We start from the raw sequence: 243,282 nt of genomic DNA on the forward strand, positions 1-243,282 counted from the left end.
TGCACTGTTTTGTTTCCAACTGGATGCCCCTTTTCAGGGGCCTGCTTTTGATAAAGTGCCAAAAAAAACCGGTGCCTGGTCAGCAATGTGAGGTGTGCACAAGGCAGTTGCTTCTCAGCTGAGATCTCTGTCAGTATCCTGATCCATCTGTCCCTCAGAATGCTGCAGGATGCTCTAAGTAGGGCACATTTGCAGCAAAGTGCTGTGCAAGAGCAGACTGCAGTGGCCTCTAAGTAGCTGCTTGCTTCCTCAAATCCTTGGCTGACAGTGAAATAGGTCCAGACCCATGTCCAAGAGTAATATTTCTTTGGACCTCATTCCTAATTAAGAGCTTGGAAGAATCCCTTTCTGCAGTGGGTGACAACACTTTCAATGTTAAAACTGTCAATGGTGAGGTCTGATTCTCCATCTCCCTACCATAAAAAATAAGATGACCTTTTAATGACTTCTTTCAACAGTAATTGGAAGGGGTTGGACTAGATAACCTTCAGAGGTCCCTTCCAACCCAGACCATTCTAGGATCCTGTAATAGAGAACCTATAGAGATGTATTTTGGGATCATAAACCCCATTGGATCAAGCATCTGGGTAATTAGCGCCCTAGGATCTCATTGTTTCTAGTAGCAACTTGCAACACCAAAGGTGGGATCTTGGAGGAGCAGCTGCCAACTTTGACAAGGAATAGCTTAACTGTAGTGAAACTGCAGTGCAGATGGGACCTGGAGAGAAACTGGCTGCCAAAATGGATGCCTGCAGAGAAATGGTGGGAAGAGCTACCGAAGAAGATGGAGTTGGTCCAAGGAGTGCTGGGGTAGGATGAAGCAAAGATTAGAACTCCAATTACTCATTCCTGAGGAAATTCATGGAGTGCCACAGCAACCTGCTGCATCTCCAGGAGCTCATCCCTGGAGGAGTAGAGCAGAAAGGAGCCTGGGAAAGAAAGAGGTGCTGGAAGTGGAGCCTGGAGCAACAATATGCCTTTGAGTCACAGCCTGGGCTAGGAGGACTGGAGGTAATCCAGAAAGTTTGCAAAAATGATAGCATCCAGCTAAAAAGGGAAAGTGGGAGCTAGAATGGAGGAGATGGCCTTGATGTGCCAAGGAACTGAGGAGAGAGGCCAGATTCTGTGGGTACATGGAGCAGCAGGAGCAAATTTAACACAGGCTTCTGTGGATGAGAAGCTTCTTCCCTCTTGCAGCATCGGTGTGGTGTCTTTTTGGAACTGGCAACTGCTTTGGGATTGTATCAGCACCTGCTGGGCTTTGGCCTCTAGTGTACAACGAAGCCTTTTTTGCTCTGCACCTCCTGATTTCTGACTGTTGGTAGATGTCTTCGTGTAGTGTCCCACCTGGAGCCGCAGGGGCTGTTGCTGTTTTAAAGCCAGCTAGCTAATGTGTTTCTCTTCACGCTGCCTTGGTGTAGCCCTCCTGTAGTGCTGGGTTTGGTTAATGTATGAGCACAGCTCAGCCAGTTTGAAAAATAAAACTGAAACCTTAAATGAAACCTGATTGTGAGTTACTGGGTTCTCCTTCCCTTGCTGTTCAATGACAGGCTTGGGCTGCTGAGAGGAGGGGATCTGATCGTATTTGAGCAAACTGACTACGCTGAACGTTGTGGCAGCAAGTGTGGTTTTCACCTCTCAAGTGTAGCTGCTGGATGTTAGGAAGAAATTCTTCCCAGGAAGAGAGATTGGCCATTGGAATGGGCTGCCCAGGGAGGTGGTGGAGGTGACTGGAAGTGTTTAAAAAGAGCCTGGATGAGGCACTTAGTGCCATGGTTTAGTTGATGAGATGGTGTTGGGTGATAGGTTGGACTTGATGATCTTGAAGGTCTTTTCCAACCTGGTTAATTCTGTATTCTGTACTGCTCTGACAAGCCTCAGTCTGGAAGCAGGATCTAGGCCAGGGCTTGAGGGGGAAGCTGTTGGCAAGGGACATTGTTGCATCCCAGATGTTTGTTTTCTCCCTGTGTAGAGCTTGGTGTCTGAGGCTCCTGGTATGGAAAAGGAGATCAGGAGAGGGTTTGGAAGAGGTGCCTGCATGGCTTTTGCTTGTGGGATCAGTAGGATGAGGCTGATGGCAAGAGCAGCAGTGTATCATCCTACCTTCTTGTTTGCTCAAGTGTCTCATTGCAGGGGAGAGCAGGAACATCACGATTTGGGAAGGATGTGTGTGCCACCATAACCCTCCTCCTGCTGCTCTTCGCCTCCTGCTGCTCTTCGCCTCCTGCTTGTAAAACATCTGACCTGGATGGTTTTTTTCACTCTGAAATCCAAGGAACTCAACCCAGTGCTGAGAGGCCTTTCTAAGCTCAGGTAAGTGGCAGTGGGAAGCTCTCTCAAGCTCTCATGAGACAGCTGGGTGTTGAGCCAGATTTTAGAGCTGCAGGAAACCCCTGGGAGGTGATCTTGGAGGGTGTCCTGTGGCTACAGGTGCAGTTATTGCTATTTCTGTGGTACCTCCCCCAGATCTTTAAGGTTTTACTTCCTCCAAAATGCAGTGCTTTGTCCTCTTAGCTCCTGCAGGGTAGGGTTTACACAGAGAGAGGTGATGCCTTGTGTTAGACCAACTGATCTGCAGAGGGGTAAAAGGGGAGGAAAGGTGGGGAGAAGCTTTGAGGAACACACAGCTTCAGGTCTAAGCCAGATACAGTGAACTGGAAGCTGAATCCTGGTGGGAACAGTTATTCTGTGTGTGACTGCAGGATGTTTGGGAGTGAAATGGGGGAGTAGTGGTAGGAGAATCTATGTTCTGGTAGGTACAACAGAGATGTTCCTCAGGGAAAACTGCAGCACCCCACACATATGATGCTTTGCTGGGTCCCTCATCCTTTGCGGCACCCAGAAGACTTCCAAGTTTCGATTCCCAAGCTCATCTTTTGGGAGGATCTGCAGCTTGATCCCGCTGAGCAGTGAGCTTGTGGGACGCTCTGGCAGGTCCTTCCTCATTGGTGGGGCTGTAATGCCCTCTCCTGGCAGCTGCACTTGGAGATTCGTTTCCTTTCCTGTCGCTGAGTTTTCATGAGCGGTGTTTAAAAGAAGCTTTTCATGTTTCTTTTGGAGACTGCATGCTGAAGGAAGCTGGCATGCAGGGGTAAGGAGGTGACATGGGATCTGGTGTCCCAGGATGTCTGTTCCCCTGAGAACTTCCCAACTCCAGCTTTGCTCCTATCTCATTTTGAAGTTGTTATTTACACTTGGGTGTTGCAGCAGCCACCCAAGGCAAACATGTCACTCCTAGGCCAACTTGGGAGCCGTTGGGGACAGCCCCCTGCTCCTGTCACCCCACAGGTCCCTGGTGCTGGGTTCTCTGGTACATCAAGGGCTCAGGTCCAGCCAACATGGATTTAGGAAGGGCAGGTCCTGCCTCTCCAACCTGATCTCCTTCTATGATCAGGTGACCCATCTGGTGGATGTGGGGAGGCCTGTGGATGTGGTCTACCTGGACTTCAGCAAGGCCTTTGACACTGTCCCCCACAGTAAACTGTTGGCTAAGCTGTCAGCTCGTGGCTTGGACAGCAGCACTCTGTGCTGGGTTAGGAACTGGCGGGAGGGCCGAGCCCAGAGAGTGGTGGTGAATGGTGCCACATCCAGCTGGCAGCCAGGCACCAGTGGTGTGCCCCAGGGATCAGTGCTGGGCCTCATGCTCTTTAACATCTTCATTGATGATCTGGATGAGGGGATTGAGTCAGTCATCAGCAAATTTGCAGATGACACCAAGTTGGGAGCAGATGTTGGTCAGTTAGAGGGTAGAAAGGCTCTGCAGAGGGACCTTGACCGACTGGACAGATGGGCAGAGTCCAACGGGATGGCATTCAACAAGTCCAAGTGCCAGGTGCTGCACTTTGGCCATGGCAACCCCATGCAGAACTACAGGCTGGGGTCAGAGTGGCTGGAGAGCTGCCAAGCAGAGAGGGACCTGGGGGTGCTGATTGACACCTGCCTAAACATGAGCCAGCAGTGTGCCCAGGTGGCCAAGAAGGCCAATGGCATCCTGGCCTGCATTAGGAATAGTGTGGCCAGCAGGAGCAGGGAGGTCATTGTGCCCCTGTACTCTGCATTGGTTAGGCCACATCTTGAGTCCTGTGTCCAGTTCTGGGCCCCTCAGTTTAAGAAGGACATTGAGACACTTGAACGTGTCCAGAGAAGGGCAACAAGGCTGGGGAGAGGCCTTGAGCACAGACCTGTGAGGAGAGGCTGAGGGAGCTGGGGTTGTTTAGCCTGGAGAAGAGAAGGATCAGAGGTGACCTCATTGCCCTCTACAACTACCTGAAAGGTGGTTGTAGACAGGAAGGGGTTGGTCTCTTCCCCCAGGCAACCAGCACCAGAACAAGGGGACACAGTCTGAAGCTGTGCCAGGGGAGGTTTAGACTCGAAGTGAGGAGAAAGTTCTTCACTGAGCGAGTCGTTCATCATTGGAATGTGCTGCCCAGGGAGGTGGTGGAGTCACCGTCCCTGGAGGTGTTCAAGGGGAGATTGGACGTGGCACTTGGTGCCATGGTCTAGTCGTGAGGTCAGTTGGGACAGGTTGGGCTTGATGATCCTTGGGGTCTCTTCCAACCTTAGTTATACTGTGATACTGTGATCACCAGGGTGGGGGTTTGCAGGCATCCCCATGTAGGGTTGGACTTAATGATCTTAAAGATCTTTTCCAACAGAAAGGATTCTATGAATTGTGCTTCCCCTGGGGCTCTCTGGTGGGCCAGGTCTGTGCTGATGTAATCCTGGTAAGGGAGAAGGGACTTGTCCCTGCTGCGAGGCACTGCTTAGCGGAGGCTTGTCCCCTCCGAAAGAATTGGGGTTCATCCTTCACTCCACACATTGTCCCCCAAACCTACTAACCTGCATGAATTTAGGGGCTAGCAGCTCTTCTGGCAGTCAAGGTCAGGACCTGCTGGTCACATTCATGGCTGTAACTGTGTCCAGGACAAAAGTGTGCCTGGATCATCCTTGCAAAGTAGTGGGCAGGTAACAACCCACTGCTTTCTCACTGCTGGAGAGCTGAAATGCTCAAAAGCTTCTCCTGGGGGCTGGACTGGCACAGGAGGGCGGTGAGCGGGGGGTCAAACCATTCCCCCACTCCAACCTCTTTTCATTCCCCAAGCTCATGGCTGCATGAATGATGATCCCCTAGGTGGGAAACATCCACTACTTCCTCCTGTTCCCCACATTTGCTGAACACACCAGACTCTAACTCCTCCTCTCAGCCAAGGTCTCTGTGTTTTGCAGGCACTCCAGAGCACCCCAGGCTTTGGGAGTGGCCCAACCCAGGTACACCATAAGTTGTCCCATCTCCTTTGCCATGAAGAAGCCAGCAGGCAGCTCCCAGTCCAGGGAGGACCAGCATGAGATCAGTGTCCCCACACCAGGCACATCCAGCTTGGCTTTCCCCCTGCACCAAGGAGAGTGGGCTGGGTGCTCCCAGGTAGGTGCAAGAGCTTTAAGCAATGCTGCCGCCTGAACTGGTGTGCTGGGGAAGGAACATCTCACTGATGGTGGCTCCCTCTGGCCAGCTTGGCTCTGCTTGCCTGGGCCACTCATCTGTGTGGAAAGGTGAGCAGCACACAGTGAGCCCTCCAGGCTCATCCTGGTGAGGATAACTGTCACACAAGATGCTCCACAGTGACAAAGCTGCAGCACAAACATCATGACTGGGGTTGGGAGGCATGGAGCACAGCACAGGCCTAAGAGCCCAGCTGGTGGGAAGCACCTGAAATGGAACATCACATCTGAGCCCCCACAAAGCTCCTTTGGACTCAGGAGCATCACACACTGCTCACTTCCTCAAAGGGTGACTCAAGTGCTTTGTAACCCCAGGGGGGTGGTGGTGGGGAATCTTCATGTGATATCCCAACACCCAAGTTGGGGAACCATCAGGTGAGAGGGTAATGTGGTCCTCCAGATTCACCCACCAAACAGGAGAAGGTGGCAGGAGGAGGCAGCACAGAGCAGCTGCTCAGGTGTTCACAAAACAAAGTCCTGATGTGCTTCACTCCTGACTTCCATCACAGTCCCTCTACACCTCCTCCTTTGGAGACTTTCAAAAACCCCCTGGAGAGGGCTGGAGCTCCTCTCCTATGAGGACAGAGTTGGGGCTGTTGAGTCTGGAGAAGAGAAGGCTCTGAGGAGACCTTATTGTGGCCTTCCAGTATCTGAAGGAGGGTACAGGAAAGCTGGGGAGGGACTTTTTAGGATGTCAGGTAGTGATAGGACTAGGGGGAATGGTTTGGATTAGTCATTAGAAAGAAGTTCTTCCCCATGAGGGTGGAGAGACACTGGAACAGGTTGCCCAGGGAGGTGGTGGAAGCCTCATCCCTGGATGTTTTTAAGGCCAGGCTGGATGTGGTTCTGAGCAACCTGATGTAGTGTGAGGTGTCCCTGGCCATGGCAAGTGGGGTTGGAACTAAATGATGCTTGAGGTCCCTTCCAACCCTGGTAATTCTGTGAAGTTCCTGTGCGATCTAGGCAAACCTGCTTTGGCAGGGGGATGTTGGAGTAGATGATCTGCAAAGGTCCCTTCGAGCCTCTGCTGTTCTGTGATTTGCAACATTACATTTAATGAGACCTTTAAGTTTCCCTTCCAACCCCAAACAGAAAGCATGGCTTGAGTGCAGCAGCATTTGGCCAAGGAATAGTTTGCCAGACCCTCTTCTTCACCAGTCCTTGCATCCCCTCTCCCCCTCTGAGACTCCCTTGGTCCTTTGGGTCAGCACAAGCTTCATCCTCATGCTGAGGACACTGAGGTGCTGGAATGGGTCCAGAGAAGGGCAATGAAGCCGGTGAAGGGTCTGGAGAACAGGGACAGTGAGGAGCATCTGAGGGAACTGGGATTATTTAGTCTGAAGAAGAGAAGGCTGAGGGGAGACCTTTTTGCTCTTTACAGCTACCCGAAAGGAAGTTGTAGGGAGATTGGCGCTGGTCTTGTCTCCCAAGTAACAAGCAACAGGACAAGAGGATGTGGCTTCAGGTTGCACCAAGGGAGGGTTATGTTGGATATTGGGAAAAATTTCTTTATGGAAAGAGAGGTCAGGCATTGGAACAGGCTGCCCAGGGCAGTGGTGGACTCACCATCCCTGGAGGTGTTCAGAAAGTATGTGGACATAGCACTTGGGGACGTGGCTGAGTGGGCACTCTGGGTGATGGTTGGACTTGGTGATCTGAGAGATCTTTTTAATGGTTCTGTTATCCTCCTGGGTGCATTTCAACCCACTGATTCCTGCCAGGAAAGAACAAACTCACCCCATTTCATAAAGTACAACCATAAATATGGAAGAAGAAGGGCAAGGACCATCTCTCCTCCTCTTTTCACAGCGCTCTGTCAGCTGGTCCGTGGTGTCAGCAGCAGCCAGCCCCGTTGTGGGAGCATGGGTGACCCAGTTGCTGCAGCAAAGGCTGCAGGAAGCAGAGAGATTGTGACTGCTGGCTGCTTTGAAGTGTGATGTGAGGCTCTCCATCCACAGCACAGGGCTGGTGTTTGGGCTGAGGAGCTGGCTCCCCACAGTTGGGCAGCACAGTGACTCCATCTGGTCCCTCCTCACTGCCTGTCTGAGAGATGTGGCTTAGAGAGGCACATGGTGGGGGTGGGAAGGGACCTCTGGGGATCATCTAGTCCAGGTTCAGGCCCTGGCTTCCATGGAGGCTTGTGAGCATCACACAAAACCTGCTGCTCCTCGTTTGCTCAGTGTCTTTTCTTCACACTGAGTTTTCCTACACCAACACTTTGAGGGGCTGATGCTCTCCCTGATTATTGGTATTTCAGAGCCAAAAGAGTTCAGGAAACAGAGAGGGAGACCTCCAGTACAGTCTCTTGCCCTGCGGCTTAGTGTGAAGGTGGCTGTCAGCATCTTTATGCTTGGTCATGCCACACATTCCAAGTCTCCTGGCATCTCTGCTCTGTTATGATGGGACCTGGAGCCACTCAAGGTCTGTTTCACTCAAGGTCTGTCCTTGAGGAAGGCCACAAAGATGATCAGAGGGCTGGAGCACCTCTCCTGCAGGCTGAGGGAGTTCATAGAATCAATAAGGTTGGAAAAGACCTCAAAGATCATCAAGTCCAACCTGTCACCCAACACCTCATGACTACTAAACCATGGCACCAAGTGCCACGTCCAGTCCCCTCTTGAACACCTCCAGAGACAGTGACTCCACCACCTCCCTGGGCAGCCCATTCCAATGGTGAACAGCTCTCTCAGTGAAGAACTTTTTCCTCACCTCGAGTCTAAACCTCCCCTGGCACAGCTTGAGACTGTGTCCCCTTGTTCTGGTGCTGGTTGCCTGGGAGAAGAGACCAACCCCTTCCTGTCTACAACCACCTTTCAGGTAGTTGTAGAGGGCAATGAGGTCACCCCTGAGCCTCCTCTTCTCCAGGCTAAACAACCCCAGCTCCCTCAGCCTCTCCTCACCGTGCTGTGCTCAAGGCCTCTCCCCAGCCTTGTTGCCCTTCTCTGGACACGTTCAAGTGTCTCAATGTCCTTCCTAAACTGAGGGGCCCAGAACTGGACACAGGACTCAAGGTGTGGCCTAACCAATGCAGAGTACAGGGGCACAATGACTTCCCTGCTCCTGCTGGCCACACTATTCCTAATACAGGCCAGGATGCCATTGGCCCTCTTGGCCACCTGGGCACACTGCTGGCTCATGTTTAGGCAGCTGTCAATCACCACCCCCAGGTCCCTTTCTGCCTGGCTGCTCTCCAGCCATTTCAACCCCAGCCTGTAGTTCTGCATGGGGTTGTTGTGACCAAAATGCAGCACCTGCCACTTGGCCTTGTTGAATGCCATCCTGTTGGACTCTGCCCATCTGTCCGGCCTGTCAAGATCCATCTGGAGAGCCTTTCTACCCTCTAACAGATCAACATCTGTTCCCAACTTGGTGTCATCTGCAAATTTACTGATGACTGACTCAATCCCCTGAGTTGGTTCTGTTCAGCCTGGAGAGCAGAAGGCTCTGGAGAGGCCTTCTAGCACCTGAAAGGGTCTACAAGAAAACTGAGGAGGGACTATTTATAAGGGCCTGTGGTGATAGGACAAGGGGCAATGGATTTAGATTAGACATTAAGAAGTTCTTTACTATTAGGGACATTGGAATGGGTTCCTCAGAGGAGTTGTGGACTCCTTGTCCCTGGAAGTGTTTAAGACCAGGCTGGATGAGGCTTTGAGCAACCTGGTCGAAGCGAGAGGTGTCCCTGCCCATGGCAGGGAGGGGGTTAGAACTAGATGATCTTTAAGGTCCCTTCCAACTCAAGCCATTCTATGCTTCTTTCCCCAGCCCAGTCTCTGTGCTTCCACTAGCTGACACTTCTGCTTTCTGGTGGGACACCACTTGCTGCAAAAGGTAGACACATCTCACCCATGGCTGTGGCATCTCTGCCAGCCTGCTGCTGTCCCCCAGGAAAGCAAGGGCAGAAGGCTGGATCATTTCAGGTCACCTCCTCCTTCCCTCTGCCTGTCTTATCATTCTTGGAAATGCCAACACCATAAATGGTGCAATTTCTGCAATTAATCTCACAGGGATGTCGTTAACCTGCATGAGTCACTTGAGCTCAGGGATCTGCAGCAGCTCCTTGTGCAAACATATCTGGTGGGTTGAAAAATTCCCCCTCCAACATCAAATTGCCAGCCCAGCCCAGCTGGAAGCAAATGAAGCTGTATGTACAAGCAAAACTACAAACTAAGATGAAATGCAATGAATGTGTACAAAATACACAATACTGGCATAGATTTACAGGTATTTACAATTGATAAACAGCACAAGAACCCCCCTGGACAAAACCAGGGGGCTAATAATAGTCTGCCCCCTTCCCTCTACCCCCCTGTACACAAGGGACAAGAGATAGAGCAGAAAGCTGTTTGTTAGATACTTAGCCACAGCAAAGCAGGGCAGCCAAGGTCAGCAGAGCCAGGAGAGCACCAGCCAGAGCAGAGGAAGCAAAAAGAGAGAAAGTTAGTTTCCAAATCTAACTTTCATGTCTGTACTCTCTCCAAGGGGATTGCTTAGAACTTACCACGATTTTCCTTGTCACATCCAAGGGGGAGTTATTTACATTCTACTGCTTTCTGTTCAAGATCTGTGGAAAATTTTTCCAGGCACAGCCCAAAACTGCCACAGCAGATGGTGAGAGGGGGACAACAAGCACATCCCAGGGAAGAGCAGAAACACACCAGCCCCTTCAGCTTAGGAAGGATGTTGAAACACTTGAACGTGTCCAGAGAAGGGCAATGAAGTTGGTGAGGGGCTTGGAACTCAAGCCCTATGAGGAGAGGCTGAGGGAGCTGGGGTTGCTTAGCCTGGAGAAGAGGAGACTCAGGGGTGACCTTATTGCTCTCTACAACTACCTGAAGGGAGGCTGTAGACAGGCGGAAGTTGGTCTCTTCTCCTAGGCAACCAGCACCAGAACAAGAGGACACAGTCTCAAGTTGTGCCAGGGGAGTTTTAGGCTGGAGGTTAGGAAGAAAATCTACACAGAGAGAGTGATTGCCCATTGGAATGGGCTGCCTGGGGAGGTGGTGGAGTCACCATCACTGGAGGTGTTCAGGGAGGAGACTTAATAGGGTGCTTGGTGCCATGGTTTAGTTGATTAGGTGGTGTTGGATGATGGGTTGGACACAATGATCTTGAAGGTCTCTTCCTACCTGGTCTGATCTATTCTATTTTTTGCTTTGCTATGCTATGCTATGCTATGCTCTGCAATGCTATTCTATTCTATTCTATTCTATTCTATTCCATTCCATTCCATTCCATTCCATTCCATTCCATTCCATTCCATTCCATTCCATTCCATTCCACTCCACTCCACTCCACTCCACTCCACTCCACTCCACTCCGTTCCATTCTATTCTGTACATGGCAGGGCACTGCAAGGGGGCAAATGTCCCATGCTGGGTGAGGCTTAGGTAGGAGGATGTGAAAATCTAGAGCCCTCAATATAGGAAGGACATAGACCTGATGGAGCAGGTTCAGAGGATGAACACAAAAATGATCAGGGGTTTGGAACACCTCTGCTATGGGGACAGGCTGAGGGAGCTTGGGGGTGATCAGCCTGGAGAAGAGGAGGCTCTGGGGACACCTAATAGCAGCCTTCCAGTACCTGAATGGGTCTACAAAAAGGATGGAGAGAGACTGTTTACAAAGGTTTGTAGTTATAGGACAAGTGGCAATGGCTTCAAACTAGAGAAGAGCAGATTGAGATTGGGTGTTAGGAACAAGTTCTGCACCATGAGAGTGGTGGGACACTGGAACAGGTTACCCAGGCAGGTGGTTGAGGCCCCATCCCTGGAGATACCCACAATGAGGCTTGAGAGGGCTCTGGGCAACCTGATCTAGTTGAGGATGTCCCTGCTGACTGCAGGAGGGGTTGGACTAGATGACCCTTGGAGGTCCCTTCTGACCTAAAACATTCTGTGATTCTATTGGCAGCACAATACTCCATGTCATGGCTGGCAGCTGGGCAAGGATGTTTGTGCCTTTTCCACTGGTTTTATCTTCTGACACAGAGACAAAACTCCCTGGAGTTCAAGGTAGATGCCCTCAGGGTAAGTTTCTACAGCACCAGCCTATTGCAGGAATCTTATTTATGGGCTCTTAACCTCCAAGGTTGGGCTCGCTGGTGGCAGTGCTCCAGCAGATCCTGGCTTGCCTTCATTGCCAGCTGTCAGGAGGGCTAGGACACTGGATGGGACACCTGATGAGATCAGCTGGTGAACTCTGAGCTGAAGATATTGAAGTCAAAGCAGCTTCTGCCCAGCTGGTGAGACCTATTTTGTGTGCTGAAGACAAGGTTCAGCCCTGTCCCCTTATCTCCCAGGTACCCCTTGGAGTCCATCCATGCCATAAGGATGCAGCAGCTGGAAGAAAGGCAGCCCAGACAAGGATGGTGGTGAAGCCCCTTCAGAAGGTGTTTTGGAGAGTGCTGACTTTGCTGCCTGCTTCAAAGGCAGATCAAGCTGGGCCACTCCCATGCCATGCTTCCCCTGGTTCTTCAGGCCCTTAGCATTGCCCCTGTGGGCACAGCTGGGCTCAACGAGGCTACAGACACAAGGAGAAAACCCCAGTGGGTCTGCTCAGGAGATTGAACCTGCAAAGCACCTGGAAAAGCTGCTGCTCCTGCTGCCTGCATCTCACAAGTGCCACCAGCCTCCTCAATCTCACCTTTCCCTGCCCTGTTTATAGGATTTCCATGAATCAGACCAGAAACCAAGTCATGTTTCTAGAGGCTCACACACAGTCCCAGGCCTCTTTGCTCCAGCCCAACTGAGCATCAGCTGGAAGGTGATCAGCAACAAAAAGCAGCTGCTTCTATTTTCATACCTTGCAGTTCCTCCTTCATTTAATATTCCAAAGGGAGATGATTGCTATATTAGGACCTAGTGCTGAGTAAGGACTAAGTTATTCTGCTTTTAAAGTTGAACTCTTAGGTGCCTTCTGCTTATCATTCTGTTTCAGAGTGAAGCAGGCTGTCATCTCTGCAGCTCATCTTCTGATCAAAAGTTTTCTTGGCATGCCAGCTGCCCCAAAGCTACTGTCTCACTATTTCTGCCCTCTTCTCCTCCTCCTCTCTGTTTGCAAGGGCAGTTTGCTGATTTGGGGGTTGGTTTTTTTTGAGGGACCCTCTGATCCATCTTTTTATCCAACATGAGAGACCACAAGGATGAGGAAAAAAAAAGCCCTGCAGCAGTGGTGTTTCAAAGAGCCCTCGGGGGCTGGAGGGAATGTTTCTTTAGCCTCTTCTGCAGCCAAGAGCTTGTTAGGAGCAGGAAGAGCCGTGTGAGGTTGTGCAGATTTCTAGCCTGAGGACCTTCACGGTGGGATTTTGCCTCTCCGCAAGGCCAGAGCGTGTTGGAAGTTACAAAATGCATCCATTGTGCTGACCTGCCCCCTTCTCCCCCTCCAAAGGAAGTTATGTCTCTAATAGGATTTAGACACTAAAGCCCCAAAATCGCTGCAAAAGAGGGAAAATAAGTCAAAATAAGCAGGTTCTGCATCCAGGGCTGCTCTGGTGCGATGGATTCCTGCCCAGAGCTTACAGCTGTGGGAAACATTTTCACAGAGGATCTTCAGGAGTTTTTAATTCTGAGGGGCAGCAGCAGCGCATCTTGCCCAGATCTGTGGGATATTTCCTCAGACCCCATCCTTTTGGACCACTGAATTCCGCCAGGGCAGGGTTTGAATACCAGTCTCTCCCGCTGTGGGTGGGTGAGGGTGGGATGAATCCAACCCGAGCTCACCCTTCAGTCCCTGGTGCCTCTCAGAGCCCGGCGGTGAGCAGCTGTCTGCATCCCATGAGGAGATTGTAATTTTTCCAGCTTTGGGAAGGGAATTTATTTAAGCTCTGCGTGGCCCCTCCCACGGTGGGAGGGACGGCTCCGGCAGCCTCTCTACCACAGGGTGTCACACAGCGGTGCCACCATTCAGGTCCCCGAGTGTCACAAGCGAAGGACACAGCCAGCCAAGTGCGGCAGAAAGCGTAAAGAACCTCCCCATGTGTGTCCCGGGCAGGTAAGTTGCATCTTCTCTCCTAACTCTTAAAGATGCTCTCTCCTGGTGGAATCCACCTCTGCCTGCTCTTTCCTGCCTGCCCTAAAAGTTAGCACCGGGGAGGCTGGGCAGGACTTCTTTTATTTCTCCTGCTTTTTGGTGCTGTTTTTTTGTCGTGTGTCCCCCCCCCTTTTTTTTTTTCCCTTTGGACTTTTCAATGTGCTGGTTGGGATGCGCCAGCTGGTGACTGCCCCAGCTCCTGCCTCGACCGCAGCGAGAAACAAAGCCCGACGAGGCAGGGAATGGGGAGAACTGGGAACAAAAGGGGGTGATTTATGAGCAGAGAGGGGCTTTTGATGGCTGCTTGGGGAGTGAAAAAAAACCACGGTCTGTGCTGGATGAGTTGGCTGTGAGCTGTTTGCGAGGCGAACTGGGAGCTGGGGTGAGATGCGGGACGGGAGCGGAGGGGTGGTTGCTGGGGTCGCTGGAGCCGGGAGGGCGGTGGGAGGGAAGCGGCGGCCGAGCTTTTGCAGTGCTGGGGATAAAGGGCTGTTTCCATAGTAAAAGGGAGAAAGGAGCCTCTCTCTTTCTTCCCCTGGGCTCCCCGAGCGTGTGAACGGGGAGCTCGAGTCGGGAACAAATAACCCGTGAAAGGGTAACATCTGGGAACAGCTGTAAATAATCAGGACCTGGTTGGTTGCAAGGGCTGGAAGCAACTCTCTGGTCCAACACTTGGCCCCACTGCTGAATGTCACCCTGGGAGTTGTGATGGGCAACTATTTGGGGAGCAGCTTGGTTTGCAGCTCAAAGCAGGATTTGGCCCTTCAGTCCGATGTTGTTGTCTGAATACTTCCAAATTGTTTAAGGAACTGCACTTCTATTAAGGATTTTATTCTTTTTCCCAACCAGGGTGGTGAAACACTGGCCCAGGTTGCCCAGAGAGGTGGTAGATGGAAACATTCCAGGTTGCCCAGGGATCTGAGCAACCTGATCTAGTTGAAGATGTCCCTGCTCGCTGCAGGGGGGTTGGACTAGACAGCTTTTAAAGGTCCCTTCCAACCCAAACCATTCTGTGATTCTCTGATTCTGTGATTCTCCTCTGTGACTATTTGTGGGCTAATTATCAATAAAATGGGGGAATGAGCACTTCCAGGAAAGGGTGAATTTTTGTTCAGGGTTGGGCACTCAGCTGACATGAAACTGGGAACAAGCACAAGGTCAGCTTTGGGTTGGATAGTACAAACCGAGGTCCAGCCCATGGTCTACATCATAGAATCATAGAACTGTTAGTGTTGGAAGGGACCTCAAGGATCGTCCAGTTCCAAAGCCCCTGCCATGGGCAGGGACACTTCACACATCCTCTTCACTTCTCTTCTTTCTTTGGGTCTCATAGTATAGCATCTCTCAGGACTTATCCTCCAGGTGGAAGGGCAAGAGAGAAAGGAAACAATTCCCTACAGCTGCTCAAAGCTTTTAAGCTGCATTTAACAACAACAGAAAGCATCATGGACGGTAGGGCTGGCTGGTCTTTAATTAGAAAAGTATTCTGGATGTGAAGGGAGCCAAAGCTGCTGCTTCCTTTCCAACTTTGCTATTGAAATGTTTCAAAGGTGTGCAAGAAGAGGCTGAGGGGAGACTTTCTTGCTCTCTACAACTACCTGAAGGGAGGTTGTAGCCAGGTGGGGGTTGGTCTCTTCTCCTGTGTAACCAGCACCAGAACAAGAGGACACAGTCTCAAGCTGTGCCAGGGGAGGTTTAGGCTGGATGTTAAGAAGAAATTCTTCCCAGAAAGAGAGATTGGCCATGGGAATGTGCTGCCTGGTGAGGTGGTGGAGTCACCATCCCTGGAGGCATTTAAGAAGAGCCTGGATGAGGCACTTAGTGCCATGGTTTAGTTGATTAGATAGTGTTGGGTGATAAGTTGGACTTGTTGATCTCTGAGGTCTTTTACAACCTGGTTCATTCTGTGATTCCATGAAGACTTCCAGGGCAATTGGAAACCTTTGCAGAGGAATGCAAAGCTGGGTTTCATGACCAGCCCTGATGATATTGAACTGAGGGAGGTGACTCGATGGTGCCTTTTAAGCCTCATGTGTCATTTCTGGTGATGAAAACTTTGGTGGTGGGGGATCATTGTGAGACTACCTGCAGCTTCCAGAGTGCCTCAGAGCAAGCTGTCACCATCCAGCAAGCAGTCAGGCATTGGAACTGGCTGCCCAGGGAGCTGGTGGAGTCACTGTGTGTTCAAGAAGAGTGTGGATGTGGTACATGGGTCATGGTTTAATGGCCATGGTAGTCTTAAGTTGAAGGTTGGACTGGGTGATCTTGGAGGACTTCTTCAACCAAACCAGTTCTGTGATTCTGTGCAAACATAGGCCAAAATTTAAGAGATGATTTTTTTTGTTTGCCTGAGTCTGTGGCCCTTTGACAATGTGCACTTAGTTCACAGAATCACAGGACTGTCAGGGCTGGAAGGGACCCCAAGGGTCAGCTAGTTCCAACCCCCCTGCCACACCATTCTTGTGCTCTGCGAGAGCTCAGAAGCCCTCCTTCAGGCAACTGTTTCTCATTGTGTCCCTCAGAAGTCATCACTCATCAGCTGAGGTGTGTGCTCCTGCCTCCTCATAGTGTGGAACAAATCCTCTCCAGTGCTGAATTCCCAGCTTAGTGGCTCTATGTGATGGACAGGATGGAAAGAGCTCTGCAATCATAGGGACCTCCAAAAGTATCACAGTATAACTAAGGTTGGAAGAGACCCCAAGGAGTCCAACCTGTCTCCACAGACCTCATAACTAGACCATGGCCACATCCAATCCCCTCTTGAACCCCTCCAGGGATGGTGACTCCACCACCTCCCTGGGCAGCACATTCCAATGACGAATGACTCGCTCAGTGAAGAACTTTCTCATCACTTCAAGTCTAAACCTCCCCTGGCACAGCTTGAGACTGTGTCCCCTTGTTCTAGTGCTGGTTGCCTGGGAGAAGAGACCAACCCCTTCCTGGCTACAATCTCTCTTCAGGTAGTTGTAGAGGGCAATGAGGTCACCCCTGATCCTTCTCCTCTAGTTGATTAGGTGGGTTGGATTAGTTGATAGGTTGGACGCGATGATCTTGAAGGTCTCTTCCAACCTGGTCTGGTCTGGTCAAGGCTAAACAATCCCAGCTCCCTCAGCTTCTCCTCATAGGGCTGTGCTCAAAGCCTCTCCCCAGCCTCGTTGCCCTTCTCTGGACATGTTCAAGTGTCTCAATGTCCTTCCTAAACTGAGAGGCCCAGAACTGGACACAGTACTCAAGGTGTGGCAAGTCATCCAGTCCAACCCCCACTGCAGTCATCAGGGACATCCTCAACTAGATCAGCCTGCCCAAAGCCCTGTCAAGCCTGACCTTGAATATCTCCAGAGATGGGGCACCAGCCACCTCCCTGCAGACTGCAATATTGTGTGTGCAGTGATAGCCTGGCTTTGTATCCTCTGCTGGACATTCTTGAGTAGTTCTTTGTCTCTCTTGAACCGAGGAGCCCAGACCTGGACACAATAAATGAGGGTCCTGGAATGTTGTGATTTGTTGGGGTTTTTTGTTTTTTTTTAAGCAGATAAGAAGTTGGGAAGGTTGTTTGGGTTTCAAATCTCACTGGAAGGAAAGAAAAAGAGCCAGTGTGGGTAGAACAGCTTGAGGACATGACCTTTGATGCACCCTGGACTCTGCATTTATGGCAGGATGAGCCCTGAGGGCAGCAAGGGCTTGGCTTCGTGTTGCAACATCTGCTCCAGCTATGGAAAGCTCACTCAGGACAGCTGAGCAGGCTGCCTGCAGGTATCACAGTATCACAGTATAACCAAGGTTGGAAGAGACCCCAAGGATCATCAAGTCCAACCTGTCCCAACAGACCCCACAACTAGACCATGGCACCAAGTGCCACGTCCAATCTCCCCTTGAACACCTCCAGGGACGGCGACTCCACCACCTCCCTGGGCAGCACATTCCAATGCCGAATGACTCGCTCAGTGAAGAACTTTTTCCTCACCTCGAGTCTAAACCTCCCCTGGCACAGCTTGAGACTGTGCTCATCTCCTCAGCATCTTGTCCTCACCCTGGTCCTCATGTGCTGGATGCTGCTCTCAAAACAATGTTCAGGGAGGACCCGTGGCTGGCAGCTTTTTGGTGGCTGAAACAATGGCAGTTTGTAAGAACCCAGTAAACAGTGGGTGAGCTTGGCTCCTGGTCCCTGTGACTCTCCCCACCAGCAGGAAGGTGGCATCTGCTGCCAATGTTTCTTGTCCAGTCCAGGTTGAACGAGAGAAGAAGGAAATGTGATGCTCTAGAGGGTTGAACAGATGGAGCAGGCCCATGTCCTGGTCTCATACTGATTCTGTTCTCCTGCCATGGTTTGCCTTCCAAGTCTTCACAGAATCACAGAATGTTAGGGGCTGGAAGGGGCCACAAGAGATCATCCAGTCCAAACCCCCTGCAATAGCAGGATCACCTGTACCAGGTCACACAGGAACACGTCCAGGCAGGTCTTAAACATCTCCAGAGAGGGAGACTCCACAACCCCCCTGGGCAGCCTCTTCCAGTCTTCTGTCATCCTCACAGTGAAATAATTCTTCCTCCTGTTTCCATGGAACTTCCTATGCCTCAGTTTCCACCCATTGCCCCTTTTCCTGTCACCAGGCATTACTGAGCAGGGGCTGGCTCCATCCTCTTGGCACTCATCCTTTACATCTTTATAAGCATGAATGAGGTCACCCCTTAGGCTCCTTTTCTCCAAGCTGAAGAGCCCCAGCTCATGGCATCCTTTGGGGATGATGTGTTAAGCATGATGAGCACCTGCTTTCTGCGTGGCCTCTCCATGCTCCTGGCCTAAGTCCTCTCTGGCGGCTGAGCAGTTGCAGCCTAGGTGAGCGCTCACGGTGCTGTAGCAAGACTGGGAAGAGGAACCACCTTCTGCAGGTGTGGTGCCAAGGGAAGGCTCCTGGGGCCACCACAGCACGTTCACTCTTTATTTTAGTACACACTTCCATGGAAAGATGACCAAGGACAAGAAGTTAACCATGATGGTGGTGCGTGATGGATAGCAGCTGTCCGGGAGAGAGGGTGGGATTGGGTGAAGGGAATGTTCATCTGTGTGAATGAGATTTTGACTGCTGCCCATGCAGCACTTTAGATGTCAACTCCAGTCTTGATTGTAAGAAGAGGGAAGGACATATCTGCAAGTTGAGCACAGCATGGGAGCAGCTCAAAGCATCAAAAGTAGTGTGGCCATTAGGTAGAGGGAGGGGATTTTGTTTCCTGCTGTGGTGAGACCCCCACCTGCAGTGCTGGGTCCAGCTCTGGAGTCCTCAGCACAGGAGAGACATGGGGCTGTTGGACTGGGGCCAGAGAAGGCTACAGCAATGATGTGAGGGCTGGAACCCCTCTGCTGTGAGGTCAGGCTGAAAGAGGTGGTGGTGTTCAGCCTGGAGAAGAAGTTGCTCCAGGGGGACCTTATTGCAACTTTTCAGTACTTCAAGGGGATCTGTAAGAAAGATGGGGACAGACTTTTTATCAGGACCTGTTGTGACTGGACATGGGGTGATGGCTTTAAGCTGAAAAAGGGAGATTTAAACAAGAGAGAAGGAAGAAATGGTTTACACTGAGGGTGGCGAGACACTGTCCTAGGTTGTTCAGACAGCTGGTGCACCATCCCTGGCACCATTCCAAGTCAGGTTGTCTGGGGCTCTGAGCAACCTGATCTGGTTTAAGATGTCCCTGCTGAGTGCAAGGTGTTGGACTAGATGACATTTAAAGGTCTCTTCCAACCCAAACCGTTGGATGATTCTATCACTGCACACTCAAACTGGAGTCTAATTGCTTTGCAGTCAGTCCCTTCCTCATTCTCCTGCTTCATTTCCTCTGTTCTCCAGTGCGACCTCGAGGAATTCCTTGTTTCTCCATCCTCCATCTGTTTTAATTCACCTGGAAGCCCCTGGAAGGCTCTCAATCAATGAGGTGTTTGTACAGCACCAAACTTCTGTGACCATTATGTGTCTGGTTCTCTCTGCTCTGTCAGCCCTGGCTGCCACCACTGATTCAGCCCGGTCCTTTCAGCATCTGCTCTTAATCACTGAACGTATTTTGGAAGGTCTCCAGGTTGGAGAAATAAAAGACACTTGAGAAAAAGGAGGAGGGAGGAAACTGGCAAGAGCATTTGCTTTTTGAAAGGCTGCTTATTTCTTAAGATGTGCTTGCTACTGATTAACCTTTGCTCCATGTTTTCTTTAATTGATTCATGCCTCAGAGCGGTCAGAAAGGTTCCGTGGGGTCGTGGTGGCTTTCTCCTAAATGCTCTCTTTTCCCTGCAAAGTTTTCAGGACTTCTGTTTTTTGTCAAGTAAAACCCAACTTGTGCAAGAAATGCAGGTGAATGACACCAATCAGAGAATCATAAAAGCATTTCTGTTGGAAAAGACCTTTAAGATCATCAAGTCCCACCCTTGTCTAACTCTGCCAAGTCTGGTCCTAAACCATGGGGCTCAGCACAACGTCTCTGCAGCTTTTGAACACCTCCAGGGATGGGGAGGTGTTCCCTGGGGAGCCTGTTGCAGAGTTTGAGGCTCTCTGCAACTCCAAAGAGTTGGATTTTCTTCTAATATCCAACTTAAGCCTTCCCTGGTGTAACTTGAGGGCCATCTCCTCTTTTCCTACCACTTGTTACTAGGGAGAAGAGACCAGCACCCACTTTACTTCAGCCTCCCTTCAGGGAGTTGTAGAGAGCAAGGTCTCCCCTTAGCCTCCTTTTCTTCTGACTAAACAACCCCAGTTCCCTCAGCTGCTTCTCATAAGACCTGTTCTCCAAGTCTTACTCTTACTCAGGATGTCCAACTCCATCTTAGTGCTTTACTGTTGTGAACTTTTCCTTCTTCCCTGCTGCTGGTTAGCAAGCTGCTACCAAGCTGAGCCTGTCCCATCTATCCTCTGCAATGGTGATTTTTTGGACCCTTCTGTCAGAATGAAGCACTGTAGGGTTGGGAACTCAATAAATCTGTTGGTGTCTTCCATCCACTCCTACCCACAGGACCATCTGGGGTCCCCACAACTGCTTCATGTAACTCTTAATGGAGAAGTCTCTGTGGATGCTCTCTGTATGGCAACAGGCATAGACCCACAGCCAAGGTGGCCTTGGCCTCTTCATGCTGCTGGCTGGGTGACTACAAACAGCCCTGTCCACCTCTGTGCCTGTGGAGCAGGGCTTGAGGTGCACCTGTCAGAAACTGCCTTTTGGGAAAAGGTGCTTGTTGGGCTGGAAGGAAGCAAAACATGGTCTGTAGGTGAGAAGGGCTTGAGCAACGGCATCAGAAGTGCCACCAGGACACGTGTCAGCAGAGCCTGAACGAGACATCAGAGGCTGGCTCCTGGCACTGAGCCCTTGCGTGTTCGTCACTGCCAGCTGTAACTGCAGAGTCCTCCTGCTTTGAGCCTATCTACGATTCAGGGCTGGCTTCCAGCACAGGAGGAGCTAAACTGAGCAGGACAAAACTGAGCAGGGCAAGGTTCATCATGTGCTTGGTGGTGCCTGGCCCTCCCTGATCCTGGGAAATACTTTCCTCATCCCTTTAGCTGACGTCAGCCTGGTCTGAGCTTTTCTACGGGTGTGTCTCCCAGGTAGTCATGGGCTTTGGTGCCCATAACAAGGCAGCTTGGGAAGCCCAGGGTGCAACTGTTCTTTGAAGGTGAGCTGGAAAGGTCTCAGGGCTCAGCTGGGCTTGCTGAGTTTCAGTGATGTGTGCCCCTTTGTTCTGGGCTGGGTTTGTGCCCTGGCACTCTGGACACATGCAGGAGAGTTCATCTACCCTTGGATGAGTCACAGAATCATAGAATAGTCAGGGTTGGAAGGGACCTCAAGGATCATCTAGTTCCAACTCCCCTGCCATGGGCAGGGACACCTCACACTAGAGCAGGCTGCTCAGAGCCACATCCAGCCTGGCCTTAAAATCCTCCAGGGATGAAGCTTCCACCACCTCCCTGTTCCAGTGTCTCACCACCCTCATGGGGAAGAATTCCTTCCTAACATCCAATCTGGATCTACCCATTTCTAGTTTTTTTTTCTCATCCCCCCTAGTCCTATCACTCCCTGACACCCTAAAAACCCCCTCCCCAGCTTTCTTGTAGGTCCCCTTCAGATACTGGAAGGCCACAATAAGGTCTCCTCAGAGCTTTCTCCTCTCCAGACTGAACAGCCCCAACTCTCTCAGTCTGTCTCCATAGGAGAGGAGCTCCAGCCCTCTGTTCATCCTTGTGGCCCTTCTCTAGACGTGTTCCAGCGACTTGTGCTACTTTGCTGGGTGTACTGGAAACTCAGGGTTACTACCCAAATACAAAGGAGATGAGTCCAACTGCTCTTCCAGGAAGACCAAGGGAGGAATGAAAACAACCACCCCAAGCTCTGCAACTAAATAATTCACTCCAGGCCGCTGGGATGTGAGTGCTGCTGGGCACTGATCCAGCAGAGCTGTCTGTACTGGGTGTCCTGGGCCCTGAGGAGGTCCATCAAAGTTCTGCTCATGAGCTGTGTGCATTGATCTTCCTGTCTTATGAAACAGACTGCCTGGCTCACGCCAGCAGATGGGTGAATACCAAAGGAGCTGTGCAGTCCTCATCTGCTGCTCTTGGTGGTGCAACCTGAAGTTAGGAAACTGAGGTTCTGGGGGACGACTCCGCCGCTTTCATCGTTTTGGTGCTAGGTCAGGAGATTTGTGCAAGGATCTTGTGTGTCACACTACCCTCTCCCTCTGAAGTGGGTTCAAAGGTTTTCTGAGATGGCTTATGCAGAGATGTGCTGGTGTTTAATTAGCTAGAAAGGATTTTCCTCTGGGAACAGCAGAACCACATTCTTAGGGTGCAAAAAAAAAAATCAATCACAGAATTCCCTAGACAGGAAAAGACCTTTAGAGCACTGAGTCCAAAAAATGGGACAGCCATGAGGCATTTGGATGCTGTACTTAGTTAAACAGAGAAACCTCTGGCTGGTGGCATGGAAAACATCCTTTCCCCCCTTTCCCTCCCCTCCTTACAGGGGTGTTTTGCTCCGAGGTCTGAACTTTAACACCCGCAACTTGGAGGAGGGCCAGCGCCGGGGGCTTCGTCGCGGTGGCCGTCTCGGGCCCCTCTCCTTTGTGAGGGTTGAATAGCAGCTCTGCAGAGCTGCTGGGCAGAGGTATGTGATCTGCCAGCCTCTTTTCTTCCCCGCCTTGGCTGACAAAATCTTCCCTTGGAGACGATGCTCGTGGCAGCGTGCTGGCCTTGGAGGGGCTGCGGGGCCAGAGGAGGTCCCCACGCTGCGTTCCGAGCTGCTTAGACACTCACAGGAGCAGAGCAGGACCCAAGCCAGGGCATGCTGACCTGCACAAAGTAGGATTTATCTTCAAAGAAATATTTCCTTCATTTCTGAGCTCCTTTTTCTTCTTTTGTTCTCTCTCTCTCTCTTTTTTTTTTTCCTCCTTTCCTCAAGGGATTTATTCCCCCTCCTCCTCCCCACCCAGGCAGGCTTTCAGCTATGGAAGCACTCTTTGCCTCCCCATGATAGCTTTTCACTGGTGGCAGAGTGACTTCTTAGAAAGTTGTGGGCCACCCAAGGGCCGAGTCCTGGGCTGTGCAGGATGAGCTGCGTGGGGCTGAGCTGGGCACAACTGCTGGTGATGTTGTAGTGCCACAAGCATGGTGAGGGCAAAGCTCTTCCCTTCTCCTGTTGACCATGCTGAAGTGTGGGGAGCATCATTTCCTCTCGGTTTGGTTGTGCCAACAGCAGCCTGGCTTGGATCAGGAAGAGTGTGGGCAGCAGGACTGGGGAAGTGACCTCCTGTGATCTGCGCTGGTGAGGCTGCACCTTGAATACTGTGTTCAGTTGTGGGGCTCTCACTACAAGAAAGACTTTGAGGTGCTGGAGAGTGTTCAGAGAAGGGCCACAAACCTGGTGAAGGCTTATGAAGAATGCCTGAGGGAAGTGGAATTGTTTAGCCTGGAGAAAAGGAGGAACAGGAGAGACATTCTCACTCTCTACAGCTCCCTGAAAGGATGTTGGATCCAGGTGGGTGTTGGGCTCTTCTCCTCAGTAACCAGTGATAGTTCAAGAGGAAATGGCCTCAAGTTTCACCAGGAGAGCTTTAGTTTGGACATTTTGAAAAAACTCTTCCCTGAGAGGGCTCTCAAGCCCTGGAACAGGCTGCCCAGGGCAGTGAGAAGTCACCATGCCTGGGAGGACTGAAAAGACACACAGATAGAGTAGAATAGAATAAACCAGGTTGGAAGAGACCTTCAAGATCATCGCATCCAACCCATCAACCAATCCAACCCACCTAAACAACTGACCCATGGCACCAAGCACTCCATCAAGTCTCCTCCTGAACATCTCCAGTGACGGTGACTCCACCACCTCCCTGGGCAGCCCATTCCAATGGACAATCACTCTCTCTGTGTAGGATTTCTTCCTAACATCCAGTCTGAACCTCCCCTGGTGCAGCCTGAGACTGTGTCCTCTTGTTCTGGTGCTGGTTGCCTGGGAGAAGAGACCAACCTCTGCCTGTCTACAACCTCCCTTCAGGTAGTTGTAGAGAGCAATAAGGTCTCCCCTAGGCAGCAGAATAGAATAGAATAGAATAGAATAGAATAGAATAGAATAGAATAGAATAGAATAGAATAGAATAGAATAGAATAGAACAGAACAAACCAGGATGTGCTGCTTAGCAGCAGTTTAGAGGTGGACTTGCCAGTGCTGAGTTAGCAGTTGGACTCTATGATCTTAAAGAGGTTTTTTCCAACCAAAATGATTCTATGCTGAGTCTCCACTTTCAGGCTTGACCTGGAGGTATGAGCTCAACAATGACACCTAGACATGAACATCTTGCTGCTTCCAGATAGCAACAACATCTAACTTGGGTACTGGAAGGTCTCTGTGTAGTCACAGCTGGGAGATCACTGTTCCTAACCACTTTTGAGGGGTAATTTATACCTGTTCCCACCTGTACTGCCCAAAGAAGGGACACCAGCTTCCCCAAGGGGGTGACTATCCTTATGCAGGGGACCTCCAAGACTAAGCTTCAAGGCTCACCTCCATCCCTGCAAAGGGAGTGGGGAGACTGAGGGAGCTGGAGCTTGGACAGGGGGGGGCTGATGGGTGACCTCATTCATGCTTATAAAGATGTAAAGGGTGAGTGCCAAGAGGATGGAGCCAGGCTCTGCTGGGTGATGTCTGGTGACAGGAAAAGGGGCAATGGGTGGAAACTGAGGCATAGGAAGTTCCATGGAAACAGGAGGAAGAATTATTTCACTGTGAGGATGACAGAAGACTGGAAGAGGCTGCCCAGTGGCGTTGTGGAGTCTCCCTCTCTGGAGGTATTCAAAACCCACCTTGCATGTGTTCCAGTGTGACCTGGTACAGGTGATCCTGCTCTGGCAGGGGGTTTGGACTGGATGATCTCTTGTGGTCCCTTCCAACCCTTAACATTCTGTGATTCTGTGAACTAAGGGCTGTAGCAAAGTTATGTGTTACAGATCAGCTATGTGAAGGAGACCAGGGAAGGCACTGCTGATGCATCTGGCATCTCCAGGGCCAAAGCCACTTGTGTGTTATGCTCATTTCTGTGGTTCTGGGAAAGTGTCTGTAGACTGTCTTCCTGGATCAGAGCTTCCTCACACCAGGAGCCATGGGAATACCCCCTGGGAAAGCAGTTCCTGAAAAGCCCATCTTCTGAACCATTTCATATAGGTCAGCATGTACTATTATTTTGTTTTAATGAGATTTGTGAGGTACCAGAGGTTTTGTGGTCCTTCCATGGCCAAACAGAGCCCAGCCCACACTTTAGCACAGAGGGAAATATGGGAAGCAGACATAAAAGCACAAAATTCTGCTCTATTTAACTCAATATTCCATGATGGTTTTGGAGGCTTCTTTGCTATCCTCAACCAGAATCTCCTCTTCCCCTTTACCACCACTGAAGCCAACAATTGCTGGGGTCAGGAGAGCACCTTGGGTTGGAGAGGAGTCACTCTTTCTTCCCCTAGAGACTGGAGCATCCCTTCCCCAGAGCAGCAAGGACTGATGAGCCTCTTGCCCACTCACCACCTGGACCCACCATGGGGCAGCTGCTGCAGTATTAGTCCATGGAGGCTCAGGGCTGGCATGGCCTCATGGCCACCAAACATACTGGGCTAGTGGCTGTGGTTAACTGCCTTTGCCTGAGTGGTGCAGTGGAAGTTTCTAGGACAGTTTGGGGCTTTCTAGAAAGAAGAAGAGGAGGTGCAACATTCCACAAGGAGGGCTCAGGCAGGCATAGGCCTTCCAGAAGAGAAGCAGAGTGGGATGGGAGAACTTGGGGCATTGTTTCCTGCTCTGTCACCTGTGAATCTTTCACAGCCTTGAGCCAACAGATACAAAGGAGTAAAGTCAACCTTCTGGCAAACTTATGGTTGATCACCATTACCACAAGCTGGAAATAGTTGTGTTGGACCTCTGTAGAAAGGAGCTGTCACTCAAAAAACATTTAAACCCCAACCCCACTGAACAGCTGTGTTGGGAACAAGGTCCTGTTCTCCCTGACATGGAAGCTTCCCTAGCCAAAATTGTCCCCATCTGTGTCAGACCCACTCTTTGGCAATGGAGGAGTGCTGGTGGCATGCAAACCTCTGCAGAACTGAAACCACTTGGACCTTTCAGGGAGGTTTCTGAGAAATAATGATGGATGGGAACAAGCCTGAGGCCAGCTAACAATGTGACATTCAATGAAAGTCTCTCTCCACGCCTTCTTTTTCTTCCTCTTCCCCCCCATCTCCCCCTCCTCCAAGCTATTATTCACCAGCTTTATTCAAAACATTCATTTTACTCCTGACATGAGAGAGAGAAAATCTGTTGTAGCTCTGTGAGTCCCTTTCACCAAGATGATGATTTCCCTTTGCCTGTTTCTACACTGTTTGTATAAAATCCCTTGTGAACCTTCTGGGGCTCAGCCAATAGTGTCCCTGGGCACACATTTGTTGCCATAGCCCACAAAGCTGTTTGAAGATGAAGAAAAGCAGCTGTAATTTCTAATGATGATTAAGTGAGTTTTCTGCAAGTGGTTGTGGACAGTGAGTCATCTCCAGGGACTGGACCTTTGGGACAAATGTGCTCCAAATGTGAGAGACTACTGAAAGAGGTACCTTGAAGGAGTAGAATCATAGTATCATAGCATGGTCTGGGCTAGAAGGAACCTCCAAAAGTCACCTAGTCCAACACCCCCTGCAGTCAACAGGGACATCCTCAATTAGATCAGGCTCCCCAGAGCCCTGCTGAGCCTCACCTTGAGTATCTCCAAGGATAAAGCCCAAACCACCTCCCTGGGCAACCTGTTCAGTGTTCCACCACCCTCATCGTAAAGAACTTGTTCCTAACATCCAATCTAAATCTGCTCTTCTCTCATCTGAAGCCATTGCTCCTCATCCTGCCACTGCAGGCCTTTATAAACAGTCTCTCTCCATCCTTCTTGTAGACCTCCTTCAGGTACTGGAAGGCTGCTATTAGGTCTCCTTGGAGCCCAAAAGCCAACCATGTCTTGGACTATACCCAAAGCAGTGTGAGCAACAAGCGAGGGGATTCTGCCCCTCTGCTCTGCTCTGCTCTGCTGAGAGTCCTTGGCAGTGCTGGGTCCAGCTCTGGAGTCCTCAGCTCAAGAGACACATGGATCTGCTGGAGCTGGGCCAGAGGAGGTCATAAAGATGATCCAAGGGCTGGAACCCCTCTGCTGTGAGGACAGGCTGAGAGAGTTGGGGTTGTTCAGCCTGTAGAAGAGAAGGCTTTGAGGAGACCTTAATTGTGGTCTTTCAGTACTTAAAGGGAGCCTATGTGAAGATGGGGACAAACTTTTTAGTAGGGCCTGTTGTGACAGGAGAAGGGCTGATGGCTTTAAAGTGAAAGAGGGAGATTTAAGGACAAGATAGAAGGAAGAAGTTTTTTTACAATGAGGGTGGTAAAACACTGGCCCAGGTTGCTCAGAGCAGTGGTAGATGTCCCACTCCTGGAAACATTCTAGGCTGGGTTGGATGAAGCTCTGAGCAACCTGTTCTAGATGAAGATGTCCCTGCTGACTGCAAGGGTGTTGGACTGGATGACATTTAAAGGTGCCTTCAGTCCCCAGATATTCTATGACTCTATTAACTAATGAAATGTGCTTTGCCTTTGTCTCAACCTCCATATATTTGGGATCCCACACAGAAGCAAGGTATAATTTTGGCTTAGGAAGAAACTGTTGAAAGTCTTTGTGATAAATTGTAATTATCACCTGCCAGAGGAAGGGAAGTCCAGATCACAGGCAGGTTATGACTAGGTGCATTTTATTTGATCCTTTTTCCTGTCTTCTGTTAAACCTCATTAATACCCTGAAAAGAAACAGGCAGCAGATGATTCATGGATCCAGAAAATGGTTTGTATTGGAAGGGACATTAAAGATCATCTAGTTCCAACCACCCACCATAGACAAGGACATCTTCTTCTAGCCCAGGTTGCTCAAGGCCCCACCCAACCTGGCCTTGAACACCTCCAGGGAGGGGCCATCCATGACATCCCTGGGCAACCTGTTCCAGTGTCTCAGCACCTTCACTGGGAAGAATTTCTTCCTAATCTCCAGCCTAAATCTGCCCTCCTCAAGCTTCAATCTGTTTCCCCTTGCCCTACAACAACAAGCCCTTGGAAAAAGTCCTACCTTGGCTTTTTTAGAGGCCCCTTTGAGGTACTGGAAGGCTGCTTTAAGGTCTCCCAAGAGCCTTCTTTTCTCCAGGCTGAACAGCCCCAACTCTCACAGCCTGTCCTCACAGTGGAGGTGCTCCAGCCCTCTGATGATTGTGGAATAAAAGAGATCCTAGGCAGAAATGCAGGCTCAAGGCATGCTTTTGGGTGAGTTTTTCCAGATGGTGGCCAGGTCTGTGTGCAGCTTGTGATAGTGGTGATCAACCAGAAGCATTCAGTATCACTAAGGTTGGAAGAGACCTCAAAGATCATCGAGTCCAACCTGTCACCACAGACCTCATGACTAGAGTAGGGAGGACACTACTGCCCACTGCAGGCTTGAACTCACAACCTTCCCATTAAGGGTCTTATGTGCTACCAACTGAGCCACAAGCTGGCTAGAAGGTTGATTTTACTCCTTTGCATCAGTTGGTATGATGCCATGGAAGATTCCCAGGTGGAAGGGCAGGAAACAATGCCCCAGAGTGGTGGAATGGCACCAGAAGTCCCCACATAAGGCAGCTGCAGGTTCCAGGGACACTCAGCTCAGCCTGAAGACACCTCCATCCCCTAGTATGAAGTTTAACTTCCCTCCAAATCCCTTGGAAATGGTGGTGTAGGCAAAGTGGGCATCACTCCTGCTTTCTGCCTTCCTACACCACCAGGATGCTCAGGGCAAGCTGGCCATGCTAAGGTGCTGAGAAACAGCAATCTCCATGCCCCTCACACTGCTCCTGGTACCCAAGTGACTATTTTTCCCCCACAACTCCCTTCTTGCAGTGTACTGGGAAGTGTTTGTGATATCTGGAAACAGCCCTGCACCCAGCTGCCCAGCTGTTGTAGAATATACTGTTGGAGAAAGCTGGGCAGATGCAGGGGAAAAGATAGAAATACTTACAAGGGTCAAGGAAGATGCTCTAGGGCAGGGCCAAAGGTGGCTGGTGTACCAGCTTGCCTCTTGAAAGATGAATGCCCCAACTCTAAAGCACCAGAAAAAGACAAGGTTTTCTTGCTCCTTGCTTGTGCACTGCTCTCTCAAGCAAGCTTCACTTTCACAGTACCCTCTTCTTTCAGGCCATGAGGTTGAATATGCTTCCTGCTACTTCCCTCCTGCTCCTTCCTCCACCATCCCCCTGGGCTATTTCTCATGCTTTTCTGCACTCCCTGTCAAGCAGTGTGAATCTAGCAGCCCTGTCCAATTGCCTGCTCTTATGGGGACTCTTACCTGCCAACAATCAAATTCTGCATTTGCAAGGGAAAGACCTGAGGTCTCTTGGGTTTATGGAGCTGAAACCCATATGGTACTGCTTTCACAGCTTACTTGCCAAGGAGTCCTAAACTTTGCTGTCCTACTGGTGCATGTTTTCCTGCTTGCTCTTTGCTGCCCTGGCTTTCCCGGGTCAACAGATTCCATCTTGCACTTTCCCTTTGCTATCTTTTTCCATTTGTATGGTGGAGGTGGGCAGGGATCATAGAATCACAGAATGTTAGGGGTTGGAAGGGACCTTGAAAGCTCATCCAGTTGTCCCCCCCTGCCATGACAGGATCCCTATACTAGATCACACAGGAATGCATCCAGGCAGGTCTTGAATATCTCCAGAGAGGGAGACTCCACAATCCCCCTGGGCAGCTTGTTGCAGTGTTTGTTGCCCTCACAATGACAGAACACTGTGATTGTGTCACTCCAGTGCCATTGGGCATCACTGAGCAGAGCCTGGATCCATCCTCTTGGCACTCACCTTTACATATTTATCAACATTGGTGAGGTCACCTCTCAGGCTCCTCTTCATCAAGCTACCAAGCCCCAGCTCCCTCAGGCTCTCCTCCTAAGGAAGATGCTCCACTCCCTTCATCATTTTTGTGGTTCTGTGCTGGACACTTTCAAGCAGTTCCCTGAGGTCCTTCTTGAACTGAGTGGCCCAGAACTGGACACAATATTCCAGATGTGGCCTCAGCAGGGCAGAGTAGAGGGGGAGGAGAACCTCTCTCAACCTACTAACCAAAGCCCTTCTAATCCACCCCACAATGGCATTGGCCTTCTTGGCCACAAGACACATTGCTGGTTTATGGTCAACCTTCCATCCACTAAGACCCCCAGCTCCTTTTCCCCTTCACTGCTCTCCAGCATCTCAGTCCCCAACCTGTTCTGGTGCATGGGGTTGTTCTTTCCCAGGTGCAAGACTCTACACTTGCCCTTGTTGAATTTCATTCAACTTCTCCCTACCCAACTCTCCAGCCTTGCAGATCTCTAAATTTTCAGATTTTTGGTGATCTCTAAATTTTCACAGAATCACAGAGTGGTAGGGCTTGGAAGACCATCCAGTCCAAGCCCTCTGATAAAGCAGGGTCACCCAGAGCACGCTGAACAGGATCAGTCGAGGTGGATTTGGAATCTCTCCAGTGAAGGAGCCTCCACAACCTCCTAGACAATGGGGGGAAAATACTTGTACCACAAGAGATTAGACATGGGGGGAAAACCTCCTAATATTAAAGCTGGTTTGGACTGGATGAGGCCATCTTGGCAGCTGGTGGGATCTCTATCAGGGGTAATTTTTGTTAGGGGAAAATATTAAACCTTAGTTTTAACACCTGACATGCTGTTGTAACCAGCCAGATGGAGTGAGCAGTGTTTCAGGGTCTCAGCTATCTCTGTTTTGCTGTCAAATCCTGTAGGTAAATGTTGATGTGTGAGCCTGGTGTCCACACCAAGAATGTGAGTAAGGAACCTCATGGCTCTCTGCCAGCAAAACTCATGGGTTTGGTCCAGTGTCCTGAATTCCTGTTGCTGAAGGGCTGGGCAGGAAGAGATGCTGTGGTCTGGTTATAGGGGGAATAATGGTTTAGGGATCCTTGTAGGAGGTAACAAATACTCCAGCCCCATGGCACAGAAGATATCACAGAATCACAGAATCAACCAGGTTGGAAAAGACCTCAGAGAACATCAAGTCCAGGGGATTGGACGTGGCACTTGGTGCCATGGTCTAGTCATGGGGTCTGTGGTGACAGGTTGGACTCAATGATCTTTGAGGTCTCTTCCAGCCTTGGTGATACTGTGATATTACCTAATACCTAACACTTCCTGACAATGGCTTCAAGTGCTACATCCAATCTTTATTTTTAACACCCTCAAGGTTGGTGACTCCACCACGTCCCTGGGCAGCACATCCCAATGGCCAATTGCTCTTCCTGTGAAGAACTTTCTCCTCACCTCGAGCCTAAACTTCCCCTGGCACAGCTTAAGACAGTGTCCTCTTGTTCTGGTGCTGGTTGCCTGGGAGAAGAGACCAACCCCCACCAGGCTACAACCTCCTTTTGGGTAGTTGTAGAGAGCAACGAGATCTCCCGTGAGCCTCCTCTTCTCCATGCTAAATAGCCCCATCCTCTTGTGAGCTTTGAAGGGTCAGATATATTCTAAGGACATGGATAGGGTAACTTGGTAGCTGCTGAGTTTATGCCAGGCACATCTGCGGACAGGTGATGAAGGCAGCAAGATCAGCTGCTGTCTGCCCCACTCACTGGTGGCATAATGCCCACATGCCCTGTCTGTGCTCTGGGTATCTCAGTGTGGAATACACTGAGTTTCACCAGCCTCTTGCATTACCCAGTAAGTGTGACCCGGACCTTCTGCTGAAACCACCCCTCAGGAGAGCCCCACGTTGGGCGCCAAAAAAAAAAGGAATGTGGTGGGTTGAGAGGAAAGGCTCTGCTTTCCCTCCCCACTGAGAAAGAAACCGCGGCTAAAACTCAGTCAGAGAAATGAGAGTATAGTTTACAAGGAAACAGATTCTATGTAACACAACAAATACAGGTATTTTACAATATATACAGGAATATACAGCAAATAAACACAGTCAGAAACCAGCCCCCCAGCAGAGGGGGCTTCCCCCTGCACCCCCTTCACTCCCCTACCTCCCTTCTCCCCCCAAAGAGGTAGAAAAGGAGACAAGGGTGATTAGCAGGACAGAAAAAAAACAGAGGCCTAGTACAGGAGTGAGTTAGTTAGTTCTTATCTTGGGCCTAGTACAGGAGTTAGTTAGTTAGTTCTTATCTCTTGGCAAGAAGCCCAGCAGCAGTCCAGCTGAAAGGGACAGCGAAGAAAGGAAGACTGAGGGAAAGTCCCAGCCGTGCCGGGCCCACCAATCTCACCTCCCACAATCCTACCAATGAAATTCATTTGGAATGCCAAAATATTTTATAAACATTTAGCCAGCGTGCCCCTTCCTTAAAGGCACAGCCTCAAACGATCACACTCAGGCTGGATGTGGCTCTGAGCAACCTGCTCTAGTGTGAGGTGTCCCTGCCCCTGGCAGGGCTGTTGGAAGTAGGTGATCCTTGAGGTCCCTTCCAACCCTGACAATTCTGTGATTCTATGCAAGCTCCTCTTATTTCTTCTCTGATGTGCAACGCTTACCCCAAAGGAAAGCAGAGTGAACATCTTCCCATAAAACCTGTGGCCTTCTTTCAGGAGGAAGATGAGATAAAGCCACTCAGATGGAGGCCAGCTCCAGCAGCCTCAAGAGGCTGAAGTTTGGGAAGCTGAAGGTGGTCCGGCGGCGCTTGCTGCAGCGGTACGAGCACCAGCCCTTCATCTCCTGCCTGGCTGGTTTCTACAGCTGCCGCTGGAAGCGCTACCAGCGCAGGAAGACCGAGCCCGGGAAGTGCTGCTGCAAGACGGTAAAGTAGCTGAAAGCCAGCATGGATCTTCACTCCTCCGTGGGCACAGATCAGTACAAGCTGATAAGGGGCTGATCTCATGGGCCAAAGACATCCTTAGGTTGACCATGAGCCAGCAATGTGCTCTTGTGGCCAAGAAGGCCATCTTGGGGTGGATCAGAAGGGTTGTGGTTAGTAGGTTGAGAGAGGTTCTCCTCCCCCTCCACTCTGCCCTGGTGAGGCCACTTCTGGAATATTGTGTCCAGTTCTGGGCCCCTCAGTTCAAGAAGGACCTCAAGGAACTGCTTGAAAGTGTCCAGCACAGAGCCACAAAAATGATAAAGGGAGTGGAACATCTTCCTTCGGAGGAGACCCTGAGGAGCTGGGGCTCTGTAGCTTGGAGAAGTAGACTAAAGGGTGGCCTTGTTCATGTTTATAAATATGTAAAGCTTGAGTGCCAAGAGGATGGAGCCAGGCTCTGCTCAGTGATGCCCAATGACAGCACAAGGGGCAGTGGGTGGAAGATGAGGCATAGGAAGTTCCATGGAAACAGGAGGAAAACTTTTTTTTCACTGTGAGGGTGACAGAAGACTGGAGGAGGCTGCCCAGGGGGCTTGTGGAGTCTCCTCTTCTGGAGATATTCAAGACCTTCCTGGATGTGTTCCTGTGTGATCTGCTCTAGTTGCTCCTGCTCTGGCAGGGAGGGTTGGACTGGATGATCTTTTGAGTTCCCTTCCAACCCCTAACATTCTGTGATTGCCCAAGAGCATTTGCATCCCTCTGATATTTCTGGGGTTATTAGATTTTGCTCTGTGTGTTTAGGATATTGCTTTTGAGGACATCCTCCTGGGCACAAAGCACAGGGAGAAGGGCAACAAAGTGTGTCCACAGAAAGGCAACAAAGCTGGTGAAGGGTCTAGAGAACAAATGTTATGAGGACTGGCTAGGGAACTGGGATTGTTTAGTGTGTAGAAGAGGAGGCTGAGGGGAGACCGTATTGCTCTCTCCAACTATCTGAAAAGAGGTTGGAGTGAGGTGGGGCTTGTTCTCTTCTCTCAAGTAACTAGTGACAGGACAACAGGAAATGGCCTGAAATTGTCCCAGGTAAGATTTAGATTGGGAATTAGGAAAATAATGCTTTATTGAAAGAGTGGTCAGGCACTGGAACAGGCTGCCCTGTGAGGTGAAGAAGTCACCATCCCTGGAAGTGGTCAAAAGATGTGTGGACATGGCACTTTGGCACATGGGTTAATGGCCATGGTGGTGTTAGGCTGATGGTTGGACTTGATGATCTTAGAGGTCTTTTCCAACCAAAACAGTTCAGTGACTCTGTAAGTCCTCTTCATATCCACTTCAGGGGGTCCAACACCAAGCCAAGTTTTTTAGGGACAGTACCATTTGCTTTGACTGTTTTGGGGTAGACAAGGCTCTGACACTTGTCCTTCCTCTCCTTCTCCAGAGGGAATGTGTGTTTTTCCCGCTGCTTGTTGGAGCTTTCTGCTTTTCTCTCGTCTTTCTGTACATGTGGGGTGAAGCAAAAAATGACTACAATAACTTTGACTGGTAAGTACCATGTTTTCCAGCTCTCCCTCTCTTCAGAAAGCTTCCCAGGGTAGATGGGGAGAGATCAGGATCCCCCTCAGCAGCTGCAGGGCTGCAGCAGGGCATCTTAGCCATGAGCTAAAGATTTGGCTCTTTAAATTCTTGTATACAGCATCCAAATTAACTGCTCAGTGACTTCAGGGGTGCTGAGGTTCTACCCTTTACTTGGCTAAAATGTTTAAGTGTTAGTGTGAATTTGGGGGAAAGGGGAGATTGTTCATCATAGAGATTAGTGATTGAAAGGGACTAAATAGTTCTTTTCTTCTCTGAGTCCTTTTTCCCCCACCTGCTCACTCTGGAGAAATGTCCTGGCAGGCATCAAAGGCATTGTACAGGTATCCCACTGTAATGATACTTCCATGTCCCCAGGCTCAAAGATCTCAAATGATCAGCAGAGGTTTGTGCAAACCCTTCCCTTCTGCACTAGGCAGGTAACAGGTATGCAAATCTGGCCCCTAAAATGAAATTAAACCTGCTCAAGTTGGGTGCATTAAGAGGAGAGTGGTCAGCAAGTGGAGAGAGGTTCTCCTTCCCCTTTACTCTATCCTAGCGAGGTGGCATCTGGAGTATTGTGTCCAGTTCTAGGCTCCCCAGTTCAAAAGACACAGGGTACTGCTGGAGAGAGTCCTACAGAGGATATGAAGGTGGTGAGGAACTGGAGCATCTCTTGGAGCAGGAAAGGCTGAGACAAGTGGGGCTGTTTAGTCTGGAGAAAAGAAGACCGAGGAAGGATCTCCTCAATGCTTGTCAATATCTAATGGACAAAGATTAAGAGGATGGGACCAGACTCTTTTCAGTGACAGGACAAGGGTCACTGGGCACAAACTGGAACCCAAGCTGTCCCATCTGAACATGAGGACAAATTACTGTGAGGTTGACAGAGCACTGGACCTGGCTGCCCAGAGAGGCTGTGGAGTCTCCTCTGGAGAGATTCCAAACCCACCTGGACATAGCAATTCTGGACAACCTGCTTTTGGTGACCCTGCATTGGCAGGGGGATTGGACTAGATGATCCCCAGATAGAGGTCCCTTCCAACCCCCAACATTCTGTTACTCTGTGTAATCTTGTGAGGGTGGAGGTGTAATGATGTGATTCACTCTCACTGAGCTCTTGGGTACAATGAAACCTTCCCTCTCTCTCTCCTTGAACTATCTCTCTGCAACTTCCTGTGTTTTCTTATTCAGATCTCCACTTAAATCTCCTTTTTGCCATATACCCTGCACAACCAGAGGCAGACAAGGTGGACTTACATCAACCTTCTGTTCCCTTAGGCTGCCTTGTGTGCAGCAATGTGCTGTTTCTTCTAGGCAGACTGGGAGCTCTCTGCAGCAAGACCATCAGTTTGGTCTTTTACCACTCAGGTTTTATTCTGGTGGTTCATGCAGTCATGGCTTGGGGGGGTGGAAGCTCTTAGCCCCTTTTCTATGCTACAGGATAGGTTATTTCTCACTTTTTGTTGTATTGCTTTGAAAATTCCAACATTTCAAGGAACAAGGCTGCTGTTCCCCTCCAGCCCCTGTGCTAAACACAAACACTAGCATAATATTTATTGCTTTTTAGGTATAACTATGGGAACCTGGGCTTCTGGTTTCTCTGGTCTCTTGTGCTCCTGATTGTGGCTGCCATCCTCTTCATGTACATCACACTGTTGTTGGTAAGTAATGCTCCTTGTATGCCAACCATGATTTAGTCCTAAAAAGTAAACACAGAGATGGCTTTAATGTGTCAGACCAAAGCTCAGCCTACCCACCCATATGATCCTTAATGGATACCTGGGGAAGACTGGAAACACAGCAATGTTTACAGTACTTTCTCCCCATGTCCACCTGCAGATGGCCATTTCAGCTTAGGGATCTCTGAGCCAGATGATCATCTTTTGATGATTTCCCTGTAAGGATTAAGCCCAGTCTCCTTGAACCCAAGGAAAGCTGAGCCAGCAGTGGCTGGATTTAGATTCAGGGGAAGCTAAAGATTTGTGCTTTAACAGCAGGAAAGTATGGGGCTCTGAGTCACCACTAATGTCATCAAAGCTGAGTTATTCCTCTAATCCTGAGTAAAAAGTTTCATTAGAAGAAGGGAAATGATATCACTGAAGCTGCCTTGACTCACTTTTTTTTTGTTGCTGGAGGGCTTCTCTTCAGGCAGGGACTACAGACATGGTCACAAGACACTGCTGAACTTCATGCCCAATGAGGCAATGTTCCTGAAATCTTCACTTTTCCAAACCTTGTGACATTTTTCTCTGGACCTCTGATCTTCTGTCTGCTCTGCTTACTGGGAAAACACCAAAAGCAAGCATTTCCAAAACCTACTGCCCACTCATCCTTTTTTCCTCTGGCCTTTCCCTCATAGGGGACCCCCAGATGAAGACAGAACTGTGTTTCCACCTTCTGCATCCAGAGCTGTCGGCTAAGAAATCACTTTAACTCCAGGGAAACTCTAGGGACAGGAGCCCACATTCAGTTTTATGCTCCAACTTTCATTTTGAAATGCCAGGTGCTGAAGGTGAGGCTATGGCTTTGGCTCACCTTTGTGGCCAAGGCAACCAACTGTTATCGTTAGTTCCTGCTGTTCTTAACCATTCCCTGCTGCATTAGCACATAACCTGTCTGCAAATTCCTCACGGCAGCAGATCTCCTTTTGCTTTATTCCTGCAGCCCCTAGCACAATATGTTTCTGGGGTCCTTTATCTCTGGTGAAGTACAAATAAATACTGACTTTTGTTCCAGTGTTAGCAATAAAACCCCAAAGTGGTAAAAAGTGACAGCTGCTTGGCCATGCCCACGGCGATCAATAGCATCGTAAAAGCTGTGGACCACTGAGCTCAAGAGTAGGACAAAACACATTTAATTACAAGGGTTTTGTGACACCCTGAGGGGTTTACAGCTCAATGTCTGTTATTCAGTGGCTTTGTGTGGGTGGTTTGGTGGTTACCATGCCACCTTGGGCAGCTCAGAGCTTTGCCAGAGATGCCTGTGTGCCATAGATACCTCTGAGATCATGCCTCTACAGGCTGTAGATCTAGAGTCAACCTCAGGATCAGAGTAAGCTATCACAGCATGTGCTAGAAACAGGATTTAAAGGGTCTTCTGGGCTTGCAGAGCTCAAAGACCCCTGAGGCTGGTGTGTGAGCTCAGTCATGTTGTCTGGATCCAAACAGTGTCCTGGCAGTACTACAGGCTGGGGTCAGAGTGGCTGGAGAGCAGCCAGGCAGAGAGGGACCTGGGGGTACTGGTTGATGGTAGGCTGAACATGAGCCTGCAGTGTGCCCAGGCAGCCAAGAGGGCCAATGGCATCCTGGCCTGCATCAGGAACAGTGTGGCCAGCAGGAGCAGGGAGGTCATTCTGCCCCTGTACACTGCACTGGTTAGGCCGCACCTTGAGTACTGTGTCCAGTTCTGGGCCCCTCAGTTTAGGAAGGATGTTGACTTGCTGGAAGGAGTCCAGAGAAGAGCAACAAAGTTGGTGAGGTGTTTGGAACATAAGCCCTATGAGGAGAGGCTGAGGGAGCTGGGGTTGCTTAGCCTGGAGAAGAGGAGACTCAGGGGTGACCTCATTGCTCTCTACAACTATCTGAAGGGAGGTTGTAGACAGGCGGATGTTGGTCTCTTCTCCCAGGCAGCCAGCACCAGAACAAGAGGACACAGTCTCAAGCTGCACCAGGGGAGGTTTAGGATGGAGGTTAGGAAGAAGTTCTACACAGAGAGAGTGATTGCCCATTGGAATGGGCTGCCTGGAGAGGTGGTGGAGTCACCATCATTGGAGGTGTTCAGGAGGAGACTTGATGGGGTGCTTGGTGCCATGGGTTAGTTGTTTAGGTGGTGTTGGATGATAGGTTGGACACGATGATCTTGAAGGTCTCTTCCAACCTGGTCTGGTCTATTCTATTCTATTCTATTCTATTCTATTCTATTCTATTCTATTCTATTCTATTCTATTCTATCCTATGGAGGAGTTTCCTGTCTTTGTGATGCTGACAAGCTGCCAGGGCAGGTGATGGGCAAAGCCAGAGAGGAAGATGGAAGATACGAAGTTAAGTTGGTGTCCTCTATGGCTCAGTTCAGCCTTAGTCCCACTCTTCATTATCTAGACACATCCTTCTCTTCTCAGGAGCTCAGCTCTGTCCAAGGCAGCTAACAGCAATTCTCTTCCTCAGGAGGGTGAGCATGGATAGATGAAAGAATAGAAATAATCTGGATGGTATCAGACAAGTCCTACAAGAGAAACACTTCAGAGGTTCCTCTGCTCTGGAGACAGCCCCTGCAGTGAGGGTGCTTTGATGAAGCTAAGTGACCCACTCAAATCTCTTGGGGATTTCTAAGGGCACTTGCCTTGCTTGATTGCATCACTGCCTCATTAGGCAAGATTACTGAAGGTATCTGTGTTGAGCAGTGAGTGCTGGAAAGCATGAGACCTCACATCATCAGAGCTATTACCTAAATAGGATTAGGTCTTGAAGGAAAGGGGATTGAGGAAAATAATCACCACACCGATTCATTCTCCCACAAGCTCCAAACAGTCAGGGTCACACAATGGTCACATGCAGGCTCTTGTGAAGACAGCCATTGCTTGGCAATGCTCATGCCGGCAGGGCTCCTTTCAGAGAATGACTCAACCAGGAATGAACTCTCCATTGCTGTTTTCAGATCTTTTCTGTCCTAGAGCCTGCCCTTTCCCTGTAGCTTTTGATGAAGTGTCCAGCAAAACACCAGCAGCTTCAGTTGAGATCTGACCTCAGAGGAAGGGTGCAGGGGAGGTTCTTCAAGGATACCTAAGGAGTGAGGTGAGGCAAACTGCCACTGAGATGATTACAGAGCTGTTAATTACACATTCATGCACATCACTTGGATCATGCAGTGGCTCTTAAAGCAGGTCAGGAATTAAACAGTATGTGTTAGAGAGCGAGAGAAGAGTGGAGAGAGAAGTGAGGTAAGACCAGAGGTAAGAGGAGGATCTACTTTAGAGAGTCCAATGAAGAGCTGCAAGGATGATGAAGGGACTGGAGTACTGCCTTGTGAGGAGGGGCTGAGAGCCCTGGGGCTGTTTAGTCTGGAGAAGAGAGGGCTGAGAGGGGATTTAATAAATGTTTATAAATATCTGAGGGCTGGGGGTCAGGAGGGAGGGGACAGGCTCTGCTCAGCTACGCCCTGTTGATAGGACAAGGGGCAATGGATATAAACTACAGCACAGGAGGTTCCACCTCAACATAGGGAGGAACTTCTCCACTGTGAGGGTCTCAGGGCACTGAAACAGGCTTTCTGGAGAGGCTGTGGAGTCTCCTTCTCTGGAGACTTTCAAGACCCATCTGGATGTGTTCCTGTGTGACCTGCACTAGATTCTATGGTCCTGCTCTGGCAGGGGGGTTGGACTCGGTGATCTTCAGAGGTCCCTTCCAACCCCTAACATCCTGTGAGCCTGTGAATTCCAGCAGTGTCCCATGCGGCTGATGTCTTCCTGGTGGTGGATGCACCCCAACAGTTGGTGGTATTGCCTTTTGTTCCTCAGTTCCCCTTCATTCCTACCTAGGGGTGGTTGGCAGGGGTGGTCCCATAGCAGGGCAGGTCACACACTGCTTGTGTGATGGTGCAGGTGCATTGGGACCCCAGTTTGGCTGGGTCACTCTTGGGGTGCCTGCACATGGTGGTGTGGTCGTGACGAGACAGCCCAATGCAGCCAGTGCTCAGGGTGACTGTGGCTTCACCTGAGCTTGTGCAGATTCAGTTGTGGAGGTGGCATCAACCGCCTTGAGTTGGCACAGGTGTAGGTACCCAAGGGGTGTCTGAACTTGTACTCAGCTCTGGTGAGGCCACACCTTGAGTATTGTGTTCAGTTTTGGGCACCTCAATACAAGAGAGATGTGGAGGTGCTGGAGCCAGTGCAGAGGAGGGCAAGGAAGCTGTGAAGGGCCTGGAAAATAAATCTGATGAAAAGCAGGGGAATGGTTTGAAGCTGGGTGAGAGTAGCTTTTGACTGGATCTTAGGAAAATGTTCTTCAGTATGAGGGTGGTGAGACTCTGGAACAGGCTGCCCAGGAAGGATGTGGATGCCTCCTCACTGGGGGTATTCAAGGCCAGGCTGGATGAGGCCTTGTGCAGTCAAGTCTAGTTGAGAGGCATCCCTACCCATGGGAAGCAGGTTGGAATAGATAAGCTCTGAGGTCCCTTTCAAGATAAGCTATTCTATGACTCTATAAGAACTGATTTGAAGGGGGAAGGTTAACAGTCTGATACTGACTGATACTATGATGGCCAAATAGGCTGCCTCCACAATGAATTACCTCATGTGGTGGTGTTGAACAGTGTTGGATGGTGTCTACCACTGCATGTGTTGCAGGAAGGACTGTGTGAGGTGTCCCTGCCCGTGGCAGGAGGGTTGGAACTAGATGATTCTTGAAGTCCCTTCCAAGCCTAACAATTCTATGACTGGAGACCTTCACCCAGGCAATGTTTCCTTGTGATGTTTTGCATCATAGAATGAATTGGTTTGGTTGAAAGAGACCTTTAAGATCATCAAATCCAACAGTTGACCAAACATGGCCAGGCCACTGCTAAACTATGTCTCTCAGCAACACGTCTACATGACTTTTAAATCCCTCTAGAGACAGTGTTTCCATCATTTCCCTGGCCAGCCTCTTTTAGCACTTGAGAACCCTTTCTGGGAAGAATTGTTTCCCTAATGTCCAACCTAAACTTCCCCTGGTGCAACATGAGGTCCTTTCCTCATGTCCTGTCATTTGTTACTTGGGACAACAGCCTAACCCCCACCTCACTACACTCTCCTTCCAAGTAGCTGTAGAGAGCCAGAAGGCCTCCTCCAGACTAAACAACCCCATTTTCCTAGGCTGCCTCTCATAAGACTTGTTCTCCAGACCCTCTACAAGCTCTATTGCCCTTCTCCAGACACACTCCAGCCCCTCAGTGTCCTTCTTGTAGGGGCCTCCAGTGAGGGGCCCAAACTGAACCCAGTCTTTGAAGTGTGGCCACACCAGTGTCAAGTCTAGGGAGGTTATCGCTTCTGTGGTCTTGCTGCCTGCAGTGTTCCCGATTGAAGTCAAGATGCTGCTGGTTTTCTCGGCCACCTGGGCACGTGCAACCTCATGTTCAGCTGCCCATTGACCAATACCCCCAGCTCTCTCTGCCAGCCTCTCTTCCCCAGGCCTGTAGCATTGCATGGGATTGTTGTGACCCAGGTGCAGAACCCAGCATTTGGCCTTGTTGCCCCTCACGTTATTGGCCTCAGCAAACCAATCCAGTCTGTCTAGGAACCTCTGTAGAGCTTCCCTACCTTCTAGCAGACCAACACACCATCACATCAGAAGAAAGAGCACCCTGATGTTCTTGTTGGAGAAGAAAGCTTTACAGCAACTGATGCCTAGTTTGGTTTTGTTTGTGAGCACTACATCCTCTTCCTTAATGATGGCACCCAACCTTAGCCTGCAAGCCTTCTTCCATGACCTTATTGTGAACCACTGAAGCAAACACTCCTGTGCCCACGGGCAAAATGCTGCACAAAAAGCACTTGCTTTGTCTGTACCAAGACCCTCTCTGTCCACGTGCATCATTGTAGCTCCTTTCAGACAATCACTTTCAATTAATTCAATTGTTCTCACTCTCCAAGACAATTTCCTCATCCCTATTACAGTTAAAAGGTTAAGCTGAGGGGTCTAACTGCAGGGCCATTCATGCTCAGTGGAGAAGAAAAAACCTTTCCTTGTCCAGGCTTTTAAACACCATCAGGTAATATTTTCTTGTCTGCAGTTAACAATATGTTAGTTTGACGGGTTTTGGAGGAGGTGACTCATGACTGTAGGCTAAGGGAAAACTCAAAATAGTACATTGACACTGAAGTCCAGTGATCTCAAACTTCCATCCCTAAAAGTCTAGGGTACCAGACAAGTTCTGAGCTGCTGCATTTGGGTTTTTTTTCTTGCCAGAAAGTGAGTGTAAGGACCTGAATTCTGCTGTTGTGAAGATCTGAGCAGGCAGATGCTCCAGGGGAGTCAAGTGTCTAAATGCCTGCCTCTGCATCCTTGTGGTGCTAGGTTCACAGAATCATAGAATCACAGAATGGTCTGGGTTGGAAGGGACCCCCAAAGATCATCTAGCCCAACCCCTTCTGCAGTAAGCAGGGATATCCTCAACTAGATCAGGTTGCCTAGAGCCCCCTCAAGCCTCACCAGGGATGGGGCCTCAATGTCCTCCCTGGCCAACTTGTTCCAGTATTCCACTACCCTCAGGGTGAAGAACCTGTTCCTAAAATCCAATCTAAATCTGCTCTTCTCTAGTTTGAAGCCATTGCCTCTCATCCTATCACTCCAGGCTTTTATAAAGAGTCTCTCTCCATCCTTCTTGCAGGCTCCCTTCAGGTACTGGAATGTCTCCCCAGAACCTCCTCTCTTCCAGGCTGAACACCTCCAGCTCCCTCAGCCTGTCCTAGTAGCAGAGCTGTTCCAACCCCCTGATCATTTTGGTGGCCCAGTTCCATCAGGTCCATGTCCTTCATATATTGAGGGTTCCAGATGAGGCCTCACCAGAACAAAGTGGCAGAATCATCTCTCTCCATCTGCTGGCCACACTGCTTTTGATGAGGAAGGACTTTTTTGGCCCAGGTGCAGAACCCTGCACTTGCTCTTGTTGAACCTCATGATGTTCAGAACCTGCCTAAGCCTCACCAGCAGTATTGAAATAAGTGCAAGACCATACATGCTGAAGTAGAATGGGGTTAAATGTCTGTTGTGTATCCTTTTGCAGCATAGCCTTGTGGTCAGTGCACTCACTCAGAAAGAGGCAGAGTAGATTGTGGAGGGAAGACATTTCCATATGTCATACTGTAGAAGAGAAGAATGCAAGTGTTAGAGGCTGTAAGATTCAAGGAGATGACAGGCCTAGGAAAAGGGAGCTTGGTCTAGCCTCAGCAGTATTAGCCAGAAACATACTGGTCACTTAAGATTAGATGTCAATAGACAATCCCAGGACATGTGTGGAAGCGTTTTGGAGGAGCCAGCCTGCTGTTGCTGGTTGTCACATTGCCTGAGGAAGACCTGCTCAAGGTTCAAGCATGTGGGACATTGCTGAAGGCAGCTGCCGTCCGTGGCAGAGCATGCTGGGCAGGTCCCGAGGCCGCTTTTGAGGAGCAGGATGAAGCTAGGTGGTTATGGCTTGAGATGCTAAGCTTCAGGGGTGCACATCACATGAGCTCACTGGTCCATGAATAACAGAATCAGAATCACAGAATGATTTGGGTTAGAGGGGACCTTAGAGATTATCTAGTTCCAACCCCATTGCCATGGACAAGGACACCTTGCTCTAGACCAGGTTGCTCAAGGTCCCATTCAACCTGGCCTTGAACACCCCCAGGGAGATGACATCCATAACCTCCCTGGGCAACCTGTGAATTCCTTCCTGTCTAAATCTATTCCAGTCTAAATCTACTCTCCTCCAGCTTCAATACATTCCCCCTCATCCCTTCAGTACAAGCCCCTGTAAAAAGTTCCTCCCCAGCTTTCTTGTAGGCCCTCTTCAGATACTTCAGGGCTGGAATGGAATGGAATGGAATGGAATGGAATGGAATGGAATGGAATGGAATGGAATAGAATAGAATAGAATAGAATAGAATAGAATAGAATAGAATAGAATTAACCAGGATGGAAGAGACCTTTGAGATCATTGAGTCCAACCTGTCATCCAACACTATCTAATCAACTAAACCATGGCACCAAGCTCCCTACCCAGTCTCTTCCTTCCCGATGCCTTCTATAGGCTGAACAACCCCAACTCTCTTGCCCTGTCTTTGTAGGAGAGGTGCCCCAGACCTCTGATGACCTTCGTGGCTCTCCTCTGGACCCACTCCAGCTGTCTAATGTCCCTTTTGCAGCAGGGCCCCCAGAACTGGATGCAATACTCCAGGTTGTGTGAAGTTGTGCTCTCCTACAGTGACCAGCAGTGCAACTGCAGGAATTCCTTCTTCACCCTCCAAGGGTGGAACCTGGTGATTGTTCTTCTCGTAAGCTGATAGTGAGATGTAGTTTCCATCCATAAGGTGAGCTCACCCTCTGATGGCATTCCTAGATGAGGTGCATCATTCATACAAAAGCTGTGCTGCAGTAGCAGGAGAGAGTCTGGCTTAGCACAGCCTGTGGCACAAGGCATTGGCTGCACCTTAGGAATGGACCAGGCCTTCGTGTCAGACTGCTTGCACAAAAGGAGCAAAGTGCCTTTTTTCCCCCCTTCTTGTTTTCTGCAACAGCTTATTTAAATGGGTCTGGCTTAAGATCTTTAGCAGTAATTCAATTCTCTCTGAAGTGCTCCCATGGTTATTCACCACATACTGGGTGTAGGATTTGATTAGAGGAGGCTAATGTGTCAAGAAGCACTTAAAAGTTGATCTGTATTCTCTGCTGAGGTTATCTCTTGCTTCAGATCAGCTTGAACTTGGAATGAGAGTGTTTGTAACTGGATGGGAAACATTTTATATTCCTTTGTAGCTGTGTTTTGGGAGAGAGGAGCCTTTTCCCCTAAATCTGTCCTGTTTTCATACAATCCCTTGGTGCTACAGTCTGGAGGGACCTGCATCATAAATATTCCTTCTCAAATTGATGTCTAGTAACAGATACTTTTCTCTAAACCCTGATATCACAGAATCTCAGAATGGTAAGTGTCAGAAGGGACATCTAGTCCAACTCCCTTGCCAAAGTCAAGTCACCCAGAGCAGGTTGCCCAGGATCCCAGTGGCCAGGTGGGCTTGGAGCCTCTCCAGAGAATGAGGCTCCACAACCTCCCTGGGCAGCCTGCTCCAGTGCTCTATCATCCTCACAGTAAAGGAGTTTTTCTTTATGTTCCTATATCTGGTGATACTTGTCCCTGAGTTGTTTCTTACAGTGGTCAGGAAATTTGCCCCAGGCACTCAGAATCCTGAGCACAGGCTTGTGTCTCCTCATGTCAGGAAGCTGCTTCTGGTGAAATTCACCACCAAGTTCATGGGTTGCTTAGGTCTGGGATGACTTGAAGAAGCTCAGCTTTGGAGTAATTTCTGTCTTTCCTCATCCTTTGCTTCTTGGTGTTCAAGGCTTTTTGGGTTGTCTTCAGCCTTGGCTGAGGTTTGCTCTGTGCCTCACAGGAACTCTCCCCCAAGGGCTCCAACTTGCTGTCTGAGGGAAGGAATATACCAGCCACCAAAACCTAAGAGTAGTTGAATCTTCAGGGCAGTTCGTCCTGTTCTGAGATGTGCCTCTCTCTTGTGTTTCCTGCCATGACCATGGGAGTGCTGTCTTCTTTGCTGTCTGCTCTGTATTTTTGTGGTGCTTTGGAGGCATGCTTTCCTCCTTGACCTCTCTCCTGTGTTTGATAGCCCTCTAATCACAACAACTGCACAAAAACCAGGCAAGGCTAGTGTTGTATTGGTTGCTACCATCAAAGTTGACCCTGGCCATCAGTCCTCTTTCAGAGTTTTGTACTCACAAAGAAAAGCCATTGAAAGTGTGTAGCCCAAAGTGACCAGTTATCTGAAAGGGTTTTGATCCTGCAGGGAAGCCTTGATACGTTCTTGGCCATTTCAGAAGCATTTCTACTGTGGCAAACCCTCACTTCTCTCCATACACCTGCTCTGCTAACAGCCTTGACACTGTGCAGGAAGATGTAGTGAAGAATGGCTTCCCAATGCAAAAAAATGTCTACAAGTACCTCCCTGAACACACTTCATCATCTTCTACCAGGATGCAAACAACCTCTTCTTGTTTTCTCAGGTCCTAGCCATGTGCTTGCTTGCAGAAGGCCAGCAGCTGTACCTGCACTGGAGTCACAAGGTGAGAAGAATCAGGGCTTTCTGGTAACTCTGATCCATGGTTTAGAGTAACTGAGTCTGTGGTGTTTCTCTGCATGAAAAAAAAAAGATATCTTAGATTATGGAAGATACTTTAGAGAGGCTCTCTTCCCTCTCTTCCCTCTCTCCCATAAGATATCTTATAATGTTATTCCCATATAGAAATGTTAGCTTATTCCCATAAGGATACATAAGTTTTCTCTAAGGAGACTTTGTATACCCACAAGATTATCTCCACCCAAGCTGATCACCTAAACTCCCTTTGCAGTCAGTGGGGGGAAATGAATCCTCTGAAGATACAATTCACCCAGCTGGTCATAGACACCTAAATTAAGATGGGATGAATCACACTTAAAGTACCTTTTCCCCCCACTGACGCTAAAAGGAGCCTGCAGTGACTCATTCAGGTGAAGATGTCTATATTTGACGTTACCTACATGTGGTAATATGAGGAGAAAAGCCAAGTTTTCATGAGGGGCATAGCATAATGTTCTGCAGCAGAGTCCTGCAGCAGTGAAACCAGTGGCTGCTGTCTCTGCAGAAGACAAGCTTTGCTCTGGCAAGGCAGCCTTGCTTTCCAGAGGTTCCCTTCCAACCCCTAACATCCAGTGATCCCCTTTCCAAGCCATCCTGGTGCCTTGTGCCTCTTTTGGTGTTTGAGAAATGCCACTTGGAGTTTTGAAGGTGCAGAAACAAACCCTTAGAGAGGATGCATTAGAATCACCTTCCTTAAGAAATTCTCAAGGTATGTAAAACATGAGCCTTCAGCCACAGAGTTTAGGGGAGGATGTAATGCGATTGCAAGGCTTGAAGTGGAAGGGAAGAGCTGAACATGCAGGCACTTGTTCCTGTGTTTCATGTAAGTAATGGAAATGCAGTCAGCTTTCCCACTGAACACTGGCTTCCAGAAGAACCAGAAAGATGGGGAACAATTTGTCAAAAATTGAGGCTGTATCCTTGGGTGGACAAGAGTAAGGACAGATTTATTATGGTGTCAATCTGTAGGATCCCTAAAGAGTGCCATAGAAATGATCCAAGAGCTGCAAACCCTCTGCTGTGAGGAGAGGCTGAGAGAGTTGGGGTTATTCAGCCTGTAGAAGAGAAGGCTTTGGGGCTGTTCAGCCTGGAGAGAGAAAGGCTCTGGGAAGAGCTCATTGAAATCTTTCAGCACTTAAAGGGGGCCTGTAAGAAAGATAGGAACAGACATTTTAGCAGGGCCTGTTGTGACAGACCAAGGGGTGATGGTTTTAAACTGAAAGAGAGGAGAGTTAGACTGGATAGAAGGAAAACATTTTTTACAATGAAAGTGGTGAAACACTGTCCCAGGTTGCCCAGACAGATGGTAGAAGTCCCACATCTGGAACCATTTCAGGTCAGGTTGGATGGAGCTATAAGCAACCTGATCTAGTTGAAGATGCTCCTTCTGACTGCAGGAGGGGTTGGACTAGGTGGCCTTTAAAAGTCTCTTCCAACCCAAAGCATTCTGTGACTCCCAAGAAAGACTAGATCACATTCCTGCTTGCCATTAGTTCTCAGCAGATAGATGATGTACCAAGAAGAACCTGCCATCACTACTGTGCTGGTACCAAACTGAGCAAGAAGCTGAAGAATAGACTGAAGCCTGTTGCAAACAGCTCATAGCATAAAGAAGCTGTGGTCTTATCTCTTTTGGGTGTAATTAATCACTTCTGAATTTAGGTTAGGGATTTAATGCAAGATGGTCGTCTAGGCTCCATCTACATGGAGAGACAGGGGCATTTTTCATCGTCAAGCAAGCAGGAATGGATCACCTCTGGAAATTCTCCAGTGATTATAGGAAGCCTGAGGGCTAATTTAGTTGGGTACCCAACTCTTAAGATCACTCTTGCCATATGGAAAAGACAGTCACAGGCTCACAGGATGTTAGGGGTTGGAAAGGACCTCTGGAGATTATTGAGTCCAACCCCCCTGCCAGAGCAGGACCATAGAATCTAGCACAGGTCACACAGGAACACATCCAGATGGGTCTTGAAAGTCTCCAGAGAAGAAGACTCCACAACCTCTCCAGAGAGCCTGTTCCAGTGCTCTGTGGTCCTCACAGTGAAGAAGTTCCTCCTCATATTGAGGTAGAACCTCCTGTGCTGTAATTTATATCCATTACCCCTTGTCCTATCACAGGGAGCAACTGAGCAGAACCTGTCCCCTCTCTCTTGACCCCCAGCCCTCAGATATTTATAAACATTTATTAATTCCCCTCTCAGTCTTCTCCAGACTAAACAGCCCCAGGTCTCTCAGTCTCCCCTCATAAGGCAGTGCTCCAGTCCCTTCATCATTGTTGTATCTCCCAGTTGGACTCTCTCCAGCAGATCCCTGTCCCTCTTGAGCTGGAGAGCCCAGAACTGGATGCAATATTCCAGGTGAGGTCACACCAGGGCAGAGTAGAGGGGGAGGAGAACCTCCCTGGATCTGCTGGGCACACTCCTCTTAATGTACCCCAGGATCCCATTGGCCCTCTTGGCCACAAGGGCACATTGCTGACCCATGCAGAACTTGCTATCCACCAGGACTTCCAGGTCCTTCTCCACAGGGCTGCTCTCTAGTAGATTGCTTCCTAACCTGTACTGGTGGAGTCAATAGCACTGCTGGTCTGATTTTAGTCCCATTGGATCTTTCTGTCTCTGTACTGGCATAGTGAAGCTCATGCATCCTAAATGTATTCAGTCTCCAAGATGTTTAAATAAGCCTGAGTCAGATGGGTGGCAAACACCTTGTGCAGAAGTGCTGAAACTGATTTTTGTCTTCTTTGCCTCCCCAGATTGGGACTTTTCTTGTGCTTGGCTTCTCTGTCACAGCCCTCTTCATTTTATCAGTACTTTGGGGAGATCAATGGAAAACTGTCCGCCTGTCATTCCAGGTAAGAGGGGATGGGAGGTCTCTTAGAAAGAACAACTTGTTTATAGAAATATTTCGTGACAAATGGTAGAAAATATGCCCTACAGTGAGTGGTTTTCCCCTGGAGTTTTCTGGCAGGACACATGTGTTTGAATAAACTATGACTAAATTCGTCCTGACAGCAAAAGGAAGCCAAGACTTGAAGTTGAGTTTCAAACTAGCTGATGTAGCAGACCTCATTTTGGGAAGCCACATCCTTTGTAAATTGTTCTTCTTGGTGAAAAATATTGTAGTTGTGCTGCTGATATGCAGGTGCCTAGGGAAGGTAAATCAAGATTCCTTTAGCTGTTAGGGCTGCTGGAGCAAGAGCTTTCTCCCTAATCAGCTCCTTCCACTCCTGTTTCCATTTCAGTCTTCTGTGACTCAGAAGAACTTCATCATCTGAAGGAAGGACATTACTGGGCTATTAGAGAGTAGTTGGGGGAACCCCGGTGTCAGGTGGGACAACATGGCAACACAGCCCATGGCAGGGGGGCTGGAACTAGATGATCCTTGTGGTCCCTTCCAACCCTGACTGATACTATGACACTGACCATGCTGGATGCAAGAGATCAGAGTGCATGGTTTGCTGGCTTCCTTAACTCTCACCTGATCTGAAAATGGAGGCAAGACCTACCCAGTGCTGTTTAGTGTCTGAGCATACATTAGGAAGGAGGATGTTTAGAATCATAGAATCATTTAGGTTGAAAAAGACCTTGGAGATCGCTGAGTGCAACCATTAATCTAGCACTGCTGAGTCTAGTGCACAGCCTTTGACTACGCAGCTGCCTTCCAGATGTTGTTTGGTTCCATCACCTCTCTCTCCACATGGATTATTGCCTGTGAATGTGGAGAGAATGATGCATATGGACTGGAATCCTCAGTCACAGTGTTTGAAGGGTGTGGTTAATTGCACATTCCCACTCTATAGAGTTTGGTGCACTGACAAAGGTAATGAGAAGCCATCAGCTTCTCCTCCCTCATACAGACTCCAGAAGAGGTAGATGAACGGAAGGAGGCACAAGAACCTTTGGGTTCTCCACAGGTGCTCTTTGTTTTGGGTGAGCATGACCTTGGAGATGCTTCACATGGCCTCCCACTGCTGTTTCCAAAGGACCTGAATCTCTTGTAGATTCTGTGTCGTGCTCATTATAGTCCTGCAAAGCTATCTCATATACCATGGACATCTCAGGTGGCACCTCTGTTTATGCAGCTGAAGCCTGCTTCTGACCAGCAGGTGTTGGTATCAGCTGTCTGGGGCAGACAGTATCAGATGCAATAACATCTCTCACTGACTGCTACTTTCTTCAACCCTTCCAGCTTAGAGAATCAGGCATGGGCTAAGCAGTAGGAAAAGATTGCATCTGGATAGCTTCTTTTCCTAGCCCATACCTTAATAACTCTCAGTTCTAGCTCAAACAGAAACCATGGGGCTCTGCTGAGCATGAGAAAATGATGGACTGGTCTCTTTGACAGGTTTGCCTAGTTTTATGGGGAGTGTGTGACTGGTTTCCAGCTCTGCTCATGCATTCATGATAAGCACAGAAGTGACATCAGTTGAATGATTTAGCTACAGTGTGGCATGGAGATGGCTGTCACCTGGATGGGATTGGATTGGGTTTGACTGCATTAAACTGGCTGCTCCCTGGAACATGCTCACAGATGAAGGTGCTTATGAATGGGGACAGCTGTGTTCCCTTCAGCTGGCTTAGGAGAAAGGAGAGTTGTGTAGTGCAGTGAGGAGCACTCCTCAGCCTGAGGGCACAGATCTTGTCTTCCAACTTGGGAAGACTGGTGGATCCAACAGAAGTCAGGAGAGAGATTGAACTGCTGGTATTTTCAGCAGGTGTCCACCCAGGTGGAATACTGTAGCTGTGCTGGTGTTTGTCTCCACACTTAATCCTTTGACTGAAATCCTTCTCTCTCTTTGTCAGATTACAGCTCCCTATCTCCACATAGGGGCAATAACCCTCATGGTCCTCCTGTCCTGGCCCGTGGCTCTTCATGCTATCAGAGCAGACAAGAAAGGTACAGTAGCTCTGCTTCCTGCTCTTCATATGAAAAAAGATGTATATCAGTGTGGGGAAAACAGCTGGGCAGGAGCTTTTTCTCCAGTTCATTTCAAGTTAGTGCATCTCAGAAGCAGCCAGGTGAGACAGTAGAAAGAGCTTTTTGCTCAGTTCCTAGTGTTTTGTCATGGGAAGTTCCTGTGCCCCTCCAAGAAGTGTGACCAAGCAGTGTAAGGACAAGGTCAGACTCCAGGAACAAGTGAAGAAGAGCCTGGCTCTGGGACAGACTGTTTTTTTCTCTGCCCTAGGCTCTCCATTTAGCCCAAATTATCTACATGACATCCATCTACAGCTGGTGATTTGTAACAACAGTTGAAATGGGCTGGTGAAAGCACTTTTCCCCCTGCTCAGGAACTACAACTGAGGAGGTTGGGGATGAGTATGCTGCGACCTTAGAAGTTACACTTCACCAATAATGGTGGACTGTAATCCACTGATGTCCACTAATGGACATCCAGCTCGAAGTATCAGCTTGATTTAAGACCTTCATCCTTCAAATCCCTTGGCACAATGTGCAGAGCAGTGGTGGCAGCCATCCAAGATAGAGATGTTGGTGCATAGCTGCTCAGTTCTCAGTGGAAATGTTCTATTCCCTGAGGTGAAACCTCCATGGGGCTCTTGGGCAATGTGTCAACAGAGAGTGGGCAAGTTTCTGAGATGCAATAATCATGCAGTTAGAGGCTGTAGGATTCTGGAGGTCATACACAGAAGATCACTGACTGCAATCTGGATCAACTAGGGAATTACTCACCTCAAAGGGAGGTAACAGGAAAAAAGGTTCCTCCTCTTCTTCACTGTGAATAAGACTTCAAAGTGTTGTTTTTTTCTTATCTGAGTATGGAAAATATTGGCATCATAGAATACCAAGTTGGAAGGGACCTCAAGGATCACCTGGCCCAACCTTTTTGGGAAAAGCATCCTTCTGCTGAGGGTTGTTTGCCCACAGATGAGGGATAGTTCACTTCACCACCTCTAAAGAAAGAAATGAAGGCCATGTCTTGCTCTAAGACTTAGTGAGATGTAATTAAAACACAACCCATCAGTCTTGACTTAGCCCACATCCTTTCTTTGACCAACCTGTTTTCCTGGGCAGCATTGTTTGGAGAGAAATTGAACATTTGTGTGCAAGAAGGGATGGAAAAAGGGATGGGATAAAGCCCAGCAGCTACTTAGTAAACCCATATGTTACCGCATGGATTAACTTGAGCCTTCCTCCTTCAAATTCTTTCAGTTGTTCAGGTGATAATTGTTGGTCCATACCTGGCTATCCTTCTCTTTCTTTTCTTGATACCTCTGGGGATGTACTCTCCTTGCATCAGAGAGATGGGGACACTTGGACCAAAGCCAGCCCTCATTGGACACCGTGGAGCACCAATGGTAGGTCTGGAGAAGCTATTTTACATCAACTCTTCATCCTGCATCTTGCTACTTTCGTCATCATCTTCACAGAATCACAGAATTATTGAGGCTGGGGTGGACCTCTGAGATTGTCAAGTCCAGCCTGTGACCCAACACCATCACATTGACCAAACCATGTCACTAAGTGCCACATCCAATCTTCCCTTAAACACCTCCAGGGACAGCGACTCCACCACCTCCCTGGGCAGTTCATTCCAGTGTCTAATCCATTCCAGTGTTGTGGGTTTGGTTTGAGTTTATTTTTCCACATGAACTCTGTGGAAGGGGAGATATTTCCATTTGGAAATACATGCCAAAGGCATCAGAGAAGCTCGGTAAGAAGGTCTGTACTGGGACCTGTGCTGTTTAATACTTGTATCAATGCTATAGACAGTGGGATCGAGGCACCAACAGCAAGTGTGCAGGTGACACCAAGCTGAGTGGTGCTGTCAACACACCAGAGATACAGGATGGCATCCAGACAGACCTGGACAAGCTGGAGAGCCCTGGTGAACCTCCTGAGGTTCAACAAGAGCAAGTGCAGGGTTCTGCCCCTGGGCTAGAACAATCCTCACTATCAGTACAGACTGGGGGAGGAGGGGATGGAAAGCAGCCCTGTGGGAAAGGACTTGGGGGTGCTGGTGGGGGAGAAGCTGGACATGAACAAAGTGTGAGCTTGCAGCACAGAAGGCCAATGACATCCTGAGCTGCATCAAAAGTAGTGTGGCCAGCAGATCCAGAGAGGTGATTCTGCCACTTTGAGCTGGTGAGACCTCACCTGGAGTACTGCATCCAGGTCTGGAGCCCTAAGTATAGGAAGGACATGGACCTGATGGAGCAGGTCAAGAGGAGGGCCACAAAGATGATCGGGGGTTTGGAGCACCTCTGTTATGAGGACAGGCTGAGGGAGCTGGGGGTGTTCAGCCTGGAGAAGAGGAGGCTTGGACAAGACCTAACAGCAACCTTTCAGCTCCTGAAGGGGGCTACAAGAAGGCTGGAGAGTAACTGCTTCCACAGGCTTGCAGCGACAGGACAAGGGGCAATGGCTTCAAATCAGAGAAGAACAGATTTAGATTGGATGTTAGGAACAGGTTCTTTATTATGAGGGTGGTGGAATAGGTTGCCCAGTGGGGTGGTTGAGGCCCCATCCCTGGAGATACTCAAGATGAGGCTCAACAGAGCTCTGGGCAACTTGATCTAGTTGAGGATGCCCCTGCTGAGTGCTGAAGGGGTTGGACTTGGATGAGCTTTGAAGGTCCCTTCTGACCTAAAGCATTCTATGGCACACTTGCTAAGGGGCAAGATGGGTTTGGTGGCTGAAGTGGAAGGAAACAACAGCAGACTTTAATAAGATAATGATGTTCCCTTTATAAAAATTAGAGGTGTTAAAAAGAGATAGAAAGAGCTTACAGAGTCCTCCAGAGGGTGCTTGATTATGATCTGCTCATGGACTTTGTTTGCTTTTTTTTTTAGCTGGCACCAGAAAACACTGAGATGTCATTTCAGAAGACCATTGAACATGGTGGAGATGGTCTTGAAACAGATGTCACCATCAGGTAAGGGGAAAACCTCCCATCTTGCAGAACATGTGCTGCTGCTTCTAAGAGCTGCCAGCAGACACTCGCAGCCCAGAAAGCCAATCAGATCCTGGGCTGCATCAAGAGAAGTGTGGCCAGCAGGTCGAGGGAGTTGATTCTCCCCCTCTGCTCCACTCTGGGCAGACTCCCACCTGGAGTACTGCATCCAGTTCTGCAGCCCCTGTTACAGGAAGGATCTGGACATGCTGGATCACGAGGATGATCAGGGGGCTGGAGCTCCTCTCCTATGGAGACAGGCTGAGAGTTGGGGTTGTTCAGGCTGGAGTAGAAAAGGCTCCAAGGAGACCTTATTGTGGCCTTCCAGTATCTGAAGGGGGCTACAAGAAAGCTGGGGAGGGACTTTTTAGGGTGTCAGGTAGTGATAGGACTTGGGGGAATGGAGCAAAACTAGAAGTGGGTAGATTCAGGTTGGATGTTAGGAAGAAGTTCTTCCCCATGAGGGTGGTGAGACACTGGAACAGGTTGCCCAGGGAGGTGGTGGAAGCCTCATCCCTGGAGGTTTTGAAGGCCAGGCTGCATGTGGCTCTGAGCAACCTGATGTAGTGTGAGGTGTCCCTTGCCATGGCAGTGGGGCTGGAACTAGTTGATCCTTGAGGTCCCTTCCAACCCTGACATTTCTATGATTCTACAAGATGTGCAGCTCCAGGCAGCTAGGCTTTTACTGATGGCTGGAACAAGGTCCCTCAAGTGACACATGATGATAGGGGCTGCAGGGCATGGTTGCTCTCAGGCAACTCAGCAAGCTGTGGCTATTGATTTAATAGTCATTATGCCTACAGCACATTTTAAACTGCTTTGCAGAATAGGAAGCCAAGCCCCTACCCTAGTGTGAGTTGGAGGCCACAGTGTGCATTGTATCAGGCCTACAAACCAACAGAAAGCTGTGTTCAGAGTTGGAACAGCATAGTCCTGATTATTAAATCTTTAATTGCCTTTGTTTTGAGTTGCCCATTGCCATGAGTTGCTAACATGCTGTGAAGGGTGAGCAGTTTCCAGTCACTGAATGAGAAAAATACTAACACTTGGATGTTCTACTGATGGAGACCTTCCTGTGAGAGAAAATTTTGCCTTTCCATCACTCTCCATTCAGACTTCAGGCCTCTGAAACACTTGAATATTTCAACCATGAGTAGCATCTGAGATATGACAGCACTTAATGGTTTCAAGCTGCACCAGGGGAGGTTCAGGCTGGATATTAGGAAATTTTTCTTCACTGAGAGGCTTCCTAAACATTGGAATTGTCTGCCCAGGGCACTGGTGGAGTCACCATCCCCAGGGGTGTTCAAGACCTGTGTGGACCTGCTGCTTTGGGACAGAGCTTAGTGTTGAACTTTCAGTTCTGGGTCAAAGTTTGGGCTGGGTGATCTTTGAGGTCTCTTCCAAGCAGATCCACTTTGCCCCTGAGGAAACTGAGGCATAGATAGGAATGGCTTCTCCAAGGTGACCCAGCAGTGTTTAAGCTGGAAATAACCTCTGCACAAATAAAGGCTGGTCAGGCATTGGAATAGCTTGCCCAGGGAGGGGGTGGTGTAACCAGCACTGAAAGTGTTCTCTGAAAAGGGGCAGATGTGGCACTTCAAGATGTAGTAGTGCTGGGGCAACGATTGCACACGATGATCTTGGAGGTCTTTTCCAACCAGAACAATTCTATGACTCTCTGCTTGCACTCACAGTGGTCCACACATTCTTTTGACCTGGCATGAGTCTGCTCATGCCTTGAATGAACCTGCATCCTAGGTGACCAGTGCTCTTGCTCTCCAACAGCTATGATGGGGTTCCTTTCCTCATGCATGACAGCACCTTGAGGAGGACAACTAACATCAAAGAGCTCTACCCCAATGACACTGCTCAAAATGCTGCTTTATTCTCCTGGGATACCCTGCAGGAGCTGAATGCTGGAACGTGGTTCCTTAAGGTAGGCACCATAAAGGCCTCTCATAAACTGGATGTAGAGGAGACATCAGCTGGCTACTACTTAATAGCATCAGTGTTAGGAGAGGAGCTACTGGTTGAGTCAAACCTCAAAGAAGTCAGTAGACATCCTTCAGATGGGGTCTTCTTGGGGCTCTTCAGGCTTAGGAGACCTACAACAATTGTCTGGTGGACATTCTTGTGGCTCTTTATCATGGCAGCAGCAGAACACATGGGCTGGGGGCAGAAGACAAGAGCTAACACGGTGGGACAGAGAAGGACAACAGAGCTAGCCGAGAACCATGCATTTTAGGTCCCAGCAGCAGTCTCATGGATTCTCTTATGTTGGACATTTTTGAGACTCAACTTGTCATGGTGCTGGGCATCTAATTTTAAATCTAGTATTAACTAGAAAGGGTCCAGATGAGCCTTAGATGGTGCTTGGACTTGATGACCTCAGAAGTCTTTTCCAACCACGGTGATTCTGTGATTTTGGTTTAGTTTCTTCTGTTTCTCAGGAAGAAAAGCTAAGCAAAGGGTTAGATAATGCTTGGACTCGATGATCTTAGAGGTCTTTTCCAACCATGGTGATTCTGTGATCCTCACTTGCTGAGGGCTGATGTCAAAACTTTTTCTCTCCTAGAGAAATGAGGTTTCTGCATGCAGCTAACCCCCCAGAGGCGACTGCCTGATCGATTTCCTTTTCTCTATCTGTTTATTCCCAGGACAAGCCATTTTCATACATGGGCTCACTCTCAAGGGCAGAGCAGAACCAGGCAATGAATCAGTCCATTTACAAGCTCAGCAATTTCTTGCACCTCGCAGACAGTCAGAACAAACTTGTGATCTTTGATCTCTACCGCCCGCCGGAGAAACATCCTTACAGGAACTCCTGGATCAACAGAACCCTGGAGGTCATCCTCAATGAGTCAGGGATTAGACCTCATCTGGTAAGGTGGCTTCATGCCTCCACATCTCTTTTTCATGGGGATTTAGGGGTCATAAGAGCTCAGGGGAGACCTTGTCCAGTTCTGGGCCCCTCAGTTCAGGAAGGATGTTGACTTGCTGGCATGAGTCCAGAGAAGGGCAACAAAGTTGGTGAGGGGTTTGGAACACAGCCCTGTGAGGAGAGGCTGAGGGAGCTGGGGTTGCTTAGCCTGGAGAGGAGGAGGCTCAGGGGTGACCTTATTGCTCTCTACAACCACCTGAAGGGAGGTTGTAGCCAGGTGGGGGTTGGTCTCTTCTCCCAGACAACCAGCACCAGAACAAGAGGACACAGTCTCAAGCTGTGCCGGGGGAGGTTTAGGCTGGATGTTAGGAAGAAATTCTTCCCAGAAAGAGAGATTGGCCATTGGAATGTGCTGCCCAGGGCGCTGGTGGAGTCACCATCCCTGGAGGTGTTTAAAAAGAGCCTGGATGAGGCACTTGGTGCCATGGTTTTGTTGATGAGATGGTGTTGGGTGATAGGTTGGACTAGATGATCTCAAAGGTTTTTTCCAACCTGATTAATTCTGGATCATTCCCTGCATAATTTTACCTGCATGAAGTCTCACCTGTTGCCTTTGTTTTAAGAGGTGTCATCTGGAGAGTATTCCCATCACTGGTTCCTCAGCAGGCACAAAGTGGTGAAAGCCAACAGCAGAACAGGAAATCATGGAGATCTTATTGATGCTGATCAGTATCTAAAGGGTTGGAGGCAAGAGGATGGGGCCAGACCCTTTTCAGTGGTACCCAAAGACAGAACAAGGAGCAACTGGCACAAACTGGAATGTAGGAGGTTCCATCTGATCATGAGGAAAGACTTCTTTCCTGTGAGGCTGCAGAGCACTGGACCATGCTGCCCAGAGAGCTTATCTAGTCTCCTTCTCTTGAGACTTTCAAGACACACCTGGATGCAATCCAGTGCAACCTGTGCTGGGTGAACCTGCTTTAAGCAGAGAGGTTGGCCTGGGTGATCTCCAGAGGTCCCTTCAAACCCCTACCATTCTGTGACTCTGCAAAATAAACCAGTTTACATTTCAGCTAATGCCTTAGCCCCCATATGGCATCTTTTCATCACTGGAATAGTTGTCAGCCTCCTCCCTGCTACCCATCCTTCTTTTATGTATAGAAATTCCTGCCTGGAATTGGGAACCTTCAGCACCTTCCTCCTTTCCCTGGCAATGGGTGAACAAGAAACTCGCATGGATCAGGTTATGTATCAGGAAGTTATGCTGAAGATCATAGAATCATGGAATGCATTGAGTTGGAAGGGACATCCCAAGGTCATCTAGTCAAACCCCCTGAAGCAAGGAGGGGCACCCCAAACTATCACAGTATCACAGTATCACTAAGGTTGGAAGAGACCTCAACGATCATCGAGTCCAACCTGTCACCACAGAGCTCATGACTAGACCATGGCACCAAGTGCCACATCCAGTCCCCTCTTGAACACCTCCAGGGACAATGACTCCACCACCTCCCTGGGCAGCACATCCCAATGATGAATGACTCGCTCAGTGAAGAACTTTCTCCTCACCTCCAGCCTAAACTTCCCCTGGTGCAGCCTGAGACTCTGTCCCCTTGTTCTGGTGCTGGTTGCTAGAGAGAAGAGACCAACTCCCTCCTGGCTACAACCACCTTTCAGGTAGTTGTAGAGAGCAATGAGGTCTCCCCTGAGCCTCCTCTTCTCCAGGCTAAACAACCCCAGCTCCCTCAGCCTCTCCTCACAGGGCTGTGCTCAAGGCCTCTCCCCAGCCTCGTTGCCCTTCTCTGGACACCTTCAAGTGTCTCGATGTCCTTCCTAAACTGAGGGGCCCAGAACTGGACACAGGACTCAAGGTGTGGCCTAACAGGTGCAGAGTACAGGGGCACAATGACCTCCCTGCTCCTGCTGGCCACACTATTGTTGATACAGGCCAGGATGCCATTGGCCTTCTTGGCCACCTGGGCACACTGCTGGCTCATGTTTAGGCAGCTGTCAATCAGCACCCCCAGGTCCCTTTCTGTCAGCTCTCCAGCCACTCCAGCCAGTTGCTGGGTTGCTCAGAGCCCCATCAAGCCTGCCCTCGAATGTCTTCAGGGATGGGACCTCCACCACCTCCCACAACAACCAGTTTCAGACTCCCACCACCCTCACAGTAAAGAACTTCTTTCACAGAACTTCTTCCAATGAACTTCCTTCTAAGATCTTGTCTCCTGTGCTGGGAGAAGGCGACAGCAGAATATTTTCTATTGCCTTTCCCATGAACCAAAGCTGCCTTTCCATTCATTTCAGACACCACATCTTTTGTTGGGCTGTGTGAAACCTACCCAGTGATTTCGAGCTGATAAGCAGGGAACAGAGAGTACTTATTTCTTGCCTTGCAAGTTTTAACCCTGCTTCCAAAGGTTCTTTGATCATTGAAAGAAACTGCCCACTTGACAGGCTGGGTTAAGCCCCTCAGGATGTTATCTTCGCTAGGTTTGTGTGAAGGGCAGCGCACATTAGTAGGTCTGCTGTGAATTCACTGGGTTCCCTTGTTGCCTGCAGGTCCTGTGGCTGGAGAATGACATGAGGTCCTTTGTTCAGTCTGTTGCTCCTGGGTTTCAGCAGACAATGGGCAGTAAGGCCCCAGTGGAAGACTTACTGATGGACAACATTGTCAAGCTCAACCTGGCCTACACTGAAATGTCCAGTGAAGATATCCGGTAGGTTGCAACTTTAACCCCAACTGCAGCCAGCTGGTGGACTGCATCTGGACCACATTTGCCTCATGTGTGTGGCAATGTCTCCCTCCAGTGACCACCTCCAGGATCTGTAGCACTTTGGGAAGAGCTTCTCTAGATACAGTGGCCAACCCCCGTAGAATTCTGAGAGTAAAGGGCTCTAATTTGCTTCTACTCTTGACCTTGTGTGCCATCAAGAGGTGTAACATGTAATTATATCCCTCCTGCAAGTCTATCCTTGCTTGACCTGGATCTGAAGATCCTCTGGTTAGAACAGCACAGCTGCCCCTGCTTACTGAAGGGGCTGTTAGACTAGATGACCTTTGGAGATTCCTTTCAACCCAGACCATTCTATGACTTTCAAGCTGCATTTTCTTCCAGTAGATCAGGCACTGTTGTGAATGATTAATTATTGGCTGTTTGGCTTTCCTTTCTATTCCTTATCTAGGTCCTAAGCAAGCCTTTCCTACAGAACATTGCTGTCCTTCCTTGTTTGACCTCAAAGGAGGTATTTGCATAACAAAAGCTGTTGCCTTTTGGTCTTTTCAAGGAAATATGCTGAGGCAAACATCACCACCAACCTCTACGTGGTCAATGAGCCATGGCTTTTCTCCCTGGCGTGGTGCTCTGGAGCACATTCTGTGACCACCGATGCTGTCCACACGCTGAAGAATCTCAGCCAGCCACTCTTCCTCATGGTAAGTGAAAATCTCTCCCCACCCAGGTGAAGGAAGAAGGGTTTGGATGTTCATGCTTACACATCCAGTGTGGAGCATTTCTCATTTTAGCCCTGGGAAGGGGTAAAAACTTCTGTGTCCTTTTGCCCTGGGCAGCTCGTAGCTCAAAACTGGGGCAAGTGGCCACTTTGAAATGTCACCAAATGCTTTAGCCACCTGAGGGATGCTCCTGCACATGCAAATCAGGCAGCTGAATGGCTACATTCAAGCAGCAAGAAGGAACTTGAGCAACTTGGTTTTTTTTACATATCTTGAGGTGTTTGGTGGTGTGAACAGCCTCTCTTATTCTCTTCCAGACTCCGCAGCAGTACAACATCATGTGGATCCTGACAGACCTGACCTCTGTGCTCCTCATCTCACTCATCTTTGCTCTGCACTGGTAACTGCCAAATTGCTAATGGCTATCCTAACCTCATCTTTTATGCCAGGTGGAGGGAAAGAAGGATGCTTTCAGGGTTAAAACTGCTCTTAAGGACATTACCTTTCCCTTCAGGAACTAGAAGAAAACCCTGAAAGTCATAGTATCATAGTATCATAGTATCAGTCAGGGTTGGAAGGGACCACAAGGATCATCTAGTTCCAACCCCCCTGCCATGGGCAGGGACACCCCACACTAGATCAGGCTGCCCAGAGCCTCACCCAAACTGGGCTTAAACACCTCCAGGGACAGAGCCTCAACCACCTCCCTGGACAACCCATTCCAGGGCTTCACCACTCTCATGGTGAAGAACTTCATCCTCACCTCCAGCCTGAATCTCCCCACCTCCAGCTTCATTCCATTCCCATAGTCCTATCACTACCTGAGATCCTGAGAAGTCCCTCCCCAGCCTTCTTGTAGGCCCCCTTCAGATCCTGGAAGGCCACAATTAGGTCACCTGGGAGCCTTCTCTTCTCCAGACTGAACAGCCCCAACTCCTTCAGTCTGCCCTCATAGGAGAGGTGCTCCAGCCCTCTGTTCATCCTCGTGGCCCTTCTCTGGACACCTTCCAGCACCTCCATATCCCTCTTGTAATAGGGGCTCCAGAACTGGATGCAGTACTCCAGGTGGGGTCTCACCAGAGCTGAGCAGAGGGAGAGAATCCCCTCCCTTGACCTGCTGGCCACACTTCTCTTGCTGCAGCCCAGGATCTGATTGGCTTTCCAGGCTACAAGTGCACACTGAGAGCTCCTGTTGAGCTTCTCGTCCACCAGCACCCCCAAGTCTCTCTCCTCAGGGCTGCTTTCCAGCCAGTCCCTGCCCAGCCTGGATTTGTGCCTGGGATTGCCTCGACCCAGATGCAGGACCCTGCCCTTGGTCTTGTTGAACCTCATGAGGCTGGCTTATGCCCACCTCTCCAAAGTCTCCAAAACCCTCTCTGCTTCTCCTGCTTGCTTGCTTGTTCCCTTTCCATTTTGGCAGCTCAGGCATCGTGTGCCCTCAGGATTCAGTGGCCACTTGGTGGATTTGCATATTCAACACAAACATATGATGGGCTGAGAAAGGAACTGATTTTTCTATTCTGACTATTTGGGGGCTGTTGCATTGGACTAAGTTAGGAGGAAAGCTCTCAGTGTTATTATCTGAGCTCTTCATGTCTCCCTCTCTCTGCATGTGCCAAAGCCCCTGAGGAAATTCATCCTCCCAGATGGAAATGTCTGAACGTGTCATAGAGCAGCAGGTTAAAGGAGGTGATTCTGCCCCTCTGGTCTAGTGAGACCCCACCAGCAGTGCTGTGTCCAGCTCTAGAGTTCTCAGCATGACAAGGACATGGGCCTGTTGGTGTGGGTCCAGAGGAGGACACAAAAATGATCAGAAAGCTGGATCAGCTCTGATATAAAGAAAGGCTGAAAGAGTTGGGGTTGTTCAGCCTGGAGAAGAGAAAGCTTCAGGAAGACCTTACAGAGGCTTCCAGTACTGAAAGGGAGCTTATAAAAAAGATGGGAGCAGACTTTTTAGCAAGGCCTGTTGTGACATAGCAAGGGATGATGGCTTTAGTCCAGTTCTGGAGCCCCTATTACAAGAGGGATCTGGACGTGCTGGAGCGTGTCCAGAGAAGGGCCACAAGGATGATAGGACTAGGGGGAATGGATCCAAGCCAGAGGAGGGAAGACTTAGATTAGATGTCAGGAAGTTCTTCCCCATGTGGGTGGTGAGACCCTGGCACAGGTTGCCCAGGGAGGTGGTGGGAGCCCCATCCCTGAATGTTTTTAAGGCCAGGCTGGATGTGGCTATGAGCAACCTGCTCTAGTGTGAGGTGTCCCTGCCCATGGCAGGGGGGTTGGAACTGGATGATCCTTGAGGTCCCTTCCAACCCTGACTATTCTGTGATTCTGTGAATGGGTTGAAGGAGCAGACCAGCCAGCTGACAGCACAACTGAGCTGCAGGGGACAGCAAGGGGAAAGATTGGGAAACTTCTGGGTGAGCAGTCTGGATTGCTTGTACTCCTGCCTTACTTTGATATGGAAAGGAGTGACAGCTCTAATTCTGCTCTGGGATGGGGGAGACATTAATTAGTGGCAGTATGGCAAGGTGCTGACCTAGCCATGTCTGCTGGGCATCCAGGCTTTTCCCTTCTCAAGGCAAAGTGGTTTCTTCCCTCCCATCTCATTCTGCCCTGCTCCTGCTTTGGTAGCTTTCCCCATGCTTTCAAGGCTGCAGGTTGCAGGGTGGTTTGCAATCACCCCTTCAATGCATCACCACCATTGTCACCCCCCACCCTCCCAGCCTGTCTTCTTCATGCATGTCTCTGTATTGTGTGTGCATTTCCCAGGGCGCTACAGATGCTCTGATCCACCCAAATACCAACCTCTTCTGGGCTGACATTGCAGCAAGGGCATTCCCAGTCCTTTGGGCCATCAGCAGTGCCCAGCAGCCTTGCTTGTTCTCATATGTCAGGTTTAGGAACACCCCAAAATCTTTGCATCTCCCTGGCTGCTTAGCAACCAGCAGCTGCAAATGCTTCCGAGCTCTTAAATATGTCATTGAAAACAGGGCTTAGTCACAAAGCTGCCTTCAAAATGCTGTTGCACACATGAGGTGCCATCAGCCATGCACTGGAGCCTATTTCTCAGTGTAAGGTCCTGACCAAATCCCCAAACTCCTAGGCAGTTCCTGCCCTGAGAGCTGCAAGGGGAACCACAGCAGGTGGTGGCCTGCGCCAGATGCTTTGTGTCTTGCAGGTGGCGAGAGCAGAGTTTCTCCTGCTGTGCCCATGACAATGGCCAGATTCTGGAAAGTGGCACCTACAACAAGTTCAGGACAGGTGAGCAGGGCAAGGAGAGCTGGGAGTCACATCCTGCCCAGGGCCATTTCTGTGAGGCTACTGCAGTCCTGATGGATGGGTGGTGGATGCTCATGCTGTGGTGAAGGCTGGCAGCAGCCTACCTTTCCTGAGCCTCAGGTAGTGGCAGGGATTTCTGCCCTGTGTTCAGCACTGGTGAGGTCACAGCCAAGCACTGGGTCCAGTTCTGGCTGCCCAGTACCACACAGACTGCAACAAATGGGATCAAACTCAGTGAGGCCACTAAGATGGAAAACAGGGCATTTGAGATCTGGGTTTGCATGGTGGGGGAGAAGGTCAGTGGTCAGCTTGTCACTGTCTGCAACCATCTGGTGGGAGGTTGTAGAGAGGATGGACCCGGATGTTTCTTGGATGTACAGTGACAAGGGCACAAGCTGTAACTGTGGGGATTTTGCCTGGATGGATATAAAGAGAAGACAAAAAAAAATCAACCTTATGGGGGTGGTCAGGTGGTGGAACAGGTGGGGAATATCCACCCTCAGAGATGTTCAAAGCCCTGCTTCAAGCAGAGGTAGGGGCAGAGACCTCCAGACCTCCTTTCCAACACACATCACTCCGTGATGCTGTGAAAAGAGAGCCCAGAGGTGCTAAGAATTCTTGGGTCTGCAAGGCAGGGTGGGATTTGCTGGGGACCCTCCCATGCACCAAGTTTCTGCACCCATGATTATCCAGACAAGGCTGCACACATTTTCAGCCAGGTTCTGCTTGCTCACTCTGTGTTCTCTTGTCCAGAGCTCAGCGACATGCCGACCATCATGGCCTGACACAGGCGAGGAAGGGACCTGCCATCTCGAGGAGGGCTGGAGAAGAGGCCCTACCCTGCTGTCCATTCCTGCAATACAAACCCCAACTGCCAAGGGAGCCATCTGGAAGCGGGGTTCAGATCCACACGGTGAAGAGGAACCATTTGCCTCCATGACCCTGCTGGAGATGAGCATCAAACTTCATCTCCTACAGTTTTTCTCTCACTCCCATGTCTGGCAGGGATCCCTGGAGCATAGGGGAGCACAGATGGAGTTGCACCCATGAAGAAGCTGTGCACCATGATGAGATGCAACAACCACATGGGGGCCACCATTTACCTCTGAGGCCACTGGTATCCCACAGGACAATCATCCTGTAATCCCTCCTGATGTGTGTGAACCTTCTGTTTCCACAGCTGGGTTTTACACATGCTGCAAACATCTGAGCATCCTTCAGTCCCCCTTGTTCTCAGCTGCCCACGTTTCTCCTGTCAGGCCAGCCTCTTCTCCACACACTCCCTCCTTTCTTGTAGGTGTTGTCCATCCCTGAGAGCATGTTGGCCCCACCATGATGATCAAGTGCTGCTGGCTGGGTCACATGGGTCTGTATCTTTTTAGAAGACAAGCAAGAGAAGCTTAAGTTTCTTTCCTCCACTCTTACTCTGCCCTGCTGAGACCACATATGGAGTATTGAGTCCAGTTCTGGGCTCCCCAGTTCAAGAGGATTATATAGACCCTAACACAGACCCTACCAGAAGAGGCTCTTCCCATGGCTGGTGAAGGACTTGTCAGTGCCTTGGCCATGGTAGCTACTGGGACTATGACCACTGGGCTGTATGTGAACTGCTCTCACCAAATGTCCTCTTTGCTTTTCCCTTGGGATTTATTCTGATTTTCATGTCTCCCAGTGGCTGCTGGGACACAGTGGGGAGTGGGTGGTCTGTGCCCTGAGGGAGATGTGAGCATCTTCCAGGTTTAAGCCATACATTTCTACTTGAACAGATAGCAAGAACACGTGGTTTTGTAAATTGTAAGTGCTGTTTTAAATACAGTTTAGCTCTTCTAGGCTGTTTTGTTCTTATTTCATCAAACTGAGGGCTGGGAAGGAAGTGGCAGTCTTCACCTGAAGCAGGCTGTAGGCATTTTCTCATACCTGAGCCTCATGCAGCTTGGTGGGTTTGCCAAACTGAGCTCTCACAAGTGAGTTGGGACTAGGAAGCATTAGGCTCCAGAGTTAGGTGTGTTGAGAAGTACTGAAGCCTTTCCAAGCTGCAGTTTTGGAGCATTTTGGAGGCTAGAAATGCAAAAAAGTGCAGCAAACTGCTGGCTAAGCTGTCAGCTCGTGGCTTGGACAGCAGCACTCTGTGCTGGGTTAGGAACTGGCTGGAGGGCTGAGCCCAAAGAGTGGTGGTGAATGGTGCCACATCCAGCTGGCAGACAATCATCAGTGGTGTCCCCCAGGGATCAGTGCTGGGCCCCATCCTCTTGAACATCTTCATTGATGATCTGGATGAGGGGATTGAGAAAGTCATCAGCAAATTTGCAGATGACACCAAGTTAGGAGCAAATGTTGGTCAGTTAGAGGACAGAAAGGCTCTGCAGAGGGACCTTGACCGACTGGACAGATGGGCAGAGTCCAATGGAATGGCATTTAACAAGTCCAAGTGCCAGGTGCTGCACTTTGGCCACAGCAACCCCATGCAGAGCTACAGGCTGGGGTCAGAGTGGCTGGAGAGCTCCAAGACAGAGAGGGACCTGGGGGTGCTGATTGACAGCTGCCTAAACATGAGCCAGCAGTGTGCCCAGGTGGCCAAGAAGGCCAATGGCATCCTGGCCTGTATCAGGAACAGTGTGGCCAGCAGGAGCAGGGAGGTCATTGTGCCCCTGTACTCTGCATTGGTTAGGCCACACCTTGAGTCCTGTGTCCAGTTCTGGGCCCCTCAGTTTAGGAAGGAGGTTGAGTTGCTGGAACGAGTCCAGAGAAGGGCAACAAAGTTGGTGAGGGGTTTGGAGCACAGCCCTGTGAGGAGAGGCTGAGGGAGCTGGGGTTGTTTAGCCTGGAGAAGAGGAGGCTCAGGGGTGACCTTATTGCTCTCTACAACTACCCAAAGGGAGGTTGTAGGCAGGTGGGGGCTGGTCTCTTCTCCCAGGCAGCCAGTACCAGAACAAGAGGACACAGTCTCAAGCTGTGCCGGGGGAGGTTTAGGCTGGATGTTAGGAAGAAATTCTTCCCAGAAAGAGAGATTGGCCATTGGAATGTGCTGCCCAGGGCGCTGGTGGAGTCACCATCCCTGGAGGTGTTTAAAAAGAGCCTGGATGAGGCACTTAGTGCCATGGTTTAGTTGATGAGATAGTGCTGGGTGGTAGGTTGGACTTGATGATCTTGAAGTTCTTTTCCAACCTGCTTAGTTCTGTATTCTGTATTCACACTAGAGAGCCCTGGAACAGGTTCCCTCAAGAGGTCATGGAGTCTCCTTCTCTGGAGACTTTCAAGACCCATCTGGATGTGTTCCTGTGTGACCTGCACTAGATTGTATGGTCCTGCTCTGGCAGGGGGCTTGGACTCGATGATCTTTGGAGGTCCCTTCCAACTCCTAACATCTTGTGATCAGGAGAAGCCTTGTCCTCGACAAGAACCTGGAAGCCTGGAGCCCACCCTTATTTGTGGAGACACCACCAGAGAAGAGCCTCCCACCATCCACTTGATGCTTTTTAATTCGATTAATTCACTTGGACACATGGTTTTCATGGTACATTGCTTGGTGTGAATACAGAGAGGCCAGCAGACAGAGACATGTCACACAGGCACACACACACAGAGTCCTGGCACCCCTCCAAAGCTCTGGGGTGCATGGGAGGCAATCAGAGCTGGATGAAGGTGGTTGCAGGGGAAAGCTGGCCCGGGACAGCACTGGAAAACATTGCTGTGGTGCATTGTCTACTGAGTGTGCTGTGGGAGGCAGGGAAGGCTGGAGACTCACACAAAGCAGGGGTAGGGATGATGGGCATGTGTCTAAGGACAGGTGGGATCCCTGGTTCAGCTGGATCGTGGCAGCTGTGGAGGGCACAGAAGTATCAGACATGGATGGTAAGAAGGCAGATTAGCTCTCAGTGTAGCTTGGTTGGTGTAACCACGCTCCAGTCACCAGAGTGCCTCAGGTAGGGGGATGGTGGAGGAAGAAGATCTCCCAGCAGCCCACTCTGGCTGGTGGATGTGCCCACGCAGCAAGTTGTTCACTTTGGTGGAGCAATTGAGGTCCAAAGTCACTGCTGCAGCCCAGGCAGGTGTCGTGGTCTTTGAGGTCCAGCAGGCAGTGCTGTCAGCTCTGCCTGTCCTTCCATGATGCTGGGGGGCTGACCCCAGCTGAGCTTAATGGCACCCTAAAATATAGACTCCTATGAAAGCGGCCAAACTCAGACAAGCGCACGGGACCAAGAGAGGGCTCCACATCTGCTGAGATCCACTCAGTGTCAGTGAAACCGGCACCAGATCTTGGTGGACAAGTTCCACCCCTCCTATGTCCCACATCAAGCTACATGCTCCTTTGAAGCTTGGACTTTTGGAAAGGCACCCCAAGCTCCATCCCCTGCATCCCCTCAAGACACAACCTGGCTTCAGCCCCCTCTCTGCCGGCAGGTCCCATCTCTGCTTCAAAGCAGGCTAGTCCGCACTGCGTGATGGTGTTGGGTGGTAGAGCAGACAACCAGCCAGCAGGTTGGTAGAGGAGTCAACCAAAAAAGGAGAAAAGCTTACTGAAATCAGGGGCCTGCCCTGGCTGTGAGTAGTTCAGGTCCAGCTGGGACTCATGAGGAGGCAGTTTATACAGCAACACACACAAAAGCACAATAAAATCATTAACTGTTCCCAACTCTGATGACCAAGTTCATGCTTGAATTGCAGCTTACCACAGGCTTGGCCTCAGTCTTCCGAGCTTGGGGGCTTCCAAACCCTCACGTCCATTATCAAAGCTTGCAGTAAAGACCTTCTCAGGGTTCTTTTGTTTGAATTTCTGGACACAATGGGGGATAATTCATCTTCCAAGCTTCACTTCCAGCTGAGCTCACGAGGTGGGAATGATGTGCCTTGCCCAGCCTCTGGCAGTCATGGCTCTGGGGGAGATCCCTGGGCGAGGAGGGGTTGGCCTGCAGGTCGCCCTCAGCCCCGAGCCAGTCTCCAGATCCCAGCAGGAAATGCAGGATTTTCATTTTATTATTATTAGGTTTTTGTTATTTCTTTTTTTTTCTTTTTTTCCTTTTAAATATTTCAAAAAATAAATAGAAGAAGAAACAAAACTTTAAAATCTGTTCTTTAAATATCATTTCCAGCATTGCACAGGCAGTGCTTTAGCACTCTTAAAGTCTGTTGCATCAGCAGCTAGCTCAGATTCCTACTTCAAACATGCTCTTCCCAGCCTCCTTGTTCTTTCTGAACACCACAGAGTCTTCTGCCATGTCAAACCCCCCCCAGCCCTGAGGTGTTCACTGCACATCCTCCCAGCATGGGGCAGGGTTCTGTTGTTTCTCTTCCAACCTCAACTGCCCACAACCTCGCCAAAGAGCTGTTAGCATCCTCAGAGCTCTCTCTTACTTAGGGAAGGAAAAACCAAACCAATGCAAGCCACACGCACACACACGCACACAAATCCTCTTCCGAGAGCCTTTGTGATGCCAGCTGGGAGGTTCAGGGAGACCTCCTGCCAGAACGTCTCTGCTCAGTCACTGTCTGAGAGCGGTGGTGTCCCCTGGAAACCTTGGAGGTGTGGGGTGGAGGCAGGGTGCAGGGTGGGGAAGGAGAACAGGAGGTCAGAGATAGTCATCTTCACTGGAAGGGGAGGTGGGAGTTGAGCCCTCAAGGTCAGAGTCCAGCGAACTCCCTGATGGTGTTCGGCTCATCTTCCACATCTGGGAGGCAAAGGTTCTCCCCCAGCTGCACGGGTACCCCACAGCCCTCAGCTGGTGAATTAGCCCCATGGCCACCTGCCAGCGGCTTCTTGCAGTTCACTTGCTACCCTTTGCGCTCCTCTGTTTGCTCATGGCTGTTAGCATCTGGCTGATGTAGGAGGTCAAAAGATCATCCATCTTGTACCCCTGTGGTGGAAAGAGAAGATGTTACCCGCCCTTACAGCACAGTTTACCGTCTCTGCTTCATGGCCCCTAAGCACACTGGCTGCCACTCGTTGACTTTCAAGTTTTCAGGACTTGGGGGTGCTGGTGGATGAGAAGCTCAACAGGAGCCACCAGTGTGCACTGGCAGCCCAGAAAGCCAATCACAGCCTGGGCTGCACTGAAAAGTGCAGACATTTCTCCCCCTCTGCTCCACTCTGGTGAGGTCCCACCTGGAGTATTGTGTCCAGTTCTGGAGCCCCTATTACAGGAAGGATCTGGATGTGCTGGAACGTGTTCAGAGAAGGGCCACAAGGATGAGCAGAGGGCTGGAGCTCCTCTCCTATGAGGACAGACTGAGGGAGTTGGGGTTGTTCAGTCTGGAGAAGAGAAGGATCTGAGGAGACCTTATTGTCACCTTCAAATATCTGAAGGGGGCTACAAGAAAGCTGGGGAGGGACTTTTTAGGGTGTCAGGGAGTGATAGGACTAGGAGGAATGGAGCAAAACTCGAAGTGGATAGATTCAGTTGGGATGTCAGGAAGAAGTTCTTCACTATGAGGGTGGTGACACTGGCACAGGTTGCCCAGGGAGGTGGTGGAGGCCTCATCCCTGGAGGTTTTTAAGGCCAGGCTAGGTGTGGCTGTGAGCAACCTGCTCTAGTGTGAGGTGACCCTGCCCATGGCATGGGGGTTGAAACTAGATGCTCCTTGAGGTCCCTTCCAATCCTAACAATTCTATGATTCTACGATTTTGACCATTCCTCTTGGGTGAAGTGATACCACCAGAAGGAACATGGTTCAGATGTAATCTGCAGTGTTGAGATGGGGGAACTCTCCATCCCAAGATGCTGTCGAGGGACACAGGCAGATTTGACTGGGAGCTGGATTTTCAAATGGCCAAAAAATACTGTATGCTGCACATTCATAACAGCTAATCCAGAAGGAATTTTTATCCATCATGCTTTGGGTTTAAGATAGTCTAGGAGGAGATTTGCTGCTGGGACTGTTACTAGGGATAAACTGGATTTTGGTAGAAGGCCTCAAGAGTACTCCTTGAGCCCACATTAGGTTTAATGTGCTTTTCAGTGCAGTGACAGGGAGCAGTGCCCCATGCTCCTGAGATGACAACTGTCCAAAAGCCTCAAGCTTGCTTGGAAATTGGATGATGAAAGAAGTGAGAGCTCTCATCAACTGAGGCTTGGGAAATCCAGAAGGGAAAAGAAAACCACATTGAGGGCCCTTCTAGTAGACCACTGTCAGCTCAGGGAACCCCTGAGACGTGATTTGCTGAAAGCATTTCATTTTGTCTATCCAAATCAGGATTTGGTCTGACTCATGCCCACAAATCTTGAATGCTCCTTACCAGGGAGGTCTCACACAGCAGCTTGCTTCCTCTCACCAGGTTGCCAATGGTTATATGGAAGTAAGTGTTGCCACTGCTCCAGTTGGAGATCTTGGTGAAGGGGTGAGTGATGAGGATATCCTGGTGGGGACACAAGATGGACACTCAACACACAAGAGCCTCAACTTTCATGAAGGACTGTGGGGAGGTGATTGTCCCCTTATACTCAGCTCTGGTGAGGCCACACCTGGAGTAGCCTGTTCAGTTTTGGGCACCTCAGTACAAGAGAGATGTGGAGGTGCTGGAGCCAGTGCAGAGGAGGGCAAGGAAGCTGGGGAAGGGCCTGGAGAATAAATCTGATGGAGAGCAACTGAAGGAGCTGGGGATGGTTAGTTTGGAAAAGAGGAGGCTGAGGGGAGACCTCATTGCTGTCTGCAGCTACCTGAAAGAACATTGTGGAGAGGCTGCTGCTGGTTTCTTCTCACAGGTCATTAGTGATAGAACAAGAGGGAATGGCCTCAAGCTGCAGCAGGGCAGGTTTAGATTGGACAGTAGGGAACATTTTTTCCCAGCAACAGTGGTCAAGCATTGGAATGGGCTGGGCAGGAAGGTGGTTGTCCCTGGATGTGTTTCAAGGTGGTTTGGATGTGGTGCTTGGGGCTACAGTTTAGGGATGAACCTTGTAGAGTAGGGTTCTGGGTTGGACTTGGTGATCCTGAGGGGTTTTTCCAACCTGAGTGATTCTGTCTTATGTCCTCATTCACTTTAAATCACAGAGGACAAAGCATGCCTACAGTGCTAAGACTATACCATGGGCATGGTAGTGAGATGCAAGGATTTGGATCCTCCAGTCCTTGTGGACCACTGCCTTACTAGAATGAGCATGTGGCTGGTAGAAGTAACTAGTAGGGGCACATTTACTACAGCTCCTGCCCTAATGTGTGTGGGTGGATTAAGGAAGCAGTGTGTGCATCCTAACCATTGATAGCCCCCTTCCATCTCCTGCTGGAAAAGGCTGGGCTGGCTCTGTGCAACAGTGAATTTCTGCCTCCAGAAGCTTTGTTGCCTAGCCAGCCTTTCTGCCTAGGCTTAATGAGAGCTCCTGGTGTTCTGAACAGCATGGGTTTGGGGATGACCTCTGGGAGGTGTTGGGGAGTGGGCCCTGGAACATCTGGTGAAGACCTCAGTTTTGCTTACCTTGGTTTTGGGATCGATGAGGCTGACTCCATGCTTGTTGATGGCAATTAGAAGGATTTCTGGGTAATTTGGCTCTGTAGTTTGCTGTTGGAAATGAGATGAACTGGTTAGAGTATGTGCCATGTGAAATCAGACCCCTCCTATTTCCTCTCTGCTTGTCTTTTTCTGCCAGCGTTTGGTGGCTCACTAACTGCGGTCCACTTCATCCTTTGCTGATGAGCTCATTAAGGTATCAACAGCAGCCAGGGCTGTCTAGATAAGTACAGATCTCCTAAAGCAGTGGCATGCCAAAGAAGAAGCCACCTTGCCATTGTCAGTGAAAAGCTGGGACAAGCTGGTAAACCCCAGCTACCTCCTCTCCCAGTTTCAATTTGGTGTCCTACTCCACCCTGGTGAGGCCCCACCTTGAGTACTGTGTCCATTTCCAGTCTCAGTTGCTGTATTGGAAAGGTTATCTCTGTGCTTAAACTGCCTTCATATGTGCAGTGTAAAACCCAGAACCCAATAATTGACCCTGTATTTTGTAAATAAGTTGGAGTGGTGTTTGAAGATACCACCAACAGGAAATATTAGTTACAGAATATACCAAAATACACACCACCCTTTGGGAAAACACATGCTCCCTTTTGCCTTGGCTGAACAGAGAATGGCTCTTGGATCCTCAGCAGCACAGCAATGGTATAGACCCACTGACTGAGACATGGTGAAGCTCTGCAGGGTCTCTGTGTGAGTGCATGAATGACTGCACTGGCCCCAGGCAAATGGAGAGCCTCGTGCTCCTTCCCTGCTTCATCAGCAACATATCTGGAGCCCCTCTGTGATATGGGGCTCCTGACTTCTGCTCAAAACTGCCAGAGAACCCCCAAGCAGGACAGGTACCTTCACTTCAAAGAATGCTGATCCAAATGTAGGCCACTTGAAGATAATCTTTAGGAAGGCAAGCTTGGCTTCTTCTCTTGTTTTGCCTGCGTGCTTGTTGTAGTATGCCACGATGGACTGCAACAGAGAGCAGGTGGAGGCTTTGGGTTAGGGTTAGGGCACCAGAGGTGTGTGCAGGAAAGAAGCACCAGTCCCACAAAGATCATAGAATCAAAGAATGGTTTGGGCTGGAAGGGACCTCCAAAAGTCATCTAGTCCAAGCCCCCTGCAGTGAGCATGGACATCCTCAAGTAGATCAGGTTGCCCAGAGCCCTGTCCAGCCTGACCTTGAGAATCTCCAGGGATGGATCCTCAACCACTTCTCTGGGCAACTTGTTCCAGTGCTCAGCCACCCTCATGGTGCAGAACTTGTTCCTAACATCCAGTCTAAATCTCCTCTTCTCTGATTTCAAACCACTCCCCCCTTGTCCTATCACTGCAGACCTTTGCAAACAGTCCTCATAGTCCCTCTCCAGCCTTCCTGCAGGCCCCCTCCAGGTACTGGAAAGTGGTGATGGTGAGTTCTAGTTTCTGTTCCAGTGAACACTTCACAGAAGTGGTGGCTGACCACTGGAACAGGGCTTGGAACTGATGCAGGCCCTTCCTTCTTTAGAGGAGCTGTGCTGGTGACCCCATTAAAAGGATTATAAATTGTAATGTTCCAATTTATGCAGCAGAGGAAACTGAGAGACCTTCTACCCAGAGAAGCTGATAGTTCACTGGTTAGGCATATGGCTGTGTTCAGCTGCCAGAAAACTAGAGATTTAGATTGGACCAAGAAGTTCTTTACTGTGAGGCTGGTGGAATACTGGAACAGGTTGCTCAGAGAAGCTGTGGATGCCTCATCCCTGGAAGTGTTTAAGACCAGGATGGATGAGGCTATGAGCAATCTGGTCTAGTGAGAGGTGTCCTTGCCTATGGCAGGGGTCTGGAACTAGGTGATCTTTGTGGTCCCTTTCAACATTAAGCCATTCTGTGATTCTATGGAACAGAAAGGACTTCAGAAACTGTTTCTTGGCAGTGAGCCACCTGTGTCTCCAGACCTGTCTGTAGCTGTGCCACAGCTCTCTCTCTGTAAGGCAGGGAGAGTGACCCTTCTGCTCAGTTGTCTGCCTTAAGCAATGGACCTTTAGATGAGGCCATCTCCCAGCCTCTTTCCATATGGTGTTTGTATCTTCCACCACAGCCACAGCCACGTGGAACACAAGGAAAACCCCACTGCAAGGCATGCAGGTATGAGCACACAGGCAGAGTTCCTCCTCGTGGAACTGATGGGGAGGCTGCAGCTCTGCTACCACTCAAGAGGGTCCATGGGTCACTCATTATGGCTGCCTCAAGGCTCAAGAGGGACCATGGATCACTCATTCTGACTGCCTGATTTCAACATTGACCATCAGACTGGGCTGCTCCCAGTCAGGCCTGGTGTGTGACTCAAGCTGCTGGTTTACCCTTTTCCAGTCATCTGGCGAGAGCTGCCGCACGAGGTCCTGAGGCACCAGCTCCTTCAGCAGCTTGGGGATGCTGGGGAAATAGGATTTGTCATCCTCAAACTTCACCCTGTAGATGAGAGCTGCCAGCTGCAGGACCTCTTCTCGTGTGCACTTGTGGTAGCCGCGCAGGTACTTTGGTAACTCCTGCACGGAGAGAAGAATGATTCAGCGATGCAGAGGATGGCCTCAGACCTTCATCCTCAGATGTTAAATGGAGTTTGTGGAGGTATCCAGCCCCTGGTTAAGAGGCTGTGCCCTGGGAACTCTCCACAGAAGTTGTGTTGAGTGTGGTGGAGAGGTAACTGCTCAGCTAAGACCACACCAGATGTTTAAAGATCCTCTTTGGTCTAAAGCAATCTTCTCTTACATGGAACAGGGACCTCCTTATGTTAGCTGTCAGATGTGGGAGCCTACAGTCTTGTTCACACTCCCACATCCCTGGAAATCTACCCCTGGTAATGATTACCTCAGGAAATCTACCCCTGGTAATGACCACCCAGGAAATCTGCCCCTGGTAATGGGCACCCCAGGAAATCTACCCCTAATTATGACCACCCCAGGAAATCTACCCCTAGTAATGGCCACCCCAGGAAATCTACCTCTGGTAATGGCCACCCCAGGAAATCTACCCCTGGTAATGGGCACCCCAGGAAATCTACCTCTGGTAATGGCCACCCCAGGAAATCTACCCCTGGTAATGGCCACCCCAGGAAATCTACCCCTGGTAATGGTCACCCCAGGAAATCTACCCCTAATAATGGCCACCCCAGGAAATCTACCCCTGGTAATGGTCACCCCAGGAAATCTACCCCTAATAATGGCCACCCCAGGAAATCTACCCCTGGTAATGGTCACCCCCAGGAAATCTACCCCTAATAATGGCCACCCCAGGAAATCTACCCCTGGTAATGGGCACCCCAGGAAATCTACCCCTAGTAATGGTCACCCCAAGAAATCTACCCCTAGTAATTGTCACCCCAGGAAATCTACCCCTGGTAATGGTCACCCCAGGAAATCTACCCCTAATTATGACCACCCCAAGAAATCTACCCCTAGTAATGGGCACCCCAGGAAATCTACCCCTAATTATGACCACCCCAAGAAATCTACCCCTAGTAATGGCCACCCCAGGAAATCTACCCCTGGTAATGGTCACCCCAGGAAATCTACCCCTAATAATGGCCACGCCAGGAAATCTACCCCTGGTAATGGTCACCCCAGGAAATCTACCCCTAATTATGACCACCCCAAGAAATCTACCCCTAGTAATGGGCACCCCAGGAAATCTACCCCTAATTATGACCACCCCAAGAAATCTACCCCTAGTAATGGCCACCCCAGGAAATCTACCCCTGGTAATGGTCACCCCAGGAAATCTACCCCTAATAATGGCCACGCCAGGAAATCTACCCCTAGTAATGGTCACCCCAAGAAATCTACCCCTAGTAATTGTCACCCCAGGAAATCTACCCCTGGTAATGGTCACCCCAGGAAATCTGCCCCTAATAATGGTCACCTGGAACTGAATGAGCTTTCTGCCTTTTATATCCATCCCCCCCCCCCCCCCCCCCCCCCCCCCCCCAAATTTTATCTATTCCCTCATTACCAAAAGTGTCTGGAAATGTGTCAGGTGACTAAAGCATTGAGGGATTTGGTCATACTGGGATGGCCACTTCATCCAGGCAATAGCATGGGGAGTATATGTGTGTGAGAGAGTGCTTTGGGACATGATATGTTTTCTTCATCCCAGAATAAACAAGAGCAGATGAACTCTAACTTTTTACCTGAACGCTGCGACCATCACAGCTCGTCTCCATGAATGGAGGTAGCTGAAAACCCTCAGGATGCTTCTGAATCCAGCCTCCCAGTTGAGGCTGCCAGCAGGACATGCTCTCTCCTGTTTCTTGCTGCCCACCCAAGAGCAGCTGGCCCAAATCCCTGCTGAGATTGTTACCCTGAAGTATAGGAAGGCTGCTCCTTGCCATGCAACTCAACAGAGATCTTTATAGTGCTTCATTTAAGGCAAGAGTAGATTCCCATCTACAGATGGACAAAGTCCTTGTAACCCATTCCTAATACCTCTCAAGACTCCTGGAGTACCTGGTAATAGTGGAAGATGGAGTCTGCCATAGAGTCCTTCCCAGGGGTTGTGTTGGTCCACAGCTTTTTCATGAAGAACACTTGATAGGTGAGAGAAGGCACTATACCTGTGCAAGGGAAGCAAGGACTGGGTATGAAGTTGTTCCAGGGGAGGTGTAGGTTGGACACTAGGAAAAAAATCATCACTGAAAGGGTTGCAAAGCCCTGGAACAGGCTGCCCTGGGCAGTGGTGGAGTTCCCATCCCTGCAGGGATTTAAAAGACATGTGGATGTGGTACTGTGGGCCATGGTGTAGTGGTACCCTGGCAGAGCTGTTTTACTGGTTGGATGTGGTGATCTTAAAGGCCTTTTTCAACCTAAACAATTCTTGGATTCTGTGTAAGAGGAATGCTGAGAGTACCAGGTGGCATTGGTGTCCCTGCAAGTCCATGTGCCCTCACAACCTGCAGGGACAGGGATACTCAACAAGGCCAAATGACCTTGCAGGTTTTATCTGACCTTGCAGAGAAAACCACCTTTCCCTTGCATAGCTTTAAGAAAATTAAGAGTGTTTGGATTCATTTTCATGACTCTACTGCAAAGAGAGTGCTCATGCCTAGTGCAGGACAGAGGAACTGTGCCCTGGAGGAAGCTCTATTCCACTCTGGAGAGACCCCACCTGGAGTACTGCATCCAGTTCTGGAGCCCCTATTACAGGAAAGATCTGGATGTGCTGCAGCATGTCCAGAGAAGGGCCACGAGGATGAGCAGAGGATCTGGAGCTCCTCTCCTATGAGGACAGACTGAGGGAGTTGGGGCTGTTCAGTTTGGAGAAGAGAAGGCTCCAAGGAGACCTTATTGTGGCCTTCCAGTATCTGAAGGGGGCCTACAAGAAAGCTGGGGAGGGACTTTTTAGGGTGTCAGGGAGTGATAGGACTAGGGGGAACAGAGCAAAACTTGAAGTGGGTAGATTCAGATTGGATGTGAGGAGGAAGTTCTTCCCCATGAGGGTGGTGAGACACTGGCACAGGTTGCCCAGGGAGGTGGTGGAAACCTCATCCCTGGAGGTTTTTAAGGCCAGGCTGGATGTGGCTCTGGGCAACCTGATGTAGTGTGAGGTGTCCCTGCCCATGGCAGGGGGGTTGGAACTAGATGATCCTTGAGGTCCCTTCCAACCCTGACAACTCTATGATTCTATGTCTTGCAGCCACTGATATATTCAGCAGATCTGCTGCCAGCTCCACTGTGGATGGGGCAGCAAGGTGAAATGAATCCCACCACTGAAACCTCTCCATAGGCAGGCCCTGGAGACATGTCCACCAGTAGGCACTCCTCACTGGGGCGAAATCTAGCCCTTGAGCAGAGGTCTTGCTGCTTCTGACCAGTCTCCCAGGTGATGTCCTCAGGGCTTGTACAGACAGCACCCCTACAGTAGCGTGGCCCAACAGACACGGCAAACTGTGTGGCCAATCTTCTTTGAAAGGGCTGGAGTGCTATAGGAGGGCTCTGTGTGACCCATAATGGAGAGGAATCCCAGTTACCATCTTTTGCAGGTCTTGCTTTCTTTATCCAGTCTGTCAGATGTCTCACAAAGTCAAAGAAGAAGTCTCCCTCGGGCACACTGATGACCTGTGGAACACAGCACATGGTTGCAAAGAGGCCACAGGCGGGGTTGGCCATTGTCCCATCTGCTGTAGTTGTTGCTCACTGCTTTGTCCTGCTTACACTGATGAGTTAGAAGCTTCTGACGTGAGGAAGCTGCTGCCAGCACCTTGCTGCAGGCTCTGGCTCTGATTTCACCCATTAATTCCTATTGCAGCTTCCTGTTACACAAAGCAATTAATTTCCCTTCATGATGTCTATCTCTACAGACTTCTTCCAGTTGCCTGAGGCAGCTCTGAGCTGCATATTTTTCTTACTTAGTCTTTTTACATTAACCCAGCTCATCATCAGGCTTGGAGAGCTTTGCCTCTCTGTTTTGAGCCCTTTGGGATGATTTCTGGAAGTCAAGGCTGTGGGGACTGCAAATCTCACCTGCAGCAGGATGGAACTGACATAGGAACCCCACACCACATCTCATCTGTGAGGGTGCAGATCGCTCTGCCTCCACTACTATCTCCCCAGTGGTAGGTAGGTCACCCTGAGTGCCCTAGGGCTGGCTCAGCCCCTGGGTGGCCCACTCACCTTGTCAGAGATTTTGACAAAGAGGCTGAAGCCCTCAGAGGATTTTAAGAGCAGCCTGTTGGAGATGTTCTGGCAGAAGTCCTTGGCTTTTGTGCTGGACTCCACCTCAAATGCCTGCAAAGAAAGGAAGAACCACATCACTGCTGCCTCAGAGTTCATTTCTGCTTTCTGCTCTCTTTGAGCAACTCCAGGCTCAGATGCACAAAGGCATTCATGTGCCCAGAGCAATTAGTGACGTTGGGGATCGTGGCTCTGGCCATGGGAATGGATGTTTCAGAAGCTTGGCCATGCTGCTGCTGTACTGTTGTGCTTCATGATGCTCCCTCTATGCCTCGTGCTGCCTTGTCCAGGGCTCTCCAGGCAATGCAAGAGATTTTACTGACCTTCCAGGCAGGTTTCAAGTTGGGGTGCAGAGAGAGTGAGATACCTCCCTGGTCTCCCCAGGGATGATGAGGAGGTCAGATGCCTGGATTAGGCCAAATGCCTGACTTCTAGAGAGCTGAGAGAGGAGAAATGACTCCAGCTTTACGTGTGGATGGGATACCTAAAGGACTGTCCCATCTGCTTGCAGGCCCTAGTCCAAGCTTTGCCTTCTGAGCTGTGCTCAGCATTTACCTCACTGCAGTTTTGCTCTGTCCTCTGAGGAATTCAAGCTCCTGCCCACCAAATGTGTGCCTATGTTAGCTTGAAGCACCAAGCCAGCAGGACCTGTGTTCCACATCCCAGGAGAGATCAGCCTGGAGCTCCATCCAGATGCATGTTGTACTGGAATGATGCTGCTCTGTCAGTCTACCTAGATGACTGCCATGACCAAAAGGGTGACAGCAAATCCCTACTATTCTCCTGCAGGCTCTCATGATGTCATGCTTGTTGCTGGTCATGCAGAGAAGAATCCCCTAAGTGATGAGAACTCCCAGTAGTTCCCTCAGCTCTCCATTAGAGATAAACAAGGGCACACACAGCTGCTGGAGAGGAATGATCCTTTTCCTTCCATGGGTGTGCACTGCTGTACACATAACCCACTTGGAAACACAGGAATTGAGTTGTGCCCAAGGGTAGAAGGAGAGAGCTGAGCCTCACAGGAAGACAAATCAGTAGCATAAGAAGGAAGTTTCTGCAAGGACATGCATATCTGCTCTGCCATCAATATAACTACCTGCCTTATAAGCAGGTAAGGTGCTTAATTAGAGGTTTCTGAGTGCAAGTATTGTGATTTCTGTGCCATCCCAGGGCAGGGGGAATAAATTAAGTTGTCTAATTGTCAGTGTTGCCAAAGCCAGCTCCTTGCCCAGTCCTCTAGGCAGACCTACCATGCTACGCTCCTGGGTATAGCTGGGTGGACAACACCTGTGGGTCTTGCATGCAAAGAACTGATGGCTAAGGCTTATGAGCCACTGAGAGAGAGGATGAAGGTGAACACAGCCAACCTTCCTCTTGCTGGAGTCATACTATAAAGCCTCCAGTGAACACCACCAAATCCCTCACATCTTGATACAGGTGAATTGCAGTACACAAAAAAAGCCCTGAACTGCTCAGGGTAGGTAAGGATGGATTTTTCCTTCCACTGCTCTGGTCCAGAGTTTTCTGGAAAGGCTGAGTCTTTCTGGATAAGAACCACTGCCATCCTCTTCTGAGATTTTAATAAGAAAGTTGAAAATCACCCTGACAGGGCAAAAAAACCCCAACCCCCAAAACCAAACCAAACCAAAAGAATTTCCTTCTTCACCATTTACCTCATCAGTATCATCAGGGAAGTAAACCTTGTGGAAAATCTGGGTGGTTTTGTGTTGAATGGCTTCCACTTCTACCAGATGGGGTGGGTACTTCCTGGATCCATTCCTGCAAAACAGAATCTTATGTTTTAATTTTCCATTTTAATACATGGTTGGCTTTTTTGGTTAGCTGGTTGGTGTTTTGAGGAACTTCAGCTACTCGTTGCTCTCTACAACTACCTGAAGGGTGGTTGTAGCCAGGAAGGGGTTGGTCTCTTCTCTCAGGCAACCAGCACCAGAACAAGGGGACACAGTCTCAAGCTGCCCCAGGGGAAGTTTAGGCTCGAGGTGAGGAGAAAGTTCTTCACTGAGAAAGTCGTTTGTCATTGGAATGTGCTGCCCAGGGAGGTGGTGGAGTCACCATCCCTGGAGGTGTTCAAGAGGGGATTGGACGTGGCACTTGGTGCCCTGGTCTAGTCATGAGGTCTGTGGTGACAGGTTGGACTCGATGATCTTTGAGGTCTCTTCCAACCTTGGTGATACTGTGATACTTTTTTAATACTGTGGGAAATACTTTTTTAATACTGCAGGAAAAATTGGAATGGGGAATTTGCCTTTGCTTAGGTTGCAGGTGATTTAAGTGGACCTGGGCCAAGTCACAGAATCAGAGAGTGGTGGGGGTTAAAAGGAAGCTCTAAAGAACATCCAGTCCAATTCCTGTGCTAGAGCAGGACCACTTAAAGTAAATCACACAGGAACATGTCCAGCTGGGTTTTGAGTGCCTCCAGAGATGGAGACTCCATAACCTCTCTGGACAGCCTGTTCAAAATGTACAGATTTTCCCCCTCTTGCTTATGTGGAACCTTCTGTGTTCCAGATTGTCCATGAAGATGACCTAATTAATTTCTGGTTTCCCATGCACAGTTTACCAGTGACATCCTGCACCACATATCCTTATCAGCTTGGTCAAACATGGAGAGAGGTTGTGAGCTTTTGTTGTCCCTACAGCCACCAAAATCACTGAATCATAGAATTATAGAATGGTCTGGGTTGGAAGGGACCTCCAAAAGCCATCTAGTCCAACCCCCTCTGCAGTAAACAGAGTCATCCTTAACCAGATCAGGTTGCCCAGAGCCCAGTCAAGCTCCACCTTGAATACCTCAAGGGAAAGGACCTCAGCTACCTCCCTGGGCAACCTGTTCCAGTGTTCCACCACCCTCGTGGTACTTATATTTTCTCATACATGTTTAGATGCTGTGCCATGGTCAAGACCAGGAGGCCTTTTGGTTCAGTACCTCAGGGCTTTCTGGAGCCTCTGGATACAGTCTGCTGCCAGGGGGTGATGTTTCCGGGACTGCAGGAATCTCTGGACGTGGGGCAGGAGGATGTTACTTGGAGGGAAAAGGCCTGTACACAACCACAGCAGCTCCCAGCCTTTCTCTTCACTGTATCTGCACAAAGAGAGACCCAGGAGGAAAAGGAATCACTCGTGATACAGACAACTCACATCTGCTTTGCCTGAGGCAGGGGGAAAGAACAACTCTTACTTGATGTGGTTGTCTGTGAGCTGCTTGAGGGTCTGGCAGTAGATTTCATCCTTCAGGGGTTCAGCTTTCAAGGCACCTTCAAATATTTGGTCTGTCAGCTCGTTAACTGAGCGGGTCCTTTTGGATGGGTAGTCACCCATGTACTTTAGCACTGGTGGGAGGTGGGAGTCAAGGATCGGCTCACCAGGATGTTTCACAGTGTCATAGTACATTAGAGGTTGGAAGGGACCTCAAGAGATCAAGTCCAACCCCCCCTGCCAAAGCAGGATCCCCTAGGGTAGTCTGCACAGGTGGGTTTTGAAAGTCTCCAGAGAAGGAGACTCCACAACCTCTCTGGGCAGCCTGCTCCAGGGCTCTGGCACCCTCACTGTAAAGAAGTTTCTCCTCCTGTTGAGGTGAAATCTTCTATGTTCAAGCTTGAACCTGTTGTTCCTTGTCTTATTAGTGTGCACTATTGAAAAGGGCTTGGTCCCCTCCACTTGACACCCACCCCTCAGATAATGATACACATTAATCAGATCCCCTCTCAGTCTTCTCTTCTCCACACTAAACAGCCCCAGGGCTCTCAGTCTCTCTTCACAGGGCAGATGCTCAAGTCCCCTAAGCATCCTCGTGGCTCTCCCTTGGACTCTCCAGCAGGTCTCTGTCTCTCTTGAACTGGGGAGCCCAAAACCTGATGCAGTATTGCAGCTGTGGTCTCAGCAAGGCAGAACAGAGGAGGAGGAGAACCTCCCTGGCCCTGCTGGCCACACTTCTCTTGCTGCGCCCCAGGATCCCATTGGCTCTCTTGGCCACAAGGGCACATTGCTGGCCCATGCAGAACTTGCTGTCCATCAGCACTCCAAGGTCTTCCTCTATGGAGCTGCTTTCCAGCTGCTGCTGTCCTGGTGCTTGCTGTTATTCCTCCCCAGATGCAGGACCCTGCCCTTGTCCTTACTGAACTTCATGAAGTTTGCCTGCACCCAGCTCTCAGCCTGTCCAGATCTCATTGGATGGCTGCACAGCCTGACAGGTGTCAGCTACCCCCCACAGCTTTGTATCATCAGCAAATCTGCTGAGGGTACATGTTTGGGGATGTGATTAAAGACATCCTACACATGACTGCAGAAATGGCTGTGGTTTGTTTCAAGGGGGACAGTGTATGGTAAAGGGTTTTAATGGCCTTAGGACATGTCCAAGAAGTTCTCTCACTTTATTATGCATCATCTTAGGTTGAAAGTGTTGGCTTTTGGTCGAGATACGTAGACTTAAGAAGCTGTGTGTGATTCTGTGTTACCTGATCACACATACAGGTACCACTGCAAAAAAAAGACCACAACAAGAGAGTTCCAACTTGTGGCAGACACGGGTGGAGCTGCAGTCTGGTTTACAAACCAAATGTTGATCTTCACAGTCATGCCATATTGCTGTTATTGTGCATAAGAACAGCTCTGAATTAACCTACACAACACAGCCTTCTTATTTTTTGGCCAGTACTTTTAAATCCTCCTTCTGTTATCACAGGATGTTAGGGGTTGGAAGGAACTTCCAAAGATTATCGAGTCCAACCCCGCCTGCCAGAGCAGGACCATAGAATCTAGCACAGGTCACACAGGAATGCATCCAGATGGGGCTTGAAAGTCTCCAGAGAAGAAGATTCCACAACCACCCTGGAGAGCCTGCTCCAGTGCTCTGTGACCCTCACAGTGAAGAAGCTCCTCCTCATGTTGAGGTGGAACCTCCTGTGCTGTAGTTTATATCCATTGCCCCTTGTCCTGTCCCAGGGTGCAAGTGAGCAGAGCCTGTCCCCTCCCTCCTGACTCCCAGCCCTCAGATATTTATAATCATTTATTAAATCCCTTCTCAGCCTTCTCTTCCCCAGACTCTGGCTAGCAAGAGGAAACCAGCAGTAGCAGCAATAGTGTGATATTAATAAGAGGCTTATAACAACAGAGTTGTTCAAACTATGAAGTCTGGATTCTAGAACAAAGCCTTACCAAAAGAAATAGAAGCAAATTCAACAGGTTGGATCTACATCTGCACTTAACTGATCTCTCCCATTCTACTAAGTAATGGATACTAATGCATCAAACTGTCCCCAAGGCCACATGGATTGGTTTCCATCTAAACTGATTAGGGCTACAACCTTCTACAGCAGATGTGTTTGTGGAGACACACAGTGCAATCATAGAATCATTAAGGTTGGAATAGACCTCTAAGATCAAGCCCAACTTTCAACCCAACACCATAATGCCCACTAAACCATGTTCCTAAGTGCCATGTCTACCTGTTTTTTGAGCTCCACCACTTCCCTGGGCAGCCTGTTCCGAGGACTGATGACTCTTTCAGTAAAGACATTTTTCCTAATATCCAACCTAAACTTACTCTGATGCAACCTGAAGGCCATTTCCTCTCATCCTTAAGTAGCCAGAGCAGAGCTGGTGAGTTAACCACTGAGCAGTGTGGACCAGCAGCACTCATTAACTTGTTCCTTGGTCCTCATTTCTTAAGAAGCAGACCATCCTGCCAACCCCACTCAGTTCTCAAGGATGTTTCAGTACAGGTTTCAGGATCAAACCCATCTACAGGCCTGCGACATGTTCCTGAAGCCCTTAAGAAGGACCTCAAAACTTTCCATGGGCTTTGCCTGGGGCCCTTTGCCTGTTGGACTTTTTGCCCAAGAGCTCCCCCAGGCAGTGAAAGGATATCAATGAAGGCCATGCAGGCTTCTTGGGACAGCTCCTCACTGCCCAGGATCTTCTTCAGCAAGGGTTGTTTGATAGGCTCACGAGTGTAACACCACAGCTTGTCCTTCCCACGGCTCTTGGTAATCATCACCCTGCTGAGGGTGTGCTTGGGAGGTGGCCTGGTGGCAAATGCAAAACAATAGGAAAGATGGATAGGTTACAGGAATAAAAGGGACAGCTTGAGGCCAGGGTTTCACTTCAGGAGGCTGCTGACAGCACCTGGCTAAGGGACTTTTACATCAAAAGGGACTTCACTGTTTAGCAAGTGTCCAGCACCAGCTCTTCCCAAGGACAGCCATTTGTACTTTCTTAGGGCTCAGAGAAATCCCACGAGGACCCTATCCAAGTACTGACACCAAAACAACTCTCCCTACCTTAAAAAGTTTCTTACAGCCTTAAGAGGAAGGGTGATGACAGTGGATTGTGAGGGCAGCAACACTGAAAGAATATTGCCTAGCAGAACAAGCCTACCAGGATGGAGACATCCCAGAGGATCTGGTCTGCCTCTTTGCATTGCCAAACCCATCTGAACAGGAGTAGGGGTCTGGGGATCAGTCTGGTCATCTGTATTCATCAGTGGTGCACATTTAAATCTTTGGGGATGAGAGAGAAATGCCCAGCTGCTGCCTCTGTGGTCTGAAGCTGCATATGGGATTGTAAGGAAGCAATGTCAGATCACTCAGCACAGCCTCCCACATAACCACTGCATTTCACACTGCTCCACCTGTGCTGAGCCAACCTGAAGAGATTCTTCCCAAAACCTTGTTTGTGGAGAAGCTACAGCTCAAGTGTCATGACCAAAATTGAAGGCTGCAGTCGTACACAGTCCCACAAGGAGATATTCAGAGTATTCTCCAGGAGACTAAATTTCCTGATTAGCTGGAGGTGGATACCTACTCCTATAATGGCTGAGGATGGTTTAAAAGTTCACCTGAAATAATCATAGGAGAACTCCTCCAAGGTGTATGGCTTTACTCTCTCTTCACTGTCTGAAATCGCCAGCTGAGAGGTTCTGATCACGTCCTGTCGCTGGTCAGGGGTCATTGTGACCAGTGCCTGTGGGAGGAAAAGGTCTCTGTCACCTGGTGTATTTGATAGATGTCTGATGCATTCAGAGACAGGAAGCAGGTACAAAATGAGAAGAATAATCATAGAATTGTTAGGGTTGGAAGAGACCTCAAGGATCATCTAGTTCCAACACCCCTGCCATGGGCAGGGACACTTTCCACTAGATCAGGTTGCTCAGAGCCACATCCAGCCTGGCCTTAAAAACTTCCAGGGATGAGGCTTCTACCACCTCCTTGGGCAACCTGTTCCAGGGTCTCACCACACTCATGGGGAAGAACTTCTTCCTGATGTCTAATCTAAATTTTTCCTCCTCTTTCTTGGACCCATTCACCAAAGTCCTATCACTCCCTGACAACCTAAAAAGTCCCTCCCCAGCTTTCTTGCAGGCCCCCTTCAGATACTGGAAGGCCACAATAAGGGCTCCTCAGAACCTTCTCTTCTCCAAACTGAACTCCAACTCTCTCAGCCTGACCTCATAGGAGAGGTGCTCCAGCCCTCACAGTGAGTGAATAAGAATAACCCTTTCATTCCAGTCAACACACAATCAGAAATGTGCTATCATCATTTCTCTCTGCAATTCTCAGTCACTGATCAGAGAATTGTAGAATCATTTGGCGTGGAGAAAACCTTTAAAACCATTGAGTCCAATCAGTATCTAACTCTAGCAAGTCTGCTGCTAAACCATGTCCCTCAACACCACATCTCTGCATCTTTTAAATGCCTCCAAGAATGGGGATCCAAGCACCTCCCTGAAGAGCCTGCTCCTGTGCTTGAGAACCTTTTTCACAGAAGAATTTTCTTCTGATCTCCAACCTAAACCTCCCCTGGTGCAACCTGAGGCCATTTCCCCTCATGCTGCCACATGTTACTAGGGAGAAGAGACCAATGCTCACATCACTGCAACATCCTTCCAGGTAGTTGTAGAGAGGTCAGTCTCCACTGTGCCTCCTTTTCTCCAGGCTGAACAACCCCAGTTCCCTCAGCCACTCCTCATCAGACCTGTTCTCTAGACCCTTCGTGATCTTCCTTGCCCTTCTCTGGACCTGCACCTCAATGTCTATCTTGTAGTGAGGCCCCCCAAACTGAACACATCGCTCAAGGTGTAGCTTCACCAGTGCTGAGGATAGGCAATCACTTTCCTGGTCCTGCTGGTCACACTACTCCTGATTCATGCCAGGATGCTGCTGAAATAACAAAGATTTTCATAGTGTGGATCATATCCAAATGAAGCTATGGATCCTACAGGTCCACACCTGAACGTGGTGGTTCCCTCCAACCCCAAATATATGCTAATCATGGCACCTGGAGGGATTTAGCACAATTCATGGATATTCTGGGTCAAAAGCTGGGATCACTTTTGCTTTGTCACCTTTTTCAGACACTTTGGTTTTCACCTTAGCATCAAGACTCTGGTCAGAGCTGGGCTCTTCAGAAAGGCTTTGGCTTCCCTGAGCTCTGTATCAAGCTGTGCTGTTCTGTAAGCCAGCTTACCACAATCTCCAGTGGAGGCATGGTGACTGTAGGCAAGACATAGACAGAATCGGTTGGGAAATCTCCTCTCTGCTTGGTCCGCTCATTGAACCCATTAGCCCACCCTGAGTTCATCACATGTTCTCCTGTGTCCTGGTCCAGAACAATGAGGTCTCCTTTGAGGAAGCTGAGGAACCCAGATTCTTCTCCCACTGTAAGAATAAAACCCAATAGCTTGATTAATTACAGAATTAATCAGGTTGGAAAAGACCTTCAAGATCATCGAGTCCAACCTATCAGCCAACACCATCTAATCAATTACACCATGGCACTAAGTGCCTCATCCAGGCTCTTTTTAAACAGCTCCAATGATGGTGACTCCACCACTGCCCTGGGCAGCACATTCCCATGGCCAATCTCTATTTCTGTGAAGAACTTCTTCCTAACATCCAGACTAAATCTCCCCTGGCATAGTTTGAAACTTAGTCCTCTTGTTCTGGTGCTGGTTGCCTGGGAGAAGAGACCAACCCCCACCTGGCCACAACCTCGCTTCAGATAGTTGTAGAGCAATGAGGTCTCCCCTGAGCCTCCTCTTCTCCAGGCTAAACAATCCCAGCTCCCTCAGCCTCTCCTCATAGGGCTGTGCTCCAAACCCCTCCCCAGCTTTGTTGCCCTTCTCTGGACACATTCCAGCGTCTCAACATCTTTCTTGAATTGAGGATCCCAGAACTGGACACAGTACTCAAGGTGTGGCCTAACCAGTGCTGAGCACAGGCTAGAACGACTTCCCAGCTTCTGCTGGCCCTGTTCCTGATGCATGCCAGGATGCCACTGGCCTTCTTGGTCACCTGGGCACACTGCTGGCTCATGTTCAGCCTATTGTCAACCAGTACTCCCAGGTCCCTTTCTGCCTGGCCACTCTCTAGCCACTCTGTCCCCAGCCTGTAGTGCTTAATGGGGTTGTTGTGGCCAAAGAGTAAAAGCTGGTACTTAGATGTGTTAAATCCATGTCATCGGACTCTGCCTATTTGTAATTCTTCTCCCCCCCAAATCCTTTGGGTGTAATTAGTCTACCACAGGGTAGATTAATTACTTTACTTACCAGGGTTTGGGTTGTCCTGGAGAGTGACCACATACTTGGATCTTTTCCTTAATCCTTCAAGGAAGGTCACCACCAGGTCCCGGATATCTTCTGCATTGTTGGAGGTGAAGGTGTATTCATCACCCTTAATGGTGGCCAAGGTGAAACTCTGCCCTTGCAGCTTTCCCCCTCTGGACAAGAAGAGGGAAAAAAAAAAGAAGAAACAATGTCATCAAGAGGCAAAGCCTGGAGAAAGACTGGTTTATGGTGACACTACCACAAAAGTTTACTCCTTCATCCCTAGAAGTGTCTAAGAGCAGACTGGATGAGGCTTTGAGCAACCTGCTCTAAGTGAGAGGTGTCCCTGCCCATGGCAGGGGGTGTGGGAACTAGATGATCTTTAAGGTCCCTTCCAACTCAAACCATTCTATGATTCTATGATTCCTTCTTAAATTAGAGAAAAATAGATTTAGATTGGGTGTCAAAAAAGAGTTCTTTATCATGTGGGTGGTTGTGCACTGGAACAGGTTGCCCAGAGAGGTGGTTGAGGCCCCATCCCTAGAGATATTCAAGGGGAGGCTTGATGGGGCTCTGGCTGACCTGGTCTAGTTGAGGATTTCTGTGCTCACTGCAGGGGGGCTGGACTAGATGATCTTTACAGGTCCCTTCCAACCCAGGTGATTCTGTGATTCTTACCTGCTGCTTGACACAGCTGTGATCTCTGGGAAAGAGAGCTCTAGGAGAACCTGCTCCTGTTCATCCACAAAGTACACCCCAGTCCAGTTGACAGCTACAATCACATCATTTTTAGGCAGGCTTGGCCCTGGGTGGAAGGCAAGACAGACAATCAGTTCTTGGAAGGGTTTAGGATGTGGGAAAGGTTTTGCTATTCAAAGGAGGATGCAATGAACCAAAAATTCAGTGATGTTTTGGGGAAAAGCAAGTTGCAGACTCATAGTCTGAGACGCTGCTCATCAGGATGCACCCCAAAAACACCACATCCAAAAAAGTCCAACTAGGCCTTCCATTAAGTCTTCTTGTCTGTGAGGTCTTTATCTCCCCTTCCTTTTGCTTTGGAGCGTCTGGGGGTGTGCTCTGCTGACTCACCTGAGAATTTGAAGGCTTCATAGAACCGAGAAAACAGCAAAGGCCACTTGAAACGTGCAAAATCCACCACCTCTTCCTTGACTTTTTTGGGGTCTGTCCTCTTCTGAGTATAAATTCCCTACAGATAAAGCAGACCACAACCACCATAAGCAAACAAAACCAATTCATTTCACCTGAAGATCTTAGAATTAATATTAATTGAGGTCTTAATATGGCTAAGGGCTGAACAATGTCCTGCAGGAATCAATCTAGACAAAGCCCTGGCCTTTGGTTCCCACTTCAGGGAACAATTTGACTTTGAGAAGGCTGGACAAGCAATTTAGGGTGGCAAGTCTGAGTGGGATTAATCTCAGCCAAGTTTGGGATTCTCTTTCAGCTTGACAGGCCTTTAGCTGGAAATTGATTCTCAACAGAAGCTGACTCTCAACAGCCCTTAAGCTTCTAGCTTTATCTATTACATTCTCAGATACCTGACACTTGGGTATGAAGCTGACAGGCTGGTGGAGGACCTGCAAGATCCAATTGAATTGAAACTCTGGGTCTTCATTGACAGAAACAGAAGGCCAGACTCAACACACAGGGAGATGTTTACATTTTAGGGGTCTTCATTTGAAGCTGGCTGCTGCTGTTAAATAAATTCCAGTTGTCATGCCTGGATGACCAACCCTTATGGCTGGTTTCAAGTTATGGCTAATGAGTTATGGAAGGTGTTGCTGGTGTCACAGAAGTTCTCATGGAAGTCAGGGTGGGTTCATACAATGCCTGTCATAATAAGGTCCTGACATTGCCTGGAGACATGAACTGACACTGTAATACAGCCAATAACACCACAATCCTGTGTAACAGGAGCTAGACCCCCCAGGGATGGTATTTTGTTTCTCACAGTGAATCTCTGCAAGTTGTCTTCTGTCATGGCTCAGAACAGGGCTAATATAAAATTTGCCTTCTCTTTGGTTTAGCTTCAGGTCAGCCTAAGAGCTGAGCTATGATTTCTGTCATGTTTTATGGGCACACAAAGCTGCTGAAGCATGCTTTGGTCCTTGTCATGTGACCTATTGTCCCATGCCTTGGTCCTTGACAGGTGATCTATTGTCCTCACCTTTTTATGTGCAGCTATAATGAGCTGAGCCCATTTTTCCACAGTTTTGGAAGCTGTGATCTCTCTGTCTGGGATGTAGGATGGAATTAGATTCAGTAGCCTTTCCAGTACCATCTCTGACCCATAATCCACATAGTATTGCTGGGAAGCCAGTTCTGCCAGATCTTCTTCCTGTGGGAGCCAAACAACACAAGTTATTGCTGTTAGGAGGACATCACCTCAGCATCCATCCTCTGTCACTGAAGCAGCTATTATTTGTACTGCTGTGGAATGGCTTGGGGATACTTTCTCTCAGCAGAATGTCCCCAGTGCTTTTTGCACATCTGAAGTTCAGTAGATTGGCCATGAAAAGATATGATTAAGTGTTGCTGTGTTTAATGAGCAGCACCATGAAACCCTGCAGTGTGTGGGAACATGCTGAGGCTCCTCCAGGGAAGGAGACATTCAAGGTGAAGCTTGATGGGGTTCTGAGCAACCTGATCTAGTTGGGGATATCACAGAATTGCCAGGGTTGGAAGGGACCTCAAGGATCATCTACTTTCAACCTCCCTGCCATGGCAGGGACACCTCACTCTAGATGAGCTTGCTCAGAGCCACATCCAGCCTGGCCTTGAAAACATCCAGGATGGGGCTCTCACCACTTCCCTGGGCAACCTGTTCCAGTGTGTCACCACCCTTATGGTGCAGAATTTTTCCTAATGTCACTGCTCACTGAAAGGGAAATTGGACTAGATGACCTCTAGATGTCACTTCTGTATTTGTCTCAGTCTTCCCTTCCAGTTCAATCTTCTCCTGATGCCTCAGTCAGCAGTGGGTGATTTTGCCATGCCAGACAAAGGTCTGTAGTGATAGGATGAGGGACACTGGTTTGAAATTAGAGAAGAGGACATTTAGGTTGGACGTTAGGAGAAGTTCTTTAGCATGAGGGTGGTGAAGGGAGGTTGTAGACAGACGGATGTTGGTCTCTTCTCCCAGGCGGCCAGTACCAGAACAAGAGGACACAGTGTCAGGCTGCGCCAGGGGAGGTTCAGGCTAGATGTTAGGAAAAAGTTCTATACAGAGAGAGTGATTGCCCATTGGAATGGGCTGCCTGGGGAGGTGGTGGAGTTGCCATCACTGGAGGTTTTCAGGAGAAGACTTGATGGGGTGCTTGGTGCCGTGGGTTAGTTGTTTAGGTGGTGTTGGATTGGTTGATAGGTTGGACGCGATGATCTTGAAGGTCTCTTCCAACCTGGTTTATTCTATGTATTCTATGTATATTCTATGAAACACTGGGACATGTTAGGGCCTCATCCCTGGAGATATTCAAGGTCAGGCTTGATAGGGCTCTGAGCAACCTGGTCTAACAGAGGATGTCCTTGTTGACTGCAGGGGGGTTGGACTAGATGACTTTTGGAGGTTCCTTCCAGCCCAAACCATTCCAGGGTTGTGTGATTCCATGCTGAGGACACAGACTGGCCCAGACCATTATCTGTTGGTCACATACCTTGTCACACCGGTACTCTCCAAACTTCACCCCTCTCACAATCTGTTGGTAAATCAGATTGGTGGCCACATTGTCTTCATTTGGGTTGTGCCAAGGCGTGAAGATCTCCTTTCTAAAGAAGAGCCTCCACGGGGCGTTGCGCTCCTGCGCGCCCTGCTCTTTGGCGTACTGCTCGCACTGGGACACGGCATCCATCACGTGGTCATTGCCGCTCCCCAGGGAGGAGACCTAATCAGGGCAAAGGAAAGGTGGCGTTCACTCAACTCCATGCTGACCTTTCTGGGTAGAGATACCTGTCTCTGAGTCACCCTTCCAGACTTTCTTGATCATCAAAAGAAATCAAAGTATCGTTCTCTGCTCGCCAGCTGTGGCAGTGTTAGGCTGTGCCTAGGCAAATCTTCCACAGGGTGAGTAGAAAGTGGTAGGATGCAAATAAATTAACATTGGATGTAAAAGGGAAAATAATGGTAAGATCTGAATAATCCCATTGGTCTGATAACTAAGATAAAGCTAGTTGTATAAACTAACTCTTTTTCTCATTTTAGCCTCTTCACTCTAGCTGATACCAGCTGGTTGCTTCTGCTGGCTTGCTGACCTTGGCTGTGTTCTTGTTGTGGCTAAGTACTAACAAGCTGCTCTGCTTTTCTCCTCTCTCTTTTTCCCTTGCCTGGGGGGGAGAGAGAGTGAAGCTGTTGGTAACTCCCTGGTTTATGACACCCCACTTTCTTAAACCCATAATAAGCATCACAGGACAGTGTGGGCAAAAAGATATTTCTGGAGGTTTCTGGTCACAGCAGTTCCATCTTTGATGAGGTTGCTCCATGCCTTTTCCTCTTAAATTCTGAACATCCCCATGGAGAGATATTTCATAGTGTCTTTACAAACCTGCTCTGGCATTTAACTACTCTTGTGGTGACAATCATGTACTGTAGTAAGACCCCTTCTTGACCTGGCCATTTGTACAGGGTTCTTCTGCAACAAGGGGAACTTCCCTCTCCTTTCACAGAGCTAGTCAGGAACAGAAGTTAAGACATACCTTGTCAAAGAGTGCAATGTACAGGGAGAAGCCAAATCTGTCCTTCAGGCTGATTTTGTCAGCCAATGAGTTGCAGAGCTCCTTAGCGGTTGTGGCAGAGTCGGTCAGCAGCGTCTTCGTGGTCCCATCCATAAACGTGACAGGCAGCATGATTGGTTTCTTGGACTTGGTTGCCTAATGGATTAAAGTTAAACTTGATAGCAGCACATCTGTTTCAATCCCATCAAGATTATTTACCTACCTACTCTTCCACCCACCTGTGGTAACTGTTGTCTAATTCCTGACCCCACTGACTGGTTGTTTTTCAATGCTATCTTCAACATGCTTTGAATGTACTTAGAACTATGGAATGGGTTGGGTTGGAAGGGACCCCCAAGGTCATCCACCTAGTCCAACCCCTCTGCAGTAAGCCAGGACATCCTCCACTTGATCATCTTCTCCCAGGCAGCCAGCACCAGAACAAGAGGACACAGTCTCAAGCTGCGCCAGGGGAGGTTTAGACTCAAGGTGAGGAGAAAGCTCTTCACCGAGCGAGTCATTCGTCATTGGGATGTGCTGCCCAGGGAGGTGGTGGAGTCACCGTCCCTGGAGGTGTTCAAGAGGAGATTGGACCTGGCACTTGGTGCCATGGTCTAGTCATGAGGTCTGTGGAGACAGGTTGGACTTGATGATCCTCGATGTCTCTTCCAACCTTAGTGATACTGTGATACTGTGACGTTGCCCAGAGCCTTGTTGAGCCTGACCTTGAATCCTCCCCTCAACTGCCTCCCTGGGCACCCCGTTGCCACCATTGTGGTGCAGAATTTGTTACTAATATCCAGCCTAAATTTAGTCTTCTGTAATTTAAATTCTCAGCAGGATAATGCAGGGTCAGCTGCTGGAAGCACCTGGAAGTGCCACGTTTTATGCTTAATAAGCTCAGTCATCAAAGTGTCTAACCCGATAAATCCAAAGGTGCCTGGGAAGGCTCCTGGGCACCAGAGCACAGCTTCCTGTGCTAGGAAACCAGCACGGAAAAGAAGCAATTATTGAGCAAACTGTGCCTGTTCCAGCTACAGCTATCTCCCAACAGGTCCCAGGGACCATTCTCAGTAGGCAGCTTGCCTGCAGCAGCCTTCATCTGGAAGAGAGTTTCCTAGCACACATGGGAGCTTGCTCTTTGCCAGCTGGCTCCAATGCCTGAGAGTACTCCTGAGGACATTTAATTTACAAGTATTGATGCAGGCAAAGGGATTGATCTTCAGCATACTCTGGAGCAAAGCCAGGGGTGCAGGGGGAATACAGTACCTTGAAAATACCTGTACATTTTTGAGAGAAACAGACATTTTGTTGTCCTGCTTTATGTCTTTACACATGTTTGGTTCCTAGGATAGTGAATAGCTCAAACCCTGAGCCCCAGCTGCCTGGGGAGGGTATGGAGTGGCTCATACCTGTAGCTCAAGCCAGCTGGGTGGCTGTGTCCTCGTCCCATTGGCAAACGTCCGCCTCAGCCTCTCTTCACAATAGGGAGCATAACCTGGAGGGCCCCCATTGATGAAGTTCCTTAGATACTGTTGGCAGCAGGAAACACAGTGGTTAGACCATCAGCTTTAGAGGCCAAGCCTTTGCAAAGGTTAAGGAACAATGTTTGACTGAAGAAAAGCCCTCTGGGACTAATGAGGGTCACAGAATCACTAGGGTTTGAAAAGACCTCTAAGATCATCAAGTCCAACTGTCAAGCCAACACCCCCATGCCCACAAAGCCAAGTCCTGAAGTTCCATGTCTGCAGTGATGTGTTCAGGATGTTCCTACATTGTAGATGTGGTACTTAAGAACATGGTTTAGCAGCAGACTTGGTAGCATTAGGTTAATGGTTGGACTCAATGATCTCAAAGGTCTTTTCCAGCCTAAACAATTCTGTGATTACATTGCTGGAATCTGAGAGAGAGTAGGACACTCTGCACCCCTGCCTTGTTCATAGAATCACAGAATACCTGGTTGGAAGGGACCCCAAGGGTTGTCTAGTCCAACCTTTCTAGGTAACAGTAGAGTTGAAATGAGATGGCCCAGCACCCTGAGTATTAAAACTGTCCAGTACACGGGAATCTACTACTTTCCCTTGGGAGATGATGCTAATAAGCATAGAATCATAGAATTGTTAGGGTTAGAAGGGACCTCAAGGATCATCTAGTTCCAACCTCCCTGCCATGGGCAGGGACTCCTCACTCTAGATCAGGTTGCTCAGAGCCGCATCCAGCCTGGCCTTAAAAACCTCCAGGGATGAGGCTTCCACCACCTCCCTGGGCAAACAGGGAGGATTCTATTAATCATAGATTCATGGAATGGTTTGGGTTGGAAGAGACCTTAAAGATCATCTAGTTCCAAGTTCCCTGACATGGGCAGAAACACCTTCCACAGGTTGCTGAGGGAGGTGGCAAATGCCCCACCTCTGTAGACATTCCAGGTCAGGTTGGAGAGGGCCTTGAGCAACCTGTTCATTGAAGAAGGGGGTGGACTAAATGACCTTTAAAGGTCCCCTCCAACCCAAATTATTCTATGATTCAATAATTCTATGTTTCTATGTCTGAATCTCCAGAGTACAATTATATAATCATAGAATGGATTGGGCTGGAAAGGACCTTAAAGATCATCTGGTTCTAACACCCCTGGTATTGGGAGGGACACCTCCCACTAGCCCAGGTTGCTCAAGGCCCTGTCCAACCTGGCCTTGAACAGCTCCAGGGAGGGAGCATCCACAACCTCCCTGGGCAACCTGTTCCAGTGTCTCCCCACCCTCTCTGTACAGAATCTCTAATCACCAGTCTAAATCTACTCTCTTCCAGCTTCAGTCCATTGCCTCTTGCTTATCACTACAAGCCCTTGCAAAAAGCCCCTCTACAGCTTTCTTTGTAGGACCCCTTCAGGTATTGGAAGGCTGCTGTAAGGTTTCCCCAGAGCTTTTTTGTCTCCAGGCCGAACAGCCCCAACCCTCTCAGCCTGTCCCAATAGGGGAGCTTATTCAACCCTCTGATCATCATTGTGACCTCCCCTGGACCTACTCCAGCAGCTCCACATCCTTCTTGTGTTGGGGGCACCAGTACCGGATGTAGTACTCCTGCTGGGGTCTCATGAAAGCAGAGCAGAGGGGCAGAGTCACCTTCCTCATCCTGCTGCTCACATTTCTTCTGATGCAGCCCAGGACATGGTTGCCTTCTGGCCTGCCAGAGATCATTGCTGGCTCATGTTGAGATTTTCATCAACCTACACCCCCAAGTCCTTCTCCTCAAGCCTGCTCTTATTTCCAAGAAGTGCTTCACTCACTTAACCCCCACTTCTGCTATTAAAGATTTAAAGCCACACAACCTCCTGTGGCACACTTTCTCAGATCTCATTTCCAGACATAATTTAATTTTCTGCCACTCTGCCAGTGATTTATCTGCTTTATTAGATTTCATGCTGGCAAGGCCTGGGGATGAAGGAGGGATTTCTATTCCTGGCTTCAGCACTTTCAGTGCTGAGGACTCAGTGCTTGATCTGGTGTCCATAGAAATTAATGGAACATCATTATCTCCAGCAGGCTTGGGAACAGATCCAGGCTCTGACATTCAAAGGTATGAAGAGGGACAAAGTGTGTAACTCATTTGGAAGGTAGGCTCTTCAAACTTTGCTAAGAAAAAAAAACCAAAAGAGAAAATCCTTAAGAACAGTCTGTGTTTCAAAACTGACAGCTGCTCAGCATCTCCTGCAGACCAGGCCTGGTGATCCACAGAGCTTCTGCAGATATATGACTTAGAATCATAATCACATGAGTAGGAAGAGATCTCCAAAGCTCATCTAGTCCAACCTCCCTGCAGGGTCATCCTCAACTAGATCTGGTTGACCAGAGCCCCATCAAGCCTCACCTTGAATACCTCCAGGGATGGGGCCTCAACCACCTCTCTGGGCAGCCTGTTTCAGTGCTCAAACATCCTCTTGTTGTAAAGAATTTTTCCATAACTACTCTTCTCTAGTTTGAAGCCATTGCCCCTCATCCTATCACTGCAAGCCTTTGTAAACAGTCCCTCTCCAGGCTTCTTGTAACCCCCTTCAGATACTGTAAGCTGGTGATTAGGTCTCCATCTCTCATCTGGCTGTTTAGAGTTGACACATGGTGGGACAAGTGGCAGCATGCAGAAAGCAACGAGGCAAAGATATATCCAGGGGCATAAACCCCTTCTCTATCTATGTGCAACTTTTGATACAAAGTTGTCTTTAAAATTAGCTGTGTAGTACTATTGCTTGCTAGTTTAGTTAAGAGTCAATGCCTGAGGTCATACTGCCCAAGTCAGTAGATGCTTTAATGAATGCATACACCTTCACATGTGAGAAACAGGGCAGAAATATTACCTATTCTAGGAAGGCAAATTCTACCTTCAGCCTTCCACAATCAACTTTCCTGTCAGAAGTGAGACCCCCACCTTGAGTAGGAGGAACTGTGTCCAGTTCTGGAGCCCTATTACAGGAAGGATCTGGACGTGCTGGAACGTATTCAGAGAAGGGCCATGAGGATGATCAGAGGGCTGGAGCTCCTCTCCTATGAGGACAGACTGAGGGAGTTTGGTCTGTTCAGTCTGGAGAAGAGAAGGCTCTGAGGAGACCTTATTGTGGTCTTCCAATATCTGAAGGGGCTACAAGAAAGCTGGGGAGGGACTTTTTAGGGTGTGAGGGAGTGATAGGACTAGGGGAATGGAGCAAAACTTGAAGTGGGTAGATTGAGATTGGATGTCGTGAAGAAGTTCTTCCCCATGAGAGTGGTGAGACACTGGCACAGGTTGCCCAGGGAGGTGGTGGAAGCCTCATCCCTGGGTGCTTTTAAGTCCAGGCTGGATGTGGCTGTGAGCAACCTGATCTAGTGTGAGGTGTTCCTGCCATGGTTGGAACTAGATGATCCTTGAGGTCCCTTCCAACCCTGACAATTTTATGATTCTGTGATTCTAAGTCACTTAATTGCTTCTTCATGCATTTGCAGTGCAAGAGCTCTCACCTGAATTGATTGTCTACATTCTATAGAGTCACAGGAAAGAGAGAGACACTTCTCAGGAGTGACTCATCTGGTCCACTCTAGACATTGAATTTGAGATCACATACACACTTCTGAGGAATTTTCACTACTGGCAAAGAAAAAAACCAGGATTGCCTCTACTGCAAAAGAATGGGGCAAGATAGTTCATTTTCTCCTATGGGCAGCACCAGAATGTAAAGTTCCAGACCAAATGGACATAGGTCTATGGATGGCTGCAAGTATACACATTTATAAGCATTTCTAGGCAGTATAGAGATAAATTATGCATAATGGAAAAGTGCCTTGTTTATTCAGTGAAAAGGTGGTACCATAGAATGGCTTGGAAAGAAAATGTATTGGCAGGTTCTATTCTGCAGATACTTTTTGCCCTGAAGAAAAAGCTCTTTCCTGTGAGGGTGATGGAGCCCTGGACCAGACTGCCCAAACAGGTTGTGGAGTCTCCTTCTCTGGAGAGATTCCAAACCCACTTGGATATTGGGATCCTGGGCAACCTGCTCTGGGTGACCTAGCTTTAGAAGGAGGATTGGACTAGATGATCTCCAGAGGTCCCTTCCAAGCCTGCCATTCTGTGTGTGTGTCTGATTCTGTGATAATCCATGAGACAAATACCATCTATGGTTTACCTTCACAAACTTCTCAGAAGGAGCAAAACATCCCACGCAGAGGGACATCAGGATCCAACCCCTGGCATGGCTGCTTTTGGATGGGTTCTGGGTCAGCTGCTTGCAGATTTGACAATAGATTTCATCCCTGCATTAGGAATGACAACAGCATTAGAGTTAACAAGGTGATGGTTTTCAACACAGAGATAGACCCCATGAAGAACAGAGAACTGCTTGAGAGAGTCCAACAAAGGGCCATGAGGATGCTGAGGGGACTGGAGCATCTCCCTTATGAAAAGAGGCTGAGAGACCTGGTGTTGTTTAGCCTGGAGAAAGGAAGGTTGATAGGGGATCTGCTCAATGCTTATCAAAATGTAAAAGGTGGAGGTCATGAGGATGGGAATGAGCTCTTTTCAGTAGTGGCCAGTGACAGGACAAGGACCAATGAATACAAACTAGAACACAGGAAACTTCACTTGAACTTAAGGAGAAACATCTTGACTTTGTGTGCAACTGAGCACTGGACCAGGCTGCCCAGAGAGGTTGTGGAGCCTCCTGCTCTGGAGACTTTCAAAACCCATCTGCATGCATCCCTATTCAACATGCTCTAGGTGGAGCTGCACTAGCAAGGAGGTTTGTGTTAGGTGATCTTCAGAGGTTGCCTCCAACCTCTACCATTCTATGGTTTTCTATGATAGATAAAACATCAGTCACAAGGGTTTAACTGCCATAATGAAGGTCACCCTGGTCATTGTAATGTCTCAGAAATACCATCCATCACCAGTCTTGTAACATCTATGGAGTCTTCCCTGTGCTTCAGCTGAGACTTCCTACTGACACTGCTTAGAGGGGATGGAAATAGAATTATAGAATGGTCTGGGTTGGAAGGGACCTCCAAAGGTCACTGGTCCAATCCCCCCTGCAGTCAGCAGGGGCATCCTCAACTAGATCTGGTTGCCCAGAGCCTTGTTGAACCTCACCTTGAATATCTCCAGGGGCCTCAACCACTTCCCTGGGCAACCTGTGCCAGTGTTCCAATACCCTCATGGTAAAGGGATCCTCAAGATTCAAGGAAGCTCAGTGCCATGTCTGGATGATGGAGTCTGTGCTGGCTTACCAAGATTTCCCAGTAATACCAAGAAAGTCTCCTAAACTACCTTTCATGGAAGACCATCAGCTGAGAATCTTCATTTGCAGGCTGTTGCTCTTGAGACGCCTACATTTGCTTTGTGGAAGTGTTGGGAACTATCAGCTGCAGCAAAGGTCAAGCTTTGACCAGCTTTTATGTCCAAACAGGTAAGTACATCAACATGTATCTCAACATGGGATTTAGGGTCCAGTTCTGACTTAAACCATAGCTCTCTATGTGCAAAACGAGGAATAACTACTCCATTGTCTGCATGGGAGGCAACAAAATTGTGTAAGAGACAGTGTAAACCCCCATGGGACAGCCTAAGGGACACTAGCAGGTCTGCATTCAGAGAAGGCTTTGTGGCAGAAAAGTAAGGCTAAAAGTTTCATGGTGAACTTGAAGGGTAAAATAAATCTTTGAGTCCCTTTCCAACAGGTCTAACATGAACAGTAAGGAACACAGAGTCTCAGAATCAGTCATGCAGGGTGGAAAAGACCCTTAAGATGAAACATAATCCAGCCCATATTACACAAGACAACCAGAGAAACAATGTGAGAGCTTTGTAAAGCTCGACACAACAACAAAATGATTTGGACAAAGCACATGTGAAGGAGGAAGGAAGGGAAAAATGGCATGTTTATGCCTTTGTCTTGATTTCTAACCTTAAAGCTGGCCTGAGGATGCCATTACCAATAATGAAATGGAGCTTCTCCAGGTTGGAGGTGGGTCGGTCCTCGAGCATGCTGTTACCCTGAAGTGTGGACTCACCGTCATGAAGCCTCTTTGTTACCTGCCAACCAGACACATTGCTCTTTTTCAGTACAGTCAGTAACTATGCCTCCCCTCCCCCCACCCCATCCCCATCCCAAATGTGTGGTGTTCCCTCAGGAGGACTCCTCCACCAGCCAGGAGGGCTCTCAGAAGTTCTTCAATCTATCACTTTATCAGTGATAGGAGGGTGTGGCTTTGTTGGCTTTAATCACACAGGGGTGAAGATGGAAATGGTCCTATTTAGTGCTTGGTCTTTGCCCAGGATTTCTACATCAGCACTCTTGTATCCCAGCTCTGAGCTGACCTTGCAGCTGGGAGAAGGCCATCAAGGCTCTGTGGAATAACCTCAGCTTATTACCAAGGGAGACCTGTTCCTTTAACTCAGTCATATCAAAAAAGTCATTCAAACACTGACAAGATGGACCCAAACCCCATGCTAAAGATGCAGCCAAAAGCACATAAGCATGGTGCTGCTGGTGAAAACAGAGATGGCTTTTGTCCACCTACCAGTCATCTGTCTCAGCAGGTCAACCCAGTCTCCATTTAGAGCCACTGGAGAAAGATGGCCATTTCTAGAGTGCATTCAGAATCACATTAAGGTAAGCTGAACTGGGCCCTGTTTCCCCCCACTGACCCTAAAGGTCAGGAAGGTGACTATTTCAGAGAACAATCTTCATGCTCTCAGCAGCTACAGCCAGGTGAGATGGTTGCATGCTCTCAAAGTGGACATGGCAATGTGTAAAACAAAACTGAATCCATGTCTTTGATTTGCTTTTATCCCTTCCCAAAAAATGTTTCATTGCTCCTCACTATTTCAAGATGGGGTTTTCAAAAGCTCTCAGCTGCTCCTGTGGGCAGTTTTGCCTCTGGCACTGGAGAGGAGCAGAAGATGGGTGAGAGCATTTGAAGGCCCCCACCTCTGCTACCTGTGCCACAGCGGGGGGCAGGAAACTAAAAGCGGGGACAACATTCAGACCATCACAGAGTGGTGAGAAGTATCAGCAGCTGGATGGAGGGCTGTGAAAGAGGGGAGGGGAGGTGCTGGATGGATGGAGAACGGGAGCCGAGGGGAGGCTGGTGCGAGGTGCAGAATGACTCAAGGAGACACGGGAAGCCAACCTTTCCCCTTAAACACTCCTTAAATCTTTCAGGCAGAGAGACAGGTAGCGCCAAACCCAGAGCAGGGCTGGTTCTATGTTGTCTAGGGAAAAGCAGAAGAGAGTCAGAGAGGGCTGCGGACAATCCGACGGCACTTGTGCTGCCAGGCGGCCAAGCGTCTCCTCTCACCTCCTCTGTCAGTTTGGATTTCTTCTTGAGCGTTAAGGAGACCAGTTTGTGCCGCACACTGTTCTTCTTGTGCCCATCAATGTGAGGACTCTGCAAAGCAAGAGGCGTGGGTGGAGTGCAATGAGACACGGCCCTGCAAGCTAGGTGCTCTCCCTGCCTCCCCTGGGCTTCTGCAGAAGATCATCCTGAGCACACAGCGAGATATTTCAGAGATTGAAGGGAACCCAGAGTGTGGACCCACATTCCTATGGCCCCAGATAACCCAGGTTTGGCTCTAAGTTTTGTAGATGCTCCCTAACCAATGAGCTTCCCTCAGATTGAAATTACCCATTGAGGATGACTGCAAGAGAGTTCTAGAATCATAGTGTCATTTGGGTTGGAAAAGATCATTGAGTCTAACCGTTCTCTAACTCTGCCAAGTCTGGTGCTAAACCATGTCTCTCAGTGCCACATCTCTGCATCTTTTAGAATAGAATAGAATAGAATAAACCAGGTTGGAAGAGACCTTCAAGATCATCGAGTCCAACCTATTATTCAACACCACCTAATCAACTAAACAGTCTCCTCCTGAACACCTCCAATGATGGTGACTCCACCATCTCCCCAGGCAGCCCATTCCAATGGGCAATCACTCTCTCTGTGTAGAACTTCTTCCTAACATCCAGTCTAAACCTCCCCGGCGCAGCTTGAGACTGTGTCCTCTTGTTCTGGTACTGGCTGCCTGGGAGAAGAGACCAGCCCCCCACCTGGCTACAACCTCCCTTCAGGTGGTTGTAGAGAGCAAGAAGGTCTCCCCTGAGTCTCCTCTTTTCCAGGCTAAGCAACCCCAGCTCCCTCAGCCTCTCCTCACAGGGCTGTGTTCCAAACCCCTCACCAACTTTGTTGCTCTTCTCTGGACTCATTCCAGCAAGTCAACCTCCTTCCTAAACTGAGGGGCCCAGAGCTGGACACAGGACTCAAGGTGTGGCCTAACCAGTGCAGTGTACAGGGGCAGAATGACCTCCCTGCTCCTGCTGGCCACACTGTTCCTGATGCAGGCCAGGATGCCATTGGCCTTCTTGGCTGCCTGGGCACACTGCAGGCTCATGTTCAGCCTACCATCGACCAGCACCCCCAGGTCCCTCTCTGCCTGGCTGCTCTCCAGCCACTCTGACCCCAGCCTGTAGCCCTGCATGGGGTTGTTGTGGCCAATGTGCAGAACCCGGCACTTGGATGTGTTCAGTCTCATGCCCTTGGACTCTGCCCATCTGTCCAGCCTGTCGAGCTCCCTCTGCAGAGCCCTTCTACCCTCTAACAGATCAGCACCTGCCCCCAGCTTGTGTCTCATCATGTTTCAGCTCAGACATCTTTCTTCACTGTTGTGCACACTGTAGAGCAGATGTAACCACAGACAAAAGTGACAACTTCAGTTTTCCTTCTCTTCTGTACTACCTGGTGTCTCAGTTGGGCAAAACATGCCCTTTTGTAAACAACAAGTATGACATGATGGATAGAAAGAATGCAAGGTTGTTCTTGGTGTGTGTTTTTACAGAGCTACAATCCAGATGAGGCTATTCCCCAGGTAATTCACTGTAATTGCTGAGTGGTGTCATTGTCTCTAAACAATAGGGTATTTGTTAATTTACATCAGCACATGATAAAGAGCCTTGTCCAGAAATGCTACAGAAAATGTCTTGAAAACACAACATTGTCACCTAGAAAATCCCAATACCAGATAATATTTTGTCCTATTGAATAACTGCCAAAGAGATGAAAGCATATCAGTGCTATGGACAGGGATTTATCCAGAGCCATGTCTGGTCTAAGAGAAGTTCATAGATTCATAGAATATCAGGTTGGAACGGAGCTCAAGGATCATCTAGCCCAACCTTTCAGGGTAAGAATATAGTTTAAATGAGAGGGCCCAGCACCCTATCAAGCTGGCCCTTGAAACTGTCTAATGTAGGAATCCTAAGATGAAGTCCTCCAGTGACATCCCAGAATGCACTAAGGATGCAATAGAGATTTTTCTGGGATTGCCACAGCTTAATCCCCTTGTAGCTCTTGACTTCCTGCTCCAAGATTAAGGACACATCTTTAATTTAGTCTCCTCTGACCTAGGGCAGATCAAAATCCCCAAAGGAGAGACTGAGGGCACAGGGACTGCATTCCCCGCTGCCTTTCTGCCCTGCAAGGAGGAGGACAGACATCAAAGCCCCACGAGAGCTATCAGGGGGAGCCTTCCTTACTGCATTGTTGGGGGAGATTCAGTTCACAGAACTACACAGAAATGTTCAGGTTGGAAAAGACCCTCAGGATCACCAAGTCCAACTGATAACCCTACTCTACAAGGCTCACCCCTAAACCATAGCCCCGGGGCACGACATCTAAACCACCATCCAGGGTTGGTGACACAACCACATCCCTGCCCAGCCCATTCCCATGCCTGACCACCCTTTCTGTGAACTTTTTGTTCCTAATGTCCAGTCTGAGTTAATCCTGTGAAGAAGTGACCAACACCTGATCAGTGAGTAATTCTCCCATTTCAGCATAAATCCAAAGAAAGTGAGAGACTCCTGCAGCCGCCCCACGACTGGATTCCTCCCAACACATTTCAATATCCAACACCCAACAACAGCAACTCTTCTACAGCCACAGCAGTTACCTCTCCTTCTCCCTGCAGAGCCTGCAGTTCTTTCTTATAGGTCTTTTTGCCAAGAGTCTCATAGATTTTTGTCATCACTGGAATCTTTTCACCACCATCACTCATGGCTGTGTGATATTTTGGCTCAGGGAGGTCTCCCATGAAACGGAGGACGGTGATCCACACAGCAAGTGCTGCCTGTTTGGAAGGAGAGATTCACTCTGTTAGCTTGCACCAGGGGAGTGGAGGGGTTGGTCAAGTCGTGCTGAATCCGTCAGGACCGTGCAGGTCTGCAGGAGAAAAAACACTTTCCCACATCACACACAGCAGCTTTGCCTGCAGCACACATCCCATCTGAGCAAGCCAGGCAGGCTGGCGACTGGGACCCCAGGTTCAGGCCTTCATGAGTTTGTGGTGCCTACAAGGAGTTTACTTCTTTGCTAGGAGATGCCCACCTTATGGACAGCCAGTGACTAGCAGCTCCTAACCTGCTGCAGAGGAAAAGGAGAACAACAGTGAAGGTAAGTGCATGATCAATGTAATGCTTGTTACCCCAGAACTGTAGAATCATAGAATGATGGAATGTTTTGGGTTGAAAAGAACCTTTAAAGGTCATCTAGTTCAAACCCCCTGTAGTGAGCATGGACATCTTTAACTACAGCTGGTTGCTGACGACCCTGTCCAACCTGCCCTGGAATGTTTCCAGGGATGGGGCATCTGCCACCTCTCTGGGCAACCTGAGCCAGTGTTTCACTATCCACAGCGTAAAAAATCTATTGCTTTCATCTGGTCTGAGTCTCCACTCGTTTAGCTTAAAAGCATTTCCTCTTGTCCTGTTGCCACAAGCCCTGCTGAAAAGTCTGTCCCCATCTTTCTTCCAGCCCCCTTTAAGTACCAAGAGGCCACAATAAGATCTCCCTAGAGCCTTCTCTTCACCAGACCGACCAACCTCAGCTCTCTCAGCCTGTCCTCACAGCAGAAGGGTCCCAGCCCTCTGACTATTTTTGTGGCCCTCTTCTGGACCTGGTCCAACATGTCTACGTCTCTCTGGTGCAGAAAGCTGGACCCAGCACTTCAGATGTTCTTACCAGGGTGGAGCAAAGGGGCAGAATTGCCTCCCTTGACCTGCTGCCTATGTTAGTCTGGATGCAGCCCAAGACACAGCTGGCTTCTGAGCTGTGAGAGCACATTGCTGGTTCATGTCCAGCTTGTCATCCGCCATTAGAATCATGTAGGTTCAGTATAGTTCTGTTTTTGTCCTGCTGGCTATAGGACAAGCATTTCTCCTGTGCTCACTCTGCACTGCTGTGTGTAACAAGGTAAGAAGCAACTTTTCCAGCTGCCAAGTAGCACCTTTCCAAGTGGTACTCACTCAACTAATTTTATTGTCCATGCACTGAGCTTGGAGCACTTCATTAATTGTCCTAACACCACCATCTGGGTACAGAAGTGGACTCCCCATCACATCCCTCTAACACTCCTTGCCTTGCCAGTGCTCAAAGCATGTTGGTGGGACAGAGTCTATTAACACAAGCAGCAGGTGAAGGCTGTGTTGTGCATCAAGCCATGGACACACCAGGGTATCCGAAAGGGAAACTGGTGGTGCCCTCTGGCTGAAGGGCTTGACAGGCTTGCTCCAACCCACCCTCCCCTGCTCGAGGTTTTTCAGCCCCTGCCTCACCAACTGGTCTCCTTCATCTTCATGGTACAAGAGAGGCTGCTTGAGAGGCCGGCGGATGTAGGTGTGTGTCGTCGTGCCCTGGAAATATGTTGCAGCAAACTTGGCAAATTTGTACTCTGAGAGATCTTCTTCCTCCTCCTCAGGGAGAGGCAGTGCTGCATCAAGGTCCTCTTCCTCCAGCTCCTTTTGGGCTCGCTCAAGATCCTGGTGGGGAAGGACATGCCAGGTGCTCAGCATGGCTTTGAATAGTGAACTACCCTTGCCTTTTGTCCATCTCATTTCACACCCCAGAAGGAACTGGCATCTGGAGGGAAATCCATGAAACAGAGCTCTGGAGCTCATGAAATTCCCAAGTCCTAAAGGACATATCTGTACCCAGGAATGTCTTCCAAGCAGTATGAGAGGCAACAAGCATGGCCCCACTCCTGACCTGGGTGGGAAAGGGGTGCCCAAGAGCTGTGATAAATCACAAAGGAAAATATCTCAAAGGCCACAGGTTCTCAGTGCCCTTATAGTGATACAACTCTTGTCCATTTGGTAGCCCCCGAGAACACCTTCAGACTCCTGTCTGTCCCCAGCCACAGGATGCCAACCCTCAAGGGCCATGCAGAATGACAGCAGCCTTCAGAAACCACCTTTTAGATTGTCCTACTCTCCTCAGATTCACTGCTGTGTTGCTAACCCAAAAATGTGTTTGCCTCCAGTACCTCAAAGCCGTTGGGTGCCTGTCCCTCCTGGCCAGGTAGGGAGGAGGTTGTCCCCAGGAATCCAAACATTTTGTCCACCATTTCTGAATCATTCACTGGCTCATTGCGAGCTCTCTCCATTTTCTCTAAGAGCTCTTTCTTCCGACGTGCTTCCTCCTTCTCCTTCACTTCTCTCTCGGCATCCTCCCGCGCCAGCTGGGCCAGGCGGACCTGCAAGAGGACAAGCACAGTGACTAAACTGCTCCTTCCAAAGGGCTAAATCCTGAAGAGCTTGGCTTTAGACAGGCAGACTGTTCCTGGGACACTGCACCAGCACCATGGCTTGGAGCAAATCCACACCAGGCCTCAGTTTGCTATCTGCAGAAGGACAAAGCAATCTCATTTCCCCCTTCCTTAGTGCCTGTTGAGCGGGTCTGGTCCATGCACAAAGATCTCGCTGACCTTATCTTTGTCTTTTGTGTGACAGCCATGCATGTACACGCACACACAGAGTGGCCCAGTTCCCCCTTCAGCCTTTATACAATAGCAAAAGCAAGTGAATAATGGCTGTAATCTCCAGCATTCCTGTGCAGCAGATCAGAAATTCTGGAGCAGCTTCAAACTTGTGAGAACACTGAGTGCTTTAGTGAATTAAACACAAACTGCTCAAGCAAGGCAGAAATCCCTCAGATATTTTTGGCATTCCACCTCAAAAGAGCAAAAGCAGTCCCTGGAAAACAGAGGTAGAGCCCCAGAAAGAGAACAGTCCCTGATTACTTGGTGCTTCTTTTCTGCTTCCTCTTTGGCTTTCTTGGCACTCATCTCCTTTCGGAATCGTTCCTCTTCTGCCAGCCGAAGTTTCTCTGCTTCCAGGCGTCGATGATACTGGGGGGAATAAACATAAGAGCCCTTCTGAGGAAGCATCTACTTAATCCTTACATTAATTGTTGCTCTTTAAAAGCCAATCCCATGAGCTGGGGATGTGGGTTGGTGCACCCTATCCCTTACCATGGTGGTCAGAGCAGTTTGGGGTGTTGGGATATCACCATCCCTGGTCTAGTTGGGGATGTCCCTACTGACTGTGGGGAGGTTGGACTAGATGACCTTTGGAGGCCTCTTCCAGCCTGGACCATTCTATGATTCTGTGATGATTTTATATTTGCACTGGAACAGGCTGCCCAGGGACTGTGGATTCTCCCTCTCTGGAGATATTCAAGACCTGCCTGGATGTGTTCCTGTGTAATCTGCTCTAGGTGATCCTGCTCTGGCAGGGGGGTTGGACTGGATGATCTTTTGAGGTCCCTTCCAGCCCCTGAAATTCTGTGATTCTATGATTCTGTGAAGAAATGTGTGGACATGGCATTTCAGGAAGTGTTTTAATGGCTGTGGTAGTATTGGGCCAATGGTTGGACTTGATGATATTAGAGGTCTTTTCATAGAATCATAGAATTGTTAGGGTTGGAAGGGACTTCAAGGATTATCCAGTTCCAACCCCCCCTGCCATGGGCAGGGACCTCTCCATACTACATCAGGTTGCTCAGAGCCACATCCAGCCTGGCCTTAAAAACTTCTAGGGATGAGGCTTCCACCACCTCCCTGGGCAACCTGTGCCAGTGTCTGTTTCCAACCAAAACAAGACTCTGTGTTTATTTCCCCTCTTCCCACCTTCATTTGCCATGGCAAACCTCTGCTCCCCGGTACTTACTTCCCCCCGGAGACGCTTGTAGAGCCTTCTGGCGATCATGCCCCGGGCGTAGGCCTGGACAGTGAGGACAGCCCAGAGGCGGTGTCGGAAAGCCCTGCGGACCAGGTAGCCTCGGCAGCGTGCCTGGAACTCGATGATCCTGCGCCGAGCCATGTGGTACTGCTTGTGCAGCTTGCGGGACCGGTAGAGGGCCTGCAGCCTCAGGAAGCCAATCCGCATCTGCAAGAGGGAGCAAGGATGGAAGCAGCTCAGCAGCCAGGGGCTCGCCCAGCCTAAGTAGATTGCCAGCCCTAATCTCCCAGTGCTGATCTCCTGCTTGCATGCCTGTAAATAAGAGCCACTGAAATCAGGCCCCACCAGGGCTGCAGCCCTCAATATGGGAAGGGCATGGACCTGAGGGAGAGGGGCCAGAGGAGGGCCATGATAATGATCAGGGGGTTGGAGCACCTCTGCTAAGAGGACAGGCTGAGGAAGCTTGAGATTTTTCAGCCTGGAGAAGTGGAGGCTCTGAGGAGACCTAATAGCAGCCTTCCAGTGTCTGAAGGGGGTCTACATGAAAGATGGAGAGAGACAGTTTACAAAGGTGTGCAGTGATAGGACAAGGGGCAATGGTTTTGAACTAGAGAAGAGCAGATTTAGTTTGGATGTTAGGAACATGTTCTGCACCACGAGGGTGGTTGGAACAGGTTGCTCGGGGAGGTGATTGAGACCCCATCCCTGGAGATATTCAAGGTGAGGCTTGACAGGGCTCTAAGGAACCTGATCTAGTTGAGGATGTCCCTGCTGACTGCAGAGGGGGTTGAACTAGATGACCTTTGAAGGACCCTTCCAACCCAGACCACTCTATGATCCCATATTTTAAGTGAGGACAAGCCTTTATGAGGCAGCATCTCCAAGAGGGTGGAAAAATGAAGCATTCTGGCTGCTGCATTGATTCAAAGCTCATCAGGGATAAAAGTAGTTTCTTCCCCACTGAAGACTAAAGAGTTTCTGCCATCAAGAAGCCTCAGGAAGCTTATTTGATCATCTCAAGATAGCTACAAGTCATGAGGGTTACGCTCATGAAGGTCCAGCATCTGCAGACCTCCTGACTGACAGGCAAGATGCTGTGTCAAGGCAAGAAATAACATCCTCTTCAGCTTGGATGTGACTCTTCCTATCTAGTTACAGTCTCCTGACTGACAGACAAGATGCTGTGTCAAGGCAAGAGATAACATCCTCTTCAGCTTGGATGTGACTCTTCCTATCAAGTTACGGTCTTGGAGGATGATTTTGAGACACTTTCTACCACAATGCACTTCCCAAATGACCAGGGTCAAAGTCAGCTGGAACAGGACCATAGACTAGGCTGGGGAGAAACCCAGATACTGTGCCCCCTGAAGATGGAGTCTGTTGCTCAGAGGAAGCTGCTCTGGAGTTTTCAACCACCTGGAAACTAGTGGAAGATGTTTAGAACTTCAAGTGTCCATTTGTGCAATGGACATCTAGCTGATGGGTTAAAGGACAGCTAGAAGGTGGTCAGGTGCTCTCTTCAATGAAGTGGCAAAGCAGCAAGAGCAAGCCACCATTCATTGCTCCAACTGATAAAAGCCAACCCTACCTCTTCTTACACTCAGTGGGGCATTTTGAGGCAGGAAACTCTAACATATGTCCCAGCTGAAAGAGTTAAGAAGTTAGAGTTGGGAGGAAGCTCCCCTGTACTTACAGCACCATAGTTCTTCCTGCAGTTGTGTCCACGCCAGTATCTCTGGATCATCAGGACTGAATTTCTCACTTTCAGGAAATTGGACCTGCAAAGGCATTTCAATCACTTCCTCTGTAGTATCATCTCCTCCTGGGCTTCATTCTTTGGAGATTTGAAACTGAGCATTCAGGTGGAGTGAACACTGCATTCTTGGCCTGAGAAAGCCTCCTCCCCCAGACCTCCTTGTTTCCATAAAAAGAGCTGTAGGGCTTTCTTCTGATAGATCTCTAAAGGCAGATTCTGCCAGGTTATGGAAATGGGGAGAGCAGGAGATGCTGAGAATGATCCCTTTGTGCCCCCTGCCCTACACCTTCCTCTCATCTCTGAATTTTTTTTCCCTGCCTGCTCTCCCCACTTTTATCTCAGCACCTGAGAATGGATTCAATGTCAGCCAAACTATTGAGAAAACTTCAGGAGCACCACCCTGCTACCCCCATCTGCTCTTCCCATCCTCTCAGCTTAGCCTGATGCTACCTGTAGGCACCTCAAAGATGATTGTACTGGAAGAGCTTGAGGGTCTTGTCAGAATTACTGTGGATGGTCAAGTTATTTAGAATGTGTCCATTCTGCAAGGCCTAAGGAGCATCCTGATTCACATCCATGGTTCAGACAACCGAACAGCACAAAGCCCCAAGAACTGTCCTGCCACCATGGGTGAAACTTGTCCTCGATTGTGGCTCCCCCTCTTCTTCCAGAACTGTGCCATGAGATCCCCATGGGCTACCTGTTCTCCCAGTTCTGTCAAACTGGGGGACAGAGTCCTGAGCTTCTTAGGCTCTGGGGACAGCAATGCTAATCCCAGTGGATGTCCCAGTGGTGCCATTAGAGTCTTGTGGGGATTTGCATAGACTCAGTGCACCCTTCAGCAGACTCAGTGGCTGGATTGCCATCAACTCCTCTGAAGACAGCACTGAACAGAAGGAGTATGTCTTGTTCTGTCCATGTTTGAGGCAGGTAACACACTTTTCCTCTTTGTTTCCTCTACTCTTTTCCTTCAATACTTGCTGAAGGTGAGGGCTCCTCTTGGCTGCAGGAAGGACAGGGCACCAGGAGAATAACTCGTTCCCCAGAAGCAGCTTGGTGAAGGAAGCATCCCACACAGCCCACCTCTCATTTGGCAGTGAGACCCACACCTACCTGTCTTTAAACCCACGGACCACCTTCTGGATGAGGATGACTTTGTCTGTGATGGCCTTGTCTCTCTCAATCTCCAGCAGCATGTCATGGTGGTCCTGTGGGAGGAAGAAACACAGCACCCATGGTTCAAGCCATTCATCTGCCTGACATGTGGCAGGATGGGTGGTGTGAGGACCTTTCCCAGAGGAGATGTCAAAATAAACTCCAGGGATATTTTATCTCCCAGGTTTCACCCTGCCAACTCACTGGGAAATTTTTGAAACAAACCCTAATGATCTACTGTCTTCATTCCCAAGTGAACCAGAGCATCCAGAAGCTGCCATAGTTCATAGTCTGAAGACAACCAAATTATGTTGCCATTCCATGCAGAGCTCCCTGCTAGTGCTGTCAGCCATGGGAGCAGATCCTGGGAGCACTGGAGAAGTTTGGGAACAAACCCCAGGCTGCCTGGGTCCTGCTGCTCCTTATAGCCAAGGCTGCAACACCTTCATACACTAAGAACAAAATAGCACCCCAAAGCACTGCATCTCCTTGCTCTGAGGCTTTCAGATGCACCACTCCTGGCTTTCTCTTGATTTCCCCCACATAATTTGTAACTCTCTTTCTTTCCTAGTTGCAGCATGCTGAGCCCTGTGCTGGGTGAAGCAGAGGCAGCTCCACATGTTTCCTGCTTTGCTTGACCTCACTCGGCCCCTGGGGGCCTCCCCATTTCTCTGTTTCCTGCCCTAACAGCTGTGAGATCTTGATAACAGCCTTTGGAAAGAGCAGCTAGTGGGAATAGCTTCTGTGGAAGAGAAAGGAGTGTTTCAAGCTGAGTTTGGGGATGAATCTAGACCTAAGCTCTCAGGATTTATCACTGAGATTTTTGCTCAAGAGAAGCCTTTGCTTCCAATCTGGTTCCTGGCCAGCTCTAACACATCTTCCCAGAGCAACACAGGAATGGGTTTTAAGGAGAGATGAGTGAGAATGGGGCTGCTCTGTGCCAGCTGGACTGATGCAGAAAGGGAGGTTGTAGTCATGTCTTGAGTTGTACAAGGCTGTGCTGAAAAGAAAGTGAGCCTCGTGTTCCCCTTTCTGCAGGGCTCTGCATGGACATCCCTCCTGTTGTGCTCTTTGGATGAAGGCAGGAGATCATAGTTTTGTGTGGAAGAGAGCTTTAAGATCACCAAGCCCAACCACCAACCCAACACCACAAAGTCACCACCAAACCATATCCCTCAGCAATACAACCTGTCTTTTGAATACCTCCACCATGTCCCTGGGCAGCCTGTTCTACGGCTTGACAACCCTTTTGGTGAGAAAATTTTTCCTAATGCTCAATCTAAACCTCCCCCAATGCAACTTGAGTCTGTTTCCTCTTGTCCTAACTCTTCTTACTCAGGAGAAGAGACTGGCCCCCACCTCACTCCAACCTCCTTTCAGGTAGTTGTAGAGAGCAAGAATGTCTCCCCTCAGCTTATTTTTCCCCCAGACTGAACAATCCAAGTTCCCTCAGCCACTTTGCCTAAGATTTGCTCTCTAGACCCTCCACCAGCTTTTTTGGCCTACAAATGATGAAGTTGAGGGGCTCAGTCCAGGAGGTAAAGGGCTGCGTGCTGTTTGTGACCATGCCTGCATCCCTATGGGGAGAACGGCCCTGTGGAGAAGGACCTGGGAGTCCTGGTGGACAACAAGTTCTGCATGGGTCAGCAATGTGCCCTTGTGGCCAAGAGGGCCAATGGGATCCTGGGGTGCATTAAGAGGAGTGTGCCCAGCAGATCAAGGGAGGTTCTCCTCCCCACGTACTCTGTCCTGGTGAGATCTCACCTGGAATATTGCACCCAATTTTGGGCTCCTCAGTTCAAGAGGGACAGGGATCTGCTGGAGACAGTCCAGCAGAGGGCTATGAGGATGATGAAGGGACTGGAGCACTGCCTGATGAGGAGAGGCTGAGGGACCTGGGGCTTTTTAATCTGGAAAAGAGAAGACTTAGAGAGGATTTGATAAATGTTTATAAAAATCTGAGGGCTGGGGGTCAGGAGGGAGGGACAGGCTCTGCTCACTTGCTCCCTGTGATAGGACAAGGAGCAATGGATGTAAGCTGCAGCACAGGAGGTTCCACCTCAACATGAGGAGATACTTCTTCACTGTGAGGGTCACAGAGCACTGGAACAGGCTGCCCAGGGAGGTTGTGGAGACTCCTTCCCTGGAGACTTTCAAGACTCATCTGGATGCATTTCTGTGTGACCTGTGCTAGATTCTATGATCCTGCTCTGGCAGGGGGGGTTGGACTCGATGATCTTCTAAGGTCCCTTCCAACCCTTAATATCCTATGATCCTATTTGCATGTATCAGTGCTGGCAGACTGTCAGGACTTCCTCCTGCCACAGCTTCCTAAACTGGCTCCAAATATCCTGCCTTGACCCCGGTTCTACTCACTGCCATGCCAACCCCGAGAGCATGCGAAAGGGTCTCGTCCTGGGATGGAAAGGGAATAGCGGGAGACTTCTTCACAGGCAAGGATCCCAGGTGTCAGGAGGGATGTGGAGAACCACTTACCTTCAGGAATATCTTTGTCTTGCCAATCTGCCAGTCATCATCCTTCCCAAGCACTGCTTCAGCAATGCGCTGGCATGTCCCTCGTAGGTCGCCCTGATAGAATCACAGAATCAAGCAGGTTGGAAGAGACCTCCAAGATCAGAACTAGAGGACACAGTCTCAGGCTGCGCCAGGGGAGGTTCAGGCTGGATGTTAGGAAAAAGTTCTCTACAGAGAGAGTGATTGCCCATTGGAATGGGCTGCCTGGGGAGGTGGTGGAGTCACCATCACTGGAGGTTTTCAGGAGAAGACTTGATGGGGTGCTTGGTGCCATGGGTTAGTTGTTTGGGTGGTGTTGGATTGGTTGATGGGTTGGACGCGATGATCTTGAAGGTCTCTTCCAACCTGGTTTATTCTATGTATTCTATGTATATGTATCATCAAGTCCAGCCAATCACCCAACCCTGACTAATCAACTAGACCGTGACACTAAGTGCCTCATCCAGGCTTTTTAGGAGATGGAGTGGGATTCACCGAGACCAACCTCACCCATAGCTCCTCTCAAGCACCTGGGGACCTTCTCTGGTCCCAATTCCAGCAGTTTTCTGCTAATGAGCTCCCAAAGGTTTACTTTTATCACATTTAAGGTGAGAGAGAGGTACAGGCTGAACATGGTACTTGTCTCTGCCAGCCCTGTAACCCCTCTTCCTTCACATGAAAAGGGCAGAGCCCCACTATAACACCTGGGGGTCAAATGGGGCAGAGGATGCACACTCTGGAGAGCCCAGCAGAGAGCCACCATTTAGCCATGGAAGAAGCAGCTCACCTGTTTGTACGCTGGCTTCACCCCAGGCATGAGCACCCGGTACCTGTCCACAAACTCCACGAAGGTGTAGCGGATGGGGTAGCCAGCGCGGCGGATCCGGATGGTCTCCATCATCCCCGAGTACCTCAGCTGGCGGACACACAGCTCCCGGTCAAACAGCTGGGGAGGGGACAGGACACAGCGGTTGGATCTGGACTAAATGACCTCCAAAGAGCCCTTCCAACTGCTGCCATTCTATGATCAGGCCTGAACTGGCCATTAGATTCACAGAATTAACCAGGTTGGAAAAGACCTTTGAGGTCATCAAGTCCAACCTATCACCCAGCACCTTGTAATCAACTAAACCAACACACTGACACTTCCAGTCCTTTTATAAATACTTTCAGGGATGATGACTCCATCACCTCCCTGGGCAGCCCATTCCAACGGCCAGTCTCTCTTTCTGTAAAGAATTTCTTCCTAACCTCCAGCCTAAACCTTCCCTGGTGCAGCTTGAGACTGTGTTCTCTTGTTCTGTCACAGGTTGCCTGGGAGAAGAGACCAACCCCCACCTGGCTACAACTTCCTTTCAGATAGCTGTAGAGAGCAATAAGGTCTCCTCTGAGCCTCCTCTTCTCCAGGCTAAACAACCCCAGCTCCCTCAGCCTCTCCTCGTAGGGCTTGTGCTTGAGACTCCTGTGGGAATTCTGAAGATGTGTGGGGCAAGCAAGTCAGGCATCCACCCAAATCCTCCACTCAGTGAGCTCAAGGCTGTAGGACTGATGGCTTTCATGGATCTTACCCTATGAGCTGCTGAGAGTGCTTAACTCACTCCATTTCTTTAATTCCCTTTGCAAGACTGGATGTGTCCTGCACATGGTACATGAGAACTGGAGAGAACAATACAATGATCACAGAATCACAGAATGGTAGGGACTGGAAGGGAGCTACAGCAGGTTTGCCTAGATCAGGTTGCACAAGGCTGTTTACAGGCAGGCTTTGAAACTCTCCAGAGAAGGAGATTCCACAACCTATCTGGGCAGCCTGTTCCAGAGCTGAATGAATATCACATTGGGAAAGTGGGCAGTGATGGTGCACCTACAGGGGTCAAACCATACTGTCAGACTTGTGATGAACACTCATGGTTGTGAACTTCTGACTGCTACATTGAGCTTCACCAGCATGAGCAGGGCAATATAATTTTGCAGGCAGAGGTCCATGTAGGCACCAATATAGGCTGGGCAGCAACTGGCTTGAGAGCAGCCCTGAAGAAAAAGGTTTGGGAGTGCTGGTGGGTGACAAGATCATCATGAGCCACCAGTGTGCACTTACAGCCCAGAAAGCCAACCAGAGACTGGGCTGCATCAAGAGAAGCAGGTCGAGGGAGGCAATTATCCCCCTCTACTCTGCTCTGGTGGGACTCCACCTGGAGTACTGCATCCAGTTCTGGAGCCACTATTACAGGAAGGATCTGGAGGTGCTGGAACATGTCCAGAGAAGGACCATGAGGATAATTAGAGGGCTGGAGCACCTCTCCTATGAGGACAGACTGAGAGAGTTTGGGGCTGCTCAGTCTGAAGAAGAGAAGGCTCTGAGGAGATCTTATTGTGGTCTCCAGTATCTGAAGGGGGCTACAAGAAACCTGGGGAGGGACTTTTTAGGGTGTCAGGGAGTGATGGGACTTGGGGGAATGGAACAAAACTAGAAGTGGGTAGATTGAGATTGGATGTTAGGAAGAAGTTCTTGCCCATGAGGGTGGTGAGACACTGGCACAGGTTGCCCAGAGAGGTGATGGAAGCCTCGTCCCTGGAGGTTTTGAAGGCCAGGCTGGATGTGGCTCTGAGCAACCTGCTCTGGTGTGAGATGTTCCTGCCTATGGTAGGGGGATTGGAATTAGTTAATCCTTGAGATCCCTTCCAAGCCTAACAGTTCTGAGATTCTGTGATATGAGCAAAGGCTCAGACACTCAAGTCTTAGGGTATCTACCACAGGTAGGTGACACCCAGAAGTAATATAAAGGAATATATGCAGCCTTGGAGATGCCAAAGCCCTTAGACAAGCCTGTTGTCATCAAACTACCCTGCATCCAGCAGTACAACTGAGGAACTCTGAATGAACAGGTCAGAACTGAGACCAGCTGAGAGTTTTAGAGAAAGGACAAATCTCAAACCACCATCTGCTGCTTCTCCTAACATACAACGGACAGTTTCCAGGCCAGACAGCAGACACAGGCAACCCAGATGTTTGCAGATGTTTGCTAATAAACCTGGCTGCTCTCATTGATCTTAGGTGCCTTGGGGTGAGTGCTGCTAGAAGGGCAGAATTGCTGATGCAAAGAGAAGTGCAGGGAAATTTCTGCCACACTTTAGTACCTTGAGGAGGATCATGGGGGCCCTTACAACCTGATGGTGTCTGCTGTGAGCATCCGAAACGTGTTCAACCCATGTGTAAAAGAAAGGCAGAAGCAGTGTGGTGCTGGCACGCCACGGAAGGTCAGGACAGTAAATCCCAGCCTGGGTCAAGGAGTGTGGGTACAGACGTGAGAATCTAAAATGTGAGTCATCTAGGCTCTCCATGAAGGGAGTGAGGAGAGATAGGTATGTGCTTGTATCACAGATGTTCCTGTATCTCACATCCATCTGCTGGGACCGTGGGATCTGCTCTAATCATCTCCCCATCCCTGGAGGAAGCTTTTTTTACTGGCTTTAAGCAGCCACTTAATAATGAAAGGGCTGGAGTGAAATGAGGCAGCTCCTGGTCCCAGAAGAAGACAACAGATGAGCAAGGAAAAGGAAGAAAATAGCGTAATCCAGATTTGATCTTGAGAGGTCTGCATCTAAAATTGGTAGGGGGGAGAAGAAAGGTGCAGAGGAAAGAGATGTGTGTTCCCCTGTCTTCTGCTGCCATGAAGCAGAAGGGTTTGTGAGCAGCTGGGGGCTTGCAATTAGTTCTCCAGAGCTTGTAGGGCTAACTCATTGCACATATGGGCAACTCTTCCCATTGCACATATGGGCATCTCTGCCCATTGCACATATGGGCATCAGGGTCTGGTGAAGCACAGACAGCTGAAAACCACTTTTTTCTTCCTTTGCATGGTTTGCCACCTAGTTCATCCCACACATTTCTCTTGGACTAACAGAGCAGTGCCCAGAAACATCAGCATAGGATGATGTACAGCCCCACAGAACTCCAGCCAGCATCCCAATGCAACCTCCCCCCGCCCCCCCAAGCACATTTCAGAAGGAAGTAAAAGCTTCAAAACAACATAAAGTAACAAACAGTCAGGACTTTCCATTGACCTTTCACTTCCCACCATCCCATTTCCTACTAGTATCAGTACACTTTCCTTTAGAGCCAGGGACAGAAAATAAACTCCCAGAAAATGGTCTCCTTACAGTCACCCTGCAAAGCTCTATGAACATTATTTAGGATCTATTTCCACCTCCCCACCCCCCCTATATTATTAAATCAAGGCCAAAAACAAATTTAGCAAGAAATCATATCAAACAGCACTACATGGGGGTTGGACTGGATGACTATTAGAGGTCCTTTCCAGCCCAAACCATTCTATGATTTTATGATGCTACAGTCTCTGATTCAGTGCTAGGTCTGGTGCTAGTTAGCAGCACAAGAGTCCAAACATTAGTAGCACCATTGCTAATTAGCAGCACCATTGAGTCTAAGCCATTGCCCCTTGTCCTGTCATTAGACATCACTGAGCAGAGCCTGGCTCTGTCCTCCCCACACTGCCCTTCACATCTTTATCAACATGAATGAAGTCACCCCTCAGGCTCCTCTTCTCCAAGCTACAGGGCCCCAGCTCCCTCAGCCTTTCCTCATCAGGAAGGTGTTCCACTCCCTTCGTCATTTTGTAATACACCTCAGGATGTCATTGGCCTTCTTGGCCACAAAAGCACATTGCTGGCTCATGGCTGCACTAGGACCCCCAGGTCCCTCTCCTCTGTGCTGCTCTCCAACAGGTCAGTCCCCTGTACTGGCCCATGGGGTTGTTCTTTCCTGGATGCAGGACTCTACACTTGCCCTGTTGTATTTCATTAAATTTATCCCCACCCAAGCTCTCCAGCCTGCCTAGGTCCTACTGAATGGCAGCACAGGCTTCAAGGGTGTCAGCCACTGCCCCCAGTTTTGTGTCATCAGCAATAATGGCTGGACTCAATGACCTGGAAGGTCTTTTCCAACTGAAATGATTCTATGGTTCCTTCAAATTTAGAACTGGTTTTATGTCCCAAGGCCCTCCATTAATGTGCTGTTAGGTACATTTTGTGCTCACCAAAAACCAGGACAAAGCCACAGCAAACTGAGAGAGCCACCAAACCTTTCACCCTTCATCATTAGGCTCACTGAAGAGCAAACATAAGTTTCAAACAAACATTGCTTGCATATAGCAGCTCTAAAATCCAGTATTTTGTCTATTGTTTCTTGCAGCTCTGGCTAGATTAACCACCACTGAGGTGCAAAGGCCTGGGCAAAAGGATCCACAGAAATAAAGGGCTGAAATTATCTTCAAATAATGCTCTTGCTCCCCCAGCAGTATCACTGTTGAGTGGTCAGCAGCTAGCAGTCATTTCTAACAGCACCAGGGTCCAGGCCTGTGAGATGCTGACACTGGGATTGGGGTGTTCAGCACCACCTTAACATCCACCTTTCACTCCAAAACTTGAAGGACCCTCCATGAGAATATCAACAGCCTTGTATTTGCTCCAGAAACTTTGTGCCCCAGAGTGTTTGTTGCTTTTTTGAGGCAACTCTCTGGGAAACAGAGCAAAATAATTCTGCTCTCTGCTATTTTGCTATTTTGTTTTGTGAAGAACACCCATGGGAAGGTGAATCACTGTAAGGAAATGTTGAACCCTGTCATAGGATTAAACCCAGAACCCTACAGATCACCCTAAGTCTCTGGTAGGGAGGTGTCTAGTCCTTATGGAAATTCAGAGGCATTTCCTATAGGAGAAAAGGCTGTGGGGTGAATTCCTCAAGGTCATCCAGTAGGAGAAAAACAGGGCCAGGAGCTCCCTTCTCCAAAAGGTTTTGGGGTGCTTGATTTTGCCACCCCTTTGGTGACTCCCTGGCTTGCAGAGCAGGCTGTGGGTGGGTGTCCTAAGCAGCCAGGCTCAGCCCCAGCTCCTCGGACACCCAGAGAAGTTTCACTTTGAGCTCCAGAGCAGAGTGACCCTGCAGACAGTACAAAAAGCAAGCAGGATTCAAAAGCAGGACTTACCATGGGCTTCTTGTACTCATTGGGCTTGATGCAGCGGACAAAGAAGGGCTGGCACACGCTGAGAGTCCTCATCAACAGCTCCAGGGACCGCTTGAACTGGCTGCTGAGTGTCGGCGAGCGCTTCCTCGTCTCCGCTCCCTGCAAAACCCCAGCAGAGCAGGCTCAGGAAATGAAAGGATAACAGTGCCTTTCCCCTCCAGCCACATCCCACATCCAGCCAGGGCTGGAGGGGGAAGCAGGGCCAGAGCTGTTTGAGTACTGTGGCAGCAGAGGGGCAAGGCAGAGCCAGGGAGCTTGCAATGGCCTGACTCTGCCAACATGCTCTGTCTGCCTCTACTCAGGGAGGGAAAGCGCCATAGTTGAATTTCTCCTACTCAGCCCTCCCTGTGTGACTGCCAATCCCATGTGCCCTATGCAGAGACACAAGGAAGATCTGCCCATAATAGCAAACTGCCCTTTCTGGGCCACCAAAAAAAACCCCCAAAACATCTCTGTCCTGCTGCCTGGGGCAATGCATCTGCTCAGGGCAGCTCCTTGGAATGGCTTGGGCTGGCTTTCCTGACCCCATGTGTTGCAGCATGGTCATTTCCAAACCCTTTCTTTTTTTACCCTTTTTTCTTTTTGTGGTTCCTCATGTCAGGCTGAGCCCCTTTCTGCTCCCTGAGGCATAGGATCAGAGACCCATGTAGGGTGAGACCCATATAGGGTGAAACCCAAGCCAGGGAGACTTCTGCTGCAGGGTGACTCTGCAACAGCTCCAAAAACTTCTAGCAAAGTCTATATTCCTCAGCCTGTGCCATAGAGAAGATCTGAGGTTTGTTTGGAAAAGCATATTGACTAGGCTAAATGAGAAGTGTATTAAGGGGGAATCAGGGTGATTTTGAGTATTTTGCTTGGTTTATCTCCGTGGGTTAAATCATTTATCCTATCTCCGGTTTGGCCAAGTGTTTCTAAGCAGAATAGAGATGTTTCCCTGACATGTTCCCTGGAGATGTTGTCCCTTCTCTCTGTCCTGGGAGACCCTCCAAACTAAACGAGGCCCCCAGCTCCTTCTTAGTGTCACTCACTATTACCCAAGCTGCTTCCACACCAGTCACAGCGCTGCTGGGTGTCTCACAGGGTCTGGTGTTCAGGGAGCCTTTGTCGGGCAGCAGGTACCGCTGGTGGTTTGGAGAAAGAATTGGGCACCAGGATGCAGCTCCCTCTGAACAAATAATAGGGCAAACTGTGACATGATGAGGGTTGGCCAAGGGTTTCCCAAGGGGAAGATTCCAGGAGGATTTTAATACATTTTTCCTCCAAAGACCACCTTCTTTACAGGTGGTCGAGGTTTGCGTGGAGTCACGAAATCCACACTGGCACTGCCCTTGCCGCTACGTTTTGCAAGGTGCTGAGTTTGACTCCCACTTTTGCTAAAATCTTTGTGTGCACTTCATTGTCCAGCTCTAGTAACCTGCCAGATGATGTCCCCATCCACCCAAATGGAGGAATTTCATAGAATCACAGACTAGTTTGGGTGGGAAGGGACTAGAAGCAACATCAAGTCCAAACCTTCTGCCATAGCCAGGGGATTTGCACAGCTCAGGTTGGATGCGATATTGAGACAAACCAAATCAACACAAGCACAGAGTCATCATGGAATTCCAACAAGAGAAAACCCAGCTCATGCACACTCCAGAAGAATCTGGCCTGCTTGTCCAGAAGAGCATGGCTATCAGTCATTTCTCCTAGCAAAATCCTCCCCTGAAGGACAAACTGTTAACAAATCCACAGCAATTACTGGATGCAGCTGCTGCCTGCAGAGCACTGTAGAGTTTGGTGCTCACATTCTGTCACAGATTTGATGAGGAATGGGCTGCTTCAGCAAGAATCCTGGCTTGGATAGCTTTGATCAATGGTTTCTTATCACTTTGCCAATTGTGTGCAAGGGGTCATCTCTGTGAAATGTGAAGGGGTAGTCACAAGGTTTAGAAGCCTCAACAGATGCAGGAACAAGGCTAAAAGGTGGAATAGAATAGAATTAACCAGGTTGGAAAAGACCTTTGAGATCATTGAGTCCAACCTATCACCCAACACCATCAAATCAACTAAACCATGGCACCAAGTGCCTCATCCAGTCTCTTCTTAAACACCTCCAGTGATGGTGACTCCACCACCTCCCTGGGCAGCCCATTCCAATGGCCAATCACTCTTTCTGTGAAGAACTTCTTCCTAAGAGCTGTGTGTTTAGCCAGAGTTGTCAGTTTGGGTTTGGCTAGAAGAGGTCATTTTTCAGTTGGTGGCAGGAAGGGTGCAAGCCTTTGTACAAGGTTCCACAAAGGAATGTATGAGTGGTGTTCTCCCAGACAACACAACCTGCTTCTCCAGGTTGCTGATGGTAAAAAGCAGTGGTGCCACATCTACCTTTACACCTGAGAGCTTTCTGCTGGGAGGGGCTGGAAGGGACTGCAGCCAGAAAGCAGCTTGGTTTCCTATCCAAATTGTCAGAGTGGTCTGGGCTTCCCCTGTCAGGACGATCCCATCCACTCACATGCTTCCTGACATGCATGGGTCACCTCTCAGTGGTGAGGAACAGCCACATGGACACACACCAGGCTCTCAGCTACACAACAAAAACTCAGGAAAGTGCTTTGCATCAGCCTCCTCCTGCAGGGACAGGGTGACACCACTGCAGTCATTGTGGTTCCTCATACCTCACCTCAACATCAGTGAGGGGAGATTCTTCCCTTAATCCAACAAAATAGCACAAAAATTATGAGTAGAGCAGCCTGCCAACAGAGGTCTCACTGCAGGAGCCTTTTTTAGCTCAAAGCAGACACAGTCCCAGAGCAAGATGAACATAATGTCTTCTGCTGGCCAGGCATGACTTAACTGCCAGACTGTTACACCTTTGAGAGACAGACTCTCTCTTCACTGGTGTCTACAGAGAACCTAGTACAGAGGAGAACATGACCTGCATGTCCTGGGCAGAACAAGCAGGATTCACAGGTGCTGTAGCCCAGATTGGGGCCCAAGTGGTCACTCAGTCTGCACTCAGCACCAAAGAAAGAAAGAAAAAAGTAGAAGAGAAAAACAGAAAGAGAAGTGCACCATTTCCAGAGAAGCACCACCTCAAAAGGAGTTCCTAAAGATCTCCAAATCAGCATGACACTCAGACACGCTTCAATGCCACCTCTCTCTGCCACCTCAAGCCAACGTGGCTTGAGATGCCCAGGGATGTGTGTGACTGAAGCAACATAAAGACAAAAGTCAAGGCAGAACATCATCAGCAGGACACAAGAGGATGTTCCCCCAGAATGAGATCCTCAATGGCACAGCTGGAGCATTGGGAACTTTTCCAGCATCTCTGAGAGGCTGCAAAATCTCTAGGTACCTATTCAGGCTATTTTCTTGGGTGTCTTGAATGCACTTAGGTATTTATCATACACCCAGGGCTGAGAAAGCAACCACCAATGCAGCCTCTCTGCACCCTCTGGGTTTAGTGGGTTGAGATAGACACAAAGTCATGTTTTTAACACAGACCCAGAGCTCCAGCTAGGCCAATCACCAATCTTTTTTTCTGTTGTTTTAACATCTGTAATCTTCAAACCAAGCAAACAGAAGCAAGGAGAAAAGCAAGGAGAAGGAGAAATGTCACTGGAGGAGAAATGTCACTGAGCCAGAAATGGTAGGAGTTACTCCTGATGTCCCTCTGTGCCTTCTCCTTCCACATTAAGGAGAAGGCTGCATGGTGCACCAGGATCTCCATGCTCAGCACTAGGTCTGCCAGGGAGATAGTGACCTGCTTTGGTGGGAGTGTAGAATTACTTAAGGTGAGCTAGGGAAGGAGAGAGAGGCATGTACCACTAGCAGTGCTTTGAGGAAAGGACCATCCTCACATCTCTTTAGGATAAGAAAATCACTACACTTGGGCCATGCCAACATAACACACTATTTTTCATCCCCTCCTCCCCCCCCCCCTTCCCCCCCCCCCCCCGCCTAAATCTGATTAAAATGATGATTTGATTACTTCATTATATGGAATGCTGCTGGGGTGGCTTCAGTTGGCCACTCAGAGTTGAGGCTTCGTGTTGGAGTAGAATGAAGAGAGCCTCTCTCTGAAATGCTGTGCAGTACAAAAGATGCCTTCAGAGCCAAAGCTGACATGGGCTGTGTAACAGTGCTAAGTATCACTATTGGGAACTAAACTCTCTCTTCCTTCCCCCTCACTCCCCCCATTTTTGTTTTTAATTTACTGATGATACAGTTGGAAAACCTGGTTTTGGCTTGGCTGTTCCACCCTTGCCTCATTGCCAAACAAACCCAACTGATTATCACTCATTAAGGACTTTACAAAACACAAGACTATGTTGCAAAAACAACCATGACAACAGAAAAATCCCCCCCCAAATAATCAGTTTTATGTCTCCCATTTAGTGTTCTGTCTCCCATTTCTTTAGAGGAGAGTGGCCTGGGCATTTCTTACAATTCCTTCCTGGACTCAATCCCAACCATATCATAACTGAGGAAGGGTTTGGTGGTTTTTTTGGTGTGTGGCATTGTTACAGCTCCAGAGCTGGACCTCTTGAAATGTTGCAATCCAAACAGTTTGCAATCATCATAGAGGAGGGAAGCAGTCCAGGTCTGGAACAAAGGGCTTTAGGTCATTTTAGATCAGATCTCCTTCATTGGAATTCCAAGTCCAAACATTTGAGATACTGCAGAGGGAAGAGGGGTTGAAATTCAGCCCCATGCAAGGATCTGAATGTTGCAGGTCAGGTCTATCTCCAACATGAGCCTCTGGCTATTGAAATGGTGGGATGGAAATGTGAGCAGAGTCACAAAGCTAATGGCACAAAACATTTAACAGGCAGGATGCTACCCTATGGCCAAATATCTAGCAAGAAAGGTTTGGAGAGATATCAGAACCAGTCAGGAGATTAAATGCAACAGAAAAGATCCAAAGAAGGTGCCAAGAGCCTGTTTGGAATAGCATGGTAATGTTTGATATTAAGCAGGTCTTTGGAGGCTTGCATTTGAGCTTTCCCCTGAACATGAAGCCACCACAAGGATGATGACATTTCTAAACAGCCCAGAAATGCAACCAGAAGTCTCTGGGCAAGAGAGGGCCAGATTAGCAGCTGCATTAAGGAACAACATCCCACTGAAGCCAGTGGTGGTGGAACCGTGGTAAACAGCCATATCCAAGAGATGATCTATCTGAAGTTCAGAAATATCAGAAAAAAACCCCACAAAAGACTCCTTAAAGCTTTGTCTCAGGCTGGTTCTGATTTTATCCAAACCAATTTCCCATGATCACAAAGCTCTTCTGAGCTGAATCCTAGAAATAAACGAGGCATGGATCTGAATCTACTCGACAAGCTGCACAAATGCTCTCCAACACATTGGTCACTCGAAATGGATCTGCTATGGATAGGACAGGAAGAGGAATAAACTGACAAGAGCAAAGCACACTCGTTGCCAAGGAGAGGTGAATACAGAAGAGAGGAACTCATGTCTTTGGTTTACCTTTGGTGTGGGTGTGGGCGACTGGCCAAATGTGCTGGATGCATAGCCACAGAGAAACTACGTGAAGCACAGGTGAAAAACAAAACCAAACCAAAACAAAACACAAAACAAAACAGAGACAGAGAAGAGCAAATAGTGAAAAGGAAGAACAACCAAACTGGAGCCCTGACATTGTTAGTCTTGGAGGTCCAGCTGTTAAAATATCTCATGAACAGTATTCATTAAGAAAACCTCTTAGATTAGATTCTTAGATTAACTCTTAGACTCCTCTCTGTCCCTGGTCTTTTTGACCAGGGGGGGTTTCTGTGTTGTAAATACCTGTATAATATTGTAAATACTGTGTATTTTGTACATATCCATTGCATTCCATTGTAGAGTGTAGTTTTTGCTTGTAAACACAGCCTTCATTTGCTTCTAACTGAGTTGGTCTGGCTGAGTTAATGTTGGGGGGAAACTTCAACCCACCACAATCCCCCTCCTGGCTTTTTCCTTTCACCTCCATGTCTGCATCTCGGAAACTGAGGCAACTGTCACTGTCCAGCTGTTGCCTCTTGGAAACAATTCTTCCACATCTCTTAACCTCACTCATTGTCCATCTAGTTTCAGCTGTTCTGCTCTTCTCTCTCACACCCCCCTGCTCTCCTGTGACCGGTGCCTTCAATAAGCGGTTGGGATGATGCCAAGGAAAAATTAAATGTCACCAAAATTCTAAAGAAATCTCTTCCTTCCTGCCTAATTTTAATCCAACAAATCTGAGGGTTTCCACACAATTGAAATTTTTGCCAAGAGGAAAGTCCACAACCTCTGGATTTTTTTTCCCCCCTCCACCATTTTCCATCCTCCACACAAACTTTCCCCCCCACACTGCTTTCCATCCTCCACTGCTCCTTCTACCTGTCACAGAATCACAGAATCACCAAGGTTGGAAGAGACCTCAAAGATCATTGAGTCCAACCTGTCACCACAGACCCCATGACTAAACCATGGCACCAAGTGCCATGTCCAATCCCCTCTTGAACACCTCCAGGGATGGTGACTCCACCACCTCCCTGGGCAGTACATTCCAATGGCTAACAACTCTCTCTGTGAAGAACTTTCTCCTCACCTCAAGTCTAAACTTCCCCGGGTGCAGCTTGAGACTGTGTCCCTTTGTTCTGTCCCTCAAGCAAGCAGCACTGTCAGACCACACTGGTTGATCCCTCAGAGAAACAGTGCACAATACCCACTGAATCCATCATTTCACCTGGCATCACTCAAAGCAATGTTCCAGCTGAGCCAAGACATACAGATAGACCTCCTCCATGATGGGCATGCACAAATCAGGCTTCCCAGCCCCATGCAATACATGTAGGTTTTGCTGTCCACCAACATGAGGTCTTTCAGGGACCAAAGAGTTACTACAATATTCATATATTCACTTGTGACTAGTCCTCAAACTCCTCTGATCTGTGGCTTTCTCAAGATATAATCATACTTTTCACTGGCTCACAGTAACCTACAAACTCACCAAGCTCTCGAGGACCAAAGGTTGGAAGCTGTTGAGAATCATGAAATGGCCTGGGTTGGAAGAGACCTCCAAAGGTCATCTAGTCCAACCACCATGCCCAGCAGGGGCATCCTCAACTAGATCAGGTTGCCCAGAGATCTGTGGAGTCTCACCTTGAATATCTCCAGTGATGTAGCCCCCACCACCTCCCTGGGCAACCTCTTCCAGTGTTCCACTACCCTCATAGTAAAGAACCTGTTCCTAACATCCAATCTAAACCTCATTTTCTCTACCCTTTCAGTTTAAAGCTGTTACCTCTCATCCAACCACTACAGCTTTAGGTGTATCAGAATAGGACCCTCATTCTATCAATCACTTTCAAGAAAGGGGCTGCAAGATATGGAATTTTGGTGGAGAGAAATAGCAAAATCATCTGAGCCCTGTGTTGGATCTTGCTTGTCTGAGCAGTTTTGTTTGTGTGCTTTGTAAGGAGTTTGTGCTCTCCCAGTTCACACTAACATTGTGCTCATTTAGGGAAGCTGGTACACAGGGTTTTCTCCTCCTCCATTTTCATGCCATCTCTTGTTCAACCCCCCCCCCCCCCCAAAACCAACAACCAGCATTAAAGTATCAAAGAGCAGGGACCACCACTCAGATTTTGAAGATATTTAACAGAATTATAAACAGGGGGGAAAAAAATGTTCTGATGTTTTAAAAGGTCTCCGTGATAGAATCATAGAATTTCTTTGGTTGGAAAAGACATCTGAGATCAGTGATTCCAACCATTATCTAACTCTACCAAGCCTGATGTTAAACCATGTCCCTCAGCAGCACATCTCTGCATCTTTTAGGTTCCCCTCCCTGGAATGTTGCTGTTGTTTACCTCTAAAGATGCTTGGTAGGCATCCCTGTGAAGAAGTCTTCACAACTGTGTAACCCTGGGAGCTCTCTCTCACATATTCCCCAGAGTCCTCCTTCTCCATTGCTCTTCTCATAGAATTGTCAGGGTTGGAAGGGACCTCAAGGATCATCTAGTTCCAACCCTCCAGCTATGGGCAGGGACCACTCACACTAGAGCAGGTTTCTCAGAGCCACATCCAACCTGACCTTACAAACACCCAGGGATGAGGCTTCCATCACCTCCTTGGGTAACCTGTGCCAGTGTCTCACCAGCCTCATGGGGAAGAACTGCTTCCTAACATCTAATTTGAATCTACCCACTTCTAGTTTTGCTCCATTCCCCCTAGTCCTATCACACCCTGACACCCTAAAAAGTCTCTCCCCAGCTTTCTTCTAGGCCCCCTTAAGTAAAGTAAACACATACCCTCCCAGAGGACCAGGATCAAGAAGGAGGAACTTTAAATATTCAGCTTTCACAGCTGGTGTCCCCTCTCTGTTGTTATAACAGTAAAACACAACTGTTGGCTGGTCCTTTCCAGTCCTACTTGGTGCTGAAAGGCCAGTCCAGATTGTCACAGAATTACAGAATAATAGAATGGTTTGGGTTGGAAGTGCCCTCCAAAGGTCATCTAGTCCAAACCCCTGCAATGAGCAGAGACATCATGGAATGCTTTGGTTTGGGAGGAACCTTTAAATGCCATCTAGTCCAACACCTTCAACTAGAGCAGGTCGCTCAGAGCCCAGAGCAACCTGACATGGAAGGTTTCCAGGGATGGGACACCTACCACTTCTCTGGGCAAATGGGCTAGTGCCTCACTAATCTCACTGGAAAGAATTTATTTCATCTACTCTGAACCTTCTTTCAGTTTAAAACTAACACCCCTTTGTCCTGTCACAACAGGCCCTGCTAGAAATTCTGTCCCCATCTTCCTTACAGGCCCCCTTTAAACACTGAAAGGCAGCAATCAAGTCTCTGGAGCCTCCTCTTCTCCAGGCTGAGCAACTCCAATTCTCTCAGCCTTTCTTCATAGGAGATGTGTTGACCCTTTTTTCTGCTCTGGTCTACAAGCATTTGGTTTTCTCACTCTATTACACACAGATGTAAGCTGCTCAGTTAGAGCTCTTTCCTCTCTTTGATTTCCACAATCACAAACCCATCCCTGTGCAATCACAGAATCATAGAATGGTCCAGGCCAGAAGGGACCTCCAGAGGTCATCCTGTTTGACCTTGCTGCAGTCAGCAGGGACATCCTCAAATAGATCAGGTTGCCCATAGCCTCTTTGAGCCTCACCTTGAATATCTCCAGGGAAGGGGCCTCAACCACCTCCTTCGGCAACCTGTTCCAGCATTCCGCCACCCTCATAGTGAAGAACTTGCTCCTGATATCCATTCTAAATCTGCCCTTCTGTAGTTTGAAGCCATTGCCCCGCGTCCTGTCACTGCAGGCCTTTGTAAACAGTCTCTCTCCATCCTTCCTGTAGGTCCCCTTCAGGTACTGGAAGGCTGCTATTAGGTCTCCCCAGAGCCTCCTCTTATTCAGGCTAAACATCTCCCAGCTCCTTCAGCCTGTCCTCATAGTAGAGATGCTTCAACCCCCTGATCATTTTCATGGCTCCCCCTCTCCCTCAGGTCCATGTCCTTCCTACACTCAGGGCTCCAGACCTGGATGCAGTACTCCAGGTGAGGTCTCTCCAGAGGAGCACAAAGTGGCAGAATCACCTCTCTAGATCTGATGGCAATGCTGCTTTGGATGCAGCCTAGGATGTGATTTGCCTTCTGTGCTGCAAGCTCACACTGCTTGCTCATGTCCAGCTTCTCATCCATAGCACCCCCAAGTCCTTTTCCTCAGGGCTGCTTTCTCTCACCTTCACCCCCAGTCTGTATTGATAGTGAGGATTGTTCCAGCCCAGGAGGAGAACCCTGCTCTTGTTGAACCTCATGAGGTTCTCCTGGGCCCAGCTCTCCAGCTTGTCCAGAGAGGAGCAATCACAGCACAAAACTAATTTTGACAAACCAAACGCAGTGAACCTGAGGCATGAGTGTGGAGGTGCCTGTGACATCATACTAATGCTTCCTGATGGTTGACTGCACACTAAGAGGTTTAAAACACCCCCCAAAATACCAGAGCAGTATGACTAGTTGTAAATCTTCTGCTCTTTCCAGGAATACCCTCCCCCACGAATAAAGGTCTTCTTCTGCCTGCATTACCATTGCCACATCTGCTTGGAAGATCTGCTTGATGAATTTGTTTTTTGAGGAATGCACCAGCTGAATGATGTCTCCATGCAGTGTGTCCCTGTTTTTCTCCAAGAAACCTAGAGGGACAATGGTGTAACACTTAGACGACACAATGCAATGCAGCGTGGCCACATCTCAAATCACAACATTCTAGTGATGCCTTGGCTGCTCTTAGGACACCAGTTCCTTCTCCAGGGAAAGGAGGGATGGGCACTGCAAAGGGGTCATAGAATTTGTTTTGGTTGGAAGAGACCTTGATGATCATCGAGTCCAACCATTCTCTAACTCTGCCAAGTCTGGTGCTAAACCATGTCCCTCAGCACCGCATCTATGTCTTTTAAACACCTCCAGGGATGAGGATCCAACCACCTCCCTGGGGAGCCTGTTCCAGTATTGGGGAACCCTTTCAGTGAAGTTTCTTCTAGTATCCAACCCAATCCTCCCCTGGTGCAACGTGAAGCCATTTCTTCTTGTCCTATCACTTGTTACTAGGGAGAAGAGACCAACTCACACCTCTCCTGTCAGGGGGGTTGTAGAGAGTGAGGTCTCCCCTGAGTCTCCTTTTCTCCAGGCTAAACAAGCCCAGTTTCCTCAGGCACTCCTCATGAAACTTGTTCTCCAGACACTTCACCACCTTCATGAGGCTGTTCACCACCTTCATGAAGCTGTGTGAATGCTGCTGTTCAATTTTGTTTTCACTCCAGGAAAGACACTGAGTATGCCCACAGGGCAACAAAGCTGGTGAAGGGTCTAGAGCACAAGTATTACAAGGGGCAGCTGAGGGAATCACGGTTGTTTAATCTGGAGAAGAGAAGGCTCAGGGGAGACCTCCTTGCTCTCTACAACTACCTGAAAGAAGGGTGTAGCAAGCCAGCAATTGGTCTCCTCCCCCCAAAACAAGCTATAGGTCAAGAGGAAATGGCCTCAAGTTGCACCAGAAGAGGTTTAGGTTAACCATTTGAACAGGCTACCCAGGGAAGTGGTGGAGTGACTGTCACTGGAGGGATTTAAAAGCCATGTAGATGCAGTGCTGAGGGCCATGGTTTAGTGGTGGGCTTGGCAGTTCTGGGTAAATGGTTGGACTCAATGGTCTTAAAGGTCTTTTTCCAGACTAAATTCTATGATTCTATGGCCAGGATGTGTCCTGAAGCAGCACCTGGGTTGCTGGACTACTGCTGGCTGTTCTTGGGAGGGTAATGGGTGTGGGTGATGAGTAGAGAGAGAAAAGGGTGTCAGGAGAAGGAAGACAGAGGTGCATCTTGAGACTGAATTAAAGATGCATGCGGTGCTGAGCACTGCAGCTCTGCCATGGGCACCCAAGAGTGAAAGAGCACCTTTGCAGCTGATGGGCATCACTGAAGGGCCAGCAGAAGCAGGGCTACACTGACATTACTGTGGGCTACCACCCCACTCTGCTTCAACACAGCAGCAGTTCACCTCCCCCAAGCATCACCCCACACTTGCAGTACCCCAGGAGCTGCCCCGTACCTTTTGTTTCGTAGTAAACGATTCCAGCAAAGTGGTTAATCCCAAACTGGGTTTCATAGTTATTCTTGGGAGGAATGTAGTTGGTGTTGAGCTTGTGCTGGGAGTTCAGCTTGTGCAACATGGTGGCATCTGTACCCTGTGCATGAAGGAAAGGATCTGACATTTAACCAGGGTTTGAGCCACTACAAAAAATTTCCAGTTGTGGTGGGTAGAAGCAACAGCACATTTCTTTTCTTTCTGTCTTGGGTGACAGTGTGTGCTTATTTTGAGAAGAGATTCATAAATTCATAGAATGGGTTAGGTTGGAAGGGACCTTAGAGATCATCAAGTTCCCACCCTCTGCCATGGACAGGGACACCTTCCATTAGCCCAGGTTGCTCAAAGCCTCATCCAGCCTGGCCTTGAACACCTTCAGGGAGGGCCCATCCACTCTTCCAGTGTCTCACCATCCTCACTCTAAAGAATCTCTTCCTAATACCCAGTCTAAATCTCCTCTCACCCTATCACTACCAGCCCTTGCAAAAAGTCCCTTCCTGGATTTCTTGTAGGCCCCCTTCAGATACTGGAAGGCTGCTCTAAAGTATCCCTGTAGCCTTCTTTTCTCCAGGCTGAAGAGTCCCAACTCTCTCAGCCTGTCCCCGTATGCTCCAGCCCTCTGGTCATCTTTGTGACCTCCTCTGGACCTGCTCCAGCAGCTCCATGTCCCTCTCATGCTGGGGGCTCCAGAACTGGATGCAGTACTCCATGAAGAGTCCCATGATGTGTTGAAGGAGATATCTCCAGGACACAAATTAAACCAGTGGATTAAATACCACTGCTATGTTGTGCTATATTCAAGATAGTGCCCCAAAGGAACTACATTAACCACAATTCTCTCTTAAACTTTGTCCAAGTCTACTCCTGAGCTTCTTGTAGGTGTAGTTGTCTGTCAGAAACAACTAACTTGTTTGAAGCATGGGTGTAGTAGCCATGGAAGAAAATTTGACAGAGCAGTAAAAGCAACCACAGCCACGCTTCAAACAGTCAAACAATAGGCAGCCCTCTGGTGAATGTGTGCCTGGGGCTGATCAGATCTCTCACAGGGTGCCAGCAATCAAGTGCAAAGGAACAATGGATACAAACTTGAACATAGAAGGTTTCACTTCAGCATGAGGAGAAACTCCTTTACATTGAAGGTGACAGAGCACTGGGGCAGGCTGCCCAGGGGGGTTGTGGTGTCTCCTTCTCTGGAGACATTCAAAACCCACCTGGATGCATTCCTGTGCAGACTACCCTGGGTGATCCTGCTTTTGGCAAAGGGGTTGGACTGGATCTCTGGAGGTCCCTTCCAGCCTCTAATGTATTGTGATACTGTGAATGTCATGGTGAAAGATTTTTTTGTAGCTCAGTGTTGTGTGTCATCTGCTTACAATTCCTCATGATCACTGCTTATAGAACTTATTCATTCCCATCATTGTGACCAAAGCTCAGTAACATTTTATACTGCATCTTTAAAATACAGAGATAGAAATCAGCAGCAGCTTTAGCTTGAATTGAAAAAGCTGCTGCACTGGATTAGATAAAAAGAACTTTCTAGACTGGTATCCTACCTCCACCCAGGCCAGAAATGCTCAGCATAAGAACATAGAAAGGCTGTGAGAACTGGGTTTGTTCAGCCTTGAGAAGAAAAGGCTTAGGGGAGACCTTATCACCATGCACCAGTACAGAAAGGGAGGCTACCACGAGGATGGAGACTCCCTTTTTACAAGGAGTCACATGCAAAAGACAAGGGGTAATGGGTACAAGTCATTCCTGGAGGGATTCCTTTTGGATTTCAGAATAAAATTTGTCACCATGAGAAGAGTTGGAGATTGGAATCATCTCCCAAGCGAAGCAGTGGAAATATCAGTGACAGCAGGGCTGAGCCCAGCCAGAAACACACCTTGGGGAACTTGCTCTCCTCGTCGATGAGGGAGATGATGTTCATGGGCTTGATGGCAATCATGTCCAAGGCATCCTGGTTATCAGTGAACTCAATGTGCTGCCAGTTGATGTTCTCCAGGTTGTACTCTTCCTGCTCTAGCTTGAAGACGTGGCGCACAAAGAACTGCTGCAGGTTTTCATTTGCAAAGTTAATGCAGAGCTGCTCGAAACTGTGGAGGAAAGGTCAAGGAGAGGCCACTTTAGATCCACCAGGCTCTATCTTTCTCCATTTCTCTCCATGCTTGGAGCAATGCTCTCAAGTCACACCAACCACTCAGTAAGGTTGTGGTTGGCTGAGAATTTCCTTGGCAGTTCAGATAATCAGGTTTTCTCTTCCCCCAAACCATGGTATAGCCATTTGTGGTGGGTTGAAATTTCCCCCGCCCATCATTGACTGTGCCAGACCAGCTCAGCTGGAAGCAAATGAAAGCTGTATTTATTGTATCATACAGTATCACAGTATCACCAAGGTTGGAAGAGACCTCAGAGATCATCAAGTCCAACCTGTCACCACAGACCTCATGACCTAACCATGGCACCAAGTGCCACGTCCAATCCCCTCTTGAACACCTCCAGGGACGGTGACTCCACCACCTCCCTGGGCAGCACATTCCAATGATGAACGACTCTCTCAGTGAAGAACTTTTTCCTCACCTCGAGCCTAAACCTCCCCTGGTGCAGCTTGAGACTGTGTCCTCTTACTAGCAAAACTACAATCTACAATGGAATGCACTGAATATGTATAAATATACAATATTTACAGATATCTACAATTAACAAACAGCACAAGAACCCCCCTGGTCAAGGACCAGGGGAAGCTACTAGCTTCTCCTTTTCTGTTCCCCCCCCTCCCCCCCTTATCTCCCTGTACAAAAGAAGGGAGAAAGGAGCAGAGGAATGTTAATACCAAAACAATGCAGCCAAGGTCAAGCAGAAGCAAGTCAGTATCTCTCCAGAACCAAGAAATGAGAAGAGAAGAAATATTGTTTTGGTACAACCAATTTTGTGGTAGATATCTCTCCAGTGGGATTGTTCAGAATTATCTTTGTTTTCCATTTTTGCACCCAGTGGTGATTTATTTACATTTTACTACTCTTCTGTTCAAGAGCTTTGAAAAATTTTAAAGCCATAGCCTAAAACTATCACACCATTCTACAGGTGCAGCCTGTATCAGTCAGTTTAGGTAATATCTTGGCTTCTGAAACATTAAAAGTGACCAACTCTGATAATCTCCCTTATAGAAAAAGGTTTGGCCTAAACAAGACCGGTTCATCTCAGGAGAGGTGAAAGAACAATAAGTACTGTGTCCAGTTCTGGGCTCCTCAATTTAAGAAGGTTGAGATACTTGAATGTGTCCAGGGAAGGGCAACAAAGCTGGTGAGAGGTCTTGAGCACAAGCCCTATGAGGAGAGGCTGAGGGAGCTGGGATTGTTTAGCCTGGAGAAGAGAAGGCTCAGAGGAGACCTTATTGCCCTCTGCAGCTACCTGAAGGGAGGTTGTAGACAGGTGGGAGTTGGTCTCTTCTCCCAGGCAACCAGCACTAGAACAAGAGGACACAGTCTCAAGCTGCACCAGGGGAGGTTTAGGCTGAGTGTTAGGAAGAAATTCTTCACAGAAAGATTTGCCATTGGAATGTGCTGCCAAAGGGGGTGGTGGAGTCACCATCACTGGGGGTATTTAAAAAGAGCCTGGATGAGGTACTTGGTGCCATGGTTTAGTTAATTAGATGGTGCTGGGTGATAGGCTGGACTTGATGATCTCTGAGGTCTTTTCCAACCTGGTTGATTCTATGACAGCAAGACCTAGAGCTTGGGGTGGCAAAGGAGGGTTAAGACCTAGTTGGGGTTTTGCATGCTCCATACCTGTTCACAGTGAAGTTCTCAAACCCAAAGATGTCAAGGAGGCCAATGGATCTCCTGATACTTTTGAGTTCCTGGGAGGGAGGTCTGTAAATCGCAGCATTGATCTTCTCCACAATCCACACAAATAGCCGCCCATAAATTCCCTGCAATAGCCCAAAGGTGGAGGTCACTGAGGCAGCTTAGCTGTTTGCCCTGCTGGTTTGTGGCACCAAAGACTGTTGGCTTTGATTTAGTTTACCTTTACACATCTTTTTGTAGGCACAGTATCTCCACAGTGTGGAGCAATTCTTAAAGAGATACAATTGATATTTTATAAGTGTACTTAAGGTAAGAAAACAGCTGTAATGAATTTACAATATAAGAGGTTGGGGGTTTTTTATGCTTGTTTGCTGCTCTACTCCTGTAAAGATTTCAGCTATAAATGCCAATTTTCTTAGTATATAATTTATTTAGTTCAGGTGTACTGCTTCAGGTGGCATTATAAGAAGGAGGTGGCACAGGCTCCCTTAAAGCATGGCCACCAACTAGACAGTCCCTGAAGCCAACGGATTGGCCAGACTCTTGCTATGGGTTAAATTTTCAGGAGCTATTCTTTAGATCAAGGAAAACAGACCTGAAAGCCTAGACAGAAGGCAACCACAAGCAAAATCCCAAGTGTGGATTGTCCTACAAAAGTGATCTGTGGGCTTGCTGTAAACCCAGACAGTCCTTTCCTTGACATCTAAGCATCTTTCTCTGCAGATCGGCAGAGTCATATTACACTGGTAGACCAACCAAGGACATCTCACCTGGGCAAGGCGCTGACTTAAATGTTGGCTGAAATCTGATGATTTAATGAAGCAGCTACTGCTGCTTCAGTTGTTCCACAATTCCAGGTTTTACATTTCTTTGTTACGAGCTACAGTAGTGCTGCCAGGAGGGGAGCCTGAGCCAAAGGCCCATCACCACTGGAGAAGTCATTGTCTGGATTTGTAGACTAGTTAAGTATCAAACCAGCTGGCCTGACCTACCAGTTCCCCAGAGAGAGAGCAGGGGTCCACAGTGGCCAAAATACACCACCATTGCTTGTCTTCAACTTTACATGGGGCTGCAAACAGCACAACAGTGATGCACTCCTGGCCACCCATTGTCATCACCCCAAAGCCTTGGATGATGTTCTCTCCAAGTGCTCTGATGGCTGGTGAGCTGCTCTATCCCTGCTGCAGCGATTTTCACCTTTATTTGCTGCTGCAGATATGCCCAGCTCCTGAAATTCAGGTGTGGGTGTTCCAGGTGTTGATAGAGCTGCTCTAATTGATAGCAGCTGAGGCTCTAACCCCGGGGCTCAAGCTGGGCTGTATTCCTGAAGCTAAGGTGAAGCAATTTCAAACTGGTGGCTCCATCTCTGAGCATAGAGAGTCTCAAGTCCAGACTGGAAATCTCCTGAAGACCAGGCCATCTAGACTTTCATCTTAACCCTTTTTGCATTCCAATGACAAAACAGTTTCAAAGCCATCTAATGGTCAGGTCACACAGGCACCAAGTGAACACTTCTGTATGGTAGATGCTCTGGTCTCAGAAGTGGGCAGATTTCTTCAGTTCATCCACAGCAACAGAATGGAATGTCCTAAGACCTACCTTTACAAAAGCATCCCTCACATCCAGTGCTTGTTCCATGCTGAGAGGGGTGGAGACTGTCTCACCCCTGGTGATGATAGTCCTGCTGGTAAGGCAATTCATCACATCTTGAGGGTCAACCTGGCAAAGACACCACCAAACACAGCTGCTGACAAGGTGTCCTTACAATGGCCTGGGCTACTGGCTCAAACATGCCTGGCCAGAGAGGACCAGTGCAGAACCCCATGGCTGGAGGTTAAGTGACTTTCTTAGCTGTACAGGGCAAATAGAATCATAGAATTGTCAGGGTTAGAAGGGACCTCAAGGGTCATCTAGTTCCAACCCCCCTGACATGGCCAGGGACACTTCACACATCAGGTTGTTCAGAGCCACATCCAGCCTGGCCTTAAAAACCTCCAGGGATGAGGCTTCCACCACCTCTCTGGGCAACCTGTGCCAGTGTCTCACTACCCTCATGGGCAAGAACTTCTTCCTAACATCCAATCTGAATCTCCCCATTTCTAGTTTTTCTCCATCCCCCCTAGTCCTATCATTACCTGACACCCTAAAGAGTCCCTCACTAATATATCCAGTGATGTCCCAGGCATTTCCAGAGATGGTGATTTATTACTCAAAGTCCTCTTGTGATCTAGTGTGAGATGATTTTATGTGGTGTAGGGAGAGAAGATGGAAAAACAAAGGTTGCATAGCTGTATCCTACCAGCATGAATATAGCTTTGCATCACTTTGACCCCTTTTTCATGTTCCTCAGGTCAAACCAGACAAACAACTACTCCCCCCAGGTACAAGAAGATAGCTCATAGACATCTGTGGCTCACACTCTGAGACCAGTTGTGCCTATGGAGATGAGATGATGTCCCTGAGAGAGCTCTGCAACATGCTGGAAAGGCTACTGAGGAATGCTCCAGGCACTGCATGGATGGTTTGGTTGAGAATCCTCTCACCTCACTTCAGATACACACCTTAGAAGTAAGAGCTCTGTCTCAAATGTTGTTTACATCCATGAAGGAATCACTCCATTTTAGAGACTGAGCTGTTTTGTATGTCCCTTTGAGTATGATGTGTCACCAAAGTGTCTGTTTGTCTCCCCTGGTGTGAAGGGGAGCTCAGATACCCAACTCAGATGGAGACAGCCACCTTCACCCTGACAGTATGGCTTACCTGGGCTTCTCCAGCCTCCTAGAGCTGGTGCTCCTAGAGCAAGGGGAGCCTGGCTCAGGTCAAACTTTGCCACAATAGTGGGAATATGGGAACAAGCCAGAAAGGGGAAGGCAGCACTGCAGAGCCACTGACCTCCAGCAAGGATGCTGCAGTGATTAGAGATGCTGACTGAACAACCTCACATGCGTCCAGGTTGTCGTAGGTCCGAGCTGGGGGAAGAAAGCCAAAGAAAAAGCTGTCAGGGAGGGATGTGGCTTTGGAGAAGGTAGATGGGGGTTAGGAAAAGGGTCTTTCTCCACTGCCTCTGTGCAGTGATGACCAGGCAAAATCTGGCCATCAGAAGGGAGAGAAAAGTTCATGTGGCTGCTAGAGATCTCTTGGTGGCTGCAATGGACCTGTCAGATGCCCTCAGTGACTGATGGGGTTGAAAGATTTCTAACATGTAAGTGCTTTAGGCTTCTGTCTTCCAAAGAGGCTCTTAAATCACAGTGTCATTCCTGACACTAAGGCAGTTTGAGACCATTACAACAACACATCCAATCACACAGGCACTTATCAAACACTCCATTAATCTCCCCCTGCAAAACCTGAGTCTGCTGGATGGCCTGTGTCCATACTCAGCCTCCCTAAATTCAGGAAAGGTGGCTGATACTGAGCATACTGGAGTCTGGCAGCTCTGCAGAGTGAGTAATGGACTTCATCCTCCCTTCTTGCCCTTACATGCTACAATAAGCACCTGAGTTCTTGACCTGGCACTATGGCAGGTGATCTGGATACAGCTCTGCATCCGTAAGCTTGGCTCCCTTTCACCATGCAGAATAAGGGATAGAAGTGTGCTGGACCACATCCTTGTGTTCTGTCCTTTTACCTTCATATTGCAGGTTCCCCATGTGCAGGATGGCAGCCAACAGCTTGGAGATCTCCCAGTTCTCCGTGTCAGTGAACATCAGGACCTTCATGGCAGAGCGGATGTTGGCGTACTCCTTGCTGTCATCTCTGCCATCACAGGTGGTGCAGTTGCCCTGAGGAGGTCACACAGTGTGTGAGGTAAAGCACAGAACATCTGGCATGGATGGGTGACCCTAAGCTATCCAGGGCTTTGCCCTAGCTCAGCAGGCATTTCTTTTAAGGGACGAATGACCACATGGTGATGTGGAACCTGTGGATCTGGCTTTGTTCTTTGCTGTGTGCTGTGATTCACAGAATCACAGACTGTTAGAGGTTGGAAGGGACCTTGAAAGGTCATCCAGTCCAACCCCCTGCCAGAGCAGGATCACCTACACCAGATCACACAGGAATGCATCCAGGCAGGTCTTGAATATCTCAAGAGGAAGACTCCCCAAACCCCCCCCGGGCAACCTCTTTCAGTGTTCTGTCACCCTCACAGTGAAACTTTTTTTTCCTCCTGTTTCCATGGAACTTCCTATACCTCAACTTCCATCCAGTGCCCCTTGTCCTGTCCTTGGGCATCACCCAGCAGAGCCTGGCTCCATCCTCTTGGCACTCACCCTTTACATATTAATAAACATTGATGAGGTCACCTCTGAGTCTCCTGTTCTCCAAGCTACAGAGCCCCAGCTTCCTCAGCCTTTCCTCCTAAGTAAGATGTTCCACTCCCTTCATCATGTTTTGTCTCTGTGCTGGACTCTTTCAAGCAGTTCCTTGAGATTCTTCTTAAACTGAGGGGCCCAGAACTGGACACAAAATTCCAGATGTGGTTTCACCGAGGCAGATTAGAGGGGGAGGAGAACCTCCCTTGACCTACTGAGCACACATTTTGTAATACACCTCAGGATGTCATTGGTCTTCTTGGCTGCAAGAGCACATTGCTGGCTCAAGGTCAACCTTCCATCCACTAGGATCCCAGCAGGGGTTGGAAAGGACTTCTGGAGATCAGCTAGTCTGACAATACCCAACTTTGTGATCTGCCCTTACCCTGCTGTCCCCAGCTACCCTATTGCAATCAGCAGAGGAGAAAAAGTTCCCTGAGGTGAGGATATACAGCAGGAGGAAACATGCTAAGGCATCCCACCAATCCAGCTGTGTCCCAGACCTGCTGATGATGGGCCAGCCTTAACTACACCTTCCTCTACCAGCTCCTCTGGACTGCAGCACTGGTGTATAGGGAGTGAAGCTGGATCAGTCAGACATGGGAAGCAGAGAGAGCTCAGCACCCAGTGGTGCTAAGAACGACTATCCAGCCATGCACCTCTCCTTGTCCATCACTGCTACAGGAGCATCAGGTCCTAACACCCTAGTTATTTCCAGACAAGTGGCCAGGGCACCACAGGATCACAGGATGTGGTTGTTTGTACTGGTGTACTCCATGGCTCTGCTCTGGACTAGTCAACCTTGGATACCAAGAAATGCCTGGCCACAGTTTTGGATATAGATCACTTCAATATCACAGGATCACAGGATGTAAGGGGTTGGAAGGGACCTCTGAAGACCATCAAGTCCAACCCCCTGCCAGAGCAGGACCATAGAATCCAGCACAGGTTGCAAAGGAATGCATCCAGATGAGTCTTGAAAGTCTCTGGAGAAGGAGACTCCACAACCCCTCTGGGCAGCCTGTTCCAGTGCTCTGTGACCCTCACAGTGAAGAAGTTCCTCCTCATGATGAGGTGGAACCTCCTGTGCTGTAGTTTATATCCATTGCCCCTTGCTCTATCACAGGGTCCTGCACACCAAAACCATGCAAGTATATCTCATGTTCCACAGGAAGAGTAGGAATAACCTGGTGTGTACACAGGGGCTAAGGGTCTACATCAAGACTGTGAGGTTTGCAGTGGTAGGACAAACGCGCCCCACAAACTTTGTGACTAAGACTCAGAAGGTCATGACCAACAAAGCAGCTCTCGGGCTGTGGAGGAAGCCAGCTCCCTCTTCTCTCTCCCTTGCTGGGAAGTTCTCACCACACCACCACACCAAACCTCTGCTTCACTGTGCTCTCACCATTGCAAGGTAGTTGTAGTCTGTGGCTTTCCCAAGACCCAGCTTCTTCTTCTGCTCCGTCGTCATCCCTCTCAGCATGCAGTAAAAGACATGGTAGTTCCTCTCATCCTGGGCCTGCAGCAGAAGGCTGAGTGTCAGCTCTGTGAGGGGAGCTGCCCCACACAAGTCATTTCCCTGGCCTTGTAGACCTTACCTGCCTGCAGACCCGGGACTTCTCCAGCAGGTACTGCTCAATCTTTGCGCCCTCGATGGCTCCCCTCTTGTTGAAGTGGATGTCGATGTACTTCCCGAAGCGGCTGGAGTTGTCGTTGCGGATGGTCTTGGCATTCCCAAAAGCTGTGGGGGGAATAATTGCAGCAGGGTAGAGAGGATCTCATGCAGGGAGCATTACAGATGTGGTCTCATGGGAAAAAAATTGAACAAAAAAGTCAACAGAATGGGGGCTGAGAGGGTAAACTCATCTCCAAAGAGTTTCTTTTAAGTGGGGAGACCTCTGCTAGGAAGACAGGCTGGGGTTGTTCAGCCTGCAGAATCACAGAAACATTCAGGTTGGAAAAGACCCTCAGGATCACCAAGTGCAACTCTGCAAGGTTCACCCCTAAACCGTATCCCCAAGCACCAGATCCAAACCACCTTGAAACACATCCAGGGCTGGGGATTCAACCACCGCCCTGCGCAGCACATTCCCATGCCTGACCACTAGTTATGTGAAAACACTTTTCCTACTGTCCAGTCTAAACCTACCCAGTGGCAGCTTGAGGCCATTTCCTCTTGTTCTATCACTCATTACCTGTGAGAAGAGACCAGCAGCAGCCTCTCCACAGTGTCCTTTCAGGTAGTTGTAGACAGCAATGAGGTCTCCCCTCAGCCTCCTCTTCTCCAAACTAACCATCCCCAGCTCCTTCAGTTGCTCTTCATCAGATTTATTTTCCAGGCCCTTCACAGCTTCCTTGCCCTCCTCTGCACTGGCTCCAGCACCTCCACATCTCTTCTGTATTAAGGTGCCCTAAACTGGACACAATACTCAAGGTGTGGCCTCACCAGAGCTGAGTACCAGGGCATGATTACTTCCCTACACTTGCTGGACACAGCATTTCTGATACAGGCCAGGATGCCATTGGCTTTCTTGGCCACCTGGGCACACTGCTGGCTCATATTCAGTTGCCTGTCCCTTTCTGCCAGACAGCTCTCCAGCTACACTGCCCCAAGCCTGTAGTGTTTCTTGGGTATGTAGGACACTGTGGGGACACCTATTAGCAGCCTTCCACTACTGAAATGGCATCTACAAGAGAGCTGGAGAGAGACTTTTTGAAAGGGCATATAGAGATAGGACAAGGGGTTATGGCTTCAAGCTCAAAAAGAATGTATTTAGATGTAAGGATTAATTCTGTGTAATGAGGATGGTGAGGCACTGTAATAAGTTGTTGAGAGATGCTTCGGATGTCCCATCCCTGGAAGTCATAGAGTCATAGAATCGTTTGGGTTCGAAGGAACCTTAGAGATCATCCAGTTCCAACCCTCCTGCCATGGGCAGGGACACCTTCCACTAGACCAGGTTGCTCAAGGTGCTATCCAAGAAACCCAGCTTTCAACACCAGCAGGGGTGGGGCGTGCATCACTTCCCTGGGCAACCTGTTCCACTGTCTTACCACCCTCACAGTAAAGAATTTCTTCCTAATATCCAGTCTAAATCTCTCCTCTTCCAGCTTAAAGCCATTGCCCTTTGCCCTATCACTACAAGCCCTTGTATAAAGTCTTTCCCCAGCTCTCTTCTAGGCCCTTTTCAGGTAGAGGAAGGTTGCTATAAGGTCTGTCCCAAGCCTTCTCTTCTCCAGGCTGAACAGCTCCATTCTCTCAGCCTGTGCCTATGGGGGAAGGTCTCCAGCCCACTGATCATCTTTGTGGACTTCCTCTGGACCCATGCCAGCAGTTCAGTGTCCCTCTTACACTGGGGGCACCAGAACTGGACATAGTACTCCAGGAATTGTTCAAGACCAGGTTGGATAACACTTTGGGAACACGGCCTAGTGGAAGGTGTCCCTGCCCATGGCAGTGGGGGTGGAACTAGATTATCTTTAAGGTCTCATGCAACCCAATGCATTCTATGATTCTATAAACCAGGAAATACTGTAGGTGATTCTCCTCAGAAATACAGCGGAGCACAGAGAAGGAGGCATGGAAACAGGGTGACCTTATCTAGGAAAAAGGGCCAGGACAGCAGGATTTTGTCAGCAGCTAGTGAAATACAAGAGGGTTGAGCAAGACTGGCAGGAGGATATTGCAGCATGAAAGGTGATGCTGTGCAGGAAGTGACAGAGCTGCTGGTGAATGATTTGTTGACTGAGGAGGAAAAGAAATGCCTTGGCAGGGAGGTTGGACTAGATGATCTCCAGAGGTCATTTCCAGCCCCTCTCATTCTGTCATTTAGGGAAATGGAGAGGGACTAACTTATCCTCCAGCAGACTTCTCCCTGCAAACAGACTGTGCAGAGGAAGGTACCCATGTCCATCCTTTGTGTGGGTGGGAATTCGTGGCATGAATTCATGCCCTGGAATTGATGCTGGCAAATGATGGAAGATGCCTTTGGCATGCAAAATATCTCTTCTGCTCAATCCTAGCAGTCATGAAGTATCACAGTATCACAGTACATTAGAGGTTGGAAGGGACCTTCAGAGATCATCCAATCCAACCCCCCTGCCAAAGCAGGATCACTTAGGGTAGTTTGCACAGGAATGCATCCAGGGGGGTTTGGAAAGTCTCCACAGAAGGAGACTCCACAACCTCTCTGGGCAGCCTGCTCCAGGGCTCTGTCACCCTCACTGTAGAGAAGTTTCTCCTCATGTTCAGGTGAAATCTTCTATGTCCAAGCTTGTACCTGTTGTTCCTTGTCTTATTAGTGTGCACTATCGAAAAGAGCTTCGTCCCCTCCACTTGACACCCACCCCTCAGATATTGCTAGACACTGATCAGATCCCCTCTCAGTCTTCTCTTATCAAGACTAAACAGCTCCAGGGCTCCCAGTCTCTCTTCACAGGGGAGATGATGCATCATGATGCTGGACACCAGTGCTCAGGCAGCCCTGTGATGCCCTGAAAGCCTTGTTGCATCTTCAAGCCACAACTGATGGAAGCTCTAATGGAAGCTCCAAGAGCATAGAGAAGGAAAGCTCAGTCAATGACTTTCTTGTCTGCTCTGTTGGCATTATGCATGGAAAGCAGCTGAGATATTTATATTTCCCTGGATTCCTAGGGGACAATTCATCAAGCAAAACATTGTTTTCCGTGAGTGGGGCTATGAAGATGATCAAGGGACTGGAACATCTGTCCTAATAATGAAAGTCCCAGAGACATGGAGATGTTTTCTCTGGAGAAAAGAAGACTAAGAAGGGATCTTCTCAGTATTTACAAATACCTGAAAGGTAGGTGTCAAGAAGAAGAGGCCAGTCTCTTATCAGTGTTGCCCTGTGATAGGACAAGGGGCAATGGACACAAAGTGGAACACAGGAAGCTCCACCTATACATGAGGAAAAGCTTCTTTACTGAGAGGGTGCTGGAGTGCTGCCCAGAGAGGTTGTGGAGTCTCCTTCTCTAGGGACTTTCAAAACCTGTCTGGATGCATTCCTGTGCAGCCTCCCCTAAGTGATCCTGCTCTGGCAGAGGGGGTTGGACTTGATGATTTCCAGAGGTCTCTTCCAACCCCTATCAGTCTATGATTCTATGAATACCAGGAGAGTAAAGATAATGTTATTGTCTAAGGAAAATGCTGTTTTTCTGTATAAGTGTGGAAGGTCCATCTGACATCATGTTGGGGCCAGAGGGTAAGCTCATTTATTTAATTTACAGACTGATCACAGCAGCAGTTTGGCAGCAAAGGTGCTGGAGTGTGTCCAGAGAAGGGCAACGAAGTTGCTGAAGGGTCTGGAGAACAAGGCTTATAAATAACAGATGAGAGAACTGGGGTCTTTTAGACTAGGGGAAAGGAGGCTGTGGGGAGACCTTCTTGCTCTCTACAACTACCTGAGAGGAGGTTGTAGTGAGGTGGGGGTCGGCCTCTCCTCCCAAGGAACATGTGATAGGAGAAGAGGAAATGGCCTCGAGTTGGACCAGAGGAGGTTTGGGTTGAGTTATAGGAAAAATTTCTTCTCTGAAAATGTTGTCAAGGCCTGGAACAGTCTGCTCAGGGGAATGGTGGAGTCTCCATCCCTGAAGGGATTTAAAAGCTGTGTAGATGTTGTGCTGACATGATTTAGTGGTGGACTTGGCAGTGCAGGGTTAATAGTTGGACTTGGTGATCTTAAAAGTCTTTTCCAACCAAAACAGTTCTATAGTTCTATGAACCTTTCAAGGCCAGGAGTCAGTTCTCATTATCTGGCTCTTTCTGAACTGCCTTTATTCCTGTTTCTGCATTCTGCTGCCATTCAGTAATCTTAGAAGGAAAAGGTGGAGTTTGCTATTGTGTATTTCTGGTACAAGATGTTTAGTCTATGAAGCTCTGAGCAAATTAATATCATGTTCTGCTCAACCAGCAAAGGATAGGAATAAGAATTTTTATGATCTCTGGAGCCCTCAACACTGGATGGACGTGGGCCTGATGGAGCAGGTCCAGAGGAGGGCCACAAAAATGATCAGGGGGTTGGAGCACCTCTCCTGTGAGGACAGGCTGGGGAAGCTGGGGTTATTCAGCCTGGAGAACAGAAGGCTCCAAGGAGACCTGATAGCAGCCTTCCATTTCCTGAAGAGGGCCTACAAGAAGGATGCAGAAGGACTGTTTACAAAGGCTTGAAATTAGAGAAGAGCAGATTTAGATTGGATGTTAGGAACAAGTTCTTTTAGTTGTGTTAAATGCTGGAGTTAACACAACAGCTAGAATCATGCATATCAAAATATTCATTTCAGAAGGGCAATGAAGCTGGGAAAGGGTCTGGAGAGCAGGAGGCTGAGGGGAGACCTCATTACTCTCCACACCTCCCTGAAAGGGGGTTGGAGCGAGGTGGGGGTTGGTCTCTTTTCCCTTGCATCAAGTGATAGGAAAAGGGGAAATGGCCTCAAGCTGCACCAGGGGAAGTTTAGGTTGGATATTTCAGTATCTGAAGGTGACATACAGGAAGGCTGGGGAAGGCCTGTTTGGAAGGGCTTGTGGTGATAGGATGAGGGGCAATAGTTTGAAACTGGAGGGGGAATGGTTTTAAGCTGGAAGAGTAGGTTTAGATTGGATATTAGGAAGAAATTCTTTCCAGTGAGGGTGGTGAGAGACTGGCACAGGTCTCTTCCAACCCAAACCAGTCTATGATACCATGAGGGGGGTGGAACACTGGAACAGGTTGCCCAGGGAGGTAATTGAGGCCCTATCCCTGGAGATATTCAAGGTAAGGCTCAAAGGAGGGTGGAGTGAGGTGGGGGTTGGCCTCTTCTCACATGCAGCAAGTAACAGAACAAGAGGTAACAAGCTCAAGTTGTGCCAAGGGAGGGTTGGGCTGGATATTAGGAAAAAATTCTTCCCAGAAAGGGTTCTTAGGCTTTGGAACAGGCTGCCCAGGGAAGTGGTGAAGTCACAATCCCTGGAGGTGTTTAAAAGACGTGTGGATGTGGTGCTGAGGGACATGGTCTAGTGGTAGTGGTTTAGCAGCAGCAGTGGGATTGTGAGCTCTAGATGAGCAGTTGGACTTGATGACTTCCAAGGTCTCTTCCACTCACAACATTTCTGTGGTTCTATGATTCTTTGTTTTCCAAATCTGATCTCTCTCTCTGTTTTTTTGTGGGGTTTGGGGTTTTTTTGTGTGGTGTTTGGGGCTTTTTTTGTGTGTGTGTGTTTTGTTTGTTTGGTTTGGTTCTTGTTTTTGTTTTCTCTGGCAAAAAAATAGCTCCATTATCTGAGGCCTTACCTTCTAAAATAGGATTTGCCTCCAGGACCTGTTGCTCAATCCAGGAGTGTTGACCACTGATGGCTGCCAGGAACTGCAGAATCAGTTTGGTGCTTTCTGTCTTCCCTGCTCCGGATTCCCCGCTGCAACGACAACAAGAACTGAGGTCGGTGGAAGCCCTGCTGCATCTGTGCTGATGGGACAGAGAGGGATCTGCAAAGGGACTACTGTCTTTGTGTCTATTCTGTTAGCACAGGTAGGATGAGGCCACTAAGGATGGGTTTCCAGCATCTCAGGAACATGGTTGTAGGACAAATGGTAGAACACAATACCAGACAGCTTCCAGCAAAGATCCAGATTTGCTTTACAGTTCATTTGGTCCCTTGGGTTTGGATTTCTTCAACAAAATCCATAATTCAATCACCACTAAGGTCATGAAGCACTTTCAGATAAAGCTTTTCCAGGTATAACCACCAGACCTATGGCTAAAGGGCTAGCTGGTGCCATGGAGCATCTTCATCACCAGTCTTGAGCTACCAAAATGTGCTAGAAGACAGACCATGAAATGCTGGTCTTTAGTGGCAGGACATTTCGTAAGTCACCATGGCTTGTCCTACCAAGGGGCAGGTAGGAGAGAAGGTCAGGAAGTGAGAGTTACTCCTCAAAGCTTTCTCTCCACTGAAAGGTAATTTCCATTATCTTGTGATAGCACAAAAGGAAGAGCTGGACAGAAATCCATTGGTGTGAGTCTACAACCTGCCTGATCTAGCGAACAGCCAATAAAAATGGTTGAAATGGACCTTCCTTGTGTTTAGTAACCAGCCCTGGACCCATGGCTGAATTACCTCACTTCTCAGGGTTGGCTGGCCACAGGCTCACTGTATCATGACTGGCCTTGACTCTTCTCTGGGCTTCATATGATGCTTTTTAGCCCTGCAAAGTAATCATTGTTGCATGGCCTTTCCAGACCCACCTAGCTTCGCTTGGGATGATCCGGAGTTATGTTTTTATGTAACAAAACTTAGGGGAGCCATGCCTTGGAGAGAGGTGGTGCTCTGAAAGCACAAAGACTCTCTGAGGGGCCAAAATAGAATTGGAGGGCTGAGGAAACCAAATCTGGTTCGTTCTTCCATTTAGGTTCTCTTCCCCTTCTACTCTGTCCTAGTGAAACCTCACCTGGAATATTGCATCCAGAACTGGGCTCCCCAGTTCAAGGGGGAGAGGGATCTACTTGGAGAGTCCAATGGAGGGCTGCAAGGATGATTGAGGGACTGGAGCACTGCTCTATGAAGAGAGGCTGAGAGCCCTGGGGCTGTTTAGTCTGGAGAGGAAAAGGCTGAGAGGGGATCCAATAAATGTTTATAAGTATCTGAGGGCTGGAGGTCAAGAGGGAGGGGACAGGCTCTGCTCACTTGCACCCTGTGAGAGGACAAGGGGCAATGGCTATAAACTACAGCACAAGATGTTCCACCTCAACATGAGGAGGAACTTCTTCACTGTGAGGGCCACAGAGCACTGGAACAGGCTCCCCAGAGAGGCTGTGGAGTCTCCCTCCCTGGAGACTTTGAAGCCCTGTCTGGATGCATTCTTGTGTGACCTGCGCTAGATTCTGTGGTCTTGCTCTTGCAGGGGGGGTAAGACTTGATGATCTCCAGAAGTTCTTTCCAACCCCTAACATCCTGTGAGTCTGTAGTATTGAAGTGATCTATACCCATAACTGTGGCCAGCAATTTCTTAATACCCAAGGTTGTCTAGTCCAGAGCAAAGCTGTGAAGGGAGACACCAGTGTGAAAACCACAGGGAAAGCTTGTCCCTGGCCCTGCCTTGTGCAGAGTGTATAGATCTTTGATGTCCTTAGGGGTACTGAGTTTAAAATTAATAGTTAAAGATGCAGATGAGATCTCTTGGGTTGTAGGGCAAGTACCAAAGGATTGATATAGCTTCTTTTTACTAGGAACAGTGACTGCAAACAAGAGACCACCTCTTCACTGAGCATATGTGGTGGGAAGATCTCATAGGACATTCAAATTTCTGATAAGCTGTTGGACTCAATGATCTCTGGAGATCCCTTCCACATGCTAATCATAGAATCAATAAGGTTGGAAAAGACCTCAAAGATCATCAAGTACAATCTGTCACCCAAGACCTCATGACTACTAAACCATGGCTCCAAGTACCACATCCAATCCTTTTTTGAACACCTCCAGGGATGGTGACTCCACCACCTCCCTGGGCAGCACATTCCAATAGCTAACAACTCTCTCAGTGAAGAACTTTCTCCTCACCTCGAGCCTAAACTTCCCCTGGTGCAGCTTGAGACTGTGTCCTCTTGTTCTGGTGCTGGTTGCCTGGGAGAAGAGACCAACCCCCTCCTGGCTACAACCCCTCTTCAGGTAGTTGTGGACAGCAATGAGGTCTCCCCTGAGCCTCCTCTTCTCCAGGCTAAACAATCCTAGCTCCCTCAGCCTCTCCTCATAGGGCTTGTGCTCTGTGATTCTGTGATGTCAGCCACATTGCAGGTTGATGTCAGGACATGACACGTGTGGCAATTCACCAACTCACCTTATGATGCAGCACTGGTCCTTGTTGTTGCGTTGCATGTTGAAGTAGCAGTTGTCAGCAATTGCAAAGATGTGTGGTGGCATCTCCCCAATCTTCTTGTTGGTGTACAGACGTATCTGCTCCGGTGAGTAGATGGGTAGGAGCTGGTAGGGGTTTACTGCTACCAGAATTGAACCAGTGTATGTCTGGAGGAGAAGCACAGGAAGGTTTATGGGGACAGTGAGATGGAGCTGAGAGGGTCTGGCAGCTGGGATGGAGGATGGAGGCCAGAAAAGTCACAGCTTTTCAAAAGCGAGATGGAAGATGGTGTTCAAGTCAAAGATGCTTGCAGGGGGGAGCAAAATGGGAACAAAAGTCTCAGCCTATCTGAATCAGGTTCATACTCAGTCCTGCTCATGCACAGCATGGATTCAAGCCTTAATTCATGGTTTTGGGTGCTGCTCAGCTACGATTCAGAGTTTTGAGTCAAGCTCATGTTTGCAAAAGCATCACCAAAGCCAGCACAATATCTGCAGTAGCAACCTATTGCATTGCACACAACAAGAGAAACTAGAGGTGAAAGGAACCTGAAGACCTTTGCCATGTCTCAAAGAAGAACCAGCTGGATCCAAACCACTCCTGACAGATGCCTGTCTAATCTAGATCCACAGCAGAACTTCTAAACCTCTCTTCTGAATACATTCTTCTCTACCCAAACCCCTCCGTGCTGCAGTGTAAACCTTGTCCTCTGTATATGGGTATGGCCCACAAAGTCCTGACATGCTTCTGGAAATAGTCTTTGATCCCTGTAGCACTTGAATGAGCAAAGCTGTCCTGGCCCTTGGACAGAAAACCCCATGGTGATGTTATGCACTTATAGAATCATAGAATTGTCAGGTTTGGAAGAGACCTCAAGGATCATCCAGTTCCAACCCTCCTGCCATGGGCAGGGACACCTCACACTACATCAGGTTTCTCAGAGCCCCATCCAGCCTGGCCTTAAAAACTTCAAGGAAAGGGCTCTTCCACAAGCTGTTTCTCTCAAACCTCCCATCAAAGGGCTCATGGTCTTTGCCATCTTGCTCAAATGCAGCTCTGGGGTTTGGCCACATCCCAAACTCAAGGCAGAGAATAAGGATCTCTTTCCCTACTTCAGCTGCCAAAAAGTTAGTGTCTAGAGCAAGTGAGGGAGGCCCATCTCAGCCTAACCAAGGGGCACAACCTAAAGATTCATTTCACTCCAAGTCTGTGGTTTAATCTCACCTGGTGGGATTAATCTTTCCTGGTGGGACCAGCTATGAAAGTGTCCCAAGCTGCTGCAGATATTCTTTCCAGGAAAAACAATTTCCATATAAAAACAAGCCTCATGAAGTTTTATCTGTGTGGCCTAAACCCAGAAATGATCCCCTGGCACAAAGCAGCAAAGTGGTACAGATGAGGGTACTTGTGAACCCAGGAGAAAATCCCTCCATGCTCTGCTGGCTGCTCATCTGTCTTTTGTGTGCATATCACAAAGTGGCTGATGAATAAACCAGGTCTGAGCTGCTCCTCATTTTTGAGGGCAGTGAAATGACTACCAGTGCTGGTGAGAGGGGTGCACAGGGAGATTTGGAAACACAAGCCTCAGGCTGAGTTTCTCCCATCGAGCCCAGAATCCCTCAAACATGATGGAAAGGGTTTGACTGCATTGAGATGACAATTTGTTTGCCACCGTCTGCGCAACGCTTCCCACCGGCTCAGGCATCCTGAAAGGCAGCCAGCAGGTGGCAACTCTGTCCTACAGTGTGGATGCTGAAAGCCCTTAGGGACTCTTCAGTTTCTGGCCTCATGGCGAGCACCAGAGAGCAACTTTCTGTTCAGTCCCGGGTGAGGTTTGACTTTACAGTGGTAACTCAGCAAGGATATGATAGTCTTCCCTATAAGAGAGGGTTACATGCCAGTAAAGGGGAAAATAAGCTCCTTAAGCCCAAGAGCAAAGTTGTCACAAATCCAAAGGGTGGAAATTGGCTGTGAAATTATGTAGACTGGATGCTGGAAGAGGATGGTATTGAAATAAGAGAGCAGAGAAGTCCCAGAGCAGCCTTCACTTGGTACAGAGCAAGTAAGCTTAGTGCTCAGAGAAGCTCAGTTTCTGAATGGGATTATGTCACCAAGGCCCCCAATGAACCCTAAGACCCCTTCCAGTCCTGGGTGAGGTACTTTAAAGACTATTTTCCTCTTCATAATGTATTACCAGGACAATTTTAGGGACATTTCTAATCCTTCTTGAGTCCCTTCCCAAAAAGACCGACTCTGCAGAGATGTCATTCCTAAATCCCTGCATCCCTGCATGCAGCCAGTGAGACTTTTAAAGGAGTTAACCATTAGTTGCAGGAATGCTTTGGGGATGTTTCCCTTGTGACCTTTCCCCTTGTGATCCACTGCAAAACACTTTGTCAGCATGAAGAGTCTTGTGCTATTGCTTGTTTGTGTAGGTCATTCCTGGTTGATAAATACTCACAATTTGCCCAGTTCTCACCACTGACAGCATGCAAAACTTGGTCCACTTTGCTGATGAGGGGCCAAAGGGCATCTTCAAGGAAATGTTATCTCTCTGCTTTCTGCTGCTGGGTGAAGGTAAAGCCCTCTTGTCTCAGGAGAATAAAGCTTTATGGACAGGTAGAGACTCTGCAGCATCCACATCTCAGAGCAAATTCCTTACTGCCTACATGACCTACATTTTAATTAGCCCCAAACAAATCCTTTCTGAGCCTGCTTCCCCTCTCTACCCAGAACACCATGGCTGACTTCATCTGGATTTTTATGGGGTTAAAGCCCTACCAAACATTACTGTGTTTTGGCAGCCTTTAGAGAGGGCAGCAGCAGGCATTGCTTCCATCTCCAGATAAAGAGATTTAACCTTCAAGTTGAGGTCACTGCTGAGAAGCACTTCTGGCTTTACCCCCATTCACAGGTTGGAGACTTCCCAGCTCTGGGAAGGTGTCACAACTTCACCATGCAGGCCAGGCTCTGCAATGAAGGGGAGGATGCTCTCAGTTCATTGGTGAAGCAGCAGCCATGGTGGTGTAAAGTAAATGAGCAAGCCATAATGGTGAACAGAAAGAGGCAGATGGTGGATGGTGTGAGGCTGTGCATGCCACCACCTGGCGTCATACTTACCCTCCCGCCGCAGTTGGTCTTATGAAGGAGGAGAAAAAGGAAAATTAGATTTTATTAGAGCAGAATGACACCCAACAAGAGAGACTGAAGCCCAGGTGGGAGACTCAACTTTTGCTCAGCAAACTCATAAATCCTTTCAAACTGCCAAGGTAAAGTCACACTGCGCTTCACCATCCTTAAGACAGAACAAATTATACACCCGAAGAAAACACCTCAGGGGACTGGGCATCCCCTGCCCACCTGGAATCCATATGGAGTCTTAGCTTTGAAAACCTGACATCAATATTTACTACATTCAACACAAATCTACACTTCCTAGTGCCACTACCCCTAAGAAACGAGATCTAAAGTTGGGTTCCCGAGCCTCCAACATCACATGGAGACAGAGGTGGTTTAGCTGTCTCTCTGGCAAGCTATCTATTCCATGTTATTTCAGAATATCATAGAACCATAGAATGGCTTAGGTTGGAAGGACCTTCTGCACTGCCATCTACTCCAACCTCTCCACCATGTGGCAGGGATGCCTCTCAACTAGGCTTGGCTGCTCAAGGCTTCATCCAACCTGGCCTTGAACAGCCCCAGGGAGAAGAAATCCACAGCCTCCCTGGGCAAGCTATTCCAGAGTCTCACCGCTTGCAAAATGAAGAACGTCTTCCTAAGACCTAGATTAAACCTCCTATTCCTCAGCTTCAAACCATTCCCCCTTGTCCTATTGCTAGACACCCTTATGAAAAGTCCCTCTCTGGCCTTCCTGTAGGATCCTTTCAGGTATTGGAAGACAGTTCTAAGATCTCCCCAGAGACTTCTCTTCTTTAGGCTGAACAACCAGAGTTCCCTCAGCCTATCCTCTTAGCAGAGGTGCCCTCCTCTGGACTCACTCCAACAGCTCTGTGTCCTTCTTATGATGGGAACACCAGAACTGCACACAATATTCAAGGTGGAGTCTCACAAGGGCAGAATCACCTCTCTTGACCTGCTGGCCACACTCCTCTTGATGCAGCCTAGGATATTATTTGCTTTCTGGGCTGCATGAGGGCACTGATGGTTACTCCTGATTTTGAGAGTACACTAATTGCCATGTTGTGCCCAGGTTCATGGGTTGGCTCTCCAAACCAATTAGTGGAGTGTAACTTCCATGATGCAAATTCCCTTGTGGGATGTGGTCATACCTTACACAGCAGCTCTGTAGGACACGTGGCTCTGAGACTACCAAGGAACTCGTAGAGACAGGTGCAAGTTAGGGGTGGCCCTACTGGAAAGCAGCTCCATGGAGTAAGACCTCAGAGTCCTACTGGACAGAAAGTTCTGCATATGTAACAGCAATGTGCCCTTGTGGCCAAGAAAGGCAATGGTAGCCTGGGGTGCAGCAAGAAAAGTGTGGCCAGCAGGTCTAGGGAGGTTCTTCTCCCTGTACTCAGCCCCTATTCTGTTCTGGTGAGATCATACCTGGAATACTGTGTCCCATTTTGGGCTCCCCAGTTCAAGAGAGACAGAGACCTGCTGGAGAGAGTCCAGCTGAGATCCACAAAGATGATTAAGCGACTTGAGCATCTCCCCTGTGAAGAGAGACTGAGAGACTGATCAGAGGGCTGGAGCTCCTCTCCTATGAGGACAGACTGAGGGATTTAGGGCTGTTCAGTCTGGAGAAGAGAAGGCTCCCAGGTGACCTAATTGTGGCCTTCCAGTATCTGAAGGGGACCTACAAGAAGGCTGGGGAGGGACTTCTCAGGATCTCAGGTAGTGATAGGATTAGGGGAATGGAATGAAGCTGGAGGTGGGGAGATTCAGGATGGATTTCAGGAAAGTGGTGAAGCCCTGGAATGGGTTGTCCACGGAGGTGGTTGAGGCGCTGTCCCTGGAGGTGTTTAAGCCCATGCTGGATGAGGCTCTGGCCAGCCTGATCTAGAGTGGGGTGTCCCTGCCCATGGCAGGGGGGTTGGAACTAGATGATCCTTGTGGTCCCTTCCAACCCTGCCTGATACTATGATAGACTTGGGGCTGTTTAGTCTGGAGAAGAGAAGACTGAGAGGGTATCTGATCAATGTCTATCAATATATGAGGGGTGGGTGTCAAGTGGAGGAGGCCAAGCTCTTTTCAGTGGTGCACAGTAGCAAGACAAGGAACAATGGATACAAACTTGAGCATAGAAGGTTCCACCTCAACATGAGGAGAAACTTCTTTACAGCAAGGGTGTTGGAGCACTAGAATAGGCTGCCAGAGAGGTTGTGGAGTCAACTTCTCTGGACACCTTCAAAACCTACCTGGATGCATTCCCGTGTGGACTACCCTGAGTGATCCTGCTTTGGCAGGGGGGTTGTACTCTATGATCTCTGGAGGTCTTTTCCAACCTCTGATGTACTGTGATACTGTGAAACCACATGGCTACTGAGTCACTGCAGCCCAGATCACCACCCATGCTCACCTCCAGGTTAGCAGCTGCCCTTTGCATTAGCTCTTATTAGTATGATGCTTCCAAACAATGCTCTGCCTACTGCTCAGTCAAGTTCATAATCTCCCTGGACAACTTTGAAGAGCTTGGTGAGGGAGCTTGGGGCAGAGCCTAACTGAAGTAGCCTGGAGAACTGCATCCAATTCTGGAGCCCCTATTACAGGAAGTACCTGGACACGCTGGAATGTGTCAGAGAAGGACCACAAGGATGATCAGAGGGCTGGAGCTCCTCTCCTATGAGGAAAGACTGAGAAAGTTGGGGCTGTTCAGTCTGGAGAAGAGAAGGCTCCGAGGAGACCTTATTGTGGCCTTCCAGTATCTGAAAGCGGCTACAAGAAAGCTGGGGAGGGACATTTAGGGTGTCAGGGAGTGATAGGACTGGGGGGAATGGAGCAAAATCAGAAGTGGGTAGATTCAGACTGGATGTTAGGAAGAAGTTCTTTCCCATGAGGGTGGTGAGACACTGGCACAGGTTGCCCAGGGAGGTGGTGGAAGCCTCATCCCTGGAGGTTTTTAAGTCCAGGCTGGATGTGGCTCTGAGCAAGCTGGTCTAGTGGAAAGTGTCCCTGCCCATGTCAGGGGGATTGACATTAGATGATGTTTAAGGTCCCTTCCAATCCAAACCATTCTATGATTCTATGTTTCTGTGACACTGCACACATCTTCTCTAAGGACCTCCATTCACTTAGTGAGAGCTGACAGGCCCTTGCCCGATGACAGAGGAACCCTGGGAAAGACATGTGGGCACCACTGGAAAAAATATCCAACGTGATCCAAACTGTTCCAGAGAGCAAGAGCTTGCTATGGGAATCCATTTGGTGCCACTGAAAGGTGTCCATGAAGAGGAGAAAAAGGGGCAGTCACGGAATCATAGAATGGTAGGGGTTGGAAGGGACCTTTGGAGACTGTCTGGTGCAAGCCCCAGTACTCAATGGATAGATACAAGTTCCCTGCATGAGCCAATGAAGTACCAATTATTGGCTGTTTGTGCTTCTCAGGTAGCTTTCAGGTTGCTTGACTTTAGCTAGCCACATGAGTACTGCATCCTATGTTGAAGATGGGCATTCTCTGAGCTGGAGGAGGTGGAACATGAACTTTCTTTCCAACAGAAACTTTCCTATGATACCCAAGCTCCAACCAGCTCTAAATCAATCATCTCATCTGAGAGGCACCTAGGTCTGCACGGCAGTCTTGGCTCTGCTGACTCTACTGCACATGGAGACACCACCTCGGGTATGAATCTGGGCTTCTAACTTCTGCTGGTTTATTGCTATCAATGGCTGTAGCTCCCTGAACAGAACTCCAGGGAGTAACCTAGGTCATCTAACATGTCAATAATCTTCTAGTCCAGTCTTTTTCTCTGAACTAACAACACTGAGGACCTCCACATTGTGCACAACAAATCAAGTGACGTGGTGAGAGAAGAATTTGAGGGTCTCTATTCTCCTCCAAGCTTTGGGGATCTAGAAATGCTTTTCTAGCAGCCATATCCCATTCTTTAGGCTTGAACTCCATCTCTAAAAGAAGAACCATAGAATGGTTGGAAAAGATTTCAAGATCACTGAATCCAACCATAACCTAACATCTCCCTGTACACAACTGTTAGACCACATCCCTAAGCACTTCATCTTTTAAGCACCTCCAGGAACAGTGATTCCACCACTTCCCTGGGCAGCCTGTTCCAAGAGAGATGAGTATCTTCAAGAGGGTGGGGGCAGGGAAATGTAATTCTGGTGTAACAGAGTGTAATGTAAGCCTGGTGTAACAGAGTGCTGTGTTCTCCATCACTACTCAGCTCTAATCTAAACTCATTCTTTCAGCAGACTAACACAGATAAGATCCTGGATGTGATATTAGCTTATGCTGTCTGAGAGGCCTGACTGTACCGCAGTTCCCTCTGCTCTCAAAACTTCATCATCTCTACAGCCTTCTAAAAATCATGTTCCCAGGTGGCTTTGAAAATGTCTTCGGAGGCACAGCAGGCACTTACCTGGATACTTGGAAATGCAAGGATTTGAGAACAGAACCAAATGTTTCATATTCACACAGGCTGAGTATTTTAGTGCAAATACTCCACTTCTGCCCCCAAAATGGGCACCAAAACCAGCACTGAGTCATGAATGCTGACTGTGATCCATTCAGAGAGGTGGCCTTGGTGGTGTTATTGCAGAAAAGAGATGCAATTCTGGCTCAATTTTTGAGTGTCTGCTTGGGTTGGCAAGTCTACACTGGGTCCACTGACCTGACTTTGCTGAGCTAAGGAAGGACATTGCTGACCCCACAGATTAGCTCTCAGGATCCCAAGGAACCCAGAGATAATGTCATAAACACAGATGGGGAAGATACTTTAGTTCTGGGAGTTGGTCACTGCTGTTCCCCTATTTCACACATGCATCTCCTCCTGCTTTCTCACCACCTCACACCCTCTAGGAGCTGTCTTCACCCACTTGGGTTCAATGAGTTAATGATGCAGAAGGAGAAGATGGAAGGGCCACATCCAGCTTGCAGTTGCCAAAGGCTTTTGCTTTGGGATTACTACAGCATGCAGATGGCCTGGGCTGAAAGTTAATGTGTGTCCCCAAAAGGTCAATGTGGCCTACACAGTGAGGTGACACAATCTTTGCTCAGTATCTAGCTCATGGTGGGGGTTTTCACTGGGGTATCCACAAATTCTGCAGTGCAGAAACCCTTCACCACTTGGGTTCAGGTGAAGTTAGATGATCAGTTCAATTAAGGTTTCCCCCATGTGGCCCCCCAGAGCTAAGAAAAGCCTGGTACAGAATACAGAACCAACCAGGTTGGAAAAGACCTTCAAGATCATCAAGTCCAACCTATCACCCAACACCATCTCATCAACTAAACCATGACACTAAGTGCCTCATCCAGGCTCCAGTGATGGTGACTCCACCACCACCTTGGGCAGCACATTCCTATGGCCAATCTCTCTTTCTGTGAAGAACTTCTTCCTAACATCCAGCCTAAACCTCCCCTGGCACAGCTTGAGACTGTGTCCTCTTGTTCTGGTACTGGTTGCCTCAGAGAAGAGACCAACCCCCACCTAGCTACAACCTCCCTTCAGGTAGTTGTAGACAGCAATAAGGTCTCCCCTGAGCCTTCTCTTCTCCAGGCCAAACACCCCCAGCTCTCTCAGCCTCTCCTCACAGGGCTATGCTCCAGACCCCTCCCCAGCTTTGTTGCCCTTCTCTGGACACGTTTCAGCAACTCAGCTCCCATAGACTTGTGGGGATCCAAGTGGCTGTGCAGATCTCTAACTGCTTCCTCCTGGATAACAGGAGGGCTATACTGCTCCCTGCCTCCATCTGCCAGCTCAGGAGGCCAGTTGTCAGGAAGGCAACCTGTCCTGCTGTTGAAAATTGAGGCAAAGAAGGAGTTAATTACCTCTGCCTTTTCCTCATCTTTTGTTACAATATTCCCTTCCATGTCCACCAAGGAGTGGAGGATGGCAGAGTGCAGAGCAAGAGGTGGAGGTGGGAGGGACACTTACGTAGATGAGGTGCTCCCGGTAGCGGATCAGCAGGTTCCTGAGGATTCCCGCCTCGTTCAGGTCCCCCAGGCGGATCATGTCCTCCACTCCGTGGATGGAGGTGGGGTGCATGGGTTTGATGTGGCTGGCATTCTGGGGGGAAATCCAGTGCTCCTGGGAGGAAGGCAAGGGTAGGGAAAGTTCAGTCAAATGAGATACCAGTGGGAAGAGACAGAAACAGCCCACCCCGGGCAGAAGGACCAGATGGAAGAACATATACAGACAGAGCTTCTGTCCTTGGGTCATGGCAGTGACTGATTTGAAATATTCATAGCAGAAAAGGAAAACATCTTTTGGTTTACTGGAGCAGCAAGAAATATGAGGCACAAGACATGTTGGCAGGAACACCATCCAGGGCAGCATGGACATGAAGCACATCAGGGGAGTTTTTAACAAGTAGCAAGTTTGTGCTTCCCTTCCCACAACTCCATTTTCACATCACTGGTTAACCCTCTGCCACAGAGTACTGCTGAGCAGAGAAAAGATGATTTGGAAAAGCACAGAGGGATGCACAGGGCTGGCAAAATTCACACTTTTATTGGCAGAGTGTTGTTTAGGCTGAGCACTTCCCAGGGGCTTTAAAAGCCACTACAAATTGGATTCCAGGGCCCTGCTGAACCAAATCTCTTTCTACCCTCCTTGAAGGCAATGAGAGCATTTATGAGTATCTCAGGCTGGGGTTAAAAAAAGAAAGATAAAGAATAGAGAACCCCTTTGGATCACCCTCTGCTTGTGATACAGGTGTTACTCTAAACCAGTCACCACTGCACAGAAGCAGAGGTGCAACATCGAAGGAGATAAGTTCTGGGGCATATCTGGTATCGGTAGGAGGTCAGGAAGGATTGGATAACAGCAGAGGAGCAGCAAGCTGGGCTTGCTAAGAGCATTATCTCAATGTACTTTGGGGTCTTCTTTTATCACTGTGCTCAAGAAGCTTCCCAACTTCTCATTCCCAGTACAGCCACTGAAGCGGGGACACGGGATCATCTTGCCTTTATTAATAGAAAACCATGGCACAGTTGATTCCCAAGGACATTCAAGAAGTCATTCATCATGATCCTATGACCCCTGGCCTAGCCAGGCCACAGAGCTGCAGAAGGGTCCTCACAACACTTTGTACCTACATTGCCTTCATCATCCACAACCTGGATCTGTCCAGAGTCACAGAGTTTAACCACCGCTCCAATGGGGACATCAAATTCCCGTCCGGTTTTGAGGTCCATCCACACATAATCCCCCTGGAACCAAAGAGAGGACAGTTACTCAGGGCTGCAGAAGGTTCAGTAATCCCTGGGATGCAAAACACTGACGTGTTGGAACCAAATAATCGGTGCAAGACAAATTGCTTCTTTGTAAACCACACCTCACCTCCTTCCCACAGATGGTCAGGAAACCACCAGCAAAGTAATAGCAGCAGAACATGCTCCACACATGATACACCCTCTGCACTACCCATCTGATGAGCTCATGAGTGGTTGTCAATCACAGGCTACACTCAACAAGCAGGCTACAGAGCAGTGATAGAGGCAGAAAATCCCACCCAGGTAGGGCTTTCTGCCTGTGCAATGTCAGGATTAGGACATGGCTTTCAGTGCTGAAAACCTTGTCTGGAAGCTTGTGGCACAAGGACCGATACAGGCTGGGCAGGGACCAGCTTGAGAGCAGCCCTGGGGAAAGGGACTTGGGGGTGCTGGTGGATGAGAAGCTTAACATGAGCCAGCAGTGTGCACTTGCAGCCCAGAAAGCCAATCACATCCTGCGCTGCGTCAAGAGCAGCATAGCCTACAGGTCGAGAGAGGTGATTCTCCTCCTCTACTCCACTCTGGTGGGGCCACACCTGGAGTACTGCATCCAGTTCTGAAGCCACTATTACAGGAAGGATGATCAGAGGGCTGGAGCTCCTCTCCTATGGAGACAGACTTGAGAGAGTTGGGGCTGTTCAGTCTGGAGAGGAGAAAGCTCTGAGGAGACCTTATTGTGGCCTTCTAGTATCTGAAGAGGGTCTGCAAGAAAGCTGGGGAGGGACTTTTTAGGGTGTCAGGAAGTGATAGGACTAGGGGGAATGGAACAAAACTAAAAGTGGGTAGATTCAGATTGGATGTTAGGAAGAAGTTCTTCACCATGAGGAGAAACCCCAGCCCTAGAAGTTTTTATAGCCAGACTGGATGTGGCTCTGAACAACCTGATGTAGTGTGAGGTGTCCCTGCCTATGGCAGGGGGTTGGAACTGGATGATCCTTGAAGTCCCTTCCAGCCCTGACATTTCTATGATTCTATGTTTTCCTTATTTCCTTATAGATAACCATTATAAAATACACAGTTTCCTACTATGGATACTGGTGGAAAGGGGTTGACTAAAGAAAGGTTAAGAACATACCAAACTAGTGGAGATATATAGATATAGATATAGATATAAATAATTCTACAGGAGGTCTTCCAGTGACAGTGATTTGTAGGTGCCCTTCTGTATTTAATACTCCTCAGCTAATTTTATCTACTGTGCACATGTCCCTGTGAGCTTGCAGCCCACAAGGCCAACTGTGTCCTGGTCTGCATGAAAAGAAACGTGACCAGCAGGACAACGAAGATGAGTCTCCCCCTCTACCCTCCTCTGGTGAGACCTCTCCTGAAGTACTGCATCCAGTACTGGAGCCCCCAAGGCAAGTAGGGCATGGGACTGTTGGAGCAGGTCCAGAGAAGGGTCATGAAGATGGGCTGGAGAACCTCCCCCTATGGGGATAGGCTGCAAAAGTTGGGGCTGTTCATCCTGGAGAAGAGAAGGCTCCTGGGAGACCTTATAGAGGCCTTCCAGTGTCTGAAGGGGGCCTACAAGAAAGCTGGGGAGGGGCTTTTTACAAGGGTTTGTAGGATAGGATAGGATAGGATAGGATAGGATAGGATAGGATAGGATAGGATAGGATAGAATAGGACAGGACAGGACAGAACAAGTTGGAAGAGACCTTCAAGATCATCACGTCCAACCTATTATGACTTTGGGCTGGAGGAGGGTAGATCTAGGAAGATTATTTTTTAGAGTGAGGGTGGTGAGACACTGCAACTGGTTGCCCAGGAAAGTTGTGGATACCTCCTCCAGAAAAGTCTTCAAGGCCAGGCTGGGGCCTTGAGCAACCTGGTCTAGTGGGACATGCCGCTGCTCATGTCAGGGGAGTTGTAACTGGATGATCTTTAAAGTCCCTTCCAACTCAAACTGCTCTATTATTTTATGTCCTGTTGTATCCTGAGGCTGTGCAAAGTTTTAGCATCCATAACCCCAAATGAGGACTTGAGCTGTGACTGGTGTGAAAAGGTGGGCTCTTTTGCATGCTTCAGATGTGCTACCTCGATCATTTGAGACCTCTTTGTTTTCGTTTGGGAAGACACAGCGAAGCAGTTGACCCCTATCCACTCCCTCCATGTTGTTGATGATCCTACAGACCTCTTGTCAGTCCTGATGTGCAGGGACTATCTACTGATCAGCTCTGTGGGTATTGAATTACTTGCTGGAAGGTGTCCAGAGAAGGGCCACGAAGATGATCAGAGGGCTGGAGCACCTCTCCTGTGAGGACAGACTGAAGGAGTTGGGGCTGTTCAGTCTGGAGAAGAGAAGGCTCCCAGGTGTCCTAATTGTGGCCTTCCAGGATCTGAAGGGGGCCTACAAGAAGGCTGGGGAGGGACTTCTCAGGATCTCAGGTAGTGATAGGACTAGGGGGAATGGAATGAAGCTGGAGGTGGGGAGATTTAGGCTGGATGTGAGGAGGAAGTTCTTTACCATGAGAGTGGTGAAGCCCTGGAATGGGTTGTCCAGGGAGGTGGTTGGGACCCCATCCCTGGAGGTGTTTAAGCCCAGGCTGGATGAGGCTGTGGCTGATCTAGTGTGGGGTGTCCCTGCCCATGGCAAGGGGGTTGGAAGTAGATGATCCTTGTGGTCCCTTCCAACCCTGACTGATACTATGATACTATGAATGCAAACAGGCTTTTAAAGAAGCAAAAGCAAACCCCCAAATAACCCCAAACAACAATCCTCAGCAGGACCCACACTACAAAACTAGTATTTCCCATTTCTACTTTCAATGAAAGGAGGTGATAAAATTTGGAGCCATCCCATTACATTCTCACCAGGCATGTTTGCATCAAGCAAGCAAATGGACTTTTGCAGGCATCTGAGTTTAATGCTGTGAACTGGTAGCCCCACCTAATGCCACATTCCTGAGGGCCAGCTCCACCTGTACCTACTAAGCACAATACAAATGTAGTATTTACCTTCTGAAGTCTTGAAAAACTGCTGGGAGAAATTCAAATTTAAAATAGGAGGGACCACTTTGCATGTGCTTTGAGATGACCTTCCTCCTGAGCATTCACTATCAACCATTTCTGTGGACAGAGTATTATAGGTATGTTTGGACCCAGTGGGTTGATGACTAACCTTAAGCTCCACTCTGGGAGGTGGGAGCTGGAGGCATCTGGCCATATGTAACATAGCGAAACATTCATCATCCACAGAATCCCAGCATGTGGAAGGGACCACTGGGGATCATCTAGTCCAATCCCACTGCTAAAGCAGGGTGACACAGAGAAGGTTGCATAGAAATGTGCCCAGATGGGATTTGAAAGCCTAAAGAGAAGGTGGTTGGGGTGCCGTCCCTGGAGGTGTTTAAGACCAGGCTGGATGAGGCTCTGGCCAGCCTGATCCACTGTGGGGTGTCCCTGCCCATGGCAGGGGGGTTGGAACCAGATGATCCTTGTGGTCCCTTCCAACCCTGACTGATACTATGATACTATGATTCTCCACAACCTCTCTTGACACCCTCAAAGGAAAGTTTTCCAGATGAAACCTCCTCTGTTCCAGTTTGTGCCATTGCCCCTTGTCCCGTCACTGAGCACCACTTGAAAGAGCCCAGTCCCATCCTCTTGTCTTCTGCCCTTTAGCTATTGATAAGAATTGATAAGATCCTCTCTCAGTCTGCTTTTATCTAGGTTAAAGAAGCCCCAGGTTTCTTAGCCTTTACCTGTCCAAAAGATGCTGGCCACTGCTCACCAGGACTTCTGAGAAGTACTAACCCATGAGTGCCTACAGGGATGTGAGGCTATACCCAGGGGCACACACATGGGCAAACACTACACACGAGGTGTCCCCAGCTATTCTGTGGCAGACTTTACCCTTGCCAGCTGCTTGCAAGGTTTCACCTAGGATGCCAACAAAGTCATCCTAGAAAGGACCTTTAGGCTCATCAAGTTCAACCATCAACCCAACATCAAGCAACGTGTCACTTTGGGTCGTGGTCTAATGGTCACGGTGGTCTTAGGCTGGCAGCTGGATTCAATGACCTTAGAGGTCTTTTCCAACCAAAGCAATTCTATGATTCTATGATCAGCATGGCCATTAAACCTTGTCCTGAAATCCTGTTTATGTGGGGCTGAGGATCCAGCCCTTTGTTTGGCTTTTCTTTCGCTCAGAAGGTTGTGCTGCAGCACAGTTATTAAGTATCTCCACCCAAGCTCATAAAAATACAATATCCAGATCTTCTTCTCATTAACTCCCTTACCCTCACATCTCATAGCTCAAAGAGGAAAATAAACACCAACTAATGAATGCAGAAAGTCATACACAGATACACTGTAAATCCACTTGCATCAATATTTATTTCTTAGCTCCTTTGATCCAAGGCTCTCAAAATGTGCCAGTGCTCAGCACTGTTACCCTCACTGCACAGCTCAGAACATTCATGCACAGGGTGGGTAACCTGATCAAGGTGTCAGCAAGACAGGTTGCTCAGTGCCTGCACAGCAGAAAGCCCTTCTGACATCTCAGCAGCTGCATAAAAACTGCTCTCTAGGAAGAAAACAAGAATTCTAGAGCTATTCCATGTTAAATATTGAATTTTTAAATAGGTGTAAAAGCAGCCTGCTTCATAGGTGCTGCTACCACACAGCTGAGAGTGACAAGATAGGCTGCTCTCCCAGAGGTAAACTGACACTGCTCTGCCACTGAGACAACTCCTGCCTAATGCAGAGAGTGCTCATCTCCTCAGAATGCTCTTTCCAAACACATGAGAGTGCTGTTCTTAATACTGGTGAACAAAAAAAAGAGCAAGTCTTAAGGGATGGGCTAAGCTGGTAAGCTCTGGAAGGTCTGGGAGTTTAAAAACTAACATCACTTCTTAAGAACGTTGACCTAGTTCCTTCCCTGAATAATTCATTTGATAGAAACCCCATGGAAGTCACACTCCCTCCACTGATGTAACCACCTCTGGATCAGCCCAAAAGCAGCAGATACATTTGGGATTTGAGGGCAAATCAGGGTGATTCATGCATTTACCAGCTTGGCCAGACTGGCTTATAAACTGCATAATCTGCTTCATGCCTGGACTAGTGCAGTTTGTTTTCCAACACACACCATGGAGTACTGGAGAAGTGAGAATCCCACCAGTCCCTGTATCACACAGACCAACTCTTCCTTTTCAACTCAAGCACTGGGTACCAGGGTCCTTCCTAATGGTGTGGGGCAGACCCTCAGGACCTCACAAGCTACGGGCAGTGACCACCAAAGAGTGGTGCAAGAGGAAGGAACAGCATGATGGCTACAGTCGCAGATCAACACAATTCATGAAGAGGATCTTTAGAAGGCGCTTCCAGGCGTAAGAGCAGGAAGGTTGCACCACAGGGGAGCTACAATGCTTGGGGTGGGGAACAAAGACTCAGAAGGGAGGTGAGAGAAGCTGGCAGAAGCAGAATGAGGAGGATCCCATCGAGCAGTGAGACCAGTTTCAAAGTGGCCTGATAGGTGCCAGGCATGCTCAGAGCCTGGGCCCCCCTGTCTTACCGCTAGCATGGTCGTGGGTTTCAGGGCCTGGTTGACGTTGCGTAGCAGAGTCCATTTGCCCTGGTCTCTCTCCTGATCTTCCATCACCTCAGCACATGGCTGCATGAAAACGACTTTCTTCCTCTTCAGCATCTCGAAGTCCTCGCCGTGCTATTCGTCCCTCTCTCTGGTTTTGGGGCTTTTTATGTGTATTCCACCATGAATGCCAGAGAGCTGTGCTCAGTTAGCTTTAGACCTCCGGCGTGACCATGCCTGCTGCTTGCAAGACACCCTCTGACCTGATTCACAGTATGGTTCTTCTATGGCAAAGATCTCCTAGGAGAAAAATTTCTACCCACCAGCTATGGTCCTCCACTGGCCAGCTAGCACACTTGCTCCATAGAACTGCAGGAGTGCTGCAGGAGGCTCAAAGCAAAGTGAACCACTTTGCTTCTCTTCACTTAAATTCTTGCAGGCTCTCCGGTAAGGGATGATAGGTGGTCAGAGACCTGAAGGACACCATTCACTCTGGAAAAACTGCAGGATTAACGGGAAACCTCTTCATTTTCATGGGGCTTCTCCCTGTTGTCTTCCTTTCAAACCGTCTGCCAGCTTGAGGACTTGGAGCACAGAACACACTCGGGTGCTTATTAATCCACCAATGCAGGCAGTCCCCATGCAACACATGGCATTTAATTAACCTAATACCTTTACATACCAAATTAACCAAAGCGCAGTGGGAACTCAAAACCTGAGGCCATCTGCATTTGCTTTAAACTGATCGCCTTGGAGTAGATCCATAGCAACTGAATTTTAAATAATTGAGTGGAAGGGTGTTGGGAGTAGCACAACCTCTGCGCCTGTAAGGCTGTGGATGAAAGTGTGCTGACCGTGAGGACCACGGGGATAGCAAGGTCCTGCTGAATCACCGAATCACCCAATGTTAGGGGTTGGAAGGGATCTTGAAAGATCACCCAGTCCAAGCCCCCTGCCAGAGCAGGATCACCTAGAGCAGATCACACAGGAATGCATCCAGGTGGGTTTTGAGTATCTCCAGAGAGGAAGACTCCACAACCCCCCTGGGCAGCCTGTTCCAGTGCCCTGTCACCCTCACAGGGAAAAAAAATTTGCTGCCTGTTTCCATGGAACTACCTGTGTCTCAACTTCCACCCATTGCTTTTTGTCCTGTCATTGGCCATCACCCAGCAGAGCCTGGCTCCATCCTCTTGGCACTTACCCTGTACATCTTTATAAACATGAATGAGGTCACACCTTAGTCTCCTCTTCTCCAAGCTAAAGACCCTCAGTTCCCTCAGTCTCTCATTGTAAGGAAGATGTTCCACTCCCTTCATCATCTTTGTGGCTCTGCACTGGACTCTTTCAAGCAGTTCCCTGAGGTCCTTCTTGAACTGAGGGGCCCAGAATTGGACACAATGTGACCAGATGTGACCTGATCAGGGCAGAGTAGAGGGGGAGGAGAATCTCTGCACCTAGCTGCTCTACAACCTCTCCTTCCATCTAAGAGGAGTATTCTGGTAAAGACCAATCAGAACTGCTGGGCCCACCAGAAGGGCACAAGAGTTATCTCTGTTGAGACTCTGCCTGGACTCTGGGACTCTTCCTGCAGAACTGTGTTCAGCTCTGGGCTCTCCAGCATAAGAAAAACATGAGCCTGCTCAAGCAGGTCCAGAGGAGGCCATGAAGATGATCAGAGGGATGGAGAACCTCTCCTATGAAGACAAGCTGAGAGAGTTGGAGTTATTCAGCCTGAAGAAGAGAAAGCTTTGGGAAAACCTTATTGTGGCCTTTCAATGCCTAAAAGGGAACTACAGGAAAGATGTGGAGGGACACTTTATCAGGGAGTGTAGTGGTAGGACAAGGAGTAATGATTTTAAACTGAAAGGAGGTAGCTTTAAGTTAGATATAAGGAAGAAATTCTTCACAACGAAGATGGTGAAGCGCTGATACAGGTCGCACAGAGAAGTTCTGTATGACTTCTCCCCAGAGGTGTTGAAGGCCAGGTTGGATGGGGCCTTGAGCAACCTGGGCTAGTAGAAGGTATCCCTGCATTGAGCTATATGATCTTCAAGATCCCTTCCAACCTGAATTATTCTATTCTTCTCTGAGTCTGAGACATTTAAGTCACCCCAGCTTTTCTTTTTTCTGTCCTGTCTTAAATACACCTGAGATTTCCCATTTTCACCTAGGAAAGGTTTTTCTGCTCATTTAGAGAATTTGAGGACACAGATTTTTCCATGGAAATTTTAAATCTGACTTGGCATCATTTGTACAGATCAGAGCAATGTCTTATGAGGATCAGCTGAGGAAACACAAGAGGACACAGTCTCAGGCTGCGCCAGGGGAGGTTTAGGTTGGATGTTAGGAAGAAGTTTTATACAGAGAGAGTGATTGCCCATTGGAACAGGCTGCCTGGGGAGGTGGTGGAGTCACCATCATTGGAGGTGTTCAGGAGGAGACTTGATGGGGTGCTTGGTGCCATGGGTTAGTTGTTTGGGTGGTGTTGGATTGGTTGATGGGTTGGACGCGATGATCTTGAAGGTCTCTTCCAACCTGGTCTATTCTATTCTATTCTATTCTATTCTATTCTATTCTATTCTATTCTATTCTATTCTATTCTACTCTACTCTACTCTACTCTACTCTACTCTACTCTACTCTACTCTACTCTACTCTACTCTATTCTACTCTATTCTACTCTATTCTAACAGAGGTTGTTTAGTCTGGCAAAGAGGAGGGTGAGGCAACGCTTCATCCCTCTCTACAACAACCTGAAAGGAGGTTGTAGTGAGGTGGGAGTCAGTCTCTGTTACCTAGTAACAAACAATAGGACAAGAAGAAACAGCCTCAAGTTGTGCCAGGGGAGGTTTAGATTGGACATTAGGAGAAATTTCTCCTCCAAAAGGATTGCCAGGCACTGGAATAGGCTGCCCAGGGAAGTGGTGGAGTCACCATCTGTGGCTCATTTAAAAGGCTTTTCTGTGTGCTGCTTAGGGACGTGGTACAGTGGTGGACTTGGCAGTGCTGGGTTAATGATTAGACTAGATGGCATCAGCAATCTCGTTCAACCTAAATGATTTTGTGACTCTAATGGCTGACTAGATAGTGGTGCAGCTGCTAAGCCTTCCATGTCATTCTCATTTAGCAGTATTTTGATGCAAAACTCTACTGATGCCTTGACTACAGGGGGTTTTGAATCCATTTGTCCATGATGAAGGGAACATATTCCTGGTGGAAAGTTTTCTAGATGAAGGAAGGTTTAGAGATCTCTTTGATGGAACACAGTCACAAGCCAACCATAGATGATGGGTACAAACAACTCATAACAAGCTGCTTCTGCTCATCAGTGAGCAGCAATGGTAAGAGGTAGGCAATCCTTGCCCAAAGGTCAGATAACTTTGCAGGCTTAACTTATATTGCAAATAGATTATATTGCTGTATTTAATGGTGGGGTTCAATGACCTTAAAATGATTCTATGACTCTGACTCTAAAAAATCCTGCAAGCACTGGGCAGCAGGCTCTGGGAAGCCTGATCTAGTTGAGGATGTCCATGCTTACTGCAGAGTGGGTTGGACTAGATGACCTTCAGAGGTCCCTTCCAACCCAGACCATTCTATGATCCGAGGATTCTATGATTCTATGATTTATTCTATGATTCTATGAAAGAGTAAGGTGTCTAATTCTTCTAGCTCTGCAGATGAAATAAGGATGAGGTCAAGTCTTATGGATAAGATTCCAGGTGAGAGATTAATGAGATATCTACCAGGAGAGAGCAAAAATGTCCATGAGGTGCAACAGCAATGCAGGGAGAAAGAGACATTGGGCAAGTGTGGCAATCTTGTGTGACATGTCACAGTAACACAGTATCACAGTATCACCAAGGTTGGAAGAGACCTCAAGGATCATCAAGTTCAACCTGTCACCACAGACCTCATGACTAGACCATGGCACCAAGTGCCACATCCAATTCCCTCTTGAACACCTCCAGGGATGGTGACTCCACCACCTCCCTGGGCAGCACATTCCAATGGTGAACGACTCTCTCAGTGAAGAACTCTCTCCTCACCTCAAGTCTAAACCTCCCCTGGCACAGATTGAGACTGTGTCCTCTTGTTCTAGTGCTGGTTGCCTGGGAAGAGACCAACCCCTTCCCAGCTACAACCATCTTTCAGGTAGTTGTAAAGAGCAATGAGGTCTCCCCTGAGCCTCCTCTTCTCCAAGCTAAACAACCCCACCTCCCTCAGCCTCTCCTCACAGGGCTGTGCTCAAGGCCTCTCCCCAGCCTCGTTGCCCTTCTCTGGACACGTTCAAGTGTCTCAATGTCCTTCTTAAACTGAGGGGCCCAGAACTGGACACAGGACTCAAGGTGAGGCCTAACCAGTGCAGAGTACAGGGACACAATGACTTCCCTTTCCTGCTGGCCACGCTGTTCCTGATGCAGGCCAGGATGCCATTGGCCTTCTTGGCCACCTGGGCACACTGCTGGCTCATGTTAGGCAGCTGCCAATCAGCACCCCCAGGTCCCTCTCTGTTTGGCAGCTCTCCAGCCACTCTGACCCCAGCCTGTAGCTCTGCATGTCCACCCCCAGCCTGACCTGACCACATGGTGCTGTAAAAAACTGCATTTCTGCTACCCTAGAAACTGCAAGACAGATGCCCTAATCAATGAGAGTGATGTACATGGCAGAAAGGAATAAATAAATGCTTATAAAGGGATCCACAGCATGGGTAATTTGGATTTGAGCTGGGTCCTACAGATGCCTTTTGCTCATCAGCACACTTTCCTCACTGCCACACCACTGTAACCAGAGCAGTGTGGAAGCAGCAGATCTGAGACAGAGCAGGCAAGGTACTTATCTCACTTTACAGTGGAGCAGACATTATGATCCTTGTCCAGCTACACCCTGCATGGTATTTCTGAAGCTATGAAGCTTCAAAGATTAAACTAAGGAGCAGAGGGTTGGAATGATTTGCCCCAGGTTATCCTTGGAGCAACGGAAAGATGGAAGCCCAGAGAGCTGAGTCCAGTCTCTGTGATCCTATTACTTGAGTGTGCTTTTATTTCCCCCCCCCCCCCGACACTGGGGCTGCTGAAGGTCTGTAATTCCACTCATTTCCAATGCATTTTTTTGGCTCCTGTGCTAGCAGGGGACTCATTAGACAGAGTCACCTGTGTCAGCCAGAGGCATTTGGCCTTTGCAGTGCTTTCTGGATGTCCCAAGCATGTTGGCTCCTGGAAAGATGAAATCCCATCCCTCTGAAGGGGTGGCCCAGCTTGGAAACCAGCCTCCTTTCTGTATGCTTCAAGTGGCAGAGCAACACTTTTAAGCCTCCCTATCAGCAAGCCTTTTCTGAGGGAACGTGCTGTGCCTTATGTGGGAAACAAATAAAGATGCTTAGGACAATAAGGGGAGGGACATGCTGGAGGAAAACAAACCTTTAGCTGGCTGGCAGCCTGTCAGTGATGCCATTCGGTTTAGATTACAGCTCTCCAGGGTAACATTAGACTATTCACTGCAGAGATAGAAGCATGAGCCCAAAGAGCCATGCTGGACCCTGAGCTGATGATTTACTGCACCTCTGCAGCAGCAGGCACAGCTGAGCCCAAGGTCCTGCTGTGACACACTTTGTGCCCATGGGGAGTAAAGGACTCCACTCTGGTGAGACCCCACCTGAAGTTCTGTGTGCAGTTCTGGAGCCCCTATTACAGGAAGGATCTGGAGTGTCTCCAGAGAAGGGCCATGAGGATGATCAGAGAGCTGGAATTCATCTTCTATGAGGACAGACTGAGGGAGTTTGGTCTGTTCAGTCTGGGGAGGAGAAGGCTCCGAGGAGACCTTACTGTTGCCTTCCAGTATCTGAATGGGGCTACAGGAAAGCTGGGGAGGGACTTTTTAGGGTGTCAGGGAGTGATAGGACTAGGGGGAATGGAACAAAAATAGAAATGGGTAGATTCAGATTGGATGGTAAGAAGAAGTTTTTCACTATGCGGGTGGTGAGACACTGGCACAGGCTGCCCAGGGAGGTGGTGGAAGCCTCATCCCTGGAGGTTTTTAGGGCCAGGCTGGATGTGGCTCTGAGCAACCTGCTCTAGTGTGAGGTGTCCCTGGCCATGTCTAGGGGGGGGTTGAAACCAGATGATCCTTGAGGTCCCTTCTAACCCTAACAATTCCATGATAGGTTCATGCTGCTGCTGAGACCTCAGCTCCCATTAAGTGCTGCCATGGTGCTGTGAACCTCACTGCTGGAGGACAAAAGTTGAAATCTCCTGCAGGAACCACCATCACAGCAGGTCAACCCTCATTTAATGAAATCTGAGTTTCTGAGCCCCAGCCTGTTTTTCACACTCTAAGAAAGTGACTCAGACTGTGCAAGGGCTGAGGAAGTGTTCTTGAGCTGGTTGTTTTGCAGCCAACACTGAAAAGCTGAGTTATTCAGTGAAACAGGTCAGGGGGGACTCAACTAAACCAGTGCAGGTGTCTGCCTCTGACCAAGACATCCAGATCTTTGCTAGATGATTGTTGTAGGTCCCTTCCAATAGAAATATTCTATTCTATTCTATTCTATTCCGTCCCATTCCATCCCATCCCATTCCAGCCTAGCCCAGCTCACTCCATTCCATTCCACCCCTTCCCATCCTACTCCACTCCACCCCTTCCCATCCTACTCCAATCCATCCCCCTCTCCTCTCCTCTCCTCTCCTCTCCTCTCCTCTCCTCTCCTCTCCTCTCCTCTCCTCTCCTCTCCTCTCCTCTCCTCTCCTCTCCTCTCCTCTCCTCTCCTCTCCTCTCCTCTCCTCTCCTCTCCTCTCCTCTCCTCTCCTCTCCTCTCCTCTCCTCTCCTCTCCTCTCCTCTCCTCTCCTCTCCTCTCCTCTCCTCTCCTCTCCTCTCCTCTCCTCTCCTCTCCTCTCCTCTCCTCTCCTCTCCTCTCCTCTCCCCTCCCCTCCTCTCCTCTCCCCTCCCCTCCTCTCCTCTCCCCTCCCCTCCCCTCCCCTCCCCTCCCCTCCCCAAGAAAAGAAGGAGGCACTTCTATGGTCACCTCTGCATAAAGCAGGTAATTCAAATAGGTCAGATGACACTGACCTAAAGGGTCAGCGTGCGTGAAGAAGACAGTTTGGTAGTAGAAATGTACAGTGCAGGTGTCCAAAGGTGGCCCCTACTGCCAGCATGGCCACTCTAAAGGCTGATAGCTAGGTGCATGCTGAAGGATATGGAAAATCAGCAGCTATCAGAGGCTGACTGTGAACTCAGGTCAGAGGTGCTCCACCAATTACTCCCTGCAGCAGGAGACTCTAAAATATCCCAGGAGATTCTAAAATATCCCAGAAGCACAGAATTGCCTAGATTGGAAAAGACCTTCAAGCTCATTGGGCCCCATCATTAACCTAACACTGACTTCTAAGAGCAGAAGGATGTTACCCTGCAGAATGGCTGTTGATGCACCATATGGGCGGGCAGGGTGTGATCTATGGTCAGATCTCTGACAACTGATGTGAAACAACCTGCTTATGCACCATTTGTTTGCTTGGAAGCAAACACAGCCCCACACCTAAGTCTCCAGCGAGCTAAATCCAACCTGACTCCTTTATTTACCTATTGTTCTGTCTGAGGCAGAAAATCGTGAGCGCACACAGACACAAATGCAAACACAGGCATTCCCCCAGCTCCACATTTCAATGTCATTTGGAGAGCAGGCTGAAATCCATGTGGATTAGTGCATCACAACATATTACACCAGTGCAGACTCCTCACAGCTACCTGAATCCTGCGGGCAGTATAATGTCTGTGCTCTACTAAAAGCACATCTCATCACCTCGAGATATCACGTGTCTGGTTCAGTCCAGCTCTCCATTACATGAGTGTACCCTGCTCAGTTTTTAATGCAGCTTCTCTTGAATCCACAGCTGTGCAACCTAAGGGAGAGTTATGACTGCTCATCTCTATTCTTTCCTCATCTTCAGCTGCGCCAAATGAAGGTGGGGAAAGGAAAGAAGCGGAGCTTGAATTTCTGCTTACCCAACAAGTGGCAGTGCAAGAAGCACACATGCTAGCAGTCAGCAAGCCTAATTATTTTCCCTGTTTCATAAATAAAGAGAGTCTCTTCCCAATTTCTCACAGCACAACAGGCACCAGCTGTCAGCCAAGGTAACATGCTATGCACAAAGGCTTCCTGAAGCAAAGGCAGAGACGCAAGAGAAATTGGTAAATAATTCAGCAATAAATGCACCACTCACTCTCCTTGTAACTTTGATACTGACAGCAGTGAAAACACAACCTACAAACGTGGCACTCATCCCCACATTTCCTCATTTACTGCTGAGAGAATCCAGGAGTAAGAATGATGGATTTAATCAGGTCTGCAGGGTGGCAGAGCAAAGAGGCTCAGCTCCCTAGTGATGTTTGACCTCATCCCTGGCTTTTGGCAAAGAGCTTGTTGTTGACTGCTTGGGACCTCTGGGCTCAGGAGTGGGTTTTAAGGATATAGACAAACAGGGAGATAGAAGATTTAATCTGTGATTCCCCCAGCATTACCATCACGGGGCAAGCGGAGAAGCCAGCAATCCTGTGACGTTACAAGCAGATTAGGCTGGCCCCGGGCGTCACCCACCCCAATGCTGTGCCACAGCACTGCGTGGAAGGTCTCACACAAAAAGCTGATGGTCACCACGTGGGATGTGATTGAAAAATCTGCTAAGAAGCAGAAGTGGAACAGGAAATGAAGAGTGAGCTTTTTAGCCCCATGGCGGGGTCCTGTCCTGAATGCAAAGGAAAGAAATCACAGTATCATAGTATCATAGTGTCAGTCAGGGTTGGAAGGGACCACAAGGATCATCTAGTTCCAACCCCCCTGCCATGGGCAGGGACACCCCACACTAGATCAGGCTGGCCAGAGCCTCATCCAGCCTGGGCTTAAACACCTCCAGGAACAGGGCCCCAACCACCTGCCTGGACAACTCATTCCAGGGCTTCACCACTCTCATGGGGAAGAACTTCCTCCTCATGTCCAGCCTGAATCTCCCCACCTCCAGCTTCATTCCATTCCCCCTAGTCCCCCCTGCAAAGGAAGATGACAGAGGAAGCATAAGATGCACAAATATGGAAAACCAGACAGAGGAAAAATAAAACCAGGAGGAATTAGAGGGTTTAGGGTGGTAGCATCTAATTTAGTGCTGTTGGACTAAGAAGTCTTCCTTTGGGTGCTGGGACTACAGAGATTGCACTGATGTCACACTGGGAGCTCATAGACTCATGGGATGGTTTAAGTTGGTAAGGACCTTAGAGATCAACTACTTTGAACTGACATGGGCAGGGACACCTTCTGCTAGATTAGGTTACTTGAAGTCACATCCAGCCTGGAATACTCCAGGGAGGGGGCATCCACAACCTCCCTGGGCAACCTATTCCAGTGCCTCACCACCTTCACTGTAAAGAACTTCTTCCTTACAACTAATCTAAATCTACCATCCTTCATTTTAACATCATGATTCCTTATCCTGTCACTATAGCCTGTGATAAAGTGTCCCTCCCCACCTTTCCTGAGGGTCTCCTTTAGGTATTACAAGCCTGCCATGAGATCTGACCAGTGCCTTATCCAGACTGAACAACCACAACTCTCAGCCTGTCCTCACAGAAGAGGGATTCCAGTCCTCAGATAATTTTTGTGGCCTCCTCTGGATCTGCTCCATCTGGTCCATGCCTCTCCTGTACTGAGGACCCCAGAGCTTGACCCAGCACTGCAGGTGGGGTTTCAACAGAGCAGAGGGGCACACCTCTGCTGCCCACACGGCTTTGCATGCAGTCCAGGGCTGCGGGTGCACATTGCTGGCTCATGTCCAGCTTTTCACCCACCAGTAGCCCCAAGTCCTTTTCAGAGCTGCTCTCCATCCAGCCTGTATTTATGCTTGGGATTGCCCTGAGCCAGGTGCAGGATCTTGCACTTGGCTTTGCTGAATGCCGTGAGAGACACTCTAAATCTGCCAACAGTCACTCGTGCCCCCAAGATATCTAAGGATGAAGCAAAGAGTTCTTTAGTGAGTAACAGGAGGCAAGATGGAAATAACTTGTCCTTAGCCACCAGAAGCAGAGATTTGGGACATTTTCCTTTAAATGCATAGTGTTCTGTTAGAAAGATGGGACTAAGGGAACTCCAACTCATTCTCTCAGCACAGTTTGGGAGGGGTGCTGGTGCCAGCTGGTGCCTGTGGCTGGACAATACAGCAAAGCTGAGTACTCCCATCCTTCTATTTGATCTCATGGTGAACCAGCTCAGGCAGTTAACCCAGCAGCAACATTTTCATGTGTTTTTGGAAGTGTTTTGATGGTTTAGCCACTGAACTGGCTCACCAGGCAGTCAGTGAAGGAGCAGGGAGAGCAGCAGGAATGTGCAGCAGAACCAGGGGAGCAGAGCTACTGCTGGTGCTGGTATCTGCTGTGGCATTACCACATGGTGCTGATGGAAATTCTGCTTCAGTCACTTGTAAGCTTTATTCCCTGGGTGAAGGCAAAGAGCTGTTTGATTTGATTCATGAGAGGAGTGTCCCAGCTGATGAGCAGGAGAGCTGCAGAACTATGCCACAGGTGGAAGTAATCAGATATCTGCACCCTACATCCTTCTGCCTCTGAGGGCCTCTGAGGCATGCAGCCTTTTCAAGATCACAATGATTTCCCCCAAGGACACACTTTGAATTCCAACATACAGTACTGATAAAGGGGAGGAAGAAAAAAGAAAAGATCATTCAGAGAAAGGTAAACTGGAAGGGAAGTTTTTCATCTTGGCTCAGAAAGGCTGTTCAAAGAAGCCTAAAACCAACCTTATCACCTCATCTGTTTAGCTGCTTGTGATTTTGGGGTGAAACAAACTAGGATTTGTCCACCATAGAAGGTTGGAAAAGATCTCTAAGGTCATCAAGTCCAATCAACCTGAGACCACCATGTCCACTAAACCATGTCCCGACGTTCTGTGTTCACATGTATCCAGGTGACTCCACCACCTCCCTGGGCAGCCTGTTCCAATGCTTGACAATCTGTGACAAAAATCTCTTTCACTTTTCATATGCAGCCTGTCAAATTCTCTTTCAGAGTTCCAGCTTCATCTTCTGTGCTCTGGGAAGATTCTTTCTCTTTACTTTCTTTACTTCAGTCTCCTGCCCTTTCATGACCTTACAGAGATCCAGTCTGCAACTCATTCCTGTGTACCAGCTGGACATGGGACTGTTGTAATCTGCACAGATATTAGAATAGAGTAGAATAGAATAGAATACAGTAGAGTAGAGTAGAGTAGAGTAGAGTAGAGTAGAGTAGAGTAGAGTAGAGTAGAGTAGAGTAGAGTAGAATAGAATAAACCAGGTTGGAAGAGAACTTTGAGATCATCACATCCAACCTGTCATCCAACACCATCTAATCAACTAAACCACGCAACTAAGCACCCTATCAAATCTCCTCCTAAACACCTCCAATGATGGTGACTCCACCACCTCCCTGGGCAGCCCATTCCAATGGGCAATCACTCTCTCTGTGTAGAACTTCTTCCTAACCTCCAGCCTAAACGTCCCTTGGCACAGCTTGAGACTGTGTCCTCTTGTTCTGGTGCTGGTTGCTTGAGAGAAGAGACCAGCCCCCACCTGGCTACAACCTCCCTTCAGGTAGTTGTAGAGAGCAATAAGGTCTCCCCTGAGCCTCCTCTTCTCCAGGTTAAGCAACCCCAGCTCCCTCAGCCTCTCCTCACAGGGCTTGTGCTCCAAACCCCTCACCAACTTTGTTGGCCTTCTCTGGACACAATCCAGCAAGTCAACCTCCTTCCTAAACTGAGGGGCCCAGAACTGGACACAGGACTCAAGGTGTGGCACAATTAGAAATTCTAGAATCACAGACTCATTCAGGTTGGGAAAACCCTCTAAGATCATCAAACCCCACTGTTAATATGGAGACAGTGCAAAGAAGTGCACTGTCCTGGGGTGTATTAATAAGGGTGTGGACAGCAGGTCGAGGAAGGGTCTCTTTCCCCTCTACTCTGCCTTGGTGAGACCACATCTGGAGCATTGTGTCCAGTTCTGGGCTACCCAATTCATGAGTGGCAAGGATGTGCTAGAGACTGTCCAAGAGAGGGCTACAAGGATGATTAAGGGAATGGAACATCTCTCTTATGAGGAAAGGCTGAGAAAACTGGAGCTGTTTAGTGTGGAGAAGACTGAAAGGAGATCTTATTGTTCATAAGTATCTGAAGGGTGTGTGTTAAGAAGGTGCCAGTCTCTTTCCAGCGGTGTCCTGTAATAGGACAAGTGGCAATAGACACAAACTGGAATGCAGGAAGTTTCACCTCAACATAAGGAGAAACTTCTTTACTCTGAGGGTGACAGAGCACAGGAAAAGGCTGCCCAGAGAGGTTTTGGAGTCTCCTTCTCTGAAGAGATTTAATACCTGCCTGGATGCATTCCTGTGTGACCTTCCCTAGGTGATCCTGCTTTGGCAGGGGGGTTGGATTCAATGATATCTAGAGGTTCCTTCCAATCCCTATGATTCTATGATTCTAAGTGTTTAATCCCAGTAAAAATGTGTTCTTTTCTCATACAGTAGTAATTCACACAAATGTAAAGATCCAGATAAACATGAGGAAAAATATTTTCACTGTGAGGGTTAGGGAGCACTGGAACAGGAGATATTCAAAACCCACCTGGATGCATTCCTGTGTGATCTGCTCTAGGTGATCCTCCTCTGGCAGGGGGGTTGGACTGAATGATCTTTTGAGGTCCCTTTCAGCCCTTAACATTCTGTGATTCTGTGAGATGCAGTTTTCCCAGCAGAAATGTGTCTGTGCTAAAGCTCTGTGCTAGCCAAAGTGACACTGATGTGTCAAGACAAGCCCCACCACTTGAAATAGCACGCCTGATCTTCAGAAACACTGAATGAAAGGGGAGTAATGCTGCTTTTCCTTCACTGCCACACCAGATCTGAGCACCTCTGCCCTTTTGACACACTGCATTTGCTTGTCTGCTGAGGGTTGTCTTGGTTACTGAATGAAGGGGATATGGAGGAAGGCTACTTTGCAGCTTAGTTAATAGCATCTTGAAGGAGTTTGTGATATGACTGCTTAAGGGAGAAGTGTACTGCATCAGGAGTGTGTTTGAAAGCCTTAAAGGAATGGACACGAGGGAAAACCATAATGGTAAAGAAAAAAATTCACGCTGGCAATGCTTGTGACACAATGCAGAACATCTTTATATTGGTCTTTGTTCCTTAGGTGCCAGCCACGAGGGTAGCAGCCTCACACCAGGAGAAAAGATACTCCCAGATGTCAAAAGAATCCTGAGAACAGGAAGCCCCTGGATCTGGGGAATAAGCTGCCCAGGGAAGTGTTGGAGTCATCATCCATGCAGGGATTTAAAAGATATTCAGACATGGTGATTAGAATAGAATAGAATAGAATAGAATAGAATAGAATAGAATAGACCAGACCAGGTTGGAAGAAACCTTCAAGGCCATCGTGTCCATCCAACACCACCTAATCAACTAAACCATGGCACCAAGCACCCCATCAAGTCTCCTCCTGAACACCTTCAATGATGGTGACTCCACCACCTCCCTGGGCAGCCCATTCCAATGGGCAATCACTCTCTCTGTGTAGAGCTTCCTCCTAACCTCCAGCCTAAACCTCCCCTGGCACAGCCTAAGAGGGATGAGGGAAGTGGTTTAGTGGTGACCTGGCAGTGCTGGGTTAACAGTTGGACTTGATGATGACAGAATCACAAAATTGTCAGGGTTGGAAGGGACCTCAAGGATCATCTAGTTCCAACACTCCTGCCATGGGCAGGGACACCTCACACTACAGCAGGTTGCTCACAGCCACATCCAGCCTGGACTTAAAACCTCCAGGGATGAGGCTTCCATCACCTCCCTGGGCAACCTTTTCCTGTGTCTCATCACCCTCATGGTGAAAAACATCTTCTTAACATCCAGTCTCAAGATACCCATTTCTAGTACTGTTCCATTCCCCCTAGTCCTATCACTCCCTGACACCCTAAAAAGTCTCTCTCCGGCTTTCTTGTAGGTCCTTTTCAGATACTGGAAGGCCACAATAAGGTCTTCTTGGAGCCTTCTCTTCTCCAGACTGAACAGCCCCAGCTCTCTCAGTCTTTCCTCATAGGAAAGGTGCTCCAGCCCTCTGTTCATCCTTGTGGCCCTTCTCTGGACACATCCCAGCACCTCCAGAACCTTCCTGTAATAGAGGCTCCAGAACTGGACAGAGTACTCCAGGTGGGGTCTCACCAGAGTGGAGTCGATCTTGAAGGTCTTTTCCAACAAAAATGATTCTACAATTCTATAACTTTTCTTTTGTCATAAGTAAGCAGACAGCAAAACAATTTCTACCAGTATTTATGAAAACACAGCAAAACCACCCATATTTCATTGCTTGTCTCATGGGTTTGAACACCTCAGTGTTGGTTTCATGCAAGACCACCCTTGAAATGGAAAGTCAGAGCAGGCTGGTTACTGCAGCCACCTGGTTGGATTTTTCAAGCCCTTCTGCCTATCTTGCTTGGAAAGCTTCCCAAATTGCTGGTGGTGCTCCCTCTGAGGGAGGAGGTAGACCATCCACAGAGCTACATTGTGGGCTCCCAGCAGCACAAGACCAGCCCCATCTGCTGTGACTCCCTGGAATTACCAAGTACATCAGGAGATTTGCTTGCATGCTAATTGTACCCCATGCAGAATGAGGAATGACAGAGCGTGTCTTTTAACCCCAAATTTCACACCACCAAACTGGGCTGCAACATCTTTGAAATTCCAGAAGGCTCTGGAAGAAGGCAGGGACTCCAGAAGACAACCAGGTTAATTAAGAGTCTAAAGAAACCAGTCAGCAACTACAGGTAGAAAGACTCTAACCTAGAGACTGTAAGCAGTGAAAGAGTGGAGGTTTTGGGTTGGCAGAAGATGATAGAGATAGGGACAACTGACACTGTTCAAATCACAGTTAATCACAGAATCACAGAATTGTTGAGGCTGGAAAAGACCTCTGGGATCATCAAGTCCAGCCTGTGACCTAACACCACAACATCAGCTAAACCATGCCACATCCAATCTTCTCTTAAAGATTCCACCACATCCTTGGGCAGTCCATTCCAGCGCCTAATCAGCCTTTCTGTGAGGAAGTGCTTCCTACTATCCAACCTAAACCTCCCCTGGCACAGCTTCATACCATGCCCTCTTGTCCTGTCACTAGCTTCAGAATACAGAATCAACCAGGCTGGAAAAGACCTTCAAGGTCATTGAGTCCAGCCTATCACCCAACACCATCTCATCAACTAAACCATGGCACCAAGTGCTTCATCCAGGCTCTTCTTAAACACTTCCAGGCATGGTGACTCCACCACCTGCCTGGGCAGCACATTCCAATGGGCAATCACTCTTTCTGTGAAGAACTTCTTCCTAACATCCAACCTAAACCTCCCTTGGCACAGCTTGAGACTGTGTTCTCTTGTCCTGTCACAAGTTGCCTGGGAGAAGAGCCTGACCACCACCTGACTACAACTTCCTTTTAGGTAGTTGTAGAGAGTGATAAGGTCCCCTCTAAGTCTCCTCTTCTCCAGGCTGAACCCCAGCTCCTTCAGCTCATCAGACATTCCCTCCAGCCCACTCACCAGTCTCACTGCTCTCCCCTAGACCTGCTCCAGCACCTCAATACCCTTCCTGAATTAAGGGGCCCAGAGCTGCACACAGTGCTCGAGGTGAGGCCTCACCAGTGCTGAGTACAGTTGCAGCTGGCAAAGCCAGAGAAGATGTTTGCCTTGTTGGATCAGGACATGTAGAGATGTGCACTGTAGCTATGTTCATACTCTGAGCTTGGGACAGCTTTACAGCTTGTTTGGCTCATAGTGAAGAGATTTCATATCCAGAAAGCCATCAGAAGACAGACCCTAACCATCAGTCCTTTGTACACAGAAACCTGCTTCAAAATCCAAATCCCACCAGAGAGTCACCAGCCATTGCAAGCAAAGCAGTAGCCACAGCTTGCAAAAGCAAGTCAGATCTATTTCTTACATGGAATGATCAAGGAATGGTGAGCAGTGGGATTAGATTTCATATGGACCTCCTGAACTCTGGCAGCTAGAAGAATAAAACCATAAAAGAAAGAAACTAAGCAGGATTTTGGCACAGGAACTAATTCTTGCATTCTTGGTGCTTCTTATTTTTCTTACAGGTACTTTATTGCATGGACAGCACATTCTACATACACTGCACAGGGGCATGTGCCCTTGCAGCCCAGAACCAACCATCTCCTGCGCTGCACCCCCAGCAGCATGGGCAGCAGGTGGAGGGAGGGGATTCTGCCCCTCTGGTCTGCACTGGTGAGACCTCACCTGCAGTGCTGGCTCTGGCTCTGGGATCCTCAGCACAGAAAAGACACAGGCTTGTTTGAGCAGATACAGAGGAGATAACAAAGATGATTAGGGGGCTGGAAATCTTTTGCTGTGAGGACAGGCTAAGACCATGTGATCATTGAGCTCTGGGCAGACTTTATAGAGAGCTTTTAATACCTAAAGGAGGCCTCCAGAAAAGATAAGGAGGGACTTTTTATCAGGGATTGTAGTGCTAGGACAAGGATTAATGGCTTTAAACTGAAAGAGGGGAAATTTAGATTAGATGTAAGGAAGAAATTCTTTACAGTGAAGGTGCTGGAGCACTGAAACAGTTTGCCCAGAGAGGCTGTGGATGCTCTGTCCCTGGAAATATCCCATGTCAGGTTGAAGCAGACATTGAGCAGCCTGAGCTAGTGGAAGGTACCCCTGCTCTTGGCAGGGTGTTGGAACAAGATGGTCTTTAAGGTCCTTTCCAACCCAAACCATTCTATGATTCTATCATATATTTCTATGTGGCCTTAGAAGGGGCTTTCTTTCACATGTTATCCACTTCACATTGAGAAGGGTTGACACCAAGCTGTGTGGTGCAGCAGACACGCTGGAGGGAAGGGATGCCATCCAGAGGGACCTTGACAGGCTGGAGAGGTGGGCACAAGCCAACCTCATGAGGTTCAACAAGACCAAGGGCAGGGTCCTGCATCTGGGTCGAGGCAATCCCAGGCACAAATCCAGGCTGGGCAGGGACTGGCTGGAAAGCAGCCCTGAGGAGAGAGACTTGGGGGTGCTGGTGGACAAGAATCACAGTATCACAGTATCACAGTATCACAGTATCACAGTAACTAAGGTTGGAAGAGACCCCAAGGATCACCAAGTCCAACCTGTTCCAACAGACCCCACAACTAGATCATAGCACCAAGCGCCACGTCCAATCTCCCCTTGAACACCTCCAGGGACGGCGACTCCACCACCTCCCTGGGCAGCCCATTCCAATGACGAATGACTCGCTCAGTGAAGAACTTTTTCCTCACCTCGAGTCTAAACCTCCCCTGACACAACTTGAGACTGTGTCCCCTTGTTCTGGTGCTGGTTGCCTGGGAGAAGAGACCAACCCCCACCTGGCTACAACCACCCTTCAGGTAGTTGTAGAGGGCAATGAGGTCGCCTCTGATCCTTCTCTTCTCCAGGCTAAACAATCCCAGCTCCCTCAGCCTCTCCTCATAGGGCTTGTGCTCAAGGCCTCTCACCAGCCTTGTTGCCCTTCTCTGGACACGTTCAAGTGTCAAGAAGCTCAACAGGAGCTCTCAGTGTGCACTTGCAGCCCGGAAAGCCAATCAGAGCCTGGGCTGCATCAAGAGAAGTGTGGCCAGCAGGTCAAGGGAGGGGATTCTCCCCCTCTGCTCAGCCCTGGTGAGACCCCACCTGGAGTACTGCCTCCAGTTCTGGAGCCCCTATTACAAGAGGGATCTGGACCTGCTGGAGTGTGTCCAGAGAAGGGCCACGAGGATGAACAGAGGGCTGGAGCACCTCTCCTATGAGGGCAGACTGAAGGAGTTGGGGCTGTTCAGTCTGGAGAAGAGAAGGCTGAGAGGTGACCTAATTGTGGCCTTCCAGTATCTGAAGGGGGCCTACAAGAAGGCTGGGGAGGGACTTCTCAGGATCTCAGGTAGTGATAGGACTAGGGGGAATGGAATGAAGCTGGAGGTGGGGAGATTCAGGCTGGAGGTGAGGAGGAAGTTCTTCCCCATGAGAGTGGTGAAGCCCTGGAATGGGTTGTCCAGGAAGGTGGTTGAGGCCCCATCCCTGGAGGTGTTTAAGCTCAGGCTGGATGAGGCTGTGGCCAGCCTGATCTAGTGTGGGGTGTCCCTGCCCATGGCAGGGAGGTTGGAACTAGATGATCCTTGTGGTCCCTTCCAACCCTGACTGATACTACTACTACTAAGGGTTCCATTAAAAATGGATTTTGTTAACTATGGCTCCCAGCTTTTGGGTTTGTTGTGGGTAAGCAAGCTGCCTGTCTTTGGCAGAGATGCTGGTCCAGCACCAGGCAGCTGGTTGGTGCTTATATGAAAAACTACATCAGGTAAAGGGAAATGACTTCATGTGAAGAATGCTCATCAATTTTAGATTTTTAGTTTTGTTTTGACTTTAGGAGGTCTGTAATTGCCACATAGCCTTAAATTTAAGCAACTGAGCCAGCAGTGTGCCCAGGTGGTCAAGAAAGCCAGTGGCATCCTGGCCTGTATCAGAAATGCTGTGTCAAGCAGGAGTAGGGAAGTGATCATGCCCTGGTACTCAGCTCTGGTGAGGCCACACCTTGAGTTTTATGTCCAGGTTTGGGCACTCAATACAACAGAGATGTGGAGGTGCTGGAGCCAGTGCAGAGGAGGGCAAGGAAGCTGTGAAGGGCCTGAAGAATAAATCTGATGAAGAGCAACTGAAGGAGCTGGGGATGGTTAGTTTGGAAAAGAGGAGGCTGAGGGGAGACCTCATTGCTGTCTGCAGCTACCTGAAAGGACATTGTGGAGAGGCTGCTGCTGGGCTCTTCTCACAGGTAATTAGTGATAGAACAAGAGGGAATGGCCTCAAGCTGCCACTGGGTAGGTTTAGACTGGACAGAAGGAAATATTTTGTCCCAGCTAGAGTGGTCAGGCATTGGAATGAGCTGGGTAGAGAGGTGGTTGAATGGCCAACCCTGGATGTTTTTGAAGGTGGTTTGGATGTGGTGCTTGGGGCTATGGTTTAGGGGTGAACTTTGTAGAGTAGGGTTCTGGGTTGCACTTGGTGATCCTGAGGGTCTTTTCTAACCTGAATGTTTCTGTGATTCTGTGAAATTTGAGCCACAGACATATTAATTGTGCCTATTTTTTTTCTTTCTTCTGTAGGGAATGGGGTGACCAAATATCAATGTGGAAATACAGTTAATGCCTCTGCTGCATTTTACTGGGTGCAGTCTCCTTAATGGGAAAAAGCTGCCTGTGTCTCTCACACCAAATCCAGTAGTTTTATGGGGTTAAGGGGCAGTAAAATGCCTTTACAAAGTGATTTGTAGATGATGAAAATGCAATGTGTGACCTTAAGAGTCGTTTACCAGCAATGGTGCTGGCAATAAAACCTCTGGCTGGGGGGTAGAGGATGCACATAAATTGCTCACACTGTGTTCACGCGGGCTGCACAAAAGGCTTCTGAGACATGGTGTGCAAATCACTGTCCCACAGAGGTGTTTTCCCCAATCTTAAAAACAAGGAGCATTTGCCTTTTTCTTCTGCAGAAGGCAAAAAAAGCCTTTGCCTTTTACTCCTGGCTTCTGCTGAAGTGTCTCTAGGCAAGGGATGGAGGCCAGCCACAGTTTTTCTAGCAAAAGCATGGAGGCCATCCACAGTTTCTCTAGGCAGAGGATGGAAGCCACCCACAGTTTCTCTAGGCAGAGGATGGAAGCCAGCCACAGTTTCTCTAGGCAGAGGATGGAGGCCAGCCACAGTTTCTCTAGGCAGAGGATGGAGGCCAGCCACAGTTTCTCTAGGCAGAGGATGGAGGCTAGCCACAGTTTCTCTAGCAAAAGGATGGAGGCCATCCACAGTTTATCTAGCAAAAGGATGGAGGCCATCCACAGTTTCTCTAGGAAAAGAATGGAGGCCATCCACAGTTTCTCCAGCAAAAGGATGGAGGCCATCCTTAGTTTTTCCAGCAAAAGGATGGAGGCCATCCACTTCTTGATAAAAGAGTTGGGAGAATTGATAAGTTTGTGGAATGGTCTCATGTAGGACATGAAAATGGATGCCCAAGGTGAAGGCTTAGCAAAGGACCACCTAGGTTAGCAAACTATCTTCACAATCTGCATGCCTAGGGCAAAATGGACAAATCTGTAGAGATACTTCTTCAAATACTATTTCAGTCCAAAAATAAGCAGACAGAATCTGAAGTCATCATGGACTAGGTTCAGCAAAAAATCTGTGAAGGTGGATGTGTGACCTGGAGAAGGAGGTGAATGGGTGACCTGGAGAAGGAGGTGAATGGGTGACCTGGAGAAGAAGCTGGACAAGTGGTTGGAAGGGTAAGGTATTAGGGACTACTAACCAAATCATAGAAACATTGAGTAGTTTGGGTTGGAAAGGACATTTAAAAGTCATCATCCAACACCCTTACAGTCAGCAGAGACATCTTCAAGTAGATCATGTTGCTCAGAGCCCCATCCAGTTTGACCCGCAGTGTTTCCAGGGATGGGGCTTCTACAGAACAAATAGAGTCCCTTTATGTGTGTTCCAAACTTCAGCACACTGTATGCAGAATTTCATTATTGAATCATAGAAAAGTTTTGGTGGGAAGGGACCTTAAATCTCATCTAGTTCCAACTCTTCTGGCATGGGCAATTTCCACTAGATTGGGTTTCTTGAAGCCCCATCCAACCTAGCCTTGAGTGCTTCCAGGGATGAAGCATCCACAACTTCTCTGAGCAACCTGTTTCACCCTCATAGTAAAGAATTTATTCCTTACATCTAATCCAAATCTGCCCTCTTTACCTTTAAGCCACTCATAGTTTCTGTTCAGGAACAGAAGTCCTCATAACTTACAGCTGGTGGAGCTTTCTCCATTCACATAGTTGCCTAATGGAGGATGAAGTCCTTGTAAACTTTCAAGATTGATCTTTCCCCAGTGCAAGAAAGCAGCTGCATACCTTCATGGTGCCACCTCCTTTGTGGGGAGAGTAGCAAAGGGGGTTTGGAAAGGAGAAGAGAGGTCTGATGAGGGTGGTGAAACACTGGCCCAGGTTGCCCAGAGAGATGCCCTATCCCTGAAAATATTCCAGGTGAGGTTGGATGGGGCTCCGAACAACTTGTCCTGTGAAGATGTCCCTGATCACTGCAAGGGGAGTTGGACTAGATGAACTTGAAAGGTCCTTTCTAACTCAAACAATTCTATGCCTGCATCACCACCTCATGTTTGCAAAACTGAGATCCACATACAAGTGGTCAACAGGGAGAAGGCAACTTCCTTGCATTGCAACAGTCTGGTGCACCTCTCCTATGAGGACAGACTGAGGGAGCTGGGGCTGTTCAGTCTGGAGAGGAGAAGGCTCTGAAGAGACCTAATTGTGGCCTCCCAGTATCTGAAGTGGGGCTACAACAAAGCTGGGGAGGGACTTTTTAGGGTGCCAGGGAGTGATCTAGGAGGATTAGGGAGAATGGAGCTAAATTAGAAAAGGGTAGATTCAGATTGGATGTTAAGAAATTCTTCCCCATGAGGGTGGTGAGACACTGGCACAGGTTGCCCAGGGAGGTGGTGGAAGCCAGGCTGGATGTGACTCTGAGCAGCCTGATGTAGTGTGAGGTGTCCCTGCTCATGGCAGAAGGGTTGGAACTGGATGATCCTTGAGGTCCCTTCCAACCCTAACAATTCTAGGATTCTATAACCCCTGCACAAGGAGCTGGTGAGCCTTGCTGACCACTAGAGTGACATCTGTAAATGCACCTAAGAGTGGCAAGATAGAACAGAACAGAACAGAATAGACCAGGTTGGAAGAGACCTTCAAGATCATCGCATCCAACCCATCAACCAATCCAACCCACCTAATCAACTAACCCATGGCACCAAGCACCCCATCAAGTCTCCTCCTGAACACCTTCAATGATGGTGACTCCACCACCTCCCTGGGCAGCCCATTCCAATGGGCAATCACTCTCTGTATAGAACTTCTTCCTAACATCCAACCCAAACCTCCCCTGGCACAGCCTGAGACTGTGTCCTCTTGTTCTGGTACTGGCTGCCTGGGAGAAGAGACCAACCTCCGCCTGTCTACAGCCTCCCTTCAGGTAGTTGTAGAGAGCAATAAGGTCACCCCTGAGTCTCCTCTTCTCCATGCTAAGCAACCCCAGCTCCCTCAGTCTCTCCTCATAGGGAAATGGGAAAGCATCAGCAAGTGAATTCCCAAATCCCAGTCCAACCTTCTTCATCTCATTTCCCCACTGCTGGCAGCCCCAGTAAGAGACAGCTAAGATGCCAGCTGGCTTCTCAGTGTATTTCAGGCTATTTCACTCATAGTAGTGAATTTTCTTTAGCCTTAAACACATTTTTTAAAAATCTCAGAACATTGTATGTTCCCTTTATGTGTATTCCAGCAAGCATCCAAATCTTCACAGTATCACCAAGGTTGGAAGAGACCTCAAAGATCATCGAGTCCAACCTGTCACCACAGACCTCATGACTAGACCATGGCACCAAGTGCCACATCCAATCCCCCTTCTGTTTTGGTTATATTTATACTTTTAAAAATATTGAAATCCTAGAATCATAGGATTTTCATGGGCAGGGACACCTCACACTAGAGCAGGTTGCTCAGAGCCACATCCAGCTGGGCCTTAAAAACCTCCAGGGATGAAGCTTCCACCACCTCCCTGGGCAACCTGTGCCAGTGTCTGATAATGTATATATACAAATACACATGGGCCTCCAAACTTCTTTCTGACAGTCTGCCTTAGCTAATGTCATTTCAACAAAACCTAAAATCATAGAATCATTGTCATCAAAACAGATAAAATCCAACCATTACAGAATCAGAGAATGTTAGGGGTTGGAAGGGACCTCAAAAGATCATCAACTCCAGACCCCCTGCCAGGGCAGGATCACCTAGGGCAGGTCACACAGAAACACATCCAGGTGGGTTTTGAATGTCTCCAGAGAAGGAAACTGCACAACCTCTCTGGGAGGCCTGTTCCAGTGTTCTCAGCCTAGCACTACCCAGTCCATGACTAAACCGTTTCTCTAAGTGTCACATCTACAGGTTTCCAACCACTTCCAGTGACAGTGATTCCACCACTTCTCTAGCAGCCTGTTCCAATGCTTAACTGCTCTTTTTGTGAGTAATTTTTTCCTAATATCCAACCTAAACCTCCCCTGGAGCAATGTGATGCTATTTCCTCTTATGCTGTCTGTTACCTGGAATGAGACTGATCTCCCACCTCATTCCAACCTATCACCCAACACCATCTCATCAACTAAACCATGGCACTAAGTGCCTTATTCAGTCTCTTTTTAAACACTTCCAGTGATGGTGATATCACTGCCTCCCTGGGCAGCACATTCCAATGGCCAATCTCTCTTTCTGTGAAGAATTTCTTGTTGCCATCCAGCTTAAACTTCCCCTGACACAGCTTGAGACTGTGTCCTCTTGTTCTGTCACTGGTTGCCTGGGAGAAGAGACCAGCCCCCACCAGGCTACAACCTCCCTTCAGGTAGTTATAGACAGCAATAAGGTCTCCCCTGAGCCTCCTCTTCTCCAGGCTAAACAACCCCAGCTCCCTCAGCCTCTCCTCATGGGGATTATGCTCCAAACCTCTCCCCAGCTTTGTTGCCCTTCTCTGGACATGTTTGAGGAACTCAGCATCTTTCTTAAGGGATCCCTACTCCTGCTGGCCACACCATTTCTGATACAGGCCAGGATGCTGTTGACCTTCTTGGCCAAAGAACATCTTTGATGTTCTCAAAGAGATTGTATCTCCAAACTCAGCTTGTAATTCCAACAGAACTATTTTATTTGTTGACCAGGCAATGACAGCTCAGCAGACATTCTCCCAGCTGAGCTTTTAGCACCCCTCAGAAAAATGGGGACAGACTTTCAGCACCCCTTTTCTCATTGTGGCAGGACAAGAGATGATGGTTTTAAATGAAGAGAGGGAGATTTAGATAGGAGGAGGGAATGTTTTACACTGAGGGTGGTGAGACACTAGCCATAGTCACCCAGAAACGAGGTAGGTACACCATTCTGAAACCATCCAAGGTCTCACCTCTGTGCCTGGGAGAATCATGGAGCAATTCCTACAAGAAGCAAATGGAGGACTGGACAGGACAGGAGGTGACCTGAGACAGCCAGCATGGCTTCACCGAGGACAAGTCCTGCCTGACCAACCTAGTAGCTTTCTAGAATCATAGAATCATAGAATGGTCTGAGTTGGAAGGGACCTCTGAAGGTCATCTAGTACAAACCCCTCTGCAGTCAGCAGGGACATCCTCAACTAGATCAGGTTGCCTATTGTCCTCTCAAGCCTCACTTTGAGTATCTCCAGGAATGGGGCCCCAAACAGCTCCTTGGGCAACATGTCCATTTCCCTGGGCAACCTGTAACTACATCAGGGAACAAGGGACAACCAAGAGATGTCATCTATCAGGACTTTTGTGAAGCCTTTTGACATCCTGAAGGACTTGTGACACAGTCCCCCACATCCTTCTCTCTAAACTGGAGAGATATGGATCTGATTGGTGGACTGTCCAGTGGGTAAGAAATTGGCTGGATGATCACAAATGTAGTGGTCAAAGACTTGATGTCCAGAGGGAAATGGATGACAAGTGGTGTCCCTCAAGGGTCTGTACTGCTCTGTACTGTACCTGTGCTGTTCAATATCTTCATCAATGACACAGGCAGTGAGACTGAGGCACCGTCAGAAAGTTTGTAGATGATACCAAGCTGAGTGGTGAGGCTGATATGACTGAAGTATGGCATGGGTACCATCCAGAGGGACCTGGAAAGGCTGGAGAAGTGGGCTGAGGAGAATTTCATTCTTATGAATGAGATTCTCAATCTCAATTGAATAACTGAGATTCTCAATCTCAATTGAATAAGACCTCAATCTTATTAATATAAGGCAAAGTGCAAGGTCCTGCACCTAGATCATGGCAATCCTCAATATCAATCCAGGCTCTGGGATGTGAAAGGATTGAGAGCAGCCCTGAAGAGAAAGACTTGGTGGTGCTGGTGGTTGAGAAGCTGGACATGAGCCAGCAATAGGCATCCTGATCTGCATAAAAAGAAGTGTGGCCAGCAGATGGAGAGAGGGCATACTGCCCCTTTGCTCTGGGGAGACCTCACCTGGAGTACTGTGTCCAGCTCTGGGGCCCCCAGTGCAAAAGAGACATGGAGCTGCTGTCCAGAGGAAGGTCACAAAGATGATCAGAGTGCTGGAGCACCTCTACTATGGAGACATACTGAAAGAATTGTTCAGCCTGGAGAAGAGAAGACTCCAGGGAGACCTTAGAGCTGCATTTCAAGATCTGAAGGAGACCTACAGCAAGGCTGGGAAGGGACTGTTTAGAAGGGCTTGGAGTGATAGGATGAGCAGCAATGGTTTGAAACTGGAGCAGGGCAGATTTAGATTGGACATCAGGAGTAAGTTCTACACAGTGAGTGGTGAAATACTGGAACAGGTTGCTCAGGGATGCAATACATTCAAGATCAGACTTGATGTGGCCCCAAGGAGCGTGATATAGTTGGAGGTGTCCCGGCTTACCGGAGGGAGGTTGGACAAGATGACCTTCGAGGGTCTCTCCAACCCAATTCAATTTGTGGTTCTTGACATCAAACAGATTCAAGTTTCAGTTTCTCCTTAGGAGAAGGATTCTGGGAGCTTGTCAACGGTATCAAAAAGCAGGAAGGAGTGCATTTCAGACAGGCTTTCCATGAGGAAGGGTATCTCCACAGCAGGGCTGAGATTGCTCACTCTACCTTTATTTGACAGCCTGCAATTTATATTCCGCAGCCACTGCACTGTGAGAACATCTCCCTAGCCTCCAGCTTCATTTTCTGCACACAGCTACCCCAGCACTTTAATTGTCCCATAAATTTGATGGAAAGGATTTGATGCAGAGAGCTGTTAAAATGCCAGACATCCCCAGCACTGCAGATAATGAATGGCTCCCAACGATTCATGTTTCAATCTATATGCAAATGTGCCCTTTGGTTGCCTTCTGCTGGACTTTTTCATTGCTGCCTTACAGCCACCCAGGGAAGCCTCAGACTCATAGATCAGACAGATATGGGGCTTAAATGGGAAAAGACTTTAATTATTCAGTGTTTATGAGAGAAAGAGAATCCAAGCAGTGGATTTACACTTTGTTTTCTGTAATAACATGATTACAGATCAGCCTTGGGAAGAACTTACAATAACAGTGTGTTTGTCCCCCCACTCTCTCCTCCTTCCCAACAAAATCTGTAGCACAGTGAATCACTTAGCAGAGCTGAGTGTGTAATATCCAATAAGACCCCAAACAGTGTATGTCAGCTCCAGGTAGAACCAGTGCTCAGGGAGCTCAGCTGGCAGATTGTCAGCTGTGAGAGAACGCAACCTGTGACAGAACGAGAGCACACAGTCTCAAGCTGCACCAGGGGAAGTTTAGACTGGATGTCAGGAAGAAATTCTTCCCAGAAAGAGAGATTGGCCATTGGAATGTGCTGCCCAGGGAGGTGGTGGAGTCACCATCACTGGAAGTGTTTAAGAAGAGACTGGATGGGGCGCTTGGTGCCATGGTTTAGTTGATGAGATGGTGTTTGGTGATAGGTTGGACTTGATGATCTTGAAGGTCTTTTCCAACCTGGTTAATTCTGTATTCTGTATTCTGAAAGGACTGGAAGACATCCCAACGTGGTCTCTGCTATTGTTACTCTACCATGGGAAAACATCTTCAGGAGCACCAAACTGACTCTCTGTAAATGCTGGTGGGTCACAAAATCTATTCCTGCTCATTTATGAACTGCATGAATCCCTTTCACCTGCAGTGCAATGTGCACTTCTGGTCACAGCAAGAAGAAATTGTTGGAGCAGGTCCAGAGGAGGGCCATGAAGATGATCAGAGGGCTGGAGCACCTCCCTTATGAGGACAGGGTGAGAGAACTGGGGCTGTTCAGCCTGGAGAAGAGACCTTATTGCGGACTTCCAGCACATGAAGGAGGACTACAAGAAAGCTGGGAGAGACTTTTTAAAAGGGTTTGTAAGTGATAGAATGAGAGGGAATGGACTGAAGATGAAAGAGGGTAGACTGGATAATAAGAAGAGATCCTTTGCAGTGAGGGTGGTGAAATACTGACACAAGTTGCCCAGGGAGGTTGTGGATGTCCCACCATGGAGGCGTTCAAGGCCAGGTTGAATGAGGCCTTGAGCAGCCTGGGCTAGTGGAAGGTGTCTGTGCCCATGGCAGGAGAGTTGGAAGTAGATGATCTTTAAGGTCCCTTCCAACCCAAACCATTCTATGATGCAGAGCCTGTTTTAAAAGGGGGGTTGGGAGGGTGGGGTGGGGATGGGGGTATCTAGGGGATTTGTAGGATTTTGATCAATTCCAAGGCTAGGAAGGAAACCGATTGCTCTTTATACAAACACCTGAGAAATGGCAAGAAGGGGAAAAGGTAATGTTAGCTAAAATTACAGCACCAGAACAGGGAGCCACAGAACAGGAAGCCACAGATACCTACAGAAAACATTCAAACAGGAAGATATCAAGGAGAATCTCATTCATTTGGGACACATTTGGTGGGGTTTAAAGCTGGAGCTGTAATGGGAATTTGGCATTCAAACAGATGCCAGAGGCGGCACAGGCTTTGCAGAATGTATCACAGTATCACAGTATCACAGTAACTAAGGTTGGAAGAGACCCCAAGGATCATCAAGTCCAACCTGTTCCAACAGACCTCACAACTAGATCATAGCACCAAGCGCCACGTCCAATCTCCCCTTGAACACCTCCAGGGACGGTGACTCCACCACCTCCCTGGGCAGCACATTCCAATGACGAATGACTCGCTCAGTGAAGAACTTTTTCCTCACCTCGAGTCTAAACCTCCCCTGGCACAGCTTGAGACTGTGTCCCCTTGTTCTGGTGCTGGTTGCCTGGGAGAAGAGACCAACCCCCACCTGGCTACAACCACCCTTCAGGTAGTTGTAGAGGGCAATGAGGTCGCCTCTGATCCTTCTCTTCTCCAGGCTAAACAATCCCAGCTCCCTCAGCCTCCCCTCATAGGGCTTGTGCTCAAGGCCTCTCCCCAGCCTTGTTGCCCTTCTCTGGACACGTTCAAGTGTCTCGATGTCCTTCCTAAACTGAGGGGCCCTCAGTGGCTGAAGAGAAACTGGAAGGTTTTGGAATTGCCCCCAAGAGCCACCTCAACAGGAGCATTGCTGAGCCAGGAAAGCAAAGTTGACTCTGACCAATCTGCAAAGCTTCAGACTAGTTGGAGACACCTTCCTTGCTTTAACCTTGCATGAAAATGATCTTTATAGCATGAGGTGTCCACAGTGCTTGATCCACCAGGACCTCAACTTCTGGCTGAGCTTTGGTTTCCTTTACCTGCTTAGCTTAGGTCTATAATTTTTTTAGCTTAGGTCTGTAATTTTTTTTCACTCACACTTCTATTTCTCTCCCTAAAAACCCAGGAGCAGGTTGGGGGGCTACTAAGACTAGGAGACAACAGCAGCAATGCTCCTTATTGACAGGACAAGAGAACAGCCTCAAGTTGCACCAGGGAGGTTTAGGTTAGACATTATGAAAAATTCCTTCCCCAGAAAGGTTGTCAAGCCCTGGAACAGGCTGCCCAGGGAATCATCATCCCTGGAAGGTTTTAAAAACCCTGTACATGTGGTGCTGAGGGACATGGTTTGATGGTGAACTGGCAGAGCTGAGTTAATGGTTGGACTTGATGGTCTTAAAGGTCTCTTCCAACCATAACGAATCTACAGTTCTCTGACCCTATTCTATGCATTTTGGACATGGTCAGCAGGCCACAGCAGCACAGATAAAATCTTTGGCCAGGTCAGGTTTAGTGGATAAGCTTTGTGGGTTGTGAACTTGGTCCTATACACATCCTGTGAGCATGCTTTGTTCCCAAGCAGATACTGTGCTCTGGTGAGACCTCACCTGGAGTACTGTGATCAGCTCTGGAGCCCTCAATACAGGAAGGACATGGACCTGATGGAGCAGGTCCAGAGGAGGGCCACAAGAATGATCAGGGGGTTGGAGCACCTCTCCTACAAGGACAGGCTGAGGGAGCTGGGAGTTTTCAGCCTGGAGAAGAGGAGGCTCCGGGAGACCTAATAGCAGCCTTCCACTACCTGAGGTGGCCTACAAAGATGGAAAGAGACTGTTTAAAAAGGCCTGGAGTGACAGGATGAGGAGCACAGACTTCAAACTAGAGAAGAGCAGATTTAGATTGGATATCGGGAAGAAGTTCCTTACTATGAGGGTGGTGGAACACTGGAAAAGGTTGCCCAGGGAGATGGTTGGAGCCCTATCCCTGGAGATATTTAAGGTGAGGCTCAAAGAGGCTCTGGGCAACCTGATCTAATTGGGAATGTCCCTGCTGACTGCAGGGAGGTCAGACTGGATGACCTTTAGAGGTCCCTTCCAGCCTGGGATTCTGTGATTCTATAAGTGGCTTTGATTTTTGTTGGTCTGGCCCAGCAGCAGGAAATTTGCAGCACTGGGAAACCCTGGATTTAACATCAGGTTATATGAGGATTACATAGAATAGAATAGAATAGAATAGAATAGAATAGAATAGAATAGAATAGAATAGAATAGATTAGGTTGGAAGAGATCATCAAGTCCAACCTATCATCCAACACTATCTAATCAACTAAACCATGGTACCAAGCACCCCATCCAGTCTCTTCCTAAACACCTCCAGTGATGGTGACTCCACCACCTCCCTGGGCAACCCATTCCAAAGGCCAATCACTCTTTCTATGAAAAACTTCTTCCTAACCTCCAGCCTAAACCTCCCCTGGTACAGCTTGAGACTGTGTCCTCTTGTTCTGGTGCTGGGTGCCTAGGAGAAAAGACCAACCCCCACCTGGCTACAACCTCCCTTCAGGTACTTGTAGACAGCAATAAGGTCTCCTCTGAGCCTCCTCTTCTCCAGGCTAAGCAACCCCAGCTCCCTCAGCCTCTCCTCACAGGGCTTGTGCTCCAAACCCCTCCCCAGCTTTGTTGCCCTTCTCTGGACAGGTTCCAGCAAGTCAACCTCCTTCCTAAACTGAGGGGCCCAGAACTGGACACAGGACTCAAGGTGTGGCCTAACCAGTGCAGTGTACAGGGGCAGAATGACCTCCCTGCTCCTGCTGGCCACACTGTTCCTGATGCAGGCCAGGATGCCATTGGCCCTCCTGGCCACCTGGGCACACTGCAGGCTCATGTTCAGCCTACTATCAGCCAGTACCCCCAGGTCCCTTTCTGCCTGGCCGCTCTCCAGCCACTCTGACCCCAGCCTGTAGCACTGCCTGGGGTTGCTGTGGCCAATGTGCAGAACCTGGCACTTGGATGTGTTCAGTCTCATGCCCTTGGGCTCTGCCCATCTGTCCAGCCTGGCAAGGTCCCTCTGCAGAGCTCTCCTACCCTCTAACAGATCAACTTCTGCCTCCAGCTTCATGTCATCTGCAAACTTATTGATGATGGACTCAATCCCCTCATCCAGATCATCAATAAAGATATTGAACAGGATGGGGCCCAGCACTGATCCCTGGGGCACACCACTGGTGCCTGGCTGCCAGCTGGATGTGGCACCATTCACCACCATTCTCTGGGCTCAGCCTCCAGCCAGTTCCTAACCCAGCACAGAGTGCTGCTGTCCAAGCCACGAGCTGACAGCTTGGCCAGGAGTTTGCTGTGGGGAACAGTGTCAAAGGCCTTGCTGAAGTCCAGGTAGAGTACATCCACAGGCCTGCCCCGCATCCACCATGTGGGTCACCTGATCATAGAAGGAGATCAGGTTGGTGAGGCAGGACCTATATGAGTGAGAAGATGGAGCTGGCAAAACCAGGCATGTAGTGAGCAGCAACCATTGGTTATTGGCCACTGGGACAGTGGTGGCCTCAGCAAAGCCCTCTCCCTGGAGCAGTGATGTGCCCCTCTCCAGGCAGCCAGGGCCACCACACCCTCCTGGTCTCCACTCCAGCTCTAAAAACATCTCTGCTTTAAATGAAAGATAGAACATGCAGGAATGGGAGCATGCAGAGCCAAATGAACTTGTCAGGCTGCCAAGGCAGGACTTTAGGAAGCCCTCCTTCTTCATCCTCCCTTTCTTTGTGCATGGAAATGGACTTGTCAGGAGTAATTTGCAGGAGACTAAAGCTGATGAGTTTGGCTCCCTGCAGGCCCCTGCTGGGGAACAATATTGGCTTTTCTTCTGAATTACTGGGTGGAAGACACAGGGAAGAAGCTCTGTGTGTTTTCTCCTCCTTGCTTGGAGCCAGCCTCTGGGGGAGATCCTACTGGGGACTGCTTTGACAGGAGAGTGGACGTGCAATACCATGGGCTCAGCTTCAAAATCCCTCCATTTACAGTTGGGTAAGGACAGGAAAACCAAGCCACAAGGACCAAAAGCTCTGTCCTGGTCTATCATAAAGGTGATGATTTGGTCTTTTGTTTGATCTTGTTGGGCAAAGTTTGCAGAGGAAAAGGTGTAGGGAGGGGAAGGCTGCAAGCATGTTGAGCACACCCAGGAATAAAAAAATCCCAGAAGACACAGCATTGGAACAGGCTGCCCAGGGAATTACAGTATCACAGTATCACACAGTATAACTAAGGTTGGAAGAGACCTCAAGGATCATCGAGTCCAACCTGTCACCACAGACCTCATGACTAGACCATGGCACCAAGTGCCATGTCCAATCTCCCCTTGAACACCTCCAGGGACGGTGACTCCACCACCTCCCTGGGCAGCACATCCCAATGATGAACGACTCGCTCAGGGAAGAACTTTCTCCTCACCTCGAGTCTAAACCTCTCCTGGCACAGCTTGAGACTGTGTCCTCCTGTTCTAGTGCTGGTTGCCTGGGAGAAGAGACCAACCCCTTCCTGTCTACAACCACCTTTCAGGTAGTTGTAGAGAGCAATGAGGTCACCCCTGAGCCTCCTCCTCTCCAGGCTAAACAACCCCAGCTCCCTCAGCCTCTCCTCACAGGGCTGTGCTCAAGGCCTCTCCCCAGCCTCGTTGCCCTTCTCTGGACACGTTCAAGTGTCTCAATGTCCTTCCTAAACTGAGGGGCTCAGAACTGGACACAGTACTCAAGGTGAGGCCTAACCAATGCAGAGTACAGGGGCACAATGACCTCCCTGCTCCTTCTGGCCACACTGTTCCTAATGCAGGCCAGGATGCCATTGGCCCTCTTGGCCACCTGGGCACACTGCTGGCTCATGTTTAGGTGGGTGTCAATCAGCACCCCCAGGTCCCTCTCTGTTTGGCAGCTCTCCAGCCACTCTGACCCCAGCCTGTAGCTCTGCATGGGGTTGTTGTGGCCAAAGTGCAGCACCTGGCCCTTGGATTTGTTAAATGCCATTCCATTGGACTCTGCCCATCTGTCCAGTTGGTGGAGTCATCATTCCTGGAGGTGTTCAAAAAACATTTAGACATGTCACTTTCAGGACATGATTTAGTGGGCATGGTGGTGATGGGTTGATAATCTTAGAGGTCTTTTTAAACCTTAATGATTCTATGATTTTATTCTATGATTCTATGAAAGCTGGAAAGACACACCCATGAGGACGTTCCTAGCTCATAGAGTCATAGAATGGGTTGGGTTGGAAGGGACCTCAAGGATCATCCAGTTCCAACCCTCCTGCCATGGGCAGAGAGCCCTCACACTACATCAGGTTGCTCAGAGCCACATCCAGTTCAACCTTAAAAACCACCAGATCCCTGGGTAACCTGTTCCAGTGTCTCACCACCCTCATGGGAAGAACTTCTTCCTAACATCAAATCTGAATCTACCTACTTCTAGTTTTGTTCCATTCCCCCTAGTCCTATCACTACCTGACACCCTAAAACGTCCCTCCCCAGCTTTCTTGTAGCCCCCCTCAGATACTGGAAGGCCACAATAAGGTCTCCTCAGAGCCTTTTCTTCTCCAGACTGAACAGCTCCGACTCTCTCAGTCTGTCTCCATAGGAGAGGAGCTCCAGCCCTCTAATCATCCCTGTGGCCCTTTTCTAGACACATTCCAGCACCTCCAGATCCTTCTTGTAATAGAGGTTCCAGAACTGGACACAGTAGTCTAGGTGAGGTCTCACCAGAGTGGAGTAGAGGGGGAGAATCACCTCCCTTGACCTGCTGGCTATGCTTCCCTTGATGCAGCCCAGCATGTGATTGGCTTTCTGGGCTGCAAGCACACACTGGTGGTTCATGCTGAGCTTCTCATCCACCAGCACCCCCAAGTCCTTTTCTCCAGGGCCGCTCTGAAGGCAGTCTCTGCCCAGCCTATGTCAGTGCTTGGGATTGCCCCGACTCAGACACAGGACCTTGCATTTGGTCTTGTTGAACCCCATGAGGCTGGTTTGGGCTCACCTCTCCAGTCTGTCAAGGTCCCTCTGGATGACATCCCTTCCCTCCACTAAACACAAAACACAATCCTTGCAGCTTGCAATTAAACACCACTGCAAACAGCAGCTCTTTGGACCATAGAATGCAAAGTGGTTCATGTGTGATGCAGACTGCACCTTCAGATGGGGTCTACTGCTATAAAGTGGACTCAGGAAGAGCCTGTATCTACTAACAATTGCTTGACCTTAATTTCATTATAGAGAGATCCTTGCTCGCCCTATCCATGTTGCAATCAGGGGTCTGCAGTTGTGGTGGTTTCAGCCTTAACTGGGACTTAAGAGCTCAGATGGGGGCCAGGCTGGGAATCCCTCCCCTGCTCCCCCCTCCTCTTTCCCAATAGAGAAGAAAAGAAAGGGAAGGAGCAAATCCACCAAGAAATAGTTTGGATTTGGCTTGGAAGCAGAGAGGTAAAGAATTTTCTTTAAACAGTATGTGTGCGTGTATATATATATATGTAACAATAACAGGTAGGATTCACAAGGGTAAGGAACAAGGACAGATGGGAAAAAAGAAATATGAAATACAAAACCAGTCCTTTGCAAAGGTGTGGGTGCAGCAGGGAGGACCACGTGGCAGAGAAGCAGGGGAGCCAGCAGCAGTCCTCATCCAGGCAAAAGGCAGGGGCCAAGAGAGCTAATGGCTGCAGTGTCCTCCTTTTCATAGCCTTGCTGGACAAGGAGGGGGAGTGGAAGAGAATAACTTAGTTTCCCAGGGGGAGAACTCCCTGCAGGGAGGGCAATGCTTTCACAAGGCCTCCCCCCGCCCTGCTTCCAGAACGGGTGCAACCCATCACAGCAGTAGGCAACAAGTTCAACACAAACCACTTTCCCTGATATTTGTCAGCATCTGCTAAGGTCAGAACCCACAGGGAGAGTTGGTCTAAAAACTATGGAGACCAGCAAGAAATGGAAGAGCAGTTTGAAAACTGCAGGTTGTGTTAGGGGGCTAAGGTTAGTCATGAGATTTAATCCCAAAATAATGGATCAAATATTGCTGATAATTTCTGGAAGTCCACTTGGAGATTCCTTATACATCTTTGACATTCAGTCCTTATGAACTAAAAGGTGTTTTCATGAAAAAAAAAAAAAGGAATAATATTTCAGCACAAGAGGGACATGGACCAGTTAGAGTAGGTCCAAAGGAGGTCCAAAGATGATCAGAAGGATGGAGCAACTCTGATGTGAGGACAGGCTGAGAGAGTTGGCGTTGTACAACCTGGAGACCAGAAGGCTCTGGGGAGACCTTATTGTGGCTTCTCAGTACTTAAGAGAGGGAGCTATAAGAAAGATGGGAAGAGACTTTTTGGTAGGGCTTGTTGTGGGAGGACAAGGGGTAATGGTTTGAAAGTAAAAGAGGGAGATACAGACCGGAGAGAAGGGAGATTTTGTTTTCCAATGAGAGTGGCAAGACACTGGTGCAGGTTGCAACATTCCAGGTCAGGTTGGATGGAGCTCTGAGCACCCTGCTCCAGTCAAAGATGTTCCTGCTTACTGCATGGCTGTTGGACTAGATGACCTTAAAAGGCCCTTCCAACTCAAACCATTTCATGATTCTATGATGAAAGCTCTGCAAAGGTGAATGCAGAGCAACACAGAAGACTGTGAACTAGTAGATGAACCACAGAGGGGTAACCTCCATCAGACAGACATTAGAGACAGCCTGCAGTGACAGCATCCTGACAGAGGTGTTATAAAGTATTTCTTAGACCCACCACTGCTTTTTTGAGTACATGAACTTACTTCATTTTTATTTCCACACCCATTTTCCTTGGCATTGCAAATTGCATCACTCAGAGCTTGTGACACCAGGCCAACCCCTCTATGTCTTTTGGAAGAAGAATTTCTCTCCCCTACCAAAGTGCAGCTTGTTTTTGTTGGACCACAGTTCCCTACAGCAAATCAAGGCATCACTTTATAGAGCATTTCAGTTACTCTTTGGGATCTTTGGCATTGCTTTCACCTCCAAAGCTACAAAGTTTGTACTGGTACAAACTGGTACCATGTGAGATCCCGCACTGGGTTTCGCAGGTCCAGTGCTTTCTACCCAACTGCAGCCAAAAGCACACGTGCCAAGGCAGACACAGAGCTGAATCAAAACTGAATCATCACCTCAATGTTTGACTGTGTTGACACATTTGAATATCAATCTGCAGCCCCAACCCAGGGCATGTGATAGTGCTATCAGTCACACAATCAATTATTAAGGTTGGAAAAGATCTCTAAGATCATCAAGTTCAACCACAATCCATCACCATCATGTCCACTAAATGTTGTCCCAAAGTGCTATGCCTACATGTTTTATGAACATCTCCAAGGATGGTGACTCCACCAGCTCCCTGGACAGTATGTTCCAATGCTTGGCCACACTTTCAATAAAGAAATTGTTCCAAATAGCCAATTTCAACTTCTTCTGGTGCCACCTGAGGCCAGTTCCCCTCAACTTATCACTAGTTACTTGTAAGAAGAGACCAACACCCACCCCACTACAACCTTCTTTTGGACAGTTGGAGAGAGCAATAAGTCCTCCCCAGGTGAGACATGGCAATGAGACAACCCGTAAGACGAGAGTGAGAGAGACATGTAATGCCTAGACACAGGGGAAACACCACAATTCAAAGCCACAAATGGTTTCAGAATAGAATAGAATAGACCAGACCAGACCAGACCAGGTTGGAACAGACCTTCAAGATCATTGCATCCAACCTATCATCCAACACCACCTTATCAACTAAACCATGGCACCAAGCACCCTAGCAAGTCTCCTCCTGAACACCTCCAATGATGGTGACTCCACCACCTCCCCAGGCAGCCCATTCCAATGGGCAATCACTCTGTGTGGAACATCCTCCTAACCTCCAGCCTAAACCTCCCCTGGCACAGCTTGAGACTGTGGCCTCTTGTTCTGGTGTTACTTGAGACCTGCCATACAACTTAATTCTTCAATTCTGTCTCTTTTTAGAGCTGCTAAAGGACGCTGGTTCTACATAACCAGAGCAGCTGTGTTCCTGGAAATTGAAAATCAATTCTTGACTGGATCATTCAAGGCAGGCACTAAGCTGTTTTATGCCTCTGCATACCCACAGCTCACATGCAGCTTCTGGGCCACCCCAGATGAGAAAATAGAAGTGGAAAATTGCACGAGGTTAATCTGGACTACACACACAGAGCAATAATTTCCTCTAAGCCAATCAAGGATTAAGGCTAATGAGTATCTCTGCATCTTGTAACAGTCCTTTTAGGGAAGTAGGATAAAAATAGCCTCATTTGACCCTGCCCCCCCAAAAAAAAACCCCAACAAACCAAAACAAACAAATAAAACCCCCCAAACCACAAACTCCTGACTTTAATTAGGCCTTTGCAGGATGGAATAAAATTAGAAATGCTGAGGAGAGGAATGCTTCACTTACCTGGCGTAGAATGACCATGGTTCCTGTATAAACACATCAGCAGCCACCAGGAATGGACCTGAACCAAAAGAAATCAGTCATTAGAGAGCTGCCATCCTGCCTTGTAGACCCCAGCTCAGCCACCATCCCAACCCTAGAGGAACAGATGCAGGCCCTGGGTGCGGCCAGGGGACGAGGAGCACTTAAACCACCTATGCTCTACTAATGGTAATTCCAGACAGTGAGAGACAATCCTTTAATACATCCAGATTAATCCCTGCACCCTGGTGAATGAGACGGGGGCTGGAGGTTGCTTATGCAAGGAATATTTTGTAAACTGAGTCCTAGAAAGTTACCCAAGGATTAACCTGGCAAACAGGCTGCTACTGCTTGACTGCCTGTGCCATCAGATCCCTTGGCATGAATTAAAGTGCAGGGAGAAGGGTCCAGAGGAGGGTCACAAGAATGATCAGGGGGTTGGAAGCACCTCTGCTATGATGAGGACCAGCTGAGGGAGCTGGGGTTGGTGAGGGGTTGGAACATGATCTGGAGCACAAGCCCTACGAGGAGCAGCTGAGGGAGCTGGGGTTGCTCAGCCTGTTAAAAGAGGAGGCTCAGGGGAGACCTTGTTGCCCTCTACAAGTACCTGAAGGGAGGTTGTAGCAGGGTAGGGGTTGGTCTCTTCTCCCAGGCAACCAGCACCAGAACAAGAGGACACAGTCTCAAGCTGCACCACGGGAGGTTTAGGCTGGATGTTAGGAAGAAATTCTTCCCAGAAAGAGAGATTGGCCATTGGAATGTGCTGCCCAGGGAGGTGGTGGAGTCACCATGCCTGGAAGTGTTTAAAAAGAGCCTGGATGAGGCACTTGGTGCCATGGTTTAGTTGATTAGATGGTGTTGGGTGATAGGCTGGGCTTCAGGATCTTGAAGGTCTTTTCCAGCCTGGTGTATTCTGTGTTCTGTCTACCCTGGAGAGGGGGAGGCTCTAGGGAGACCTAATAGCAGCCTTCCAGTACCTGAAGGTGGCTACAAGAAGGATGGAGGGAGACTGTTTACAAAGGCCTGCAGTGACAGGATGGTGGGCAATGGTTTTAAAATAGAGAAGAGCAGATTTAGATTGGATAGCAGGAAGAAGTTCTTCACTATGAGGGTGGTGGAACACTGGAACAGGTTGACAAGGGAAGTGGTTCCCTGAAGATATTCAAAGTAAAGCTCAGCGAGGCCCTGAGCAGCCTGGTGTAGTTGGGGATGTCCCTGCCGACTGCAGGGAGGTCAGACTGGATGACTTCAATAGGTCTCTTCTGGCCTGGACCACCCTATGATTCTATAAGGGGAGCCCTGTCCTCACAGCTCACAAGGCTGGACAGATTATCATCTCCCTATCAAAACTGTTTTCAGTCTGGGAGGAGTGGCTGACACCGCATCAGGCTGTGCTGCTGTTCAGCCAGATCTGGAGAGGATGGAGAGCTGAGCACAGGGGAACTTCATCAATTTCAACAAGGGCAAATGTAGAGGTCTGCACCTGGGGGGGAATAATCTCCTGCACCAGCACAGACTGGGGATTGACCTGATGGAAAGCAGCTCCACAGAGAAGGACCTGGGAGTGCTGGTGAACAATTAGTTTGCCGTGAATCAGCGATGTGCCCTTGTGGCCAAGAAGGCAAATAGTAGCCTGGGGTGTATTAAGAAAAATGTGGCCAGCAGGTCCAAGGAGGTTCTCCTCCCCCTCTACTCTGCCCTAGTGAGACCACATGTGGAGTGTGACCATTTCAAAAGATATAGTGAACTCCTGGAGAGAGTCCAATGGATAGCCATGAGGATGATGAGGGGACTGGAGCCTCTCTCTTATGAGGAAAGGCTAAGAGGCCTGGGGCTGTTTGGGCTGGAGAAGAAAAGACCGAGAAGGGATTTTATCAATGATTATCAATATCTTAAGGATGGAGCTGAGCTCTTCTCAGCAGTGGCAAGCAATAGGACAAAGGACAACAGGTACAAGCTAGAACACAGGAGATATTACTTGAACTGAGGGAGAATCATCTTTTTTTTTGGGTGTGACAGCACCGGAACACGCTGATGAGAAATGCTGGGGAGTCTCCTTCTCTGGAGACATTCAAAACCCACACAGGCATGTTCCTGTGCAACCTGCTCTGGGTGACCCTGCTTCAGCAGCTGGGGCTGGACTAGATGATCTCCAGAGGTCCCTTCCAACCCCTAGTATTATATCATTCTGTATCACAGTATCACTAAGGTTGGAAGAGACCCCAAGGATCACCAAGTCCAACCTGTCTCGACAGACCTCATGACCAGACCATGGCACCAAGTGCCACGTCCAATCCCCTCTTGAACACCTCCAAGGATGGTGACTCCACCACCTCCCTGGGCAGCACATTCCTATGACGAACGACTCGCTCAGGGAAGAACTTTCTCCTCACCTCCAGCCTAAAACTCCCCTGGCACAGCTTGAGACTGTGTCCTCTTGTTCTGGTGCTGGTTGCCTGGGAGAAGAGACCAACCCCCTCCTGTCTACAATCCCCTTTCAGGTAGCTGTAGAGGGCAATGAGGTCACCCCTGATCCTTCTCTTCTCCAGGCTAAACAACCCCAGCTCCCTCAGCCTCTCCTCACAGGGCTGTGCTCAAGGCCTCTCCCCAGCCTTGTTGCCCTTCTCTGGACACATTCAAGTGTCTCAATGTCCTTCTTAAACTGAGGGGCCCAGAACTGGACACAGGACTCAAGGTGAGGCCTAACCAATGCAGAGTACAGGGGCACAATGACCTCCCTGCTCCTGCTGGCCACACTATTCCTAATACAGGCCAGGATGCCATTGGCCTTCTTGGCCACCTGGGCACACTGCTGGCTTATGTTTAGGTGGGTGTCAATCAGCATCCCCAGGTCCCTCTCTGGCAGCTCTCCAGCCACTCTGACCCCAGCCTGTAGCTCTGCATGGGGTTGCTGTGGCCAAAGTGCAGCACCTGGCACTTGGACACTTGGCACTGTAATTCGAAGTGGGAAAGCAGATAACAAACCCTCTACCACAGCCTACAGCTAATCCCTGGACTGGACTTGGTTTTGCCCATTGTGTTATTTCCATGGAAATATCCCATGCTGCTCCTGGGTTTTATGCTATCTGTGGTGTGCTACCACTTCATGGTGCCCCCAGTTTTGAAAGGTTTTGGTATATATGAGTAAAAAACACTTTCAAGGAACTGAATTTCTGCAGCTTTTAATCTCCCAGCAGTCTTTGCTCTATGGCAATCAGTGATTGCTATATTTATCATGTGGAACTGGTTGAAGAAAAGAAGTCAGAGACTTATGGTCAATGAGACAGTCTAGTTGGAGGCTTGTCACTAGGGGAGTCCCTCAGGGGTCAGTACTGGGACCAGTGCTGTTCAATATATTCATCAATGACCTGGATGAGAGAACAGAGAGCACTGTATGACACCAAAGTGAGTGGAGTGGCTGACACAGGGGGTTGTGTTGCCATTCAGCAAGACTTAGGCTGGAGAGCTGGGCAGGGAGAAATTTAATGAAGTTCAACAAGGGCAGGTGTAGAGTCTTGCAGCTGGGAAAGAACAACACCATGGACCAAGAGGGCCAATGGCATCCTGGCCTGTATTAGGAATAGTGTGGCCAGCAGGAGCAGGGAGGTCATTGTGCCCCTGTACTCTGCATTGGTTAGGCCACACCTTGAGTACTGTGTCCAGTTCTGGGCCCCTCAGTTTAGGAAGGACATTGAGACACTTGAACGTGTCCAGAGAAGGGCAACAAGGCTGGGGAGAGGCCTTGAGCACAGCCCTGTGAGGAGAGGCTGAGGGAGCTGGGGTTGTTTAGCCTGGAGAAGAGAAGGCTCAGGGGTTACCTCATTGCCCTCTACAACTACCTGAAAGGTGGTTGTAGCCAGGAAGGGGTTGGTCTCTTCTCCCAGGCAACCAGCACTAGAACAGGAGGACACAGTCTCAAGCTGTGCCAGGGGAGGTTTAGACTCGAGGTGAGGAGAAAGTTCTTCACTGAGCGAGTCGTTCGTCATTGGAATGTGCTGCCCAGGGAGGCGGTGGAGTCACCATCCCTGGAGGTGTTCAAGGGGAGATTGGACGTGGCACTTGGTGCCATGGTCTAGTCATGAGGTCTGTTGGGACAGTTTGGACTTGATGATTCTTGGGGTCTCTTCCAGCCTTGGTTATACTGTGATACTGTAACCAGCTCCTGGAGAGCAGTGAAGGAGAAAAGGACCTGGGGGTCCTAGTGGGTGATCTCTCAAGGTCCCTTCCAGCCCTTGATATTCTGTGATTCTGTGAACATTTCCCAGCATGACAAAATTTCCCATTCTTCCAAAAAAGTCAGGCCAAAAGGGACTTCATCTGAGAGACCCAACTCCCATGAGACAGTGGGCATGAGAAGGCTTTTCTTTGCAGGACACAAGGCACTTCCCTTCACAGTGACAAAGCCATCCACACTCACCATATAGATCTAAACATTTGCTTTCACATTTTAGCTGTAACTTTAAGTGTTGTGCTTTCCCAACTAAAATGAGAACCTTTGTTGAAGGGCCAGGAGGGAATAGTAAAGTCTGTCCACTTCCCTTCAGTCATCTCCAGGTGAGATGTCCTGAAGAGATGCAGCATGGGACAGACTCAGTGTTACAAAACCCAGGAGTCTTAATATAACCCTAAATACTTTTTTCTCACATTTTAACCATAATTTTAATTTTGCTGCTTTCCCAACTAAATTTAGAACACTTTTTTTTGAGGAGACAGTGGGGAATAGTAAATTCTTCAATCATTTCCAGGTGAGATATCCTGAGGAGACACAGTATGGGACAGACTCAGAGTTAGAAAAATCAGGAGGGATAATGCCCTGTGCCAGTGTCCCACCACACTTTCCTTAGTGCATGGAAGTGATGCCCCCTCCCCACCTGCTACAACTGCACTCAACCCATTCAGTAATGCAGGACTTTGGTGCTGATCCTGCTGGATGAACTTTTTGTAACTTCTCAGCTGCAGTAGCAAACAAAGATGTTCCCATCCTGGCTAGAAAGGCAGGATTGGCATCCACAACAGAATAGAACAGAACAGAATTAATCAGGTTGGAAAAGACCTTTGAGGTCATCAAGTCCAACCTATCACCCAACACCACCTCATCAACTAAACCATGGCACCAAGTACCTCATCCAGGCTCTTTTTAAACACTTCCAGGCATGGTGACTCCACCATCTCCCTGGACAGCCCATTCCAATGGCCAATCTCTCTTTCTGGGAAGAACTTCTTCCTAACCTCCAGCCTAAACCTCCCCTGGTGCAGCTTGAGACTGTGTGCTCTTGTTCTGTCGCTGGTTGGCTGGGAGAAGAGACCAACCCCCACCTGGCTACAAACTCCCTTCAGGTAGTTGTAGACAGCAACAAGGTCTCCCCTGAGCCTCCTCTTTTAACAGGCTCAGCAACCCCAGCCTCTCCTCGTAGGGCTGTGCTCCAAACCCCTCCCCAGCTTTGTTGCCCTTCTCTGGACACGTTCCAGCAACTCAACATCTTAAACTGAGGGGCCCAGAACTGGACACAGGACTCAAGCTGTGGCCTAACCAGTGCTATTAGCTCCTGCAGGGACTGCAGTGGTTCAGCAGCATTTCCAGTGATTCCTCTTCTCCTCAACATGCTGCCTGCACTACCTCTACATTGCTAATGACCACACATTTGAACTAGCACACAGAAGTTGTAGGAGTTTGCTATCAAAGTGTCTTCACCACCTTAATGAGAACATCCAGCTGTTGAAAACATCCACACAACGGCTTTTCTGACAAGACCAAAGACATGATTGTCCCCCTCTACTCACTACTAGTGAGGCCACCCCTTGAGTTCTGTGTTCAGTTTTGGGCCCCTCACTACAAGAAAAACATTGAGGTGCTGGAGCAGGTCCAGAGAAGGGCAACAAAACTGGTGAAGGGTCTAGAGAATTCTTATGAGGAGTGACTGAGGGAACTGGGGTTGTTTAATCTGGAGCAAAGGAGACTCAGGAGACCTCTTTTTTCTCTGCTACTACTTGGAAGGAAGTGGGTGTTGGTCTCTTCTCCCTAGTAAGAGGTGAAAGGACAAGAGGAAATGGCCTCAAATTGAACCAGGGGAGATTTAGTTTGGATATTTGAAGAAATTTCTTCACTGAAAGGGTTCTCAAACACTGGGACAGGCTCCCCAGGGAGGTGGTTGAATCCCCATCCCTGGAGGGGTTTAAAAGATGTAGAGATGTGGTACTGAGGTTTAGCACCAGACTTGGTAGAGTTAGAGAATGGTTGGACTTGATGAGTTTAAAGGTCTTTTCCAATAATGATTCTGTGACCTCTTTTCCCTGGATAAGGAGTTGGCATCATTAGGATGAAGTTCATTAGGAAGTGCTCACTAGATAAATTTTAGCCACTGTTCATATTTAATGAATTAATTTTGCCTATTCTAGAAGATAGATGGCTGGTGGAAAATTGAGAGCTTGCTTTAATACCTGAAAGGCTGTGAGGCAATTTTCCAGATTCTCACTTAGAGTCTTCTCTGTAGCAGATTAAATCATTCCTCTTCTCTTTAATTTAGAGGGCTGGAAAGTAAATTCCTAACCCTTCCATGTGGTGAGTCCTGAGACAGACCTTCTAGGGATGCCAGTGAGTCTCCTGCTGCTGCTGCTGCAGCAAGTACTGTCTCATGGCTGCCCTGGCTTGTGGGCATTGTGGTCAGCCCAGGCCAAGATGATGCTGAATAGGTGTTGGGCCAGGTTTGGAAGGTATGTAAATACCCAGCACAGTCTGGTATTAAACAGGACTTTGGTAACCAGAGCCTGGTTTGTGGGTTTCTTTCATTTTCTGAAGGTCTAGCCCAAGTCACCAGCTTGCTCTTGTTCAATGCTTTGTAAGCCTCAACATGATGCTGTTGCAGGGGAGATTGCACACAATGGGCAGTCAGCACTCCATGTGCCATACTTAGCAGGGAAAACCCCAAAAGGAAAGGGCAGGGGCAGGGGCAGCAGCAAACTTCCCTCCCTGTTCTTCCCACAGGGAAAAATAGGAAGGATTGGTCTTGTCTGAGCAGCATGGAGATCAGCTGTCTGCTAATTCACAGGAGCCTGGGTGGAACAAATCAGCCATCTGGACCCTCCAACCCTCACTGGCAGGTGAGCACAGGGCACTTCAATCTCACCTTCATCTTCTGTGGGAAGCTCTACAGTTGCTTGTGCTGTGGGAGATGAGCTAAACAAGATGTACCCAGCACTTAGAATCATAGAATCATTAAGGTTGGAAAACATCTCTAAGGTCATCCAGTCCAGCTGTCAACCTAACACCACCATGGCCATTAAATCATTACCCCAAGTGCCATGGCCACACATTTCTTGAACACCTCTAGGGATGGTGATTCCACTGTCTCCCTGGGCAGCCTGTTCCAATCCCTGACCAATTCTTCTGTAAAGAATTTTTTTCTTAATATCCAGCTTAAACCTCCCCTGGTACAATTTCCCCTTGGCTTATCAGATGATACTAGGAAGAGGAAACTGAGTCCCACCTCCCTGCAACCTCTTTTCAGAGAATTGTAGAGAGCAATGAGGTCTCCCCTCAGCTTCCTCTTCTCCAAGTCCAGGTCCCTCAGATGCTCCTCATAGACTTGTGCTCTAGACCCTTCACCAGCTTTGTTGCCCTTCTCCCAGATCACTCAGATGTAACACAGGAGTACAAAGACAACCACACAGGGAGTGCATTTTGGTGAAATATTGTTCATTTTACCTCTTTCTTGCCTTTGCTTAGCTGAGCATCATGTGAACAGAGCATCTGAGGGAGGCAGTGGGATGAGGCTGAAGGGTCTTTAAACTCCATCTGGGTGCAGAGTGATGTGTGACTTGCAGCCAGGAAAGCCAATCAGATCCTGGGCTGCAGCAAGAGAAGTGTGGCCAGCAGGTCAAGGGAGGTGATTCTCCCCCTCTACTCAGCTCTGGTGAGACCCCACCTGGAGTACTGCCTCCAGTTCTGGAACCCCTATTACAAGAGAGATATGGACCTGCTGGAAGGTGTCCAGAGAAGGGCCATGAGGATGAGCAGAGGGCTGGAGCACCTCTCCTATGAGGACAGACTGAAGGAATTGGGGCTGTTCAGTCTGGAGAAGAGAAGGCTCCCAGGTGACCTAATTGTGGCCTTCCAGTATCTGAAGGGGGCCTACAAGAAGGCTGGGGAAGGACTTCTCAGGATCTCAGGTAGTGATAGGACTAGGGGGAATGGAATGAAGCTGGAGGTGGGGAGATTCAGGCTGGAGGTGAGGAGGAAGTTCTTCCCCATGAGAGTGGTGAAGCCCTGGAATGGGTTGTCCAGGGAGGTGGTTGAGGCCCCGTCCCTGGAGGTGTTTAAGACCAGGCTGGATGAGGCTGTGGCCAGCCTGATCTAGTGTGGGGTGTCCCTGCCCATGGCAGGGGGGTTGGAACTAGATGATCCTTGTGGCCCCTTCCAACCCTGACTGATACTATGATACTATGAAACTAGACATGCCATTTGCTTGCAAGGTGTGGTCAACATAAGCCAAAGAGTGTATCACAGGATCACAGGATGTTAGGGGTTGGAAGGGACCTCCAGAGGTCATTGAGTCCTACCTCCCTGCCAGAGCAGGACCATAGAACCTAGTGTAGGTCACGCAAGAACACATCCAGATGGGTCTGGAAAGCCTCCAGAGAAGAAGATCCCACAGCCTCTTTGGGGAGCCTGTTCCCATGCTCTGTAACCCTCTCAGTAAAGAAGTTCTTCCTCATGTTGAGATGGAACTTCCTGAGCTGTAGTTTAAATCCATTGCCCCTTATCAGAGCAAGGTCTCCACCATGGGTGGTCAATGGAAGTCAAGGAGTGCTTCCACACAAGGTCTCCGCCATGGTGACCTCTGCCATGGCTTTCTTGGTTTTGAAGAGATCTCATATCCAAGAGGAACCTGAGGAAGCTGAACTCTGGAGGGAGAAAGTCTGAAGAACCTGGACAAAACCATTATCCTGCAATTGCAAAGAAGGGGGCTGCTGCTCTAATCTGTTTAACAGGAATTTCTGTGCTCCCTGTTGGCACTTCAGGCCCCCAGTCCAACCACATGACTGGCCATACTGCTTGGGGATCACTCTGCAGTGCTAATCCTCCAGAGCACAGGCTCATTAAGCATTGGTTAGAGGAAATGCAGGTATTTCACCCTCAGTGTAGCTCCTGAACTTCCATGCCCCGCATGGTTTTCCTGTCTGCAAATGCAGCAAAGAGAATGAATAATGAATTGACCAGGTGGGCACATTCACATTCAATGACACTCTGTGCCCCTCAGCAGCCAGCTTAGTGTAGAGTCTGTCTTTTGAGGAACAGCCTGAGCACTTAATAGTGTGAAAAGACAGGAGAAGTTTATTTATCTTATGTTTACCTCATTTGACTGGCAGAAACAATCTATCACCTTTGCTGAACAATGAGATTTAACACACTGATGCCTGCTGCATGCTGCTGCTTTCACCTCCTGCCCTCCAGCAAGGGATCAGAGAAGGATTAAAGATTTTACAATGTTTTGTGTTTTTTTTTAACTGTTCATCTGAGAAATGGTGAATAAAAAGGTCAGACCTACACTCTTGGAGACTGGAGCTTTTGTCCTCACCAAAAGCAGGATTCGGATCAGGAAGACAAACAGCATCTTGAAGGATGTTAATATGACAGACTGCTTAATCACAGAATCACCAAGGTTGGAAGAGACCTCAAAGATCATCAAGTCCAATTTGTCACCACAGACCCCATGACCTAACCATGGCACCAAGTGCCACATCCAATCCCCTCTTGAACACCTCCAGGGATGGTGACTCCACCACCTCCCTGGGCAGCACATTCCAATGGCGAATGACTCTCTCAGTGAAGAACTTTCTCCTTACCTCGAGCCTAAACTTCCCCTGGTGCAGCTTGAGACTGTGTCCTCTTGTTCTAGTGCTAGTTGCCTGAAAAAAGAGACCAACTCCCTCCTGGCTACAACCACCCTTCAGGTAGTTATAGAGAGCAATGAGGTCTCCCCTGAGCCTCCTCCTCTCCAGGCTAAACAATCCCAGGTCACTCAGCCTCTCCTTGTAGGCTTGTGCTCAAGACCTCTCACCAACCTTGTTGCCCTTCTCTGGACTTTGAGGTTCTAACTATTGTACATCCAGGAGAGTGAGCAGAGAGGAAGAAGGCAATGTCACTACATACCACTTCTTCTACTCTTTGTCCTTCTGGAAGTTGGCATGCTTGGGAAACTATGGCAGGTTGTGTTTCTGCAGTCTTCCTAGACCCTTGAATCAAGACCAGGGCTTTGAAGTCAGAGGGTATTAGCCTGAATATCATAGAATCATAGAATGATTTCAGTTGGAAAGGGTCTTTAAAGGTCATCTAGTCCAACCTCCCCTGCAGTAGGCAGACATCTTCAACTAGAGCAGGTTGATCAGAGCCTCAAACAACCTGCCCTGGAATGTCTCCTTCTGGCTTCTACCACCTGTCTGGGCAACCTGTGCCTGTGTTTCGCCACTCTCAGTGTAAAACATTTCTTCCCTCTATCTATTCTAAATCTTTCTGGTTTAGTTTCAAACCATCATCCCTTGCCCTGCCACAACAGGCCCTGCTATAAAGTCTGTCCCCTTCTTTCTTGTTGGCCTCTTTAAGTACTGAAAGGCTGCAATAAGATCTCCCCAGAGCCTTCTTTTCTCCAGGTTTAACAACCCTCTCTCAGCCTTTCCTCACAGCAGAAGGGTTCCAGCACTTTGATCATTGCTTTTGTGGCCTCCTCTGGCCCTGCTCCAACAGGTCCATGTCTTTCCTGTGCTGAGGACTCCAGAACTGACACACATCTTCTTGGATACCAAGTGTCTGTCTTTCTGGCTTGATCAACGAGCAGGCTCTCAACAGAGACAATCTACTACTTCTCTAAGTAATTAACTCCAAAGGTCAAATGACCCTTAATGTTTAAAATTAAATAAGTGACAGCTTGCCTTCAGCTTCCTGACTGAAGCCAGCCACATGTTTCCAGCCACAACAGGCCCCACAGATGGGCCCACATGCCAGTGTCTTGCTCCACCGTTGCACCTCCAGTTCTTCTGTGCCCTCGTACACCACTTGGGTTGGAGTGTGACCAGGGCATGGAGCAGAAGGAGGTCAGGATGATACCTCATGTCTGGGAAAGTCTTCCCAAGAGGCACGTGCCTTGGTATTGATATCAAGCTTGGATGTCATGCTGGATCCTTTCTGTAGTATAACCTATGTCTATTACTTTATTGGAGCTTCAGCACCTGATGTTTGCTCCCTCTGAAGGCACTGACAGCCTACCCACATCGTTTTCCTGTTTTAAATGAATACTTGGGCTCTCTCAACAAGAATTTCAGATGACCTGTCATGGTTTCTGAGCCCACCTTGGATACATCTTGGATAGGATAGAATAGAATAGAATAGAATAAACTAGGTTGGAAGAGACCTTCAAGATCATCGTGTCCAACCTATCAACCAATCCAACCCACCTAAGCAACTAAACCATGGCACCAAGCACCCTATCAAGCCTCCTCATGAACACCTCCAATGATGGTGACTCCACCACCTCCCCGGGCAGCCCATTCTCCTTCCATCCAGTGCTGCCTGGTACACCCTTGTCTCCCTGGGCTGTAATCTCTCATTTGGAGTTGTTTCCTGCTCTCCCATCAGCTCAGGTTTGCCCTCAAAGCCCATGTGAAAACTGACTGTCCAGGACTTGAGTAACTCAAGTTACTCAACTTGACTTAAACCTCTACCATGGTAGAGACTTGAAGTTTCACTAGTTAAGTGCTTTAACTATGGGGTGGTATCCCCCATTTCCCTTGTCTGAGCTTTGTTCTGAAGCTTTGGTTCTAACAGCCATTCTCTTACACCTTCCCTTCCTGTGGCACAAATAGCATACAATCATATAATATTTGGCTTTGGAAGAGACCTTCTAGTTGAACCTTCCTTCAGTGAGCACAGATGTCTTCAACTAGATCAGGTTGCTCAGAGCCCCAAACAGCTTGACCTGGAATGTTTCCAGGCATGGGACATCTGTCACCTCTCTGGACAACCTGGGCCAGTGTTTCACCACTCTCCTTGGGAAAAATATCTTCTTTATATCTAGTCTGAACCTACCCTCTTTTAGTTCAGAATTATCAGCCCTTGTCCTGCCATGATGTCACAGAATAACAGAATGGTGGGGGCTGGGAGGGACCTCTGGAGATCATCTAGTCCAACCCCTCTGCTGAAGCAGGGTAACCTGGAGCAGATTGCACAGGATTGCATCCAGATGGATTTTGCAAGTCTCCAGAGAAGGAGACTCCAAAACATCTGTGGATAGCCTGTTTCAGTGCTCTGTCGCCCTCAGAGAAGTCTTTCCTTCTGTTTAGGTAGAAATTCCTGTCGTCAAGCTTGTTCCTGTTGCTCCTTGAGCTATCACTAGACACCAATGAAGAGTCTGGCCCCATCCTCTTGACCTCTGCCCTTTGGACAGAACCACAGAGCTGCTGAGGTTAGAAGAGACTTCTGAGATAATTTATGAACACTGATAAATTCCCCTATCCCTGCCTCCGTATCTTCACCCTTGCAAGTACAAATAACCATTCCAAACCACTCCAGTGGAAATTACACAGAGTAAAATCCATCCTGCTTCCAATTTCCACCATCTCTTTTAAGGTGGAGAAAAGCTGCATTCCCATTAAAAACAACATCACAATGGCAGCAGGAATTCACTCGTAGTATTCTGGGGTGCTTTAAGAGGAGTGTGTCCAGCAGATCGAGGAAGTGTCTCCTCCCCCTGTACTTTGCCCTGGTGAGACCTCACCTGGAATATTGCATCCAGTTCTGGTCTCCCCAGTTCAAGAGGGACAGGGATCTGCTGGAGAGAGTCCAACAGAGGGCTACATGGATGCTGAAGGAACTGGAGCACTGCCTGGTGAGGAGAGGCTGAGAGCCCTGGGGCTGTTTAGTCTGGAGAGGAGAAGACTGAGAGGGGATTTAATCAATGTTTATAAATATCTGAGGGCTGGGGGTCAGGAGAGAGGGGACAGGCTCTGCTCAGTTGCACCCTGTGATAGGACAAGGGGCAATGGATATAAACTATAGCACAGGAAGTTCCACCTCAACATGAAGAAGAACTTTTTCACTCTGAGGGTGACAGAGCCCTGAAACAGGCTGCCCAGAGGGGTTGTGGAGTCTCCTTCTCTGGAGACTTTCAAGACCCATCTGGATGTGTTCCTATGTGACCTGTGCTGGATTCTATGGTCCTGCTCTGGCAGTGGGATTGGACTCGACGATCTCCAGAGGTCCCTTCCAACCCCTAACATCCTGTGAGCCTGTGATCTGCTGATCCATTTTTTTTTCCACACAAAAGACAGAATTCTTAGGGCTTCTGCAAGGGAGCAGATAGCACCAGACTCTCCTGAGGGAGATGTGGGGACAGGGTGAATGCCACCTGGCCGGCACGCTGCCTGCTGAGAAAGTTCCCTTGTTTATGCCTTAACTGCCGCCTCCGCACGGACGGATCAGCTTGAGGTCATGCTGACGTGGGGAATGCAAGGAAGCTGTCACCTCAGCCAGGCAGGTCACAACAGCAGTAAGCTGCAGGAAACACTGGAATCCTGGGTTGCATCAAGAAAAGTGTAGCCAGAACGTCAAGGGAAGTGATTCTTCGCCTCTATTCCACTCTGGTGAGACCCCACCTGGAGTACTGTGTCCAGTTCTGGAGCCCCTGTTACAGGAAGGATCTGGAGGTGCTGGAACATCTCCAGAGAAGGGCCATGAGGATGATCAGAGGGCTGGAGCACCTCTCCTGTGAGGACAGACTGAGGGAGTTGGGGTTGTTCAGTCTGGAGAAGAAAAGGCTCCGAGGAGACCTTACTGTGGCCTTCCAGTATCTAAAGGGGGCTACAATAAGGCTGGGGAAGGACTTTTCAGGATGTTGGGTAGTGATAGGACTAGGGGGAATGGAACAAAGCTATAAGTGGGCAGATTCAGATTGGATGTTAGAAAGAAGAAGCTAGAGCAGGGCAGATTTAGATTAGATATTAGAAAGTTCTTCACCATAAGGGTGGTGAGACACTGGAACAGGTTGCCCAGGGAGGTGGTGGAAGCTCCATCCTTGAATGTTTTTAAGGCCAGGCTGGATGTGACTCTAGGCATCCTGATGTAGTGTGAGGTGAGATGATCCTTGGGGTCCCTTCCAACCCTGACAATTCTGTGATTCCGTGGCATCAGCAAAGGTTGTGGTTCCCGTTCCTCATGTCACCATTGCATCTATGACACAGCCTGACTGCAGGCTTTGCATGCCCTAGGAGACAATGAGCACACAGCATTTTGTCCTGCAAAACTCTCATCCAGGTTCACTGAAACTCAAGAAAAGCCTTTTCTACTACCTTTGGATCAGATCTTCAGTGGTCACCAGATGTCTAGAGAATGCTGATACCAGAAGAATAGCTGCTTTGGTTCTCCTCCCACTCCACTCTGCCCTGGTGAGGCCGCATCTGGAGTATTGTGTCCAGTTCTGTACTCCCCAGTTCATGAAGGACAAGGACATACTAGAAAGTAGGGCTAAGAAGATGATTAAGGGACTAGAAGATGTCTGGTGAGGAAACTGAGAGACCTGGGGCTGCTTAGTCTGGAGTAGAGAAGACTGAGAGGAAATCTTATTAATGTTCATAAATATCTGAAGGGCTGAAGGGTGGGTGTCAAGAAGAAGGTGTCAGTCTGTGATAGGACAAGGGGCAATGGATACAAACTGGAACCCAGGGAGTGCCACCTCAACAAGCAGAAAAACCTCTTCACTGTAAGTGTGACAGAGCACAGGTTCTGGTTCCTTCTTCTCTAGAGACCTTCAAAACCCACCTGGAGGTGTTCCTGTGGGTCCTGCCCTAGCTGATCCTGCTTTGGCAGGGGAGCTGGACTCGATTTCTGGAGGTCCCTTCTAACCCCTAATATTCCATGATTTCATGTTTCTATGATGAAGAGGTCCCCTTTGCTGTAAAGATTTACCTCCCTGTCAGCTGTGGTTCAGCAGCTTGGACAGCTGAGGAGAAAAGAGAGATTCGAGCAGAGCTGCAAGCTGCCCCTTAAACATATAGGTGATAGTGTGGGGTAAGGATCCATTGTGGATCCTCAGAAAGGCTCCTCAGGGTCTAGCCATGAATTTAACACCATTCAATCAAGCAACAGCCTGAAAAATATTCTTCAACTGTTGGAAACACAGAATCACAAAATCATTTTGGTTGGAAGAGACATCAAACATCATCAAGACCAACCATTAACCCAACACTGCCAGGTCACCACTAAACTGCCTCATTGGGCACAACATCTACACATCTCCAGTGATGGAGACTCCACCACTCCCCTGGTCAGACTGTTCCAGGGCTTGACAACCATTTGGGGGAAGAAATTTGTCCTGTAGTCCTATCAAAACCTCCACTGGTACAACCTGAAGCTGTTTCCTCTTGTGCTGTGCCTGCAGTGCTCGGCCTTACAGCAATGAGAACCACAGGATTAGGAACTAATCAGATTTAAGGGTAGTCCCCTGGGGCTTCTCTTTCTGGTGGGTGGATTCTGTTCCTAGGGCAGACCTGGGAGTTTGTTGGTTGCTTTATTTTAGGGAGGACTCAGCCATCTTGGAGACCTGGGTTCTCCAAACCCAGAAAATTCCAGCTACTCAAAGTAAAAACAACCTTTCCTACACAGAAGATCACAGTCAAGCTGCCAAATAACACAAGGGAGAAAGGACTGCAGGCACCAAGGTGGGTTACAGCCCAGGGTAGGAGCAGTCTTGATGCATTAGCTGAACATGAGCCAGCAGTGTGCCCAGGTGGTCAAGAAGGCCAATGCCATCCTGGCTTGTATCAGGAATAGTGTGGCCAGCAGGAACAGGGAAATCATTCTGCCCCTGTACTCAGCACTGGTTAGGCCACACCAGTACTGTGTCCAGTTCTGAGCTACTCAGTTTAAGAAAGATGTTGACTTGCTGTAATGTGTCCAGAGAAGGGCAACAAAGCTGGGGAGGGGTCCGGAGCACAGCCCTGTGAGGAGAGGCTGAGGGAGCTGGGGTTGCTTAGCCTGGAGAAGAGGAGGCTCAGGGGAGACCTTATTGCTGTCTACAACTACCTGAAGGGAGGTTGTAGCCAGGTGGGGGTTGGTCTCTTCTCCCAGGCAACCTATGACAGAACAAGAGGACACAGTCTCAAGCTGCACCAGGGTTTGTGCAGTAGGTAGAGTTTCCAGCCAAAGACCTCAATACTTGAAATTGGAGCCTGATTTTCCACAGACCTCAGGTAGAAACTGCTGAAAAATGGAGCTGTCCCCTGAAAACTGAAGGTGGAGTCACCATCCCTGGAAGTGTTCAAAGAACAAGTAGACATGGTAGTTTGGGACATGATTTAGTGAGGATGGTCATGGTGGGTCAACAGTTGGACTTGATGGTCTTGGAGTTCTTTTCCACTCTTAATGATTCCATGGTTAAACTCTGTCGTGTGTGCTCCTCATAAAATCATAGAATCATTGAGTGGTCTGGGTTGGAAGGGACCTTCAAAGGTCGTCCAGTCCAACCCCCTCTGCAGTAAGCAGGGGCATCCCCAACTAGATCAGGTTGTCTAGAGCCTGACCTTGAATATCTCCAGGGATAAAGCCTCAGCTATCTCCCTGGGCAACCTGTTCCAGCATTCCACTACCCTCAGGGGTCAGGTTGACTATGGATAAGCTAAAAACACCAACATTACTATTTCCTTTGACCCAGCTTGGAAAATCTCACTGGCCAACCCCTCAGCAGTATGAAATACCTGAGACACCACTGACTTCATTCCAACCAAGCTGATTTCCATGAGCTGAGAATCAGTACACCACAAAATGCCAGAGGTGTGATGATTTCTCTGGGGCTGGGTGTGAAGGGCTTTGAAAGTCAGTAAGTGAAAGGAATGCGAGCTCCACCAGGAGCTGCAGGTATTAATCACCGCCCAGGATGACAGCTCCAGGCATCCTGCTTGCCTTTGCAAAGCATCAGACCAGTCAGTGAAAGGACCATGGAGACACAATTATAGCTGCAGGATCTCAGACCAATCTCCTAACAGAGTTATCCCAACTCTTTCATATTTCAGAGCAGGACAAGATAAACAGCTGCTATTAAGGCTGACACTATGTGTGTTTAGATATGGATGGAACAAGGCTGCAACTTCTAAGGTGACATCACAGAATCACAGAATGTTAGAGGTTGGGCTACTCAGTTTAGGAAAGATGTTGACTTGCTGGAATGTGTCCAGAGAAGGGCAACAAAGCTGGGGAGGGCTCTGGAGCACAGCCCTATGAGGAGAGACTGAGACCACCATAGATCATCCAATCCAATCCCCCTGCCAAAGCAGGATCACTTAGGGTAGTCTGCACAGGAATGTATCCAGGTGGGTTTGGAAAGCCTCCAGAGAAGGAGACTCCACAACCTCTCTGGGCAGCCTGCTCCAGAGCTCTGTCACCCTCACTGTAAAGAAGTTTCTCCTCATGTTGAGGTGAAACCTTCTATGTTTAAGTTTTTATCCATTGTTCCTTGGCTTATTGCTGTGCACCACTGAAAAGAGCTTGGCCCCCTCCACTTGACACCCACCCCTCAGAGATTGAGAGACATTGACCAGATCCCCTCTCAGTCTTCTCTTCTCCACACTAAACAGCCCCAGGGCTCTCAGTCTCTCTTCACAGGGCAGATGCTCAAGTGCCCTAAGCCTCCTCGTGGCTCTCCCTTGGACTCTCTCCAGCAGGTCTCTGTCTCTCTTGAACTGGGGAGCCCCAAACTGGAGACAGGATTGCAGCTGTGGTCTCCCCAGGGCAGAGCAGAGGAGGAGAATCTGGCCACACTTTTCTTGCTGCACCCCAGGATGCCATTGGCTCTCTTGGCCACAAGGGCACATCGCTATCCCAGGCAGAACTTGCTGTCCACCAGCACTCCAAGGTCTTTCTCCATGGAGCTGCTTTCCAGCAGGGCAGCTCCTAACCTGTCCTGGTGCCTGCTGTTACTCCTCCCCAGATGCAGGACCCTGCACTTGTCCTTACTGAGCTTGGTGAGGTTTGCCTTCACTATGCTCTCCAGCCTGTCCAGATGTCATAGGATGGCTGCACAGCCTGAGAGGTGTCACACACACCCCCCCTTCCACTCCAGCATTGTATCATCGGCAATCCTGTCTTCATAGGACACATCTCACAGTAATACAAGAAACAAAGCTAACCAAATTACATTGCAGGCATTAGAATGTGATTTCAAACAGAGCTCAAAGCCAAAGCTAAAGCTTGCACAAAGCCAAAAGCCCATTTTGTGATGCTTGCTTACCACCTAAGAATGGTGTGAAGCAATGCCCGAGCATTTCCTCGCCTTCTCCTGGCTACGTGCATGGATCACAAGAGAGCTGAGAACTAATGTGAGTGTCACCAGTGTTTATACACATCATCCTGGGGACCATGGAGCATGAAATAAACATGCAAATTCAAGAATGGGAGTTCAATATCCATCCCTGGGGATATTCAAGAGAGGGACCTGGGGGTGCTGGTTGATGGTAGACTGAACATGAGCCTGCAGTGTGCCCAGGCAGCCAAGAGGGCCAATGGCATCCTGGCCTGCCTCAGGAACAGTGTGGCCAGCAGGAGCAGGGAGGTCATTCTCCCCTGTACACTGCACTGGTTAGGCCGCACCTCGAGTCCTGTGTCCAGTTCTGGGCCCCTCAGTTTAGGAAGGAGGTTGACTTGCTGGAACGAGTCCAGAGAAGGGCAAGAAAGTTGGTGAGGGGTTTGGAACACAGCCCTGCGAGGAGAGGCTGAGGGAGCTGGGGTTGCTTAGCCTGGAGAAGAGGAGACTCAGGGGAGACCTTATTACTCTCTACAACTACCTGAAGGGAGGTTGTAGACAGACGGATGTTGGTCTCTTCTCCCAGGCGGCCAGTACCAGAACAAGAGGACACAGTCTCAGGCTGCGCCAGGGGAGGTTCAGGCTGGATGTTAGGAAAAAGTTCTATACAGAGAGAGTGACTGCCCATTGGAATGGGCTGCCTGGGGAGGTGGTGGAGTCGCCATCACTGGAGGTTTTCAGGAGAAGAATTGATGGGGTGCTTGGTGCCATGGGTTAGTTGTTTGGGTGGTGTTGGATTGGTTGATGGGTTGGAGGTGATGATCTTGAAGGTCTCTTCCAACCTGGTTTATTCTATGTATTCTATGTATATATTCTCGACAGTTCTCTCAGCAGCCTGAGCTAGTTGAGGATGTGCCTGCTGGCTGCAGAGGGGGTTGGACTGGATGACCTTTGCAGGTCCCTTGCAACTCTGACCATTCTGTGATTCTATCACTATTACAGCTTTCTGCACCACATTGGCACACATTGGCCTCTCAACAGTGGCAGTGTTGTCATTTAGGTGATTTTGTTCTTGATCTTTATTTTATGCTCCAAGACTCATCTGACACCCAAGCTGGAACTGAGTTGTTCAAACACAGACACAGCCCTTCACCAAGCCAATCATGATCACCTACGAGGTGATAAGCCCTACGAGGAGAGGCTGAGGGAGCTGGGGTTGCTTAGCCTGGAGAAGAGGAGACTCAGGGGTGACCTTATTACTCTCTACAACTACCTGAAGGGAGGTTGTAGACAGACAGATGTTGGTCTCTTCTCCCAGGCAAGCAGTACCAGAACAAGAGGACACAGTCTCAGGCTGCGCCAGGGGAGATTCAGGCTGGATGTTAGAAAAAAGTTCTATACAGAAAGAGTGATTGCCCATTGGAATGGGCTGCCTGGGGAGGTGGTGGAGTCGCCATCACTGGAGGTTTTTAGGAGAAGACTTGACGGGGTACTTGGTGCTGTGGGTTAGTTGTTTGGGCGGTGTTGGATTGGTGATGGGTTGGACGCGATGATCTTGAAGGTCTCTTCCAACCTGGTTTATTCTATGTATTCTATGTATTCTATGATAAGGATCCTAGTGGGACAGAAATATGTGAAAACCTCCATGACTCCAGGGGCAAACAGGTGCTTGCAAGAAACAATTCACTCAATCTGTTGAAGAAGTCAGCATTATTTCTCCCCATTGATTACCAAGGAAGCCTGAGGTCACTGCTTTCACTTGGATATCCCCTCATCAAACCTATCCCTGTGCTCCCTGAGCAGATGGGAATATGTCAAAAGACCACCCACTTAAGTGAGTTTGGCCCTTAAAACCTCTATTTAAAGGTCTTGATAGCCTTGCCAACAAGAATCATAGAATCATACAATTGTTTGGGTTGGAAAGGACCTCTAAGATTGAGTCCAAACATCAATATAACACCACCATGCCCACTAAGCTAGCTCCTCAAGTGATATGTCTACACATTTTTTGAACATCTCCAGGCAGCCTGTTCCAATGCTTGATCACTCTCTCAGTAATGACATTTTTCCTGATACCCAATCTGAAGAGAGACACCACAGCTGAATGAGTCACATAGTCACAGAGTGTTAGAGGTTGGAAGGGACCTCCAGAGATCATCCAGTCCAACCCCCCTGCCAAAGCAGGATCACTTAGGGTAGTCTGCACAAGAATGCATCCAAGTGGGTTTGGAAAGTCACCAGAGAAGGAGACTCCACACCTGCCCTGGGCAGCCTGTGCCAGGGCTCTGTCACCCTCACTGTAAAGAAGTTTCTCCTCATGTTCAGGTGAAATCTTCTATGTTCAAGCTTGTATCCATTGCTCTTCATTGCTCCTTGGCTTATTACTGTGCACCACTGAAAAGAGCTTGGCTCCCTCCACTTGACACCCACCCCTCAGGTATTGATACGCATTGATCATATCCCTTTCAGTCTTCTCTTCTCCAGACTAAACAGCCCCAGGCTCTCAGTCTCTCTTCATGGGGGAGATGCTCAAGTCCCCAAAGCATCCTCACGGCTCTCCGTTAGACTCTCTCTAGCAGATCCCTGTCTCTCTTGAACTGGGGAGCCCAAGAAACCACACAAAACTCCATCCTCTGGAAAGTCAGAGAATCAATACAGAGCCTCTCTTCATCTGAGAGTAGTCAGGAAATGGACATCAATTTTTTAAGCCTCCAGCAGGAAGTTCAATAGATTTGCCCAGCATTCAATCCCCCCCCACAGGCCAGCAGGTAGAGAAGCTGAACAAAAGACCTGACCTTTTCTTCCTCCCTGTTCATTCACACAGCCAGAGCAGAACAATGGACCATGGTGGCATCTGATCCCAGCACAGCCTCCTGAGGAGGGCAATTTCCTTTTGTGTGCTTGAGTGTTTTTCAACAGCCACAACAATTAATCAAATAAAGTATCCCTTTGCAAGGAGCTCAGGTGGAATTTCAGCAGGATCCAGCCCTAGCAGGCTGAACACAAAATGCTGCAGGTTGACCAAACAGAGTTTTCAATCTCTTTTCATCTCCTTTGTATCCATGGATGAACTTCTAGTCTTGCTAGGGTTTACACATGGGTCCATGACAAGAACAAATCAGGAGTAAAACCTCTATTTGATATGGAGGATGATTTGGCATGAGTATATAATCAAAACTCTCCTCCTTTGAGCAGGCTCATCCTGCACAGTACTGTGTTGTACTGGGAGTCCCCTTGCTGGTCCTGAGCTCGCTGTACCAAGATCACTGTGCCAAGATTACAGCACTGTGCTGGGATCAGAGCTCAAACCCTGCCCACCAATGCTCCAGGGACCCCAGCTAGCCTAGGCTGAGCAGACCAAAAAGTGTGTCAGTGATATCCCCATGAACCTGCTGCTTCATGGGCTGCTTGAGTCATGCCTTTGACAGAGTGAGGCACACACAGAGCTGTGGTGGTTGGTAGGCTGATGTCTTTTACAGTCACAGAATCATAGAATTGTTAGGGTTGGAAGGGACTTCAAGGATCATCTAATTCCAAGCCCCCAGCCAGGGGCAGGGACACCTCACACTACAGCAGGTTGCTCACAGCCACATCCAGCCTGGACTTAAAAACCTCCAGGGATGAGGCTTCCACCACCTCCCTGGGCAACCTGTGCCAGTGTCTCACCACCCTCATGGGGAAGAACTTCTTCCTAACATCCAATCTGAAGCTACCCATTTCTAGTTTTGTTCCATTCCCCCCAGTCCTATCACTACCTCACACCCTAAAAAGTCCCTTCCCAGCTTTCTTGCAGCCCCCTGGAAGGCCACAATAAGGTCTCCTCAGAGCCTTTTCTTCTCCAGACTGAGTAGCCCCCAACTCCCTCAGTCTGTCTCCATAGGAGAGGAGCTCCAGCCCTCTGATCATCCTCATGGCCCTTCTCTGGACATGTTCCAGCACCTCCAGATCCTTTCTGTAACAGGGGCTCCAGAACTGGACACAGTAATCCAGGTGAGGTCTCACCAGGGCAGAGTGGAGGGGGAGAATCACCTCCCTTGACCTGCTGGCTATGCTTCTCTTGATGCAGCCCAGCATTTGCTCTCTGGGCTGCAAGTGCACACTGCTGGCTCCTGTTGAGCTTCTCATCCACCAGCACCCCCAGGTCCTTTTCTTCAGGGCTGCTCTCAAGGCAGTCCCTGCCCAGCCTATGTCAGTGCTTGGGATTGCCCTGACCCAGATGCAGGACCTTACATTTGGTCTGAATGCATAAATCTGGGAGCAGGTTCATGTGTGGCATGCCCTGTTTTGGGCTGGGTTTAGGAGGCAGAAACCATCTCAGCCATCCAGGCTGTGCAGCTGAGCTACAGCCATTAGTCCTTAGCTCAGATGCAGGTTTAATCCTTTGGTTGTATTGCTCAGACAGTTACAATGATTGTGTCTCTAACCTGAGAATACCATGAGGACCCAAGGGAAGGTGTGTGTAGGTGTACACTTACCCATCCAGAATGAGCAATATATTCCCTAGATATATAATCTGGCCAATCCAGGTAGGAATAACTGGGACATGTTATCAAGGAGATGGGACTGGATCATCTCCTTTGCCCTCCAGGCTTTCCTTCTCATGAATCTACAAGACCACAGGTCTTGCCCCAAGAGCAGAAGGAGCACTGCACCCATTGCAGGCTGGGCCCAGGGTCCCAACAATGAATTTTATGGCGTGTCAAGTGATTTGTCCTTTGGGACAACAGACCTGGTTTCTGGAGTGGTTTCAGAAGGATTTAGATGTTGGGCTCATTCTAAGCTCCATTTAAAACACCCCCCAGATGATGTATGGCAGAGGTAAGATCTGAACACCACACTAATCACAGTCACTAACTTAATTACCAACTCCCTGCTGCTTTGGTCTTGCTGGGCTTCTGTTTGTTTGGGTTTCTTTCCTGCTATAGAAAAGTTCACAGCTTCGTTATAGAGGAGGGGGCCAATGAGATCCTCATTTCACACAGAGGGAAACTGAGGCATAGGAGGAGGATGTGACTTTCCCAAAAGTCACACAGGACAACCAGCAAGGTGCAATGTGCTTCTTGCAAGCCTGTGCTTATGACTCCAGATCCAAATGCCTCTAATAAAGGCGGCTCCTATGATCATCTCTGTCCTTAACTTGTCCTAATAAGCAGCTGTCTCACCCTCTACTCTTGCTGGTCCCCAAAGGCCTGTGCAGTGTCTCTCCTTCCAGTGCTATTAGTGCTGCCTGGGGCAGGGCTCCTGCAAGCTGCTATAATCCTGTGTAGTGTTTTTTTTTTCTCAGCAGGAACCCCTTTCCTGGGATTTTCAGTGAAATCCTCCCCCTGCATGCCCTGATACTATCTTCTTATCTCTTGTGGTCCTGGAGAAATTTAGGACAACCTTCCAGAGAGGCTGGGGTCAGCCCCCAATTGCAGGGACTAGTGGGATTAAGTGGGTTCAACTCAGAAGACACCAGCCCTGGTTTATCCTGCTGAGACTTCTCAAGACTCCAGAGGATGTTTTGCTTGAATGGGGACTGTACAAATTAAAGCAGAGACACTGCTCTGCCCTTCCAGGGTGTCTTTGGTGCAATCACCATCACATCCCTTGAGGCAGCATGAGGCAGTGCTGCGTGACATTAGCCCTGTAATAGCCTGGCCAAAAGGAGAACAGAACCTCCCTGACTCATTGGCTGCACATGCAAAAGGTTTTGCAGCTGAGGGGCTGTCTGCTGCTCCATTCACTGCTATTCATGTTTGGGTGGTCTCTAGGTGTGCTTCAGCAGGTGGGAGACTCACTCCATGCTGTGAAGAGCATCATCTGGCTGAGCTTAAGATGTGCTTATGGATCTTTGCCAAAGCAGAGTTAGACTGAAGTGCACAGGAGAGGGTAGAGTCAGATTATATGTTAGGAAGAAATTCTTTACTGTGAGGGTGGTGAGACACTGCCAGAGGCTGCCCAGCTGTGGATACCCCATCCCTGTAAGTGTTCAAGGCCACACTGGACAGGGCTTTGAGCAACCTGGTCTAGGGGAAGGTGTTTCTGCCCATGGCAGAAGAGGTTGGATCTTTAAGGTCCCTTCCAACCAAAGGATTTTATGAATCCATGATGTATTGCTGCTTAGGCATAAAGTAGAATTCAGTTCATGCTGAAGCAGCCTAGATAGGCAAAAGAACTGGAGGCACCAGGAATTGATGAAAAGATAGAGAGATGTGAGCACCAGACTTGGTTGGACTCGATGATCTTAAAGGTTTTTTCCAACTGAATTGATTCTATGATTCAATTATTTAGGAGAACTTATTGTGGCCTTCCAGTATCTGAAGGGGGCTATAAGAAAGCTGTAGAGGGACTTCTTAGGGTGTCAGGGAGTGATAGGACTCGAGGGAATGGAGAAAAAAACTAGAAATGGGGAGATTCAGATTGGGTGGTAAGAAGAAGTTCTTGCCCATGAGGGTGGTGAGATGCTGGCACAAGTTGCCCAGGAAGGTGGTGGGAGCCTCATCCCTGGAGGTTTTTAAGACCAGGCTGGATGTGGCTCTGAGCAACCTGAGGTGTGAGGTGTCCCTGCCCATGGCAGGGGGGTTGGAACTAGATGATCCTTGAAGTCCCTTCCAACCCTAACAATTCTATGATTCTCTGAGTTGGAATGGCTTTGAATCCTGCCAGGTTCCCACCTGGTGAAAAGCAGAGCCCTGCCCTCCCCCTCCCCCCCCAAAAAAGACAGAATCCCCTCTGTGAGCAGCAGAACTAGCAAAAGCCTCATTTACAACCAGGAAATTCCAAACAACAAGATTTCTTGATGGTGAACAGGGCAGAGTCCCCCCAGGAGGCTTTTCCTCTCTACAGCCCTGTTAAATGTGGAGTGAACTCGGCTGACAAACGACTGTGATTAGGCGGCACATCTACCACCGGTGTGACCACACAAGCCTTGCTCTTTATGGAAATCAGACTAGATGAGCAAGTCAGCTTTAATTAGGGACTTAATTCATTCCAGTTTTAACAAGCTGCTCCATTCCCACCCTTGTCAGCAGTATCTTGAGATACTCCTTTGAAGAAAGGGGTGGCTGTTGCTGTTTGCAATTTGCTCTCAGCCTCACTGAAGAAATGGATGTTTGCTGGAGACGAGTCTCACTCCCTGGGCTGAGTTCAACAGAGCTTGATTTCTGTCTTCCAGCCCTCTCTATTTAATATCTTCCCTGACTGCTGAGCTCAGCACTGGGAGGACAAGACCTTGTTTGCTACTGAGAATCGTGGACTAGTTTGGATTGGAAGGAGCCTTTGAAGGTCATCTAGTCCAACACCCCTGCAGTGAGTAGGGACCTCATCAACTAGATCAGCTTGCTCAGAGCCCTGTCTACACAACATGCAAACCCCAGGTATAACAGGGTACTAGGGAAGGTCCAAAGGTTTATTTCTTAGAGCAGGAAGGTTTTCCAAGCAGCTTTCATTCTTTGTTATCCACCATCCTAACACTGACACAGCTTGAATCTGTGTCCTCTTGTGACAGAACAAGAGGACACAGTCTCAAGCTGTGCCAAGGGAGGTTTAGGCTGGATGTTAGGAAGAAGTTCTTCCCAGAAAGAGAGCTTGGCCACTGGAATGGGCTGCCCAGGGAGGTGGTGGAGTCACCATGGCTGGAAGTGTTTAAAAAGAGCCTGGGTGAGGTACTTAGTGCCATGGTTTAGTTGATGAGATGGTGTTGGGCAATAGGTTGGACTTGATGACCTTGAAGGTCTTTTCCAACCTGGTTAATTCTGTATTCTAACCCCTACTGGTACAACTAACCTGAATAAACAGCAGTTCTGATTTGCCTCAACATCATATCTCAAGCTGGCATCTTTCTCACACCTATTTGGCCAACATCACTGAGTGCTCTCTTCTCCTCCCCGATGCTTTAGGTGTTGCCCAGAGAAGCTGTGGATGCCTCATTCTTGGCAGTGTTTCAGACCAGGCTGGATGAAGCTTTGAGCAACCTGGTCTAGTGGGAGGTGTCCCTGTCCAAGGCAGCAGGTTTGGAACCGTATGGTCATTAAGCTCCCTTTTGCCTCTAGCCATTCTATCATTCTATAATTTAGCAGAGGAGACAGCAGCAACTCAGTGCCTTACTGGAGTGACAATTTTGCACTCAGAAACTCTCACTGTGGGACAAGGAACTGCTCATGAGCACTGGTGGCCTCACCAGGCAAAGCTTCTCCTGTATTGTGCTGGACAGGAGCAATTTCTTACATGGCAGGGATGGTGTCTTTGCAGTGTAGGTGCTTTGAGAGACCTCCCTGGTGTGACACCAGATTGGGCTGACCTGCTCATTAATTGTTTAGAAGCGGCCAAGCACCGCTTTACTGAATTACATGAAAGGTCTCACAGTTCCTGCTATTGATCCTGATGCCTGGGCAGGCTGTGCCTCAGCACTCCAAACGCTCTGAGATGGTAGCTCCGGTAGAGCAGGTCCAGAGGAGGGCCACAAAAATGATCAGGGGGGTGAAACACCTCTGCTACGAGGACAGGCTGAGGGAGCTGGGGGTGTTCAGCCTGGAGAAGAGAAGACTCCAGGGAGACCTAATAGCAGCCTGCCAGTACCTGAAGAGGGCTACAAAAAGAATGGAGAAGGACTGTTTACAAAGGCCTGCAGTGACAGGACAAGGGAAAATGGCTTCAAAGTAGAGAAGAGCAGATTTAGATCAGATGTTAGGAACAAGTTCTTTACTATGAGGGTAGTGGAACACTGGAATGAGTTGCCCAGGGAGGTGGCTGGAGTCCCATCCCTGGAGATATTCAAGACAAGGCTCAACAGGGCTCTGGGCAACTTAGTGTAGTTGAGGATGTCCCTGCTGACTGCAGGGAGGTTGGATCTAACCTTTTGGGCATTCATCTAACTTTTAGAGGTCCCCTCCAACCCAAACCATCCTATGAAAGCCTGCAGAAGTGAAAGGAAATCCTAAAGGGCTGTTGGAGAGTCTTGCCCATCCTGGTTTTGGATCAGGGGTGCTGTAACACCACCAGCCTGGTGTGGGGCTGTGTCTGGGAGGTGTGTTGGTAAGATCACTGCCAGCCCATGGAGACTCTCACTAATTCCAGCCATATGACATTTTCTGCAGTGGGTGCCAAAGGCCACTCTGGAACCTTGCAGCTCTCCAGCATACAAAAACCCCACATGTGTGCCTGACCTTTTCCAGGGCTTCACTTCCACAGGCAGGCCACAAAATTCTGGGTTATCCTGGCTCTGTTGTTCCACTGAGACTAAAGACAGACAAGAAGCTAAGAAGCTGAGCAGGGGAGCAGAAAAGCCAACAGGGATTGTCTTGTTCACTCTAACAGCCCTCTGAGAGCAGATTCCTTATAGGCTTGAGGAAGGTTCTTGAATGAGGGTGACATGAAATAACCTCCCCCTTGGTTTCTCCTGATTGAAACCTTCTGCAGGCTGCAGGAGAGACAAACCCAGTGTGTGTGGTTTCTAGAGGGTAAATATGCTGGCCTTGAGGGCTCCAACCCAGCAGAGCTGAGGGATGAGAGGAAGCAGGACAGAAATAGCTGGGACAACACAAAATAATGGCAATTACTCTGGGAAATCACCCAAAGGCTCAGATGTAGGAGACAGGAGTTTGATGCACTCTGTCTAGGCTTGTGAGGCTCCTTCCAACTCAGCTACAATGTGCACTTGTTGTATCCCAGGAGGTTTCCATGTCTTCCAAACAGCTTCAGCCAGGGCAGGGGACTCTATCTCTGAGGATGGGAGGTATTATGGTTTGTGGGTGCTCCCCTACTTCCCTGCTGTTGTGAAGCTCTTTGGTCCCACATGAACTCAGCAGGACCTTTGGCTAGACTCAGTGCCACCAAAAGGCAAAGCACTGAGCTCTGCTGAGGGCTCACCTTGAATATTGTGTCCAGTTTTGGGCACCTCAGTACAAGAGAGATGTGGAGGTGCTGGAGCCAGTGCAGAGGAGGGCAAGGAAGCTGTGAAGGGCCTGGAAAATAAATCTGATGAAGAGCAACTGAAGGAGCTGGGGCTCCTGAGTTTGAAAAGGAGGAGGCTGAGGGGAGACCTCATTGCTGTCTGCAGCTACCTGAAAGGACAGGAGAGGCTGCTGCTGGGCTCTTCTCACAGGTAATTGGTGATAGAACAAGAGGGAATGGCCTCAAGCTGCCACTGGGTAGGTTTAGACTGGACAGTAGGAACAATTTTGCACAGCAGGAGTGGTCAGGCACTGGAATGTGCTGAACAGGAGGTGGTTGAGTAAGCAACCCTGGATGTGTTTAAAGGTGGTTTGGATGTGGTGCTCGGGGCTATGGTTTAGGGTGGACCTTGTAGGGTAGGGTTCTGGGTAGGACTTGGTGATCCTGAGAGTCTTTTCCAACCTGAATGTTTCTGTGATTCTGACATTTCTTCTCCCAACCTTCCCCATCAGCATGAATTCAAACACCTCCACATCAACACATAGTGGGCACAGGGAAAGCCATCTCTCTGACTTGCAAAGCAAACCTCAGTCTGACAAGAGCATGGATCAGGAAACCTGCAAACACTCACCTGATCTCACTGATCACCAGCTTTGTGGCAACTGCCTTAATGGCCTACAAGAGATCTGATACAGAACCTGCAAGAAATCCCATTGAGCTCCTCTCTGTTTCCTGGCATGGAAGTGTTTGCAATGAAAAAGGAAGAGAACAGTTTCCTTGACCCACAAGATAAATGGCACTGCTACCAAAGTGATGAGGCTGACACCTTACCTTCCCCAAGTCAACTAAGTGCAGCAAGGCAAATACCTCAGAAGAATTATTTCAAAGAGGATCTCAGGACATGAGCAAGACTTGGTGGACAGAAGAATGAACCCAAAGCACTGACAAGGGCTGGGCAGCAACTGGCTTGAGAGCAGCCCTGGGGAATGGGACTACGGGGTGCTGGTGGATGAGAAGCTCAACATGAGCCAGCAGTGTGCACTTGCAGCCCAGAAAGCAAATCACATCCTGGGCTGCATCATAGCCAGCAGGTTGAGGGAGGTGATTCTTCCCCTCTACTCTGCTCTGGTGAGACCTCACCTGGAGTATTGCATCCAGTTCTGGAGCCCTTATTACAAGAGGGATATGGAGGTGCTGGAATGTGTCCAGAGAAGGGCTCCAAGGAGGAGCAGAGAGCTGGAGCTCCTCTCCTATGGAGACAGACTGAGAGACTTAGGGGCTACTCAGTCTGGAGAACAGAAGGCTCTGAGGAGACCTTATTGTGGCCTTCCAGTATCTGAAGGGGGCTACAAGAAAGCTGGGGAGGGACTTTTTAGGGTGTGAGGTAGTGATAGGACTGGGGGGAATGGAAAAAACTAGAAATGGGTAGCTTCAGGTTGGATGTTAGGAAGAAGTTCTTCCCTGTGAGGGTGGTGAGACACTGGCACAGGTTGCCCAGGGAGGTGGTGGAAGCCTCATCCCTGGAGGTTTTTGAAGGCCAGGCTGGATGTGGCTGTGAGCAACCTGTTCTAGTGTGGGGTGTCCCTGGCCATGGCAGGGGGGTTGGAACTGGATGATCCTGAGGTCCCTCCTAACCCTGACAATTCTGTGATTCTTTGATTCTACACAGCAAAGCCCATCTTGGACCCAGCTTCTAGGCTCCCCATCTATTGTATTTCTTTGACAGTGGACAGTGCTGGGGTTGTTAAGTCAGGAGAAGAGGAGGCTGAGGGGAGATCTCATTGCTTTCTACAGCTCTCCAAATTCAGGAACTCCTGCAGTGAGAAGTTTTGTCCCCTGGGTTGAAGCCCCCTCCCAGCACAGCTCCTACCATACAACCCAGTGTCAAATGGGAAGAAAGAACAACTCATTCTTAGGGAAGACCACGATTCAGAGAGGCTCAGTACTCCTAACACTCAACATAAACTCAGACACATCCTCTTGCAAGTCCTCCTTCCTCCACACATCTTAAGGCTGGATGCCAGGCTGCTTGTGCAGCAACAGCAGCAGTAGAAACCTCCACCCAAGGCAGCATCGAGCCTATAATCAACCTAAAGCCTAAATTTTAACTCCTTTCTTGCATGTGGAAACTGTATTCAGGTCATCTCCAGCCAGGACAGACACAGGGTTGTTACAGCAAGTTAAATGTAGGAGAGAGGATGGCAGGAACTGAACCACCATGCTGTGAAAGGAACTTACTAGGACTGAGGTCCAAGAAGAGCTCATTTTCTCTGCAGTTGCTCCGAGACTGCCAGTGACATCAAGCACTCAGTTCTGGGATCTGAGAGAGGGTGAAGTGGGAGTTGCTACCTGCCTGCTTTAGAATCATAGAACAGTCAGGGTTGGAAGGGACCTCAAGAATCATCCAGATACAACCTTCTTGCCATGTGCTCAGAGCCACATCCAGCCTGGCCTTACAATTCTCCAGGGATGAGGCTTCCACCACCTCCCTGGGCAGCCTGTTCCAGTCTCTCATGGGGAAGAACTTTTTCCTACATCTTCAGGCTGAGCAGGTCTGAAAAGGACTCAGGCAGCAGTGCCAAGAAATCAAGGGGTCCCCACTGATTTCTGGCTTGGATTTTGAGCTTTTGTATATTTATTTGACACTATTTGTTTCAAAAGCCTGGTTTTCAGTGGATTTCCACACATTGCTCTCCTTTGTGAACTGGCAACTCTGCACTCTCCCAGTATCCTGACTGCAAGAGCTTTTTGGAACAGGGGCTCTGTGCACAGCTCTGGGTGCAGTGAGCTTTTGAGGTGCTACCTAGGGATGGATAGGTGACATAAACACAGACACTGCTGGGGCAGTTCTGTCCTGAGAAGGTTTCTGGCTCTATCTAGCAGCTTGGCTGGGGGGACCAGACAGTCACACACCAGCTCATCCCATATCAGGGTTAGCTTCACACATTTCATAGCAGAGAGGAGCATTTCACAGTGCAAACCTTCCTTACACACTGCCTTCACATCCTGCCAGCCCCTTGGTACAGTGACACTTGTCCCACTCTGCTTCAGGAGCAAGAAAACTCTGGCTCTGCCCCAAGTGAACAATAAAAGTCCCCATTCATCCTTTCACCCTGAAAAAGGACCAGCAGAGCAGATCTGGCAGGGAGGAGAGGCAACAACTGCTACCTGACAGCATGCTGTGAACAACCAAAACCGTGCCCAGGACCCAGCGCCTGAAGCTGCCTCTCCCGTCAGCCCCTTTCTGCTGGGGCTTGGAAGCTGTTCTCCACAGCTCCAGGAAAGGCTTTGAAAAAGAACCCAATGAGCTGACAATGCCTTCATTAATCACAGCATAATCCTTTCCATGGCAACCCAAGGATTGCGAAGTCACAAGTTAGCAGGCGTAAGACAGAAGCACTGTGCAGCAACCCCGGGGCTCTGCAAACTTCAGAGCGAGTGAGAGCAATCTACTGCGCCCAGGAGGGGAAAGGGGTTAGAAACAATAATGCCTTGGTTCATCTCCAGGCTGGGTTCACATCTCCAAAGTGTTGGTGGCAATGGGGAGACAGCAGGACTTCAGGAAGTCACTCCAATCTCACCCCCAAAAAGCCCAAGAAGAGACTTTGACCCTAGATGTTGGCTCTTGCAGAAGCACAAAGCTTCCAGCCAGGTCAGGCAGAAAAGAAAAAACAGTTTGTCACCAGCCCAGCACCATGACCCAAACATTAAACAGGGTTTAAACAAACACCTTTGGAAACTGGCAGAGCTCAGAGATTGCAAAGCCACGGGTGAAATGAATTCCAGCATCTATCCACAGGAGGAAAGGGCTGTCCTGATTTTGCCCTCCTTAGTCCCTCTTCTGATCTTCCTGGGGTAGTTTAGGCACAGGCCAGGGGGAAAACTTGCAGAGGATCTCACAGGCGTGCGAGTTTTGGCTGAAGCGTTGGCAAAGCTCCATCCACAGCTGCAAAACCATCCCCTACCTTCACACCAGCACTGCACAGACCTTGTGGTCCCTCTCCTCATGGGAAGAGAGCTAAGACCTCATGCCGTGGAAAAGGAGGGGAGAGGAGTCAGCTTGCAACACAAGCACAGGAATACCCCATGAGGTTGGTTCTAGGACATGCTTTTACCCAAACTGTGGAGAGAAGCAGTCTCACATCAACACCACGGCCTGGGGCTATGGGTAGACCACCTACCAGCTCCTTCTGAAGGGGAGGTTTTGTGGTCAGGGGCAACCAGGCAAGCCTAGACCCACAGGCTTGCTGCCTTTCAAACTTTCCCTCCATGTTATTTACAAGGCAGGTCCTCCATCACCCCCGCCAGTCTTCCCAGAGACACCAAGAGATGTCACTTCCACCTTTGGTAGGATATTGTGGATGTAACTATCTTAGGAAAGCCTGGGGCTGTTCTTCAGCCCATGCTTGTAATGTTCTACTCCCAACCCAGAGAGTGAAATGCAGCCTGCTTTGTGGGAATTGCCTGTCCCATGCTGTGCCTCAGTCCCTGCCCAACGGATGATCCTAATCATTTAACCACACTGGGAAAGTCTTGGGCAATTCTGGCCAGCATTGATGTGACCCAGGAGACACATCACCAACACCTGGACACAGATTGTGCTATACTGCAATCAGGAGAAACTCCTGCTGCTCCCTCAAGGGCTGCACCAGCTGCCTGAGAGCAGGTTAAGCTTTAACCACCTGGGTGGTGTTGGGTCAGAAGAGGAAGAGCTGGTCCTGGGGTTGAGGGGACACCAGGAGTCTTGTGCCACCACCAATGCACCAGGCACATCCCCAACAGCTTCTCCCCATCCCTAAGCACTTCCAGGCATATCCCTGAATAAGAAAGGTCTATGGAGGAAATGGAGGGTTGAAGGATGGGGTGGAGGGTCCTGCATAGAGCAGCACAGGAGGGAAATGAGCACCGCACCCCACACCCCAGCTCACTGGTAGGTGACCCAAGCTAAATTAAGCAGCAGCTAGAAATTACCGAGGCACTAATCCCTGTTGCAGGAGCCGAGCTGGCTTGGGGCTGCCGGGCACTGCTGGCAGGTCTGCAGTCGTGTCGTCTCTTTCCCTCCCTTCCATGGAGCCCAGCCCCTTCCCCAGCTATGATCCAGGCGATGAAGCACGGATACAACCCGGTGGTGGTGTTGGTACCCTTGGTGCATGTCACCTCATTGCGCCTCACCGCACCCCATCGCGACCGCCGCGCCCTGTTACAGCCCTCTCGCACCCGCCGTGCACCCCAATCGGAGCGTCCCCAGCCCTTCCCCTCCTCCCTCCTGGGTGTACCCTGCTACCATCCGCCTTACCTTAGCGGGACATGACCGGGAGGCAGCCGAGCAAGGGGCTGCTGGTGCCCGGCACGGAGCCGCAGCCTCCGGCTCGGAGCGAGGGCAGCGCCGGTCCTGCTCCTGCTGCTGCTGCTGCTGAGCCTTCGGCGGGGGAGGAGCCGGGACACAGACAGCCCTTGGGGTGGGGGAATGATCACAGCATCACAGGCAGGGGAGGGTTGGAAGGGACTTCGCGTAGTCCAGGCCCCCACCTCCTTCCCCCCCGGCTAAAGGAGGGTCACCCGGAGCAGGTTGCTTAGGTTCAAAATGTCCGGGTGAATGCTTCCAGAGAAGGAGACTCCACCGCCTCTCTGGGCAGCCTGTTCCAGTGCTCTGGCACCCTCACAACAAAGAAGTTTTCCAGTGTTCCAGTTTCTAACCGTTGCCCCTTGTCCTGTCATTGAGTGCCACTGAAAAGAGGCTGGCCCCATCCTTTTGACCCCCCACCCCGCCTTTAGATATCGATTAGCCTCTCAGTCTGCTCTTCTGCAGGTTAAACTGCCCCAGGTTGCTCAGCCTTTCTTTCTCTGAGAGATGTTACAGTCCCTCATCATTTCTGTAGCCCTGCACTGGACTCTCTCTCCAGTATTTCCCTGTCTCTCTTGACGTGGGGAGCCCAGAGCCAGGCACGGTACTGCAGATGCAATCTCTCTAGAGCAGAGTAAAGGGGGAAGAGAACCTCCCTCAGCCTGCTGGCCGGACTCTTCTAACAGCAGCCCAGGAGATCAGTGGACTTCTTGGCCACAAAAGCACATGGCTGGCTCATGGTGAACTTCACAGAATCACAGATTTCAGGGGCTGGAAGGGACCTTGAAAGATCATCCAGCCCAACCTCCCCTGCCAGAGCAGGATCACCTAGACCAGATCACACAGGAATGCATCCAGGCGAGTTTTGAATATCTTCAGAGAGGAAGACTCCACAACCTCCCTGGGCAGCCTGTTCCAGTGCTCTGTCTCCCCTGTCCATGGGGATTTCCAGGTCTTTTTCTGAGGAGCTGCTTTCCATCAGGTCAGCCCCTAACCTGTACTGGTGCAGGAGGTTGTTCCTCCTCAGGTGCAGGACTCTACACTTGCCCTTATTGAACTTGATGTGGTTCCCCTCTGCCCAGCTCTCCAGCCTGTACAGATCTCACTGACTGGCAGCACAACCTGATGGGGTGTCAGCCACTCCCAGTTCTGATTCATCAGCAAACTGGCTGAGGATCCACTCTGTCCATTTATCCAGGTCACTGATGAATGTGTTCAGCCCAGGGACACCCACAGACCCCAGGCAACCCTATGCCACAAAGAAGCACCCCCCTGCATTCCAGGGGTCTGCCCCAGACCATGAAGTCCCCTGCTAGGAGTTAAGCTGCACTTTAAAGTCCTCTTTTTGAAGAGATGTGATGGCTTCTTGGGCAAAGGGATGACTGGGAAGATCTCTCTGCTCCATGCAAAGAGGCCTCAGGGCTGTGCAAGGGATCATATTGAGGTCCTGTGGGTTGAGGCCAGGAGCTGACAGGCATTCTGATTTAATTGCACCAGCCTGCACTCATAAATGTGAAACCTATGAGAGAAAAATGCCTGAGGAACAGGAAACTCCAGGTTGAGGTTTTGCCTAGAAGCTTAGCTCCTGACCTGGTGACTCCCTGCTTGGATCTGGGCTTGTCTCTTCTCTCCTTCCTGCTGAGAAAGGTGGGGTTGGCTCTTAACTGTGCTGTGAGACATCACCAAGGTTTCTTAGGCACACAAAGCATGGTATTTGAGCTGCTGAATGGTGCCCAACACACCTTTATGTTTGCAGTGTTACCACAGGAGGTGTTCTGAGCTCCCTTTTGGAATGAGGAGGCCTGAACTCCTCCTGGTGACTGGGATGGCTGAAGTACTGGGGTTTATTTTTGGTGATACTACAGAAGGAGCAATAATAGGGAGCCTTCTTCCCTCAAAGCCACCCCAGGAGTTCTCCTCAAGATGTGAGAGAATCAAGTCATAGGGGGTTGGGAGAGACCTCTGGAGATCATCCAGTCCAACCCCCCTGCCAAAGCAGGATCTCCTAGGGCAGGTCACACAGGATGAAGTCACATCACAGCTACCCTGTCTCTTCCCCAGCCCTTTGAAACTCCCTGCTGCTGTCCAGCACTCTCATGGGAGTCAGCTATGAATAGACTCAGTTGACTTAAGAGAGATGATTCATGACCAGCTGGGACCATGCCTGGTTTCACTCAAGCTCTACCCTACTGTACCAGTGTGGTTTGTGTGGATGTGAGGGCAGATATTGGCCGTGCCCAGGAAGTGCTTTGCTCTGGACCACATCCGATGTTCCCTGGAAAAGGTCCAGCCCTGAGCAGCCTTTCCTTGCGCCCAGCACGTCCCATGGGTGTGTGGGAAGCCAGTGAGGGCTCTGGCAGGGACACAGGGCTGGGCATGCTCCTCTGTCTGCATCTCTGGGTTAGGCAGTGGGATTCGAAGAGCATGAGGAGCCTTTGGACAACTGCTCAGCACAGACTCTCAGTGCTGTGGGTCATAGGTTAATCCCTGGGTACTTAATACCTGGGGCCCTGGCTAAGGATCTGGTAACACCTGAGCAGCTCTGAGTGACAGGCAATGAACCTATCCCCTTGCTGAAACCCTGCTACCTCTGTAGCCCTTCCTGCTAGTGATCCCTGGTCCTTTTGAGTGGCAGCAGCCTCATATTCACCTTGGGGGTGAATGGACATGAGGGTGGGAAGCTGCAGGAGATCTAACACCAAGGAGAAATATTTCAGCCTCACGGTGACTATTCCTCCATGAAGATGCTCTTGCAGGTCAAAAGGAGACTCTGAAGTGTTGGTTTAGTTTGTTTAAGGTAAGCAGAAATCCCTGGCAGATGGCAATGCTGGAGGGATGAGGAGATGCTGCAGGACCCCTGGGGAGCCTTGGCTAGATCCTTCTCAGAGCTGTGCACCACTCTGCTATCTGCTGCTGGTCTCTGATCTTGCATAAGCTCCCCACATCTCCACACTGATGTTCTGCAGTTCCACACCAATTCCAGCACCCCTGCCCACGTTGCCAACCCACATGTTGTTGTGCACCAGCAGCAGAGCGACATGCAGGGCTGCAAAGCAGCCTCCAGTTTCATAGAATTGTTAGGGTTGGAAGGGACCTCAAGGATCATCTAGTTCCAACCCCCCCCTGCCATGGGCAGGGGCACCTCACACTACATCAGGTTGCTCAGAACCACATCAGCCTGGCCTTAAAAACATCCAGGGGTGAGGCTTCCACCACCTCCCTGGGCAACCTGTGCCAGTGTCTCACCACCCTCATGGGGAAGAACTTCTTCCTAACATCCAATGTGAATCTACCCATTTCTAGTCTTGCTTCCACTTCTAGTTTCAAGTCCATTGCCCCAGTTCCAGCAACATTGATGTGAGGATGTTGGTGGGGAAGCATGCCCTCCATGCCTATAGGATTTCACAGGATCACAGAACCATTCAGGTTGGAAAAGACCCTCAGGATCACCGAGTCCAACTGAGCTGTGGCTTATCCAGGCTTCCACAGACCTTTTTTTGAATGTGCACAAAGAAGGATTTGGTAGAGCCACCTGCTCTGCACTAGAGCTCTTGTGCTATGTGGAAGTTGGACTAGGTCTCTTTCAATCCCAAACAATGATTCTATGATATCCAGGAACAAGTATCACAGTTCCACAGATACTCAGCCACATCTAGTGCTCAGGACATCTTCCATGAGAGTATTAGACTGTGAGGTTGAGATGTGTGTGAGGCTTTTCCCTGAAGAGTGGTCCTTGCAAGCTGTTTCAGTGATGGAGGCAAAGGAGTAGGATGCACCTAGGGCTTGGTGACTCCCTTTGTCCCAAGGGATGATCCCAAGAACAGGAGGATCAGGATGGGTGTCCTCACCCCATAACAAAAAGGCTTTTTCCAGATGCTTTCTTCAGGCTGTTGAGGCTGGGTTGCAGAAGGGCACAGCTCCTTCACACCATGAAGACCTCAAGCACAGGCAGGTGGTGGTGGAGCTAGGGGCTGGAAGCTGAGGTTGGGCCAAGCACCTAGGGCCAGTACCTTGGGGTTGTGTGACTGCAGACTCCCATGGACAAGGACAGGCTTTTTAGTTTTCACATGCTCCCAATATGCAATTTGAAGACTTAGAGGCAAAGCCATCCCAAAATCACATCCTCCTGCTGCATAGTCCATGAGGATATCCATGTCAAAAAAAGCCAAGTTCACAGGCTCACAGGATGTTAGGGGTTGGAAGGGACCTCTGGGCATCTTTGAGCCCAACCCCCCTGCCAGAGCAGGACCATACAATCTAGCATGGGTCACACAGGAATGCATCCAGATGGGTCTTGAAAGTCTCCAGAGAAGGAGACTCCACAACCTCTCTGGGGAGCCTGTTCCAGGGCTCTGTGATGCTCACAGTTAAGAAGTTCTTCCTCATGTTGAGATGGAACTTCCTGTGCTGTAGTTTACATCCATTGCCCCTTCTCCTGCCACAGGGTGCAAGCGAGCAGAGGCTGTCCCTTCGTGACCCCCAGCCCTCAGACATTTATAGACATTTATCAGATCCCCTCTCAGTCTTTTCTCCAGACTAAACAGCCCCAGGGCTCTCAGCCTTTCCTCACCAGGCAGTGCTCCAGTCCCTTCATCATTCTTCTAGCCCTCTCTCAGGTAGATCCCTGTCCCTCTTGAACTGGGGAGCCCAGAACTGGATGCAATATTCCAGGTGGGGTCTCACTAGGGCAGAGTAGAGGGGGAGGAGAACCTGCCTCGTTCCTCACATTGCTGTGACTTTGACAAGTCACAACACAGGTTGAAACAGTTTGAGTCAGAGGAGGTCGAATGTGAGAGCAACCTCGCGTGACGCCTTCATGCAGATCACCTACTCTTGGTCTCAAAGTCCACAGAGAAAGAACTCGAATGGGGGTTAGTGAATCAAGCAAATGAAAAGGGCTCTGCAGAGCCACCTTGTGCCCACCAAGAGATGTAAAGGCAGGGAGTCTGAATAAAATATACACAATTTATTTATAGGAGGTTTACAGCTGTACAACGTTGGCTTTCTGTTTGGCCCACTCTCTGATCTTGTGCAGCGTGACACGTCAGTGCCCTTGGAGATGAAGACAAGTCCAAGCCTGCTTTCACATGGCAGACCTCTAAAGAACAAATGGGTTTCACAGAGGGTAAGGGCAAGCTACATGTAACCATTGAAATGATTAACAAAAACCAAGGAACATCATTCAAGAGACGTGTCCTGCACCACCTGGGAGGGACCGGAAAGTGCTTAGCAGACCTCAGACACAAAAAAACCCAACCCTGAATATTTCTGCTTCCTTGACCTTAAGAGAAAAGGCATCAACATGAGGAATGGCATTTCAGTGACTGCCCTCCCACATCACTACAAGACCAAAAAAAAAACCCCAAAAAGCAGTGAAGGTAATTTGTGTTATCCCATTGGGAATGTTGGGGTAAGAAGGCTCTTGCTCTAACTTGTCAATAGGTTGGGGAGGGGGGTGGGGGAAGGAAGAAATGGGACAGATATTACTAAGACATTTTGGTCCTGATATAGATGTTGGTTGGTGTGGTTTTGTTCCTGAAGAAGCTGTTTCAGAGCTGCTTGTTCTCTCTTTATGGCTTGATTCTTTGTAGGAAAGGAGGAGGCTGCCCATGGGTACCAGGGCACCGCTATGCCTCAGCAAGCTTCAGCGTTGTCCCTTGAGGATCATGGTACCACTCAACCACGTCAGGGCACTCCTGGCCAAATGGCTCCTGTTTCCTGAAGCTACCAGTAGCCTGATTTCCTGAGAAAACAGGGCTAATGCAGGCAGGCTGGCTATCCCCATCTGCTGTGCAAAGCTCCTGTGATGCTCTTCTCCCTACCAAGTGAGGTGTTTTGGGGCACCACACTTCCTCTCACATACCCCTCTGACCATAAGCCTGAGATCTTCTCTTAAAGCCTAAATCATGCTCCATAACACTGCTTCCATTTCCTTTCAGTGATGACACCCATGAAAGCCATCATAAAATCAAAATATCTCTGAATCAGTCTGGCCAAATCCAAGGATGTGCTTTGGCCTTGTGGTCAAAATGTCACTTTACCTACTAAACTAAGAGCATTTGAGCCAATTCTGCAAGACAAAGAATGGAACTAGGCCCCAGTGATGGCACCAGCAGTTGGAGGCTGCTCAGTGCAAGCCAGAAATAATTGAGATCTGGAAAGAACATCCTGTGGGCCTCTGCCTGCCTCTAAGTCCTGGCAAAGAAGACCTAAGAAAAGCAGGAATTTGGTCAAAACCCCCGATTTGTAACCACAGGAGGTAAACTCTGAAGATGAAGGAAAGGGGAACAACAGCCTGCAGAAGCTGATGAAGTGGTACCATATGCTTCTGGGTACACCAAGAATTGAGCTAGTCACTGATGTGACTTTGGGGAACATCTCATCACATTCCAGATTAGCAGATCTTTGGGGACCTCAACACAGAACGCGGACTTGCAGCACAAACGCGGGCGTTTGGCGGGACGAGCAGACACCCTTCTTGCTGTGGCAGAAGGCGGCTTTCCTTTTTGCTTGTCCTTTGTAGGCAGAGGACTCTGCTGAGGCCAAAATCTACCAAGATCCCATCACATGTGTTCCTTTCCACCTGCATGCAGCTGGCTGCAGAAGATTTGCTTGCTAGAAAACCTGACATGACGACCCCTTCCCTCGCACCATTTTAAAAGGCACATGAATTAAAAAGCCCAACCTAAACAACAGGAGGAAAAGAAAATGCTTCAAAACCTGCCCTGATCAGCTGCTGAAAGGGTTTGTGGTTTGGCTTCTCTGGGATGGCTTGTAAGAAGCTGGATTCTGCCACCCAGTGGAACAAGGAAGATAAACTCAGTCCTTCATGGCAAAGAGGAGCAGAGCACAGCCCTAGACGTGGCCCCAGAGGACATGTTTGGGTTGTGCTCGTGAGGCTGACTCTAGCACTGTGCAACTCATCCTTCAGGCCAGGAGGCTGGAAATGAAAAGTGAGAGATGGACATTGGTATGAACTAAATACACCCAGCATTTTCAGGCTGCACAGGGAGCAGGGCTCCTCTCCTGTCCTCCAGCACAAGCTAAAATGCCACTACTTTTTAAAAGAACTTGGGAAAGCCAGGCACTGAGAGATGATGCAGCAGTATG

General features: G+C 49.0%; 2 protein-coding genes across 2 annotated transcripts; one reads left to right on the forward strand and one right to left on the reverse strand.

Annotated features, from left to right (window-relative positions):
- Window positions 1–13,400: 13,400 nt before the first annotated feature.
- On the forward strand, window positions 13,401–65,636 carry GDPD4 (glycerophosphodiester phosphodiesterase domain containing 4). The gene is made up of 16 exons (XM_009906955.2): window positions 13,401–13,491; window positions 32,666–32,874; window positions 34,313–34,416; window positions 36,017–36,110; window positions 46,197–46,256; window positions 49,068–49,166; window positions 51,118–51,211; window positions 52,484–52,629; window positions 54,124–54,206; window positions 56,013–56,163; window positions 56,885–57,109; window positions 59,671–59,828; window positions 60,397–60,544; window positions 60,880–60,962; window positions 63,744–63,826; window positions 64,598–65,636. The coding sequence occupies exons 2-16, from the start codon at window positions 32,692–32,694 to the stop codon at window positions 64,627–64,629; spliced, it is 1,743 nt and encodes a 580-aa protein (XP_009905257.1). The 5' UTR covers window positions 13,401–13,491; window positions 32,666–32,691; the 3' UTR covers window positions 64,630–65,636.
- A 3,597-nt stretch (window positions 65,637–69,233) lies between these two features.
- On the reverse strand, window positions 69,234–160,200 carry MYO7A (myosin VIIA). Its single transcript, XM_009906953.2, has 47 exons — window positions 160,081–160,200; window positions 158,918–159,070; window positions 149,826–150,010; window positions 147,285–147,406; window positions 141,597–141,739; window positions 141,404–141,517; window positions 139,317–139,470; window positions 138,581–138,657; window positions 137,288–137,407; window positions 135,671–135,813; window positions 133,768–133,978; window positions 131,847–131,982; window positions 130,329–130,435; window positions 120,226–120,363; window positions 115,008–115,166; window positions 114,203–114,295; window positions 111,665–111,759; window positions 110,489–110,573; window positions 108,784–109,002; window positions 107,856–107,963; window positions 107,100–107,309; window positions 106,393–106,596; window positions 104,733–104,909; window positions 102,089–102,178; window positions 100,693–100,820; window positions 98,920–99,046; window positions 94,685–94,804; window positions 93,255–93,428; window positions 92,219–92,446; window positions 90,733–90,903; window positions 89,634–89,751; window positions 89,223–89,349; window positions 88,548–88,717; window positions 87,467–87,657; window positions 85,839–85,963; window positions 84,869–85,026; window positions 82,182–82,335; window positions 81,930–82,085; window positions 80,656–80,761; window positions 78,923–79,036; window positions 78,280–78,367; window positions 76,760–76,866; window positions 74,618–74,803; window positions 73,131–73,247; window positions 72,252–72,335; window positions 71,076–71,195; window positions 69,234–69,696 (listed from the first exon to the last, which is right to left on the reverse strand). Exons 1-47 carry the CDS (start codon window positions 160,177–160,179, stop codon window positions 69,607–69,609), a joined length of 6,501 nt encoding a protein of 2,166 aa, XP_009905255.2. The 5' UTR covers window positions 160,180–160,200; the 3' UTR covers window positions 69,234–69,606.
- Window positions 160,201–243,282: the final 83,082 nt, after the last annotated feature.

This window comes from Dryobates pubescens, chromosome 10 (assembly GCF_014839835.1).
Source record: "Dryobates pubescens isolate bDryPub1 chromosome 10, bDryPub1.pri, whole genome shotgun sequence".
Lineage (NCBI taxonomy): Eukaryota > Metazoa > Chordata > Aves > Piciformes > Picidae > Dryobates > Dryobates pubescens.

Excerpts from the sequence above, each read along its gene's own strand:
- GDPD4 (XM_009906955.2), top strand. The coding sequence starts at position 32,692 with ATGGAGGCCAGCTCCAGCAGCCTCAAGAGGCTGAAGTTTGGGAAGCTG. Across the intron at positions 57,110-59,670 it reads CAGGGATTAGACCTCATCTG|GTCCTGTGGCTGGAGAATGA; the intron begins GTAAGGTGGCTT and ends TGTTGCCTGCAG. Across the intron at positions 59,829-60,396 it reads ATGTCCAGTGAAGATATCCG|GAAATATGCTGAGGCAAACA; the intron begins GTAGGTTGCAAC and ends GGTCTTTTCAAG.
- MYO7A (XM_009906953.2), bottom strand. The coding sequence starts at position 160,179 with ATGGACCTCAAAACCGGACGGGAATTTGATGTCCCCATTGGAGCGGTG. Across the intron at positions 147,407-149,825 it reads GACCAGTGCTGCATCATAAG|CGGGGAATCCGGAGCAGGGA; the intron begins GTGAGTTGGTGA and ends TTGTCGTTGCAG. Across the intron at positions 89,350-89,633 it reads TGAAGCCTTCAAATTCTCAG|GGCCAAGCCTGCCTAAAAAT; the intron begins GTGAGTCAGCAG and ends CCTTCCACCCAG.